At 36.3% G+C, this 218804-nt stretch overlaps 1 protein-coding gene across 2 annotated transcripts; it reads right to left on the bottom strand.

Annotated features, from left to right (window-relative positions):
- Window positions 1–2781: 2781 nt before the first annotated feature.
- Window positions 2782–163504, bottom strand: LOC150103377 (D-aspartate oxidase-like). 2 transcript variants are annotated; one of them, XM_090398110.1, is made up of 11 exons: window positions 163352–163504; window positions 125211–125450; window positions 108858–108981; window positions 99531–99610; window positions 92596–92661; window positions 78134–78188; window positions 59476–59580; window positions 36903–36961; window positions 18888–19005; window positions 9271–9369; window positions 2782–3025 (listed from the first exon to the last, which is right to left on the bottom strand). In XM_090398110.1, the coding sequence occupies exons 2-11, from the start codon at window positions 125423–125425 to the stop codon at window positions 2900–2902; spliced, it is 1047 nt and encodes a 348-aa protein (XP_090254236.1). In that variant the 5' UTR covers window positions 125426–125450; window positions 163352–163504; the 3' UTR covers window positions 2782–2899. The 2 variants fall into 2 exon arrangements, with proteins under 2 accessions (XP_090254236.1, XP_090254237.1); XM_090398111.1 differs by lacking the exons at window positions 18888–19005; window positions 36903–36961.
- Window positions 163505–218804: the final 55300 nt, after the last annotated feature.

Raw genomic sequence — 218804 nt, 5'->3', positions numbered from 1 at the left:
AAAAATTGCTTTATTAAAAATATTTCACCCTCACCATGAACAAATACCAATAAAAGTTTCGTATCAATAGCAATGACAAGTGCAAACGAATATCAGCGTTACATCGCAGTGCATTTGTTTCGTGTAACAATAATTGAAAAAATATAATTCTTTTCATATTTTCAACAGACACTCGTCATAATTCAGCCTTGTATCTATAATAAATAAATAATTATGTTATTTTAACAGAATAAAAGATTTACAAAAAATAGTTCACCACGCACATGCACCAATAATAAACGTTTCATATCTCACAGAAATAAGGCACGTAAGCATACTAAAAATACACTGCCGTTTGAGCAGTTACAGTTGGGAATGACGTAACGTGCAATGACAAGAGCAAACGAATATTAGCGTTAGATCGCAGTGCATTTGTTTCGTAATCTAAAGCGTTAATCGAACAATTCCAATTATTAACTATTCAATCAATGTCAAAACATAAGCTGTAACCTTTAACATGTTGTACTGCATTTATATAATGTAAGCATTATTATTTATAAACACAAACAAAATTTAATCTTTTCACTTTTTCCTTGGGGGTGCTGCAGTGTCGCAGTGCTTATGTACGGGTCGCCACTGATAAAGATTCATGATTCACTTCAATCATAAGCACTTCTTTAATTTCTCCTACCTTACTTTTCCACATCATTTTTTACTTGCTCCAATCCATTCTGTGAAGTAATTACTCTCCCTTCCAGCACCAGCTTCTCCAAATGACACACCAAAACGGTTCGAATGCAGTCTGCTGTTGTGTCCTACTTTCTTAATTTCTTATCAATATACGTATTCTATAATAAGTCTTTCCTAGGGTGTCACGTGGTACTACTGAAACACAAAGGAATTGCCTCAGGGTCGAACCAAATCTGAGGTGTCAAAGGTTCTGAAATCTTGCCTCTCTTAAAGCTCTAGGAAAATTTATATTTTAACGCTGTACCACCTAGAACCATTAGATTAAGAAAAGGAAATCTTAATGAAGAAGTGAATTTTCAGATGTACATTAATGACCATTGGTTTGCAATCGTGACCTAAACTACAACCTATTTCCTCCTGCTTAGATTCGTACTTTTTGTGAATGGTGCATTGCATCGGATTCTAAACTCAGACAATTGGATTTAAAGATAGCAAAAGGTTTATTAAACATATTAGTTATCATACAATACAAAGAACATTCAATCAGGATCAATTCAATGCTAAACAAACTAATTCACATGTATCCCCAGTAAATAAGATTATCAAAGAAACAGTCCTTTATAGCCGGCAAAGGTTGGTCGATTGGTAGAGCCTCTGCTACTAATGGCTCAGTTAAGTAAGTTTGAGCGCGGTTAGTAGTTGGAAGGGGAATCGTTCGATGCTGTTGGCACACACTCTCCCTCAATGAGTGTTTGGACTCCTTGGAGGTGTCAAATAATAATAATAAGATTAAGAACCTAGTAATCTTAAACAACAATATTAACATGAATTTTCAAGAGAATTTAATACTCAAATTAGATCATCTTAATATTCAATTAAGACATATATTAACTCAACACATTCAAGAGGTATCTCACTTTCTTCTAACTAATATCAACGTGCTACAGTCCTGTCTTATCATAATCAAAGTCCTTGATTCTCAGTTTACAGTTAATTTCTTATCCTTATACATAATACTAGATAAAGAACTTTCAACTTTACCGTACACATGGTCTTCTTATACTTGTTCCTTCGGCTCTTGGCACTTGTTCCTCATACAATTTCCTTTCAGTTGTTGTTATAGCATGGATTTCTCCGGTCATTGGTAGGTCCACACGTTTCTAGCATACCAAGCCTATTCCAGGGACTTCATTGGCGTTTGGCAATTCTGTTTCCGTGAGGTTCCTTACCGAAACACTGAGCTTTTTCCATGGATTGCTTGTCTTCAGTATAGATATATTTTCTTCCATCCTAAGGTTTGGGGTACGTAACCGTTTTAACTGATATGCAGCATTTCCGACTATCACCTACGGGAGTCCGAGCAGTGCTCCCCGCTAACCCTTCGTCTGGACGTTCCGGAAGAGAGATGCTCACTACTGCAAAAACCCAAAGAAGCCTAAGAGAGTTGTGGGGAGGGGGGGGTTTCCTAATCCTTTTATACCACTCCCTATCGGCACTCTCTGTAACCTTCGTTGTTCACCCGTCGCATAGAATTCTCCCCACGTGGGTCTCGCTTCGTACAGTTTTAATTCGTTTTGACTGCTTGCCACTCCACGTGCCATGTGCAACTGATACTGCCTGGGGCAACCTTTTATTTTGTAGACGTGCCCTCTATTTTTAAAATTATTATATATTTACAGATTTTACCGACATTAGACAATCTAGTAAAAATCGTTTCATTTAATTATTCACAATTTCTGTTCTTTTGTAATAATGTATTCTATATCTGTCCAGATACATATAACACATACTTGGATGCAAGTATATTCTTTTCAGGGTTTTGCTTGTTAAATGATGATCTTAAGAAACTCTAATCGAAACTCTTAAGAGTTTCAATTAATCAAAATTTAACACCATCACTCTTATACAGTTCCATTTGTCTCTCACACATTCACAAACTGCATCCCTTTCTCTTCATGCATTTTGGTTAGCATGCCAATCACAATCGCTCACCCACTTTGGCAAAACAAAACTTTCGACCTGTTGTGCAATGCTAGTAAATAGTCCTTAACTACTCTCTCTCTAGCTCAAATGTAAGAGTGGTTTGTTCAACTCAAAAAAAGATACCAGGAATGAAAAGTAAATTTTGTTTATTCATTCTATTGAATAAATATATAAATTTTTACATCACAATTGCAACAAATATTGTTAAGAAAATATATTCAAAACAACAGTTTCATACAATAATCTACTACAATTTCGATGCTGGTTTATTTGGAGAGCTGTTGAGTAAATCTGCAACCATGTATGAAGCTTCTGTAGCAGTACCCCACGAAAGAGATACTCCATGAGCACCATGTCCATAATTATGCACAACCTAATAATAAAAACAAAAGTAACAATTCCGTTATAATGCTGAACTCACAAAATAATACTATCTTTCTCTGAAATGGTTGTAATTTTTTGATATGAGTTAATTGCATACTCTCCAGCTTGTTTTTCTGCTTTACAGTGTGAAAAGCCTGAATTTCTTGGAAGAAATATCATGCTACTACCTCAATATCAGAATGGTTAGTTTTAGCTGAAAAGTCCTTAAAGATTTTTCATATCATGGAATTTCAACTAAGATTTTCAATTAAAACTGTTTTACCTGCATTAGAGAATTGTGTTCTCTCAATCAGAGATGAAAAAAATGTATCTATTTTCTGATCTTCCACTAACTTGAAAGATGGCCATTTTAGATACTCAGTATAGCACTTGAATGCTCAGAACCACTCTTGTTTTGACAGATATTTTAAAATAATGGGACAGTGTTATAAATATATGGCCATAATGAAAATGACAATTTCGTCCACTATGTTGACATCGAGAAGGTGGATGTATTCATTTACCTAGGAGTTCTAATAAGCACCAAGAGTAGATGTCATCCAGAAATTAAAGAATTACCATGAGGTCAGCAATGGTGCAAATGCAGAAAATATTTAAAGACAGAAACATTTCTATCACCACTAAATCAAGATTGGTCAACAGCTTGGTGTATTCAATTTTCATTTATGGTGCTGAATCTTGGACACTCAGCAAGAAAGATATGGACAAGATAAACAGCTTCGCGATGTGGTGCTGGAGAAGGATATTGAGAGTTCTCCTGGATGACAAAAGGTCTAATGAAAGTATTCTCAAATATTTCGGTCACATTTCAAGACATGAAAATGACAACCTGGAAAAACTTATCATCCAGGGGCAAGTGGAAGGACAAAGAAAAAGAGGATGGCCAAGATGGTTGGACCAGATTAAAAAGATCACTAGACTTACTTTGGAGTTGGCCCCTACTGCAACAAGACAGAAATAGAGAGACATTGTGGCTAGGGTCACGACTCCTCAAACATGAGGAGACCAAGCGAGAAGTAGTAGTTATAAATTCTAATTGCTAAGCAATTATGATTATACTATTTTGAATGGGAAATTTCTACTTTCCAAAACAGTCTTTGAAAAATATTTTCATACAGAAAAATACTTGTGATTAGTAAATAACTTGAAAGCAGAGAGTGTATTTAAAAATGGGAAAGGCTAAAACAACTTACCTGCTGAAGAGGTTTAAAAAAAATTTTTTTTTTTTGCCTCCAGTTCTAATGAAAATATGTGAATGAAATATCTACTCTGTCTTCAGAAAAGTTCAGGATAATCTGAACATACCATCATTAAGTTATTTACATGCTATAGAAAATGAATCAAAACATATCAAGGAGTAAAGAAAAAAAGGTCAGCATGACAGAGAATATAAGCCAAGAAATGAGTAAACATATAATAGGTTATACTTATGATTTGTGTCATGTATAAAGTAAGTTTTTTTTTTTTTTTTTTAGTGGGGGAAGGAATCTCGCTTGACCACATGCAAAAGGAAAACCATCAAGAAAAATCCATTTATTGAATGCAATTCTTATAATTTATTTTGCTATCAGAATGTATAACAATATCATTCTACTAAAAAGTTATGAAAAGGAGTCAATTATCGATGCACAAGATGTGAAGTGACTTTCAAGTGGAATTTTGACACATTCATTTCATACTGAATTTGGAAAAATTCTATATGATGTGGCTTTTCAGATTCAAATATTTTTTCTTTAATAGAATATTACTTTGGCGATGTATTTTGCCACAAGGGTAGCCCAGGTACTTTTGCAAGATACGACACTACTTGCCAGACAACTGCTAATTTACCTGTCTCCAAATACCACTATGCCCTCTTCTCCATGAAGTTAAACCATCTGTAATCCAGCTATCCAAATAGTTAAGGTCACCTAGGAATATGACCTAACGTTCACAACTCTGACTGGCTCCTTTTTTCCAAAACCATTCGTGGTTTTGGAAAACATGGGTCTTTGCCATAAGGAATTGCAAAACACAAATTGTAAATCTAATTACCCACATTCCTGATAATCCTCTTCACTCTTCCAATACTCTTGATCTCTTTTTAACCAATTCTCCTTCCAGATGCATTGTGGAGGTCACCTCTGTTCTCAGTAACTCAGATTGCAACCTTATGCATCTCTTCTCTCACAAAATACCCTTTCTCCAACCATTCACAACTTCATGTTCTTTTGGCACTACAAATGTACCAGGTGGTGTAACCTATGGAATTTCTACTCTTCCTTTCCATTGGCTGCTTCACTCTTCTGACCCAAATGCTTATTTGCTTAGATTTATATACTGGTTTGAATTCATTATAAGGTTTAACAGAATAAATACAACACATATAATTAAAAGGCACATTTAATCAATCTTATTTGTCTCAGTTACTGAGACATCATCATTGCTATGCTATTAAAATTGCATAAAACAAGTGGAAAAGATTAGACTGAAAGCCTGAAGTCCTATGAGGGGGCTCTCTATGGGTGCTGTTAGCTAGCCTTAACTGTGTTGGGTGGAAGGCCTAAGAATTAAAGTTTAGTACAACCTTATCCATTAAGATTAGGTTGGTTTTTTAAATCAGCTGCTGATTCTAAAAAAAAGTGGTGAAGCACAGTAGTCTTCTTCCATTTGATTCTGTGCAAGGTACCAAGGCATGGTCAGCTAGACCTGACTGACTATACTTATGGTGGCAGATGTATTTTTTTATGTTCTTCTAGGTGGATGTTAGCAGATCTCTCAGTTTCACCATGTTGAACAAGGATCTTTGTAAGCAGCTGGAACAGAGAGGAGGAGGAGGTAGAGAGGATCCTTGGGAAAGAAGATAACAGCCAGCTTCAGATAAGTTTTGAATGCAGTGCAGAGATAGTACTTTTTTTAGAATTCTGGTTTTTTTCCAAGGATATCTTGGAGTCTTGATAGATAATAGATTGATTTGGAGGAAAATTGTTGATAGGAAGTTAGTAATGATGTAAGTTCTTCATGTGGTACTATCATAATATCCTTACACCCCTTGATGGATACATATCAGGAATTCAATGATATTAAAATTAAATTAATTATTATGTTAGAAATTTAATATTAACTTCTAACATGCAGCAACCATTTTTAATTGGTAATCCAATTGTTGTACATACCTTGTATTCCCGTTCTTTGATTTGCTTGTCGTTTCCACACATTGATGATGTACTGTTATTTCCAGTATGAAATATTTGCACTTTCATTAAAGTTTGTTACTATAGTTATCATGTAATTTTGTTGTTTAATACAAGTTTTGGAGTTTAGAGCCTCCGTAGCTCAGTCGGTATAGACAAAACCCTTAGGTCAGAAAGACCTGGGTTCGATTCCTGTCCATGACGTGAGGAAACTTTATCGACAAAAGATGAGTTAGCCAGTCTCATATGGAAGTGGAGAGTTTTTACTCCTAGAAACTCAGGTTTTTTGTCCCTCAGAACAGGCAAACTAGTCCCATGAACGAAAGTTTATTTTTTCACTTGGTTAGAGTATAATAAAATTAGTTTAATCCTTTATCCAAGTGTGAGCAAACAAAGTTTGCGCCTGAAGTATCTTCAGGACTAGGGTAAAGTGATACAACACCAGGGCAACTCGTTGCAAAGGTGGAGGACTGTTGGTAGCTTTCTCCACCTTTGCAACGAGTTGCCCTGGTGTTGTATCACTTTACCCTAGTCCTGAAGATACTTCAGGCGCAAACTTTGTTTGCTCACACTTGGATAAAGGATTAAACTAATTTTATTATAGTCCCATGAACACACACTTCTGCAGATAAAAATACCTTTTCCTACAACAAATCAGTTGGGATTGCACACGTAAAAAGGCCAACCCCAAATAGATGAGATAGGGCACAAGAGGAAGAAGAACACAAGATTTGGAGTTTACAGTCATGAGATGGTAGCAAAGTCTGTCTGATGCATACAATTTACACACAAGAATATATATATTTAGGTATAAGACTAACCACCACTTTATCCTAAAAAATGATAGTCATGAAAGCCAATATCAATAGGTCATGGGCCTTAAGGGCCTGTACATAGTGAGGATTATTATGAAAAAAAGTGTCATTTTGTAGACTGGAAATGAATAGTGAATCTGGGAGGTTTCCCTTTTTCTTGTATGGAATCTACTTCTCTTTGCTGGACCATGGTGGTGTTTATTTAAGTTGAGATGAAGTTGGGAAGGATATGGAATGTACACTAATGGATTCTTTATTAAACCATATTCTGCAGAATAGATACAGCAAGATTATATATCTTTTGACTTGCCAAAACATTACCTTTAGATTTGGTCCAATATATCTACAGATGGTGGTGTGAGAACTAGGAGCCATCCATGGAAATCTTTTGACTTGCTAAAACATTACCTTTAGATTTGGTCCAATATATCTACAGATGGTGGTGTGAGAACTAGGAGCCATCCATGGAAATCTTTTGACTTGCTAAAACATTACCTTTAGATTTGGTCCAATATATCTACAGATGGTGGTGTGAGAACTACGAGCCATCCATGGAAACTGAGTAAGAGTATAGTTAGCAAGGGTGTTAGAACTAGGTTTTTGCTTGGAGAGTAGTGAATGAGTGGAATAGGTTGCCAGAGTCTGTTGTGGGTGCCATGACTGTGAATGGGTTCAAAGCAAAGTATGATAAATACTATGCAAATGTTGTATAGTTCTTGACATGATGCTTAGGGCTTCCCTCAGTGAGTGTAAGGACTCCTTGGAATTGCCCATAATAATAATAATAATAATATGCAGAATAACTTTTAAAACTGTACCCTTGAAACGAAGAAACACAGAGTCTTTGCATGATGGCTGACATAATCTAAAATCTCTCATTAATAATTATTATTAACATCTGTCCTCCATGCAGTCAGAGACCATTCATGGGAGGTACACACAATGCATACAATGCTCATCCAACTGTGCCTTAAACTGATTCAATGTGTCTACATTCACAACACACTCAAGCAAGCATTCCACTCTCCATGCAAAGAACCTACTCCTCACTTCTCTACTCACATCTTATACAGTTTTCAGCAATGGCCTCTTGTTCTACCCCCCCCCCCCTTTCCCATTCTATGAAAAATCTTTCATGTCAACCTGATAATCCCTGACTAGCTTATATGTCTCAATCAAAGCCCCCCCCTCCTCCTCCTATTCATGAGGCTTTGCAACTTACATTCTCTGAATCTGTACTATTATTCCACATTCAGAGAATGTATCATTACATTCTCTGAAAGTGTAAGCAGAGTTCAACCAGACTTCAAAGTTTAGCATACTCTGTGTGATCACTAGAACATCAGTTCCATCAGTGTTTTAGACTTCTGAGATTTAGTCCTAGACACTACAGTAATGCAAACTATCTTGGCTATCCCAAGAAGAAGAAGAATGTCTTTTCCTTTTTAAAATGGCTTAATTTCATGTTAATTAAAAGAAACACGTATTAACCACAGTGAAAATTATTTAATTGTAAATATTTCATCCTAAGTATCTTAGGACATCATCAGTACAGTAGTTTTAAACAATAATAGGAATAACATACAGTTAGGGCTCATGATTACAATAGAATCTCATTAAACGTGCATAACGTGCTACAGAAGTAAAAAAAAAAAAAAAAAAAAAATTAACACAATTTTGTATGACAATTTCCTATACTTTAGGAATAGTAAGAACGTCATTGCGGTTTAAGTTTGGTCTGTGTAGTAGGGCTTCAGAACTTTCTTTGTATGGGAAATTGTCATACAAAATTGTGTTAAATATTTTTTTTTTTTTACTTCTGTAGCACATCATGCATGTTTAATGAGATTCTATTGTAATCATGTGCCCTAACTGTATGTTATTCCTATTATTATTTAAAACTACTGTACTGATGATGTCCTAGGATACTTAGGATGAAATATTTACAATTAAATAATTTTCATGTGGTTAATACGTGTGTTTCTTTTAATTATGATCGCACCATAGGTTTCGTTATTTAAAAAAAAAAAATAATAATAATTTCATGTTAAGTTTAATATAGTAACTTTAATATACAAAAGAATACTACATCATTAGCCAGTTATGGCTAATGATACAGTATTCTTTTGTACTACCACCATACATACATAATGTATCACATATTATGTGTGTGTGTGGTGGTGGTATCCCCACACACATACCCACTTACAGTTGTAAGACAAAAGAACTAATTAAAAATTAATTACATGAAGTTTTGTGTCTCCAAATGGCAGCTGCTCTTTTTCTACACGAACAGGTTGTCGAAATGGACGTAATCCTACCCATTCCCAAACGACTTCTGCTTTCTATTATGCCAAAAAAAAAAAAAAAAAAAAGAGTAAATATTAAAGTAAAATAAAACAATTAGAAAATAGTGCAGTGATTTTGCATCTTACATAGGCATTTTGTTCATTCTAAAACTAGAACAAGCAGAGAAAATGTCTAGATATTAAAATATACTAATGCAATGTTCTTTTGATTTTAGTACTGATAGATCTTTAGCACATCTTTCACTCTCCATTTTCTAACTCAGCCAAACAAAAAATTCTAGTCAGTTGTACCTACCTACTTTGAAAGAACATCAAATTAAAATCTAAATAATAAAATTAATATTTGAAGTAGTTATTCATTTTTATATTACCTTACTGTTTTCAGTTTATTATAGGGTGGCCCATAAGTCATGAAGGGGCTTAAACATTTAATATATTTTTTATTTATTATGTTTATTCTTTTTTTTTTTTTTTTTTTTTTTTTGTTATAATGAAGTACAGAACCAAAAGAGATTTTTTTAAACTTAATTATAGCATGTTCCATGTTTAATGTTTCTGGCTGCAGCACCCTAATTTTTGCATGAATGCTCTCCTTCAGCTGTTGGACTGTCTGGGGCTTGTTCACATGCACCTTTTCCTTCAGGTAACCTCATAAGAGAACACTCATACAGAAATTAGCGCACTGCAATCAGAAACGGTAGCTGGCGTGGAACATACCGTAGAACGGGCCCATCTTTGTGAAGCCAAAAATGGACAGCATTTATGCGATGTAGTTTTTTTACAACTAATAAATCTCCAGGTTCTGTATTTCATTATAACAAAAAAAAAAGAATAAAAACAATTAATAATTTAAAAAAAAAAGTTATTAAATTTAAACCCCTTCACGACTTTGGGCCACCTTGTATAATGGTTTACGTCAAATGAACTGATAGGTAATCCAAAGTGAAGTTAAAGAAAGCTAAGGATTATTAAGTGGCTGAAGTATTAAAAAGCAAGCAAAATAATATATATTAATCAATTTAATATGTTTTACACTGTTAGAATAATTAATTATATATATAATTCCCTCCCCCTCACATGAAAGACAAAAAAAAAACCTATAGCAATCAACTGTGTGTGTGGGCAGGGTCAGGAGTAGAGCAATTTGTTGATATTCTTCTTGAACTGTTGGAGATTGTGGTCCCTTGCAAATGCTTCATGGGAGAGGCTGTTCCACAGAAATGAGGTGGAAGGAATGAAAGGTAACTGGGTGTAGTAAGTATGCAGTTTGACTGCCAAGGAATGCTGAGCAGCTGTTCCTCAAGTTTCTGAGATATGGGAGGAATAATGATGTTAGTTCTGCTGAATGGTGGCCAGGGGAATATCTGCAGAAGAGATATAATGCAGAAACTGATCGTGTATGGGAAAGTGGCTGAAGAGAGGCTATAAGAGCTGTCATTAATCAGCTGAACTGCCCTTTTCTAAACAGCATCAAGAATTTTTAGGAAGGTCTTTGGTGTACCACCCTTAACGTGAAAGTATTCCATGGTTGATTGGACTCGGAATTTATGGAGAGTAAGTAACTGTTCAGAAAAGAAGTACTGTTTTGAACAGAAAAAGGATACCAAGTGTTTTAGTTGATGCTATAGAAGTGATATGATTATGCCAGGAAAGGTATGGAGTAAGAATTAGTCTGAGAAGAGAGATTCGGTCTTGGCTGCTGAGCTGAGCATTATCAAAAGTAAGTAGAGAAGATCAGAGAGTTTTTTTTTTGAGAGAAGACAAAATGTGTTTTTGAAGCACTGAAGTTGACTGGGTTTTCTCCAAGAATACTATGGAGATCAGTATACAGAGCACTTATTACAGATGATCTTGAAGCTTGAGATGTTTGAGCAGGGCAAGATGTCATATGAGTGGTGTGCTATCATCATAAAAATATCATATCATCATAAAAATCAATATGGTTTACAGTTCCATGAGAGTAGGTTGTTTACATAAATCAGGAAGAGGGTGGTGAAATGACAAACATCAGGATTAACAGGAAAAGTCTAGAGAGAGAGAGAACACCATCAACATTACATGTAGGGATTGATCTGATTAAAAACTGGCAGTCCATTTACACAAGGATGAAGGCAGTCCAAAGGATGGTAACATGTTGAAGTCCTCGATTCCAGACTTTATCAAAATTCTAGAATTTTATGAGTCCATGGAATGCCTCCTAAGATGCATGACAGGCCAGGAGATATCCTGTGGATCTTTAATTAGGTCATTAATTAGATAGTTAAGGTGTTGAAGTTGACTGTTAATAACTTTCTCTACTACTTTTAGAGAAAACTGATGTAAGACAATAGCTTGATGGTAAACAATTCTTTTTTTTTTTTTTTTTGGCATTACATGTATATTTACATGTAATGCCAAAAAACAAAACTTTCTTACATGCAGTAGGGTGGATGCCAGTTGAGTACAGTTTAGTGATTTTTTTTTTTTTTTTTTTTTTTTTTAATATAATGAACACTGGATGAGTTTAGTGAATAGATGATATACTGTAAAATGAAATAAATAAAATAAATATTAAATGTTACACTGAGCATTTTGGCAATTTTATCATAGTCATCCCTAGGAGAACTGGTATAATCAACTAGCATGTAAGAGGGTAAGAATACAACTAGAGCTTTCAAATTAACACATATTCATTAGTTATAATCATATAACTAATGATTTTTAAATTTAAAAAAAAAAAAAAACATAATCAATGAGAAAACAGTTTACATGGCATACCAGTCTTATAATAACTACAGATGGTCACTACAAAACACATTGTAAATATTAATGACTGGAATGCATGTTTTGCATCATAAAATTTCTTCACTTGAATTTTTACAAAAGCCTGTTGTATATATTTCTAATTATATTTCTAATAAAGAAATAGTAATGATACAATAAATATCAAAGTACTTGTACTATATTATATTTTCTAATTGTAGTTTTGTTTTCAAATGTAGACAGATGAAATGACTTAACTGAGTTACCGTATCTGTGTAAATTTTTTATCTTTATTTATCTTTCTATGATATTATTTTTATTAAATCCTTGTCAGTTGCTCCTTTGCAAAATGTTTACTTTGTTTTACTTCTCCTTTTATCTGTCTGTCTATCTATCTATCTACTTCCTAACTAACATTATTTCTTGCCCCCACTTTTTCTGCTGTCAGTTAGACCTCGTGTTGTAAGTCTATCTAACGTAACAGTTCCTGAGCAATTGCACAATGCCAATTAAGAAATTTATTTACTTAACAACTGCACTACTTAATTGACCTTTTTATGTTTGAAAGTCAGGGCGAGAAGATAACAAAATTAATTTAACACTTCTATACAAATTCTTTATATGCAAGTCGTGGCTCGTTACTATATTCTATTCCCAACAGGCTCGTTAATATTTTCGGGATAGTGCATTGGCTAAGGAATGAGAACCAGGGAGTTACAAAACAAAAACATTTATTATCAAACTAAAAGATGTGATACAGAGCACATAAAAGTTAATTTAAGATTAACTTAATCAAAAACACTTTAACACACAAAATTTACTTGCTATCTGAGCAACAGAAACTATAGTGCTTTCACTAGCAGAAAATAACCTAATCACTTAAAACATTAACTTAATTAAAAGCATTTTAACACACAAATTTACTTGCTATCTGAGCAACAGTGTTTTAACTGTTGCTCAGATAGGTGAAAACACTACAGTTTTCAACTATAGTGTTTTCACTATCAGAAAAATCTACTTTTCCTTGATATAAAAATATCTTCTATGACACAACTTGGCTTACAAGTATGCATAAGTATTCCAGGAGGGATTACATTCAACTTTCTTTCAATATATTCAAAACCTAAATGACACTAATTCAGACACTATCACAATCAACCTGTGAATTAGACATACTCAACAATACATAATTTTCCGTTATTTAACATTTACTTTTCCCACTATTAACAAGTAACCTCTCTCAATCCTTTACAATTTTGAGTTACATACACATAACATACTACAACAAATTTATGGCTTACTTGCTAACAATCTCTAGAGGAAAGTCCGACATACATTCCATTATACACATTGGAACTGGAACGTCTTTCGTCCAGTCGTGCTGGGAGCCTAGAGCGAGCTGGCAGCGGTGAACATCGGGCAACGATAGCAGGAAAACGAACCTCCTGGATTTCGGGAAGGAACCCCGTAGAACAGTAGGTGAAGAGCCCAGAACCACGTGCTGTATTGCCTTTTATTCCATTTTCAGTCCTTTGTTCGTACTTAGGAGTATTCCAGAAGCAATGAACGAATTGACGTCATCGCTGCCCGCTTGACCTTACGATTTTGGTGGCATTCTGCACTAATCAGGCTTAATTCTTATTAAGCTCTTAACAACAAGTCAAAAGTGCAGGTGCATTTTAACAGCAATTTATACTTTTACATTTTTATATTATTACAACTAAGTACATTTTTTTCTTATAATTTCAGACAAAAAATATTGTAAAATATTTAGCGAAAATTCTCTAAAAAAATTAATTTCTCGCGATATTTTACATCTGTATATCTTTGGGAGTTGAACTGAGACTTCTAATAAATGAAAGTTATTAACAAATGATGAATAATTTAATACTTGCAAAAAAAATCTCAGCATAATGCTGTATACTTATATTACACACATGTAATGGTGATTAAGAGCTGTTCTCAGTGTGTGTGTGTGAAGTTCCTGTCTAATTACTAGTCTCTCTAATATGGGAACAGATGCAGGATGCAAAATAGTATAGAGCTATCTAATAAGGAACAGAAGTTGCTAAGGACAACAGAACAAAACAGTAATAATATAGATAACCAACTGAAAATAGCAATTGGATTTGTTGTCAAATTTTGACAGAGAATTTGCTGTTTTAATTTAGAATTCTCTTGAAAAAAGAATCCAAGAACATCAATCCTCCATTCTTCACAACAAACCTGAAAAGTCTGGATTGGCTCAGCATGGGATTGAAACTGACCACAACATCCTTTGGACCAGGACTCGCCTCTTACATAGCATGGATGCCTTGCTCCATCATCCCAACCTGAATCGTAATGACTGTATATCTATATCAAAAATCTGGGAAAGTCTAATCAAGATTACTCATTATTTTATTTATTTTTTTTTTCAATCATGTCTCTACTTCAAAATATTCTGTTTCATACTTAGTAATATAACATCACGCGGCGTGTTAACGATCTTATTAAATGATCTATTGTTAATATTCTAGCTTGTATTTTTTATAACTGTTCTTGTAATACCACTGAGGATAGTCTGCTATTTCCAGACCGAAATATTTGGTTAATTAAATATCTTTCTTGTGTTTACGTGCATTTATCATTTAGACAGAGAAGCTTGACAAATGGGCCATAAAACAAATATATTAAGTGGAGTTTTGCTGATTTGAGAGTAAGGGAAAAGTAATTTATATTGGCTAACTGCCCAAAGTGAGAGAGCAGACAGGGTCTTTCAGGGTTTACTGGTTGATTCTTACTGCTAGAGATTCAGAGCAATGTACAATTTGGTTTCATTTTCAAAAAAGGAGATTTTTTGCATGGAGAGTGGTAAATGAGTGGAATGCATTTCCAGAATAGGTGGTGAGTGCTCATATGTTGAATGTCTGTAAGGCAAGGTATGATAATTATTTTGGTCTTGCGAGTGTTTGACCATCCCATGGAGGAATGGATGTAATACCAGATGCTCTGTCTTATGTCTTTTGTATAGGCATTTCTATGGACAATGCTGCACTAATCTGGAGCCACCACTATTGCTCCTCTTTCCTCCAATCATGTACCAATATAAGCAACTGCTGGTCAATATGCACATACCATTTAGCTCCAACTTCTCATCCTCTTCCTCCTTAATTCTGTAAAAATGTTTATTTTTTCTTTTACTTTGTTGATTCTTGATTTCTATTATTAACCCTTTTCTCTTTCTTGTATCCTGGGATGCTTTACTTATATATATATATATATATATATATCCAGGTGATGCTGCGACAGTGTAATATATCGTCACTTAATTTTTTTCGTTCCCCTTTTTATACTCTAGATTCTTTCTACCCGAGAGCAATGGAAATATTTATTTAGATTTATGACTGTGCCATCCATGCCTCGATATGGTACAAGAAATATAGTACTTCCAGTAGGTTATTATATCTTTCACAACAAAATCTCTTTATCATCCCCAAGTTATCAATTTGCTTTGCAGTCCTGGCCCTATAACTCTCTATTTATCTCAAAAAGGACTCTAATAACCTTTGGGCTCCCACTTTACAGATCTGAGTTTATTTTTTTTGAATCGGTGCATTGCAAAGGACAATAAAATGAGACCAAACCATTATGTACTAATATACTAATATATAAACAAAATTTAATTACTGATCTAATAGTTACTATACAATACATGAAGTCAAATCTTCATTCATACAAGAAATTCATTAATCTTGAATAATTACTCAAATGTAATATTTAGTGAACTCTCTTATTTTTTTTCTAATTAAATCTCAGATAATTCTATATTACAAATACTAAATATCATTCACACAGAACAAGAAATTTCTAGGTGTGCATTAACAATCGTAATTAGTCATCAACCATGCACCACACACACATTATATGACTCTTAGATTCTCACCTTAAAGACTTAGTTAATTGACTGATAATCACATTGGCATATTTCATTCCCTTTGATTAAAACAGCTCTGTACATGATGTGATAATAAGCAATTAACACACATTAATCAAAGGAAATCTTAATTAGCCGAATCTTTTTTAGGGAAATTAACTATGCTCACGTTAAACTCAATAATTTTTACACAAATCTACGAGCATTTCATGTACCTTAAACCACTATTTTTCTATATTAAATAGTTCAGCAGTTCCTTGAGGAGAATTCTATGAAATCACAAACATAAAATAATTAACATACAGACTCATGTGGGTCTCTGACTGTCTTGCATATGCCTTCCCTCTTTTTTTTTTTTCTTTTCCGGGGCTTTATGGGTTTCTTCTCCATTCCATGTTTTCTTCTTTTCCTCGATGGGAGTCACCAGGCACTATCGAGGGATCGCGTCAGCCATCTTCCGGCGTCTGGAACTAACCGGTGAGGAACTGCGTACGTCGGTGGGCATGCACATAAGCAAACAGAGTGGCAAGGCTTGAACCAAAATGGCAAGATTTTCCCTTAGACTGTAACCTCCGATTTATCCTTGGCTTCGGACTGGAAACTCCCTTCGTGGACGGACTCCCATCACTCCCCTCCGGAACTAATCGATACCTCTCCTTCTCGACCTCTTGTAGACAGATCACACAAGATGAAAACTGGAAGCCTTTCTCAACAAAATTCCAAGCCTTATATTCTCAATACCCCTGCACTTTGGTTAAAGTTTATTGGACCCCAAATGTCCCCGTACATGTCTTGTATGTAGTTACGAGAGCCCCGCACAACAGCACCTGACTGGCGGTTCTCGAACTTTCGCCGACAAATGTGCCAGGGAGTTGACATCTGCCTTCACATATTTTTTAATATGAGCCTTGCACTGGGTCGAGTTCCAAAGGAGTGGAAGGAGAGCAAGATTGTGCTGCGTCATAAGGAAGGTGATAGAACTCAAGCATCAAATTATAGGGCTATCTGTGTGTCAGGTGTTGTGGTTAAGTTGCTGGAGAAGCTGGTGAAAACTAGGTTCCAGAATTGGGTTGATAACAATGGTATTATCATTGATGGACAGCATGGATTTGCTAAAGGGAGGTCATGCTTTAGTAATCTACTTACTACAATCAGGTGACAGCTTCCTTGGACAGAGGAGAGGAATATACAGTAGTATACTTAGATTTTGCAAAGGCTTTTGATAGATTACCGCATGATAAGTTGATAGTCAAGAGCGGATGGAGTTGGATATTAGATTAGTGCATTGAATCAAAGACTGGCTATCTGATAAGTATCAGCAAGTTGTGTATGGAGGAGCAATATCCAGGAAGAGGAATGTTACTAGTGGTGTGCCTCAGGGGGTCTGTTTTAGGGCCATTGCTGTTTCACTTGTACGGTAATGATATTGGCAAAGATTTGGATGGGGATATTCAGTTGTTTGCAGATGTGCAAAGTTGGGATGAACCATGAAGAGAAGAGAAGATGTTGTGGTCTTACAAGAAGACTTGAATAATTTGAGTGAATGGGCACGGGAATGAGGGATGCGAGTTCAATGTTGCAAAATTTAAGGTTTTAAAATTTGGGAAACAAAGTTGGAATGTAGAATTTATGCTTGGTGGGGATATATTGTTGGAGGTGGAGGAAATAAAGGATCTTGGGGTGGATGATTGATCTGAAATTTAGGGGACACATTGCCATAATTGTGAGGACAACACAAAGAATTCTTGGAATGATATAGAGGACACTGACTTGTAGAAGTAAGGAGATTCTTGTTCCATTGTATAAGGCTTTGATTAGGTCACACATGGACTACTGTGACCAAATTTGGTCACCTTGTTTTCAAAAGGATGAAGAAATGTTGGAAAGGGTCCAGAGATGACTTACTAAGGTAGTTTCTGATCTCTGGAATGTCAAATATGATGAAAGGTTGAGAAGATGCAATTTACAGAATCTAGTGGATGGGAGGAAGAGAGGGGTGATATGAGAGACCTACAAGTCAGTAAGGGGTTGTTATAGGAACAATGTTGGAGAGGTTTTACAACAAATGGTGGGAAATCAGGGAAGAACAAGAGGTCATCCCTGGAAGCTGTATAAGGAGAGTGTGAGAAGTAGGTTTTTTCCATGTAGAGTTTTGAATGATTGGAATGCCTTGCCTGAGAGTGTGGTGTCTGCACAGAATCTGAGTGTGTTTAAGGTGCAGTACGATGAGCTGTGTGTATGACAAAAGGATCTCCTGGATGAGTCTTTGACTCCATGGGGTCTTGGAATAATAATAATAATATATCACTTTCCTCAATGAATACAACCACGAACTTTTCAAGAAAAACATTAAGAGATTTCTTGCTAATCACTTGCCCACAGGCAGCACTTGTGTTGTAAGTCTCAAGACCTCTCACGTGTAGAATTAATATAAAACACACACACACAAAGAATTTTCTCTCAGTGTGGTGTGCTATTGGAATAGATTGCCTTTGAATACTATGGTATATGTGAATAAATTCAAGAAAAGCTATGACCGCTGATGCAGGAAGTATGTGGCCTCCCTCGATGAGTCCATGACTCCCCAGAGATATCTCTATCTCTCTTAATAATAATAAACAAATATAAATAAACTATGGTAGTGGGGTGGAGAGAGAAGAGAAAGTTTATGTGGCTGTGATTTCCAAAAATCAATACAGAGCTACCTGATTTATATAAATTATGTAATTTTTGTTTATTAGTTTCCAGAATTCTATCATTGCCTCATACACTCTCTCTCTCCCTCATGTCTATATTCTAAGAGAATATTTTACCACATAAAAGTTTATATATATATATATATATATATATATATATGTGTGTGTGTGTGTGTGTGAGTGTAACTTATTTGTTTTACCTCCAAACTTGGAACCAATTTTAAACATTTACTCCATATCAAATGTCTGTGATCAGGACTAACATTTGTATTCCAACTACCATATTCTTTGATCCCTCCAAGTGTTACGAAATCCACCCTAAAAGATGAAGTATTCTATTATTAGGATATTTAAATATTCCAAAAGAAAGCAAATAAAAATTAGACAGATATCTAAGTTATTGGAAAGAATCATAAAAAGAATGTCTTCTGAATTTTGTTATTGTGTAAAATCTAGACCAGTATATCAACATTCTCTGTTTATTTGCTAATAATAAAGTAATTCTTTATTATTAACAAGACCTAAAACATTACAGTTTGAAGTTAACAATGACTTGAAACTGCCATTCACTAAACCCACAAGTAAATGTCCCAATGTTTCTACTAATGCCATCATCCTGTACACAATATATTATAATAATTGTTTCATAATGCAGTACCATCATTTTACTCATTATACAAATTATGGAAACAAGTAAAATTTCAGTTTAATATAAAACCAAAATAATCACTCAATGTTTTGACTTTCACATTAGGGTCATCATCATCATCTGGAGTATATACATATATACAAAGAAACAAGCTCCACTACAATAATTAACGTAACTTTAGCATAGTATGCTAAAGTTACATTGATTTGGTAAAATTTAAAACTACTGGCCTGACCTCTCTAGTCTGCACGGTTAGCCTAGTGGCTATGTGCTTCGCAACCATATGCCTGGGAATAGAATGTCCTGGGTTCAGTTCCCGTCACCGATGTGAGGAGCTTAAGGATTTTTTTCAGGCATAGCCAAGTTAGACGATCTTGGGTGTGGACAGCAGGGTTTTTCTCCACAGTTTATCTGGAGGTTTTCGTCCCACAAACTGGCCCCATGAACACATGCAGCTACAGGCATAGAATATACTGAGAGGTATAGGACTAGTCACCTTATCCTCGGGATGGGTACGACTTGTAAGGACTTAAGATAGCTCTGTAACAGGCCAGTAGGCCTAACATGTAGAAAGAAGATGACGCCTAACCTCTGTTGAAAAATATATATATATACAGGGTGGTTCAAAATTCCTTGTTCAAACTTTGAGGGGAGGTAGAGAACATCAAAATCAACCATATCCACATAGAAAAGCATGACCGGAAATGCCACCGGAAGGTACTAACAGGGACACAAAGATACAGAAATAACACAAGGCAGTAAGTAATGTAAAAAACTTTATTAGGCTTAACTGAACAGTTCAGTAGTAGTTGGATACATAATATGGTTTCACATCAGGTGCTCAAAGTTACAACCATTAGCAGTGATGCATGCTTGACACAGACAACGCACTGATTGCTGTACATTTTCAAAAATACCTGGAGTTTCCCGTATATTAGCAGCGGGCAATGGCGATTCTTGCCACAAGGTCCATGTCAGAGGCAACAGGTGTTTCATACACCATGGCTTTAAGGGTTCCCCACAGAAAGAAATCAATGCTCGATAAATCAGGTGAGATTGGGGGCCATGCGACGAGTAAACCATGTCCAATTCATCGAGCCCCAAAGGACCTGTCCAAATACTAATGTATTGGAACCACATCTGCCGATGCACAGTCATTGGGACATTGTTCAGTAAATCCGGCAGAACTTCTTCCAGAAAGGTCCGATACTTCTGGGAATCCAGTCGGGGTGGTAACAGGTATGGGCTGACTAAACAGTCAGCGACGATACCTGTCCATACATTAATGGCGAAGCGTTGTTGTGCAGCATGTCGCACAGTGTGTGGGTTCTCATGGGCATTGTGGCGATTGAAGACCCCCTTCATGGGTTAATGAAGCTTCATCTGTGAACAAAATACAAGTTGGAAAATCCGAGTCTATGGCACTTTTCTGCAGAAACCACTGTGCGAATTCCACACGTCGAGGATAATCTTTGGCCATAAGTAACTGGACCCGTTGCAGATGAAATGGATGTAAGGACTCAGAGTGCAAAATGTGCAATACACTGGATCGAGATACTCCTATAGCAGGGGTAACGGCACGTGTGCTTGTCTCTGGATTATTGTCCATCGCATGCAACACCTCTGCTTTCATGGTGGGATTTCGCTTCTATCGTGGCTGCCCACTATCATGCTTGCGATCCCTGAATGATCCATAGTCACACAAATTCTGATGCAAATGCACAAACATTTGGTGATTTGTACACGTCTGTTTGGGTACCTTTTGCAATACACTTGCACAGTGGCTTGTCCATTTACAGCTAACCTGTAAACGAGGTGCATGTCTGCCATCTCAGCTTTCATAAAACGATGCATGTTCTTCGTACGACGTCGAAAGCTTGAATGAGAAAGCCCCAATTTCTCACCTGGAGCACTATGAACAGCAAAACCTGTCACTTTCGAGTGGCGCTTCTGGTCATGCTTTCCTATGTGAATATGGTTGATTTTGATGTTCTCTACCTCCTCTCAAAGTTTGCCTTTGAGGAGAGGTAGAGAACTATGTGGAATTTTGAACTACCCTGTGTGTATATATGCGCTAGAGACCAGTTATTATCATCTATTTGGTTACAAAAAAATAAATTAAGCTAAAGAAAAACATGCTCTCACACAATTACTCATATAAATTAGAACAAAACCAGCAAACCCTGACTTTAGAGTCCTAAAGTTCAGGGTTTGCTGGAAAACTTGAAGAACTTAAGTGGGCTGAATGCATGCCAGTATGCCATCCAAATTCTTGGAATTTTTATGCCACTATATTAAGATTAGGATGATTGATCAAAATTTCACTGCCTTCTTTAAATTTACGTTCATATCAGGTTTTTGTATGATGGAAAGAACGGGCACTTTTGAAATCTTAGTATAGGGTGTTAAGGACATGATCTGAGAGGCATTAAATTTAACGACACATTAAATTTAATGTGTCGTTTTTTTTTTTTTTTTTTTTTTTTTTTTTTTTTTTTTTTTTTTTTACGGATAGAAATTGTATGTCCAGTTTCACCAATATAAGATAAGTTACAGGTGTAATGAATGCAATATACTCCTGGGTGAGAATGGGGGAGGGGGGGGGTCCTTAGAGGAGTAATGGTGTAAAATTCTATTTATTTTTATTGATAATCCTTTAATGTGCAAGTTGAAATGTCGAGTGATTATTTTGGTTTATATTAAACTGAAGTTTCACTTTAACATGTTAGTTGCTTCCATAATTTGTATAATGAATGCTGATTGAAAGCAAGGTTACATTTTAGAATTAAAATGCTCAATTTTAATTCTAAATGTAACATAATTAACATAGCAGCTGCATGGAAAAGTCATTTTTTGCCTACCTATTGTAGACTCAGATTCTTGGTTGTCATTTACAACATGTAATTTTGAATTATTGTGCTTAATTTGGAAGCAAAACTGATTAAATTACAAATGGTTCAAATAAGTTGTAAAAATTTCTAAAATACAAAACTTTATCAAACCCATCCAGCTAGAACAAAGGTCTTATAACTATTATGTAATTATATTATTATTACGGGCAACTCCAGGGAGTCATTGGACTCATCGAGGGAGGCCCCAAATCATATTCATCACAACTATTTGACATTCATACAGTATCTATCATACCTCGCCTTAAACTCATTCACTGTCACAGCATCCACCACAGACTCAGGGAGCGCATTCCACTCATTCACCACTCTCCAAGTAAAAAACCTAGCTCTAACACCCTTGTCAACCACGCTCTTGCCCAGCTTCCATGCATGGCCCCTAGTCCTCCCACAACCAGCCCTGTTCTCAAAAATATCTTCTGAATTAATTTTATAGAAACCCTTCAGTAATTTGAATGTCTCAATCATATCTCCCCTCCTCCGCCTATCAACCAATTTTTGCAACCCACAAATCCTCAACCTGTTCTCATACGGTTCATTCCACAGACCTGCTATCATCTTGGTCACTCGCCTCTGGATCCTCTCCACCTCCTCCCCATCAAGAAGAAACCTAGGTGACCAAATCTGAGCACAGTAGTCTAGATGGGGTCTTATCAAGGCTCGATACAGAGGAACAATAACCTGCTTGTCTCTGCTTGTCATCGTATTCTTCAGCAACCAAGTGATTTGATGAGCTGTTTTGGTCACTTTTGCAATGTGTCCCCTAAATTTCAATTCCTTATCTACCAACACTCCTAAATCTCGTGCCTCATCAATTTCCTGGAGCACGGTTCCACCAATGCAGTAAACTGCCGCCAATCTTTTCACCCCAAAATGCATAACTTTACATTTTGCCACATTAAACTGACATCCATTCTCCTTAGCCCAGACCTCCAATCTATCCAAATCATCCTGCAAAATTTTGACGTCATCTGCATTCACTATTGCCCTACCCAACTTCGCATCATCCGCAAACAAATGAACTGTTCCTCTCAGATCATTTCCTATATCATTTATGAACAAATTAAACAGCAGTGGTCCAAGAACAGATCCTTGTGGCACACCACTAGTCACAGGCCGTCTTGTGGACTGTACTCCCGAGTAAACCACTCTCTGATATCTCTCCGTCAACCACCCTCCTATCCATCTCACCAACCCTATGTCCATTCCCATATGCTGCAATTTACTGATTAGAATTCCATGTGGAATCCTGTCAAAGGCCTTGGCAAGGTCCAGTAGAATCACCGTAAACCCATTACCCTTATCCAGTTCAGCCGTCACTGTGTTATAATACGTGAGCAAGTTACTGAGGCATGACCTACCCTTCACAAAACCATGCTGTCCCCGATACAGTATCCCATTTTCTTCTATCCAATCTTGTATTTTCCTCTTGACTATTTTCTCTAAGACCTTGACAATGATTCCTGATATGCTAATCGGTCGGTAATTTACTACAGCAGTCTTGGAACCATCTTTATGCAGTGGAACTATTTTCCCCTCTTTCCACCTGCTCGGGACTAACCCAGACCCGAGACTCAAATTAAACAAAATGGTCAAGGGTACTGACAATTCTTTAGCTGCTTCTCGTACAACACGAGCTGGTATACCATTGTTAAATTGTGAATGAAGCTATGTTATGTAATTTATTATTTTTCATTCACATTTAACATTGCTTATTAAATATTAATCATGACTTATATAAAATTATTTATTATTCATTAATTGAGAATTGCTAATTAAATATTTATTTAAAACCTGACCTATTATTAATTTATAGAATAATAAAATGTATAGAATTTTGTGTAACCAAATATATATGGTGTAACGTAAAGTGTTATTTTATATTTAACTGTATACGCAATCAAAAAGTTGATGAAGTAGCTTAAATATTTTGTTGTTCTTATTTGTGAAATATTCAATGTTATGTAATCACTGTAGTAGTAGTAAAAGAGCATACATTACATTAGCGAAATGTTTACGCTTAGTCTGTTGTCATGGAGACGCACGCGTAAACAACCACGAGTGGAGTAGAGCGTGGCGTTCGAACGTAAGGTGGGAGTGAAGGTCATATAGGATATAGAGAAAAAGGGTAAAGAAGAAGGAAGGTCATAGATAAGATAGAGAGGAAGAGAAGAATTATTATTAAGGAGTGAGGAGAGAGTTTTGCGGAACCAAGATTATAAAATCCTCAGGGCAGAAATTTATGAGTATAGTGTTCGGAAGTGAACCAATAAGTAGTGAATCATAAAGTTTAATATTATAAGTGAAATCAGCTGTCGTTATGAAGAAAGGTTAATGTCGTAATCAGATAAAAAGGAAACTGGACAGTCAATGCGAAAATTCTGATTAGTTCCAGTTAATCTGAATTACGATTTTAATTCTATGTTGCCCTAGGAAAAGGTTATATTGATTACTTGGAGAAAAGCGAACAAGAAAAGATATTAGTACCTAATTACTGTTGTTTGGAATAGTGAAGTGTGACTTACAGTAATACAGTTTAAACTGTGGAGAATTTTTATTATGTGTGTTCCGCTAACGTTAATTAAGTTAATTCATAAGTGCTCTCTCAATAATTTGATGTGTTGAAGATTTTATCTGGTAAGAGTAGTTGTATAAGTTTGTCTATTCTAGCGTTAACTGTGATATGTCTCCGATGTTCAAGATCCAGAATATATTTGCTTGGAATATTGCTTACATAGAGTATTGCCTGCTGTGAATATAAACATTGAGCCGATAAATTTGTGAAGACTGATTAAATGTGAAGTTGTTATATTAACTTGAGATAAGAAGATTTGTGTTTTTGAGACTGTGAATTGTAAATGGAAGTTAGAACTTTGAATTGGCATGAGTGACCTAAGAAGATATATTAAGTTAATTGTATAGTTCCATTTTGAAATAGAGTTCTTGTATTTGTTAACCATATCGTATATTAAATGTTTTATTTTGTTGAACTAAATATTGTGTTTGCCTGAATTCCTTATTATTGCACCGTTCATAAATATTCGAATCTTGCGGGAACCCCAAGTAAAAATGATAATAATTGTTTCGGCCTAATGAGATGACTGCTAACCTAATTTAGAATTGATCCTGCTATTTATATAGACTAATCTGAGAATAGGGTGGCGCAGTATAAATATAAATTTCCCTATTTTTGGATCGGTGATCATTTCGTAATTAGTTATTTTATTTATAAAAGTGACTTAAGACTAGTTGGTAAATTAGAACACGACAGAAAAAAGTCGTCACGACAAATGGCGCAGTCGGCAGGATGTGATTTAATTGATAGTAATTAAATTTAACAACTATAAGTTAAGAAATTGAATTTAAGTTTTAGTAATAATAATTGTAGAAGTACTCCCTGGAATTTGGAAAGTGAAATAATTAAATCACAGTGAACTGGTTATAATCTGGACTCAGGCAAAGATAAAAGTTTATTTTAAGGTAGAAAAATTTATATGTATTTATTGTATTTATTGAGATAGTAATTTATTAATCACTATGGCTGTCACATCAAACTCTGAAATGAATGACAGTGAATTTTTTCGTACTGTAAACCCGCAAGAGGTTTTTCCCCAATTTTCAGGTGAAGAATCAGATGATGTACTATTTTTCTTTACCTATGTTGAAAAACTTAGAGAAATTGCAGGTTGGACTGATTTTCAATTGCTAGTTCTGATTAGAAGTAAATTGGTAGGTAAAGCAAAAACATTTTTGCATTCTTCTCCAATACTTCGAGAAACTTTTGAGTATTCCAAATTTAAAGACACCTTATTGTCTCAATTTTGTAAACTTAGAAGTGTAGGTCCTAACTTGTGGAAATTGCAGAAAATTGTTCAAAAGGATAAAGAGACTGTTACTGATTTTCACAATCGGTTATTAACATTGGCCAACAGTTTGAATGTTACTGGTGAAGATAAACCTCACTTAGATTGGGCTGTGTTCCAACAATTTAGACAAGGTGTTAGGCAAGAATTAAGAGAAACAGCCTACAAGAAGAAAATTTCTACTTTAGAAGAGTGTCTCAAAAGTGTTAAGGAAAAAGAACAAATACTAGGTGACCTTTATCCCTCAACCAATGCAAGTCTTGTGAATGTCGTGAATAAAACTGATAGTTCATTCAACCAATTAGAAATAGAAAAGAGAAGTAAAGTTGAAAAGGGAAAAGCAAAGAATACTGGAGAAAATTCAAGTATTGTAAACTGCATGACAGAAAGTAGAGAGCAATTGGACATGAAACTGATGACAGAAGTGAAATCCCTAATTCACCAGGAGGTGAATAAGTTAAATCAGCCAATAATGGATAGTCTTAATGAAGTTGTGAGACAGTTATCAGCTATTACTTTGAGTTCTCAAGAAAATCAAAACCCCACTACAAATAAAATTGATGAGATGATCAAGCATGAGGTTGAAAAACAAAGTCAACCAATTTTAAGTAGCCTAGATGAGGTAATCCGAGGATTAAATGATGTTAGACAACAAATGTCTGCTATCCCTCAATCCAAGACAGAGAAAAAACAAAGAAATCCTCTTAGGTGTTATAATTGCAACAAAGTTGGACATTATGCCAGGAACTGTTTCCATAACAAGGAAAACTACTATAACAACAATTGGAATTCAAAATTTGGATACAAACCCCACAGGAGAAATAAAAGAATTCAGAATTATCAAACATCTAATGAGAGAATGATGAGAATTAGAGGTGATATCCTTGGCTCTAAATGTGACATCTTACTAGATACAGGATGCAATGCCTCTACCATCAGGATGGATTATTTCCTAACATTAAAAAACAAACTGTGGAAGAGCACTGCCAAGCTAAGACAACCTGTAAGGATTACTTCTCTCTCAGACTCAAACTTTATGGCATATGAAAAGGTTCGAGCTAGAATATACCTGCCAGAATTTGGACTGTATGTGTGGCAAGACCTACTTGTTGTCCCCACTACTTCCAATCTAGGTTCTCACATTATCTTGGGAACAAACTTCTTAGCAAAATATCAATTTTCTTGTGACTTCTCTAAGAAAGAAATAACCCTGATGAACAAAAGGAAATATATCAGAAGAAATGAAATTCATGATTGTGATAAGACTAACTATCAAACAAAACAGTTTAGATTGCCACTTGAATCAGGACCATCTACTAAAGAAAAATCAGCTGTGAATCAATCATCTAATAGAGATAGTGGTGATAACTCTCATGTACACATTCAATCTGATACTCCTCTTCTTACTGATGAACCAAAAGTAGTGGTGACAAAGCCCAAATCAGAAGTTACCACTAATAGCAAACTAAAGGTTGAAGTCAATTTTGGTAAAATGTCTAATCTATATCATAGAACAAACCACCAAGTTATGAGACAACAAAAACTTAATTCTAATAATGGTGAACGTGAATTTAATTCAAAGAAGAGAATCCTATACTACAAACTTGAAAGACATGCAGAAAGTGATAATAATAGTAATAAGAGAATTGATGATAAAGTGAAAGAGAATAAAGGCACAAAACATAATAAGGAATCAAGTTTCAGTAAAACTTGGTATTACTTGAGAAATCGAAAAGGAAATATGTAATCCAGTTTTTTTTTAAAGGAGCCTAGTGTAAAAAGAAAAATTTTTCTTATAATAAAAATTTTTCAAAGAAAGGGTGAGCCTATGTTAAATTGTGAATGAAGCTATGTTATGTAATTTATTATTTTTCATTCACATTTAACATTGCTTATTAAATATTAATCATGACTTATATAAAATTATTTATTATTCATTAATTGAGAATTGCTAATTAAATATTTATTTAAAACCTGACCTATTATTAATTTATAGAATAATAAAATGTATAGAATTTTGTGTAACCAAATATATATGGTGTAACGTAAAGTGTTATTTTATATTTAACTGTATACGCAATCAAAAAGTTGATGAAGTAGCTTAAATATTTTGTTGTTCTTATTTGTGAAATATTCAATGTTATGTAATCACTGTAGTAGTAGTAAAAGAGCATACATTACATTAGCGAAATGTTTACGCTTAGTCTGTTGTCATGGAGACGCACGCGTAAACAACCACGAGTGGAGTAGAGCGTGGCGTTCGAACGTAAGGTGGGAGTGAAGGTCATATAGGATATAGAGAAAAAGGGTAAAGAAGAAGGAAGGTCATAGATAAGATAGAGAGGAAGAGAAGAATTATTATTAAGGAGTGAGGAGAGAGTTTTGCGGAACCAAGATTATAAAATCCTCAGGGCAGAAATTTATGAGTATAGTGTTCGGAAGTGAACCAATAAGTAGTGAATCATAAAGTTTAATATTATAAGTGAAATCAGCTGTCGTTATGAAGAAAGGTTAATGTCGTAATCAGATAAAAAGGAAACTGGACAGTCAATGCGAAAATTCTGATTAGTTCCAGTTAATCTGAATTACGATTTTAATTCTATGTTGCCCTAGGAAAAGGTTATATTGATTACTTGGAGAAAAGCGAACAAGAAAAGATATTAGTACCTAATTACTGTTGTTTGGAATAGTGAAGTGCGACTTACAGTAATACAGTTTAAACTGTGGAGAATTTTTATTATGTGTGTTCCGCTAACGTTAATTAAGTTAATTCATAAGTGCTCTCTCAATAATTTGATGTGTTGAAGATTTTATCTGGTAAGAGTAGTTGTATAAGTTTGTCTATTCTAGCGTTAACTGTGATATGTCTCCGATGTTCAAGATCCAGAATATATTTGCTTGGAATATTGCTTACATAGAGTATTGCCTGCTGTGAATATAAACATTGAGCCGATAAATTTGTGAAGACTGATTAAATGTGAAGTTGTTATATTAACTTGAGATAAGAAGATTTGTGTTTTTGAGACTGTGAATTGTAAATGGAAGTTAGAACTTTGAATTGGCATGAGTGACCTAAGAAGATATATTAAGTTAATTGTATAGTTCCATTTTGAAATAGAGTTCTTGTATTTGTTAACCATATCGTATATTAAATGTTTTATTTTGTTGAACTAAATATTGTGTTTGCCTGAATTCCTTATTATTGCACCGTTCATAAATATTCGAATCTTGCGGGAACCCCAAGTAAAAATGATAATAATTGTTTCGGCCTAATGAGATGACTGCTAACCTAATTTAGAATTGATCCTGCTATTTATATAGACTAATCTGAGAATAGGGTGGCGCAGTATAAATATAAATTTCCCTATTTTTGGATCGGTGATCATTTCGTAATTAGTTATTTTATTTATAAAAGTGACTTAAGACTAGTTGGTAAATTAGAACACGACAGAAAAAAGTCGTCACGACACCATCCAATCCCACAGATGTATTGACATTGAGGTTATGCAATAGACTACTCACCTCCACTTCATTAACCACAATTCCCGTATAATCTACTGGTTTATTCGTTTCTGCAATGTCACCACCTGGATGATATACTTTTGCAAAGTGCTCACTCAGTAACTCAACTATCTCAACTGATTCAGTTACCTCCCTACCATCGGCATTCTTTAAAATCAATCTGCCATGTACATTTTTCCTTTTACTTGCTACATATCTAAAAAACTGTTTAGGATTCTCTTTAGCCTGCATGGCCAATGTTCTTTCGTAATCCTTTTTTGCTTTTCTTACCACACTCGTCACCCTTCTGGCCTTTGCTTTATACCGTTCATGTGCCTGCCGGTCACCCTTCTCCTTAAATTCCCTCCATAGTTGTTTCTTTTTTTGCAACTCAAGCTTAATGGTGTTATTCATCCATTTAACCCCTACTTGATTTATTATTCGGACTCTAGGTATACAGTCAGCCATTGCTTCATGCAAGCACTTCTTAACTACCTCCCATGCACTATCAACTTCTAGTCCTTGCAGTTGTACATGCCATGGCACTGAACCAATCAAACTCCTAAGCTTGTCATACTTTCCAGCCCGATAATTCCACATGTACCCTGTCTTAATTGAAAATTCTACACCTTTAGCCACCTCCCAAGTTAAGACCCTATGATCACTCTCACCGATCGGTGGCAATGTGGTCATATTTGTTACAGCCAAATCCTCAGATGTAATTACTAGGTCAAGCACTCTCTGACCCCTAGTATTTTCCATTACATGCTGTCGCAGATAGTTATCCCTTAATAACCGCATAAAATCCAGTTCCTTCCTTCCGTGTGTCCTCACCTCACTCCAATCAATGCGACCATAGTTGAAATCTCCCATAATAATCACCCTCCTTCCACCCATTTCTTCTATTTGCTTGTGCATACTGTCACCACCATCTTTTCCATCATACAGACATACATCATATACAGACAAAGTGCATCCTTAGCACAACTGGAAAAGCAATGGGACACTACACTCTCTGAGTGGAAAAAAATCTAATTTCAATTCTCATCATGACAAAAATTATTTTATGGGTTTTTTTCAATTGAAGTTGAGTCAGCCAGTCTCATACAGAAGTAGCAGGGTTTTATCTGGGTGTTAAGGACAATTAGTAGGATGAAAAACCTGGAAATTCAGGTTTTTCATTCTACAAACAAGCAAACTGACCATAAACAAGCAAACTGACCATATAAAATATGTAATTTACAGGCAAAAATATCATTCGTAGGCAGTAGATTGCATTGTATCTAGATAGTGGTTCTGTTGTGAGTAGATGGAGGATCAGGTGGTGGAGATGGCGAGCAGTGTGGGACAGGGTATCCTCATGCAATGAATCCTTAGATTCCTTTAGGGTATCACATAATAAAAATGCAGATTAATGGACTAACTAAAACTAATGAGTGCCTTTATGTGTTATTGTGAATAGTACCTAAACAGTTAAAATGTAAACTTGGTAATTAATTCTCATAAACCAAATAATAAGTTACAATTGTTCCTGCTGCAATTCCAGTTCATTTCTGATAAATATTAATTTAATTTTTTTTTATGCAAATTGATCATTTAATTCTAGGAAAATAATTTCAAGATTTTTTCCCTTCCCCAGTTGGAATGGAAACTTAAAACAGAACTATCTAATGTTAGTTTTTTTTTAGTTCTATCAAAGAATGCTTACATATAAGATGTAAACCAAATTGGGCTATAAAACTTTCTAGAAGACTTAACTGCATCTATAGGGTCCTCCAATGAAAAGAAAGGGATAGAATATAATTATATAGCACAATGGTAATAAGAATGCTGGCATTGTTAGCCAAGTGGATAGGACTTCAGCCATTAGGTCAGCACGCTTATAATCAGTGTGCTATTCATTCTGCACCTTTTCATGAGAATGAATCCCATCATGTGCATGGATGTTTGTGAATATTTTGGGGTAGGAGGTGAATTACATCATCCAGTGAGGGCTCTATCCTGTTTTCTGGTGGTCTGAAATGGCCTGAAAAGTGAAATGTTCCATGTTTGGCCCCTTCCTGAGTAGGATTTCCAGATTATATAAAAAATGAAAATAAAAAAAATCAGATTTTTTTTTTCACATTAACATTTCACAGAAAAACACATTAAAAATAATAATAAAATTTATTATTATTTTTAATTGTGTGTGTGTATGCGTGACGCATACACACACACAAAAGATTAGGCTGAAGACTAAAGACACGAAACTTTTTTGACATATGATTCCAAATAAAGCCAAATCTTCATAGCAAAAAACAAAGAATTGGCTTCACCTGATTACAATTATGGCTAAAGCAGTTAATATAAGGTTAGTATATCCTGTTTGTTAATTGTGTTCTCAGGTTGGTTTTAGTTTGCTGGTTTTGTGAGATGAAAAGCCCAAGTTTCCAGGAGGAAAAAGTCCTACATCTTTCATATGTGACAAGTTAATTCATCTCCAGTTAAAAAGCTTTTATAAAAGTTTTCAATGCTAGATAGAATATGCATCCAAGTCTTGCCAAACAATGGGAAATGTCATATCCTTCATGAAAGTATGCTACAGAGGCACTATACAAAATAAAGGTGCATTGAATTGAATAATGCCCAACAGAACAGAAAGTAGCACTATCATGCCAGAAATAATTTTTTATATATATAATTTATCCTTATAATTTAAAACTATAGATCTGCTAGCAGAGAAAAAAACAAAATTATTAGGCAAGAAAAAAGATATCTAAAAGAATTAATTGATAAAGAGAATAAATATAAAAATGCAAGGAACTTTTTTCAAGGTATAAATAAACTAAAGACAGGCTATCAATTAAGAACTGCGATAATTAATGATAATAAAGTACAAATTATTGCAAATGACAAACAGATGGCTGCAAGGTGGAGAGAATATCCCAAAATCCAAAAGCAACATTCCTAGCCAGAATTTACTCTACTAGTGAACCAAAATCAAAGAGCCATCATTTCGTGAAATAGAAACAAGCATTAAAACTTAAAAATAATAAAAGCTGCCAGATTTGATAAAATTACATCGGAACAAATTTTTTATGGAGGAAAAGAATTAACTAACATACTGTTCACACTAATCAAACTCATATGAAAAAATGAAAAACTGCCAGAAGACTGGAAAGAATCAATAATAATCCCCATCCACAAAAAAGGTGATAAAAGGAAATGTGAAAATTATAGAGGCATCTCACTTTTAAACACTACTTACAAAATCCTGTCAGATATTATCCTAAAAAGAATTATTCCATATGCAGAGGAGATTCTCGGAGAATATCAGGCAGGATTCAGAAGAAATCGATCAACTATTGATCACCTTTTTACTTTGAGACAAATTCTAGAGAAAAATTGGGAAACAATAAAGGAAGTCATAATCTCTTCATTGACTTCAAAAAATGATAGCATACATCAAGAAAGTCTATGGAATACCTTAAAGGAATTTGGAATACCAGAAAAATTAATACAGACTGGTCAAAATGCGTGTACAGGAAAATCAATGTAGAGTCTTCACTAACAACATATTGTCAGAGCCATTCAATATCTCCACAGGTCTAAAACAAGGAGATGCAATATCACGAAAAGTACTGTATCATGCTCTGCATCATTCCTGGAGTGTGCAGATGATATAACTGACTTTTATAAACCCTAAAGCCTCTTTCGAAAAAATAGGTCTTAATATTAACCAAAATAAAACAGAACATTTAAAAGTATCTAGACATAATGATCTCAATAAGCCATCAACTATTCAATTTGCTGACATGATATTGAAAAGCTCAATACAATTTAAATATCTAGGCTCTATAATAACTAAAGATAATAAGATCCAAACAGAAATAAAGATGAGAATCCAAGCAGGTAATAAATCATACCTGCTTGGATAAAGAGAATAAATATAAAAATGCAAGGAACTTTTTTCCTTGCATTTTTAGTATGCATCTGAGAGGAGGTGCACTTCAGCACCTCCTCTCATCTACAAATCTGTCATATGAATCTAAAATAAATACCTACAGAATGCTAATTAGATGGGTCGTATTATATGGTGCAGAGACATGGAATATAACAAAAGCTGATGAAGATCAATTACAATGCTTTGAAAACAAAATCTTAAGAAAAATATTTAGTCCAGTTCAAGATCCTGTGACAGATGAATGGAGAAGGCGAATGAAAAAAAAACTCTATGAGCTTTATAAGAAGCCATTAATAGTAAATGAAATCAAAGCTAGTCGCATGAGATGGTTAGGTCACATGGAAAGAATGGAGGATAACAGGCTAGTGAGGAGAACCTTTTTACATCACCCAAATGGAAGACGTCTTAGAGGAAGACCCTGCAGAAGATGGATGGATAACATTGAAATAGACATGAAAGAGCTAAAGCTGCAAAACTGGAAGGAGTTGGCTAAGGAAAAAATGGAATATATTATGGTGCTTGCAGCTAAGAACCTTACAGGTTCGTGAAGCTTAAGAAAAAGAAGATATATAAATTAACATTTGCTAGATTGATTGGCCAGGTTGAAATTAACAGTGAGAATTTAAATCCAACCATGGCATGTATTTCTGTGAAGATCTTTACACAGTCAGACAATTTTTGATCACCCAATATATAACTACATCCTACTTATTGGAAGTCTTTTGAAGTGGCTTGAGAAAGTACCATGTTGCATAATCTAGAATAATCTCTGCTCTCTAGAGAAGAGATTCTAGATTATGAAACTTTAGACACATGGTACTAAAAACATATGGTATGTTTGCAATCTTTCAGTATTTTAGTATTAAACTTAATATTTATAAGATGACACCTCTCTCTCTCACACACACAATGTCAAGTCAATATGTGCAAGTAAAGTCCTCTCTCCTGATTTATCTGTATTGAACCCTGCCTGGAATGCGGTAAGTGCAGAGATGGTGAATGCATTTAACACAGTGTGATCAGTGTGTGACAGAGGAACCTGCCACAACGAGTCTTCCGACTCTGTTGAGATTCTGATGATACAATAATAATAATTTGCTGATGCAAGCCATCCATATTTTTCCCTGCATCTCCAGATGAGTATAAAGAAGAATGCAGATCACCTACTTAATCTTCCCAAAAATCAGCTACTGAACTACCATGCCATCACCTCTATCTTGGTTCTCTAGAAAATGATGAAGGTAAAACTGACCACCTGGAAAACCAGAAACAAGTTCTTGTTTGTGGTTTTCCATAAAAAGTTTCTATCCAAGTTCTCTGCTGATGAAAATATGCTCCATTTCTCCAACCTTGTAGCACTCAGCATATCTTAAGATTCAAGAAACATTCCTAATGCCTTAAACACACCTACCCTACCTTCTTGCAGTTCTGCAATGGTGTGAGGGTAACCTCATCAACATAAATGCCACTGTCTATTTTCTTGTCAGAAAAATTTAACTTCACTTCTCCTCATTTACAGCCTGTGTAGGCTCAATGGAAGTGGCATTTGCACTCCATGGTGCTTGACTGCCCAAAGGAAGACCTAGGTTCAAATCTAGTTGCCAACTAGAGGAACATTTTCTAAGCCTTTCTTTGACCTGTATGGGCAAATGGGTTATTTCTCCTGGAAATCCAGGTTTTTCATCTCGTAAATAAACTCAAGAAAATTTATTGTAGAACCCACACTATCTCAAACAGTAAATATATAGTGTTAGGATTAGGGACTATGAGATGACAGCACCTATCAGTTGCCTCTCTTCACTGGATGCCATATGTTGTTAGTGATAGTCTTGGGACAGCTATCTCGAATTGGCCTCTGGTGAAAATTGAACTGCCCCCTCAGTCTCCAAAAAAGTTAGATAGGGCTAAAACCTTTTTTCCCCTCTCTCCTTACTTTTGATAATATACACCTCTATTCTTTTCCTGAACAAACAAAATTCATACCCAGAGCATCCCCACTCCCAAAAGCTTGATCACCTCTCTACAATTACTAACACTATACAAATTCTAAATTAGATCAACTTTAAAATACTATGCTCATATTTGAGATGGTTCACCAAAACTCTTCAACATTCTTGATGCTATCCAGAAGAAGGCAATGAGATTAAATGATGATCTCTCTTTCACAGGCTCACTCTGATCACTTTCTTATGTTCTGTTTCCGACTTATGAGAAACCATCATTCCTCCACTTTCTGCTGCACCTATTAATACAAGAGCAGTAGCTGCACATCACCCCCTTTACTGTACAACTGCAAACACACTAAACCTGCTTTTCTTCTTCCTTTTTTTATTCCATCTCCCTCTGGTCTCTGGACCATCCTACCACAAGAAGTATTTCCAAACAACTACAACCTGCAACTCTTAAAAAAAGTCAAACTTTTGAGTCCTCACCTGCATCCCAGACATGGCACTGATGTATGGGTCCTTCAAACTCTTGTATAATAGGATCAATAAACAGACTTTCCTACATGTATTTTCATGGGTGCTGTTCTGCTGAATTGATTTCCATCATTCCTCCACTTTTCTCTATGAAAACATAAGCAGTTACTTATGACATCCTTTCACAATCCTTTCCCAACTATCGAAACAACTTATTTTCTTCCTTTTTCATTTCATCTACCAATATCTGTTCTTTGAGGACTATAACCTCCATATTTTCAAAAATATGCTTCTTTCTTCTTCATCACTTCCTTGCCCACACACACACATACACAACAATGATATGTGATTAAGTTTTGCAGCTCCTCATGTGAGATTAAAGAAATAAAAAGAAAAAAAAAACTTTTTTGAAATCTCCTATTAAATCTAGTTCTACTGTACTAATGTCTCATAGTACACAAAGTTTATTTAAAACTTCTTCAAAATGATAAATTTGGATTAGAAGACCCCAAGCAATTAAAATCGGTGAGTGAATTAGAAGACGCCTACAGTGATGCATGTTTTATGTCAATCCCTTCCACAAAAGGTTATAAATTTATATCAGTATTAGCACAGCAGCTGGAATAAAGGTTAAATAATCCAGATAAGATAAAGGTTAAATACTTTACAGTATTTAACCTTTAGGTCTCTTAAAGTTAATTTAAACAGAAAGCTTTTCTAGTTGGGTTAGCAGCATGCCAGAGAACGTTAAACCCAATTGTTCAAAGGAACCAAGTTTAAAAGACTTATCAGTTTATCAAACTAACAATGGTATTTTTTAAACTGTTTTTATACATTTGTTAGAGTTTTTCATTCTACAGTTTTTTCTTTATATATGTATAATTCCATTAAATATAATGATGTGTATATTACAAATGAACTGCTACTTGCCCAGGTATAACATACACTTCATCACCAAAATAGAAATGCTTAATCCATGGAGCTTTAACCTAAAAAATAAATTAATTAATTAATAACACTTTCACAGAAATTACAAAATGATTTTATCCATGTCACAGTATATGAAAAAAAAAAAAAAACCCTGAATGAATTAGAAATAAATTTATTTATTGCATAGAGTGACTCAACAATATAAAATCCTTCCATATTAAAGACTTCAACAAGAACTCTCCTTATTAGCAAGATATTACCAACTATTTATGGCAATCCTCTAGGTGACTATTGTGTGGATATATCCTGATTTGCCACACATATACAATCACAAATCCTATAACACAACAACATCATGAGGGAAAGTAGCCTGTTGCTGTATTGTTAAAAGCACCACATGAGCTTTTCCAAATATTTCCATGATCCAAAAGTGCACTGGATGAGGTTTGACAGGAGATATACTGTGAGGTGAAAGTGACTTGATGGAATTTCACTCAAGGTGGCGAAGAAGTCAGATGTTAATGACCTTCACTGTTACTGAAGATTCTTGTGCTATGCCTTTATGTAAACAAAAAAAAGAAAAAAAAAGAGTAGTACAGAATTGGTGTGTAGGCAATAAACTAACAGCCTGCAGAAATTGTTTTAAGAAGACTCACATTGTTTTAGAAAATAACTTTGAATAATTCCAGGCTACCCTTCATTAGCTCAAGATGAATGGAAATGAAGGTCTAAAAATATAATTTTTTCCCTCTTTATAAGGCCTTGATACATCCACACTATCTATTATGCAAAGAATTGGCTGTCCAGGTTACTTGGATGTGGTGGAGAGGATTCAAAAGTAAGCGACCAAGATTGTGAGAAGTCTGTGGAGGGCACTCTATTAGGATAAATTCAAGATTCATTGAATTCATTCTAAAAATCAGTAAACAGGTGGAAAAGAGGGGATATGATATGAACATATAAGTTACAACAGAAATTTTATAGGTACAGAAGAAATATATGTATATATAGTATAGAACAAAAATTTTCAATACAAAAAAGAAGGATAAGAACAAGGGATTAATCCTGAAATCGATGTATCAATATGTGCGAGCAAGGATTATATTTTTGATGGGAGAGTCATGAATGTGTGGAATGGATTGCCAGAGGCAGTTACGAGTGCTTTGTCAGTGAATAATTTCAAGTATGATAGGTATGGTGTGGATAATAGCATCAGCCTCCTGAAATAGACCATAAAAAATAATAATCCTAGAATTTGTAGTATTATCTTCATTAGACCAGAAAACTTGACTAATGAGGGAGATTTAAAGCCAATTACAGCAAAAAAATATCACCCTCAGGGTTCACATAAGTTGCATGCACATACAGTGGACAAGGGAGTGAGAAGTAGATTTCCTGCACGGAGAATGTGGAGTGAGTGAGTGAGTGGAATGCATTACCCATACATGTGAATGTGAAATTTGCGAATGAATTGAAAATACAATATGACAGATATATCACTCTGTGCAGTGGGAAATTGTTTTGTTAGCCACTTAACCTTAGTTTCCTAGAAGTAACTTGAGATTTCTGTTCTTTCAAGGTAAATAAGATTCTAGTCCAGTCTCTGGATTAATGCAAAAGAGACTGTTCATGGGGTACTTAAGGGTCAACGCTGTATAACTGAGAGGAGACCTCCACATAGCATTTAAATGAATGCAGAGAACCGACCAGGGCTTCTGACCTAATGTGCAATCCTGACCTTCTCGTGGTGCACCCTGTTGGTTATCTACCTAGATACTGAACAAACGAGGATGGGCTGGCAATTTGGGATTTAGCCAACCAAATTGTATTCTTATTGGCTTAAACCAAAATACAAAATGATGGTAAAACATGACAAAATTTCATGCCGGCTGGGGCATCACCCAGTTAAACAAGCCCCCCCCCCCATTGTTTTTTTGCCAGGGAACCAGGGCTAACAGCAAAAAGTTCAGCTACTGGAACAAATCTAAAAACACACCCCAACTCAACATCACCAGAGTTAAAGATCAGTACTATCAACATAAGAAGCCTGAATTGCAAAGAAATGGAGCTAGCTGAGGAATTAGATAAGTACCAGATCGACATAATAGGGGTGACTGAAACACAAAAGACAAAAACTGGTGAGATCTTTCTGAGCAATAAATACCAAATATTATATCCAGGCAAATGACAATCAAGGAATTTGTCCACAGTAGAAGTAGAGTGATGTGGACAAATATCAGAATGGGGAAATGGACAATGAGACTTATTTGTGCCTATGGTCCCACAAAAGGTTCTACTAAGGTAGAAGTGGAAGAATTTTTTGAGACTTTAGAGAAAGCAACTGACATCAAAAAGGAAAAGTTGGTCCTTGTTGGGGATCTAAATAGCAGAGTAGGAAATGATTGTCAGAAATACAAAAATATTTCAGGAAAATTTGGAGAAAAGAGCAAAGCTAATAATAATGGCAAATCTGTTGGATTTCTGCTCAGGACATGGACTGGTTATTACTAACACCATATTCCAACATAAAAATATGCACAAATTCACATGGAGAGAAGAGGCAAGGAATAAGAAAAGTCTCATTGACTATGTTATTGTTGATAGCGGTGTTTTCTCCCTGGTGCAGGACATCAGAATGTACAGAGAATTTGAAATTGAAAGTGATCACTATTTAGTCGAGCAGGATAAAATTGAATTTCATATTGAAAAGAATGACATGTAAGAAAGTTTTAAAGCGAATAAAAGTTGAGCAGCTCTCAGATGTGAATTATAGACTAAAATACAAAAAGATTATTAAAGAAAAAATGAAAGAGTTTGAGGACAGGAGCCAAACCTTCGAGATTCATTGGCAAGCCTTGAAGAAAACCCTGATTGATTCAGAAATAGAGGCATGTGGTGGGGTTGTCTGCAAGGATAGAAAAATCCAAACTCCATGGTGGACACAGGAAGTTAAAGAGGCAGCGAAGGAAAAGAAGAAAGCATATCAAAAGTTCCTGGCAAATAAGTCAGCTTGTGCTCGTAGAGAATACACAGACAAATGTAAGAAAGCGAAACACTGTGTAAAACTAGCTAAACAAAAGTCATGGGAGGACTTTGGCAAGAACATAGAAAATAAATATCAAGAGGGTGGCAAAATATTCTGGAGGTTGTTGAAGAAGCTTAGAAATGGAGGAAAGAGTGCTGTAAAAGGAGTTAGAGATGATAAAGGAGACATGAAAATGGGAGAAAAAGATATCTTTGAAGTATGGAGTAATTACTTCGAAAAATTACTAAATGTAACAAGCAGTGATGACAGCACAGTAGTAAAAAACACTCAACAGGCATACAGTCAGAAATACATATCCATACTTGAAGTAGAAAAAAGCCATCAAAGGCTTTAAATGCAGAAAGGCAGCAGGAGTAGATGATTTTGACCAGAAATGCTGAAGTATGGTGGTATAAAAGTCTTACAGTGGCTGCACGGCATAGTTCAGAAAGCCTGGACAGAGGGACGAATTCCTGAAGATTGGTAGAGCTCTCATAGCACCCATATATAAAAAGAGAAATAAAACTGAATGTGAGAATTACAGAGGTATTTCTCTACTAAGTGTTCCTGGCAAGATCTATGCAAGTATACTTGAGAAACTGTTGAGAAGAATTGTGGAAGAAAAGCTTGGTGAAGAACATGCTGGATTCAGGCCAAATAGAGGCTGTCAGGATCAGATTTTCACTTTACGACAAATAGTCGAGAAAGCATGGGAATATAACAGAGATCTGTATTTAAGTTTTGTCGATTTGCAAAAGGCATATGACAAGGTGCCAAGAGAAAATCTATTCAATACGCTACAGTTATATGGTGTCAATGGAGCATTATATGAAGCAATACTTAGTCTTTATTTGAGTTGTAAGTCAGCAGTTAGAATTAAAGAAAGTACAGGAAGATGGTTTAATGTTAAATCTGGTATGAGACAAGGATGTACATTATCCCCTCTGTTATTCATTATCTATATTGATCACATTATGAAGGAAAGTGGTATTAAACATATTAGAATTGGAGATGTTAATGTCAGCTATTAGCTTTATGCGGACGATGTTATACTTCTAAATAAATCCGCTACAATTTGCAAGATTCCCTGACTAAATTGAATAACTGTTGTCATAGATATGGTGTGAAGGTCAGCATTAAAAAGACAAAGATAATGAAAATAGGCAGAATCATTGAAAATGTCAACTGTGTTGTGAATGGAGAACCTGTGGAACAAGTAAAACATTTCAGCTACTTAGGCACGATTTTTACTGAAGATGGTAAATTAAATATAGAAATAGACAACAGAATCAGCAAAGCTGGTATGGTAGGGAGTCAATTGAATAAATTCATATGGAATAAGAGAGAAATTAGTCATAACACTAAATTAGCTGTGTTCAAACCAGTTTTAACTTATGGATCTGAGAGCTGGGACAGAAATAAAACACTTGACCAAAGACTAGAGACTGCAGATATGAGTGTCCTGAGAAAGATTAGAGGCATGAACAGATGGAATCAATGGCAATATCATATTAAAAATGAGGATATTAGGAAAGAACTAGACATTGTCAGCATCCAGGAATGCGCTTTTTCAACTTTTGTAAGAATAATCCTTCTCCGACCTCCATTTCCTAAGGAACTCTTTCTTACAAAAGTTGAAAAGGCAGCTGTGCAGTTACCAAAACAAACTGCAAATCTACTTAGGATTGATGCCATCTTTACTATAAACAACAGTCGTCGTCCTACAGATAATCTATCTCTGACAGAAAGAAAAGCAATCCACCAGCTTCGTAACAACGACATTATTATCTTACCTGCTGATAAAGGGAATGCAACTGTAATCTTAGACAAATCTGACTATCGTTCAAAGATTAACAACTTATTAAGTTCTGATACCTATTCTATTCTAGAAAGTGATCCCACAAGAGAACTTCATAACCTTACAAACAATCTTCTAAAATCCACTTCTGAACTTCCTAGACACACAAGATTATCTCTCCACTCTCTCCATCCTCTTATTGCTCGTTTGTATGGCCTGCCTAAGATCCACAAGGCTGACACTCCTCTAAGACCTATTGTGGAAGGTATTGCCTCACCTACGTACAATCTGTCTAAATATCTTGCAGTTTCTTTAAAACATTTAGTTGGCAATTCCTCCTCCATCAAAAACTCTGAAGATTTTATCTCAAAAATTAAAAATTTAAATCTCATAGTATCTGACAGAATGATGAGTTTTGACATCATGTCTCTGTACAAATGTACCTACAGATGAAGTTCTGACTCTTCTTAAGGACAAGGTTTCTAAAAAAATATTTGCTTTTCTAACTCACTGCATCAATTCCGGCTATTTCTGCTATGAGGATAAAATATATAAACAAACTAGCGGGTTAGCTATGGGCAGCCCTCTATCCCCAGTCTTAGCTAACATTTTTTTAGAAGATTTTGAAGAGCTATTTCTATAGCTACTTTAAAACCTAAACTGTGGTTACACTACATTGATGACGTCTTCCTTATCTGGGAACATGGTTTGGAGGAACTTCAAAACTTTCTAAACCATTTAATTAATCAACATCAGAACATTAAATTCACTTCAGAACTAGAGATTAACGGCATTCTTCCCTTCTTAGATCTAAAGATCAGTAGATCACCTGACTGTCTTAAATTTTCAATTTTTTGGAAAACCACCCACACTGATAGATATTTGCATGGCTCTTCTCATCACTTCCCTCCTCAGAAACTGGGCATCATCTCCACCCTTGCCCATTGAGCAAGATGTCTCACTTCCACAGAAGAAGACCTACAAACAGAGCTTAACTTCCTGAAAAACACCTTCTCAAATAATGGATATTCATCTCGTAACATCACTAAACGTTTAAGACCACGCCAACAACCTCGACAAGAAGATGAATCCAACCCTATCACTCATATACAGTTACCATTTATCAGCCCTCTTACCCCAAAACTATCTAGGATTATGAAGAAATTCAACATAAAGACTAACTATACTACTCTGCCAAAACTTCGTTCTTTTCTGAGTCAATCAAAACCAAAACACAACCAACTGCATTTTCCTGCCTGGTGTTTATAAAGTTATGTGCGACTGTGGTCGACCTTATTTTGGCCAGACAGATAAATCTGTTTCACTTCGTCTTGAGGAACATAGACGTGACATCTCCTACAGTAGAACACAAGTGAGCGCCCTTTCCAGTCATGTGCTCTTCTCCGCAAACTCTAACCTTGAAGAACGGCAACACCAAGTTGATTGGGACCACACAACCAATTTATATATATGTAAGGATGAATTTGAAAGACGTATTATAGAATCAAAAGAAATAGTTCTGGACCCTTCACACTTGAACAACAATCTAAGCTACAATTTGCCTGATTCACATAGTGCAGTAATCCAATACTGATGCTCTAAAATTAGCTGTCACACACATTCTACTCATGCCAACAGTAGCACACGGTCACCTATTCAAATATCACTGTTACTATTCTGTTTCTTTTTATTAAGCTAGAAAGTCCATGTTTTTTACCTTGTTATTTTTATAAGTCTTAAGTTATTTCTTACTGAAGAAGTCGGAATACCGATGAAACTAGTCGTGATTTATTAAAGGTTTTTGTTATACTTTCTCAGGTTCTAGTCAGTTAAATTTTAATCTTCTAAATATATATATATATATATATATATATACACAATGAGTCTCCACAGCTTAGTCAGTATAGATCAGCAGTCAGCAACCTTTTTGGAGTGAAGAGCCATTTTTAAAATTATATCTGTTAAAAAAAAATTTAGGGAGCTGCACGCAGTGATGAGCAACCAATGGTCCACAGGCTGCATGCGGCCCTCTCAGGTTTTTTGTGCGGTCCACGGTGTTTGTTTTGTATGGCAGAATTAGTATATTTTAATTAAAAATCTATTTTATGAATGTTGATTTTTACATGTGGATTTATTTGTGCAGGTTAAAAAATTAAAATATACCTAAATAATGAAAAATAAATTAATACTGTCTTAAGTTTTGGGGATAATAAATCCCTCATCATTTTAAAGCTGGATATGAAACTCGGAGATCGAAATCTAAGGGTTTCATGCCGAAGAACTTTCGGCGAGTCCAAGCATAAGTCAACTATTTGACTTACTTTCGTCAAAAGTTCTTTGGCATGAAACTCTTAGATTTCAATCTCCGAGTTTTTTATCCAGCTTTAAAATAATGAGGGATTTATTATCCCCTTAACTTAATTTACGCCACCGTAAAAAATAGCCTCATGGCTCTTTATCGTATTAATACTTTCTTATCAAAGAAAAAGAAAATATTCTTTATGCAGATCGAACCGAGTATTTGATTTACTATTTAATTGCTCATCACTGCTTTAAATTTAGAAACTACATTGAAAAATATTATAATTAAATTATTTATTCATTTTTTTTTTTTTACAGTAACATGTTATCATACTTGTAAAACACAGGGGTGGCATGTCACATGAAATTATATGATATTTTTAAATATTAAATAATAAAACAAAGATTTCCTCCTCCTTGTCAAATGTATCATGTTTATTTAAAAAATGTCTTAGTATATTTGATTTTTTATTGTTTGAAAGCTTTTCACCATCATCATCAGCTTTTCATGGCATATTAAACACACTGGAAATCCTGCTGTATTTGCTACAAATGTGTAGGTTTCAGTCCATTCACTTTTAAACTCCCGATTTTTTTGTTCTATCTTTCTCTTCTTTGCTGACATTTTAAATACTATAAAAATATTTTTATTTTGTTAATATTTAATTTAGCGTTACAATATTCACGTTACCTAACACAATCACCAGTAAATGAAAGCACTGCAACATCCACTACAAAACCTTTACTTATTTTAACAAAGTGAGCAGATTTACAGACCACACCTGCACTATATGCGTAGACAATGGACGCGTTCAGATAGGCAAGTGCTACCGTAGCGCTACATGTGCTAGCCTAGCGCGACGTATTTGATTTAATAAATTAAAACAACATAAAACATAACTTAAGTAATTTTAATTGGCATGAATAATTAAAACAAATATTTGACAAATCAGTGGGTTTATGACTTCTTGCATTATCCATGATAATCCAAGACGAATGTAAAGAAGGATTATCACGTATGATTTCAAAGAGTTCAAACATGAAAGTATTAAATTTTTCAGCATCGCATGTACTATTTTCAATTGTAAAATATCCTTGACTTAATGTAAAATGTCCTTAATTTATTGCCAATGCTATATTTACGGTTTTTAGTTTCTAATTTAATAAATAACATTCATTTTGCATTATTCAAAAATAGATTGTTTAATAATATAAAGAGCTGCAATTATTCATTCAAAGAGCCGTATGCGGCTCCAGAGCTGCAGGTTGCCGATCACTGGTATAGATGAAACCCTTTGGTTGGAAAGACCAGGGTTCAATTCCTGTCCATCATGTGAGGAACTTTTATCTGGTCTCTTTCGACTACGGGTGAGTTAGCCAGTCACATACACAGGTAGAGGGTTTTTTCACCTGAAAACTCGAGTTTTTTTTCCTTCAAAACAGGCAAACCGGCCCCATGAACACACACACACACACACAGATTTACAACCATATGTGGAAGAGATAGGGTCCTCACTACATGTCATTATGCCCTTAGTTAACCATGAGTCACATCATTCGTAGTCAACTTCCAGGATAGGAGACAGCACATGAATGGGAACGGGAGTAAAATGAAATGCATTTTTATATTTCCTTGAAGAAAAAGGAGTTTAAAGAAATGTAATCATTTTTAATTACATCTGAATGACAAAAATAAATTAAGAAAATTTAAAATAAAAACAGACCTACTTCTTAATAAAATTAAAAAATAGTTTTTTTTTTACATAAATAAAGAGCCAATAGGCTTCATTTCGGCGATGTAAACATTATTTAAATTAATGGGATATTAAATCCCACATTGTTTCAAAACCGAATAAAAAACTCAAAGATCGGAATCAAAAAGTTTCATGCCAAATATAGTAAACTATAAAAGTATCGGCGACTACTAGCGTAAGCTAAAGCACGTAGTCCAAAGTACGTAGTACAAACTAGGGCAACTCGTAGCAAAGGAGGGGAAAGTTCTGATCGCTATTTTTAGTATTTCCCAAAATGTAAAACTCATCTCCTAGGAGATGTATGATGTTATACATTATGGTGGGAGGCTTTAGCTATGTGCTCTAGCTTATGCTAGTAGTCGCCGATACTTTTATAGTTTACTATATTCGGCATGAAACTCTTTGATTCTGATCTTTGAGTTTCTTATTTGGTTTTGAAACAATGTGGGATTTAATATCCCCTTAATTTATATAATGTTTACATCACCGAAATGAGGCCTACTGGCTCTTTATTTATGTAATTTAATCGGTGCACCTTCTTGACAACACGTATAGCAAAGTACGTTAGTTCTTTTTGCTATACCCTAAGTATTAATTTGGTCTAGCTACTCACTGATGAGATTTCAATAAAGATCGAAACCGGTCTGGGTAGTGACCTTCCACCATAATGTATAACATTATACATCTCCTAAGAGATGGGTTTTACATTATGGGAAATACTAAGAATAGCGATCAGAACTTTCCCTATCTTTGCTACGAGTAACCCTAGTTTGTACCATGTACTTTGGACTACATGCTTTAGCTTACACTAGTAGTCGGCGATACTTTTATAGTTTACTATATTCTGCATGAAACTCTGATTCCGATCTTTGAGTTTCTTATTCGGTTTTGAAACAATGTGGGATTTAATATCCCCTTAATTTAAATAATGTTTACATTGCCGAAATGAAGCCTATTGGCTCTTTATTTATGTAATTTAATTGGTGCACCTTCTTGATAACTCGTATAGCAAAGTACATAAGTTCTTTTCGCTATACCCTAAGTATTAATTTGGTCTAGCTACTCACTGATGAGGTCTCAATAAAGATCAAAACTGGTCTGGGTAGTGACCTCCCACCATAATGTATAACATCATACATCTCCTAGGAGATGGGTTTTACTAAGAATAGCGATCAGAACTTTCCCCACCTTTGCTACGAGTTGCCCTAGTTTTTACTACGTACTTTGGACTACGTGCTTTAGCTTATGCTAGTAGTTGCCGATACTTTTATAGTTTACTATATTCAGCATGAAACTCTTTGATTCCGATCTTTGAGTTTCTTATTCGGTTTTGAAATTCCGAATAAGAAAATAAGAAGTTTTGAAAAAAAAAAAAACAATGTGGAATTTAATATCCCCTTAATTTAAATACTAGTTTTTTTTTTTTTTTTATGGTATTTGGAAAAACTGGTCAAAGACAGAATTCAGGAATGGGGTAGATAGGAATATGATACTCATTAGGGAGAGAGTATGGCTTTGCAAAGGATAGGTCTTGCCATAATAATTGAGCCACTTTCTACATAATAAAGTGACAGGTGAACTGCATAAAATGAACTGAATAAATAAAATGGCTAAACAATTATACTGGGCTTGCAAAGGCACCAGACAGGATACATCATAGAACAATATTACATAAATTATAGTAAATGAGGATGGATATGAAGCTGGGTGACATGGATAAGGTGGATGATGGACAGACATCAGAGAGCAATACATGGTGAAAAATCAGTGCATAGGCAGGTTGTGTATGTAGATCTGTACAAAAATAGTCTGAAGAGCTATTAATGAAAGTGATCATTGGAACACATAAGAAATTAATTAAAAAGCATTATTAACTAATATTTTGATCTGAATCTAACACATCATCTTGAGTGCAATGACAATTCAAATAAGGCTGAGCAATAACAATGGATTTCAAAACTATGTGCTGCATGTTAACATAATAAAGACAAGAGACAGTGAGATGTGATTTAAAAAAACCCACTGCTTATGGCTGATAAGAATTACTTTCCCAAAGCTTTGGTAATAAGAGGTAGTTGTTATAATTTGAATATGGGCAGGTGTAGTAATGCATCAGCATTCTCTCTCTCTTTGATCAAGTACATCTGAAGTATCAATGTCATACACAAGTTCTTAACATGAAGATTATGTGGTCGCTATTGATTTCAAGTTGCACTAAACCAGACTTCTCAGGCTTATTATAGGTGATTATACTGCTTGAGTTGTGTAACTGTAAAAAGAAAAGGCAGTTCAAGTTGTGAATCAATGTCCTGTAGGCATTTGTAAAAGCTTAGAAATTTGGGAAAGAGGTACTGTAAAAGGAATAAGAGATGAAAAGGTAACATGAATGATGATAAAGATATTCTGGGTGTCTGAAGTAATTATTTTGAAATTTTTTTAACTAAAATGATAAGTAACAGAGCAGTGGTAGAAAATATGCAAGAGGAATACAAATAAGAGTACACATCAATATTTGAGATAGGCATCAAAAACTTTAAATGTGTGACAGTAGCTGGAGTAGATGATATTCGCCCAGGAATAGTTCATATTTAATATGGAGGTATTATTATTATTCTATGGGTACCTCCATGGAGTCTGAAGACTGACTGTGGTAGATTCAAACTATCCACACAATCTATCATACCTCTCCTTGAACCCATTAACAGACAAAGAACTCCCAACTGACTCTGGCAACCCATTCACAACTCTCCAAGCTTTTAAAAAATCTAAATCCCCCCCCCCTATTAATTTACCTGTATTCAACTTCCAAAAATAACCTCTTGTTCTCGCCCCTCTAGCCAAGTGCTGAAACATTTCCCCTGCATCTATCCTATAAAATCCTTTAAGCAACTTAAATGTTTCTATCATATCCACTCTTTTTCTCCTATCAACTAACTTTTGCAATCCACACATCCTCATAGGGAACATTCTACAGACCACTCACTATCTTGGTCACTCGTCTCTGAATTTTCTCCACCGTTGTCTCATCCCCGAGAAACCCAGAAGACCAGACCTGAGCACAGTAATTCACAAGTAGACGTATCAATGACTTATAAATAGGAATAACAACTTCCTTATCTCTACTTGTTAGTGTGTTCTTCAACAGCCAAGTAATCTTATGTTCTACCTTAGCAATATGTCCTCTAAACTTTAACTCTCTGTCTACCACTATCCCTAAATCTCTAGCTTCATCTATTTCCTGAAGTACACTTCCATCACTGTGGTACAAAGCTTATAATCTATTTATCCCAAAATGCATAACTTGACATTTCTCCACATTAAACTGATACCAATTATCTTTTGCCCATACCAAGAGCCTACTTAAATCATAAAATGCAAGCTCTCCACACTGCTTTGGTTAACTATTACTCTACCTAATTTCACATCATCAACAAACTGAATATTTCCTTTCAGGTTATTTCCTATATCATTTATGTACAAATTAAACAATAGTGGACCCAGCAGTGAACCTTGCAGCACACCACTAATCACATGTTTTCATCTTGATTCTGCTCCTCTTTATGTCACTTTTTGATATCTGTCCAGCAGCCATCCTCTTATCCAGATAACCAGTGTTATATCCATCCTCATTTGTTCCAATTTATGTAACAGAGTTCCATGTGGTATTCTATCAAATGCCTTTGCAAAATCCAGCAGAATCATAGTGTAGCCATTTTCTTTATCGAACTCAGCTGTTACTCCATTATAAAAAGTTAGTAAATTATAAATTACTAATTCTGTATGGGGAGAAATGTTGAATTACTGATTGGTCTATAATTTGCTACTGCAGTCTCAGAACCTCCCTTACACAAGGGAATTATTTTGCCCTCTGTCCACTCCCATCAAACACTACCAGAGCTAAGACTTAAATTAAAGAGCCTAGTCAGAGAATTGCCAGTTCCATTGCACATTCTTGCAAAACCCAAGCTGACATTGCATCTAATTCCACAGCTTTATCATTTATATGCAGTCCATCAGCATTATACAAATCTTTCTTTCTGTCAGACACAGATCCACAAATTCTTCTTCATCATTCCTTCTGTGCACAACCTACTTATTGATTCATTTGCTACCAACGCTCTCCTTCTCAGTTCACCTCTATCATAGCATGGCAGGAGATTACAATCTTGGTTCTCACTTTTCAGTTTTGCTTCTTCTAACAACTCCTTTACATTCTCCCTCATAGAATACTTTTTGCCTCTCAAATCATTTGTGCCATAATTGTTGTGCTACCAGGTATAATTATGTTGGACGTTTTTTCACTTGGTTATACTATAAATTAAAGATACCAAGAAATTATATACTTGGCTTAATCCTCTATCCAAGTGTAAGCGATGTGAAGTCTTAGCTTGCTCCGGGCCTGAAAATACATCAGGTGCAAACTAAGTTTGCTTACACTTGGATAGAGGATTAAGCCATAGTATATAATTTCTTGATATCTTTAATTTATGGGTATAATTGTGTTACAGTAGATGAACTGCATAAATCACAATTCTAGATGCCTGGAGTAGAGATCTCATAGTATCCATCTATAAAAACAAAACACTGCATGTGAGAATTATAGAGGAATTTCCTTAAATGTTTCAAGAAAGATTTATGTGAGCATATTTGAGAAAAGGCTAAGAAATGAGGCAGACAGCAAGGATTATGAATGATATTCTGGCTGAAATGTGTGAGGAGATGGGAGTACAGTTTGTTAATGTGTGGAATAAGTTTGAGGGACGAAGTGAGCTGTATGGGAGCGATGGAATGCATTTGAGTGGTTATGGTGTGAGTCGCTTGGAGAAACTGTTGCTGGAAGGTAGAGAAGTGAATAGAGAAAATGAATCAGATCGAGAGGGGAGTGATGTGGAAGAGCAGGAGAGTAAGACAGGAGAGATTGAAGAAGTGGAAATGAATGGGGAAGTGAGTGGTATGAGTATAGAAAATGAGAGAATGGGTGCGCAAGAGGAGCAGGGAAAAGGGGAGGCTCAGGGTGGACAGGGGTACACAGTGTGAGAAAGGTGGATGCTCCAACAAGAGGTGAGAGCATGTGTAGGCAGGAAAGAAATGGGATGACCAGGGATCAAGAGTAAACAGATGGAATTGCAAAGGGTTCTAGAATGAAGAGGCAGAAAGGGAAATGGCCCCAGTCCAGCATGGAGAGATCGCATCAAGTGAATGGTATCAGTGGAACTAACTGTAGATCCAGAAATGAGCTGTTGTGTTTGTATACCAATGCTAGAAGTATAAGAAACAAGGCAGATGAAATGGTTGCACTAATTGCGTCTGTGCACCCAAAGATTGTCGGAATAAGTGAGACATGGTTAGATGAGGACGACATCCTGACAGGAATAGAGATGGAAAGGTATGATGTGTTTCGTGAGGATAGAAGGGGTAAAAAGGGAGGGGGAGTGCTATTGATGATAGAGAAAGAGTTATGTCCATACAAGGTAGAGATGCAAGAGGGAAATAGGGCCAGTGGTTTTGAGGCAGTATGGTGTGAGATAGAGGTGAATAGAATCAAATACTTGGTGGGATGTTGTTATAGACCTGGTAATGTGGATGGTGGTGATAGTGAAATGTATAGTCAAATAAGCCAAGCAAATAAGAAAAGGGTGATCATTATGGGTGATTTTAATTATGGCAATATAGACTGGAATGAAGAGATAGCAACTGGAAGTAAAGAAAACGAGTTTCTTGAGTTTTTGAGGGATAACTACCTCAAACAGTATGTAACAGAGGGCACATGAGAGTTAAGGGTCTTGGATTTGGTCATCTCATCGGAGGATGTAATTATAAATGAGGTGTCAAATCATCCACTAATTGGTGAAAGTGACCATGAGGTGATTACCTGGGTGGTTGCCAGCAGTGCAAGGACCCCTGTGAAAAAAGGGTATATGTGGAACTACAAGGGGGGTGATTATGAAGAGCTCAGGAGACAGCTTGCAGGTGTAGCATGGAATGAGGAGTTAGCTGGAAAAGAGATCAATGCAGCTTGGGGGATTTTCAAGAACTATTTAGTAGATGCAATGTCTAAATGTATACCACGGGTGAGAAGGTTAAATAAGGTAGGTGTGAGATGATTGAATAAAGAGATTAAGCATGTGATACAGAGAAAAAGGGCATTGTGGAGGCAGCATAAAAGAAGTGGAAGTAACCAATTTCATGAGGTCTACAAAGACCAGGCAAGGAGGGTGACTTGGTTGGTGAGAGTAGCTAAAGAGAGGTATGAACAGCAGTTAGCTAATGAAGCCAAAAAGAATCCTAGGGAATTCTTTCGATATATAGCCAGCAAAAGAAAGAATGATTATGGAAGGATGACACTGATTGGAGGAAATGGTATAAAGACAGCTGATGCAGAATGTGTGGTGGAGATACTTAATGAGCAGTTCATAAAGATCTTTCAATCTTGTGAGTGTGACTTCATGGAGAGATTGAGAGCAGTAGATGATTGCGAGGAGAGACTGGGTGTAAGTAAGCAAGAGGTGTATGGGGAGTTGAGTAAACTAGATGTTAATAAGGCTGCGGAACTTGATAATATATCACCACGTATTCTGAAGGAATGTGCCAGAGAGTTGACACCTGCCTTGACATATTTTTTTAATATGAGTCTTGCACTTGGTCATGTTCCTAAAGAGTGGAAGGAGGGCAAGATTGTGCCACTTCATAAAGGAGGTGATCGAACTCAAGCATCAAACTATAGGCCTATCTCTGTGTCAGGTGTTGTGGTTAAGTTGTTGGAGAAGCTTGTGAGAACTAGGATCCAGAGTTGGGTTGACAACAATGGTATAATCTTTGATGGACAGCATGGATTTGCTAAAGGGAGGTCATGTTTTAGTAATCTACTTACTTATTACAATAAAGTGACTGCTTCCTTGGACAGAGGAGAAGGATACACAGTAATATACTTGGATTTCCCAAAAGCTTTTGATAGAGTACCTCATGATAAGTTGACAGTCACACTAGAGCAGATGGGGTTGGATATTAGATTAGTGCATTGGATTGGAGACTGGCTATCTGATAGGTATCAACAAGTTGTGTATGTGGGTGCGATATCCAGGAAAAGGAAAGTCATTAGTGGAGTGCCTCAGGGATCTGTTTTAGAGCCATTACTATTTAACTTGTATATTAATGATATTGGCGAGGGTTTGGATGGAGATATTCAGTTGTTTGCAGATGATGCAAAGTTGGGAAGAACCATAAAGAGTAGTGAAGATGTTGTGGCCTTGCAAGAGGACTTGAATAGATTGAGTGATTGGGCAAGCAGATGGGGATGTGAGTTCAATGTTGCAAAATTTAAGGTTTTAAAATTTGGAAAACAAAGATGGGATGCAGAATTTATGCTTGGTGAGAATATATTGTTGGAAGTGGAGGAAATAAGAGATCTGGGGTTGATAGTGAATAAGGATCTAAAATTTAGGGGACACATTGCCAAAATTGTGAAGACAACACAAAGACTTCTAGGAATGATGCGGGGGACACTGACGTGTAGAAGTAGGGAGGTTCTTGTTCCATTGTATAAGGCTTTGATTAGGCCACACATGGACTATTGTGCCCAGATTTGGTCACCGGGTTTTCAGAAGGATGAAAAGATGTTGGAAAGGGTCCAAAGGCAACTGACTAAGGTAGTATCTGACCTCTGGAATGTTGAGTATGAGGAAAGATTGAGAAGATGTAATTTGCAGAGTCTAGTGGAGAGAAGGAAGAGGGGAGATATGATAGAGACCTACAAGTTGGTAAGGGATTGTAATAAGATCAATGGTGGAGAAGTTCTACAGAGAATAGTGGGAGATCAGGGGAGAACCAGAGGTCATCCCTGGAAACTGTATAAAGAGGGTGTGAGTAGGGGAGTGAGAGGCAGGTTTTTTTCGTGCAGAGTTGTGAATGATTGGAATGCCTTGCCCGAGAGTGTGGTGTCTGCAAGGAGTTTGAGTGTGTTTAAGACACGGTATGATGAGATATGTGTGTGATAAAACGACCTCCCAGATGAGTCTTTGACTCCAGAGGTCTTGTTTAATAATAATAATAAAAATTGTGAGAGGAAAACCTGGAGAACAAGGGGTTCAGGCCAAATATGAGTAGTTACGATTATTCACAAGACCAATAGTTGGGGATATAAAAAGGATCTGTATTTAAGTTTTGCAGATTTCAAAAAGGCATATGAAAAAATGCCAAGAGAAAAGTTGTTCAATATACTATAATTATATAATATATAAATAGGATATTATATTGAGCAATATGTAGTCTACATATGAGTTGTAAGTTAGCAGTAAGAATTAAAGCACAGAAAGATGGTGTGATGAAAAAATTATTCACCTATGAAATTAGGTCTGATATCACAATGGGAGATGTTAATATCCGCTCTTTACTTTATGCTGATGATTTTATACCCTTAAATAAAATCAGTACTAGTCTGCAGGACTCCTTAACTAAATTTTATAATAGCTATAACAAAATTGGTATGAAATCATCAATAAGAAGACAAGTACTATGAAAACACACAGGAGCATCAAAACATAAACTGAATTCTGAATCAGAATGCTCTAGAAGAAAAAATTTCAGCTATTTAGGCACAATTTTTAGTGAACATGGTAAATTAAATATAGAAATAGGCAAGAATAAGCAAAGCTAGTATGGTAAAGAGCAAAATGAATAAATTTATATGGAATAAGAGAGAAATCAGTCAACATACTATACTCACTGTACACAACAGTGTTCGACTTATAGATAGAGCTAGGTTAGAAATAATTTAGAGGACATCATCATCATCAAATTCCTGCCATGTACCCTCAAGGGGTGTACAGGATATGATAGTACTACATGAAAAAAATTACATCATTACTAACTTCCTATTTACAATTTTCCTCCAAATCAGTCTGTTACTTGTCGAGGCTTCAACATTATCAGATCTTATATTTCTATCATCTAAGGCACTTTGTACCGTATCAATCCACCTATATCTTGGTCTTCCTCTGGGTCGTTTTCCTGCCAACCTGGCAGAGAACACTTGTTTTGCTAATCTTTCTTCGCCCATTCTGTTTAAGTGACCATATCACCCGAGATTAGCTCTGCTAACGCATTCTTGGATGTTGACAATGTCAAGTTCTTTCCTAATATCCTTGTTTTTAATATGATATTGCCATTGATGCCATCTGTTCACGCCTATAATCTTTCTCAGGACTCTCATATCTGTGATCTCTAGTCTTTGGTCAAGTGTTTTACTTCGAACCCAGCTCTCAGATCCATAAGTTAAAACTGGTTTGAATACTGTCTTGTATACAGCTAATTTAGTGTTCCGACTAATTTCTCTCTTATTCCATATAAATGTATTCAATTGACTTCCTACCATACCAGCTTTGCTGATTCTGTTGTCTATTTCTATATTTAATTTACCATCTTCAGTAAAAATTGTGCCTAAGTAGCTGAAATGTTTCACTTGTTCCACAGGTTCTCCATTCACAACACAGTTGACATTTTCAATGATTCTGCCTATTTTCATTGTCTTTGTCTTTTTATTGCTGACCTTCATGCCATATCTATTACAACAGCTATTCAATTTAGTCAGAGAATCTTGCAGACTTGTAGCGGATTTATTTAGAAGTATAACATCATTCTGCATAAAGTAAAGAGCTGACATTAACATCTCCAATTTTGATATCATGTTTAATACCACTTTCCTTCATAATGTGATCCATATATATAATGAATAACAGAGGGAATAATGTACATCCTTGTCTCACACCAGATTTAACATTAAACCATCTTCCTGTACTTCCTTCAATTCTAACTGCTGACTTACAACTCAAATAAAGACTACGTATTGCTTGATATAATGCCCCATTTACACCATATAACTGTAGCGTATTGAATAGCTTCTCTCAGTGAAAATGAAATGTGAAAGTGAAAATCTGATCCTGACAGCCTCTATTTGGCCTGAATCCAGCATGTTCTTCACCAAGCTTTTCTTCCACAATTCTTCTCAACAGTTTCTCAAGTATACTTGCATAGATCTTGCCAGGAACACTCAGTAGGGAAATACCTCTATAATTCTCACATTCAGTTTTATTTCTCTTTTTATATATGGGTACTATGAGAGCTCTACTCCAATCATCGGGAATTCGTCCCTCTGTCCAGGCTTTCTGAACTATGCAGTGCAGCCACTGTAAGACTTTTATACCACCATACTTCAGCATTTCTCGTCGAATATCATCTACTCCTGCTGCCTTTCCACATTTCAAGCCTTTGAAGGCTTTTTCTACTTCAAGTATGGATATGTATTCCCGATTGCATGCCTGGTCAGTGTTTTTTACCACTGCGCTGTCATCACTGCTTGTTTCATTTAGCAGTTTTTCAAAGTAATTACTCCATACTTCAAGGATATCTTTTTCTCCGGTTTTCATGTCACCTTTATCATCTGTAACTCCTTTTACAGCACTCTTTCCTCCATTCCCAAGCTTCTTCAACAACCTCCAGAATATTTTGCCACCTTCTTGATATTTATTTTCTATATTCTTGCCAAAAAAAAAAAAGGTTCAGATTCTCCTCTGCCTAAAATGTCTAAAATGGATATGTATTCCCGATTGCATGCCTGGTCAGTGTTTTTTACCACTGCGCTGTCATCACTGCTTGTTTCATTTAGCAGTTTTTCAAAGTAATTACTCCATACTTCAAGGATATCTTTTTCTCCGGTTTTCATGTCACCTTTATCATCTGTAACTCCTTTTACAGCACTCTTTCCTCCATTCCCAAGCTTCTTCAACAACCTGCAGAATATTTTGCCACCTTCTTGATATTTATTTTCTATATTCTTGCCAAAAAAAAAAACGGTTCAGATTCTCCTCTGCCTAAAATGTCTAGTGTACAATTTTATTTCATCTGCAGAACTCACTTTATTTCATTTTATGTGCTAATACTTTTTTTAAACTTGGATCTAACCAGGACATTTTATAATTATTTTATTTTTTCATCAGAAGACCTTTTCTGATAAAGTCTTGAAACTTCGACCTTAAATGGACAGTTTATAGTTATTTTATCTTTATTATCATATTTTATTTCATGTAAGAAAATCTTTTTAAACTTTGACCTAACTGGGTAGTCTCCGAGCATACATGCTGCCTAGTTGACTGTTGCCAGTTGTCATGTTGCGTTGACTGTTGCCCAGTTATCACCGAACTGGTTTGAAGGAATTATCTTTGCTCCACTCTCTAACCTGCAGGCTGCTGTAAATATTTTTGGTGGGAATGATTTTTATTGCTTAGGATAAAATCTCCATCCCAGTTATTAAACACTATGGTCAATATGGTGTATTCAATCTAGTTGTATAAAATACATGGTCTTGCAGACCATGTATTGGATACAACTCACAGTATCTCCTAGAAGAAAAACCACCATGCTCCACCATAGTAAATTTAAAAAGGAAATACTGTTTTAAGAATCTGCAGCTGCACTCAGAAATCATCTGAATTTAAATAAATACAGATGCATAAAACTGCCCAAAATTTGGGAAACAATAATTGTCAGAGGTCCCAGTTTATATCCTAGGCCACTTACAAATGCCCATAGAGGACACACCACCTAGATAGAATCACCCACATGCTTCATTTAGTATTGTGTTGTTCTTTGTGTGTGTTACAAAAGTTATTTGAAATCCCTGAAGATGTCTCAGTGACTGAGACAAAATACTGAAAGCATTAAAATTAGTTTTTAATCCTTTCCTAGTGCTGTAAATATTCCACTAAACTTCCAACATTATGCCCCCCAGCACTTAAGCCTTAACACACGTAGTAAACACTAAGTGACTTTGTAAAGCCAAAGTTTACAAAGTTCCATCTCGGGTCTCTAGAGTAGCATTATGTTCCAAGATTATCTAACCAATATCCCCCCCCCCTCTCCCACACACACACAAGGTATTAAATCTACTGCATGTTTCCATCTTTTCATGAACGATACTGATATTCAATAAAATAATGTCGTTAAGACTGTTGGCTTTCAATGCCAGATGACCATCTTGTGCACTACGGTATTTCTTTTGCTAGCTGTAGTTTAAGATATAACTGGTTACTATTTGTAGGATGCTATTGAAATGAGCATCCTACAAATAGTAAAAATCATCTGTTGCAATATTAAGCTAGAGGTGAAAGCGACTGAGATTCTACTGAAATATTACTGGATATAAATTTTTGATATTTAAAAAAACAAAAGTCCCATAATCAAAAAGCAAGTAATGCAATTTAGCAAGTAAAGCAAGTAATGCCAGCCTCGTTGGCCGAGTGGTTAGTATATCTGCTCTCCATTCGAACCTGCAGCCTTATGCAGGTTCGAATCCTGCCGTGGGCATGGATATTTGCGATTGTGAAAATACCAGTGGTGGTGGTGGGAAGTAGATGGCATTGGTGTAGATGATGATGTTAGTTGCGGTTCGTTGTAGTTTGTGGATTGGGTGGAGACAGAGAGTTTTAGAGTAGGTGTCCTCCCTTGATGAGTCCCTTGGACTCCTTGGAGGTGTTAAGTAATAATAATAATAATAATAAACAGTTTCAAGCTTCATGCTAATAATAATATAGTAAGATTTATTCAAGCATATTTGCAAAGTGGCTGGAAAAAAATTGTGGAACAGAAGAGTGAAGAACAACAAGCTGAGTTTGGACCAAACAGAGGTTGTCAAGATCAGATTTTCACTTTATTTATTTATTTTATGCTTATCTGTAAAAGGTTATTTGCAAATCTATAGTACATTTTGTACATGAGTTTCTTCTATTTTTATCAATTTTTTACATAGTCTGGAATCCTGCTAGACACCAAACACGAAACTTTTTCAAGCCACTTCAGGCCTCCAATAAGCTGGGTGGTGGTCTCACACCAGGCAATAAAATTCATCTCCCACCTAAAAACAATCACAAACATCCATGCCTGCAGCAGGATGTAAACCCAGAACCAGATGGTTGGAGAGCAGGTATGCTAACCACTTGACCAACCAGGCCAGCAGTTTATAACAAATTATTATTAACATCTGACCTCCATGGAGTCATCATCAACAAATAGTTGAGAAATCATGGCAAATATAACAAGGATATGTATACTTGAGTTTTGTAGATCTGGAAAAGGCATATGAGAGCTTTTCAAAACTCTTCAATTATATGGGATAAATGGAACATTATACAGAACAATACATAGTCTATATTTAAGTTGTAAGTGAGCAGTCAGAAATGAAGGAAATGCAGGAAGATGGTTTGATGTAAAATCAGGTGTAAAAAAGGTGCAATCTCCACTCTTATTCATCATCCATATGGATTGCATTATGAAAGAATGTGGCATTATCAGAGATCAAACTTTGCTTTGATCCCTGATCAAACTAGCTCTTTGCTTTATGCAGATGTTGTACTCCTAAGCACAATGCAAGTCTCCATGATAATGTTGGCCAACCAGGCTGGCATTATTATTATTTTATTTTTTTTATTATTTCATTATTATTATCATTCTTATGTACAGTATCTGTAGGGCAGTACACTTGTTTGGAGGTTCTACATACTTACTCTGGTTTATGTTGTTCATTATGTTATAGTTACCTGAGGAAAATAACAGTAATAATATTTCTTTGGTTCTTGGAGATTTTCCACAATAAGAGTAAACTTTATTTAGTTAAATATAACAGAAATAAACTCAAGTAACTTATACCTTAATTGTTTGGCCACGTATAGGTACAAGCTTATGATCTCCAGCTATATTCCGTGCTCCTAGTCCACTGCAATTTACAAGAACATCATAATCTTCATTTCCATACTGAAAATAAAATAAAATTTCTAAAGAATTTTATACATTTTTTTTTTTTGCTTGTCTTTGGGTTTCTTTTTCATATTCTTCAAATTGTTAAATGATGGCAACCAATTACTTTACTGGCTTTTTTTTTTTTTTTTTTGAAGATGTGAATATATAATTTTCAATACCTAGATTCATTAACCAACAAATTAATATTCTAGGAAGCAAACTTATTACATTTGATCCTTACAAAGTCTAATACACTTCTTTGGATTTGTTAATGATTTCTTACACCTGTTTTGGGTTGTAATGTAGACTGAATGAAAAACTGAAGTTTTGGATTTGAGCCACTGAATATATGCTGAATTTTTATCTTGGACTACAAAGGTATGTTTTTCAGAAAATCAGGCCTTGGATAGAGGTCAAGAATTTGTAGTGGAGAAGAGAACGAAGTCCTTCATTTCAGTAAGGTTATTTCAGCAATTTGATCAGAGCAAGGGATTGGATCAGGAGAGCGAAAACAGTAATAAGACTAAGGAAAGGAGGCACAGAAATCCAGGAGGTCATCCTAACTGGCACCACCTACAATACTTTAAGTGGCTTGAGGAAGTTGATCTGTAGAAAAGGAAATGTAAAGAAAGTTATGGTTGAAGTTGCCATGAAGAGAGCAAACATCAGTGTATTTGAAGAGAGAGTTCAAGAAAAGGTCCATAGTGTTAGGAGAATAATGAGTATTATTGGGTATTCTGGTTGGCAGCTAACTTCTTTTAAATCACACCTGACAACAAATAATTTGGTTTCCTTTTGGGCTTGATCTATGACATTAGAGAAGGGAACCAATTTGAGTTATGAATATTAATTAAACTGATCATTAATTAGACTTCGACTGTATGAAATCAATTTTCTGAGATATATTTTGAAAGTTAGCATCACTATCTGATGAAGAGTAGTAAAGGCAAGAAATGAAAGGAGCTCTTTACTAACACCACCATATTTCATGATTAGCTTACTATATGACAGTATACTCCATTCTCTTATTGATTTGACAAACCTCACAGTGCCATATCCCAAGCTCCAAAATTTTCCATAACCAAAGCTTTAAACATTGATCTCATAACCATTTTCCAGTGGAGATGAGGATAATGTTGTTAATATTAATTATTTCAAAACATATGCTGTTTCATTTTTCACAAGAAAAATATAAGATCACTTCACCTTATCTTTGATAATACCCATTATAATATCTAGATAAGAGACTCTGAAGCTCAGTCGGTATAGACACAGCCCTTTGGTCGGAAAGACCTGCATTTGATTCCTGTCCATGACATGAAGGAACCTTTATTTGGTCTCTTTTGACTAAAGGTGAGTTAGCTGGTCTCATAGATAGAAAAAGGATTTTTTCACCTGGAAACTCAGGTTTTTCATCCCTCAGAACAGGCAAACCAGTCCAGTGAACACACATGCAGATCTACAGTCATGAATACTTGCCCTCAAGGAATGCATGAGCAGATGAGTGATGAGCCAGCTGCATTAATTTGTCATAAACCCCCTTCATTAGGGGACTCCACCTGTCTTAAGGGATGGATGATAAAGGGAAGGAATATCTAGATAATATCTAGACAAGATCAGATTCCTCATCTCAGGATGACTTACATCTGAGCCTTTCCTAGCATGTCATATTCATAGCCTTCTCAGTAATCAGTAAACATAGTATACTTTTCTTAAGACATTACTTGTACCAGTACCTTCACAAATCCTAAAAATTCTAAATTTACCCAACTTTAGAATAACATCCTCGCACTCCAGGTAGTGCAGAAAATGATTCTTGCTTTCTAGAGGACAATCTGGTTAACAGACAATTCTCACCATCTTACAAATTCATTCCCATTACTTTCTCTAGGCATTCTGTTTCTACCTAATGTCAGTATTACAGATATTTTCACACACATTGTTTTGCTGAACAAGCTTCAATCGTTCTTATACTTTCCTGTCAATCTGTAAAAAACATATAACTTATGATCGACAACTATTAACCTACTTAATCAACATATCGTCTTCCTCCTCTATCACTCCATCTACCTCTGTACTCTCTAGCAGTCATCACACTGCTTTCCCCAATCTTCGGCTGGTCAAGAAATAGATCATTAGGTTCCTTCTTTTTGATTAACCACTTGTCCCAAACCACACTACTAGGCACTAATTTTGCAACTGCTTATTATTATTATCCTAAGATCCCATGGAGTCATGGAAGGAGGTGCCTTTTGTCATATACATAGCTCATCATACCACATCGTAAACACATTCAAATTCTCTGCAGACACTACATTCTCAGGCAATGCATTCCAATCATTCACAACTCTCTCCATGCAAAAAACCTACTTCTCACTCCCTTGCTCACATCCTCCTTATACATCTTCAAAAAATGATCTCTTGTTCTCCTCCAATCTCCCACCATTTTATGAAAAATCTCTTCAATGTTAATTCTATAACAACCATGTACTAACTTGCACATCTCTATCATATCACCCCTCTTCCTCCTATTCAATAGACTCTGCAAACTGCCGCATCTCAACCTTTCTTCATATTCAACATTCCAGAGATCAGAAACTAACTGGGTCAATCACCTCTGGACCATCTCCAACATCTCTTCATCCTTATGAAAACCAGGTGACCAAATCTCTGCTCAGTAGTCCATATGTGGCCTAATCAGAGCCTTATACAATGGAACCAGAATCTCCTTATTTTTACAAGTCAGTGTCCTCTGCATCATTCTCAGAATTTGTTTTCCTCATGATTATGGGCATATGTCCTCTAAATTTCAGATCTTTATCCACCATCATCCAAAGATCTCTTATTCCTCCACCTCCAATAATATATCTCCACCAAGAGTAAATTCTACATCCGATCTTTGTTTTCAAAACCTTGTGTTTTGCACCATTGAACTGACATCCACACTCCATGCCGATTCACTATTCAAGTCCTTGTAAGGCCACAACATCTACTCTACTCCTCATAGTTCATCCCACCTTTGGAAAACAGCTGTATATCCCCATTCAAATCGTCCCCAATATCATTAACATACAGGTTAATCAGCAATGCCCCTAAAGAGGCACATCACTTGTGACTTTCCTATTCTGGAATATTGCTCCCCTATACACAACTTGTTGATACCTAACAGACAGCCAATCTCCAGTTCAATGCAGTCCAATGCCAATTATTCATAAAAAAAAACCTTATTTTTTTATGAACTGTTGACATATCACTTCTTGTTCACATAAATCAACTTGCTCTACGTAGCAACATTTTTACGTTTGCTGGCAACAAAACTATGTAGTGTGTCAAAGCCTTCACAACATTATTAGCAGCAGCCTCATAGCAGGGCAGTAATTGAAGCATAGAATACTATGAAACCATCTTCAGAAACATCTATGAAGATCAGTAAGCAGTAAATGTCTACAAATACTGTCTTAATCATCAACATTCTGATATGTACCTTCAAGGGTACATATCAGGATGTATATTAATTTCCTCCAAATTAGTCTGTCTATCACTTTTCAGCACTTCAATACTGTCGGATCTCATCCTTCTATCTTCTAACACACTTCTGGCTACAACAATCCACTGAGATATTGGTCTTCTACTGCATCTTTTTCCTGCCATCTTGGCATCAAACACAAGTTTCATTAAACTATCCTAATAGTGTTATATCCTAATATCTTCATTTTTAACATGATTCTCCATTGATACTATTTCACTTCCCTAATTTTTTTCAGAATATATCTGTCTTTAGTGTCCTATCCTTAATCAACTATTATTTCAAACTCAACTCAGATGCAGAAATTAAAATTGGTCTGAATTCTGTATACTGCTAGATCAGTGTTCTAACTAATTTCTCTATTATATCATATAAATTTATTCAGTTGACACCCTACTATACCAGCTTTGCTAATTCAGTTGTCTATTTTCATATTTAATTTTCTATCTAAACTAAAAATTGTGCCTAAATAGCTGAAATATTTAACTTTTTCTATAGGTTCTCCAATGAGAATGGAAGTTTTCCATGTTCTGCCTATTTTCATAGTTTTGATGTTTTAATTGCTAATTTTCATGCAAATTTGTTATAGCTGTTATTCAATTTAGTTAAGGAATCCTGGAGACTTGCACTGGATTTGTTTAGGAGTACAACATCAGATAAAGCAAGCAATGAACTAAGCTTGATATGTCCAATTCTGATATCAGATTTAATCCCACTTTCTTTCATAATGTGATCCATATAGATGATGAATAAGAGTGGAGATAGCATGCACCCTTGTCTTATATCCAATTTTACATCATATCACCTTCCAGTACTTCAAACTGCTAAATTACAACTGAAATATAGACTGTGCATTGCTCTGTATAATATACTATTTACCCCATTTAATCGTGGCATTCTAAACAGCTATTTTCTTGACCTTGTTGAATGAATTTTCCAGATGTACCAAACTAAAGTGCAGATCCTTGTTATATTCCTACAACTTCTCAATTATCTGTTGTTGTTCTTCAAATTTCTCTTCCACAATTTTTCTTAGCCTCTTCTTAGGCATGTTTACATATCTTACCAGGAACACTTAGTAGTGAAATTTTTTTTTATAATTTGCACATTGCTTTATCTCCCTTTTACAGGTGAGAATTATGAGAGCTGTGCTGCAATCATCCAGAATCTGACCTTCTGAATTACACAACATCACCATTGTAAAACTTCTATATCTCCATATTTGAGCGTTTCTGATTGAATATCCCCCCCCCCACAAGCTGATATATTCTCCTGATTATATCATTCCTCTTAAATATTTTCTACAACTGTTCTCTCAACTGCTTGTGTCATTTAACAGCATTTCAAAGTAATTACACTAGATATTCAGAACATCTTTAGTTTCAGTTTTCATGTCACCATTATCATCTTCCTTTTATAATATACTGCTTGCTTAATTTCACAGCTTTTTCAATAGCCACTAGAGCATTTTGCCATCTTCCTAATATTTATCTTCTATATTCTTACCAAAGTCTTCTCATGACATTTGTTTAGCTGATTTACTTGCTAGGAACTTTCAATATGTTTTCTTCTTTTCCAGGACTGCCTCTAACTTCCTGAATCTACCACAGCAGTCTGATTTTTCTATCTTTGCAGACAACTTCATCATGCTGCCCTAGCATGATGAAGTTGTTATGAACAAGTGTGAAGATATCATTATCAATGATATACAGTCAAAAGAGTTTTATTTCTGTTCTCTCTCTCTCTCTCTCTCTCTCTCCATGTGAATTTATGCACATCTTTTATGTTTAAATGTGGTTAATGATGACTCATGTCATAAACAGAAATTCAGCAGGCACTTGCCATTATTATTCACTTTGTCCTTTTCTTCAAATTCTTCCAAAACATTTCTATATACCTGGGATTCATTTCCTATCCTGTTGGTTAGATCTCCAACAACGACTAGCTTTTCCATTTTCTTTGTTAGATGCCTTCTGTAATGACTCGAAAAATTTCACCACTTCTTTCTTATGCAAACTTTCTGTGGGGACTATATACAAATAGTACAATAAGTTTCACTATCCAATTCCCTGTTTTGAAATATGCTCACATAATTCAACTGAAAATGACTACCAATCAAGAAGTTCATCTTTGTGTCCACAGTTCATCTTCCTTCCTTTCTCTACTCATTACTGACCAAACAGAACATCCTATATTTATTATTTAGGAATCTAACCTGTTTTAGTCTTCTTCATCTCAGTATATCCACACCAATTATCTACACTGTAACTCTCTAGGTCTTCTGCTGGTTTCAGTTCTTTACCAAAGATGCTTCTTATATGGTACTTATCATGAATTCTGCTGACAATGAGTTTGGCTCAGTAGCTGATCTTTCATTGTTTGCCCTGGTTCCTTGATGAAAACAGCAGGGACTTTAATTAATTTCATTCCAGCAGGCAACACACCAGCTGGCATGAACTTTTATTATGTTTGTTTCTGGTCTGAGCTAATAGAGAATACAATTTGGTCAACATAGTCTCAAATTGCTAGCTAATCCTCATCCATTTAGCATCTAGCAGATGCTAAATGGATGAGGATATATACTAATGGATATATACTAATGGAGTTCACCATATCAAGATGAAAACTGTATATTAACCCAGAAGCCCTAGTCAGTTCTTCACATTCCTTGAAGGCTATGTGCAAGTCTTCTCCCAGGTATTTAGAGATCTATACTATCTGGAAATTCTTGTTTTCGTGTCAGTTTTCTATGAAAATGTAACAAACTGACATTGCCATTCAGATTTAGCTTCTTTTTTTATCTCTACACAAAATTTCTTTGATATCAACCATCTGGTGTTTTGATTTCTGTGTCAATAATTTTGGTTTCTGAATAAAGATTACATAAATAAATGGTAAAATGAGAATTTTTTTTATTATCAATCCCATGCACAAGAGGCTCCAAAACCTATAGCACATCAGTACCATGTATGAGCAAGTAGTCATGAGAGAGAAGTAATCTGTTATGGTTTTGAACAACTGGAGGTCATAGTCCTTGTGGAACAAGTGAGGAAGACTTTTCCAAAGAGCAGCAAAATGTGGAATAAAAAAGGATGATGAGAAAATGATTCAAGTAGGGGTGAGGCTGTACAGCAAACAGATGTTAAGTAGTAGAAAGAACCTACTATAATAATGTGCCTTATAGCACTTTAATATTTTTATCACTCTTCAAAGTTTTACTTTAAATTTTTTAAGCTTTACTGGTATATACTGCTTTTCTAGCATATAAATCTGATAAGGTCCAGGTTTTTTTTTTTTTTTTTTTTTTTTTTTTTTTTAATAAAAGATTTTAGAGCCTGTGTAGCTCAGTGGATGTGGCGTTTGCACACCATGGCACTTGGCCACACGAAGGAAGACTTGGTTTCGAGTCTAGTCGGCGACTAGAGGAAATTTTTCTAAGCCTTTATTTCGACCGGTTCCCGAGTTAGTCGATCTCTGGCACAGGCAAGCGGGTTTTTCCTCCTGGAAACGCGGGTTTTTCATCCCGTAAACTCAAGAAAATCGACCGTAGAACCAACATTATTTCAGACATTAAATATATTGTGTTAGGGTTAGGGACCACGAGATGGCGGCACATTTGAGCCGTCTCTCTTCACTGTGTACCGCTTAATTAGTGATAGCCTTGGGCCATCTACCTCTGATTGGTACCAGTGGAGATTGAACTGCCCACTCAGTCTCCAAAAGTTAGATAGAGCTAAATGGCCTCGCCTACTCCCCGTATATGGGAATAAAAAGGCGTTAACTGATTTTTTTTTTTTTTGATAAAAGATTTTTTAAACAATTTAAATCCTAGATTTTTTAAACAATTTTCAGACACAGAAATGCCAATCAATAATAAAAATTTAAAGGGATATTATCAGACATCTATGAAAATATTCAGATATTATTTTTGCCTATACTGTTGTGTATAACCCAACAAAGAGAGGAACTCCCACTTGTATTCATTAAATGCACTAGTATGATGTTTTTAAAATGCACACACCATTTGTAGTTGTATTTGCAAAATTTTTCAAACTGGCACATTAGTCAAAATAAATTGCTCGAATAACTTGCAATGCTTGCAACATAAATGTCTGCAGCATCTCAAAGATTAAGTTTTGTGTTGGACTTTTCCAAGTGGTTCCGATGAGGGGGGGGGTAATAAATGAATACATCAAAAATATTAAAGAAGTTTGGACAGTGAGAGCAAATGAAAAGAATGAGATATTTGAAGACAGAACAGTATGACCAAGAGTGGGAGATGAACTCTTGGCCTGTGATTAATTTTTCAAGAACAGCAAGGGCATACTGAATCATTACAAAGGTTACAGAAGTATACAAGGTAATAAAAATAAACAGCTAAATAAATATATATTATGCACCAGAAAACAGTTTAAAACAATTAAGCAATATCTTATCACTCCCTTTCTCTCTCTATACCCCATGGGTAAGGTGCATTGTGCCATGTAATGAGTCATTGTTTGTAGACTATATAAATTGGAGGAATATGATACTCACAAGTCAGTGTAACTCTGTCTGGGTGAAATGGCTGCCAGAAGGAAACTGACAGAGTATGAAAGAGGCATTGTGATAGGCCTCTCTGTTTGGCAAATTGTTGACAAACTGGGCCATCCCAGCTCAACAATAAGTGATGCCATACTGAGATGGAAATGAGGAATCCAATGCAAATGCTACCCACAGTAGATGACCCACCACACTCACTGAGCCTGAGCATAAGGTGCTACAAAGGATAATATGTAAAAACCACTATTTGCCAGCTGACACATTGAATGAGGAGTTCTGAGCATCGACAGGAACACGACAAGAATCTGTACAAAACCATTCAGAACTGAAACTCACAACATGGGTTTCCATGGTAGGACTGCAATATGCAATCCCCACATTATCTGAACCAACATGACGAATCATCTTCAGCATGCAAAGAGCACAAACAGTAGGACATGCAAACTTGGAAAGCTGTGTTATGGAGTGATGAATTCTGCTACACCCTCTACTGAGCAGATGGATGGGTGTGGCAGATGCCTGGTGAACATCTCTTATAGAGTGCATAACCCAGCTATGAAATTCAGAGGTGTGATGGCATGGTCCTGTTTTTCCTGGTTTAGTGAGAGCCCTGGTCTCAACCCTATTTGTGGGATGTAGGATGACTCGAGCATTGGGGAGGAGGATCAAGGGACATCTGTCCAATAACAGTCAAGGATCTCATTACATGCCTACAGGAAGAATGGTCCAAAACTCCCATTGATTACTATCATATACTTATGGAAAGTATGCCCCATAGGATTGCTGCAGTGATTGCAGTGAAAGGTCCTACATCTTATTAAGGTTTGCACCATGGCTGTTTATTCCTGACACTATGGTGTCTGTTGATTTCTTTCCTAGTAGCGTATATGTACATATATTCAATTTATATTGAAAACTACATGATCACTGAATTCATGCAATTTATCCAAGTCTGATAAGATCTGCTGCCTGAATGTGTATGGCTCAGCCAGATTAGTAAAAACTACATTCCTTTCTTGAGTGAAGTGTTCCACCAGAACATGACATATAGTAAGATGTGTAACACTATTAGCCCTTAACAGGTTAAAAAATATGTAAGATGACCATGACATGTGCAGCTTAGAAAGTACAACTTTCTCTCTTCTGTTTCAACATAGATAAGACTGCCAATGCTTTATTTCAAGGTTTAATCTCATCCAACCTTTTCAGATCTTCCTGCCAAGATGATTGCCACTGATTGATTAACTTTGCTCTTATTAACCATCTGTAGTCTGTATAGAGGGACTACCAAACAGTATATGGAGAAAGTAGGAGATGAAATAGCAACTGCATATGCATTTTATTTCTCTTGATTCTAATGTGACCGGGGATCCAGCATAATCAAATATGAAAATTAAGAGTTGTCATTTGATAAATAATTGTAGAACATTATAAAATGCTGGATATGGATTGTTTAGTCTATACAGATTTATACAGACTAAAGGAGTCTGTATAAATCATAGATTTTTGATTTGTTGCGGTTTTCTTTTATATATACAATAAGCTGAATGGCATGCAGTTCAGCAGTATAATAGTTGCATTCGGATGGAATCTGACTGGAGACAATGTGGTTAGGAACAGCAACATAACCAACAGAGATCTCAGATCTTTCACCACCAGTCCAGACAGGTAAGAAATCAGAGTGCTCTGCTCTGTGCACATTAAACAGTTGCTGGTAGATTAATGGCATATGTCCTTAGCTCACATTGTGAGAAGGCTGCATGATGGAGTACAAACCTGCCATGGAGATTTACTTCATGTCCAGTATAGGCAATGTTGTCAACATTCATACCAATACTAGTTTTGAGGGAAACTTGTGCCACAGTATCATAAATTATCCACATGCAAACACAAGTTAAAGTATCTAGTAGCAAGGCTTATACGTTGGTTAGACATAACTGGTAATTAGTTTACGGAATTAACAACACCCTCCCCTTCCTAGACACTTTAATCACCCGCCAGCTTAATGGATCTTTGGTTTTCTCTGTTTACAGAAAACCCACCCATACTGGCCGATACATTCACCAGCAATCCCCCCCCCCTCACAACAATATGGGGTTATAAAAACACTATATAACAGGGCAAAATTAATCTGCTCAGATGACAAGGCCCTGACTACTGAACTAAACCACATCCTCAACACTTTCTTAGCCAATGGCTATAACCCCAAAAAAATCCAAAAAATACTAAAACCAGTAAACCACAACCCCCCTCCACAATAAAGATTACACCAAGTCTATCACCATCCCCTACATCCAGGGCACCTCTGAGAAAATAACCAATATCCTCAAAAAATATGACCTTACTTCCTGTTACAGACCATATAAAAAGTTGGCATCGCTTATCCGCTCTACCAAAGACCAACCACTTCCCCTAGACCTACCTGGTGTATACCAGGTCCCTTGCAGCTGCAAATTGTCCTACTTTGGCCAAACAGGCAGAACAACTAATATCAGGATTTCAGAACACAAAGACTACATCCGGTTTCACCAGTACAGACGCTCTGAGCTGGCAGACCATGCCATAGATACCCACCATAAAATTCGTTGGAAAAAAACAAAAATAATTCATCGCAGCAAGTTTAAATACGAAAGATTATTCAAAGAATCTTCAGCAGCTCTAAAAAACGTTCCTAACCTCAACAAATTTGGGTGCATGAAACTACCCCAAATTTGGGAGATTTACATTATGAGAACTTCAGCCCAACAGCCAAGACTACCAAATTAGCCCGCAAGAGGGCACCATTAGGACTTTAGGAACAATATTAGTTTCTTGCTTTCTTCCTCATTTGCTTTGTGTTAGTGCCTGCATGCACATACCATATCTTTATGTTCCTGAAGATGGCAATGTGACGTTGCCGAAATATAGAAGTGATTCATTAAAGTTACCTTTAATTAATATACTTCATTTGCGTTGTTAATTCCGTAAACTAATTACCAGTTATGTCTAACCAACGTTAGACATAACTGTTATGTAACTGTAGCAAGGCATAACAAAGTTATGCCTTGCTACTAGAATCATGATCATCCACGGAGATGCAATCGCACGAAAGGCCCGTCAATACGGCAAATTGAGGTTGAAGATATCGAGGCAAATAAATCGTCTGACGTTCCTAAAACGCTGCCAGGATAACAAAGTGATCCCTAATTGTGTCAAATTGAAGCACCCTTTTACTTCAGAGAAAGCTCTACGCATTTATAACCACACTAGCTTCGCCCTGTTAAGAGAACAAATTACCGTGACGCGCGTTCTCCTTGCCGACGAAAACAAAACCTTACGGGCACTAGAGGAAGAGCTTTCGAATACACTCGGCTGTGATCTACGGTCGATACTTCATGACATCTCATGCTCATCGGCAAGAAAAGAATTCGAAAAAATACGTAGTCAGCACGTAAAAAAATACGAAAACCTGACGAAGAATTCTACTTCCTTACCACAGCCACCACTCAACACTGTAGTCAACCTCTCGTCGGCAGTTTTAAAGCCTGAAGCACTCACCGCACTTTCACGTGGTCACAATTTCGCCCTAGCTCCTAAAAGGATACCTGCTGAAGAAATCATGATCCAAATAGGGCGTGGGATTTGCAACCCCATGTCTTATTTTTAATTTCACAGGAAATTAAAAACAAGACATGTGCATGCAAGCACAACAAACAGTAAATGAGGACGAAGCAGGAAGCTATTCTTTCTCCTAAAAGTCCTAATGGTGCCCCCCTAGCGGGCAGTGTTGGTATTCTTGGGCGATTGGGCTGAAGGTCTTCCGGTGTAGGTTTCCCAAATTTGGGAACCTACATCAGATTTTTAGGAGAAATTTTAGGAGAAAGAATAGCTTCCTGCTTCTTCCTCATTTACTGTTTGTTGTGCTTGCGTGCACGTGTCTTGTTTTTTTGAGTTCCTGTGAAAATGGCAACGTGACGTTGCTGAAATATTGGAAGTGTATTAAAATTTATTTTAATGTATATCCTAGTATACGTTGTAATTTCCTTAAGCTACTTAGTAAAAAAAAAACATCCTTAACTCCGGGACTGAGTGAAGAGTGTGTTTTCAGCAGAGGTGTACACATTTTTTTTTTTTCTGTTGAAAATCTGAGCCCATTACTAAGAGACCATGAAGAGATACAATTAAGTGCTACTGAAGTTTCTGAAAAGCAACTTTAGCAGGCATTTAATTGTATCTGTTACTTGTAACAGATACAATTACAAGAATGACAGTAAATTGTAAAGTCATCAATGTGTATAAATTTGCCTACTATGGGAGGAAGTTGTTCAGTGCTTGAATTTACTTTGATTGTAAAAAGTGTCACATTTAGCATAAGAAAGCTTTGCTAGAATCTCAACCACAACTTTGTATCCTCCTGAATTTTTGTTACTGAATGAAGAATAGAATGAGTGAGTGGAAGTTTTCTATCAAAGAGCTAGCCATATAATCAACCATTCATAAAGAGTAACTGAAAAGAGCACTTTCTCTCTCTCATGCTAGTGCCAATAAGGCTTGATGACCCATTATGAGGTGATAAAACATATAACACCATATTCTATGGATCTTCTTCCCCCTGCTGTACATTAAAATACTTATTGAAAAGGAGTTTCCAGATTCATGGGCATAAGTCAATTGTTATTGACACCCCAAAACCAAGAAAATATCCAATATTTCTCCTGACCAGATATTTTCCCCAATATCTTTGTATATTGGAGAAAACGGTAAATGCCACTCTTCTCTGGTATTTAGAAAGTAACAATCTTTTCTCCAACAGAGAAGTATGGCTTAGGCACCATTTGACACTGGACTGTTTGGTCTATTTTGAAACAAGTATACGAAACATATTCCTGAAATGAAGACATCTAGTTTCAGTTCTTTTTTATTTGATGTGGAAAAAGCTTATGACAAGCCTTGGCATATTAAAAGACCTCTATAACAAGGTCTCAGGGGACATTTTCCTGATTTCATTAAAACCTTTCTCTCTATCTGAGTCTTCCAAGTGACAAGCACATTATCTTGGCTTATTTCCAAGAAGAAAGAGGAGTATTCCCCAAGGCATAAACCTCATTATAGGTCATCAAGCCATATGACACCGGAATGAGAGAGTATTATTTTCAGTTCCTCTTGTGCCCATTTGTAGAAAAGTTAAGCCATTCACTCATTCTATTCTTCATTCAATAACAAAAATTCAGGCAGATACAAAGCTGTGGCTGAGATTCCATTTTGCAAGATGGAAATATGCATCCCAGTCAGTCAAGTCAATTTTCAAAGCCGGGGTCAATAAAGAAGAGCATGGCTCCTGTAACAAGGGCTCTAGCAATACAAGGTGATGTTTTTTAAAAAAAGCAAATCTTATGAATAGAAATAATAAAATTCACAAAAACAACAAGAAAGTAGGTAGCATTTGCTGTGCAGCCAATTCATTTTCATTATATAAAATGTTCAAGTATATGCACCAAGCTAATTCTTGTTATGAGCAGTCAAAATAAGCCTAGGACAATACTATATTACAATTGAGAACCTACTTAAAGGTGCTGAAAGAAAGATGTATAGGTGTACTTAACCAAATTTAATCATTACACTGGCCAACAAAAAAAAAAAATTATGATTATGATCTGACACTTGTTTTTTACTAATTTGGGTGCACTGATTTCAAATATCAAACCCATTTTTCTCTATCACATCAGGTTTTTCCTCAATGGCATTTTCTTTTTGCTAATTTGTAAGTTTTTGATAGTTTTAAGGAGGCAGTACTATTTAGAGGATCAAAAAAATCGATTTTTTAATATTATTTTCTGAAAGTATGTACTTTTAAAAATCTGTTCCTAACTTTTTATCAAGAAATTCGAAAAATTCCCAAAGATGTAGCCTATTATTCAAAGCAGTGTGCAGATCAGAATCAGAGTGCTCACCGCTCTCGCTTGTTAGTAAACGAATAAATGCGTAAGAACCTGCAACGGCATGTACTGGTGCTTTGAATGTGAGAGAGGCTGATAACCGACCTAATACATTTAGGTGATGAAAAGTAGGCGATAACAACTGCCTAAAACAAATGAATGCTATATGCATCATAGCGGACAAAGAACGATCGAAATCAGTCAATCGTTAATCAATCGTGAAAGTATGATGAGCGCTCATAATGTTTCAATAAAGTCGCTGGTTTTTTTTGTCTTGTTAATTGCATGTTAGTCGGCAGTGAAGAAAATACATCATGTCTACTACTCGAAATTGTGTCAATAGTGTAGATTCCTTCTGCTACATTTGTGGCAGCTTTACTGTTCCCAGTCAAAGGACAAATATCACTGATTTTGTTAAGAAAGTGCACTTTGCATACTTTGACGTAAAAATTGCAGATCAGGACAAGTCATGGGCTCCAAATAAAGTGTGTAAGTCATGTGTAGAAAATTTACGACAGTGGAGCAAGGGAAAATGCCAAAAATTAGCTTTCGGCATTTCAATGATTTGGCGTGAACTGAAAAATCACGTAGATGATTGCTATTTTTGTTTAGTTCAGACTTCTGGTTATAATAAGAAGAATAAGAAAAAAATTGTGTATCCAAATCTCGACTCAGCAATTCGGTGAGTTGCTCATTCCAATGAAATAGCCGTGCCAATTTATAAAGGACGTTTACTAACAAGCAAGAGCGGTGAGCGCTCCAATTCTGATCTGCGCACCGCTTTGAATAATAGGCTGTATCTTCGGGAATTTTTTGAATTTCTTGATAAAAAGTTAGGAACAGGTTTTTAAAAGTACATACTTTCAGAAAATAATATTAAAAAATTTATTTTTTTGATCCTCTAAATAGTACTGCCTCCTTAAAACTATCAAAAACTTACAAATTAGCAAAAAGAAAATGCCATAGAGGAAAAACCTGCCGTGATAGAGAAAAATGGGTTTCATATTTGAAATCAGCACACCCAAATTAGTAAAAAACAAGTCTCATATAAAAGTCAGCAAAAATTGTGTTGGCCAGTGTTATCTAATCAAACTTTAATCAAGCAGTATTCAATTTAATTGTGCCAATTTTAATTTTTGTGGTTATAATTACCAGTTTCTTTTGTCAATGATGTGAGAAAAGCACAATTATTATTATTATAATTATTATTATTTTTTCCTAAAGAATAGATTGTAATTCAGAAATCTCTTTGTAAAATGTCTCTTGACATTTGTGTCTTGTCTCTGAAGTAGTACATAATGGGGATGTATGAAATTAGCTAGTGATTTTATGAAAGTGTTTTACTTTTTATGTGGTTTTCTCTAGCAGTATGGATAAAACAAGCCATGGGAATTTGAACTCTCATACTGTATATATGTGTAAGATACTGAACTGAATGAATACTTTGATTTGTTTATAACATTTATTTATTTATTGGAAATTATCAGTGTAATGCAATTTAAATATATTCATGATATGAAAAACTTACTTGTTTTGCTTGAAGTGTGCAAGATTTACTGCTTTCAAGTAAAGCAGCATAATGATAACACACAATGGTGGCTCATCTTTCAGTCTTCATGACTGAAACGAAAACCAGAAGTATAACATGTAGTGGAGCATGCATGGAGTGAAAAGAACACTATAATACTGTTGTAAGAGAAATCAGGAGCATTTTTGGAAGTCAGTGAATATGTATGAAGGCTTTCAAATAGAAATAAAAACATTTAAAAAAAGTTATTGGATGCAATGTGATGACTGCACAGCTGTTTGGTGGGGGGGATATAGCAGGTGGAGTTTTTAATGACTGTTTTTCATAATCCTTCATATAAAAAGAAAAATAAAGCTCTGAATCTTAATGGAGATAAAAAGGATGGGAGAAAGTGAAGATGACTGGTTTAAATTATGACTTTTAGAGAAAACCAGCAACTAAAATTGTAAGTGTGATTCTTTAAAAGGGAATGCTGTAGTGTTCGAATTAAGGATTTCGGATCCAGAATTTTTATTTTCATAACATTGGAAATAAAACTTCTTTAAAAAATCATGATCAAATCAGTGAATGAAATGTTTTAAAATTAAAAAAAAAAAAAGTGTAAATTATGTAAAGCAAATAATTGCATTTATATATATATATATTCTTCAACATCCCACATGAGTAGTGGAAGAATGGCAAGGGTGAAAATATGTAAGATTTACTACAGAATACGAGTAGACAAACATATGAAAGAATGCACTGTGTCCATTATTAAGAACAGAGAGAGAGAAAAAGGTCATCATTATCAAGCATATGCTCAACAATCTGGCTTTAGCTATTTGTGTTGTCACTACCTTATGTAGTATTGTGTCCATTAAAATCATCCATAAAAATGCATAGGCTAAGGTAGTTACAATATGAGATTATCAATGTCTATCTGAGTTCACTCAGAACTCAGTGGAAATAAATGTAATGTAATGTAATTCGAATTCCTGGTAAGAGGCACTACCACTTCCAAAGAGTGTTAAGCTGGAGGTGATAAAAGGAGAATGGTTGTCCACTAGGAGTGACTACTCCATCTTCAGTTCTACCCTCATGAATAGTAATGAAATGCCTTAAAGTTGGGTCATTACTGGGTTTTATATATATCTTGTGTACAGAAACTGATAAGTTTGTGTTTCTGGGCGAAAAAATATTAACAAAATTTTTTAAAAATATTGATGAGCCTCCATAACCGTCGGTATAGACACACACATCTACAGACATAAGACACTTCTGGAATAAGGATTAACCAACCTATTCCATAGGATTTTGGTTTAGAATGCCTGCATGGTGAAGTGTGGGTCTATGCACAAGCATAAATCAGGATCAGGATATTGTTGACATTTTGGCTGAATCCATGACAGTTGTACTGTAAGAATTTTCCTATACATTTGTTTTGTACACATCTGATTTCTGAGCAGTTGGACTTACTCTGTCTGGCTGTTTAATATACCACCTGATGTGTCAAGGTCCATTCTTGTATTCAGTTTACATTCAATGGATATGGTGGTATCAATTTTTTTCTGTGTGGGTGTCAACAAGTGGTTTTCTTTCAGTGATGCCCATGCCATAATTTTCTTGGCAAATGGGTTCTTATTGAGCAGGATTATTCAAACAGGTGTTTCAAGAGTGAGGGTAGAGCATAATAGGTAGAGCAACTAATGTACTCCAAAGAGAAGTATTCATGATCATGAAGTTCCACTATGCTGAAATTATCAGATGGTGGACTAGACATGGGTTTGTATCATGCCATATCAATTAAAGATATCAAGAAATTATATTCTTGGTTTAATCCTTTGTCCAAGTATAAGCAAACAAAGTTTGCATATGAAGTATCATCACGGCTGGGCTACGTGTATATAGAGATTAATGACTTCATATCAATTGCCTTAATATCCAATTATGCAAAGCATTAGGGTGTGTATTATGCTATGATCATCTTTAATTTAGTTTAACCAAGTGAAAAAACTATCAACATCATGCCCTATCGACCCCCCCCCCAATTGATGTTGCTTGCAGTCTTTTTTCCTGAGTGCTGATGACATGATGTTTCAACAAGATGTTTTGCTAAAATGTAGTTTTTTAAATACTTTGTGAGATCCAGTCAATCCTTTAAATCCTTTTGAATTAAGAGTTTCCTTATTGCCTCTTTCTCATGTTGCATGGATGATGAGAAGCACTGGTATATTTGTGTGTGTGTCAGATGTCTTTGACACGCACACACATATAAATATATATTTCTTATTTCAAATGATTTACAAGAGGTCTGAAAAGTTCTGATAAACATCTAGAACAAAAATTATTTAAAAGCAACTAATATAACCATAAGAAAGAACACACGAGGATATAAGAACATAAGTTACCTTCATAACTCTGCTACTAGTATGTTCTTTCTTGTAGTTATATCAGTTACTTTAATATCATTTCATTCTAGGTGTTTATCATAACTTTCCAGACCCCCCCCTCCCCACCTCTTATCTATAGGATCTGTACTTTCCTTGAGAGTGTCCCTTACGAGGAAAAGTTGAGGAAATGCTGAAAGTAATTATTTTGGTTCGGTGCCTGAGATATCCAGCCACCATAGCACCACTATCCACTGCCTAGCATGCAATAAATATGCTTGGAAGTTGAATGCCAGGATTACTATATCAGCAGTGCAGCAAGCCTTGGGTTCTGTCCCTGGACCATGGGGAACTTATTGAAACACCGCTAACACTTGCAGGAAAGTCCGCCAGCTGAGTAATCCAGGCTAGGCCATCCAAGACTGTCCATCTTGCAAAAGTAAGGGCCAAAGTAATGCAAAACTATCTAGATCTCCCTTTCTGGATGTCGACAAGTCACACTACATGGCAAACAGAGCAGCAAGGTTGATTCCCAGTGACATTCTCCGAACTTAGCTAGAATGTATGGATAAATGTCAGAGTGACTAAATGTAAGTTTTATTATTTTTTTAAAAAAAAAAAAAACTCATAACATTGTTATACAAAATTAAAAAGATAAAAAAATCCATGCAACAATTAACCATTTTCTTACCTCAAATAGTGATTTCATGGTTTTCATAATTATTTTTCCACCATTTTGTTCAAACCTAAAATACATATTTTCAATTGAAATGTGACTGAAATTAAATTACTAATATGAACTATAATTATTTCATTTTGTTTTATATTTCTAACACAGAAAATAAAAGGATATGCATACATTATTATTATTATTGTACGGGCATCTCCATGGAGTCCAAAGGCTCATTCTTGAACCCGTTAACAGACAAAGCACTCACAACTGACTTTGGCAAATCCATTCCACTCATTCACAACTCTCCAAGCAAAAAAATCTAGTCCTCAAACCCACATAAACTAACCACACCTTTATTCAACTTCTAGGGATGACTTCTTTTACTGGCCCCCTCTAGCCAAGTGCTGAAACATTTCCCCTGCATCAATCCTTTAAGCAACTTAAATGTTTCTGTCATATCCCCTCTTTTTCTCCTATCAACCAACTTCTGCAATCCACACACTCCTCAATCTGTCCACATAGGGAATATTCCACAGTCCACTCATCATCTTGATTGCTTGACTCTGAATCTTCTCCACTGCTTCCTCATCCCAAAGAAACCCAGGTAATCAGACCTGAGCACAATAATCCAGATGTGGATGTGTCAAGGCCTTAATAAAGAGGAATAACTTCCTTATCTCTACTTGTTGGTGTGTCTTCAACAGCCAAGTAATCTTATGGGCTACTTCAGCAATATGTCATCTAAACTTTAACTCTGACTACCACCACCCCTAAATCTCTAGCTTCATCTATTTCCTGGAGTACAGTTCCATCAATGCGGTACACAGCTTGTAATCTATTTATCCCAAAATGCAGAGCTTTACATTTCTCCACATTAAACTGACACCCATAATCTTTTGCCCATACTGAGAGCCTATTTAAATCATCCTGAAAGCTTGCTACATTGCTTTGATTAACTACTTCAATACCTAATTTTGCATCATCAGCAAACTGAATATTATTATTAGTAGTACGGGCAACTCCAAGGAGCCTTAGACTCATCGAGGGAGGCCCTAACATCATGTCAAGAACAACTATTCAACATTCACACAGTATCCATCATACTTCGCCTTCAACTCATTTCCAGTCATGGCACCCACAACAGACTCTGGCAGCTTATTCCACTCATTCACCACTCTCCAAGTAAAAAACCTAGCTCTAACACCCTTGCTAACCACACATTTGCCCAGCTTCCATGGATAGCCCTTAGTCCTCCCACCACCAGTCCTATTCTCAAAAATATCTTCTGAATTAATCTTATAGAAACCCTTCAGTAATTTGAATGTCTCAATCATATTACCCCTTTTCCGCCTATCAACCAATTTTTGCAACCCACAAATCTTCAACCTGTTCTCATAAGGTTTATTCCACAGACTTGCTATCATCTTGTCCACTTGTCTCTGGATCCTCTCCACCTCCTCCCCATCAAGAAGAAACCCTGGTACCCAAATTTGGGCACAGTAGTCAAGGTGGGGTCTTATAAGGCTCGATACAGAGGAACAATAACCTGTTTGTCCCTGCTCATCAAAGTATTTTTCAGCAACCAAGTGATTTGATAAGCTGATTTAGCCACTTTTGCGATGTGCCCCTAAACTTCAACTCCCTATCCACCAACACTTAAATTCCTGGCCTCGTCAATCTCCTGGAGTACAGTTCCACCAATGTGGTATACTGCTGCTAATCTTTTCACTCCAAAATGCATAACCTTACATTTTGTCACATTAAATTGACATCCATTCTCCTTAGCCCAGCCCTCCAAACTATCCAAATCATCCTGCAAACTTTCGATATCCTGTGCATTCACTATTGCTCTACCCAACTTTGCATCATCAGCAAACAAATGAACAGTTCCTCTCAGATCCTTTCCTATATCATTAATGTACAAATTAAACAGTAGTGGTCCAAGAACAGAACCCTGAGGCACACCACTAGTCACAGGCTGTCTTTAGGACTCTACTCCTGAATAAACGACTTTCTGCTATCTCTCCATCAACCACCCTCCTATCCATCTCACCCACAAATTTCTGCAACCCACTTTCCCCATATCCATCCCCATATGCTGCAGTTTACTGATTAGAATTCCGTGTGGTATTATTATTATTATTATTATTCTAACGGTGTCTCCATGGAGTCAAAAGACTCATTGCAGGAGACCCGACATTGACACACTAACCATTATTTACACAATACCTTTCATACTTCTCCTTAAATTCATTCACAGATGAAGCATTCACAACCACCTCTGGCAATGCATTCCATTCCTTCACAACCCTCCAAATAAAAAATCTAGTCCTAACACCCTTGTTAACCACACTCTTAAATAATCTCCAGGAATGGCCCCTCGTTCTCTCCCTTCCTGAACTGGTCTTAAAAATTTCATCAGCATCAATCCTGTAAAATCCCTTAAACAATTTAAATACCTCTATCATATCTCCTCTCCTATGTCTATCAGCGAGTTTTTGGAGCCCACAGATCTTCAATCTATCCTGGTAGGGAACATCCCACAGACCTGCAACAATCTTTGTAACTCGCCTCTGAATCCTCTCCACCATTTCTTCATCACCAAGAAATCCAGGTGACCAGATCTGTGCACAATAGTCCAAATGCAGTCTTATTAATGCCTTATAAAGTGGAACAATAACTTCCTTATCCCTGCTTGTTAGTGTGTTCTTCAACAACCATGTAATTTGATGTGATGTTTTGGCTATCTTTGTAATATGCCCTTTAAACTTAAGTTCTCTGTCTACAATGACTCCCGAGTTCCTTGCCTCGTCAACTTCTTGCAGTTCAGTTCCGTTAATATAGTAAACAGCATGCGATGTCATCCTCCCGAAGTGCATCACCTTACACTTAGCCACATTAAACTGACAGCCATTTACTTTAGTCCATACCGCCAGCCTATTCAAGTCATCCTGCAAGATATCTACATCATCTGAATTGACCATCGCTATTCCCAATTTTGCATCATCAGCAAACAAGTGGACATTTCCCTTCAAAGTATTCCCAATATCATTGATGAACAAATTAAACAATAGAGGACCAAGCACTGAGCCTTGAGGTACACCACTAGTCACTTGCCTTCTCCTAGACTCAGCTCCTCCGTAAACCACTCTTTGATATCTATCGACCAGCCATCCTCTAATCCATATAACCAGCTTCGGATCCATACCTATTTGCTCTAATTTATGCAACAGAGTTCCGTGTGGAATCTTGTCGAATGCCTTTGCAAAGTCCAGCAGTATCACTGAGTAAGGATTTCCTTTATCCAACTCTATTGTTACTTTATCATAGAAAGTAAGCAAGTTACTGAGGCAAGACCTACCATTCACAAAACCATGTTGTCCCTTATAAAGTATCATATTGCTGTCCACCCAGTCCTGAAGTCTAATTTTTACCAATTTCTCCAAAACCTTAACCACCACCCAGATATATTGATTGGTCTATAATTTGCAACCTCAGTCTTGGAGCCTCCCTTGTGTGGTGGAATTATTTTCCCCTCTTTCCACTCTACTGGTACTTTACCAGAACTGAGGCTTAAATTAAACAGCCTGGTTAGAGGAGGCGCTAATTCTCGTAACACATGTATCCTGTTAAAGGCCTTAGCAAGGTCCAGTAGGATCACTGTAAACCCATTATTCTTATCCAGTTCAGCTGTCACTGTGTTATAAAACGTGAGCAAGTTACTGAGGCATGATCTACCCTTCACAAAACCATGCTGTCCCCCATACAGTATCCCATTTTTATCTATCCATTCCTGTATTCTCCTCTTGACTATTTTCTCCAAGACCTTGACAACAATTCCTGATATGCTGATCGGTCGGTAATTTACAACAGCAGACTTGGAACCTCCTTTATGCAGTGGAACTATTTTCTCCCTCTTTCCACCCCTTCGGGACTAACCCAGACCTGAGACTCCAATTAAACAAAATGGTCAAGGGCACTGACAATTCTTTAGCCACTTCACGTATGACACGAGCTGGTATACCATCCATTTGTTCCTTCATTCCTGCAATGTCACCACCTGGATGATATACTCTTGCAAAGTGCTCGCTCAGTAATTCCACTAAATCAACTGATTTGGTTACCTCCCTACCATCGGCATTCTTTAAAATCATTCTGCCATGTACATTTTTCCTTTTACTTGCAACATATCGTAAAAACTGTTTAGGATTCTCTTTAGCCTGCATGGCCAATGTTCTTTCATAATCCGCTTTTTCTTTCTTACCACACTCGTTACCCTTCTGGCCTACGCTTTACACCGTTCATGTGCCTGCGGGTCACCTTTCTCCTTAAATTCCCTCCACAGTTGTTTCTTTTTGCAGCTCAAGCTTAATGGTGTTATTCATCCATTTAACCCCCTACTTGATTTACTATTCGGACTTTAGGTATACAGTCACCATTGCCTCCTGCAAACACTCCTTAACCACCTCCCATGCACTATCAACATCCAGCCTTTGCAGTTTTACATGCCATGGCACTGAACCAAGCAAACTCCTAAGCTTGTCATACTTACCAGCCCGGTAATTCCACACATACCCTGTCTTAATTGAAAATTCTACACCTTTAGCCACCTCCATGATATTTCCTATATATTCATGTGCAAATTAAACAGTAGTGATCCCAGCACTGAACCTTGTGGCACACCACTAGTCACCTGTTTTTACCTCAATTCTGCCCCTCCATATACCACTTTTTTGATATCTATCCAGCAGCCACCTCTTATCCACATAGCCAGTGTCAAAGCCATCCCCATTTGTTCTGATTTGCATATCTTAGCCATTTGGTAAAACCATAACTGCTGTCACATAATTAAGGAAATTTGGATAGGGATTATGAAAGGACAGTCACAGTAACAGACTGGACGATAGAAAGGAGAGAGCAACAAAGACCAGCCAGGATGTCAGTGGAAACAGCAAAAAATTGTCTTCAAAATATGATTGAAGGATTTCACATTTTTCAAAGCTAGTGTGTGAAGGTTAAAAAATAAACTACCATGGTTGAAATTAGGAGAAAAGGATTACTTCTACCTTTTCTGTATCTCTTCTGGGTATGGTTCCCAGTGATGAGACCTCAATAAAGGTCGAAACCAGCAGTGGCCCTTTCCATAATGCATAGCATTATACACACCCAAAAGGATGAGTGCTTTCCGTCATGGGATACTTGCCTTAGTATCCCAGCACTGAACCTTGTGGCACACCACTAGTCACCTGTTTTTACCTCAATTCTGTCCCTCCATATACCACTTTTTTGATATCTATCCAGCAGCCACCTCTTATCCACATAGCCAGTGTCAAAGCCATCCCCATTTGTTCTGATTTGCATATCTTAGCCATTTGGTAAAACCATAACTGCTGTCACATAATTAAGGAAATTTGGAGAGGGATTATGAAAGGACAGTCACAGTAACAGACTGGATGATAGAAAGGAGAGAGCAACAAATATGTAGAGGATAATGATATGAAATCATCATCCTCTACATATAAGTAACTCAGCTGTGAAGAAACTTGACATACAAACTTTTTGTTTGCTTACGCTAGGATAAAGGGTTAAACCAAGAATATAATTTCTTGGCAACTTTAATAGTTAAATACAGTTAAACTAAGTGAAAAAAACTTGCAACATCTATCCCTAATGCAGAATAATTTAATAATAAGTGATACATCTTTTCACTATTTGTATATAGGAAATATATGATTTCTGCATTACATCTACCTTGGTATCCCTTCTAGGTCTGGTTCCCACTGATGTACTTTTGTGCTGAAGTGGTTGCTTTCCCTGAGATATTAGCCGCTCTGCTCAGTGGTGGAGTGAGCCTATAAGTGAGTGTAACTACTACGAGTTAAACGATCCTTTGGATCACTCATTGTTGGGTAATCTTAGGGATCGCATGAGTTTTGGGAGAGGTATTCCTGCACATAAACATACCTTCTGGAGAGTAGAGAGGCTCTACTCAATGGCTGGTCTTTGTCTGTCACTGGGTGAAGCCACCACTAAGTTTCCTGTCCTGAAGCGATTCATGTTAGGAGTGATGAGTTTAGTAATGATCCTTTAGGGTCATAAGTGAGATTTAGAGTGATTTAAAGTTCATGTATCACACAGTAAACAATTAAGTATAGTAAAATAGAGTGGACTGAAGGTCTAATTAAATTCTTAAATCATTTAAGAATGTGATTGTCTGTGAAAATACCACCAATAGTATTTTCACAGACAATCACAAACATCCATGCCCACAGTGGGATTCAAACATGCAGCCTTTTGGCTAGAAAGTGGATACCACTTGGCCAACCATGCTATAAAAATTAAACAGCTGAACCCAAGTATAGAGCCCTGAAGTAAAACAATAGTCAGTTATCTAGTTGCAATTAGCTATCAAGTTACTACATAACACATGCACCCATCCATTGTTAGTCTTTTTTTTTTTTTTAATAAAGAAGTTTCTTTTAAATAAAGAATATTGTGACGGTTACCTGCTTGTAGCTTTATTCTTTGTTTTATTCACCATTATCTCTTGAAGATGTGAAAAAAGTTATTTCACAAAACTAGTTTAGCATGAAAATAAATATATATATATTTTTTTTACAGTCATCTTGTTCTATGAGGTTTAATACTGGCATTATATTTAATCTTATCCTCATACAACAGAAGTCTTTAAAATGAAGACAAATGAAGTTAAATAATGGAAAAATTAGGTACTATATCTGGTTCATCCTTGAAGACATCACTCAATGAGCAGCATGCAACATGGTTTTGTAAAGGGTCAGTAAGTCATGGAAAATCTCTAACTTTTTAAGAAGAGACATGAGGAAGACAGACTGTGGCAATAGCTATAACCCAATTCATTTAATTTTAATTAAATATCTAGATTTTAGATTTTATCTAAATGTTAATGAGGACTCCAAGTTATCTATTGTCCAGATGACTTCAAATCACTTCAGAATGATCTTATAAAACTGAAAGAATGGCCAGGGAAGAGGAGTTTAGAATACATTTTGAAGAAATGTAAATATATTAAGTTTGAGTGAATGTGCTTAATTGAGCAGGAAAGCTTTTGAAAGCGCTATTGCATACTGAATTTGGTCAGCCAGATGTCGTTAGCATATCTGCTCTCCAACCAACAGGCTGTATGGTGATGAATGTAATTGCCTGGTATACAAGACCACTGTCCTACTTATTGCAGACCTGAAGTGGCCCGAAAGTACTATGTTTGGGCTCTAGAGCAGGATTTCGGGATTAGGTAAAAAATAAATAAAAATAAAAAAATTTATAAAAATAGAAACTTCTTTAGCCCACTCATGGTATTAATTCTCGTGGAAAGGCTTAGACGTTGGTTATGCATTTTTTACTAAATAATTTAAGGAAGTTACAACGTAAATTAGGATATATATTAAAATAAATTTTAATATACTTCAATATTTCGGCAACGTCACATTGCCATTTTCAAGGAACTTAAGAACAAGACGTGCACGCAGGCACAACAAACAGTAAGTGAGGAAGAAGCAGGAAGCTATTATTTCTCCTCAAGTCCTGATGGTGCCTGCCCCTAGCAGGCAATGTTGGTATTCTTGGGCGATTGGGATGAAGGTCTTCTGATGTAGGTTTCCCAAATTTGAGGCAGTCTCATGCAGCCAAATTTGTTGAGGTTTGGATTGCTTCTTAGGGCTGAAGCTGATTCCATGAAAAGCCTTTCATATTTGTATTTACTACGGTGTATTGTCGTGGCTTTCTTCCACCGTATTCTATGGCAGGCATCCAGCGCATGGTCAGCAAGACCAGAGTGGCTGTATTGATGAAACCAGATGTAGTCCTTGTGTTCTGAAATTCTGATATTTGCTGTCCTGCCTGTTTGGCCAAAGTAGGACAGCTTACAGCTGCAAGGGTATACACCAGGTGGTTCTAGGGGGGGGGGGGGGTCTTTAGTAGAGCAGATAAGGGATGCCAATTTTTTATATGGTCTGTAACAAGAAGTTAAGTCATGTTTTTTTAGGATTTTTGTAATTTTTTTCCGAGGTGCCTCGGATATAGGGTATGGTGATGGATTTAGAGTAATCCTTGTTGTGAGGGGGGGGGGGGGTTGTGGTTTACTGGTTTCAATATTTTTTGGATTTTTTTTTTTTGGGGGGGGGGGGGGGTAGCCATTGGCTGAGAAAGTGTTGAGAATGTGGGTTCTGTGGTTAGGGCATTGTCATTTGAACAGATAAGTTTAGCCCTGTTGTGTAGTGTCTTAATGACTCCATATTGTTGCGAGGAGGGGTGGTGGGATTGTTGGTGAATGTATCTGTCTGTATGGGTGGGTTTTCTATAGACTAAGAAAACCAAGGTTCCATCAGGCTGGCGGGTGACTAGTGTGTCTAAGAAAGGAAGCGGTTGTTTTTTTTTCCTCTTCCAGGGTGAATTTGATTCTGGGGTGTTGGTTGTTTAAGTGTGTTAAGAAGGAGAGGAGTATATCAGAGCCATGTGGCCAAATAGCAAACACATCATCAGCACAGCGAAGCCATATGGTTGGTTTTTGTGGGGCTGAGGCTAAGACTTTTTCTCCAAAGGTCTCCATAAAGAAATTGGCCAAGGGTGGGGAGAGTGGTGAACCTATGACTGTCTCCTCGATTTGTTTGTAGAATTTTCCCTGCCAAACGAAATAGCCTGAGTTCATGTGAACTGAAGTTGGGTTGAGATATCGGGAGAAAATTTAGCTTGGATTAGCTCTAAAGTTTCCTTGAGTGGGACATTTGTTAATAAGGAGGAGACATCAAAGCTGATCTTACTTTGGCCAAACAGGCAGGACAGCGAATATCAGAATTTCTGAACACAAGGACTACATCCGTTTTCACAAGTACAGCCACTCTGGTCTTGCAGACCATGCTCTGGATACACGCCACAGAATACAGTGGAAGAAAGCTACAGTAATACACTGTAGCAAATACAAATTCTAAAGACTATTCATGGAATCAGCATCAGCCCTAAGAAACTCTCCAAACCTCGACAAATTTGGTTGTATGAGACTGCCCCAAATTTGGGAGGCTTACATCAGCAGACCTTCAGCCCACGGCCAAGAACACCTACTCAGCCCACTAGGGGCACCATCAGGACTTTTAGGAGAACAATAGCTTCATCACTTCATTCTCAGTTACTGTGTTGTAGTACCTATGTGCACGTGCCTTTTTTGTAAGTTCCTTTTGAAGATGGCAATGTGACGTTGCCAAAATATCGGAAATATTTATTAAAGTGTAATTTAATTTATATTCTTATCTATGTTGTCAATTCCTTAAGTGATTTAGTAATAAGATATTATAATTTATTTAATACAACTGAGGATAACAATTTCCCACACTTTTGGAATAGTGAGGTAGTCGCTATGATTCATGTTAGGTCTACAAAGTAGAGCTTCAGCACTTTCTTTGTATAAAAATTCATGTTTATATATGGATCTATGCAGCAGCTTGGGGTTTTTCCATCAGATCCTGAGGTTAGTGTCTTCAACACCATGTTGTGCCAGGCCAGATTTTTATTATTATTATTATTATTACCCAAGACCAATGGAGTCACAGACTCATCTAGAAGGTCCCTTTTGTCATAAACACAGCTCATCCATGCCTTAAACACATTCAAACTTATCTGAAGACACCATACTCTCAGGCAAGGCATCCCAATCATTCACAACTCTGCATGAAAAAAAACCTGCTTCTCACTCCCAATGCTCACACCCTCTTTATACAACTTCCAGGGATGACCTCTGGTTCTCCCCTGATCTCCCACCATGTTCTGTAAAACCTCTAAAACACTGATTCTATAACAACCCCTTACTAACTTGTACGTTTCTATCATATCACCCCCTCTTCTCCATATCCACTAGACTCAGTAAATTGTGTCTTCTCAACCTTTCCTCATATTTGACATTCCACAGATTAGAACCTACCTTAGTCAGTTGCCTCTGGATCATTTCCAACATCTCTTTGCCCTTTTAAAAACCAGGTTCCCAAATCTGTGCACAGTAGTCCATGTATGGCCTAATCAAAGCCCTATAAAATAGAACAAGAATCTCCTTACTTACTTCTACAAGTCAGTGTCCACAACATCATTCCTAGAATTCTTTGTGTTGTCCTCATAATTTTGGCAATGTGTCCCCTAAATTTCAGATCCTTATCCACTGCCACCCCAAGATCTCTTATTTCCTCCACTTCCAACAATATAACCCCACCAAGCATAAATTCCACATCCCAACTTTGTTTCCCAAATTTTAAAACCTTACATTTTGCAACATTGAACTCACATCCCTCTTTCCTGTGCCCATTCACTCGATTTATTCAAATCTTCTTGTAAGACCACAACATCTTCTCTACTCTTCATAGTTGGTCCCAACTTTGCACATCTGCAAACAACTGAATATCTCCATCCAAATCCTTGCCAATATCATTAACATACTAGTTAAACAGCAATGGCCCTAAAACAGATTCCTGAGGCACACCACTAGTGACTTTCCTCTTCCTGGATATTGCTCCTCCATACACAACTTGCTGATACCTATCAGATAGCCAGTCTCCGATTCAAAGCACCAATTGAATATCCAACCGTGTCCGCTCTAGTTTGACTATCAACTTATCATGCGGTAATTATTATTATTATTACGGGCAACTCCAAGGAGTCGATATACTCATCAAGGGAGGCCCTAACATCATGTCAAGAACAACTATTCGACATTCACACGGTATCTATCATACAAAAAGCCTTTGTGAAATCTAAGTATACTACTACTGTATAACCCTCTCCTTTCCTCTGTCCAAGGAAGCTGTCACCTGATTGTAATAAGTAAGTAAATTACTAAAGCATGACCTTCCTTTAGCAAATCCATGCTGTCCATCAATGATAATACCATTGTTATCAACCCAATTCTGGATCCTAGTTCTCACCAGCTTCTCCAGCAACTTAATCACAACACCTGACACACAGATAGGCCTATAATTTGATGCTCGAGTTCTATCACCTCACTTATGAAGCAGCACAATCTTGCTCTCCTTTCGCTCCTTTGGAACTCGACCCAGTGCAAGGCTCATATTAAAAAATATGTGAAGGCAGATGTCAACTCCCTGGCACATTCCTTCAGAATACATGGTGATATATTATTATGTCCCACAGCCTCATTAACATCAAGTTTTCTCAATTCCCCATACACCTCTTACTCACTTACTCAGTCTCTCCTGCCCATCATCAACTGCTCTTAATCTCTCCATGATGTCACATTCACAAGAATGAAAGACCTTTATGAACTGCTCATTAAGTATCTTCACTAATCTTCCTCAGCAATTATTTATACCATTTTCTCCAGTCAGTATCATCCTTCCATAGTCATTCTTTTTTTTTTTTTTGCTGGTTACATATTGAAAGAACTCACAAGGATTCTTTTTGGCTTCATTAGATAACTGCAGCTCATACTCACTTTTTCTACCCTTACCAACCAAGTCACCCTCCTTGACTGGTCTTTGTAATCCTCATGGAATTGGTTATTACCACTTCTCTTATGCTGCCTCCATGATGCTTTTTTTTTTCTCTATATCGCATGCGTAATCTCTTCATTCATCCATTTCACACCTACCTTATTTCACTTTCTGACTCTTCAAATAAATACATTTAGACACTGCTTCTACTAGATTGTTCTTGAATACCCCCCCCCAAGCTGTACCGATCTCTTTTCCAGCTAACTCCTGATTCCATGCTATACCTGCAAGCTGTCTCCTGAGCTCCTCATAATTACCAGCCTTGTAGTTCCACATATACCCTTTTCTCACAGAAGTCCTCAAACTGCTGGCACCCATCCAGGAAATCACTTCATGGTCACTTTCACCAAATCCAAGATCCTCGATCCTCGTGTGCCCTCTATTACATACTGTCTGAGGTAGTTGTTCCTCAAAATCTCAAGAAACTCATTTTCTTTACTTCTAGTTGCTATCTCATCATCCCAGTCTATATTGCCATAATTAAAATCGCCCATAATGATCACCCTTTTCTTATTTGCTTGGCTAATTTGATTATACATTTCATCGTCACTACCATCCACATTACCAGGTCTATAACAACATCCAGCTAATTATTTCATTCTATTCACCTCTATCTCACAGCATACTGCCTCAAAACCACTATTTCCCCTCTTGCATCTCTACTTTGTTATGGACATAACTCTTTCTCTATCATCAATAGCATACCCTTTTCCTTTTTACCCTTTCTATCCTCACAAAAAACATCATACCCTTCCATCTCTATTCCTGTCAGGATGTCTTCCTCATCCAACCATGTCTTACTTATTCCAACAATTTTTGCATGAACAGACTCAATTAATGCAACCCTTTCATCTGCCTTGTTTCTTACACTTCTAGCATTTGTATACAAATACAATCTTATTACTGGATCTATAGCTAGTTCCACTGATACCAGTTATTTGATGTGACTTCTCCATGCTTAACTCGAGCCATTTCTTTTTCTCCTTATTCATCTTAGAACTTTCTTGAAATCTAACTGTTTTCCCTTGATCCCAGGTCATCCCCTTCCCTCTTTGTGTGAACATGCATTCGCATCCTCTTGGAGTATCTACCTTTCTCACACTGTTTTCCTCTGTCCACTCTGAGCCTCCCTGTCTGTCTTGCACATCTGTTCTCTCATTCTGTATACTCATGCCGCTCACTTCCTCATTGACAACCACCTCTTCAATCTCTCTCTCTCTCTTGTCTTACTCTCCCGTTCTTCCACATTGCTTTCCACTTGATCAGATTCATTCTTTGCACTCATTTCTCTACCTTCCAGCAGCAGCAGCAGTCTCTCCAAGCAACTCACACACACCAAAATCACTCAAATGCAGTCCATCACTCCTATACAGTTCACTTCATCCTTCAAACTCATTCCACACATTAACAAACTGCACTCCTTTCTCTTCAGACATTTCTGCTAATACATCATTCACAATCCTTGCTCTCAGCCTCATCTCACTACTGTCATACCTGGGCAACATGCTTACTACCTTTCCTATCACACTATTCTCTTTTATCCATCTCAACAAACTCCTGATATCCAATCTGGCATATTTTTGTTCACAGTCAAGTCATTTGTACCTACTACAATACCAACTCTTTTGCTCACTTACCTCTCATATCTAATGCCTCAATCACTACTCCTTCTATCTCCAGTAAAACATACTTTGTGCATCCTCTCATCCAGCACACCTTTAATAATTGAATTGCCATACAATGCCACTCGCAGGTCTTTCATTACCTCTTTTATATCCACATTATTTGTTTTCATCATTTTCACTCTTCCACACATATCTCAAATAATCCCGCTATGAGAATTAAAAGTCCTGAAGTCATTAAACCAAAATAAAAACAGTTATTTACAATGGTATTTACAATTTAAGATTACAATCGAAAAATGAAAATACTTCTTTGCAATCGCAATACATACTCCCTCAATCTCTTCAGTGTCTAAAATCTCTTAGATTCCATAAAACATAGTAGGCAGTTCATATATGGCCTAATAAAGGTCTTGTGCAGTAGAAACATAATCTCATTATTTCTATTTCTTCACTGTTTAACATAATTCAAAACTGAACTTTTTTTTTTTTTTTTTTAGTAAAACATACATTAGACATGCTAAAAATAAGATTAGTACAGTAATCCACCATTTATCTAACTATACTGGGAATGCAATTTGCTGTTCTGGTAATTGAAGCATAATTATTTGGTACTTTACAAGAAGTTGGTTGACATGTAAGTCGATAAATTCAAGGGCTGCTGTTTTGAATGGTAAATAAATGGTAGATTAATGTAGTTTAGCATAAAAATTAGGATTAATGTATTCTTATATTTCCCTGCTTGTTACATAGCATCTTGAGAGAGAATGCACACTAAAAACAATAAAACTAATTTCAAAGAAATTTCTCCTTTGTAATGTAGCTTTACTATCATACTTCAGAGACCAAGTTGGAATGGAAGCTGCACTATATGCTGTCAGTAATCTAATGATCTAACAAAAATTTTAACCTATCCACTAGAATATAAATAATACTCATCATTCTCACCAACACTTTGAACTATTCCTTAATCAGATTTCTCCAAATACACTAAAGATGTATGCACACATCTTTAGTGTGTGTGTGTGTGTGTGTGTGTGTGTGTAATCTTTAAAATATGGTATTGATTACTAATTTGGAAATGTTTTATTTGATTACAGAATCAATTTGAATTTTTTTTGTATCATTTAATTTATAATTTTGACATAAATTCAATGAGTAATTAATGCTCATTTACTGCATTAACCATAAGTAAATTTTTAAAATTCAACAATATGCAAAAAAATTCATGCTCCACCTAAATTATACTTGCCATATTCACATCTAGTTAAAAAAAATTGTTCTTAGTCTACACATTTTAAAAATATTAACTGAAAATAAAAAATGTTCTTACTTATTCTTCATCCAAAGGAGATAATATCTACAGTCTATGACAAAGGTGGTGTAAAATACTCCATGCCTAATAATAAAAATAATAATAATAAATACACACACAATATGGATTATTGATTTGTCATGCTTAATAACTGTTCGATACAAATCCATCTTCAGCTTAAACAGTATGCTTGAAATATCACATAATTCATAAACAGATTCTTGTGAACAATTTTAATATAACTGCTAAGTTTTCATTTAGTTAATATATAGTGAAGTTTCTAACATTGTTTGGATTTCCACAAATGACTTTCAATGGACCTGGTGACAACCCCATAAAGAGTTTTCAAATTACTACCTAAGCATGTTAAGTTCTTGATTATAATATCCATTTTCACCTAATCACTAGTAAAATACATTTAGTTTCTTGTTGGAAGTTTTTTTTTCTTTTTTTTTTTTCACTTGGTTAGACTATAAATTATATATTTAGTTTAATCCTTTATCCAAATATAAGCAAACAAAGTTTGCGCCTGAAGTATCTTCAGGACTAGGGCAACTCGTAGCAAAGGTGGATAAAGCTTCACATCACTTGCCTTAGTATCCCATAATGCAAAGCACATCTCCTTGCAGACATATAATGCTATACATTATGGGAAGGATTACTACCCAGACTGGTTTTGACCTTTAATGATGTCTCTTCAGTGGGAGCCAGATCCAGAGGTGATACCAAGGTTGAAGCAATGCAGAAGTCACGTTTACCTATGCGAGTTGTCAAAAGGTGTCACACCTTATTAAATTACTCTGGATTAGAGAAGGAGGTTGGAAGTTTTTTTTTTCACTTGGTTAGACTATAAATTATATATTTAGTTTAATCCTTTATCCAAGTGTAAGCAAACAAAGTTTGCACCTGAAGTATCTTCAGGACTAGGGCACCTTTGCTACGAGTTTCCCTAGTCCTGAAGATAATTCAGGCGCAAACTTTGTTTGCTTACACTTGTATAAAGGATTAAAGTAAATATATAATTTATACATTTAGTTTCCTGGTAATTACGTTACATAGATGGATGAATAAGTGCAGTACAAATTCACTATACTCATCCACCACTTTCTTAAAAAAAAAAAGTCTGCTCTATACAAACTGATCACATCTTTGTATAAATTCCACAAATGGCCAGCATTTGTACTGTTGATGGGCCCTCTGCTCTGTGAAAAATCTCTTCCACATTAACCTGATACAAACCAACCATTAACTTATATGTCTCAATCATACTTCATTTCTTCTTGTCCTGTTCACCAGGCTTTTGCAGAAATTCCCTCAATCCTTTCACTTATCCACCATTCCAGAGATCTGCTACCACCTTAGTCACTCTTCACTAGACTCTTTCCAAAATCTCATAGTTACCTTAAAAGCTGAGGACTAAACATGCACACTATAGTCCAAAAGGTAACCTGATCATAGTATTATACAGAAACTGCAACTTTTTTTAATTTCAACATGTCAATTCTCATCATTTCGAAAACTCATTAGGATGTCCTCATAATCAGTTGCTAAATTTCAAGTCTTTGTTAAACATCATTCAGAAGTATTTGATCTCCCTATTCAATGCATCACTTCTAAGTGAACAGAAATCATACCAGCTTTGCATTTCAATTTTCAAAAATTTACACTTTGCAACAATGAACTATAAATGTTACTTATCTATCCATGAAGATACTATTCGAATCTTCCTGGAGAGTTACAGTATGAGTTTTGATCTTGGCAGTTCTCCCAGACTTTGTATTTCCACATTTCTTATCCCAAAGCAGTATCACAATATCATTAACATATAAATTAAACAGTAATTTAATTTATATTTTAATGACCTTAAAACAAATCAAAATCTGCAAAATCTATATATATTACTATATATCCTCTTGGTTCAATTCATCTCTCATCTTTTTTTAATATGCAAGTAAATTGCTAAAAGATGATTACCTCATGACAAACACATTTGCAGCTTGTACAGAGAATCCTGTAGCATATCATTACTGATTTTCCTCTTTTGGGATACTGCTACTCCACATATAACTTAATCCCATGAGACAATCTCCTATCCAACTCACCAATCTGTTACCAAAACTTCAACCAACCATCCTAATTTAAACACCGACTTGTTATGCAGCAAGTTGTCAAAAGCCTCTGCAAAATCTATATATATTACTATATATCCTCTTGGTTCAATTCATCTCTCATCTTTTTTTAATATGCAAGTAAATTGCTAAAAGATGATTACCTCATGACAAACACATTTGCAGCTTGTACAGAGAATCCTGCTGTGATCAGTAAATCCTTGTTATGTCGTTGTTTTCTCTATATGATACCTTGTTCTACCTCTAAATAGCCCGCTTTCTAATCTACTGTTGTGCCCTTAAAATATTAATTCAGTACTATTTCCTTTTCAGATATTGGCAAAATTTATTTTTATGCTGCGCCAGCCAATATCCTATAACAGAAGAGACTCTTGTTCCGGGAAATAATTCTAAATTCTAAAGGGATACACACAATTATTAATCTTATGCTAGCGCTGTGCAGATTCAGTTAGCACCTTATTGCTTAAGTGACCTGAATCTCACTTAAGCAATAATATCTAATTCCTTCCCGCCAAAAGGTTCTATTTCATGAGTGGTGGTTTGAATTCGTATTCAGGCATAAACTCAGGTATAAGGTACAAAACATGTTTATTGGAAAAGCATAAAACATTTACAGTTAAGAAAATTCAAATACTCAATAGAACAAAACTCACTCTAAGTTAAGGTTCATACTAAATCACAACAATGAATTTGAGTAAGCTAAATCCTTCAATTACGAAAGGATAAGATTAAGTGTAAGCATAACACTACTAGGATATAATTCCTTTCACAAGTTATTCACAGAACACACATTGAACACTTTCATTAATACTCTATCAATAACCATCTTAATTCTAAATTTCATTAGTCAAGCCTAGCCATTCTCAATCAAAATACTGCCTATCAACAATTCTTCTTTGTTCCACGTGGTCTTAACTAATTCAATCAAATTCTCACTTAAAAGTTCTCTATTAGTGTCCTTAGTTTACAGTACACACAAATTTCTTATTCTTCTAAGCGATTTTTAACATAGAATGAAATTCTTTACATTACCGGATCCTTTCTGATTTCATGCCGCCATCTCATTTAGATCTGGATTACCTTACTGTATAGTTATCGGCCGTCTTTGTGCCTGGCGATGCACTACGCTTTTCTTTGAATCATTTCCAGACTGTGGCGTGCTGTCTACCGCTCCACAGGAAATTTTCTCCGTTCTCCTCGATGGGACTTTATTCAAAGGCTCGATTCTGCATAGCCCGTCGTAACATGATCAGCTTCGCTTGGAAACCTTCAAGCGTTCTCAAGAATAGCCCTCGTCGTCCAACATCACAGTAGTTGACCCACCGCCTGCTCACGAATCCCCCCCCCCGACAAAAAACTCCAAAAACTGGAATCCAGGGTCCGAAGAAGAAAAAAGGCCTGTAATATGGCACTCATCGTCTTTTATTCACCCTTTCAGGTGCCCTCTATTCGATGTGTTTTTTACCCACGAACCCCATCGTTTATGCCCCTTGGGTGATCCTACACTCTCCCTAATCTGTTAGGTTACCCCTATTCAAGGTAGTCATTCTGATGTAACTTTCTGTGTAGGTACAACCTCCATCGCTATGCTCGACTCATACAGATTATATGTGCGATTATTCCGGATTACTACTTATTATCTTTCTGGAAATTTTGTAATGTACTAGACAGCTTAATGGGATTTACAAATAACTTAACAATTCCCTTGCATAATTCTTACTATTCTGACACAAAATTCTCTGCCCCTCATTTTAGTTATACAAGAATAAATTTCAATATATGGCACATATGGACTACATATTATTACATAACATAAAGAAATTTTTCATAATTATTAGCTGATGTGCAGGTATCTCCTTAATTAGTAATATTTATCATGTTAAATCCTGAATAAAGAATTTACTTGTAAAGTTCTCCATTCAGGATCTAACATTCTGAATCCTAGTCTTCACCAGTCTTTCTAATCTAATTCCAAGTACAAAGATTGATACGGAATTTGAAGCCTCGGTCTGTTATTAACTAACTTTTCCATATAAGGTACTAATGTACTGCAAGTTGACCAACCAACACCTCTCATGTATGGGCACAACATAGAAAAAAAAACAAATAAAGTCAATAAGATGTTATCTTTCTGAAATTTTTTCATGTGGCTCCACTAAAATACAATATAGCAAATGCTCATATTCTTAAGAGGCAGCCCTAGTATAAAAGCACTGGCTTATTCCTGTGATATTTATAAATAAATTAAAGTAAATTTCACAGCTTACACATGTAACAAAAATTATACAGAATTTATTCAAAAACTCCAATATATTTCATCCAACATTATGTGGACATCTTCAGGAGATAGAATGTTAACTACATTCAAAAGATGAATCAGACTAACAAGTCATAAATCATGTGTGTATTAGCTCAGGGTTTCCCAAGCGGGCTCCGCGGAGCCCTAAGCTCAACAAGTGAAATTCTAGGGCTCCATGAATTTTGTTTACAAACATTCACTTATTTATTTATTTTTAATTAATGAATTGAATGTGATTCATTAATTCATGCAAACATATCTCTGTGAAAAGATGTTCACACTATATGCAACTACTAAATATAGAAACAGGCTAAATGCAGAAAACGATATGATGCTACAAGTTATATCTGTGATACCAGACTTTGAAACACTCTGCAGTTCAAAACAACAACTGCACTGTAGTCATAAAAATGCACTTACATTTTTTAAATTTATGGAGCATTAAATTGTAAAATGGTGATTTCTTCCTTTTTTCATGTTTATTTTAAAGACTGAGTTGTGAGGGCTCCACAAAAAAATTTTGCTTGCCTTTAGGGCTCCACTTTAGCAAGAAGTCTGGGAAACCCTGTATTAGCTCATGTCTCAGTCGCAGCTGAAGTACATGATATTACCCTATTAGAGTTCAAAGGAACAACTGTAGTAAGTTGCATAAATAAAAAAAATAATTAAAATTAATTATGAATTTAAAAAAAAAACTTAAGAACAATTAATAGTGATTGCTTCCTAAAACTTGAATATTGGCATACAGTCCGATCAGTTTGGGATTGAATGATCGAATTTAAACTTTCTAGAGTGAAGAGGATTTTTGTCTAGTTCCAAAGAACTCTGTGCCTGGTGTCAAGGCCAAACTTGTCAGATTCCAAAAATGTAATAGAGTCTTGATGTTCTTCAGTTCTAATCAAGGTGGAATTCCTTGATTTCTCAAAATGACTCAAAATCCAGCACATGTTCTCTCTTTTGTTCAGCATTTCAACATTTGGGGACCCACTTTGCTGAGAGCTTCTGCATGTACACATGTTGGTGGATAATGATCCTAACTCATTCCCTGGATATCCTCAGTCTTTGAAATGTTTTTGGCTGCTATTCGTCTGTCATCAAGAATCATGGCATGCACTGCATCGATATTTTCACATGTGATCACTGTGGAAGGTCTTCCTGACATAGGTGCATCTGTTTTCTCAGGATGCCCAGTTTTAAAGTTGCCACCCATCTGGCAACTGTTGGATATGCTGGGGCATAATCCCCTAAAGTCTTACACAGAGTTTAATGAATTCTCAGTTGTGAACTTTTCTTGCACCATGTAAAACTTGATGATGGTTTGCACCTCTGTGTCTTTGAATTTCTTCAAAACCTCAGACATGTCTTCTTATTTATCCTAAAAGAAAAAGAACAAATTATTAAAATATGATGAAACATGGGGGGTAAAGGGTTTTAAGATATGTTCTTTCTTGTGGTTATATCAGTAGTTTTAATATAATTTTTGCTCTAATTGTTTATCAGAACTTTTCAGCTCCCCCCCCCCTCATAATATGTCTACTGCACATGTTCCATTAAAGCTATTAATTTATGACTAAAAATTAAAACATAAATGATATATATTCAGAGATACTTTGAAAGTATAACAACATAAATTATGTATATTCAGACAATACCTTGAGGTTGATCTTCTTGTTCTCATCTCGTTAATGTTAAAATTTTTTTGGAACAAATTTTGATCAGACATCGTTGGTAAGTATAATATCATAAACCAAATCCATAAAAAAATAATAAATTACAGGAGGTATTTAAAACCAAACTGTAGCATAAAATAGATTAAAAATGCATGGACCCCCCCCCCCCAAGTCAATAAACCATGCTGATATACTTCAGCATGGTTTTGAGGAATGTTCCGAGCAGGTAATGACACTAACGTTCTTACTGTTCAGGTGATGAGATAATAAGAACTCATCAAGAGTGCCATAAACTTGCCTGGAATATTCCCTAAAACATGTTGAGGTATTTCATTAAGTCCTACTGGCTTATCAATATTGAGTTTACTTAATTATTATGCACCATCTGCCCCCCCCCCCTACATAATTTTGTCCTCACTTAAACTATTCACAGTATCATGCTACCAATAACACATTAGCACAAACTGCTAAGTAAATACTTCAACTACATCTTCTGAAGTAATTACCTGTCCACTATTTTCATCAACTACTATAAATCATCTCTCCTTAATCTTTCTTTCTTCTGGCCACATATAGAATAAAAATAGCTTTCTCTGGGACTTTTCTTAGCCAAACTGGTTAGCTATTCACATGTGTTTTTGCTTTCACTGCCAACAATGCACCTTCCTGGATTGTACTTAATACTTCAAATTTAGATGATTATTGCCTCCCACCTTATCCTTATTATGCCTGCCTTAATACTTTCTACCACAAAAGAATATTAAAACACTTATGCTAACAAGTGCAGTTCACAGCACTTCCATTCGCCATTGCAATACATCTATGAAATTATTCTTTAAAAAAAAAGTTACCTACCTAAATTCTAATGGAAACAGGCTCAACTCTTTCTGACTGAGATCTCTGTAGTCTGGTGTTAATTCTTCAAGAATAGAATTCTAATATTAGAAAAATGTAAAAATAATTAGCACGATAAAGTTCTATTTTAAAAACTAAATATAAAATTGTAAAAAAAAAAAAAAAAATTGGCTAATGCCTATTTGTTCCCGTATAGGGAGTAGGCGGGGCCATTTACCCTATTTAACTTAATTAAAATTGTAAATAACAAAAATCAAAAATACAGAAAAGTGAAATCAAAATATCTACAAGACAAATTTGGAACAATATGCAAGTTCATTACACCAGGAGTTCACAATAGAGAAAAAATGCCCTAAAACAAATCTTCTTCTTCTTCTTCTTCTTCTTCTACAGCTTCTCCCACTTAAGTGGGGTCACTGTTGATAATGAGTCTCCTCCACACCTTCCTGTCTTGGGCTGTCACCACATCCAAGTTCTTCATCTTCAAGTCCTCTTCTACCAGCTCCCTCCATCTCTTCTTTGGCCGCCCACGCTTCCGCCTTCCTTGCACATCCATCTGCATGACCCTTCTTCCCACATATTCGTCCTCCCTCCTCATCACATGACCAAACCATCTCAACCTTGCCTCCTGTATTTTTGCTCCTAAGTTCGTAACTTTCACTGTTCCCCTGACATAGTCATTTCTCAGATGATCCTTTCTGGTCACACCGCACATCCACCTAAGCATTCTCATCTCTGCTACTTCCATCCTGCTGATGTTATTTTTCCTCAGGGCCACAGTTTCTATAGCATATGTCATAGCTGGCCTCACTACTGTCCTATAAATTTTGCCTTTCAGATTGATCGGCACCCTCTTATCGCATAACACTCCAGCCATCTCCCTCCAGTTCCTCCAACCCGCTTGTATCCTGCATCCCACTTCCTTCTCAGCTCCTCCATCTTCTTCCACTGTTGAACCTAAGTATCTAAAGTCTCTCACCTTCCTGATGACATTTCCTTCCAGCTCCAGATCTGTCTCCTGGCCACCGCCCACTGCGCAACACACATATACTCTGTCTTACTTCTGCTCAGTCTCATACCTCTCTCTTCCAGTACTTTTCTCCATCTTTCCAGTTTAGTTTCCGCTTCTTCTCTTGAATCTACACACAGCAAGATGTCATCTGCATACAACATTGTCCAAGGTGCATCTTCTCTCACCTCCTCTGTTACCACCTCCATCACAATATTAAACAGAAACGGACTTAATGCTGACCCTTGATGAAATGCCCTAAAACAAATATTATATACAATTCTCCATTTTGCCTAATAGGAGAGTAAAAAAATCAAATTATCTGCATTAAACATTAATGCAGTGGTGTATTAATGTTTAATGAATCAGTAGAACAGTCAACAATAAACTCTGTAATAATACCAAAAGTGATTAGTCCTGCATGGTAACCAGTGATAGCAATCAATCCTCAGCCTACCCACAGTATTACAATATGTGCCATAGTTTTACCATTCATGGGTGGGATTATAATAAACATGTACAAAAGGTACAAGGCACTCAATGAAGGTTCAGAATGATGGAAAATTATTTTCTGTTGACTATCAATCAACAAGTTGCAATTTAGCACCCATGCAATTGGAGATGATGACAGTGGTATGACCATGAAACTATCATATTATGTCTGCTATCTTCCATTTGCAACTGGGCCCATTACTATTGAATTTGAAGACAATAAAGATTGGATGTTAGAATAGAACAGCTACTCCTCTCCAACAGCTGAGATGCCAAGAATAAACATGCAACACACATCAGGCAATTAACTTCTCAGGCTATTACACTTGACAAGAAATTATATTCTTGTTTTAATCCTTTACCCAAATGTGAGGAGAAAGTCACTTCACTAGTCTACTTGGTGAAGCCTCAATAAGTCAAAACCAGTCTGGATAGTGGCCGTTCCCATAATGTTTTTGCATTATGGGAAGGGAAACTGTTCAGATACCTCTCAGAGTTCAATGTTTGTGGCACCACAAACAGAGGTCTGAGACTAAACAGGAATATACATCACACTGCCAGCTCAGAATTTCATAGTTGGTGTTATGCACTCTAGTAAGAGAGGTTCGCTGGTCATCTGCCACACCCATCTATCTACTCATAAGAGAGTGTAGTGTGATTTGTAACTCTGTAAGACAGTTTTCCAAGCTTTCATGTCACACTGTAAACATTCTTTGCACCACTGAAGACAATGCTGCATATTGGTTTGCGTAACATAAAGCTTGCATATTAAGGGTCCTACCATGGTGTAGTGAGCCTCGGATCTGAATTTTTGTGCATATTAGTGAGATGATTCAGTCAATGTCTGGAACTCTACATTCAGCATGGTGGATGACAAATGTCGGTTTAACATATTATCCTTCATAGTCCCTATGGTCAGATTCAGTGATTGTGGTTGGTCATTCACTGCAGGATAGCACTTGCAATTGACTTCCTTTGCTTCAGTCTCACTGACTATTGACCTTGGATGGCCCAATTTGTCAACAATTTGCTGAATAGATAAGCCTGCAACATGGCATCCTATCACAATGCCTCTTTCAAACTCTGTCAGTTCTCTTCTCCCAACCATTTCACCCAGACACAGTTGCACTGACTTGGGAGCATCATATTCCCCCAATTTATACTGGCTACAACATGACTCATTATATGGCACAATGCATCTTGCCCATGGGGGGTGTCCATTGACTTCTTTCCAAGCAATGTATAAATAACATCTTACAGCATATATTGCAAAAGCAAATAATGATTTCATGTTTATTTCCTTAAGATATAACTTGCAAATTGCTTACAGGCCTTTTTTCCCTCACTATGAATCAAAGACAGCATAGATATCAATGTTAAAAAAAAAAGAATTAATTAGCAAAATTCTAGTAACCTGTTGATCTGAGAGGGCTCTCTGTGAATATTACCACCGATTTCTGTTTTAAATTAAGAATTGTGCTTCAGTTAATTTGTTCTCTAACAACCATATTTAATGCTCTTTACTTAAAAACTCAAAAATTTAGGACTTTGAGTTATGAAGCTTAGCAATCCTAATTACAACCCTGTAAAGAACATATAAAAATTTATGTATATCCAACTTGAAAAAGAATGAAAAAAGAAAAGGATTTTTAGTACTATTTATTTAAATTCTAAAAGAATTTGGCATTTTTTACAGAATGAAATTTTATATAGGCATGAATGAAAGGGATGTGTATAAAGAAAGCAATTTTTAAAATTATTATTATTTGTGACACCTACTGTACAGCTCTCAGTCTTCACCACTACACACCAAACCTCTACTACCTATCATCTACATCAAAACCATCTACCACCCACCAACACCACAACTAGTATTTTTTGTCTGTAAATTGAGTGTGTTCCGAAGGGCTGATTTGTCTGTATAATCTATATATTTGTTATTCTTGACATCCCCAAGGACTCATTGCAGGAGGTCACTCTATCCCACACAAGCCACCACCTACTCTACTTATTCCTCCATCTACATACAGTGCCACTATCCACTGACCACTAATAGCATTCCTCTTACTGATTTGCTGATATGAAGATGAAAAACAAAAGTTTCCAGATGAAAAAAACCCACTGTTTCAGTATGAAATTGGCTAACCTACTTTCAACTGAAAAAGTTTATAAGATTCTTCTTGTCAATCATGTTCAATTATCAAATACTTTTCTAATGCAAGACTGATTCATCATCATGCAGATTTAGGCCTAGCGTGGCCTGTTCTGCCCTTAGAAGTCATCGTTGAATCTTTTAGGAGGACGTCCTGGTTTTCTTTTTCCTAATGGCTTGTGCTTTAAGTAATTATTAAAAACAACACGTAAGTCCACAGTAATAACTTTAATTAATAAATAAGGTAGATATTTCCTACTAAAAATAATAGTACATCTTCAGTGTTACAAACAGATAGGAATAGAATACAAGTAACGAATATTCGGTGGATCACCTATTTAAAATACAATGTTGTCGCGAGCTAGGAAATGAAAGAAATTAATAAATAATTAATATTTAAGATAATTAGTTTTTTAATGATTACATAAAATAAAAGTCTCCCAGATCTTCGAGAGAGAGAGGCAATCATTTCGATTTAAATTCGGTCGGTGTAAAAAAGCTTCACAACTTTCTTTAAAGAGGCGTTCATATTTAAACCTGCATCTATGAAGTAGAATAGCTTTATCCCACTGGATATTATGGGCAGTGGTAATACTGTGTTGTGCTAGACCAGACTTCTGAGGTTTGTTGTAATCAATATAATATTGATGTTTTTTAATTCTTTTTTCCACAGAACGACCATTTTGTCCAAAATAAGAAACATCGCATTCACAAGGAATTTTGTAAACGCCAGCCAAAGACAGAGATGACAGTTTATCTTTTGTAGAAGGCAATAAGGAAGAAATTTTGTTGATAGGAATATAAGTGGGAATCAATTGGTACTTTTTTAAAATTCTACCTATAGGTTCTGATATTCCTGGAATGTAGGGGATTGGAACTCTGCGAACTGTTGAAGAAACTTTAGGTATTGGAACATAAGATTCAATTATCTGTTGGATTTGATTAGGGTGATAATTATTAGATACCATTAACTTTTTAATGATGGAAAGTTCTTGTTGTAAGATTTCTGGAGAAGAGCAAACTTTATGTGCCCTATTAATTAGAGATTTAAGAATGCCAAATTTTTGAGATGTATAGTGAGCAGACTTTTTATGAATGTATCTGCTAGTAAATGTGGACTTTCGAAAGACGCTTGTAGATAAGGTACCAAAAGAAGTTCGAGTAAGCAGGATGTCCAAAAATGATAAAGTACCAGAATGTTCTTTTCCATGGTGAATTGGATACGAGGATGAAGGCTATTTATCTGTTGTAGAAAGGTGGAAAGCTCGTCTTCAGTATGTGACCAAATGGCAAAAACATCATCGACATAACGATACCAAAGAGATGGTTGAGGGTGAATGGATGAAAACATAGTCTCTTTGAATTGTTTCAAAAAATAGTTAGCCAAAGGTGGAGACAAAGGACTACCCATGGCAGTACCTTCAACTTGTTTGTAGAACTTGTTTTTCCAACTAAAATAACCTGAATGGATAACAAATTCAAAAATTTTTGCGATATCTGGAGGGTAATCTTCATATAATAAATTGACTGTGTTGGCTAATGGGATATTGGTAAACAGAGATACCATGTCAAAACTGACTAACAACTCAGACTCTTTGATTTTTAAATCCTTGATTTTTTCCAGGAAATCTGTTGAATTTTTTATGTAGGTTCTTTAATGTCCAGTGAGAGCACTTAAAGAACGAGACAAGACTTTTGCAATTCGGTAAGTAGGAGAATCCTTTCCATCATTAAAAAGTTAATGGTAACTAATAATTACCACCCTAATCAAATCCAACAGATAATTGAATCTTATGTTCCAATACCTAAGGTTTCTTCAACAGTTCGTAGAGTTCCAATCCCCTACATTCCAGGAATCTCAGAACCTATAGGTAGAATTTTAAAAAAGTACCAATTGATTCCCACTTATATTCCTATCAACAAAATTTCTTCTTTATTGCCTTCTACAAAAGATAAACTGTCATCTCTGTCTTTGGCTGGCATTTACCAAATTCCTTGTGAATGCGATGTTTCTTATTTTGGACAAAATGGCCGTTCTGTGGAAAAAAATAATTAAAGAACATTAATATTATATTGATTACAACAAACCTCAGAAGTCTGGTCTAGCACAACACAGTATTACCACTACCCATAATATTCAGTGGGATAAAGCTATTCTACTTCATAGATGCAGGTTCAAATATGAACGCCTCTTTAAAGAAAGTTGTGAAGCTTTTTTACACTGACTGAATTTAAATCGAAATGATCGCCTCTCTCTCTCTCTCTCTCTCGAAGATCTGGGAGACTATTATTTTATGTCATCATTAAAAAACTAATTATCTTAAATATTAATTATTTATTAATTTCTTTCATTTCCTAGCTCGCGACAACATTGTATTTTAATAGGTGATCCACCGAATATTCGTTACTTGTATTCTATTCCTATCTGTTTGTAACACTGAAGATGTACTATTAGTTTTAGTACGAAATATCTACCTTATTTATTAATTAAAGTTATTAATATGGACTTACGTGTTGTTTTTAATAATTATACTATGCCACAGGTCCCTCTAAAAATAAGAATCACTGTACTTTAAGGCTTGTTTTTTTTGGTAATCTTTCTATTTTCATTCTTTGAACATGTTCCATCCATTTATGTTTATATTTTTTATTTTTTCTATTACTGAATCTTGGTTTAATTCTTTCATAATTTCTTCATTTCTTTTGTGATCAAATAGAGTATACTTCGCAGTTTTTCTCATAAACTTCATTTCTGCTGTTATTAATCTTCATTTGTCTTTTTGTTTTATTATTCAGATTTCACTTCCATACAATAAGACTGGTAGGGCTAATGTATTGTATACTTTTAGTCTAGTTTGTTTTTGAACTAGGTTTGGCTTAAATATAGAGTTAATTACACCTGTTATTTTTAAATATTTTGCAATTTTTAGGTTTATATCTTTTTCATATGTGATCATACATCCTAGGTAGTTAAATGAATTCACCTGTTCTAACATCTTGTCCTTTAAAGGCCATAGTTTTTGATTTTTCTGTTGATATTATCATACCATAATCTTTGGCAATCTCATTTAGATCTAAAATAGCTTTCTGTAAGTTATCTTCAGAATTTGTAATTATTATTAGGTCATCGGCAAAAAGGAAAGTGTTTAAGTTCACAGTAGGAGAAAGTTTAATACCTCGATGGAAATTTTTATTCCATTTTATTTCATTTAGGTAAATATTAAAGAGAGTTGCTGAGAGGGGGCATCCCTCTCAGATCCCTTGGTTTATCTCTCTCGTATATGATAGCTTATGATTTAATCTTATTTGTATTTGATTATTTTCATATATACTTATGATAGCTTTTAGAATATTATTTGGTATTTATCTTTCTTTTAATATGTTAAATAAAATGCTTCTTTAAACTTTGTCAAATGCTTTTTCAAAGTCAATAAATGTAATATGTGTTTCTAAATTGTATTCTCTTCTTTTCTCTATTATTAATTTTAGGCAAAAGGCTGGGACTATACATGATCATCCTTTTCTAAATCCATTCTGTACTTCTAAAATAAAGTTTTCGGAATATTTCATTAGTTTGCTGAAAGTTTATTTTTCACTTGGTTAGACTATAATAAATTTAGTTTAATCCTTTATCCAAGTGTGAGCACACAAAGTTTGCACTTGAAAGTATTTTCAGGACTGGGGTAAGGTGGTACAACACCTGGTAGCTCATTGCAAAGGTGGAGCAAGCTAACATAACTCCTATCTCAGTATCTCCCATAATGCAAAATACATCTCCTTGCGGATATGTATAATGTTATGCATGGAAGGGCCACTGCCCAGACTAGTTTCGACCTTTATTAAGGTCTCTTCAGTGGGAAAGGTCGAAACTAGTCTGGGTAGTGGCCCTTCCCTTAATGCATAACATTATACATATCTGCAATTGGATGCGTTTTTTTGCATTATGGGAGAGATACTGAGATAGGAGTTATGTTAGCTTGCTCCACCTTTGCAACGTGTTGCACCACCTTACCCCAGTCCTGAAGATACTTTCAGGTGCAAACTTTGTTTGCTCACACTTGGATAAAGGATTAAACTAAATTTATTATCATTATTTATTATCAGAATATTAAATAGCAAAATAATATCATTAGTTTGCTATTTAATATTCTGCTATATATTTTGTAACAGGAATTTAGTATACTTATGCTTCTATAATTTTTAGGGTCATCTCTATTACCTTTTTTAAAGACAGGAATCACAATTGCTTTTTTTCCATTCTATTGAGGGGTTACCAGTTGTATAAATTTTATTTAAAAATAATAGGATCTTTCTTTGAATCTTGTTCCTGCATATTTATATAGTTCTGAACCTAGCTTATCTTCTCCAGGTGATTTTAAATTTCTTGTTTCTTTCAGGCTGATTTCTAATTCTTCTTCTTTAGTTATTTTGTTTTCATTTTCATTAAATGTTTGCCAGTTGTCTTTTTTAAAATATTTATCTGTCCACAATTCTGTGTAAAAATTTAGAAATTCTTCTAATTTCAATTTGGTATTTAATTTTATGTTTTCTTTAATATCTGCATTTAGGTATTTCAAAATCTTATATACATCAGGTCTTATTTTATATAAATCATTCTAAATTAGAAACGAATTTGTTCCATGATTCTCTATGTCTTTTTCTGACTTCTCTTTTAGCTATGGCTCTCATTCTTTTATATTCAATTTCATCTTCTAATCTTTTACTGCTTAACCATTTATGATAGGCTTCTTTTTTTCATTATGATTATCTCTTTGGTTGTATCATCCCATATCTTCAGTTTTTTCCTTTTATTGAATTTTTTGATCTTTCCTAAGCTTTCATTTGCTGCTGCATTTAGTATCATTTTTATATTAATTTATATAAACAAACGTTTAAATTTTCTTTCTGTTCTTGTTACTTGTAGCCATTTAGGTGGTAATCTTAATGAAGTGGTCACTACTTATTTCATATACTTACTCCATGAACTCTAACATCTAATGTAAACTTTGATGTCTTTTCATTTAAGATAAAATAATCTAATATTAATTTCCATCCTCTTGCTACCCAAGTATATTTATGTATGTCTTTATGTTTATAGAAAGAATTTTATTTTTAGGTTATTATAAACTACAAAGTCAATCAATTTTTTACCATTCCTGTTTAGAGTATGTTCTCCATATATTCCTATATTATTATTAATTTTCGTGTTTCCAATTCTTGCATTTAAGTCTCCTGCTAAAATTACATAATCATTTTTATTTATTTTATTATAAATATTTTGTAGCTAGTTATAAAATTCAATATTATCCTGTTCTCTTCCTTCTTCTGGGGCATATAAACCAATTATTGTTAAATAAATTCTATCTATTTTTATTCTAGCTTCTATTATTCTTTCATTCCATAATTTATAATGTTTTAACTGTTTTGAAAAAGTTTATAAGATTGTCCTTCTTGTCAATCATGTTCAATTATTAAAATCCTTTTCTAATGCAAGACTGATTCATTAATTACTTAAAATTTAAACTGAACCTCATTAATCCTAAAGAATATGTGATAAATCTAAACAATTTGGAGAAAATACAATTATCAATAATTATGGGAAATTATTCTATCTGTTACATTTCTTAACAATCAACAAAATCTTAGACATTTAAAGTATACAAAAAATTCTAACCTCCAATAAATCTCTTCTAATGCTACTGAGATGATATCCCGAAACCCGTTGAATTCCAGCAACATTTGCATCAGATGAATCTGAAATTTTCTGAAAGTGTTTCCAGCTCTCTCTGCACCACTTCCTAAAGAGTTGCATACAATTTATAAAATATGTAATATGAAAAAAGTTATATATTCAATACCAGCTAAGTATTATATTAATGGAACTGAACTACAAGAAACTGATGACTAGGGATTTGGGGACAGAGATATGAAGATCATAGGACATATTACAAGTTAAGATAGCTCATAAAAGATTACTTGAATGTTGAAAAACACCTTCACAAGTAAAGAATAATGAAGTTATTATCCCCCCCCCCCCCCACAAGACTTAGATATAACCACATCTGAATGACTGTTCAGATTCAGTGCAGGGTTTCCTGTATATTGCTCTGTAGAGAGATAAACTGAAGGTCTGTGAGATTACAAAATTTGGATGATAGACAGAAAGAGGAGATCTGATAAAAAACATGCAAATTAATTAAAGGAATTTTTAAGCAGGAGATGGAAAAGGAAATTTTTCAGTATAATGAGGGATTGAGGAGAACAAAGGATCAATTTTTTGTTCACCCTGGAAGTCCATAACTTCCAGTTGTGGAATGTGAGGACTAGATTCTTTGCTTGGGGAGTAGTAATTGAGTTCAATGGGTTACCAGTAGTTGGGAGTTTTGTTAGTGAATGAGAGCAAAAAGAGATGTAATAGGCATTTTATTATTATTATTATTATGTGACACCTCCAGGGAGTCCAAGGGACTCATTGTGGGAGGGGCACCTATTCTATAACTCTGTCTCCACCAACTACAATGAACCACAACTACTATCATCATCTACACCAATGCCATCTATCACCCTAAACTAGATAAGGATAATTTACTGACAGTTACTGATGTGAGGAAGAAATTTTCTATTTTGAATTGCATCAAACTTGCTAAGTGGACGTTATCAGAAATGAAACCATCAATTTCTTGACATTTTTAATTTAATTTATAAAATGTGAAAAAACTTTCTACAATTTCTCTCGTTCTTTCAATTCTAACTGTTAAATACGAATTACAACTTAAGCTATAGACTATATACTGCTCTTCATAATATTCTGTTTACACCACATAACTGTAATGTTTTAAACAGCTTTTCTCTTAGCACTTTAATACATTCCTTTTCCAGGTCTCTAAAACTTCAACACAGATCCCAGTTATGTTCTCATTATTTCTGGACTATTTCTCTTAAATTAAAAAAATCTAATAATAGCAACCTCTATTTAGTCTGAACTCAGATTGCTTTCCAAGTTTCTCTTGGCTTCTTCTCAAGTATGCTTGCATAAATCTTCCCTGAAACAGTAAGAAAATTGCTTTGTAATTCTCACATTCAGTTTTCTCTTTTTCTGGCTCAGCACTATGAGAGCTCTACTCCAATCATCTAGAATTCAACCTTCTGAGCATGCCTTCTGTGATACAGCACAGCTACTGTAAGCTGTGCTGTATCACATTCATATTTCCATATTTGAATATTACTGGTTGAATATAATCTACAACCTTTATACATTTCAGTTAGTGATGGCTTTTTCTACCACAAGTACTGATATCTACTTCTGACTGCATCCTGTTGAATATTTTCTGCCACCTTTCTGTCACTGCTTACTTCATTTAACAATCTTTCAAATTAATGTGGGGCAACTAACAGACTGGTGATGCACAACACACAGCCTCTCCAAGCCATGCAAACCCTACCTTACAGTGGTGCAACCTGAGCATCCTTTCCACTTTTCACAAATAGAAAGGATACTTTGGCAACCTTGGTGATTATTGCTGCCACAAATGCATACTTTCCTATTTGGAGGAAATGCCAACTAGAATATAAAGTGGTAGATTACTTTCATTTCCTAGTAAAACACCAATGTCCTGCTTATTTGGAATCTGACATTTTTGTTGCTATGTTTGGTTTTTAGAGCAAGATTTCTGATTTCTATCTCCCTTTTTTCTTACATTTGATGGGGGTAATGGCGTTGTGACCATGCTGAGCACACTATATAGACCCCCAAACCTCTCCCATCTGAGGAATTATACAGTAGTAAAATGGTTCAGTAGGTCAACCACTAGATATACACAGTTGCAAACCCAATGACAATGCATGCTTGATCTCAATTAACAGATAATCTGCTGGCACCAACCATGCCAAGTCATTATCTTGAGAGAGAGAGACCAAGCATAATAGAATACAAGGGCACTGCTGAGGCCATGCACTGAACCAATAAACTTGTTGCTCTGTGTGTGTGGAAAGGATGCTCCTTTATTCTTTGCTCTCACTACATGTCTGTCTCTCTAACTCCTAAACATTAAGCAATAATGATGAAAGTGAACATAAGGAATTTAATTAATACCACTGATAAAAAATATCTTAAAAAAAAACCTGAACAAAGATCCAATCAAAATATGACAAAAATCAAGAAAATCCTATATCAGAAAAACAAAACATCCATTTCATCAACAGCCACCACAGTTTCAACACCAACTTATGCAATGTAGATTATCACTTACAGATATCTAAACTTTGTATTACTCCTAACTGCAACCTCACTAGTTCATCTCAACTTTCTTTACTACACTCTGCAAATCCTTCCACTGGGAATGGAGGCAAAGAGGATCCATGCATTTGTAAAGTTTGATATTCTGTGCCAAGCTGGATCATTTCTATTCCAAATACCAAGTGGGACTGTCTTTCTTGGGGGATCAAGCTGCCAGTAAAAATTGTTCCACAAATTGTTCACCTGCTCATCAAAATACCCAATAATCTATAAATACCCAATTAACCAATTAAAAAACAATTAATAACCAATTAAAAAAAACATTGTTCAAGACATCCAAGAATATCGTTTTACGTCACTTGTATTATCTACCATTACTTTTATAGTAATCTTTCCCTCGTTTCTTTGCTTTTTCAATAGCTTCCACAGCACTTTACCACCTTCATGATATATGCCATCCATATTCTTACCAAATCTTCCTATGACCGTTATTTAGCTACTTTTATACATTCAAGGTTCATTTAAAAGTTCTTTATACTTGAATGCTTGACCAGTAGAGGTGATTATTATTATTATTATTATTATTTGACACCTCCAGGGAGTCCAAGACTCATCGAGGGAGGGCACCTACTCTACAACTCTGCATCTCCACCACTCAACCTCATCCACACCAACACCATCTACTGTCCACCACCACCACTAATCTTTTTCACAGACAATCACCAACATCCATGCCCATGGCGGGATTCAAACCTGCAGCGTTTTGGCTGGAAAGCAGATACACTAACCACTCGGTCAACCAGGCCGGCAAACAGGTCCTCTAGTCAGCAACTAAAATCGAACTCACGATGCTCTTTCTTCAGGCGGTTCAATGCTGAAGAGTGCAAACACCACTTCCACTGAGCTACACAGGAGATGATGTAATAGTTTGTCCCCTTTGTGTCAGTTATATGCCACACTTTGAATAAAAAATGCTGTGTGCTTATTTTCTATTTCTAGTGTTCTTGTTGGGTGAAATGAGATTTCAAAATGGAGGGAAAATCTTATGCACGTCAGATAGTACTACTTTTTTCATGACAATGTGAAGACACATTTGTAAGAGGAAAAAACAAGTAACAGTAAAACTATTTACAGTTATACAAATATTTCAGTTTATGTATTGCAAACCTGCATCTGTGTATAGAAGCACAATGAAAAATTCAAATAACAAATTGAAACTGCATAGTTATTATTATTATTATCTGAGAATTTTTTACTGTGCTGCTTTCCTGTATAGTCCTTCCACGAGCCATCCAGACATCAATCTCTTCCTTAAATTGAAAGAATGCAGGGAACTCTCATTGAACTCTGCAGTAAATATTTCACTACTACCAAAGACAAAGTTTATGCTGAAAGGATCTGACTATCAAACAAATCAACAAAAAAAAAAACGGTCTGCTGACAGGAATACAACTTATCTAATGTCGGATAGTAGTTATGCAGAATGGAATCTATACTGAAGCCCTGTAAATGTACAGCATAAATGTATTTTTCTAAAATACATTTTGGCCACCTAACCGGCCATGACGTGTATACATGTCAAGTTACCATGGATGCGAAGTGCATTTAAAATTATAATACCATTGATATTCCATTGAAATATATGATGAATATGAAGTACATGAGGAGTGATCTATTTTAGCTGTATTGACATCGATGTGGTTAAACAAACAGTATGCATAACTTTTGTAGTTTTCTTACATTTTGCTCCATATGCTTTGGGGGCACCTGCTGAGTTGATTGCCAGGATCATTACATATGATTTTCTCTTTTTCCCAGGACGTCCACCATGATTTTTCTATCCTTGCCAAAAAAACTTCATATGCTTCCTTGGCCAAATCAAAAATGTTTTCTTCAGCTTTTACTACTGAATCTCAAAATTTCTTAAATTTTAAATCTTAAATTTTTTGATTTGCCTGTTTTTGGAAACATCACATCGGACAATAGCGATGATGTGGAGGACCCTAACATGCAGAAATAGAAAGGTTATGATTCCATTGTATACGGCCTTGATCAGGCCTCATATGGATTATTGTGCTCAGATTTGGTCTCCAGGTTTTCATTGTGACGAGGATATGTTGGAAAGGGTCCAGAGAAGGTTCACAAAGGTAGTCTGTGGTCTTTGGAATGTCAAGTATGAGGACAGATTGAGAGAATGTAAGTTGCAGAGCCTCACGAATAAGAGAAAAAGAGGAGGATATGATTGAGACATATAAGCTAGTCAGGGGTTGTTATCAGGTTGACATGAAAGAATTTTTTCATAGAATGGGAAAGAGGAGTAGAACAAGGGGCCATCACTGGAAACTGTATAAGGAGGGTGTGAACATAGGAGTGAGGAGCAGGTTCTTTGCATGTAGGATGGTTGGTGAGTGGAATGCATTGCCTAAGTGTATTGTGGGTGTAGACATGTTGAATCAGTTTAAGGCATAGTTAGATGAGCATTGTGTGCAATAGTGTGTACTCCCACGATAAGTCTCTGACTCCAAGGAGGTCAAATGTTAATGTTAATAAGTTACTAAAGGAATTTATAAGAATGTAGAGTCGGTGTCCTCCCTCAACGAGTCTTTGGACTTCCTAGAGGTGTCACACATATTAATAATAATACATGTCCACAAGGATATGTGCTTTGCATTATGGAATACTAAGGCAAGTGATGTGAAGTCATTAGTTTCTATATATGAGTTGCCCCAGTCCTGAAAATACTTCAGGTGCAAACTTTGTTTGTTTGCTTACACTTGGATAAAGAATTAAACCAGGTATATAATTTCTTGGTATCTTTAATTTATATTTATAGTATAACCAAGTGGAAAACTTCCAAAAATACTAAACTTGAAGTGTAAAATAAAACCAAAATAAAGATCTTTGATTGCAACGTTTATTATATGGATCAGACATGGAAAGTGATAAAAACAGGAAGCTAAATTAAATAGTTTCCAAAGAAAGTATTCATGTAAAATATTAACAATATCCTGGCCCCAATGTATAACAAATGAATAATATAAATGGACTGAGCAAAAAATATCACCAGTGAAATGAATTGGACCACATGGATTAAACAAACTTGTCAGAGAATTAAAAGAAAAGAAAGAAAAATGGCTGGTAGGAAGAGCAGCAGAATTAGTTGCATAAAACAGAGGTAACTGAGAAAGAGGTATCTCTGACTTATGTACCATTGAGCATGAAGAGAACAGGTGAGTAATAGCTTTGACATCATATATTTGGATTTTAGTAAGGCATTTGATACTATACCATAAATTTGTCATATTTAAAAACTGAAGAAATACAGCATTAAGGGTAAGCATAGAAGTGGTTAGAAAAATGGTTGTATGTATGTGCGAGCAAGAGACAGAGAGAGAGGTAGTACCAAATTATTATACCTTTGACTGTTTCCACAGGGTCAATCCCAGGTCCATTGTTTTTAATTTTTATGATATTAATATTATTATTATTATTACACACTCCATGGAGTCGACAGACTCATTGTGGGAGGTTCATTCAACTGACAACATATTTATCATATAAAATATTAAAGTCCTTAACACTCCTTGCATTAACAACACATTCTGGAAATGCATTCCATTCACTGACAATTCTCCATGTAAATAATCTACTAAAAAATCATCTATGCTTATGTAGCAAATAACCACTATTATTTGGATAAACTTAAAACATTGGAAGATGAAAAAGATGTAGAAATAAGTATGTATTTTAGAAATGTAATAAGGCAAAGCAAAACTGAATTCTTTCATTAATTTTCTCCATACAAATCCATGGTTAGGCCTCACTTAGAATACCGTACTCAATTTGGAGTCCCCATCTTAGAAAGATATGTCAGAGAAGGTAGTACAGAGGAGAGTGACTGACCAGACTGATATTCGGAATAAATGGCTTCTCTTATGTAGACTTCAATTTTAGGCTGGCTACAAAACTTAGAGACAAGACAAATAAGAAGGGATTTGAAGTCTATAAAACTGTTAAAAGAATGAACAAGTAAAACTGCAGGGATATGAATTGTCAACATATCCATTTCCCAAACAACAGATTGCATGCAGGTTCAAATCCTACCATGGGCAGGGTTGTTGTTGATTTCTTTAGGTGGGAAGTGAATTTCTACACACATTATGAGACTAGAGACCAGTACCCAGCTTACTGGAGGTGACTTGAAAAAAAGTTCTAGGTTTGGTCCCTATACGGGTTTTTCTGGGATTATATAATTAAAAAAATATATATATATAAATATATATATAGACCTGGTAATGTAGAAGACATTCAGAAGGAAATGTATAGGCAAATCAGGTCTAGCTAACTAAGAAAAGAGTGATCATTATGGGAGACATTAACTATGGACACATAGACTGATGTAAGTTTTTTCACTTGGCAATGCTACCAATTATATATTTGGTTTAATCCTTTATCCAAGTGTAAGCAAACAAAGTTTATGCCTGAAGTATTTTCAGGACAGGGAAACTCATGGCAAAGGTGGTATAAGTTTTCATCACTTGCCTTAGTATCCTATAATGCAAAGCACATGTCCTTGCAGACAGGTATAATTATTATTATTATTATTTAGGCCTCCAAGGAGTCAAAAGACTCATCGCAGGAGGTCCTTCCAGGGATGGCCCATTGTCATCACCCCTTCCTGCTGTTCAACCAAGTGAAAGAACTCTCCAGTGTCAACCCTGTAACCACCTCTCAACAGTTTAAAAGTCTCAATCATATCACCTCTCCTTCTTCTATTCACCAAACTCTGCAGTCCACATTCCCCTCAGTCGATCCTCATAACTAACATTGTACAGTCCTGAAACCATCTTTGTTATCTGCCTTTGTACCCTTTCCACAGTTAATTTATCCCCTTCAAATCCTGGGGACCAAATCTGAGAACAATAGCCTAAGTGTGGTCTGATCAGGGTCTCATACAACAGAATGATAACTCTTTTATCTCTGCAGGTCAGCATCCTTCTCATTATTGCAGCAATCCTCTGTGTTATCTTCACCCTTTGCAATATGTTCCCCGAATTTCAGGTTTCTATCAATCATCAACCCCTGATCTCCTGTCTCCTTGCTAATAACCCTTCCCAGCTTCAGATCATCTGCAAACAACTGAATATCCCCCCCCCTGCAATCCACTGACAATGTCATTGATATAAAGTGGGACCCTATGGGACCCCACTTGTAACCCTCTGCCTCCTTGAAACTGCCCCACCATACACAACTCTCTGATACCTTTTTAAATAACAAAACCTGTGGTGCAATCATAATTAAAAGAAACACACGTATTAACCACAGCGAAAATTATTTAATTGTAAATATTTCATCCTAAGTATCTTAGGACATCATCAGTACAGTAGTTTAAAACAAAAATAGGAATAACATACAGTTAGGGAGCATGATTACAATAGAATCTCATTAAACGTGCGTGACGTGTTACAGAAGGAAAAATAAATAAAAAATAAAAATAAAAATAAAAATTATTTAACACAATTTTGTATGACAATTTCCTATACTTTAGGAATAGTAAGAACATTGTAGCGGTTTAAGTTTGTCTGTGTAGTAGGGCTTCAGAACTTTCTTTGTATAAACGTTCATGTTTATATAAAGATCTATGTAAAAGTTTAGACTTTTCCCAATGGATCCTATGGTTTAGATTTTCAATTCAGTGTTGAGAGAGGCCAGATTTCTGCAGTTTAAAAAGACGAATGTGGTTTTGATGTTCCGAGATTTGTTTCTGAACAGACCTACCTGTCTGTCCAAAGTAAGACAACATGACAAAGCAAGACAATCCCGAACATGAATTACAACTGTTTCTAGATAAAATTAACTTTCTTCATCATCGCATCAACTTTACGTTAGAAAAAGAATCTTCACAGGGTATCTCCTTTTTGGATTTACACATCCAAAGAAAAGAAGACGGTTCCATCACCACATCTGTCTTTCGCAAGCCTACATTCTCAGTTCGCTACACTTCCACTCATCATCCATCTCAGAAATTTGGCATCATTAAATCACTAGTTTCCAGAGCACACAAATTCTGCTCCTCTGAAGAATCTTTAAACCAGGAATTAGAAGTAATCAAAAATACAGCCATCCTAAATGGATATAATCCTAAAACAACTCAAAAAATCATCAGTCACTTCTCCACACATCAAACCAGACAGGAAGAAGTCCATAGGATTCCCATACCTTACGTCAAAGGCATCTCCAAACGTCTTTCTAAAATTATTAAGAAATAGAATTTTGCCACTACTTACAAACCTATCAACCAAATTTACAACTTGTTACCTTCTCCTAAGGACAAACTTTCACCTTTGATGTTGCCTGGCATTTATGAGATTCCATGCTCATGCAAATTGTCTTACTTTGGACAGACAGATAGGTCTGTTCAGAAACGAATCTCGGAACATCAAGACCACATTCGTCTTTTTAAACCGCAGAAATCTGGCCTCTCTCAACATGGAATTGAAAATCTAAACCATTGGATCCATTGGGAAAAGTCTAAACTTTTACATAGATCTTTATATAAACATGAACGTTTATACAAAGAAAGTTCTGAAGCCCTACTACACAGACCAAACTTAAACCGAAACGACGTTCTTACTATTCCTAAAGTATGAGAAATTGTCATATAAAATTGTGTTAAATAATTATTATTTTATTTCATTTATTACTATTCCTAAAGTATGAGAAATTGTCATATAAAATTGTGTTAAATAATTATTATTTTATTTTTTACTTCTGTAACACGTCACGCATGTTTAATGAGATTCTATTGTAATCATGTGCCCTAACTGTATGTTATTCCTATTATTGTTTTAAACTACTGTACTGATGATGTCCTAAGATACTTAGGATGAAATATTTACAATTAAATAATTTTCACTGTGGTTAATACGTGTGTTTCGTTTAATCTCTGATACCTATCGGACAGCCAATCCTGAATCCAGTTGACCAACCTGACATCCAAACAAATGGTTGGATGTCACTTAAATATCAGCTTATCATGTGGCAACCTATCAAATGCCTTTGCTAAATCCAAGAAAATGGCAGTATATGCCTTTCCCTCATCTACTGCTCTTGTAACTTTATTATAAAAGGCTATCATATTACTAAAACAAGAGCGCTCCTTCACAAATCCATGTTGAATCTCACAGATAACATTACCCTCATCTGCCCAATGTTGTATATGGTCCCTAACTAATTACTCCAAGATCTTAACAACTACTGATGACACACAAACTGGCCTATAATTAGACACTTCCAGTCTGCTACTGCCCTTATGCAATGGCACTATCTTACCTTCCTTCCTTTCCCTGGGCACCTTTCCCGTAGCCAGATTTTCATTGAAAAGCCAGGTCAAAGGAGCTGTCGGTTCTTTAGCATGGTATTCCACCTCAAAACTTGGGGTGGAATACCATCCAGTCCCACAGCTTTACTGACATCCAGAGTACTCAGTATTTTGAACACGCTCGCTCCTCCTGCACCTCTAAACCTTGAACCTGCCCTATCCCTCCAGTATTAAAATTTACTCCTCCAGGGTAAAATACACCAATAAAGTGTTCATTGAACAATTCCACAATGTCCTCTGCATTAGTCGCACTATTCCCATTTTTATCTCACGATGTCATTCTTCCACAATCATTTCTCCTTCTACTGGCCACATAACTAAAAAATTTCCTAAGATTTTCTTTGGATCTTAGGGCCAATCTCTTCTATTTTCCAGTTTCGCCTTCCTTACCATACTAGTCACTCTCCTGGCCTGTGTCTTATATTCTTCATGCATCTGCTCTTCACCTGTCTCTTTATATATTATTAGCCTCTTTTTTACATGCAGTTCCTGTTTAATATTGTTTGTCATCCACTTTACACCAAATTGTGTCCTCTTCCTCACTTATGGAATACAGCTTACTACTGCTGCTAACTAGTGCTTTTTTTCTGGAAAAAAAGGTGCCGGTACTCACCATGAAGATGTTATTACAGCAACTTCCGCACTTTTAACATATCCTCCAATTACCCTCGTTGTCTTTAGATCGCTTCTTGCTTTTGGTATCGACTGCAGAATGACGACCTCGGAGCAGCCATGAGTCACATTTGCTAGGATTGAACTGAGTGAGAGGTCCTACTATCCTGATAAACATCAGTGCAGATGTTGTCCATACAAGCAGAGATGACCGATGAAGTTACTATAAGATTCATCTGAGAGAAACCGCCTTTCACATTCACTGGAAGATATTGCAATTGTGCTTTAGAGGAAGTAGTATACCCGGGACTTTATTTTCTTGCAGATATTCACGAAAACTACGAAATGCTTCTCTTTCATTTAAGCAAAATTTGATTGCTAACTTTTTAATTTCTGCTTCACCGAATGTCAGATGTTCCCCAGGATTTTCTGGCCAATACTTGGAATCTAAAATTTAGCACATTCAGGCAAATCAGCATCATCTCCTTCAAGCAGACACTTTCCAACAGCTTCTTTCAGACTTTTATAGAAAGCAAATGAACTTATTGCAGGATTGTGTCTTTCATTTTTGTGGAGCCCAATCCCTTTGAACTTCATGTTCTTCTGACTTTGAAGAGAAATACTGTAGTATGGACCAGGATTTTTAATTCTTTCTTCAAAAAGTTGAACTGTATTCTTCATCTTCCTGTCTGCTTTGTACAAGTCAAAATATTTCTCTCTTGTAAATCTAGACTTAGGTTCACTAAGTTCTTGGAGAACATCGCACATAAGGCCCAAATCAAGAACAAACTTGCATAACGTTATTTTTCTTAAAAGGTCCTCATAAAGAAAGCGATTTGTTTTGCTTCTTCTGCTGTCTTCTTATGCCTCTAGAAAGTGATGGACGAGGGCTTGAAAGTCTTGGCACACTGCAGAAACAGTGCGAAAGCTGGATGCAACCCAGCGAGTGCTTAAAATTCTGCCAATTTTAAGAAGTTGAAGCTCTAGAGTTGCTGCATATTCCTGTAGTTTCCTAGCATTCTTAGGTGAAGCATGATAAGTTACATAAAGTTTGTCCATGAAACTCAAAGCGATTCACTCCTGAAACATTGTTCATTGTGTCACTAACAGACAATTCAAGGCGATGGCTATCACAATGCCAGAAAATAACACTAGGAAACTTCTCTTGCATTAGCCTCCTTACACCATTACGCACACCAAACAACACAGCTGCACCATCACAAGTTACAGACAATAAATACTCCCTTAAGTAATCTTCAGATAATCCTAAACACTCAAGATGACTAATTAAGGAGTTTAGAATTCCTCCAGAAGTTACATCTGATAATTCGATCAAATCTAGGAAAAGACTCACAGGAGCCGAAAGTTCAGGAAGAACTACATGAACAATAACAATCAATGTTCTTGTTGTGTTACTCACAGTTGTCGATTCATCAATAAGTAACGATATTTTGCTCTTGGAGTTCAGTATATTGTCTATTAATGTTTTCTCATTTGACTTACGATATGGCTCACAATGTTAATGCAAGCATTTGCAGAATGAAGAATATATCCCATGTCTAGACCATTAAGTTCCTGTAAATTTATTTAGTCTTCAAAGTTGTTAAATGACTGATTTCTCCTCGCAACTTTGTAAGCGGTTCGAAACGCTTTTCCTGTTACATCTTTATTATGAGACAAAATATTTAGAAAAACTTTCTCTAATGTTTCGTTTTTTGCTTCAGATGTTATTTTTTGACACGCTTTGTGCACTGAGCTCTTCTTATGATCGTAAATATTTTTTCTTAATGACATTAACTGTTGTTTGAGAGATTCTCCAAAATGACTGATTTTACCATTTGCCCACTCCACTGAAATTTTTGTTCCCATGTGTTAATCAATGGCAAGACTTCCGACATAACGACACACTTTACAGCCCAACATTTTATTCTTGACATTACAGCCACTCATTTCTCTCGCAAAAGTCATTTTTCTGCAAAGTATCCAACATTCAGGCCAATCATTATCAGAATCTGCTTCCTTTTGACTAAATGAATCTTCAGTCTTGGTTTCGTGATCCTCTTTACCAAGTGTATTTTCGGTGCTAGTTTTCTGTTGTGCAGGATCACAAGTAGATTCAACAATTTCTACTTCTTCAGCCTTCCTTTTTTTACTCATTGGCATAAAGTAACTGCAGTGCTTATTTTACTCATTTTGAACAATGACTGCACTCATTTAACTTAGATTAATTCAAAACTCACGTGAACACCTGCCTGTTGCAGAGTGAACATAGAACTGATAAACTGATATTGGAAGTAATCAGAAGTGAACACAACTTCCTGTTTCCGGTTGCATACCAACTTATGAAACAGAAAACAGAGTACCAATTTATGAGTAATCAAACCTGAAAATTCAATTCGTGAACACAGTATCATTTACTGGAATATTTATAATACATTTTGCTGTCCATAAATCGCAAATTTTTATAAACTTAAGAAAAAAAAGTGCGGTACTGCGTACCGTTGCGTACTGCCTGAAAAAAGCACTGATGCTAACAAATATTCCTTCACAATTTCCCAAGCACTAATGATATCCTGGCCTTCCAATTTCTCCCTCCATGAAACTTCCCCAAGTTGATGTCTAAGACTATTATAATCACCTGCCTTATAATTCCACATATGTTCCTATCTCTTTGATACTCCTGCATGTCTATTCATCTCCCAAGTCAAAACCACATGGTCACTCTCTCCAACTGGTGGGAGAGATGTCATTTCATTTATTATCAACTCTTCTGATGCTATGACCAAATCAAAAACTCTTGAATCTCTTGTTCCCTCTATTACATGAAGCCTAAGAAATTTGTCCCTCAAGAATTCTAGGAATTCCATTCCCTTATTACTATATGTATCTTCCTCTCCCCAATTTATACTGCTATAGTTAAAATCTCCCATAACAATCATTCTTCTTGCACTTGCCAAGCTCAACTGTCTAATCTAAACATATAATGCTATGCATGAAGGGAAAAGTGACTACCCAGACCGGTTTCGACCTTTATTGAGGTCTCATCAGTGGGAGCCAGACTCAGAGGTGGTGATACTAAGGTGGAAGTAATGGAGAAGTCATATTTCCATATGCCAGTTGCCAAAAGGTGTCAAACTTTATTGATAAAATTCTCTTGATTAGAGATGAGTTGATGGAAGTTTTTTCACTTGGCTATGCCACCAATTATATATTTGGTTTAATCCTTTATCCAAGTGTAAGCAAACAAAGTTTGCACCTGAAGTAATTTCAGGACAGGAGCAACTCGTGGCAAAGGTGGTATAAGTTCTCATCACTTGCCTTATTATTCCATAATGCAAAGCACATGTATAATGCTATGCATTAAGGGAAAGGTCACTATCCAGACCGGTTTCAACCTTTAGTGAGGTCTCATCAGTCGGAGCCAGACCCAGAGGTGGTGATACTAAGGTGGAAGTAATGGAGAAATCATATTTCCATATGCCAGTTGCCAAAAGGTGTCACACAAATTGGCAACTGGCATATGAAAATATGACTTCTCCATTACTTCCACCTTAGTATCACCACCTCTGGGTCTGGCTCCCACTGATGAGACCTCAATAAAGGAAAACTGGTCTGGGTAGTGACCTTTTCCTTAATGCATAGCATCAGACATGTCTGCAAGGACATGCTTTGCATTATGGGATACTAAGGAAAGTGATGAGAACTTATACCACCTTTGCCATGAGTTTCCCCTGTCCTGAAAATTCTTCAGAAGCAAACATTGTTTGCTTACACTTGGATAAAGGATTAAACCAAATAAATAACTGGACATATAGACTGGAGGGAGAAAAAGGAGCATGGCAAAATGGAAGTGAAATTTATACAGTTGCTAAGAGATAATTACATGAAACAACATGTTATAGAAGGGATAAGGGAATTGAGACTATTGGATCTGATAACAGCATCAGAAGATATATCCATAACCAAGGTAGACACTGCCATGAATTGGGGAGAGTGACCATGCAGTCTTGTTGTGGGAAGTTGCCAAACATGTGGAATTATATGTCAAGAAAGGATTTATGTTGAACTATAAAGCTGGTAATTACGACAGACTTAGGAGTCATCTTGAAGCATTTCCATGGCTTGAGAAGCTACAGATAAAAAATGTCAGCAGTGCATGAGAAATGGTCAGAAATTTTTGAGAGAAGCAGTATCAGACTGCATACCCAAGGTGAGGAGGATAAACCAAGTGGATGAGTAGAGATATAAAGCAAGAGCTGCAAAAAAAACAAAAAAACTTTCTATTCCCTCCATTAGGAGAGAATATGAAGTAAAAGGTGATCTGCATACTCATGAGCAATATAAAGTGCAAGCAAAAAGGGCAACTAGTATGCTAAGAAAGGCTAAATCATATCTTTAAATTCCCGAGTCCACCATGGAGGCCTGATATTTCTATCCTTAAAGACCACCTCTTCAGGATTTGCCACTGAATTTCAAAGGTTTGGTTCCTGTTTTCAAATGCTTTCATTTTTTCTTGAATGATGTTTCTGCATTTTAGTCTACACTTTACCTCTGAAAGCTACTCGACTTTGATTTGTTTTAAAACTTTCTTACACACTCTTCTTTTCAATATGAAATGCAGATTTATCCTGCTCAAAGCTATACAGTAATCACTTCTTATTTCAAATCCTCTGTATATCCTTGTATCATGAACCAGTGGGAAAGCATCACTATCACAAAATACATAGCCAATGAGATGTTTCCTATTTCTTGCATCTTCTTTTCTCCAGAATGAATTTGTGCACACTTTTATTTTTGTACATGGTGTTAGTAAGAACTAGTCCACATCCTTAACAGAAATTCATGTACTTGCCATTACTATTAACTTTGCCCTTTTCTCCAAATTTTCCCAAACCATTCCTATATGTGTGGTAATCATCTCCAACTCTGCTGTTTAGATCTCCAACAAGAACCAACTTTTCCGTTTTTGTTATGTTTATTTTTTTAATTTTATTAAAATTTTTCATTAATTTAAAAGCTACATTTTGAGGTTTACGTAGGTCATTTTCAATATTACCAAATGAATCTAACCTAGAATCTTAATGAGTTATCCTTGCTGTTTTTTTCAGCATTTCTTTTAGTTTTGTAGTCTTGTTATGATTCTGATGTTTTTTTTCTAAAAGCTTTTTATAAGCTTGTCTTTATAGCTGCTGCTATTTCATTATTCCAAATTTTCAGTCCCCCCCCCTTATTCTCTGTTGTTGTTATGACTATCTCCTCTCTTTCATTAATTTGCTTCTATTTGCCCATTCTACATTTAAGTCAGAAGAAGAACAATCTATCTTGAAAATTAAGATACTGAGTTGATCATTTTTGATAAGAGTATATTATTATAAAAACAATTTACTATTAAATAAAAGAATATTTAATTTTCTATTGAATATTATTTTAACAAAGATATTAAGCTTATTTTTTGAATGAGTTACACTTGTTTACATATTTTTTGCTTTTTGTGAAACTTGTGGTTTATGAGGTGAAAGTATCTATTTTTTTTTTTACATTTTTTTTTATTGGGGGAGGAGTTAAGTTATATAAGAAAGCTTGTAAGAAATGTAAATTCCAAAAATTCAATAAATAGCCCTGTATAATTTAAATATGAAGGAGCCTTAATGCATATTATTTTCCATTCAGAAAGCACAAAGAAATCATATATTTGTACAAAACTATTCAGGAAGACTGCCTATCTTCCTGAATGGCTATTTTTTTTTTTTTTTTTCAAATTTTTGTTTTTACAATATATAACAGAAAACTAATCTCACTTCATAATTTTAACAGTAGGTCCAATATTCACTTCAGGTCGAAAAAGACCACCAGCTCCAGCACTAAGTGTTTCTTGAATAAATTTGTCAGCAATGATCGTAATGTCAACATTAGGAACTTCATTCTGAATACATAAAGCAGTAGACAATCCTACTACTCCAGCACCTAAAACTGCTACTTTTGGAGATGATGCCTTATTATTCCTTGTACTCATTGCTTTCAACTTATGGTGCTTGTTTCTAAAAATAAAAGAAAGAGATGTTATTATTATTATTATAACTATTCAGGCCTTCCACGGAGTCATGAGAGGCCCATTTTAGACAAAACAAAATCTATCATACCACTTCTTAACCACATTTGCCATCTACACAGTCACCACTCTATCATGGCAAGGAATTCCATGGTCCAACCATGGAAAAAAGCCACCTCTTTCTCCTAATCACCACTTCCTTTCGTAACTTCCAGAGATGGCTTCTTGTTCCTTTCCTTTTCCCTACTATATGGAAAAATATCCTCAGTTTCAATCCTCTCAACAGTTTAAATGTCTCAATCATGTTATCCCCTTTCTATTCTATTAATTCAAATTATGTAGTCTGCAAGCCCTCAGTCTATTCTCATAACTAACATTGTACAACTCTGCCAAGGCTGCAAAAGGGAAGGGTAGTCACCTTGCCGCAGTAACCAGAACTGGGAAACCAGAGAACTAGGCAAGAAACCACATGGAAGCTCAATCAAATATATTCACTTATGCTACTGCATTGGGGCAGCTGATTCGCCAGCATTGGGGGGACCCAGGGTGCTGATTAGAAGTGGACCACTAGCCGAAGAACTAAGCTACACTATCTGATCAAAAGTATCTGGACACCTACTCGAAACTGTAATCAGACCTTCCCTGTGATACTTTCCAGTAGTGGACATTAATACAAGTAGGGTCCACCTTTTGCTTCTATGACAGCTCTAACTCTGCTGGAGAGACTTTCTACCAGGTGTCAGAATGTCTCTGGAGGAATGGCAGCCCATTCTTCCTGAAGAGCTGTAGCCAGAGCAGTTTGTGATGTGGATCATTGGGGTCTGGAGCAAAGCCGGCATTCTAATTCATCCCAAAGGTGTTCTATGGGATTCAGGTCAGGGCTCTGGACTGGTCAGTCCATTTCTGGAACATTGTTGTCCACAAACCATTCCCTCACAGACCTTGCTTTATGGCAGATAGCATTGTCATGCTGATGCAAACAATAGTTGGTTGGTTGGTTTATAGTTTATTTGGCACAAAAATTACAAAGGTCATACTGTGCCATACTAAAGGTTACAACATTAGCATTTACAGAAAATTGTAAACAATATGTCTGTACAAGAATCTAGTTTCACAAAACAGCATCTCTAGGTAAACAGAACTGCTGCAGAGGGCACAGCAACACACCAGGTCAGAGATTATTACAGTAGTGCAAAAATAGTTAACAATATAAGTTAATACATAATATATGAAACACTAAGCCAAGGAATGTAGAATTTTACATATATGTAAAATTATAATAGATGTCTTTATAGCAGTACAAAAATAGGCAAAAAGGGATTATTATATAATATGCATGGATGAAAATTAAATTTAGTAATGCAGTATAAACAGAATTTAGCAATACATATAAACAGAATTACTAGAAAGTACACAAATAGGTAAGATGTCCTACAGCACTACATGTTTATTCGAAAAATAAAGTACTAAATAAGATGCATACAGAAAATGTATGTTAAGTGATGCAGTATCTACATATAAACAAAATTACTGCAGAGATTTCAGCAGTACATAAATAGATAACTATAGGTTAACATATGTATATGCAAAACAAGTCAAGGAAAGCACTGTCTACATCTAGTAAGATTACAACAAACATTATTATACTAATACTTAAAGAGTCAGAAAGGAATTATTATACAACATCGATGCATAAAATTTAAGTTTAGCATTATGGTATTTACATATTAACAAAATTACAGCAGGGTGATACAAATATACAAGATCAAGGCCTATGGTAATACATAATTGGTCAGATTTAACCTAATGAATAATATGTATGTATAAAAATTAAGTTAAGCAAAAAAAGTATTTACATATAAACAAATTTATGGTCAAATGTATTTGCACAAATTAATTCTTTCTAAAAAATTAAAAACATCATGCAATTTGCCTGAGTCTGCTAGCATTTCCCTGAGTGTATATGGCTTGGTTAGATAGGTGAAATTTTCATTCCTCTCTCGTGTAAATTTTGGACAATTTACCAGAATATAATGAATAGTGAGATGTGTATTTCATTTTTCACATATGGGAGGGTCATCAGCTCTCAGTAAAAGAGAATGCATAAGGTGACTGTGACCTATGCGGAGCCTAGCAAGGACAACCTCCTCCCTTCTCTTTATACGTTGATTAGAATGCCAGTGTTTAATTTCAGGCTTAATGTTATATAATTTGTTTCTTGATGCTTTTTGACATGTTAACTCCCACTGAACAATTAGCTTTGATCTTATAAGTCATCTGTAGTCTGTATATGGAACTGTCAAACAGTATGTAGAGAAGGTATGAGCCTAGCAAGGACAACCTCCTCCCTTCTCTTTTGTACGTTGACTAGAATGCCAGTGTTTAATTTCAGGCTTAATGTTATATAATTTGTTTCTTGATGCTTTTTGCCATGTTAACTCCCACTGAGCAATTAGCTTTGATCTTATAAGTCGTCTGTAGTCTGTATATGGAACTGTCAAACAGTATGTGGAGAAGGTATGAGCTGATTTAGCAGCTGCATCTGCAACCTCATTTCCTTCGATTCCAATGTGGCTGGGAATCCAGCAGAACTGAACATCGAAATTAAGGATTTTCATTTTGTGAAGCAGGTGTAGCACCTCATAAAGTACTGGATGGGGATTATACGCAGGAGAGGAGATAGCCTGTAAAGAGCTCAATGAGTCTGTATAAATTATACACTTTTGGTAGCAGTTTTCTTTTATATGCACAAGTGCAAGCTGAATGGCATGTAACTCTGCTGTATAATTACTGAAGTCTGGTGGGATCTGATTTGAGATAATAACGTCAGGAAACACAGCAGCACAGCCAACAGAGGTGTTAGTTCTTGAACCATCAGTATAGATGGGTAAGAAATCAGAGTGTGCTACTCTGTGTGCATTAAACAATTGCAGGTAAATGGATGATGGGGTATAAGATTTCTGTAGCTGACAAAGTGAGAGGTTGCAGGATGGTGTGCAAACCTGCCATGGAGGAATGCTGTTATGTTTAGTGTAGCTAATGTTGTCAACATTTATGCTAACAGCTTGCACAGTTTCTTTAATACGCATACCAAAAGGATGTATAGCAGTTTAATGTGTGTGATATTGAGCTTCCCAATGCAGAGAGAAGATACTATTCCATGTAGGCTGATCTGGGAGAGATTTTATTTTTAGGCCGTAATTAAGAGACAACTGTTTCCGTCGAAGTGATAGAGCCAGTTCATTTGCTTCAACATAGAAACTCTGAGTGGGTGAGGTGCAAAAGGCACCAGTAGCTATCCATATACCCTGATGATGGATGGAATCCAACCATCATAGGTTACTCTGTCTTGTCGAACCATAGACTTGGGACCCATAATCCAGCTTTGAACGTATAAGTGCACAATAAAGATGGAGCAATGAAGCTCGATCAGCATCCCACGCAGTAGAGGATAGAGCACGAAGGAGGTTCAAAGTTCTTTTGTGCTTTTCTCTTAGTTGACGAATGTGTGCTAGAAATGTGAGTTTTCTGTCAAAGATAAGTCTCAAGAACTTGGTTTCTGTAGCTACTAGAATAACAGTATGTCCCATTCTTAGTTCAGGATCTGGATGATGAGTGTTTTCGACAGAAATGTACACAGACACTTTTTTCTGTTGAAAACCTAAACCCATTATTAAGAGCCCACAGAGAGACGTGATCAATTGCTTGCTGAAGTTGTCTTTCAATTATCCTCATGTTATGTGAGTGACAGTAAATTGTGAAGTCATCAACATACAGAGCATTGTCTACAGTGGGAGGAAGCTGTTCAATGATTGAGTTAATTTTAATAGCAAAAAGGGTTACACTTAAGGCAGAGCCTTGGGGAACACCTTGTTCTTGATGATATGGTCGAGATAGCGTACCTCCCACTCTGACTTGGAAAGTTCAACTGGACAGAAAGCTTTTAATAAATATAGGGAAGTGTCCTTTGAAACCTAGGTTATAGAGGTCTTTTAATATGCCATATCTCCAGGCTATGTCATAAGCTTTTTCCATGTCAAAAAAACTGAGACAAGATGTTCTCGCTTCAGAAATGCATCTCTTATACAAGTTTCTAACTGAACTAAATGGGCTAAAGTTGATCGATGTCTACGGAAACCACATTGTGTATTGGAGAGGACTGTTGCTCACTAAATACCAGAGAAGTCTGGCATTAACCATTTTCTCTAGTATCTTACAAAGATAGCTGTCAGAGCAATGGGTCGATAATTATTTGCTTGTGTTGGGGTCTTTTCCTGGTTTTGGGATAGCAATGACAATTGACTTATGCCAAGAATTTGGAAACTCTTCCTCTGCAAGTATTCTATTGTATAATAAGAGAATAAGATCCATAGAAGATGATGGTAGATGTTTTATCATTTCATAATGGATGTCATCAGGTCCTACTGCACTAGGGTGAGATTGTAGGAGAGCTCTTTTTAGTTCCTGCTTGACAAATGGCTGATTATATGGCTGAAGAATGTTGGTAGAAAAATTAAGCCTTTGTTTCTCTTGCTGCTCTTTCGATATTAAAAATTCCAGAGAATACGAAGCTGTTGCTGAGATTTTAGCAAAAGTTTCTCCCAAAGTATCTGTATTAGCTTTGGGATCAGCAAGAACACTTCCATTATAGTCTAAGGTGGACAAACAATATGTACTATATCTGCCTTTCATTTTCCGTATTTTATCCCATACAATTTTTGGACTGGTCATTTGATGATTGATGTAGTAAATTGGATCCATGATTGTTTTTGACTCTGACGTCTAACATAATGTACTTTTGGCTAGAGCATGCTTGAAAGTTATTAAATTTGATGTGGTGGGGGATCTATGAAATATGCTCCATGCTCTGTGTTGATCTTTTTTGGCTGCCTGACATTCTGGGTTCCACCAAGGCTTTGGATAGACTGGAAATCGAGATGATGTTTTTGGGATGGAGGTTGTTGCTGCCTGGACAATGCATTCTGTTATATATTTTACAGCTTCATTGATAGGTGTTTGACTGATGGCATCAGCATTAAATTTTGCAAGATGAGAGAGAGTGTTCCAGTCAGCCTGGTCCATTTTCCATATAGGTATCCATGTGGGTGAACATGGTTCCTGTGAAAACATTGTACAAAGAACAGGAAAGTGATCACTTCCATATATGTTCTCTTCAACGTCCCACATGAGCAGTGGAAGAATGGAAGGGGAAACAGATTGTAAGATCAATTGCAGAATATGAGCAGTTAGGCATATGGAAGAAAGTATTGAGTTTATTATTTAGAAGGGAAAGGTTATTATTATAATGAATTTTTTCAATGATTCGACCTTGTCTATTAGTGTTGGCACTACCCCATAGAGTATTGTGACCATTAAAGTCATCCATCAAAAGTATGGGTTCAGGCAGTTGCGAGATAAGGTTATCAAGATCAATTTCATTTAACTATAGCATTTGGTGGTAAACAAATTTAACATACTGTAATAAGAAATCCCACAGAGAAGCAAATCGCTACTGCTTCCAGAGAAGTATCAAGTTGGACCTGATGGAAAGGAATATGACTGCCCACTAGGATAGCTACTCCTCCATAAGCAGGACCATCTCCAGTTCTATCCTTACATACAACAGTGAGATTCCTAAAGGTATGGTCCTCATTGGGTCTTAAGTAAGTTTCCTGTAGACAGAAAGCTTTGTGTTTCTGCAACAACATCTTGATATCGTCAATATTCTGGCGGATCCCATGACAGTTCCATTGTAAAAATTTTCCTATTGTCTTGATTTTATTGACTTGTCTGGTTTTCGAGAGGTTGAGGACTTACCTTTGTCAGATTTATATTTATCCACTGTTTTAGGGAAGTATGGATGGCCAGTGTCCATCTCTTCCTCTGGTAAAGTGTTCAAAACATCAAATGTGTTAGGGGTCAGTTGGTATGTTTAGTTTGCTTTCAGTGGGTATCGAGGTATCCATTTTTTCTGTGCAAGTGTCTGGTGGTTTATCTTTGAGGAAAGTCTCCACCATAATTTTTTTGACAGGTGAGTTTTCATCAAATGGAATCATTTATGAAGTTGTCTCTGGAGTAAGGCCATTGGTCTTGTGATTAATGCGCTCAACAGAGAAGCACTTGTGATCGTAAAGTTCAGGTATGGTGAAATTATCAAATAGTGGAATACACATGCATGTTTGAGTTGCTGTTGGCACTTTTTTAATTGTTACTTTTTTCAGCATATATATCCTGATATGTTATGTTTTGTTCTGTTTTAATTTTTTGTATATCTTTTTCATCTTTCCATGTCTGACATGCACGAGAGTATGCTGGATGATCTCCCTGACAGTTGACACATTTAGCTTTTTTTTCACAGCAAGATTTATTATCATGTTCTTTACTACCACATCAGGTACAGGTAGTAGATCCACGACAGGCAGTTTGGGCATGACATTTAAAGCATCCCAGCAGGTTAGGGATGTACATTCTAACAGGACAGCTGAGATACCCTGCTTTTACAGATGTCGGAGGCCTAGGTATATCAAAAGTAAGGATGATGTTCTTGGTTGAGACCAGGCAACCATCCCTGCATATCAGGATGTGCCTCACACCCGTCACTCCTTGATCTTTAAGCTCTGAACATATCTCCTCATCAGGAACATCAAGGAGATCCCATTCTGATATCACTCCTCTACTCATTGTCGGTGTCAGGTTATTTTGCGCCCTAGGCAAAGTTTACAGGTGCACCCCTCATTTCACAAGTTGGATATTTTTTAAAATGAAATTTTAAATATAAAAAATAAAAATTATTTTGGCATGTTTTATTAATAATATACAAAGTAATATACAATATGTATGTATAATATATGAAAATCAAAATTTAATTTTTCTTGCCTTCAATTTTGCAAAATTTTGTGCCCCCTTCATGGCTTGCGCCCTAGGCAGTTGCCTAGTTTGCCTAAATGGTAATGCCGGCCCTGCCTCTACTGGAATTGAGTGTTCTGTGAGGTGTTACTGCAATTTGTATTCCACCCATTGTCGTTGCTCTCAGTAGTTTCTCAGAATGTTGTTTGCACATTGTTTCCACAAGGATATCACCAGAAAGCAATTTCTTGACAGTTTTGGGAGGTTCTGCCAGTCATTCCAAACCTTTTTGGATAAAGAAGGGTGGCATTTTCCCAATTCACCTGTTTTATGAATGATTAAAAAGATTGTTTCCTGTTTTCTGTTTCCATATGCTGTGTCTATATTGTTATGTTCTTCTTTTGTGTCGTCTGGTGTGCTGTGTGACTATGTGACTGCCTTATTGTTATATCTTATCTCTAACTGTCTTTACTTTAACTTTACAGTTAACATTAATTTTTGTATCACTTAATATCAGATATTCGATTGCCGACAAAATGGTATGGATTAAAGACTGCGCCAGCCGGCAACTAAACTCTAATTAAGGGGGAAACTATTGGTTTCCCCCTTAATGCACGGCACGCAAATTTTCAAACGGTAGCTCAATCCACAGAAAGCATGACAAACTCATTTGATTGTATATAAAGAAACACATTTATTATGGCACAAAGACAAGTATACATGTTAATCAAATCCTTAATCTTAAAAGAGTCTGGGTTCCCTTTACTTAATTAATCACATCCAAAACTTCTATATTATAGTCCCTTACTTGACACAAATTTCTCACTTCTATACGTACATCTATTCTCAGACTCTTATAACTAAGTTACCTAATATTATCACACATGTAATATTGCATATATACACAAGACAACTCAACAATTCTGACACGAACTTCTCTAGGGTAATACTTCTTATTCTTACTTAATCTTCCCTCCAAAATTTTAGCTAACATTTAATTACTTTCTGACCATATAACATTACTGTTCCTAATTTACACAAACAGTTCGGACCTCGGCCTCCTATTCGCCTGGTGCCTAATATGCTTTCTTCTTAACCGCAGACAAAAGTGCCCAAATCGCTGACTGTTCTTATAGCACTACATGGAAGTAGCATGCTTCCTTAACTTCTGCTACCTTACTCCACGGTTACTTTAATCCAACATTTAACATAAGAAAATCTTACGCTTACCGTTCTTGCCTTGAACTGGATATTCTGGTCTGCTTACAGTATCTTCTCTGATGGCGGCCTTGCTATTCCTTTGTTTCCATACGAACCGAAAACACTCATACACAGATTTGAACACTGACGTTGATTTCATCAGTGGCTCTTTCTTCTTATAAATCTGAATACACTGTAGTTGCAGCCTTGGCCCACACAGCATACATAGCAAGGGGGAATTCTTGCTACACGTGGCGGCAAGCTCTACACAGCCCTCCGACAGGAAACTAGGTGCCGACGAAGCCCGGAGACAAGAGACAAGAGAAAAAGAGCACGATTCGAATTCCCACCGAAACCTTTATACCTCAAAACAGCTCCCTCACTCGGCGGTGTCGTCACGCATACGGCGACTACCGATTGGACGCCATGGTCACGGACTGTTTTTACATGGCTTAAAACATGCTCTAGCTTATACATATTTACTTGGCAATTTACACATGATTTTATATTCTAATTCATTTACAACTATTCTCTATTAAACTCATGGGCAATTTTAACATTGTTCAGAGCTTACACACTTGGATATTTACATGTTCTTGGGACATTAGTCGGTACATTTCCCATCCAGAAGCATAAGCATGTCCTTATCCACTCCTTCTGAGATAACTTAATGTTGGGTGGGAAAAAAGGTGACTCATCATTTTTTTCCAACACAACAATATTATCAGTACTTGGTTGGGACTTTGTTAGGGTCCCTGAAACATTTGAGGATGAAGAATTCATATTTAAGGAATTTTTAATTCGGCACCAGAACTCCCCACCCACCACAGAGTCAGACATGGATGCCCACTACTCGGCAAGCAAAGACTCAGGAGTGGAACGGCAGGGCTACCCTGGACGCTATACCGGCACTGCAGCAGGTCTAGGATTCCGACCCCAGACCATGGGGTGAGAGACTTACTGCAGCACCGTTGACCCTTGCAGGCAAGCCCACTAGCCAACTGATCCTGGCTGGGCCATCCAGGACCACCCGTCTTGCTGAAGCAGGGGCCAAAGTAGTGCAAGACTACCAGGATCCCCCTTTCCAGATGTCCACAGGTCATGCTGCACAGCAAACACGGCAGCAGGGCGTTGGATCCCAGTGATGGTAGTCTGGAAAAAGGATAGTGAAAAAGACTCAGGAGAAGTAAAGCAAAGAATAAGGGAAGAAAAAGAGGAAGAATGAAAAGGGCCAGTACCATCACTGGGAGGTCCCCTTCACCACGAACAGGTGCCCCACATGGAGGGGCAGACAATAGTCCTCACCAAATTGATCTTCTACTATAGACAGTATGCAATGGGTCAAAATGTTCTTGTACCCTTGCATTTAGATTTCTGTGTAGTGTTACGAGAAGGCCAAGTCCATTCCATGAAAAAAAAAAGGGAACCCCCCCCCCCACTGTAACGCCACCTCCTCCAAATTTCACTGTTGGTACTACACACATTTGCAGGAATTGTTCTCCAGCCATTCGCCATATGGTAAAGCGTGTTTCATCAATCCAAATCACATTTCCAGTTGTCCAGTGGCTTTGCTCTTTACACCACTGTAGGAAGGGCTTAGTATTCATAGGAGAAATGTTTGGTTTATGGGCAGTTGCTCGACCATGGAACCCCATTCCTCTTAACTCTTGACACACTGTCATGGTGCTGGCTGGAAAGTTAGTAGCACTGCGGAACTCCTGGGTGATTGTTTCACTCGATGTCTGGCGATTTCCACGAACCACCTTCTTCAACGCTCGACGGTCCCTATCTGTCATTAAATGCTGCCTACCCAACCGTGGTTTTGTTGTGGTTGTGTCTTCATGTTTCCACTTCACCAACTGTTGACTTGGGCAACTTGAGGAGGGTTGAAATGTCTCTGACAGATTTCTTACTGATGTGGCAACCAATAACTAGTCTATGTTCAAAGTCACTGAGCTCCCTTGACCTGCCCATTCTGCTCGTACTTCTTATCACTGAACAACACACAGCTCCGTGCCTCCTTTTATACCAGTAAGTGAGGTTGTAGTGACATCTAGATGCCAGTTTATGAATTACAGAGGGGGTGTTCGGATACTTTTGATCAGATAGTGTATTACCAAAATCAGAAATTTGCATTGCTACATGGAATGTGAGAACCAGACACCATGTCGGACAAAAGGAAATCATTGCCATGGAAATGTCGAAATGCAAAGTGTCGATTGCTGCAGTATCTGAAATGCATCTCACATCATCTGAGACACTGACCAACTAGCTGCCAGAGACTGATGGAACAATGACACTGTTCTACTCTGTTGGTGATAAACAGGAAGCTGGTGTAAGCTTTATAGTGGACAGACAGGCTGATGGAAGCATAATTGCCTTCCAGTCAGTTTTGGATCACTTGCCATTCTCACCATTGACAGCACAATTAAGACTCATATTCTATCCACCTTTACCCCCACTGAGACCAGCCTGAATACAGCAAAGGATCATATGATCCTGCAAACTGAGATGACCATTCTAGCATATTTCAATGCTCATGTTGGTGCAGACAGGACTGGATGGGAAGGAACACTGAACAAATTTGGTCATAGCAAGATCAATGACAATGGACTGTACCTGTTGGCCTTTTGCTGCATCAAACAACCTGGTTGTAGGCAACAGACACTTTCAACACCCTTGCAAACACCAGTTTACATGGTGCAATCCAGCAGGTGAGGATTCAGCCATCCTGGACTACATCTTGATCTGTTCTCGATTCCAATCGTCACTTAAGGATGTCCATGCAATGAGAAGGCTTGACTCTGGATCTCATTCGTGCCAAAGTGCAACTGCAGCTACAGTGGGCAAAGCACAAGACCCATCCTACTAGTCAAACCAAACTGGGCATGTCTTAAGTATCCAGTGCTCAGGCAGGAATTTCAAATTACCTTATCAAATAGATTTGAAATACTCAAGCTATCGGATGATGTAGAGGTGCAAGAGATGCAGTTATCAGCATCTATCCTAGAGTGTGTGCCACCCTCCACCTATTCGTCATTTGACACAACCATGGATTTTGGATAAGTGCCTGGATCTGGTGAATAAATGGAAATGAGTCAAGCATATCAACTTCGAACAGTACCAGCAACTGAACAAAGAGGTGAGACAGAAGAATGAAGGCAGAATGTGAAGCCTACTGGAATAGTATCACAACTGATCTGGAATAAGCAGCATCCAGGCATGAGTACCAGACTCTATATCAGACCCTCAGGAAACTGAGTGGTAAAACTAAATCAATAAATGACACTTTCGTGAGTTCTCCTGTTGAGTACCTTCAGCGGTGGAAAGAATTCTTCCAGCAGCTTTATAACCACAACCCACTCCAAGGGCCACCTGAACTGCCACCAACTGACCTGCCAGAAAATCTATTCCTCAACAGTGAACCAATGGTTGATGAAGTGAGGAGTGCAATAAGATCAGTGAGAAATGGAAAGGTGCATGGAGTGGATCAAGTCACTGCCGAAGCGATCAAAGCTGGAGGAGATCTCCTTCTGACATGCATTCCAGCAGTGTGATAAAAAAGCCATCATTGTACCAATCCCGAAGAAAGGTGATAGCCAGAAATACAAGAACTACTATGGCATCAGCTTTCTTTCAATCATTTGAGGTATTCGTGAAGATCATACAAGCAAGGCTGCAGAAGTACCATGAATAGACCAGCCATGTGGAACAAGCAGGTTTCAGGTCACATCAGGCCTGCACTGATCAAATATTTGCCATTCACCAAATAAAGAATCAGATGCTGGAAGCAAACTGCGATTGTCTTTATTGGCTTCAAGTCTGCATTCATATTTTCATTGGCCTGCCTTGTGGAAGGTGTTAGAAAATGAGCATGTGCCATTGAAGATCATCCAACTCCTCAACGCATCATACAATGGCTCTACCAGCAGTACAATGAGCTATCCAAGGACTTTCCTGTCTGAACTGGAGTCTGTCAGAGAGATGTAATTTCTCCTCTGCTTTTTAACATTGACACCATTATGAGAGAAGCTTTTGAGGGCAAAATGTGAAGTTCAGTACAGTGCAAACAACTTCCTGACTGACTTGATGTTGGATGACAGTGCTGTATTTGCCAAAACAGATGCAGAGGCTACCGACATCCTTTACTACATTGCCCAGCCGTATCATCTAAGAATCAATGTGGACAAGACCAAAGTCATAACCACAGATGAATCACAGGCTGATGTTTACCTTAGTGGTATCCAAATCAAGCAGGTCCATAAATTCAAATCTCTGGAGGTCACTTGTACAGGAGAAAGAAGTGCCATCCAGCATTTAAGGTCAGGCAACAGAAGCTTTTGTCTCACTCAAATGGTGCCTCTGGAAGAGAGCCAACATCTCCTCCAAGACCAAAATTCACCATTTCTGGACACTAATCATGCCAGTCCTCATGTATGGAGCAGAAACACGGACTGCTTGGATCAGACATGAACAAGCTCGAAGTCTTCCAAATGTAATGTCTGTGACAGATCCTGGACATCTCGCTTCATGATCACCACTGTAATGAGACTATTTGGGCAAGGTGTGACATTCAATCTGCTGTTGAAGAACAAATACAAAAATGTAGACTACAGTGGTTTGGTCACATCTGCAGAATGAACACCAGTCGGCTGCCTCACAAGCTGCTATGGTGTGAACGACATGCCCACTGGAGAGTTCAGTGAGCAGCACCGAGGAAAACATGGCTTGGGCATATCAAGGATGACCTGTGGAATCAACAACTGACCACAGATGTGGCCAGAGTTGTCTCCACTGATCACCAAAAATGGAAGCGTATTGTGAATGATATACGGAATCCAGCGGCACCTACAACAGCATATTGGTTGAGAGGGCAACCTGCTCATCAATCATGAGTTCAAGACTAAAGAAGAAGAAGAACACTGTACAGCCTTTATCACTTTTGTTATCTGCCTCTCCAAGATTAATTATCCACTTTAAATTCTGGTGACCAGATCTGAGAATAATAATCCAGATGTAGTCTGAGGATTTATATATTGGAATTGTCACTCTTATCTACTAGTTTACTTAGTATTCTACAATGCTCTGGTTCACAACCCCTAAACTTAAAAATTTTTATTGACTATCACCAAAAGATTCCATATCTCCTCCACTAATTCTTCTAGTATAGTTCCACCAAAAGAGACTGTAACCTTCCTTTGGTAGATCCTAAATTTCAAGACCTTATATTTATCTACAGTAAACATCCTCATTCATCTACCTATCTGTCCAGCTCATTCAAATCTTCCTGATGGGCTAGCACATTGACACTATTACTAATAACCCCTCCAAGCTTCATATGATCTTCAAATAACTGAATATTTCCTTGCAACCCAATGACAACATCACTGTCATACCACTACTGATCCCTGTGGAACTCCACTTGTGTCCTTCATTTTCTGATACTGCTCCCCTGTACATAACTCTTTAATATCTATCAGACAGCAATTGCCAATTCAATTTACCAACCTGATAATTATACCACGTGTTGCAACTTACAATGGGAACTGAAAAGTTCTGATAAATGGTTCTACCCAAATTCCTGCATGGTGATTATCAAAACTTTTCAGCACACCTTCGTATAATGTGGTGCTCTATCAATTTCTTTTGCAAAATCCAAAAAAATAGCAATATAGTCACTTTATTATAAAAGGCAAGTAAATTAATAAAGCAAGAGCACCCTTAACAAATCCATGCTGATCTGAATCAGATAATATTATCCTTCTCTGTCCAATTTTGTATATGATCTAATTTCTCTAAAATCTTAACAACTACACAAGAAATGCAAAGTGGTCTATAGTTTGACACCATCATTCTATCACCACCTTGTGCAACTGCACTATCTTATCTCTTTCCATCCATTCACTTTCCCAATTGCTAGACTTTAATTAAACAGTCAAGTGAATGGGACTGTCAGTTACAGTTCCTTAGCACATTCTCTTAAAACACACAGTGAAATACCGCCTCCAACCAGGAATAAAACCTGCTTTTCCAGAATGACAGACACAAAGTGATCATTAAACAGCTCCACTATCATCCACATTCATCACTTAATCCCCCTTTTCTATCTAACAGGGTCATTCATTCTAATGCTAGTTTCTCTTCATATTTCATTTTTGACTTCCATGTTTACTATATTAGTTATTTTCCTGGTTTGAGTCATATTTCTCATGCAACTGCTCTCCACCTTCTCTCTCTCGCTCTCTTTTTACTTTTATTATTATATGGCATCTCTGTGGAGGCTGAAGACTCATCGTGGGAAACCCAAACTAACTACTACATATACAAAACCTATCATACTTCTCCTTAACCTACTAACCACTCTTACACAACTTCCATGGATGGTCCCTAGTTCTCCGATTGTCATATATTGAAAATTTTCCTTTGCATGTCCCCTCTTTTCTGCCTATCAACTAAACTTTGTAGCAAACCTTTTCTATCCTCATAGCGAGCATTCCACAGACCTGTCACAATCACATCTCTGAATCTTCTCTATCACCTTCTGGTTCTCAAGAAATCTAGGTGACCAAATCTGTGCAGCAGTCAAGATGCAGCCGAATCATAGCCTCATAAAAATGGATAATAACTTCCCTATCTTTATTTGTTAGTATATTTTTCAATATCCAAGTAATCCTTTCAGCCATTTTATCAACTTTTGCAATATGCCCTTCGAATTTCAAATCTCTGTCCAACATCATTATCCCTAAGTCCCTGTTCTCATCAAATTCCTATGATTGATACACTGTATGCAACTTTTTCAACTCGAAATGCATAAATCATCCTGCATGATATCTACATCACCTTTATCAACTATTGCTCTCCCCAGTTTTGCATCACCAGCAAACAACTGAATATCCCCTCTTTTATCTTTCCTTATATCACTGATATACAAATTAAACAGTAGTAGCCTTAGTACAGAATCCTGAGATACTCCACTACTCACCTTCATTCTCCTAGATTCCACTGCACCGTATACTATTCTCTGGTGTCTGTTGTCAGCCATCCCCCTATCCATGCTTGTCCTTTAGTGTTACACGGTGATCAGCATTCATTTTACACAAATTATGGACTCTACAACCGTGTTATAAGTAATTATTTTAATTTCCCAAAGTTTTGTCCTTCATGTTAAGGTCATCATCTGGAGTATACATATAAATATATATACACAGAGACAAGCTAAATTACATTTCACATAGTATGCTGAAGAGACAATGATTTGATCAACAGTTATTCTACTGGTTATTCTACCTGACCTCTAGTGGAAATGAAATGAAATAAAATAATTTAACTCATCAAAGCTATATTCCATTTAAGACAACATCATAGAAACATTCCTTCATATAGATAGTTTTGTTACAGTGAAAATGATGTCCTAATTTAACATGACAATTGTTATATTAGATTTAGGATCCTGGATTACCTATGGTTCTATTTACAATTAACTCTTTGGGAGAAGGTTAAGTGGGTACAATATGTGCCTTCGAATATGTTTGGGATTTTTAGACTATCATTATTGTTAAGATTACGGTGATTGATAAGAATCTCACAGACCTCCTTAAATTTACGTTCATAGCATGTTTTGGTGCGATGTAAACAACTGGATCTTTTCCAGTCAATTCTACGTAAAGTGTTCAGAGCATGATCAGAAAGACCAGCTTGACCATAGTTATTATATTTAATGTGTCGTTTATGTTCCTTTTTTCTGATAGGAATTGTGCATCCTGTTTCCCCTATATAGGGCAAATTACAGGTGGAATGAATACGGTATACTCTAGGGTGGGCCAGTGGAGGGAGTGGATCCTTGGATGTGTTGAGTAAGTTCTTTAATTTTGCAGGAAGTTTGAAGATGGCTTTAAGGTTGTATTTTTGTGGTATTCCGTTTATTTTGTCTGATATCCCTTTAATGTATGAAATGCTTACAGTTTTATTATAGTCTTGTTTATTTCTGTTTTTAATATCTATATGAAAGAATGTTTTCTGCTGTTGTCTTAAATAGAATATAGCTTTGATGTAGTTAAATTGTTTTATTTTATTTCAATTTCACTAGAGGTCAGGCCAGTAGAATAACCGTTGATCAAATCATTGTCTCTTCAGCATATCATGCAGTTGCAGCCGGTGAAAATTTTAAGTGGGGATGCTGCATATACAAAAAAAAAAAAAAAAAAATTCTAATCAGTAACGAATTTATTAATAAATAAATTTACATATTAAAAATTGCTTTATTAAAAATATTTCATCCTCACCACGAACAAACACCAATAATAAAAGTTCCGTATCAATAGCAATGACAAGCGCAAACAAATATCAGCGTTAGATCACAGTGCTTTTGTTTCATGTAATGATAATTGAAAAAATATAATTCTTTTTATATTTTCAAGTGACACTCATCATAATTCAGCCTTGTATCTATAATAGATAAATAATTATAAATAATAAATAAATAATAAATAACAATTAAATAATTAATTGTCAAAATAAAATAATATTGACAAAAAATAGTTCACTCCACACACACCAATAATAAACGTTTCATATCTCACAGAAATAATATGCATAGGATACTAAAAATACACTGCCGTTTGGGCAGTGCTGAATGACATAACGTGCAATGACAAGCGCAAACGAATATCGGCGCTAGATCGCAGTGCATTTGTTTCGTAATCTTAAGTGTTAATCGAACAATTCCAATTATTAACTATTCAATCAATGTCAAAACATAAGCTGTAACCTTTAACATGTTGTATTGCATTTATATAATGTTGTAAGCATTGTTAATATTTATTACTATTATTTCGGGCAACTCCAGGGAGTCATTGGACTCATCGAGGGAGGCCCCAAATCATATTCATCACAACTATTTGACATTCATACAGTATCTATCATACCTCGCCTTAAACTCATTCACTGTCACAGCATCCACCACAGACTCAGGGAGCGCATTCCACTCATTCACTACTCTAAAAGTAAAGAACCCAGCTCTAACACCTTTACTAACCACACTTTTGCCCAGTTTCCATGGATGTCCCCTAGTCCTCCCACAACCAGCCCTGTTCTCAAAAATATCTTCTGAATTAATTTTATAGAAACCCTTCAGTAATTTGAATGTCTCAATCATATCTCCCCTCCTCCGCCTATCAACCAATTTTTGCAACCCACAAATCCTCAACCTGTTCTCATAAGGTTCATTCCACAGACCTGCTATCATCTTGGTCACTTGCCTCTGGATCCTCTCCACCTCCTCCCCATCAAGAAGAAACCTAGGTGACCAAATCTGAGCACAGTAGTCTAGATGGGGTCTTATCAAGGCTTGATACAGAGGAACAATAACCTGCTTGTCTCTGCTTGTCAACGTATTCTTCAGCAACCAAGTGATTTGATGAGCTGTTTTGGTCACTTTTGCAATGTGTCCAATAAATTTCAATTCCTTATCTACCAACACTCCTAAATCTCGTGCCTCATCAATTTCCTGGAGCACGGTTCCACCAATGCAGTAAACTGCCGCCAATCTTTTCACCCCAAAATGCATAACCTTACATTTTGCCACATTAAACTGACATCCATTCTCCTTAGCCCAGACCTCCAATCTATCCAAATCATCCTGCAAAATTTTGACGTCATCTGCATTCACTATTGCCCTACCCAACTTCGCATTATCCGCAAACAAATGAACTGTTCCTCTCAGATCATTTCCTATATCATTTATGAACAAATTAAACAGCAGTGGTCCAAGAACAGATCCTTGTGGCACACCACTAGTCACAAGCCGTCTTGTGGACTCTACTCCCGAGTAAACCACTCTCTGATATCTCTCCGTCAACCACCCTCCTATCCATCTCACCAACCCTATGTCCATTCCCATATGCTGCAATTTACTGATTAGAATTCCATGTGGAATCCTGTCAAAGGCCTTGGCAAGGTCCAGTAGAATCACCGTAAACCCATTACCCTTATCCAGTTCAGCCGTCACTGTGTTATAATACGTGAGCAAGTTACTGAGGCATGACCTACCCTTCACAAAACCATGCTGTCCCCGATACAGTATCCCATTTTCTTCTATCCAATCTTGTATTTTCCTCTTGACTATTTTCTCTAAGACCTTGACAATGATTCCTGATATGCTAATCGGTCGGTAATTTACTACAGCAGTCTTGGAACCACCTTTATGCAGTGGAACTATTTTCCCCTCTTTCCACCCGCTCGGGACTAACCCAGACCCGAGACTCAAATTAAACAAAATGGTCAAGGGTACTGACAATTCTTTAGCTGCTTCTCGTACAACACGAGCTGGTATACCATCCAATCCCACAGATGTATTGACATTGAGGTTATGCAATAGACTACTCACCTCCACTTCATTAACCACAATTCCCGTATAATCTACTGGTTTATTCGTTTCTGCAATGTCACCACCTGGATGATATACTTTTGCAAAGTGCTCACTCAGTAACTCAACTATCTCAACTGATTCAGTTACCTCCCTACCATCGGCATTCTTTAAAATCATTCTGCCATGTACATTTTTCCTTTTACTTGCTACATATCTAAAAAACTGTTTAGGATTCTCTTTAGCCTGCATGGCCAATGTTCTTTCGTAATCCTTTTTTGCTTTTCTTACCATACTCGTCACCCTTCTGGCCTGCGCTTTATACCGTTCATGTGCCTGCCGGTCACCCTTCTCCTTAAATTCCCTCCATAGTTGTTTCTTTTTTTGCAACTCAAGCTTAATGGTGTTATTCATCCATTTAACCCCTACTTGATTTATTATTCGGACTCTAGGTATACAGTCAGCCATTGCTTCATGCAAGCACTTCTTAACTACCTCCCATGCACTATCAACTTCTAGTCCTTGCAGTTGTACATGCCATGGCACTGAACCAATCAAACTCCTAAGCTTGTCATACTTTCCAGCCAGATAATTCCACATGTACCCTGTCTTAATTGAAAATTCTACACCTTTAGCCACCTCCCAAGTTAAGACCCTATGATCACTCTCACCGATTGGTGGCAATGTGGTCATATTACAGCCAAATCCTCAGATGTAATTACTAGGTCAAGCACTCTCTGACCCCTAGTATTTTCCATTACATGCTGTCGCAGATAGTTATCCCTTAATAACCGCATAAAATCCAGTTCCTCCCGTGTGTCCTCTCCTCACTCCAATCAATGCGACCATAGTTGAAATCTCCCATAATAATCACCCTCCTTCCACCCATTTCTTCTATTTGCTTGTGCATACTGTCACCACCATCTTTTCCATCACCTGGTCTATAGCAGCACCCAATTGTATATTTAGTTCTGCTAGCCACAATCTCACACCAAATGGCCTCAAATGTGCTCTTTTCTCTATCCTGCAATTCAACTTCTATTCTCCTTGGCTGGAGCTCATCAGCTATCATCAACAATACTCCTCCCCCCATTTTATTCTCTCTGTCATTCCTGAACACACTATACCCATCACATTCAATCCCACTAGTTATATCATCTACAGTCAGCCATGTTTCACTAATACCTATAACCTGTGGTCTGGAAGTGCCAACCATGGCCAAAAACTCTTCCTTCTTGTTCCTAATACTCCTAGTATTATTGTACATGAATTTAAGACCCCCATTAGCCCCAACCCTACCTTGATGCCTTATATTAACTATCCCACTCAGATTTGTTGTCCTTATTTGCTCTGGCATATTATATTCATTCTTACATTCAACTGCCTCCATAAGGACTGTATCTCTACTCCCCCCCCCCCCTAACAAATCTAGTTTCCCTGAATTTGCACATCCACTACATTCAGCAACACTTTCTCAAGTCTTCTTACACCGTAACCATTCAAATGCAAGCCATCCATCTTATATAGATCCTTTCGCCCATCAAACTCACTCCACACATCCACAAATTCCACACCACTCGTCATACATAACCCACGCATAAAGTCATTTGCAATTATAGCCCTCCTTTTAAACATTTCACTGTCATACCGTGGCAAAAGACTAATCATTCTAACTCTCTCACTCTTTTCTTTTGCTACCTCAAACAATTCATTCAGGTCTTCTATCATTTCCATTTTATCTCCTTTCAAATCATTCGTACCTGCCACAACAATCATTTCTTTCACCCTTTCCTTTTGCTCTCTAATAGACGCAGTTACGTCCTTTATGGTCGCACCAGGTTGGTACGATTTTGTAAAATCCTCTACTAACACACCTCGTACTAACGAGTCTCCATACAGCACTCTATCCTTCATTTTGTTCATGTTCACATTCATACGTCTATTTTTCCTGTCATACCTTTTATTATTGGTTGGTTCATTCAGTCTACTTTTGTTCATGCACTCTAGCTGCTGTTTATAAACACAAACAAAATTTAAATTTTTCATTTTTTCCTTGGGGGTGCTGCAGTGCTTATGTACGGGCCGCCACTGATACTATGTGAAATGTAATTTAGCTTGTCTCTGTATATATATAAATATATACATATGTATGTATGTATACTCTAGACTGATGACCTTAATATGAGGGTTGAAACATCAGGAAATCAAAATAATTACTTATAACATGGTTGTAAAACTCTATCCAAGCTAATACCTTAATATCTATTTTCGTTTGCCCCAACTTTTGTAATAGTTTTCCATCCAGTATTCAGTCAAATGCCTTTGCAAAGTCCAGTAATATAATGGTGAAGCAATTTCCTTTATCTAATTCTGCTGCCACTTTATTATAAAATGTGAATAAATTACTAGTACATTTCCCTACCCTTTACAAAACCGTGCTGTCCATTATAGAGTATTGCAGCCCATTTATCCAATGTTGGATTTACCTTTAACCAACTTTTCCAATACTTTAACAACCACTCCTGATATATTAATTGATCTGTAGTTTGCTGCCTCTGTCTTGGAGCCACCTTTATGCAATGTAACTATCTTACCCTTTTCCTCTCTCCTGGAACCCTGCCAGAGCTGAGACATAGAGTGAACAACTTCATCAGATACAATGCCAATTCTATTGCACCTTTGCATAGTACATGGACTGACATGCCATCCAGTCCCACTGCTGTGTTTACATTCATATTTTTCAATATGCTGAACATCTCTTTATTTACCTCGTATATATGTGTCTCTGTCATATCAGTAATTTTCTGTAACTTTTTTTTTTCACCCACAGTTCCTGTTTGATTTCATTAGTCCTCCACTTTACACCAAATTGTTATCTTTTTCACTTGAGGAATGAAATTTACAATAGCTGCAGATAAATAGTTCTTCACTAGTCCCCACGTGTAGGTCATATCTCCCCCTTGCATTCTTCTATCCATGTAACTGCTCAAAGCTGATTTTAAAGCTTATAGTCATCTACCTTTCATATAACCTTCTTTCTCCAATATTTTGTGTTTATTCAGCCTCCAAGTCAAGACTACATAGTAACAATCTGTAATTAGACAAGAATGACCAGATTTTGGAAATGAACCAAATTTAAACTTTTGATCCCCATATTGACTCTACTACATGTTTCCTCAGCATTTGAAATTCTTTAAATTCTATTCTCTAACTACTGTATGTTGTTTCCTCTGCCCATTTTATACTGATATAGTTAAAATCTCCCAAAATGAATACTTGCTTTGCACTTGCCAAACTTTTCTGTCTAAACATTTCCTGCTCGTCACCATCTGTGTTTTCTGGCCTATAGCAAGCCCACTAAATATCCTGTCTTGCTCACTCCTATACCACGTCATACACTTTCAAACCTATTAGCATTATTTTCTCTAGTCTGAGAAGACACAATCCATCACTCCATTTGCCCTTCCTATCCTTGATGAGTCTCTTGACTCCATGGAGGCCTGAATAATAATCTTATGTCAACTAAGTTTCACTGATTCGAATAATCTCTGGAGGAGTATGAAGCTATCAATGCTTCCAACTTATAGTTTCTTTTTTCCTAATACTCCTGGTATTTGCATAATCAAACATCGATGAAGTGTCGACATTTCCGTACCTATTATTATTCCTTCCAGACTCCATTTGAATCTGCACTATACTATACATTCTCCTATCTCTCAAGTAACTATGACCATGAGAGGCATCCCTGCTACCATCAACCTGGTGACTTTAGTTTTTCCTGTTCTAACACTCATTTGCCCAGAGAATCACAATCTCCAGGTGACGTCCATTCATGTTAAAATGCAGTTCATCTCTTGCATACAGCTCTCTTCTATCCTCAAATGCTTTCCAAGCATGCACATATTGCAGATCTCTCTCTCTCTCTTTAGACACATTCTCACTATTATGTCATTCATTACTGCTTCTCTCCTATTCAATTCTGCATTATCATATCTCACATCAATTTGTCTCACATCAATTAGTCTTTCAACTCATTTCTCATATCTGCCACGTTCTCTCTCAGTACCTCTATTCTCCAAGTATCCTACTTTCATTTGGGATTCATCAAGTCCATCACTTCCTCGTGCTCACCTTCCTCCTTCTCAATCAAACTATTCACATTTTAAGACCTGAAGTAATCTGTGTATTGTGAGGTTTAGTATCACTTCTTTAATCTATTAGTGCTTATTTTTATTACTACATATGTTAATGAACATGATAGGCACGTGTGTGTGTGTGTGTGTGTGTGTGTGTGTGTGTGTGTGTTTTATATTAAACACATTTATAACATGGAACTTTTTACAAGTTATTTCAGACCTCCAACAAACAAGCTGATGAATGAATCCTGGGATGAATCTTAGGCCTCTTTCAATATTATAAATAAATTCAAGTTTTATCGATTTCGGTGCTATAGCAAAATTTAAATCTTTGTTAAGTATAGAGATTTCGTCTTTGTTTAGAGCATGGTTAGATAGGTTGACTATGTTATTGATACATGTGGGTGATTGGTGGCTCCTGTTGTTTCTTGCTTCTGGTTGGTTGTTGTTGTTCACCGTGGAGAACTTTGAATATGGCGGCTGGTTTTGTCATTCTTTTAGTCTTTGGAATTTGGAAATTAAGTTTTCTTTCTTTGTTTGGAGGATGTGGCTTGCTATGTTGTCCGTAATCTTTTCTAGGATCATCCAGATATCTTCGTTTACGTAGCTTGAAAGTTCCATTTTTTCCTTTAGTGGCTGGTTTTGTGTAGCGACTAGGTTCTTAAGAACCTAGCCACTAATGTTATTTTATTCATTCACTTCTGGACCCCTCTCCAAAGTCTTCACATCACACTGAAAAAGCAGGCGACTAGATTTTCCTTATCCTTGCATGTTAGAGTTACTTCTTAACATAGCAGCACTATGATGTGCAACCTTTGCAACACTGAGACAAACCCTGAGACAAACCACTGATTACCCTCCTTTTCTTGAGACACTGCTCCATCATACACAACCTGCTGGTATCATTCAGAGAGCTAATCTCTGATCCATCTAACCAATATGCTATCTATCCCATCCTCTGCAGCTTGTACACAAACTTATCATGTAGTAATCTATCAAATGCTTTTGCAAAGTCTAAGAATATCAAAGAATATCACTGAATATGATTCTCCCTTATTTAATATACCCATTATCCTATCATAGAATGCAAATAAATTGCGAAAACAGAACCTATCCTTTACAAATCCATGCTGATCATCATCAAGAATGTTATAGAGTGTTATATATATAGTTATACTGACTGGTCTATAATTGGAACCTTATGTTCTAGAATCATGCTTGTAGAGTGGCACTATATTGCCTTCTTTCCACTCCTTAAGAACCCTATCCACTGCAAGACTTTCATTAAATAACCAGATCAAGGGCATAGCACACTGTGGTGCACATTCCTTAAGAATATGTGGTGATATGTCATTCATTCCCACAGCCTTATTAACATCTAATCCAACCAACACCTGATACACCTTTCACTTCCATTTCTCTTAATACTTGCCTCTCTTCCATATATTGCACTGCATCATATATATTCTTCTATATGTTGCACCAGTTCAATAATTCCACTATATTCTTTGCAACTGTTATTCTGCTGCCATGACTATCCACCAGTGTCAACCAGCCATAATTATTCTTTCTCTTGCTTGTCATATAGCAGAAAAATTCCCATGAGTTAACCTTGGCCTGATCAGCCAATCTCCCCTCATACTGTGCCTTTTCTTTCTTTACCATGCTCGTCACCTTTCTAGCCTGAACTTTATAATCTTCATGGAACTGATCATAACAACTGTCTTGTACTTCCTCCATAGCATTTTCTTTTCCAGCATAGCTTGCTAGATTTCACTCTTCATCCATTCCACTCCTACTCTATTTACTCGCTTAACCCTTGGGATGCAGTTATATATTATGTTTGTCAGATACTGCCTTGTGAGTTTCCATGCATTGTCAGTATTTTTTCCACTCAGCTCATCTACCCAACGAACTGATGCTAACTGACCACAGAGCTTTCTATGATCACCTGCTTTATACTTCAACATATATTCATTTCTTGCAGTAACCTTTTCTGGTTTCATCACTTCCCAAACAAGCACCTCATGATCACTTTCACAAGCCAGTGGCAGTGTCAACACCTAATTAACAACACCATCTTGTGAAGTTATCATCAAATTCATGACATTAAAGCCTCAAGTTGCTTCATTCATATCCTACTTAAGATATTTATCTCCTAGAAATTCAACAAACTCACTCTCCTTGTTCCTATACACCAGGGGTGTTCAACCCATCGATAACGATCAACCCGTCGATCGCAGAGTGATTTTTGGTCGATATCTCTTGTGTATTCCTCCTTACTTACAAATTTAATTAAAACTGAAAACATAATATTTTATTTATCATTATTTTGTATTATTTTTAATTTGCTTTAAGTGTATTGTTATTGTTTATTTATTTTTCGTTAAAATTGTCAAATCAGTTAATTTTCTTATAAGTCTGGGTAAATGAATTAATTTGGATCAGTGGAAGTCAAACAGCGAGCCGAATGAATATGATTATAAGCAAAGTGTAAAAACTCGATTGTAGCTTAAATATTAAATATTCCAAAGCACATTACATCGAATTTTTACTTAGGCTAAGTCCCATCTGAATATTGTAAAAAAATAAACTTTGTTTGTCTCGGTATAGTTTGTATTAGATGTTTTTGTAAATAACTCTTTTGAAGCTAACTGTATATACTGCTTTAATAAGAATATGTTAGAGTGTTAAAAACAAAGGCAATGTTTTTGTCGGCAAAGCTGTACATGGTGACATTAGAAAGACTGTTATTGAAACTTGTATGTATGAGAAAGGCTTGCAGGCTCTAAGTGTAAACATCTCCGAAGTCAGTCAGAAAGAGAGTTCAAACAACTTTCCGATGGCCGGCAACTTACAATTAAAAAAAAGCGGAGGAGAACAAAAGGCGTGCCGAACTTGAAACTTAAGATGAAAGACTCATACCGATTCTTTGGGGGTTGCCAAACGTCATGCGAGGTCTCAGAGGAGGCCTAATAAAAAGGGACTGAAGCAAGCAGGTGCCAGTTTCAGAATTGCTGTCAGAGAGGAGGCCGCCCGGTCCAGAGTCGCTGTCAGAGAGACTGCCTGGATCCACGTTGCTTGAAAGAGGAGTTTCCCCCTTCCAGAAAGGAGCTTCTCGGTTCAAGACATAGCTAGAGAGAGAGACTACTTCTAGGCTGCAGACAAGGTTTCAAATTCCCGAAAGGAAGAGTTCCAATTGCCGGAGAAAAGTTTCCAGGCCAAGTTAATGTCAGACATTCACCAGTGTGTTGCGTTTTCATTACAATTTGATGAATCAAATGACTTCACTGATATTGCTCAGTTAATGGTATTTATTCACATGGTATTTCAAGATTATTCAAGTAAAGAAGAACTTTTTAAAATTATACCGTTATTGGGAAGGACTAGGGGAGAAGACATTTTTTCGGCATTTGATGAATTTGTGAAACAACACAAACTTCTGCTTTTTAAACTTGTGGCTATTACTACTGATGGTGCTCCTGCAATGGTAAGTAATAAATCTGGTTTCATTTCATTATGTAAAAACGATGACAAATATCCAGATTTTTTAATGTACCACTGTATTATTCACCAACAAGTACTGTAATAAAAGATTAAACACAAAAGATGTTTTGGATATTACATTTAAAATTGTAAATTCTGTTCGAGGAAAAGCCCTGTAACGGTGGTTATTTAAATTACAGGCAGATGATGATAGGGAACTTCTGTTGTACAATAATGTTCACTGGCTCAGCAGAAGTCAATTTTTAGAAAGATTTCTTGTATTAATTAACGATATAAAAATTTTTCTTGATGAAAAAGGAGATATTTATCCACAATTGAGTGATAAAAGATGGTTGTTACACTTATCATTTTCAGTAGATTTCTGTACGAAATTAAGCAATTTAGAGTTACAAGGTAGAGATAAAAATTTAATTGAGATGTTAAGTTCAATAAAAACTTTCCAACAATACTTACTTTTATTAAAGAAAAATATAAATGACCACGAATTTACACATCTCCCATATTTATTAAAATTTTTTGAACAAAATCCTGCCTTAGCAATCTATTAACTATTCATAATAGAATAACATCTGAGTTGGACAAAGGAACTGGCTACACAGTGGTACTTCTGGATTTTGCTAAGGCTTTTGACAGGATACCCCATAGAACACTGTTACGCAAATTGGAGCAGATGGGAATGGATATTAAATTGGTGATATGGATAGGAGAATGGCTCAGGGAGAGATACCATAAGGTGGTGTATGGAGGAGCCGAATCCAGAATGAGGCAGGTGACCAGTGGTGTGCCTCAGGGCTCTGTGCTTGGGCCGACGTTGTTTAATTTGTATATAAATGATATAGGAAACGGCTTAAAGGGAGATATTCAGTTGTTTGCTGATGATGCAAAGTTGTGTAGTGCAATAAAAAATCAAGCTGATGTTGAAAGTTTGCAGGAGGATTTAAATAAGCTGGTAAAATGGGCAAAAGAAAATGGATGTCAGTTCAATGTGGAAAAGTGTAAAGTCATGCATTTTGGGATTAAAAGATTACCAGCTGTGTACTACATCGATGGAAAGGTACTCCAAGAGATTGATGAGACTAGGGACTTAGGGGTATTGGTAGATAGGGAGATGAAGTTCAGAGGACACATTGCTAAGGTGTCTAAGATTGCACATAGGATTACTTGGTTGTTGAGGAACACACTGACATCCAGAGATAAAGAGGTTATTATTCCCCTTTATAAAGCATTGATACTTCCACATTTGGATTACTGTGCTCAGGTCTGGTCACCTGGATTCCTTGGAGATGAGGAGGCTGTGGAGAGGGTTCAGAGAAGAGTGACCAAGTTGGTGAGTGATATAAAAAATGCTCCCTACGTTGATAGATTGAGAGCTTGTGGATTGCAGAGATTGGTTGATAGGCGAAGAAGAGGGGATATGATAGAAACATTCAAATTACTAAAAGGTTTTTATAGGATTGATGCAGGGGAAATGTTTCAGCTGTGTAATAGTGATGGAAGAACAAGAGGTCATCTCTGGAAATTAAAGAAGAGTGTGGTTAACAAAGGTGTCAGAACAAGGTTTTTTGCCTGGAGGGTGGTGAATGAGTGGAATTCATTGCCTGACTTAGTTGTGAGCTCTTCGTCTGTAAATGAATTCAAGAAGAGATATGACAGATATTGTTTTGCTAGTTTGGGTCTCCCGCGATGAGTCTACTGACTCCATGGAGATACCCGTAATAATAATAATAATAATAAAAATCAAGAAATGCTTCTGATTTAAAAGAATTTATACGTGAAATAGAATTAGTTGAGGAAGAAATAAATTCAAGACTTAAAGATTTTAATAAAACTGAAATGATTGTATCTTTTATCAATAATCCATTTCAAGAAAACTTGAACATCACAGAAATTTCAAATAAAATTAGTGGGCCATTTGATATAAACCAAGCTGAAGTAGAACTTGAGATAATAAACATTCAGAATAGTTTACATTTAAAATCAATAAACAATGAAGTCATTTGGAAGTATGCACATGAAAAATTCCCAATATTAACTGATATTGTGTGAAAAATTCTGTCGTGTTTCGGATCGACATACTTGTCAGAATCCGCTTTTTCAAATATGACCGTTATAAAAAATCAATTAAGAAACCAAATTACAAATGATCATTTAGATGATTGTCTGCGATTGGCCACTTTTTCATATCAACTTGACTATGAAAATATTGCGAGGTCCAAACAATGCCAAATTTCACATTAACTTTTTTTTTTTAAATCACCCAGCATTTCCTGTAACTTGTGAGTTTGTAATCAATCTGTTGTTTTTTCTAACTTTGGTTTTCCAAAATAGAGAAATAAATATTTTATTCCAATATTTTTTTTTGTTGTTGTTGTTGTATTAAAATATTTGCTGTATTGAAATAATTAAAAGTGATAAATAAACTTTTAAATACACAAAGTTTTTAGTTGTGTATTTTTTTCAGTTGTTTATTTGTGTGTAATCAGATATCAGGTTGGGGGAACGTGATCTATATAAGAGAGTAGATCGGCGAATAACTTATATATAAGAGAGTAGATCGGCGAATAACTTTTTATAGAAAAGTAGCTCACGTAATAAAAAAGGCTGAACACCACTGCTATACACTATCTCTTCCTTCCATTCTATATTCCTGTGATCAAAGTCTCCCATTAGGATCACTTTCTTTTTATGTGCCCAACTAATTTGCTTGGGCATTTCACAATCAGTATTCTCTACATTCTCTGGGCTATAACAACATCCTATCAGATATACTTACCTGTTTATTTCAACTTCACATCACACTGATTCAAAATTTGTGCAAGCACTATCAACTTCCTTGCTCTGTGGACACAATTCCCCTGCAATCATTAACAGCACTCCCCCTCCTCTTTTCACATTTCTATCCTTCCAGAAAATTACATATCCTTCTATTTCTATTCCTGACATCACATCCTCCTCAGTCCACCAAGTTTCACTTATTACAATTATCTTTGGGCATACTGACTCAATCAATGCAACAAACTCAACTCTCTTCTTTCGAATACTTCTTACATTTGTGTACAAACAACAATTCCTGTTTTCTTGAGGCCATTCTACCAGCACCAACATTCTCTATTCTAGCTGCTATACCACATCTCTCTCTTAGGTCCAACCACTCTTGATCCTGACTCTGATTTCCATTCCTGTCTGTCTCATCCTCACCTTTATGCATTCCATCACCTTGTGCTGCTGAAACTACATCTTCAACCTCATATCCACCTTCCTCCTGTCGTACAATCCATTTAGTTGTGCTATCCTGCTTTACAAGTAGATTCTGGTCATTTACTACATTAACTTCTCGACTCGGGGTGCTTAAGGGTCAAAGCTGTATAACTGAGAGGAGACCTCCACATAGCCTTTAAAGGAATGCGGAGAACCGACCAGGGCTTCTGACCTAATGTCCAATCCTCACCTTCTCGTGGTGCACCCTGTTGGGTATCTACTTTGATACTGAACGAACGAGGATGGGCTGGCAATTTGGGATTTAGCCGACCAAATTGTATTCTTATTGGTTAAACCAAAATAAAAAATGATGGTACAACATGACAAAATTTCATGCCGGCTGGGGCATCGCCAGGTTAAACAAGGCCCCCGTTGTTTTCGCCAGGGAACCAGGGCGAACAGCAAAAAGTCAGCTACTGGAACAAATCTGAAAACAAACCCCAACTCAACATCACCAGAGTTAAAGATCGGTACTATCAACGTAAGAAGCCTGAATGGCAAAGAAATGGAGCTAGCTGAGGAATTAGATAAGTACCAGATCGACATAATAGGGGTGACTGAAACAAAAAAGACCAAAACTGGTGAGATCTTTCTGAGCAATAAATACAAAATGTTATATTCAGGCAATAACAATCAAGGAAAAGAAGGAGTAGCCATAGTATTCAACACAAAATACGAGGCTAATCTTCTTGAATGGCAGTCAGTCTCAAGTAGAGTAATGTGGGCAAATATGAGAATGGGGAACTGGACAATGAGACTTATTTGTGCCTATGGTCCCACAGAAGGTTCTACTAAGGTAGAAGTGGAGGAATTTTTTGAGGCTTTAGAAAAAGCAACTGACACAATGAAAAAGGAAAAGTTGGTCCTTGTTGGGGATCTAAATAGTAGAGTAGGAAATGATTGTGAGACATACAAAAATATTTTGGGAAAATTTGGAGAAAAGAGCAAAGCTAATAATAATGGCAAATATCTGTTGGATTTCTGCTCAGGACATGGACTGGTTATTACTAACACCATGTTCCAACATAAAAATGTGCACAAATTCACATGGAGAGAAGAGGCTAGGAATAAGAAAAGTCTCATTGACTATGTTATTGTTGATAGTGATGTTTTCTCCCTGGTGCAGGACACCAGAGTGTACAGAGGATTTGAAATTGGAAGTGATCACTATTTAGTCTTGAGCAGGATAAAATTGAATTTCATATTGAAAAGAATAACATGTAAGAAAGTTTTAAAGCGAATAAAAGTTGAGCAGCTCTCAGATGTAAACTGTAGACTAAAATACAGAAATATTATTGAAAAGAAAATGAAAGAGTTTGAGAACAGGAATCAAACCTTGGAGATTCAGTGGCAAACTCTGAAGGAAACATTGATTGATTCTGCCAGAGAGGCATGTGGTGAAGTTGTGTGCAAAGATAAAAAAATCAGAACTCCCTGGTGGACACAGGAAGTTAAAGAAGCAGTGAAGGAAAAGAAGAAAGCATATCAAAAGTTCCTGGCAAATAAGTCAGCTTTTACTCTTACAGAATACAGAGACAAATGTAAGAAAGCTAAACAGTGTGTAAAACTAGCTAAACAAAAGTCATGGGAGGACTTTGGCAAGAATATAGAAAATAAATATCAAGAAGGTGGCAAAATATTCTGGAGGTTGTTGAAGAAGCTTAGGAATGGAGGAAAGAGTGCTGTAAAAGGAATTAGAGATGATAAAGGTGAAATGAAAACAGGAGAAAAAGATATCCTTGAAGTATGGAGTAATTACTTTGAAAAACTGCTAAATGAAACAAGCAGTGATGACAGCACAGTGATAAAAAACACTGACCAGGCATGCAGTCAGGAATACATATCCATACTTGAAGTAGAAAAAGCCATCAAAGGCTTGAAATGTGGAAAGGCAGCAAGAGTAGATGATATTCGACCAGAAATGCTGAAGTATGGTGGTATAAGAGTCTTACAGTGGCTGCACTGCATAGTTCAGAAAGCCTGGACAGAGGGACGAATTCCCGATGATTGGAGTAGAGCTCTCATAGTACCCATATATAAAAAGGGAAATAAAACTGAATGTGAGAATTACAGAGGTATTTCCCTACTGAGTGTTCCTGGCAAGATCTATGCAAGTATACTTGAGAAACGGTTGAGAAGAATTGTGGAAGAAAAGCTTGGTGAAGAACAAGCTGGATTCAGGCCAAATAGAGGCTGTCAGGATCAGATCTTCACTTTACGACAAATAGTCGAGAAAGCATGGGAATATAACAAAGATCTGTATTTAAGTTTTGTCGATTTAGAAAAGGCATATGACAAGGTGCCAAGAGAGAAGCTATTCAATACGCTGCAGTTATATGGTGTCAATGGGGCATTATATCAAGCAATACTTAGTCTTTATTTGAGTTGTGAGTCAGCAGTTAGAATTGAAGGAAGTACAGGAAGATGGTTTAATGTTAAATCTGGTGTGAGACAAGGATGTACATTATCCCCTCTGTTATTCATTATCTATATGGATCACATTATGAAGGAATGTGGTATTAAACCTGATATCAAAATTGGAGATGTTAATGTCAGCTCTTTGCTTTATGCGGATGATGTTATACTTCTAAATAAATCCGCTAGAAGTCTGCAAGATTCTCTGACTAAATTGAATAGCTGTTGTAATAGATATGGTATGAAGGTCAGCAATAAAAAGACAAAGACAATGAAAATAGGCAGAATCATTGAAAATGTCAACTGTGTTGTGAATGGAGAACCTGTGGAACAAGTAAAACATTTCAGCTACTTAGGCACAATTTTTACTGAAGATGGTAAACTAAATATAGAAATAGACAACAGAATCAGCAAAGCTGGTATCGTGGGAAGTCAATTGAATAAATTCATATGGAATAAGAAAGAAATTAGTCGGAACACTAAATTAGCTGTATACAAGACTGTGTTCAAACCAATTTTAACTTATGGATCTGAGAGCTGGGTCAGAAGTAAAACACTTGACCAAAGACTAGAGACCGCAGATATGAGAGTCCTGAGAAAGATTAGAGGCGTGAACAGATGGCATCAATGGCAATATCATATTAAAAATGAGGATATTAGGAAAGAACTTGACATTGTCAGCATCCAGGAATGCGTTACCAGAGCTAATCTCAGATGGTATGGTCACTTAAATAGAATGGGAGAGGAAAGATTAGCAAAACAAGTGTTCTCTGCCAGGTTGGCAGGAAAACGACCGAGAGGAAGACCAAGATATAGGTGGATTGATACGGTACAAAGTGCTTTAGACGATAGAAATATAAGATCTGATAATATTGGAGTGTTGACAAGTAACAGACTGATTTGGAGGAAAATTGTAGATAGGAAATTAATAATGATGTAATTTTTTTCATGTAGTACTATCATATCCTGTACACCCCTTGAGGGTACATGGCAGGAATTTGATGATGATGATGATGATGACTTCTCGACTCTGTGCCTTCTCAGAAAACAATAGCCTTTCTAAATGACCAACACCAAACCCATTCAAATGCAATCCATCAACTTTAAACCATTCCAACTTTCCTTCAAATTCACTCCACAGATTTCCAAATTGAATCCCCTTTGCCTCCCACAACTCAGCCATCTTGCTATTCATTATCTCTGCTTTCCTTCTCAATTCACTGTTGTCATATCTAGTCAACATCAAAGGTCATATCAAAGGTACAACAGAAAAACTGGGCTCCCTCCTAAAACAGAGAATCAGAACAGTATACAAACTTCTAAAGGATCACCAGGACCTTCTCTTCTGCAGTATCTACAGCATTTATATCCTGCTAGTGTGGAACTCAGTATTTCAGATAAACAAGATGCACTGACTATCTTGGTATGGAAAAAAAGAGCATAAAAAATACATCTGGAATAGCAAACCAAAAAACAGATTCTCAAAACATACCCTGGAGAAAGACCATTTCATCAGAAGGAAGAAAGATAGGCTATTTCACTCATCTATGTTTAAATTGGAATGTTCTTGGAAGCAGTACAAGTTCTACAGAACTCAAGTAACTGTAACAAAACTGATGGTATATGATCTTGCATAAATTTTGGTACACTGCCCTATCTATCCATCATCATTAATAACAGAAATCACCATAAGAGTGCCACTGCCACTTTTCATACATGAAACCAGCCTTGTTATCGAGATAATTTTGTTTATCTTCACTCAGTGTGTATTGTTATAGTACCTCTGATGATGCCAACTTAAGCTAGCAAAATATCAGCTTGTAAATAATTAATTTTAGGCTGCAAATTATTTGTGTATTTTAGTGTCCATGTAGTTTTCTGTTTCAGAAATTTCAACAATGGATCATAGCAAAAAGCTACACAAAAATCTGACCAAGGAAACATATTGAATAGCAATGTTTGAATTAAATGGGCAGATAATTATGTGATTATTATTATTTTAGGGAAGAGGAATGAATAATCTGCTGCCCACCACTAGTATTTTCACAATCACAAACATCCATGCCCACAGTGGGATTCAAACCCGCAGCCTTTTGGCTGAAGAGTGGATACACTTACACTCGGCCAACTAGGCCAGCAGCACTCTTTTATCAGAATGATGAGTTCAGACCTGCTTGCTATTAGCTGTGAATATTTCAAGAAGAATCAATGATGTGTATTCAGTGTTACAGTAAGTGTAAAATATACCCATTATTGCAGCTTTTGGTGAAGTATCATACTAGTACACAAAGCAGCAGTACAATAACCTCTATCCAATCCCACCATTATTTTTTTTTTTTCACTTTTAATTTACCATCCTTCCTTGGTTACCAAATTATTTAGAAATGTGACCCAATAAACAGTAGCGGACTTTTTCCATTTATCTTCAGTTCATGTTTTACAAAAAAAAAAAATTATTATTATTATTTTAATGGTGTCTCCATAGAGTCAAAAGACTCATCGCAGGAGACCCGACATTGACACACTAACCATTATTTACACAATACCTGTCATACCTCTCCTTAAATTCATTCACAGTTCAAGCATTCACAACCACCTCTGGCAAAGCATTCCACCCATTCACAACCCTCCAAGTAAAAAATCTAGTCCTAACACCCTTGTTAACCACACTCATACACAATCTCCAGGGATGGCCCCTCGCTCTCTCACATCCTGCACTGGTCTTAAGAATATCATCAGTATCAATCCTGTAAAATCCCTTAAACAATTTAAATACCTCTATCATATCTCCTCTCCTATGTCTATCAGCTAGTTTTTGGAGCCCACAGATCATCAATCTATCCACATAAGGAACATCCCACAGACCTGCAACAATCTTTGTAACCCGCCTCTGAATCCTTTCCACCACTTCCGCATCACCAAGAAATCCTGGCGACCAGATCTGTGCACAATAGTCCAAATGCGGCCTTATTAATGCCTTATAGAGTGGAACAATAACTTCCCTATCCCTGCTTGTTAGTGTGTTCCTCAACAACCATGTAATTTGATGTGATGTTTTGGCAATCTTTGCAATATGCCCTTTAAACTTAAGTTCTCTGTCCACAATAACTCCCAAGTCACTTGTCTCATCAACTTCTTGCAGTTCAGTTCTGTTAATATAGTAAACAGCATGCGATGTCATCCTCCTGAAGTGCATCACCTTACACTTAGCCACGTTGAACTGACAGCCATTTACCTCAGTCCATACTGTCAGCCTATTTAAGTCATCCTGTAAAATATCCACATCATTTGAATTGATTATCGATCTTCCCAATTTTGCATCATCAGCAAACAAGTGGATATTTCCATTCAAGGTATTTCCAATATCATTGATGTACAAATTAAACAATAGAGGACCAAGAACTGAGCCCTGAGGTACACCACTAGTCACTTGCCTTTTCCTGGACTCAGCTCCTCCGTAAACCACTCTTTGATATCTGTCCGCCAGCCATCCTTTAATCCAAATCACCATCTTCGGATCCAAACCCATTTGCTCTAATTTATGTAACAGAGTTCCATGTGGAATCCTGTCGAAAGCCTTTGCAAAGTCAAGCAGTATCACTGAGTAAGGATTTCCTTTATCCAACTCCACTGTTACTTTATTATAGAAAGTAAGCAAATTACTTAGGCAAGACCTACCCTTCACAAAACCATGTTGCCCCTTATAAAGTATCATATTGCTGTCCACCCAGTCCTGAATTCTAATTTTATCCAATTTCTCCAAAATCTTAACCACCACTCCAGATATATTGATTGGTCTATAATTTGCAACCTCAGTCTTGGAGCCTCCCTTGTGCAATGGAACTATTTTCCCCTCTTTCCACTCTATTGGCACTTTACCAGAACTGAGGCTTAAATTAAACATTCTGGTTAGAGGAGTTGCTAATTCTCTTGCACATTCTCATAACACATGGGCCGATATGCCATCTAACCCAATGGCAGTGTTAGCATGAAGGTTCTTTAATATATTACGCACCTCAATTTCATCTATCTATTTCATCAGTCAATGGCACATCTGACACTGCACTATCACTATGAAGAAGGTACACTTTTGCGAAATGATCACTAAGCAACTCAGCTATTTGATTAGCTTCAGTAATTTCCCTACCATCAACACTTTTTTAAAGTGATCTTTCCATGGATATTCTTCCTTTTACTAGCCACATAGCGAAAGAACTCTTTAATGTTTCTTTTGGATTCATCAGCTAGCTTCCTCTCATAATTAGCTTTGGCTTTCCTTACCATACAGGTTACTCTCTTTGCTGTACCTTATATTGCTCATTGGAACACTCACCTTTTTCTTTATACGTCCTCCACAACCTTTTCTTTATCTGCAACTCCTGTTTAATAGTATTATTCATCCATTTTACTCCTATTTGATTTCTCCTTCTGACTCTGGGAATACAGTCTGATACAGCTTTCTTCAAATACTCCTTGAGAATCTCCCACGCACCATCAACATCTCTCCCCTTGAATTTCTCATGCCATAGTACAGCTGAAAGGTGACTTCTCAGCTTGCCATAATCACCAGCCTTGTAATTCCACATATACCCATTCTTAATAGAATATTCAGCACGTCTTTCAATCTCCCAGGTCAAGACCACATGATCGCTTTCCCCCAAGTGGAGACATTGTAACTAAATTACTTATTGATATGTTCTCCGATGTTATGACCAGATCTAACACTCTAGAATCTCTCGTCCCTTCCATCACATGCTGTCTCAGGTAATTATCTCTTAACAACTGTATAAACTCCATTTCCTTTGTTCCTCGTGACCATTCCTTCCCCCAATCTATGTCCCCAAAGTTAAAATCCCCATTAATAATTACTCGACCTTCACTCATCGTGCTAATTTGCCAATACATGCTATATACATTCTCCCTTATTCCCCTTGGATTATAGCAACAACCAATTACATATTTTGCCTTGTTAATCTCTATCTCACACCAAACAGCGTCTAATGAACTGCCCTCTACATACCTGTCACAGTGAGGTACTTCTATCTTTTTGGGCTTTAATGTTTCGTCTATCATTAATAAAACCCCTCCTCCCATTCTGTCATCTCTGTCCTGCCTGAAAATACTGTACCCCTTACATTCAATCCCAATAACTATATCATTCTTGGTTAACCAAGTTTCGCTAATTCCTATAATTTTTGGCCATGTTGTACTAAGTAATGACAAAAATTCTTCACACTTATTCCTAATACTTCGAGCATTAGTATACATAAACTGCAATACTCCCTGTGTGCGAATTATCCCACTCTGTATACTGTTAACATTCTGCGAACAATTAATCCCAAATATCACAGCAATTAATGACCTTAGTACTATTTACAGCTGACTCTATCACCTGCCTCCCTAGCATATCCCATTTCCCTGTTTATGACCCTTTACTCTGTCCTTTATCAATAAATGTTCTAAATTATTATTATTATTATTCCTGATACCTCCAAGGAGTCCGAAGACTCATCGTGGGAGGACATCTACAACTGTCTCTGCACCTAACCTCTACTACGAATCATCTCCATCAACGCCATCTGCCGCCCACCTCCAACACCACCACAACTAGTAATTTTTGTCTGTAAATTGCGTGTGTTCTGAAGGGCCGATTTGTATGTATGCGGGATGAAAAACCCGAGTTTCCGGGAGAAAAAACCCTGCTACGTCCGTATGAGATCGGCTAACTCACCTTCGATTGAAATCGACCAGATAAAGATAAATGCCAAGCTCCTAATCCATTTAAGTGCAAACCATCTCTCTTAAATTATATATATATATATAAATAATTTTCTTTATTATTTTTCAATGCTGTTTTCATAATTTATGCATATCACATGTAACTGTCCTTCAGGATTGCTATAATAATGCACGTGTTTCCTTCTCTGCCATACACTTATTCCAATTAATGATAAAACTTGCCTTGCCGTTTATAGTTTCAAAAACGGCTATTTTAAGCTTCAGTCACATGTTTAAAAATACACACACTAGTTAAGACTACAGAATATTTTCACTTGATGAAGAAAGTAAAGTAAAAAAAAAAAACTGCTTCCCTTTCCTCATCAAATCCAAAAACACATAGATAAGAAACAAGCGCAAAAATTTTCGAATAATAATAAATATTACCATATCTATTACCAATCCAATCCCTTTCATCATCACCCCTTTCGCTAATATAATCTATTTAACAGCATGTGATGACACCTCGTGTTCGTTTAATTATAAAATAAATAAATACTCCTATGATACATTTTATTCTCCAAAAGGGAGTAGACAAAGCTCCAAATGAATCCTAATTAAAATTTAAAGACAGATAAAGGATTAGTGGCCATCCTTACGTCTCCACTGATACTGGGTTCAAGCTAACTGCTGTATAAACAGACACCTGAGTGGTTTTATTCTTATTAGGTGCCTATGTAGTCCTATGGAAATAGTAATTACCTCGATAGCGCTAGGCCGCCAGAAACAAGTCATTTCGAAGTTCTATTTTTTTTTTTTTTTTTTTTTTTAAGTTTGTTTCCGAATTAGTAGATCTTTTGAACGGTAAGTAGGGTTCTTCTCCTCGGGACTGAGTTTGAGATTACGTTGTGATTGGATAACAAACTTAAGCATCAAAATAAGAAACAACATATACGGAATCAGAAAAGTTAGTAAGTCACGTTGATTGAAAAGAATGATATTATTTGGTATGATGACTCTATTATAAAACATGCTGTTGATGAACGGGTTATAATTTCAAGTTTTCTCGAAGCAAAAATTAAAAATATAGCACATGCAATTCAAAAACAGAAAAGTAAACGCGATCGCAATTGTAGTAGGTACTAACAACTTAACTAGTGATACCGTATATGTCGACGTATAAGACGACTCTTAAATATTACAGAAAACCCCTCGAAATCATCGGTCATCTTATACGGCGAGTATAAAAAGGGAAGCTTAATTTCTTGGATAAACATTTATCCTATCCCAATGGCTTTTTAACAGGCCTTTAAGGCCCACACCCTTCCAAGCATGCTTGGATTTCGTAACCGAAATACGAGGATAGAATGGTCACTCCTATGCCTCAAGGTATTCTTGGCTGTATCCCTGTGTGTTCAAGGGGCCGGTTTGCCTGCTTGCGGGATGAAAAACACCAGATAAACTGGCGGAAAAAACCCTACTGCCCGCGCCCAAGACCGGCTAACTTGGCTATGGCTGAGGAAGATCCTTCAGCTCCTCACGTCTCCGACGGGAATCGAACCTAGGACACTCCTTCCCCAGGCATATGGTTGCGAAGCGCAAAGCCACTAAGCTAACCGCGCGGACTGGATAAACATTTAGGTAGTTACAATATATCATTATATAAGAAAACAGGCAGTGTTTATAAACAAATCAGATTAATTTTTTGTTACATAAATTTATTTAAAATATTACAATAGATGTAAGTCTTAAAAATCAAATAATAATTATTAACCTCAATTTTCATGTTAATTTTCTTCATCATCTGTTGAAAATAGTTCTTCACATTCATTGTTTAAATGATCATCATATGGATCCCAGTTCGAATCCGGTGAATTGATTTTGTTTTCATCGTCATCAGTGTCCCACGAAAGATCATCTTCCGTACCATCCATAAGATTAAGATACCACACTTTTTAAACGATTTTATTACAGTCTTTACTTTTACTTTATTCCATGCTTTGATCACAAAATTGCACAACATATCAAGTGAAACAGCGCGCATAGATCCACCTTTTGTAAATGATTTTTCACCAGTCAACATCCAATTCCACCCTTCTCGCATGTGATCTTTAAATGGTTTGTTCAAGCAGACGTCTAGTGGTTGCAATATAGAAGTTAAACCACCTGGTATAACATCAATTTTTGCGTTATTTTTTTCTAGAAGATTTTAGTATTCTCAGTTAAATGACTATGAAACATATCCCATACTAATAAACTGCGTTTCTTCATTATACCGCCTGGTCGCGTGTTCCACACATTATTTATCCATAATTTCATACCATTTTCGTCCATCCATCCTTTTTCGTGAAAATGTACAAAAACACCTGAAGGAAATTTTATCTTAGGTTTAATTTTACTTTTGAAGATGATCATTGGTTTTAACTTGGTTCCACCAAACCACACACTTACTACCTTTAGACTCCACTGTTTTATTGCTTATCATATCAAAGCTCATAGGAGTTTCATCCATATTTCCAATATTTGCCAATATAAATTTTTGTTCTTGTCTCAACTGAATATTAAATATATGGAAACTAGTAAGTTTGTGGTCAAGATCTGCTGGTAGTTTTTAAGCAATTTTCGTTTTTCGTCGTATTACTAGATTTTGTCTGTTCAAAAAATGATTACACCATCCTGAAGTAGCTTGAAATTCTATACTTTCATCCGAATTCAATCTGGACCATTTTAGTGCATATGCTCTAATCATATTTCTTGTAACAAGATAAGTATTCTGCCTTTGTTCGGATACCGATTCTGCAATGTGATTTTCCAGTTGCGGCCATCGGGTGATCCCCGTTCTCATCGCACATTTTTTCTTTGGCAATTTTTTTAAAATATCTTCTTTCCTCCTCCATTCTCTTACCATCTTCTCGGTAATGTCAAACTTTCTTGCAGCAGCACAGTTATTAGTTTGCTTTTGCCATTTCAATTACACTTATCTTAAATCGAGCTTCATTCTTTCCTCTTTTTTGCTAGTTTCATGATTTTAAATGATGACAGTTTTAATAATCCTAAAATTTAAAAAAAATGCAAAATTAATAATTAATTAAAATTGCGGTTAATTTAATCACTTTAAATTAGGGTAATTCGCGTAAATACTAAATCTATGCTATGCAAAAAAATAACGGATATAACAATACCTAACGTTGCATTAATACAAGAAAGAAGAAACTGTGGAGTAGTCTTATACAACCGACATAAACTTAAAACCTAAATATAGCCTAAAATTTAGGCCTCATCTTATACGCCGACATATACGGTAAGTTCAGTATGAGGCAGGATTTGAAAGGGTTATTGGAGAAATTGAGACTGAAGAATGATAAAGTGAAAATCGTAAGTATATTACCTCGATATGATAAAAATGAATTAAGAAGGGCTACGATAGCAAACGATTCGACGCGGGGGCTGTATAGAAATAATAGATTCGGATTTTTGAATATGTGGAGTGAGTTTCAGAGAAAATTGGATTTGTATAAGAGGAACGGTCTACACCTGAATGCGTTTGGTATCAGGAGTCTTGAAAAACTAATAACTGGTATGTGACCTAACACAGACAGTCAGGAAAACTAAATTCTAATGTGAGGTATGGTGTGAATATGAGTGTGAGAGCCACAATGTTATATAACTGTATTAACGACGTGAATTGGCATTATCATGGAAATGATTACGAGGAGAGAATGATTTCGATTTTGTATTCGTCCTCTTCCAGTTCGGACCCATCAAACCAGTGGCGAATTCTCCATGCTTGCTGCGCAAGCTCATTAATTGAGAAACAAGTAATATTTATTTGTTAATAAATGCATGCATTTATAAGCATTCCATTTAGGTTTTTATTTTTGTATACAGAAGACGTTTTAAGCTTGCTTGGCAAATAATTGAGCTTTGCGTTGTGTATCGAAGGCCGACGCTAGTCAAGCTACCTTGGCTTGCTCGGCTGTGGGAGTATCCAGGTCATCACTTCAGCACTGTGATTTCATGCGCGCGCATTGCCATTTCCGCTCCCAATAGCGCTGGTGCGTGATGGCGGTTGTTAAGTGTTTATATATATGATCAGTGATTTTAATAGTTGTTATGAGTGAAATATTTGCTACCGATGCTGGTAGATCGATTTGATCTACGGGATATTTATATATACAGGTAAGGGTTCTTCATTTTGTGAAATATTTGCTACCTATGCTGGTAGATCGATTCGATCTACGGGATATTTACATTGGGCTCTAGGACCCATTTCTCAAACTTTATTCTAATAGAGTTGTTGCCTTCTATCAGACATGACAAAACCTCTCAATGAAGGCATATTCGAAGAAGTTTACAGAGAATTCCTAAGATTAGGAAAACTATTGAGCGACAACTGGCCAGGGAAAGTAAAGCTGTTAGATACATTCCCCCCCTACAGCAGTCACAGAAGATAGGATGGATGATTTTAATGAAGGAAGTATGTTGACTGAACCAGAATTAAGTCACTCCACGAATATAGAGGATGCTGCATCTCTGGGTAATACTCCGCAGTTTTTGGAAACCAACACAGAATTCCAAACAGTCAAAAAGAAATGGAAAATCTCCTCCACTGCAGATACACCCAAAACAGCGGAGATAGAACAGATAATGTAATTAAAGAAAGAGTACCCCCAGTCGTCCTAAGAGCCAAGGAGCACTGGACGTCCGTTGCATTCACACTGAAATCTTCAGATATCAGCTTCATTAAAGCCACAAACACAGAAGAAGGGATTCGCATACAACCTAAAACATCATCAAGCTACAGAAAAATGACCAAACTCTAGACAACAATTTGCCATACCACACTTTTGAACTCAATAGTGAGAAACATTTAAAAGTAGCGTTAAGGGGAGTAACTGAAACATTACAAATAGAAGACCTCGCTGCAGACCTCCAACTTAAGGAATTTAGCCCAATTAAAGTCAGCCGAATGCAGAGAGCTGATAAAACACCCTATCCCCTAATTCTAGTGGAAATAAGTAAAGGCCAAAAACATATATACAATCTCCAAATCGTCTGCGATCTAGTCATAAAAGTTGAGGCATTGAAACATAAATCAACTACAACCCAGTGCCATAGATGCCAGAAGATTGGGCATGCACAACGATGCTGCAAGGCTGAATTTCGTTGTGCATGCCTCAAATGTGGTGGCAAACATGCATCAAATGAATGCCATAAACCTCGTACACTTCCAGCAAAGTGTGCAAACTGTGGAGAACCACACCATGCAAACTATAGGGGCTGTATAGTATTTCCCCAAAACCAAAAGATGCAACTCAAAACCAGTAAACCTCTTCAAGAACAAGCGTCCTCCCATCAAACCATAGTCTCCACAACTGATGGAAGATCGTATGCTGAAGTTACAAGATCAACCTTCCAAAAAGACCCAAAACCAAAGCAGTCACAGTAAACCAACAAACCTATCCTACTGAACATAACAAGCCACTTAGGTGAAATGCTTGCTGAACTCCAACAAACCAACCCAACTCAAGAAGCCAAAGATATCATCTTAAGGCATATACAATCACTTTTTATGGAAATTCTTAATGGATAAGTCTAAAAGAAAACCGAAATCGTTACAAATTGTTTCATGGAACGCTAATGGTTTATCTATCAAATGGCAGGAGTTTGCAGCAGAAACCCAAGCAGACATCATCCTCATAAATGAAACACATCTTCGTCCAAGTGACAAAATGAATCAACAGTTATAGCACTTACCGTACAGACAGATGCTTTGCTAGAGATGGAGGCACTGCCATCTTTGTGAAAAGAAACATAAAACATAATTCAATAGCAGAACCCCAAACAGTACACATGGAAACTACAGGAATAGAAATACATATGGAAAACACAAGCAGCATTACGATATATGCAGCCTACAATCCCCCAAATAAAAAACTCCTTGAATCTGACTTAGATGTGATACTAATACAGGCAGAGCAGTGATTATAGCTGGAGATTTTAATGCCAAACATTCAGTCTGGAACAGCAGAAACTCAAATATTAACAGAAGAATACTCAACTCTTACACCACTTCAAGAAATATAACAGTAATAGGACCCGCTGAACCCACACATTACGGAGCTACCGGACGTTCTTATGTACTAGATATAACTATATTAAAAAACATAGCGCACAGCTATCAGATACAAGCAATCAACGACTTAAGTTCTGATCATAACCCCATCATATTACAACTAGGCACCATACAAGATTTAACAGAAAACACCACCACATTTATAAATTGGAAACAACTTCCCTCAGCCTTCCAGGAAAACCTTGGTCCAATACCGCATATAACATCTGCCGAAGATGTAGAAAAAGCAGTGAAGACTCTTGTAAAACAACTGCTGACAGCTATAACACAGGTAACAAATATAACCAAATGTACACCATCAAATAAACTTCCACAGGATATAAAACGTCTTATCCAAGAGAAAAACAGATTAAGAAGACAATATGAGAGAACAATGGACCCAGCGGATAAACAAGCAGTCAATAGCGCAACAAACCAGGTTCGATATGCCCTAAAGGACCACCGTATCCAACTCTGGAATAACAAAATTCTCCAATTAAACACAGAGGATCAATCCATATGGAAAATGATGAAATCACTCCGTTCAAAGCGTTTTACATTTCCTCCAATCCAAGGTGAATCTAATGTTGTCTACAACGACGAGGAAAAAGCTGATGCATTTGCTGGCAGTTTAGAAAAACAATGCAGCCCCAATGATATCAATACAGATATAAATTTCATAAGTAAAATTCACACCCAAGTGCGTAAAATAACTCAAAATGCCTCAATCCAATCCAATAACAAATCCGTGTCACCAACAGAAGTATATGAGATTTTAAGAAAACTAAATAACAAAAAGGCTCAGGGTCCAAATGAAATAACAAACAAGGTACTCAAGTTACTTCCCGCAAAGGGGTTATGCATCTAGTAGCCATCATTAATGCCATCCTCGGGCTAAATTATTTCCCACAGCGATGGAAAATTGCTGACGTTTTCCTAATTCCCAAACCTGGGAAACATACAGAGTTTCCTGAAAATTACAGACCAATCAGCCTTCTTTCATGCATAGGTAAGATAGCCGAACGTGCTATTCTCACACGGATTCAAGAGGCAACAGATATCAACCATATAATTCAAGATGAACAATTCGGCTTTAGGAAATATCACTCCACAACGCTACAAATTTACAGAGTTATCGAACATATAACACAAGGGTATGAATGGCACCAACACTCTGGCGCAGTTTTTCTAGACATCACTCAGGCATTTGATAGAGTGTGGCATCATGGACTAATTTTTAAACTACACGAAGTTGGTATTCCATTGCCACTAGTGCTACTTATCAAATCATATCTAAATAACAGAAAATTTAAAATAAAACTCAACGGTATCAGATCCACAGAGAGGAGAATCACGGCCGGATTACCTCAAGGCTCTCTACTATCTCCCCTACTCTTCTCCATATACATGGCAGATCTCCCCAAACTGTCTCCAGCTATCACCGCTCTGTATGCTGATGACACAATCATTATAGCCAGATCCCTCCGTCCACACCTGGCCACAATCAAGCTGCAGAGAGCAGTCAATGAATTGGAGGATTGGTACACCAAGTGGCGTATCGCAGTTAATCCAAACAAAAGCTCTGCAGTACTTTTCACCAGACGTAAAGCAGAACCGAATACAAGCATACAAATGTTTGGTAAAATCATCCCTTGGCGCAATTCTACCAAATATCTGGGAATTCATCTTGATAGACGTCTAAACTTCAAGTCACATATGGACAGTGTTGCCACTAAGGCAAGTCAGACTATAGCACAGCTATCTCCACTTTTGAACAGGAACAGCTTCCTAAGCATAAGCAACAAAATCCTCCTTTTCAAATCGGTAATCAGACCGCAACTAACTTACGCCTCTCCAACCTGGGGTCACACGACTAAAAGCAACATCAACAGACTTCAGATAATACAGAATAAATGCCTAAGAATGGCATTTAATGCCCCATGGTTCATCAGAAACATCCAGTTACATCAAGAAGCCAATCTTCCAGATATTAAGACCTACATGACAAGCATTGCAGAGAAATTCTTCACAATCACGGATAATCACCCAAATCAGCTAGTTCGACAGGCAGCGGACTACAAGCGCTCAGACCGTTTCAGACATAAAAAACCGAAATCCTCCATCGCAAGAGAAAGCTGATACAGCCTCAATGCTCACAATGAGCGGGTAAATTATCCACAATAATCTCATCACCCACAATCTAAAATCCAGATGAAGGGATAAAGAGTCAAGGACTCAGTCCATCAACCAATTAAGTTCAAAGTTCAAATTTCCGCTCCCTCCACGTCATCTCACCCTGTTGCTTAAACACGGGCCATACGCAGTCAAAGTAGCTCTAGCCAGTGAGCTTCGAAGATAAAATTTGATTTTTAAGCCGCGTGGTGAAAAACATAGGGTAGAATTTGTATTCAAGTAGCTAAATTGAAAAAGATAGAATATCATTTGTAAAATAAATGTTGTATTAGTATGATTAAAGGTATATAAATTTCTAAATACAGGTAACCCTCGTATAACGCGGTACTTATACAACGCGGTCTAAAATTGTAGTAACCCTTGTTGAACGCGGTACTTATACAACGCGGTCTAAAATTGTAGTAACCCTTGTTGAACGCGGTACTTATACAACACGGTTCCGATAAAAAAACAGGGTCTACAAATTGTAGTAACCCTTTATTTTTTCATATGTTTTTCACCGGTCGAATCGTTAAAAATCAAATTTTATCTTTGTTAAATTTGTGTCTGCATGTGTCCCGCATGTAATTGTAAATAGCGAATTTATATTATGGGAAATACCCTTTAGCAGGCATGTACCTTAGCAGGCATGTACCTTAATTGATACCGTAGAAAATTGTCCTCGTTTCTACCAGGAAAGTCCATTAAAAATCATAAGTGTGTTCATCTCAAGCTGAGCACTTTATTTTCTGGTGAGTTACATACAATATGTAATGCTTGCTTTTTTGTGTAAAAAAAAATATTTTTATAGTAATGGCCACAAACTGCAACGAAAGGGAAAACCAACATTGAATACAAAATTAATTTCTCTCGAAGAAAAATATTCAAAATCTTGGATCGGTGAAAAAATGGAGAAAAACCAGGAGTTTTTGCAGTGACTTTGAATTTAAATGAATCAACAATTCGAGCAATCAAACAAAATGAACATAAAATCCGAGAAAGTGTTTATTGCTGGGTCAACGATAAGTGCAAAGCGCGTTGCTCGTGTACGCGATATTCTAATGGAGAAATCTTTAATTATTTCGATAGAAGATTGCACCTCAAAAGAAAATTCCTATGGATGGAAATCTTATTAAAAAAAACTCTCAAAGTTTATAAACATTTATAGTGCAGACCAGGTGTTCAACGCAGATGAATCTTGGTTATATTGGAAAAAAAATGCAAAAACGCACCTATATTTCCAAAAATGAAAGATCAGCTCTTGGATTCAAAGTTTCCAAAGATACAATTACTCTACTGTTTTGTAGTAATGCATCAGGTGATTACATGACAAAACCAGTGTTTATTAACTAATCCTCAAATCCTCGTTCTATGAAAGATTAAAATATGCACTGTTTTATTTTTGCCTAAAACATTTATGCATTATGTGCAATGAAGTTAAAGTGCAATTGGTAATTTTTATACTTTTATACTATGTATTTGTTTCTTAGTTTATGTTTTCTTAACTTACATGAATTATCTAAATTAAATAAAAAAATTTTGTTGGATATGTCATTGCTGTTTATATAATTAAAAAAAAAAAACGATTTCGGAACATAACCCTACTTTTTCTATGTGATCTGAGACTCGCATACCGCGATTTATATAATGCGGCATTTCAGTGGAACCTAACATCCGCGTTATACGAGGGTTAACTGAACATAGTTTTAAATTGTCAGTAATTCATTATTCCGCTAATCAGACTTCAATCACACCTCTCATTCCCTAAATGATAATAAGAGCAAATGTGAATTTCAAGACCAACATTCGCCCCTGCATCAAACATGTGCAAAAATGTCTGCATATAAAAGGTATGAGATAAAAACAGAGATCTGCAAGTTGTACTACTGTATCACACAGACTACAGACAAGAATATGCAAAAGAACATATAGATAGCATATTATGTCTGTATCTCATGCCTTTTATATGCAGACATTTTTGCATGCCTTTTTATATGTAGACATTTCACTAATGCTACATATAAAAAATAAACAAAGGGATAGAGGGTCGCCTTGGGTTGCCTCATTAATTCTAAGCATTAATGAGACCTGGCTATCAGAAGTAGATATACTAACTGGTATCGAGTGTAAAAGGTTCAGTATTATAATGAAGGATAAACAGAATATCAGAGGAGGGGGGGGGGGTGCTGCTAATGATATCGGATGACTTGGATCCATTTAGTGTTGAGACCTATAACTTTAATACTAGTAAACGTTTTTCATGTGATAGTGAATTTCAAGCCATCTGGTGTCAGGAGGAATATAACAAGATCAAATACATAGAGGAGAGTTTCACACACCTGGTAGATCGGTTGCTAGTGATAAAGAAAGGCATCACCAAATAAAGACAATGGGCGTCAAAAAGTAATCATTATGGTGGACTTTAATTACCCAAAAGTTGATTATTTAGCAATAAAATAATTTTAATATTTAGTAAAATAAGATTTTACTATTATAATACAGCTATATCGCCTGCTTCAGTTTAGGAGTACCCCTGTTTAAATGTCATTGGCTATTTACTCATGGGTTCTTAGGGCATTATGAGTGTAGATGTACTAAAAAGTATATGTAGCTTAAGGAATAGAAATTGCACATACCTTTTTCTGGGTGTTGTGGCTTTTCCTCTGTCTGCGATGTGTAGAAAAAGGTATGTGCAATTTCTATTCCTTAAGCTACATATACTTTTTAGTACATCTACACTCATAATGCCCTAAGAACCCATGAGTAAATAGCCAATGACATTTAAACAGGGGTACTCCTAAACTGAAGCAGGCGATATAGCTGTATTATAATAGTTTATAATGAGGAGTAACATGGGAGTTTTCCCAGAAATAATATACAAGATTTTACTAAAATCTCATAACCGAATTTAAAGAGCTGTTGCGATCATCCTCAAGCAGCTTGTGACAGAATGAACTCAAGGTCTAAAAGTGTTAAATTTGATTATAGTGTCAGAGGGTATTTCACTTAAAGGTATTTCATTCAGTTAGTGACAGTGATCATGCATCCTTATTTGGAAAGTGAGTAAGTCGAGAATGTTCCATTCAGAAAATCTTATATGTTGAACTGTAAAGCAAGAAATTCTGACCACTTGAGCAGTATACTGTGTTCACAGCAACGGTATTAATTTGCTGGATGGGAAGTATTTAAATAGTACTTAACTGATGGAATATCAGAATCGTTCCGCGTGTTCGAAGAATAAATAGGTTAGGAGCCAAATGGATATTACACCTTATCAAGCAAGAAATTCATAAGAGAAGGATGATGTGGATGGAATACCGTGTGCATAAGGATGACGTCCGTTATTAAAATTATAAGTACCAGCCATAAGATTCTGGCTTTTATCATACTCTGATAGCAGCCAGAATGGCTCTGCAACTTAAATATCACTCCAAAGAATTCTAACGATATGCTGTAAGTAAAAGAAAGACTAAATAAGAAACTATAAATTTACTGAATGCAGATGGCGTTAAGATGACAGATGAGGAAGAAAATATTCAACTAATCCGTTCCCATTTTGCTAAAAGCTGTCAACCTAGTGTATGCAAATTGAGTTCACTGCCACCTCTTTACAGGATGAAGAAACTGAGGTGTATGAGGAAGGTGTATTAGAGCGGTTGCGCAAACTGAATAAGAATATCAGCACGGATGCTAAAAGAATGTTCACTTGAACTGGCTATTCCTTAGACTAGGCCATATAATTTGACTCTCAGAATAGGGAAGATTCCGCTGGAGTGGAAAGAATGCATGGTAATCCCACTGCACAATAATGGTGCAAAGACTGATGTATTCAACAATCGACCAACTAGCATCTCAGGAGGGGGTAGTGAAGATTTTAGAAAGGTTAGTCAGGGCTCGTTTTCTGAAATGATTGGAGAGTGAATCTCTACTTTGCAATGAGCGATATGAGTTTAATAAAGGAAGGTTACGTATTTAGCAACTTGCTCACGTTCTATAATAATATTACCACTGAACTTGACAATGGGTATGGATACATATATATAATGTACAATCCATGGCATGTACAACTGCAAGGGCTAGAAGTTGATAGTGCATGGGAGGATTTAAGAAGTGTTGCATGAAGCAATGGCTGACTGTATACCTAGAGTCCGAATAATAAATCAAATAGGGGTTAAATGGATGAATAACATAAGCTTGAGCTGCAAAAAAAAGAAACAACTATGGAAGGAATTTAAGGAGAAAGGTGACCGACAGGCACATTAACGGTATAAAGCGCAGGCCAGAAGGGTAACGAGTGTGGTAAAAAAAGCAAAAAAGGATTACGAAAGAACATTGGCCATGCAGGCAAAAGAGAATCCTAAACAGTTGTTTCGATATGTTGCAAGTAAAAGAAAAAATGTATGTGGCAAAATGATTTTAAAGAATGCCTATAGTAGGAAGGTAACCGAATCAGTTGATATAGTTGAATTACTGAGCGAGCACTTTGCAAGAATATATCTTCCAGGTGGTGACATTGCAGAAATGAATGAACCAATAGATTATATGGGAATTGTGGTTAATGAAGTGGAGGTGAGTAGTCTATTGTATAACCTCAATGTCAATACATCTATGGGATTGGATGGTATACCAGCTCGTGTCATAAGGGAAGCGGCTAAAGAATTGTCAGTACCCTTGACCATATTGTTTAATTTGAGTCTCGGGTCTGGGTTAGTCCCGAGGGGGTGGAAAGAGGGGAAAATAGTTCCACTGCATAAAAGAGGTTCCAAGACTGTTGTTGTAAATTACCGACCAATTAGCATATCAGAAATCGTTGTCAAGGTCTTGGAGAAATTAGTCAAGAGAAGAATGCAAGATTGGATTGATGAAAATGGGATACTGTATGGGGGGGGAAATGGTTTTGTGAAGGATAGATCATGCCTCAGTAACTTGCTCACGTTTTATAACACAGTGACGGCTGAACTGTATAAGGTTAATGGGTTTACAGTGAATCTACTGGACCTTGCCAAGGCCTTTGACAAGATACCACATGGAACTCAACTCAGTAAACTGGAGCAGATGGGGATGGATATAGGGTTGGTGAGATGGATAGGAGAGTGGTTGATGGAGAGATACCAGGGAGTGGTTTATTCAGAAGTGGAGTCAAAAGACGGCATGTGACTAGTGGTGTGCCACACGGTTCTGTTCTTGGACCACTACTTTTTAATTTGTTCATTAACGATATAAGAAAGGATCTGAGAGGAAGTGTTCACTTGTTTGTTGACGATGCAAAGTTGGGTAGAGCAATAGTAAATGCACAGGATGTCGAAAGTTTGCAAGATGATTTGGATAGTTTGGAGGGCTGGGCTAGGGAAAATGGATGTTAATTTAATGTGGCAAAGTGTAAGGTTATACATTTTGGAGTGAAAAGATTAGCAGAAGTATATCGCATTGGTGGAACTGTACTCCAAGAGATTGATGAGGCCATAGATTTGGGAGTGTTGGTGGCTAGGGAGTTGAAGTTTAGGAGACACATTGCAAAAGTGGCTAAATTAGCTCATCAAATCACTTGGTTGCTGAAAAATACATTAACAAGCAGAGACAAACAAGTTATCGTTCCTCTATATCGAGCCTTGATAAGACCCCATCTAGACTACTGTGCCCAGATATGGGCGCCAGAGTTTCTTCTTGATGAGGAGAAGGTGGAGAGGATCCAGAGACAAGTGGACAAGATGATAGTAAGTCTGTGGAATAAACCTTATGAGAACAGGTTGAAGATTTGTGGGTTGCAAAAATTGGTTGATAGGCGGAAAAGGGGTAATATGATTGAGACATTCAAATTACTGAAAGGTGTCTATAAGATTAATTCAGAAGATATTTTTCAGAACATTACTGGTAGTGGGAGGACTAGGGGCTATCCATGGAAGCTGCGCAAGAGTGTGGTTAGCAAGGGTGTTAGAGCTAGGTTTTTTACTTGGAGAGTGATGAATGAGTGGAATAAGCTGCCAGAGTCTGTTGTGGGTGCTATGACCATGAATGAGTTCAAGGCGAGGTGTGATAGATACTGTGTTAATGTTGAATAGTTGTTCTTGACATGATGTTAGGGCCTCCCTCGATGAGTCTGTCGACTCCTTGGAGTTTCCCGAAATAATAATAATAATAATAATACACCATGATACTTTTGAATTTTGCTAGGGCTTAGGAGAGAATGCAGCATGGAAAACTGTTGCATAAATTGGAGAATATGGGTTTCGATTATAAAATATCAGTGCGGATAAGAGGAATGGCTGTTGGACAGATATTAAAAAGTGGTATACGGTGGATGTGCGCCTACAAGAAAAGATCCTCGCCACTCATGAGATCAAGTTGACAGCTCGGGGATAAAGAAAATCAATGAGGCTTTATTTAAGGCGTTCCCATTAAGATCCTTGGATGCCATCAAGTGTCATCGACAGAAAGCCAGTTCCAAAGCCTTGCTTCAAGAATTGGCAGCCCATCTGCCACAAGTAGGAACAGGTAATATCTTGTATCTCCTGTCCTTGCCTCCCAATCTTCCAGCCACCATCCTGCTGTTGAAGAAGAGGCTTTGACTCTCAGACTGACATCATCTCTAGATGATCCTCCTCTTCCAGAATATAACCATCAAATTCTTAAATATCCAGACTCACCTTCTAGGAATGGTTATCACAGATGAGTTAAATGACTACCTCCACGCTGAATTCTCTGAACACTTCATGCCTCATCAACATCAGCCTACTTCTCATTCTACAATGACTTTGTCAAATACGAAACACAGGAAGAGGGCCTATGCAGCTATGCAGGCCCTCTATAAAAAGAATGGAGGGCAATGTGCCAAAACCATCCTTGACGGTACTTTCCCCCACCTCTAGCAGACTTGCATGGTGATTTTGTCAAATTTTGGAGTACAGTCTTTTCTGTTCCACCTCCACACTTCCCTGATTATGATGACCAACCTACGATATTGAGGTCCATTCCTGCCCTTCAAATATACCAGCCTGTCTCCATCCAGGAGATTAAAGCAGCTCTATCCAATTTCTCTGCCTCCGGACTTGATGGCTTTCCTGCATCTAGGCTTCGGAAGGTGCCGTTGAATATTCTTCAAGACTTAGTGGACATTCTCCTTTCAAGTAAAGTAATACCACCATACTTACGTGCTTCAAGAACTAGCTTCATTCCGAAGAAAGAAACTTCAAGCTGTGCATCATACTTTAGACCTATTACTATCTTCTCTGTGTTACTTAGACGCTATCATAAAATATTAGTTAAACGACTTCAGCAACATATACAGCATGATTATAGACAGAGAGCTTTTGTCCCTTCAGATGGCTGTGCCGAGAATATATATATCTTCTTTCTTCTCTTCTCTCTGATTCCCGACGCCACCTTAAGCCTCTGTATATGGCGTCGCTGGACCTCCAAAAGGCCTTTGATAGCGTCTCCCTTCCTGCTCTCCTTCAAGCTCTATCTATGGCTGGATGTCCAGAACCTTTTCGTTCCTATGTTGTGGAGCTATAATTGGGTAGCTCCATTACTATCACTACAGGGTCCAGTCCAACTTCTATTCCTGCAGTGCGGGGTGTTCGCCATGGGGATCCATTATCTCCCCTTTTCTTTAACTGCGTCATAGATGAGTTTCTTCATTCTCTTCCTAGCCATATAGGCAACTCTCTAGGCGCTTCTTCCTTTAATGCTATGGCCTTTGAGGATGATCTTATTCTCGTAGCATCTACTAAGATAGGCTTGCAGGAGCTTCTTGACCGGGCAGTTGACTTCTCTATTCGAGGCCTTTCTATCCGTGTAGAGAAGGCCTGCTCTTTAGCTTTTGTCCCCTCTGGTCGTGACAAGAAGTTTAAGGTCGAGACTATAGAGTTTTCCCTGCACGGGAGGCCGTTGCATGCTTTGACCTTCCTGGAAGAGTGGAGATACTCGGTATCATTCACCCCAAAGGGAAGGTCTTCTGTTCCGTCTATCCGAGAAGCTTCTTTCAGGAAAGCTCCTCTCAAGCCCAGCAAAGACTGTTTCTCCTTTCCTACTATCTCCTACCTCACTTTTACCACACGTTAGTGCTTGGTAGGACATATATCTCGGTACTGTGCCGAATGGATAGGTCTATCCATTTAGCGGTGAGATCATAGCTCCGACTGCCCCCTGGCACTCCTACTGCATATTTCCATGCGAGGGTGAAGGATGGTGGGCTTGGGATTCCATCACTTAGATGGCTGATCCCACGCCTGCGGCTATCAAGAATCGCGCAGTTAGAACTATCTTCTTCCCCCATCTGCAGAGAGGCTTTCTATAGCCCATTAATACAAGAAGGCTTTAGGCGGGCTAAAGGCTGGTCCCATTATCAAGGTACTTCAATCGAGTCAGCACCCGCAGAACACAAGAGATGGGCATCTCTGTTGCACTGTTCTGTAGATGGTAGTCCTTTAAAAGAGTCATATCTGTTGCCTCCCCAGCATTATTGGGTAAAGGATTGCACCAGACTCCTCCCTAGGTTCGAGTATATTGACCTTATCAGGACGAGAATCAATACCCTGCTTACTCGAACCCGCACAGCTCGATGGGGTAGTGACGACTTTAACTGTTATGGCTGGCTGCCACTACAGTGAGACATTGTCTCATATAGCCCAGTGAGGAGGCATGATGCCGTGGTCTCCATTCTGAACAACCGCTTTAAGAACATGTTTGGCAGACTGCGGCGGAACCACATTAAAGGAGCTCCGCGGGTTTGCGTAAGCCTGATTTAGTGATTAAAAGAGGTGGTGACGTTTGGGTAGTTGATGCCCAAATGGTGGGAACAGGGCTCCCACTAGCCTATAGCCATAATAATAAAGTAAATTATTATAAAATAACCTAGATCTAGTTAGTAAGCTACGGGAGAAGCATGGGGCAACTCCGAGGTTTACCAGCGCCACCATCTGTTTACATGGCGTATGGAGTGCAGATAGTTATAAGGACTTAAAACAGCTTGGGCTTATGCAAAAGGATATAAACGTTCTTTCCTTGAGGGAACTACGGGGCACACTGGTGGCATGGCGTTGCCACCAGAGAATAACTATGATAACTCGAACAGACAAACACTTGTAAAGGCTTAGGCCTATATCAAGTCTGGACGAAATGTCTGGACGTGATGTAAGGGTAGTAATGCCCATAAACAGTATAAAGATTAATAATAATAAAAAAAAAATAATAAAATGTTGGTGTACCACAAGGATAAGTCCTTGATCCAATATTATTTAATCTGTATATTAATGATATTGGAGATGATACACAAATATTTACTGATGATTCAAAGATAGGTAGGGTTATTAGGAATGCTGCTGATATGCAGTACTTGTAGAATGATTTGAATATTCTGGAACATTGGAAATGGGAAATGGATGGCAATTCAATACCAGTAAATGCAAAATCATGCACTTTGCCATGATCAGATATCCAGTGCCATATAATATTGGTGAGATTATGCTAGAAGTAACTAATCAGGATAGGAATCTTGTAGTGTTATAACATAGCAAGTTAAAGTTCAGGGGCCATGTAACAAAGATTACAAATACAACTCAAAAGATAATTGCAATGCTGAAAGGAACTTTCAAATGTAAAGATAAGGATGTCATTTTGCATCTTTACAAGGACTTGATAAGACCTCACTTGCCCTATTATGAGCATATCTGATCTCCTGGTTTCCATTTTAATTCTGATATAGTGGACAGAGTGCAAAGGAGAGTGTTAAAATATCAGAATTTTGGTATACTGATTATGAAGGCAGATTGAGAATTTGTAGACCTCAGACATTAGCAACAGGTGAAAAAGGGGTGATATGATTGAGACTTACAAACTTCTGAAAGGATCATACAGGATTTAAGATGATGCAATTTTTCATTTTATTTAGGGTGGAGAAAGGACACGGGTCCTTGGAAGTTCAGAATGAATGCCACCAAGAAGTAGATGAGATCTAGATTTTTCTGTCAGAGATTGCTGTATGATTGGAAATGAATTGCCATTGGATGTTAAATGTGCAAACAGTGAGAATGAATTCAAGAACAGGCATGATAGCTTATGCGTGTAGTATGTGGCCTCCCTAATAATAATAATAATAATAATAATAATAATAATAATAATAATAATAATAATAATAATAATAATAATAATAATAATTCGGGTTTTAAGCTTATACCTCAAGAAACTCTAGAATTTATTTCAAAGAAATACCCAAGCGTCATCAGATCAATATTAAAATGAGGGGCCAAGAGATGGCAACAGTTATCTGGAGTAACATACTCTTCTTTCAGGATGCCCTCGATTCATGGATAGTCTAGACCCTAGACCGACTGAGCATCCATCTTCAAGAAAATTAGTTAGAGCAAGACCTCGCCTAACCTATTCAGGGAATAACAGGTGATAACCACTTTTTTTTTAATTAACTATATCGGATAAAACATTGCTCCGATATGCATAAAAAGATTAATCTATAAAGCATTATGTGGAAATATTTTAAGATACGCGATTACATCATGCGCATTCTATGCAGACTACTTAACGAATTACAATCGTTTCAAAATAAAATGGTAAAAAGTGATATTCTGGTAACACTGAAAATTAGCGAAATAACACATACACACACACACACACACACACACAAGAATGTTCAAAAAGAGAGCGAACTTTTGCTATAAAGACGTTATTCCTGATTTTACAAAATTTTAAGCACTGTCCCACTTCAAAGTATACCCCCTCTACTGGCGATACACCGTTCACAACGATTCTTCCATTGTTGGAATGCTTCCTGGAACGTACTTTCTATGATGGCGCGCAGTTCTATTATCGTATTTTCCTGAATCTCCTCTATGGTTTGGAAACGACTTTCTTTCAAAGTTTTTTTTAAGTTTGTGAAGCAGGAAAAGTCTACTGGGACAAAGTCCAGAGAATAGGGTGGATGGGGAACACCGGATGTCTGATGTCTTGCAATATCATCATGAAACATCCAAGTCTGGTTTTCTCACAATTCAGGAAAAACCACTCCTGCATGTTGTAAAACATCAAACATCCGTCGTGCGTCATCTCCACCATATTTTCCCACAATTTCAGGCTCTTCCAGCTCACTCATCAAATGCGCTAAAACTTCGTGGTACAACTCTTTTTTTACCATCTAACCACGTGGTACAAATTCATAATGGACAGTGCTTTTCTAATCAAAAAACGCAACCAACATCTCACCTTGAACCTTTGACCGACTCATCCATCGACGCTTAAACCACTCATAGCACTGCGTTCGGCTCATACGGTCGTTTCCGTATGCTTGGTTAAGCAACGGAAATGTGTCTGTAGTAAAATTTTAGCAAGTTTTCAGCAAAAGTTCACACACACACACACACACACACACACACACACACACACACACACACACACACACACACACACACACACACACACACACACACACACACACACACACACACACACACACACACACACACACACCACACACACACACACACACACACACACACACACACGCACACACACACACGCTCTTCTTCAAAGTCTTTCATTGTCTCTTTGTCACGAATTCGACGAACAGTTACTGTTCGTCGCATAACGCATAACGTTACTGGCTGGATGGGTGAATCAAAAATGCTTTTCTTTTTCCCCTTTATCTCTGTAAGTGATACTGTGAATGAGGTATTATTGAGCTACTTGCTCGCCCTACTGGGGCCTGAAGTTAGTGATGTTCGCTGTGTAGTAGAATAGATTTTGGTCTTCTGTATTTGCAGTGTATTGCTTCACTGTAGTTGTTGGCTTGTTTGATCAGTGGATTTGAGTGCAGGGTTGCCTTGGAAAAGAATTTCTCAGCTAAGTCGTGGAGATGCGAGCGGATGTAAGGGATGTTTACTTCTCGGTGGATCTGGGAGTTTCTTATGTACCATGGGGAATCTAGGATCATTCTTAGGCACTTGTTCTGGATTCTTTGTAGTTTTTGTATGTTGGTTTCTGATGTATGACTCCATGCTGGAGAGGCGTAGGTGATAACTGGGCGAATTACAGTTTTGTACAGCGTTAGCTTGTTTCTTACATCTAGTTTGCTTTTGCGGTTGATCAGGGGGTAGAGTTGTGCAATTACTCTGGATGTCTTCACTCCTGTTAGTTTGATGTGATTACTAAATAGCAGTTTGCTATCCAGTTTCACACCAAGGTATGTTACTTCTGTTACCCATGGGATCTGAAGTCCGTGGAGCGGGATGTCATCCTTGCTGGTGAGTTTCCTTCTGGAGAACAGCACAGCAGAACTTTTCAGGGGGTTTACCTGGATCCTGCAATCTGTTAGCCAAGTTTCTAGTGTGTTGATGCTGCCTTGCAGCCTTCTAATTGCTAGCTGAGGGCTGCGAGATCTTGAAAGTATCGCGGTGTCATCCGCATATAATGCTGTAATGATATTTCTCGGGTTTGGGGGGATATCAGCTGTATAGATCGAGAACAGTAGAGGTGCTAAGAGGGAGCCCTGTGGCACTCCTGCACGGATCTTGCGTTTGGATGACACTGTTCCATTTAGTTGGATTTGCATGTGTCTGTCTCTTAGGTATGCTTTAATTAGTTTGACTAGTTTTATTGGGAAGTTAAATTGTATAAGTTTGTAGAGAAGTCCCTGATGCCATACCTTATCAAAGGCCTTCGCTATGTCGATGAAGACTGCAGCCGTCTGGAGATTCCAGTTAAAGCCTCCTGCTATGTATTCTACCAGACGGTGTATTTGTTGTGCTGTGGAGTGTTCTCTGCGGAATCCGAATTGCTCGTTTGGGATGATTCCGAGCTTGTCAGTGATTGCTTGTAGCCTTGTAAGTATAACCTTTTCAGTGATTTTTCCAAGACTTGATAAGAGGCTAATGGGTCTGTAGCTTTCTGGAAGTTGAGGATTCTTGCCTGCCTTTTTTATGGGTATGATATCTGTTGTTTTCCAGGTTGTCGGGAAGTGCTGAAATCTGATGATCGCGTTTGTTATATTAACAATGTGTACTATTGCTTTTCTTGGAAGTAACTTTTTTTTTGTTTGTGTGTGTGTGTGTGCGTGTGCGTGCGCGCGTGTGCGTGTGCGTGTGTGTGTGTGTGTTTCCTGCAGATACGTCGAGTTACATCACATAAATCTAAACCTAGCTCATAATACGGAAACATAAGCTCAGCAGAAACTTCGAGCATGAACGCCACTCCGAATAAACAAACCAGTCTATCACCCATGATAAATGGCGACATCCTAATTACTGTAAAAGAAAATCTATGGAAAAAACTAAAAAAAGTCACCCAATAACACTCATTTACAAACATTATACAAAAACAGAAGAAATCAACTAACAACAAAAATTCGTAGGGTAAAATGACACTACTACTACTTCCAAAAATTTACAGAATATAATATGAAGCAAACATGGGCTACACTTAACAAATTACTAATTCGAAAAACGAAAACTTCAACACAAGATTTTAATGCAAAAACTTCAGTCATGATATAAACCAAGTGGAACTAGCAGACTCATTCAATCACGTCTTCGCAAACAATACCATACAACTCAAAAACGATATCTACCAACGATCAACAAAAAATCACCAACACAAAGTCAACATCAAACTATTATTTTCCACCTGTAACAAAACAGGGACTGAACTAAGCACTCTTACATCTAAAACTAAAGACCACCACAGGAATAGACAAAATAAGACTCATAGACCTTTTAACACACTTTGAACAAATAAATACAATACTTTTGAGACTCGTGAACATAATATTCGATAGTGATATTATTCCACAACATTAAAACACAAACTCTGGAAACTATACCAACACAGTTAATATAGCATTAACACATACGAGGGTTGTCTCAAAAGTTCTCGGCCTCGACCATAGTTGGCAACACTCTAGGCAAGTTTTTTTTTTTCTAAGTTGGTACAACTTTTATAAGCATCTGTGTGAAATTGCAACTCATACTCTCAAGTAGTTTGTTTTATACAGCTGTCCGAAGCAAAAGTGTTGTCTGTATCCCTTGAAATTGTTAAAATTGAGTATCGTGCGTTTAGAAAATTCTTTGTAAAAGAAGGTTTAACACCAAAAGAAATTCATTCAAAGTTCATAAAAGTTCATGGGCACTCTTCTCCTTCGTTTTCGGCAATTATGAAATGGGCTGCCGAGTTTAAACGTGGCCGTACCAGCCTTGAAGACGATCCACGTGAAGGACGTCCAAAAAGTGTAACAACACCAGAAATCATTGATCAAGTGCACGATATGGTATTGTATGATCAGCGAGTCAAAGTGCATGAAACTGCTGAAACTATAGGCATTTCAAAAGAACGTGCAGGATATATTTTGCATGAAGAATTGCAAATGAAAAAGCTTTGCGCAAGATGGGTGCCGCGCTTGCTCACAGTATATCAAAAACGCGCTCGCATGAAAATCTCTGAACAGTGCTTGGAGCGTTTTAACAAGAATAAAACCAATTTTTTGCATCGTTTTATTACTAATGATGAGATGTTGATCACCATTACACACCAGAATCCAATCAGCAGTCAAAACAGTTAACAGAAGCCGGTTGTTAAGCGCCAAAGAAGACAAAGTCGGTTTCACCAGGAGGAAAGGTCATGGCATCAGTGTTTTGGGATGCTAAAGACGTTTTTTTTTATTAATTATCTTGAAAAAAATAAAACAGTGGAATACCGGGGGAATATTTTTCCGATCTTTTAACCAGACTAGACGTAAAAATTTGTAAGAAAAGACCCGATTTGCAGAAGAAAAAAAATCATCTTTTATGAGGATAATGCACCTGCCCACAAAGGTGTTTTGGCAATGGGAAAATTAAGGGATCTGCACTATGAATTGCTGAAACATCCCCTATTCCCCAGATTTGGCTCCCTCTGACTTCTGCTTCCCAAAACTAAAACTCTTCCTCGCCCGTCAGCGTTTTTCTTCGAATCAAGAGGTGAGCAGCTGTAGAGGGGTATTTTGCAGATCTTACTGAGAACCACTACAGGGACGGGATAATGGCGCTAGAGCATTACTGGAATAAATTTTTTAGTTTTAAGGGAGATTATGTTGAAAAATAAAAATAATTTTGAAATTATAATTTCATTTTTTGATTGTTAGGCCGAGAACTTTTCATACCACCTACGTATATAATAAATGATGATAGTGATATGAAAAAAAAAATATGTGCATTTATATTTAAAGAAAAATATATTAAAAAGAAATAAAGTACTTTAAATACGTACAGAGCAGAAAATGTAATATATCTGAATTGTACATATATAAATACTCTGTATGATATTAATAGAAAAAAGTATTATTATTTAGAAAATTATTATATAGGGAAGAGATAGATTATCATCATCATCTCTTCATAAAAGTTAATCCTAGCTTCGAAATAGCTGGGATTAGCACAGCTTAATCAACTAATCATCATTATCCAATCACTACAATTAACTTCCAGGTCACAATACTTTAACGGATAATAATAATAATAATAATAATAATAATAATAATAATAATAATAATAATAATAATAATGTAACATTTTGTTCTAACCTAAAATATAATATGCGAATAGTCTAAATGTAAATAGCCTATATGAAAACGATAACACTTTGTCAAATTAAAAAAAATATATATATGTCGCAAAATGTCTGTACAGAATACATGCTTGTAATATATAAAAACCCTATTGAAATATAAATACTAATGACAATATGCAGAAAAAAAATGATCGAAAACTTACAAGTCAGGCACATTCCACTAGATTGGATGTTAGAGTAATTCCTAGTGGATTCAAAGAAGAAACATCAACTTGGTTGGATGATTTTATGGAGACAAATGAGGAGAACTCACCAGAAATACTTTGGGAAGGAATCAATGTGATAATACAGGCTACAGCCAAGAAGTATCTCGGCCCAATAAGAAGACCAAAAGACCCATGGATATCAGATTCAAAGTGGGAACTAATCAAAAGAAAGCGGTTGGAAAAACAAAGAGACACAGAGACTGAAGAATATAAGAAATTACATAGAGAAGTCAGAAGAGCCATCAATCAGGAAGGAAAAGTTCTATACTAATAAATGTGAAGAGATAGAGTTACATTTGAGGAGGCTCATTTATAAAAGGATGTTTGATTTAGTTCGTGACTTAAAGCAAAATTTTAAGCCCAAATTGAATGTCATCAAAGAGACAGGAATGGAACATTACTAACAGAAGAAATGGAAATCAAAAACAGATGGAAAGAATACTGTGAGGAACTGTGCAGTAGAGTGGATAAAGGAATTGTGAAGGAGTCCTCTCACCAGGAAAATATCGATTTGGAACCTCCTCTACTTAGGAATGAAGTTGAAAGAGCACTTAAGCAGCTTAACAGCAATGAGGCACCAGTTGCAGATGAATTCTCAGCAGAGTTAATTAAGGCCACAGGGGATGGAGGTATAAGAGTGCTTAACAGATTGATTACAAGGATATGGGAGAGAGGATCATGTCCAAGAGACTGGAAGAAGTCTGTTTTCATACCACTACATAAGAAAGGAGATATGAAAGCATGCAACAACTATAGAACTATTAGTTTAGTATCTCATGCAAGCAAAATTTTATTGACGATCATGCTAAATAGGATTGAGGCCAAAGTTGAGGCAGAGATGCACGAGGAACAAGCAGGTTTTAGGAAAAGTAAGAGCACCAGAGATTAGATCCTTTGCCTTAGACAAATCATAGAAAAATATAAAGAATTTAGACTTCCTCTGGCAATGTGTTTCTTGGACTACTCTAAAGCTTTTGATTCTGTTTTGCATGTGAAACTGTGGGAAGTAATGAAAAGAATGGGTTTTCCTCAACACACTATCAGGTTGATAGCCAATTTGTACAGGGAGCAAGAAGCCACAGTAAGAACAGGTGTTGGATTGATTGATTGGCTTCAGGTTGGAGTAAGGCAATGGTGTTTACTTTCTCCTCACTTGTTTATTATATATATACGGAGAACATCATGCGTGAAGCATTGGATAAGATCAGGACAGAAATTAGGATAAGAGGTACATTGATCCGTAATCTGAGATATGCTAATGATACAGTACTCCTTTGTAATGACATGGAAGAACTAGGACAAATTCTTGACATAATTAACAAGATCAGTCATAACAGACGACTTCAACTAAATCCTAGCAAGACAAAGATTATGGTTCTTAAAGGAAATGCAAACAGGGAAGCTCTTGAGAAACAAGTTTACGTTAATGGAAAAAGAACTAAGGAAGCCAGCAAGTTTGAGTACCTGGTATCCATTATTAATACGGAGAACTGCTGTTCAGAAGACATCAGAAATAGGTTAGGAATGGCTAAAACAACAGTCAGAGACTTGTCTGAAATCTGGAAGGATGGATCTATCTCCATGGGAACAAAGTTGAGGATTTTGGATGCAGTTGTTTTTCCAACAGCAACTTATGGATGCGAGACTTGGAACCTAAAGAAGTCAGATAAGAAACGGATATCTGCTTTTGAGATATGGTGCTACAGAAGGCTGTTGAGGATATCATATAATGAAAGGCGTACAAATGAATGGGTGCTAGAAAAGATCAGTAGAACTTTAAGGCTCCTTAAGGATATTGACAAAAGAAAGTTAAAATATTTTGGACACATTGAACGGATGGAAGGAGGACTTGTCAGAACAGTAATAGAAGGTAAAGTTCCTGTGAAAAGAGAAAAGGGGGGGATAGACCATCAATGGGATGGATGGATTGTGTGTGTGTGTGTGTGTGTGTGTGTGTGTGTGTGTGTGTGTGTGTGTGTGTGTGTGTGTGTGTGTGTGTGTGTGTGTGTGTGTGTGTGTGTGTGTGTGTGTGTGTGTGTGTGTGTGTGTGTGTGTGTGTGTGGAGCAACTAATCTTCAGCGAGTTGAAGTCTCCAGAAAAGGACTACATGGCGAGCCCTGGTGTGGCACATCACTGAGCATCGGAGTGTCCATACGGCATCTGTGGATGTCCAGTGAACATATAGATAGATAGATTGTTATTATTCTTTTTTTTTATTGTTCTCTCAAACATTTACATGTGTACAATGATCATCTATTCGGTATATTATTTTACAAGGTTCAGCACTTTGTGCTACATATAATGAGATTTCAATAGCAATGATGATAACATAGTTTTTTTTTGCTATTTTTTTAAATAACAATCACAGTAATAATTTACAGTTATATTGTTCAGAGTTACATAAGTTATATAATATTACATGTTGTAGTTTACTATTTTTTTTCAAAGTTTCAAAAGGTGTGATTATACAACAGTATTTACACATATGCAATCAAAATTTTATATTTCCTAATTCTCACAAACATACAGTGTAAACACATTATTTATATATATTTTTTAAATTACATTTCATACATTTGTTACAGTTACTACATACATTACATACATTTCATTACATATGATACAACATTACTTACATTTGTTTACATATGATACTGATTATTACATACATCTGTTTACATATAATACATACATTACATGCATTTGGTGATATATGATACATACTTTTTTATTTTATTTTATTTTATTTATTTATTTTTTAATCTTGGATTAGAAGTACTCCCTATACGGGAACAAGTAGCCGTTAGTTGATTTTTTTTTTTTTTTTGGATTAGAAGTAATTTCTCAGCTTACATCCTTGAAGCTTTGCTTTGTTGGGATGCTACGAAATCTATGATTGAGCAATCCGCACTCGCGCACGCACACGCACACGCACACGCATGCACACACACATGCACACACACGCACAATGAATTGGAATGTATTGATGCCTCGCTGAACTGGACGCCCTTACGAATATATTGTGTTCAATTAAGTTTGTATGGTATTTTGAGTGCGTGCTTCTTGTTCATAGTATGTCCTTAGAGCTCTTTTCAGGCTATTGCAGTTTGTAAGGTTTCTATATTAAAAAGGTAATTTGTTTATCATGTCTGGGATGTAGATGTTTCGTGTGGCCTTTCCGTAGTGATTATTGTATTTATATGTGATATAATTAGTTGTTTGAGGTCTTGTTATGCCATGTGTGCCGGCAAAGGTTGGTCGATTGGTAGAGCCTCTGCTACTAATGGCTCAGTTAAGTAAGTTTGAGCGCGGTTAGTAGTTGGAAGAGGTCCAATCGTTCGATGCTGTTGGTACACTCTCCCTCGATGAGTCTTTGGACTCACTGGTGGTGTCTAATAATAATAATAATAATAATATGTATTTCTGACTGTCCTGTAGTTAGCATCGAAATAATGTTTTAGCAAAGCTGCATAGTGACATAAATGTTTTGCTGTCAGTATTTTGTGTTCTGACATTGCAGTGTATATAAAGTCGTTATTGTCTCTTTGTTCCCAAAAGATCAGTTTTATCATTTTGCACTGTAACGACATTAATCTATTTAGTTTGTAGGGTGCACAGAAAGCATACTTTGTTATGCATATCTCAGTATATTTTGGCATAGTGCTTTGTATATTAGTGTTTTAGGCGTGTGGGAACAATGTCTTTTACCCGTTTGCCAATTATTGTTCGGAGTTTGTTGTGTAGATGGTTTATATGGCTATTCCAGTTCATATCTGCATTGAAGTAAATTCCAAGGTATTGTTTCTATCTGAGTGATTGTAGTGGTTTCTCAGTTCTGTGTGTTTTTTATGTTGGAGAGTGGATATTGGATGGTTATATATTTGTTATCAACTGGTCGAGTCAGTGGATTTCTGAATATCATTCATTTTGTCTTATCTGAGTTTAGGTGTATGGAATTTTTCGTGAGCCAGTCTGTGATCAGATTTATGCCATGTTGCATATTCGATTTTGCTATGTTTGTGTTATTATGGATGGATATTATCGCTGTATCGTCAGCGTATTGGAATATCTTACCTTTGAGAGGTAGCTTATTAATATCGTGCGTGTAAATGTTGAATAGAGTTGGGGAGTGTACAGCTCCCTGGTAGCTCTCTACTTCGGTTTGACCCGATACGTGTGATATGCTTTCTATTTTGCAGACAGTTTGTAAACCACCTGTGCAGAGGCTCGTCTATTCCAACATGCCTCTGCTTTTCTAACAAGGTTTGATGTGTGAGTGCATCGAATGCTTTAGTTAGATCAATAAAGACTACCATGGCAATTTTGTTTTTGTCTAAGGTGGTATTAATTACGTCTGTCAAGTCTTCCAAGAGAGATGTTTTTCTTTCCTTATTTTTCTGAAAACCATATTGTGTTTTGGGGATAATATGAAAGGTCTCTGTATATTCTGTGAGTTTCTTCAGTACGATCCGCTCCATAATTTGATTGATAATTGGTAATGTTGCTATGGGTCTGTAATTGCTGATTAAATTTCTTATTCTATGTTTGGATATGGGTGTGATTATGACGGTCTTTAGCATACTTGGTATCTGTCCTGTTTTAAATATTTTGTTTATTAATTTTAGCAGGATAGGACCTAAGCTAGTTGCATGTTGCTTGATATTCTTAGGTCTTATACCATCAATTCTTGGACCTTTGTTTGGTTTGATTTGATGTACTGTAACATGAGAATTTGAAGGTGAAAGATGTTGCTGGTGCATGGGAGATTGTCAAAGACTATTTAAGGAAAGCTGTATCAGACTGTATTCCCAGAGTCAGGATGAGAAATCAATTTAGAGTAAGATGAAGCAGGTGGTGCAAATAAAGAAACGGTTGTGGTGGAAGTATATCGAAAAAGGTGATGATCATTCCCATGAGCAATACAAGGTACAGGCAAGGATGATAATCTGGTAATGAAGGCCAAAGCTAATTATGAGAGATAGCTAGATGATGAGTCAAAAAGAAATCCTAACGCGTTCTTTCGCTATGTTGCAAGTAAAATTAGGAATAACTATCGAAGGATGACTTTAAAAAGTATTGATGGTAGGTAAATTACAGAAGCAAATCAAAAAGTTGAGTTACTTAGTAACTCAACTAAGATCATTTTGCAAAAGTGTACCTTGGTTATGATACTGCAGTGCCGCACGTGTCATTGACTGAAGAGTGTCTAGAGATAGACGAAATAGAGGTGCTTAGTATATTACAGAACCTTAATGCTAACACTGCCATCCATGGGGTTAGATGGCATATCAGCCCGTGCGTTACGAGAATGTGCAAGTGAATTAGTACCTCCTCTAACTAGGCTGTTTAATTTAAGCCTCAGTTCTGGTAAAGTTCCAATAGAGTGGAAATAGGGGAAAGCAATTCCATTCCATAAGGGAGGCTCCAAGATAGAGGTAGCAACTTGTAGACCAATCAGTATATCTATAGTAGTGGTTAAGGTTTTGGAGAAATTGATAAAAATTAGAATCCAGCACTGGGTGGACAGCAATATGACACTTTATAAGAGGCAGTGGCCTACTCTTCACAAAACCACTACATGGTTTTGTGAAGGGTATGTCTTGCCTTAGTAACTTGCTTACTTTCTATAATAAAGTAACAGTGGAGTTGGATAAAGAAAAAAATCCTTATTTAGTGATACTGCTGGACTTTACAAAGGCATTGACAGAATTCCACACGGAACTCTATTGCATAAATTGGAGCAGATAGGCAAATGGACCCTTAGCTGGTGATTTGGATTATAGGGTGGCTGGTGGATGGATATCAAAGAATGGTTTATGGAGGAGCTGAGTCCAGGAGAAGGCAGGTGACTATTAATGTTCCTCAGGGCTCAGTATTTGGTCCTCTATTGTTTAATTTGTACATTAATGATATTGGAAATAATTTGAAAGGAAATATTCACTTGTTTGCTGATGATGCAAAATTAGGAAGAGCGATAATCAATTCAGATGATGTAGAAATCTTGCAGGATGACTTAAATAGACTGATGGTGTGTGCTAAGGTAATGGCTGTCAGTTTAACGTGGCTAAGTGTAAGGTGATGCACTTCTGGAGGATGAGATTACATGCTGTTTACTATATTAATGGAACTGAACTGCAAGACATTGACGAGGCAAGGGACTTGGGAGTTGTTGTGGACAGAGAACTTAAGTTTAGACATCATACTGCAAAAGTGGCCACAACATCACATCAAATTACGTGGTTCTTGAAGAACACTGACAACCAGGGATAAGAAACTGATTGTACCACTTTATAAGGCCTTAAGACCGCATTTGGACTATTGCGCACAGATCTGGTCACCTGGATTTTTTGTTCATGAAAAAATGGTGGAGTGGATTCAAAGGTAAGTTACAAAGATTGTTGCAGGTGTATGGGATGTTTCCTACTAGGAGAGATTCAAAGTCTGTTGGCTCCAAAATTTAGCTGATAGACGTAGGAGAATAGATATGATAGAGGCATATAAATTATTAAAGGAGCTTTATAGGAGGCTACTGATGACTTTTTTTTAAAGACCAGTGCAGGAAGGGAGAGAATGAGGGGCTGTCCCTTGAGACTGTCTAAGAGTGTGGTTAACAATGGTGCTAGGACTAGATTTTTTGCTTGGAGGGTTGTGAATGGGTGGAATGCGTTGCCAGAGGTGGTTGTGAATGCTTCATCTGTGAATGAGTTTAAGGGGAGATGATAGGTTTTGGGTGAATAATGGTCAGTGTGTCAATGTGGGGTCTCACGCGATGAGTCTTTTGACTCCATGGATACACCGTTATAATAATAATAATAATAATAATTTTTTAAATAAATAATTTTTATTCATTTGCACTGTAATTAATAATACATTCTCTATTTTACGTAGCGTTAAGATAGTTCAAGTCTATATTGAAAATTCTAGTTACTAACATATAGAAATAGTTCGTAAGCATTATATTATTATGTGGTACTTTAAAGGGGTGAAATATGGGAAATACATTGTTCATAAAGTTGTTCTTTTAGTGTACGAGAATTGACCGAAAATAACCTGTAGAAATTCTGTTGGGAAATTGAAGCACATGCAAGTCATTGTGAGTTACTCCGTCAAAGTATGACGCTTCTGATACAGCGATTCTTCCATTATTCAATGTATATCCGGTAGGCCTGCAGCTGCCTTATCCCATTCACTCCCAAGTTCTTGGAATCATTTAACCTTTTATAGGTTTGCGGCCTGGGAAAATGGAAGAAATGGACCATACCTGGTGAGTAAAGCAGGTTACTACTTGGGAGGTGGGAGTGCACCATGACGTACAGAAAAGTCCACTAAGATTATTTGTATGTAAATTTCTGAAACTGCATTTCGAAGACGTTGAAGAATGGTTCTGAGAACAAGCCCAATTGACGGTCTGATTCAGTGAAGTTCCTGAAACACTGAACTCTTCTTCAAATAAAGAAATCGGCATCTTCTTGACATTGATTTGACTTGCACGTCTTTGATTTGCACGACATCTGTTTTGTCTCAGGATGGTAGTCACCTTTTCAGATCCGTCTTACCAAGTTCGACAGAACTTGTTGCACATAATGGTTACTGTCAGTAGTTTCTCTACAAGAAAAAGAAGTCTGTTCTGGATATTTTTAATATTCATACCTGACGTGTAAGCATCTAGCAACATAATAATAATTTTTTCTTTCTTTTTTGACAAAATTTATTATTCTCTTCACATATACAGATTATTTACAAATGTACAAATGAAGTATTACTATTACACTTTTTGTTCACTATAAATATTCAGTACAGAATGTTAAATAAATATCTTATTTAAATATGCATAAACAGTGATACTAACAATGCATTTTACATTTTTCACATACATATTTATTTTATAATGATTTTTTTAATAATAATAGTTTATTTTATTTATAGTTTGCAATTGGATTAGTCTGCATTTTTTAACAGCATTTATAGTATAACAGTAAGTGATACTATAAATGCTGTATATTTTACCATTTTTGCTTCAAATGTTTTAACTGATGTAACTAGAGCACTTCAATGTAATAAATAATTCTTTTTTAAATTTCTATTGATCTAGGTTGAGATTGCAATGTCTCAGCTTGCATCCTCGAAGCTTTTTAATAAGCTTATCTGAGGATGACACCGGTTAGATTTTTTATTATTATTATTGATTTGATTGCTGTGTTTGGGAGGTTCCTCAGGGCTCAGTATTTGGTCCTCTATTGTTTAATTTGTACATTAATGATATTGGAAATAATTTGAAAGGAAATATTCACTTGTTTGCTGATGATGCAAAATTAGGAAGAGCGATAATCAATTCAGATGATGTAGAAATCTTGCAGGATGACTTAAATAGACTGATGGTGTGTGCTAAGGTAATGGCTGTCAGTTTAACGTGGCTAAGTGTAAGGTGATGCACTTCTGGAGGATGAGATTACATGCTGTTTACTATATTAATGGAACTGAACTGCAAGACATTGACGAGGCAAGGGACTTGGGAGTTGTTGTGGACAGAGAACTTAAGTTTAGACATCATACTGCAAAAGTGGCCACAACATCACATCAAATTACGTGGTTCTTGAAGAACACTGACAACCAGGGATAAGAAACTGATTGTACCACTTTATAAGGCCTTAAGATCGCATTTGGACTATTGCGCACAGATCTGGTCACCTGGATTTTTTGTTCATGAAAAAATGGTGGAGTGGATTCAAAGGTAAGTTACAAAGATTGTTGCAGGTGTATGGGATGTTTCCTACTAGGAGAGATTCAAAGTCTGTTGGCTCCAAAATTTAGCTGATAGACGTAGGAGAATAGATATGATAGAGGCATATAAATTATTAAAGGAGCTTTATAGGAGGCTACTGATGACTTTTTTTTAAAGACCAGTGCAGGAAGGGAGAGAATGAGGGGCTGTCCCTTGAGACTGTCTAAGAGTGTGGTTAACAATGGTGCTAGGACTAGATTTTTTGCTTGGAGGGTTGTGAATGGGTGGAATGCGTTGCCAGAGGTGGTTGTGAATGCTTCATCTGTGAATGAGTTTAAGGGGAGATGATAGGTTTTGGGTGAATAATGGTCAGTGTGTCAATGTGGGGTCTCACGCGATGAGTCTTTTGACTCCATGGATACACCGTTATAATAATAATAATAATAATAATTTTTTAAATAAATAATTTTTATTCATTTGCACTGTAATTAATAATACATTCTCTATTTTACGTAGCGTTAAGATAGTTCAAGTCTATATTGAAAATTCTAGTTACTAACATATAGAAATAGTTCGTAAGCATTATATTATTATGTGGTACTTTAAAGGGGTGAAATATGGGAAATACATTGTTCATAAAGTTGTTCTTTTAGTGTACGAGAATTGACCGAAAATAACCTGTAGAAATTCTGTTGGGAAATTGAAGCACATGCAAGTCATTGTGAGTTACTCCGTCAAAGTATGACGCTTCTGATACAGCGATTCTTCCATTATTCAATGTATATCCGGTAGGCCTGCAGCTGCCTTATCCCATTCACTCCCAAGTTCTTGGAATCATTTAACCTTTTATAGGTTTGCGGCCTGGGAAAATGGAAGAAATGGACCATACCTGGTGAGTAAAGCAGGTTACTACTTGGGAGGTGGGAGTGCACCATGACGTACAGAAAAGTCCACTAAGATTATTTGTATGTAAATTTCTGAAACTGCATTTCGAAGACGTTGAAGAATGGTTCTGAGAACAAGCCCAATTGACGGTCTGATTCAGTGAAGTTCCTGAAACACTGAACTCTTCTTCAAATAAAGAAATCGGCATCTTCTTGACATTGATTTGACTTGCACGTCTTTGATTTGCACGACATCTGTTTTGTCTCAGGATGGTAGTCACCTTTTCAGATCCGTCTTACCAAGTTCGACAGAACTTGTTGCACATAATGGTTACTGTCAGTAGTTTCTCTACAAGAAAAAGAAGTCTGTTCTGGATATTTTTAATATTCATACCTGACGTGTAAGCATCTAGCAACATAATAATAATTTTTTCTTTCTTTTTTGACAAAATTTATTATTCTCTTCACATATACAGATTATTTACAAATGTACAAATGAAGTATTACTATTACACTTTTTGTTCACTATAAATATTCAGTACAGAATGTTAAATAAATATCTTATTTAAATATGCATAAACAGTGATACTAACAATGCATTTTACATTTTTCACATACATATTTATTTTATAATGATTTTTTTAATAATAATAGTTTATTTTATTTATAGTTTGCAATTGGATTAGTCTGCATTTTTTAACAGCATTTATAGTATAACAGTAAGTTATACTATAAATGCTGTATATTTTACCATTTTTGCTTCAAATGTTTTAACTGATGTAACTAGAGCACTTCAATGTAATAAATAATTCTTTTTTAAATTTCTATTGATCTAGGTTGAGATTGCAATGTCTCAGCTTGCATCCTCGAAGCTTTTTAATAAGCTTATCTGAGGATGACACCGGTTAGATTTTTTATTATTATTATTGATTTGATTGCTGTGTTTGGGAGGTCAAATAAATGATTTGAAAGGTCTGATCAAAGTGAAATTGTCGGTATAATCTGGTGTTATTGCATCTGTCTTGAGGGTTCACATTCATTATTATTGTGGTCTTCTTTTTGAACTAATTAGGAGACTTTTTTTTCACTGTGGCAGTCTTTCCATGTCCTCTGAGTTTTAATTTGTATCGGCTTTGAAGTTTGTGCTTTCCTCCAGAATATCTTGGTATCTCTGATCCACAAAAATTGGTAATTTTTTCTGTTTTTGCTTTTCTTCCTTGGTACAACAGATTCTGATAGAATGGTGTTAAATATTCGGATAGGAAGATTGGTGTATTGTCTTGCAATGCGTTCAAGTCCTTGGCAATTGTTTTTTTGTCTGCTGGCTTTTATGAGATTGTCTCTTGTGGACTTGCTTGTAAGTCCACAAGAGACAATCTGGTTTTTTGGCTCTTCATAGGAATCCGATTTACGGTCTGAATGTCGTTAAGCTGTAGGAGGATATCAATTGCATGGCCTATTTAAAACTACGTCTCTGAGGTTTTCTGTAGGTGCCATTTCAGGTATACCGTTTATGACAAGATCTTGTTTATGTTGTTGCTGATTTAAATGTTCGTAGTGCAGTTTTAGGGAATCAAGTTCTTGACGGAGTTGGGATGTCTCTTTCATCAAATTGTGTTGCCTGTCATTTAGTGCGTTAATGCTGATTTTAATGTCTTTTATTTGCAACGCTTCTATCACCGCTAAATTATTATATTTGACCAAATCTTCATATTCACTAGTTTTTTTGTTATTTGTTCGTTCTGTTTGTCAAGGAGTTCTTGTACAAGATCTACTAGCTAGCTTTTATAGTCTCTAGACTGTTTTCTGTTAGTATATTTAAAGAGTTGAAATTATAGGACTCACCTGCTTTTTTTTGTCTGTTCGGTTCGTCATCTGATTTTGCCTCAGGTTTTATAATATATTTTTTTCAATACTGAAGGCAGTGTTACTCAATAATGATATTTATTTGTGTTTATTTTTTTAAAATAAACACAAATAAATACAAATATCACTACAAACATTGACAATAACGTTGAGCTGATTCTCTAAGCCATTTCACAAGAAGAATTTTTAAAAGGCCTTTTTCTACCGCACATAATCGGTTATGTGTGCTGGAAAAATAAACAACTTGCATGGTCAGTTTCTTCGAGACAACGTTAAAAAAAATTGGCCAAACCAAGATGTGACAGTGGCTTCAATTTGGACATATTAAAGAAAGAGAAAGATTCATTCTATCAGCACAAGAACAGGCGTTAAAAACTAATGCAATCAAAGAAAAAATTGAGGATGTTAATAATAACAGTCAATGTAGATAGATGAAATGCATTCAGAAAGATGAAACAGTAAAACATTTAATAAGATAACCAAAACTGATCAAGTAGCCAAACTAATTCACTATGATGTTTACAGAGAAATGTTTTTTCTTACTTCTGATAACTGTGGACAGTTATCAGAAGTACAACATGGAATAGAGACTGTACTGGATAAGGAAACAAAATTCTCTAGAACTATAGAATACAAAGTGATCTGCAGTTGGAGAGCAATATACCTTGACATCAGGGGAGGGGATCAAGGAGGTATTGGACCTAGTTGGCACCGAGCGGAAGAGAGCCTTAAGTATCAACCTTTCCAAATGTAGAAATTATTTACAACTTTTTTTGACTAATCCTATTTCCAATTCATTGGGAGGAAGATGTCAGTAGAAATATTAAACAGCATGGGACTATTGTACATGGAACAAGAAGTATTAAATGGCATTGATTCTTCGAAAATAATTGCTGAATTTGTTGTAATAGTGAAGCCATTGTTCTCTTTGTAGCATATACGAGTTAGCAGCATATTTGTAGCATATCTCGTGCATACGAGTATATAAACACTTTTTTTTAGAATCCTGTAAACTTTACCGGCATGGGGCCCCAGTCAGAATAATCAGCAATTGCTTGACATTACAATTATTGCACATCGACAAATTTGCATTACTAATATCGCAGTAGAGAGTGATAATAACTAACAACAAAGAACTGGAAAAAACATTCTATGTTTTTTCCAGATGTTTAGATCCAGACTTGCTTCACCCACCATTTTAATTATTGAACAGAAGAAAGATATTATCCATACCCATTCAGTCGAAGACTGGGTCAGCAAGGGCCGTTCTTGGTGATAGTGTTCGTGGGAATTAGACGATAAATGGATTACAGGTTGAATACCTTTAGTCCATTTAATCGCTTAGAATCGTTTCCTGGGCAACCAAGGCAAAGAACTGAAATGCGCCTTGAAGAGGAAGAAGAACAATTAAAACGAAAGAAATGAACACTATCTGAAAACAGATGATTATGCAATTCATTGTGAATCAAATCAGCATCAAGAGGATACAAAAAAGCGAATGTATTAAATTAAAAAAAAAAGAAATATCTTGATATAGGATTACTGAACAGCAATTAATGGATCAGAGAATTTATTTTAAGAAACAAAGTGTTTTGTGATGTTGAACTTGCACAATTGCAAAGACCGATTTTCAAGGAATGCCAGCAAACCGATACAACCTTGCAAAATCGATAATCGAAAAATTAGAGGAATCGAAACAAAGAATATTTTTAGGACCACAGTAAAAAAAAAAAAACTGTGTTATCCAAGTATTGGTGGGAAATCCGAACACAGTGTAAAACACCTGAAAGCAGAAGAAACACTAAAATTCTGGAAATAGCCCTGGGATAATACAAACGGATATAATAGAAATGCTAACTGCATAAGAGAAAAAAAAATTGAACATCACTCCGATGGAAGAACTTGTAACCACAGAAATGATCCAAAGGCAAGCAAAGAAGCCACACTGTAACAGCAATCGACACATAGGCCATCCCTGTAATTAGACACACATCAGGGATAATTGACTAGACACAAGCCCATTTTGTCTTTTGTGACTTGGTCACAAAAGACAAAAATTAATGGCAATGAATCATGCCTTGCACCTATGTCGATCGGATATACATAGTGAGGAACAGTGCAGAATGTGGTCTTTTACAAATGAAGCAAACAGTAGACGAAATAAAGAAAGCGTATGTGGTTAAATGATTACATCAAGCAAAGCAAAGAAAAGTTTGAATTGAAGTTCGATCGGATATACATAGTGAGGAATAGTGGAGAATGTGGTCTTTTACAAGTGAAGCAAACAGTAGACGAAATAAAGAAAGCGCATGTGGTTAAATGATTACATCAAGCAAAGCAAAGAAAAGTTTGAATTGAAGTTAACAATGAAAAAGTAGAATGAAAAATTTTCAAAAAAGCATTACATGGAGAAAGAAAACGCAAAAAGATCAGAAGGTTGGAAAACGAAAGCACTTCCTGTTCAATATTTGAAAGCTATTGAAGGGAAATTTGACAGCTGTTTAACTTGATCATCGCTTCTGCAGAGAAGAATTAGAAAGAGTCAGAAGGTCTGATACTTGCTGTTGAAGAACAAGCACTACAAACGTATGCAATAAAGGCGAAGATAGAAAATATCTGTAGCGAGAGCAAATACCGACTGTGTAGAGATAAAGAAGTGACAGTGGACGATCTACTTAGTTCTTGCAGTAAGATTAATCATACAGTCCATAAATAAATGCATGATCAAGTAGCAAAACCTGTATCCTAGACGTTATGCAGGAAATATGGTTTTCCATGTTGCAAAATCCCTTGGAAACGCATAGTTAAAAAATGTACAGAAAATGGAAATGCCAAGATATTGTGGGACTTTTAAATTCTGACCGATAGACATCTTGAAGATAATTTGACAGACCAATGTACTCTAACAACAACATGCGTAGTTTATTAATTTTGCAATTTCTTGCAAAAAGTGCATGAAAGAACTGACCGATTATTGCGATTTGGATATTGAATTTCCTAGACTTTGGAACAAGAAAGCAGCATCAGTTCATTTATGAAATAATACAAATATCATTTATGAAACAACCGTAAAAGTTGAGCCTGCCAGATATAATATTATCTCAAATCCAGACTTTGTATCCAGACAGACAGTTTATATATACTGTAAATTGCTTATATACTTTTGTATTATCACTAATGAAAGCGATACAATAAGTGGCATCACTTTCTGGACACTTTAATTAACACTTCCACCGGCAGTATTCAAATTCAGTTTTCTGTTTAAATTTTCCTTTACTGGTAGAAACATTTATCCATCTTCACATCACCATTCATCACAACCTCATTCATCTGTACAACTCTCCGTCTCCACCACTACACCGAACCTCTACTACCAATCATCTACATCAACGCCATCCACTGCTCACCACCACAACTAGTATTTTTTTGTATGTAAATTGTGTGTGTTCTGAAGAGCCGATTTGTTTGTATGCGGGATGAAAATTCCGAGTTTCCAGGAGAAAAAATCCTGCTACATCCGTATGAGATTAGCTAACTCACCTTCAATTGAAAAAAGTCCATATAAAGATTCCTACCGTCACGATGAGAATCGAACTTAGGCCTTTTCTAATCGAAGGACGCAACGTACCGTCGTTCTTCCAATTGCGCTACGGAACTTTAGACTGTTTTATTCAGATGACTATATCTGAGTACTGTGCGTAATCCAATTGTGCTGGTATCAAAGGCTGTTAGGCGGGAGGATAACTTTTTATATCTCAGTGAGTGTTGTTTTGAACATCCAATTATCCAATATGATATTTTAATCAGTTTAGCAACGTGTCCTACTCTTAATCTCACTTTCATCAGCATGCATCAAATTTCCATAATATAAAAACCAGCTGCAATTTCTTTGGTCTAAAATGTGTACCTTTGCATGTATCAACAGTAACCTGACTTCTCATTACATTTGCTTATCGAATTAGTCTCTCCAAGTGAGCCCGAAATATCATACACAGCCATTATCACCGGACATACCTCTGTATTATTCACCTTTAATTAAATGCTTTCCTTCAAATCATTACCGATGTCATTGATCTACAAATTTCGCAGGAATGATCCATGGATAAAACCCTGTTATACTTAAGTAGTTAACCTTATTCTCTTAGATTCAGTTTCTTAATATATCACTCTCTCTTACCTGTCAGATAACAACTCTCTAATCCATGCACAAGTTTTGCATACCCATCTGATGTAGTTTGCAATACAATCTCTTGTGTAGAATTTTCTCAACTGCCTTAACATAATCTACTCGTCCCACTCGTCCAAATCTGCTGGCACGGTATTGTAAGCCAAAGCGTTGATAACACAACGTTAAAGATGTTTTATCTCCCTACATCTGAATGCACTATCACACCACCTTTTTAATAATTTAATACCTATTCCAGAGATAAAGGCTGCATCAGTTTCTAGCTCCACCTTTTGTATAATGAAATTATTTTTTCTCTTTTTCCACTGAAGAGGAATCGTATTCCTGTTAGGACTCAAACATCCAGGTTAGGTGCAACACATATACTGTAATTCTCTATTACATTGCATTAGCATATGATATTTTATGTAATCCTACTGAGCCATGTTTGCATGAAGCTCTTATTACGCTTTTAATATCTCTATATTTTCCACTTTTTCTTTTTGATGTATCTCAGATCCACCAGAAGTCATGGGTTAAAAGTGTATACCATATCAAAGTGACTGCTTAGTAAATCAGGTATTTCCACTGCATTTGTCACTTTACTACAGTTATATTTATGAAAGTCCTCAACCAATGATCAAACCTCTTGGTCGTGTCGCATAAAGAAAGAATTCTCTTGAGTTTCCTTAACCCCTTAATGTACCAATTAAAAAACAGAAAGCAGTCGTTTTTCTGCTAATGTTTTGGGTGAGGGTGATTTCCTGGATCAAATTCATCATTATTTGAAAAATAATGATGCATTTGTGCAAACGCAAACGAAATAGCCGATACACGCCATTGGTAGCTTTTCTCGCTGAAAGGAAATAGGTACAAGATTGTCTAGCATCTATATTCGGTTGTATTTATATGTGAAACCAAAATTCAAAATCAATTTTGGCAGGGCCGGCGGAAGGGGGCATACGGTGCATGCGGCCGCGGCTACGAAGGGGGAGCTGCCGCCGAGGCACGGTTAATAAGTTCATTTTTAAGAAACAAAATTTTTGTCATAAAAAAACTATTCTAAGAATGATCAATATTAAAATAAATAAGGCCGGATGCACCGAATAAAAATTAAAAAAAATTGTATATTGCCGCTTCTTTGATCAGCCTGCTGTTTACAAGTTTGCAGTGAGAATTCTGCAGGCTAAATGCTTGCCTGCAGAATGTTGTCTACTGCAGTCTATCTAAAGTGAAACCGTGAACGGTTTTTATGCGTCGAAACGAATTTTCGTACAAAACATTTGTTGCTAGTTAACCAGTAATATGGTACGAATCTCAGTAGGCTACTGACAGTAGCGCAGTGCGGACTATTATTTCGTCTCTGTGTCGTGTTGTGTAATAATTTGTTGTGGGTATAAAATAGAAATGGAATCAAAAATTAAAAATAAGTTATCCCGTGCACAAAATCGTAAGCGTCATGCTGCAAAAGAAGCAGATATTAAGAAATTTGTTAAAATATTAAAATATTCTGATGCAGATTGTAACCAACTCGATACATCAGAAATCAGAATTGAAGAACTGTGCACATCATCCAGTTTTCATGAAAGTACTATTGAAACTATTGAACAAGATAACAAGACGCATAATTTAAGTGAAAAACAGTTAGGAGAAGATTTAGTTCTAGTTGACCACGAAACTAACACATTGTTAGTCTCTGTAAATTTAGAAAATTAGTGAATGGGGAAATATTGATAAAAAATTACGAGTTGTTTTAATTAAAATGGGGTCTGTTCAAAAGAAAAATATAATATATCCAAGAGATACATATGGTCGTAAATTTGGCGACACGAATTATAATAGAAAAATAGAAAACGGGGAGCTCATGCCAAGAACATGGCTCATTTATTCCTTAACTTTAAATTCTGTTTTCTGCTTTTGTTGCAAACTTTTCGCACCTACTGAATCAGGTAGTCTTGTAGAATGTTAAAACGATTGGAGAAATGTAAGAACAACTTTGCATAGACAAGATACTAGTTTTACTCACATGAAAAATTTCTTAAAATGGAAGAAACTCGATAAAAATTTAAAAAACAAAACTATTATTGATTGCCAGACTCAATGGAAAAGAAACATTGGACGAGTGTTTTAGAACGCTTGAATGAAATTATAAAATTCCTTGGTAGCCAAAATTTAGCTTTTCGCGGATCATCTGATAAATTAAATGAAAGGAATAACGGCAATTTTTTAAAATTAGTTGAACTATTCGCGAAGTTTGATCCATTATGGAAAATTATGTTGAAAGGGCCCTACAACGAAACAATACAGTACACTGTTTGAGTAAAGACAGTCAAAATGAAATATTGGATACTTTAAGTAACGCAATCAGGGATACAATTTTATTATCAATTCGAAAATCTAAATATTATTCCATAATTTTAGACGGCACACCTGATGCAACTAAAACAGAACAAATGACCATTATTATTCGCTTTGTTTCCTGTGACAATGGAATTGTCAAGATCAGGGAAAACGTTTTAGGTTTTGTAGATTTATCAGATTCCACAGGAAGTAGTTTATGTGCAACAATAATGGAACAACTAGAAAAATGGAACATTCCTATTGAAGATATGCGAGGTCAAGGGTATGACAATGGGGTAAATATGAAAAGGAAAAAATACAGGCTCCAAAATTTGCTTTTGAACAAAAATCCTCGAGAATTTCACGTGACATGTGCTGCTCATATTCTAAATTTAATCATTAACGATGCAGCCAAAGTGAATGCAGATACAATTAGTTTCTTTGCTATTATTCAAGAAATATACAATTACTTTTCATTCCCTTACAAACGTTGGGCAATCCTTTTAAAGTTCGTAAAAAAAATTAACATTGAAACAGCCATCAGAAACGCGATGGGAAAGTAAAATGTATTCAATCCGCCCTCTACGATATCAGTTAGGAGAAATTTAAGATGCACTTTTGAAATTTTAAATAATGAAAATTTTTATAAAAACACTCAGCATGAAACACAAACATTATGTGCTAAAATAAAAGATTACAAATTTATAGCTCTCTTATAACTTGGCATGATTTACTTAACAGAATAAACGCTGTGAGTAAAATGCTTCAAGACAAAAATATGAGCATTACACTTTCTTTAGAATCTATCGAAAACTTAAAAAAATATTCTTACAAGAGTATTGATTAGATACAAAATGTAAAGAAGTTCTGAAAATGGCAAAAGAACTGATTGAAGAGGTGGATGGAGAACAAGAATTTAAAACTGGTACGGAAGTTCGACGACGAAAGAAGACACGACAATTTGACTACGAGCATGATGACAAACGCCACAATCGCCAGAAGATAAATTTAGAGTGAATGTGTTTTATTCGCTTATAGACGTTGCAATGTGTTCGTTAATAGAACATTTTGAACAACTAAAAACATATTATGATAATTTCAATTTCTTGTATAGATTACTACAAATTAATAACGAAGATTTACGAAAAAATTGTGACGATATAGAGATTCTCTTGAAGGACTGCGACAATAAAGACGTAAATGCAATATAACTATATGACGAGTTATGTCCGGAATATTTTTCGGAAGAATAATTTAAATATTCAAAACCCTTTCGATATTCTTAATTTTATTGTGTCCAATAATTTATCTTTCCCTAACTTTTCAATTGCTTTAAGAATACTACTAACCTTACCTGTTAGTTTAGCGAGCGGTGAACGTTCCTTTTCCAAGTTGAATTTGATTAAAACCTACTTAAGAACAAGTATGTCACAAAAAAGACTTGTTAGTTTGGCGTTAATAGCTATTGAAAATGATATATGTGCGGAATTCGACGTTAAGACCATTATTTCTAATTTTGTGAATATGAAATCAAAAATCCTAAAATTTTAATTAAAAAAGTTCAAGTATATTTCTGTAATTTAATTTATTTTCTGTTATTCTGTAAAGATGTCATTTTTTGAATACTTATATTAAATGTTCTAATTATTTCTGAATTATTTTCTTATTTTCTCATCTATTTTGAGTTTCTTTTATTTTCCTAAAAGACAGTTCCACTTATAAGAATTATTAAAAATGTTTTACAACTTACTAAGAATTTAGTATCTTGTAAAATGCAGGAATTTTTTAAACTTTTGTTCAAATAAATTTTAACTTTAATTAAAATTCATTTTAATTTTGTTAGCGATTCGGGTCGGTGAGAAGACTATAATCCCTGTATCATTATATTCAACGATTAAAGTGAAGTGGCTTTATCAAAATTTGCTTTAACTTTTGAGAATGTTTTGAATATTCGGATTTTTAACGATTATCCTGCCTAGTCAATACCCCCTGTTCGTTACATTTAGCGAACCAACATGTGGCTGTTCCGTCAAAATTTATATAAGAAATTTCAAATAATTAAAATTTTTATTATCGTAAAAGAACCACACGTAAAAGAATTATCGTAAAAGAACAAAACGCTCATTAATTTTAATTGGCATCCGTTGAAGAGATGGCTGAAGTGTCACCATTAGGGACCACAACTATCCGCACTTGGCAGCTATCTCTTCAGTGGATGCTACTTAAATCTGAGAGATTAGGTCACCTACCTTTCATTGGCTACTGGTGGAGATTGAACTGAACCCTCAGTCTCCCCTAGTTGCATAGTCCTACTCCCTATGGGGAATATAAGGCTTAATAGAATATAAATAAAATAAATCAGCTAGCACCTTTTATTCCCTTATAGGGAGTAGGCGAGGCCTTTTAACCCTATCTAGCTTTTGGAGACTTAGTGGGCAGTTCAATCTCCACCAGTAGCCAATCAGAGATAACTGGCCCATGTCTATCACTAATTATAGCAGCCACCAATGAAGAGGCTCGCAAACAAGTAATGCCATCTCTTGGTACCTAACCCTAACAAGATTTGTTACTGTCTGACACAATGTGGGTACTACGGTCGATTTTCTTGAGTTTACAGGATGAAAAACCCGAGTTTCCGGGAGGAAAAACCCATTTGCACGTGCCAGAGATCGACTAACTCGGGAATCGGTCGAAGAAAGTCTTAGAAAAAGTTCCTCCAGTCGGAGACTAGACTTGAACTTAAGTCTGACTTCAAGCAACCAAGTGCAGAGGATGCTGGCGCCACTTCCACTGAGCTACACAGGCCGATTTAATAGGATATTATTATTATTATTATTATTAAACACAGCCACAACAAGATGGCGTTCAAAATAATTTAACTGGTAAGACAACGCAATTCAGATTCTGTACAAGATTCTAAGTATAGTCATTCAGATAGTGTCATAAAATATGGACTGATCCAGTAATGCCATTTTTTTTTGTAAATCACGTGGATTAAAATCAATATTATTTAATTTTCGTAAATAGTTAGATAGCTCATACTGAAATTGTACCAAATGCACCGATACCAGTGGGATGCCTGGTGTTCGATATTCTGTAAATGTGATGTATGGCCTCTTGTGATCCGAAGACCAAATTATAAAATAAGCTAACGCCTTTTTATTCCCTTATGAGTAGTAGGCAAGGCCTTTTAACCCTATCTAGCCTTTGAAGACTGTGTGGGCAGTTCAATCTCCACAGGTAGACAATCAGAGATAGCTGGCCCGTGACTATCACTAATTATAAGCGGCCACCAAAGAAGAGACTGGCAAGGAAGTTCTGTCACCTCTTGGTAACTAACCCTAAAAGAATATGTTACTTTCTGAATTAATGTTGATTCCATGGTAGATTTTCTTGAGTTTACTGGATGAAAAATCCGAGTTTCCAGGAGAAAAAAACCCACTTGCCAGTATATTTTCTCAAGTCCCAGAGAATTTTTGTAGTTTCATTTTCCAATGATGTCTCGATTTGATTTTTTATTGCTGCTAGTTATCAGAAGTAGACTTTTTTTTCTTCTTTTTTTTTTTTTTCAAATGTCAATAAATTATCTTGGCTAGTTGATCCCGGCCATATCTATAATCTAGTTTGGCTATCTCCCGCAAGCACTGATCAGAAGTTCTAGAGTTTCATTTTTCTGATTGCATAATTTGCATTTACTGTTATTACTAATGCGCTTGTTTTGCTTTGATCTCATTAGTTTGTAACGCCTGTTCTTGAGCGGCTAGTATAGAACGTTCTGTTTCTTTTTTGATAGTACATATTGAGCCCATTGCCGCGTCTTGGATTTGTCAATTATTTCCTCAGTAGCTCATAAATTTTCCATCCAATGGATTATTTTTCTAGCGCACAAATCGGTAATTTTGCTGTTCTTTCTTAAAATCGGATATATTTCATATTGCTTTCAGAAGACCTTGTGAAATGGCTTAGAGAATTGCTCGGTACTATTGTCGATGTAATTTTTTAAATAGTTTATTTTCTTTCACAGTTTGTTTCACTTACAACAGACCCCATCTACCTATTCTTCTGGATAGTTACAGCCGATCAGCATCACTTCCTGGATATAATGCGTGATGCGCGTTTACTAATTTTCGAGGTTTGCGATCGAATTTGCTGAGGTCTTCTCTTCTCCAAACTTCTACGCAAGCTGTGTCGCGGAACACTAGCATAACTCAAGAGTTCATTGCTAGAATTGTATTCAGTCTATTGACTTTTGTTTTCGGAATATTCTTGACTCTTTAGGTGTATTCCACAACTGCTTATTGTTTAACTTTCAATTAGAGAATGTAGCTGTCTTGTAATATTCCTAGGTATTTATTGTGTTTGTTAGGTGAAATTGATTTTATACATTTTTCTTGGTTAAAACTAAAATTGATAGTATCATTAATTTTTCCTCGTTTCATAGAGAAAATTTCAAATTTATTCCGACGAAAGTCCATTTTTCTGTCTTGAAAATACGAACCATGTTTATTAATGAGTCTATTCGCTGTGCCAATTTTCTATATAAATTTAAGTCATTTACAGGTTGATTATACTTAAAGTTCACATTTCAAAAGGCTGTAATTGGGTTACTGCTCAGCAGAATGATTCAATATTTAACATGATGATGATGTGTGTGTGTGTGTGTGTGTGTGTGTGTGTGTGTGTGTGTGTGTGTGTGTGTGTGTGTGTGTGTGTGTGTGTGTGTGTGTGTGTGTGTGTGTGTGTGTGTGTGTGTGTGTGTGTGTGTGTGTGTGTGTGTGTGTGTGTGTGTGTGTGTGTGTTCAGCAATGGAATTGTATTTTGTCAAAAAAACAAAGGTTAGTTCTAAAAGTTGTCACTGGGACGAGATATTGCGCTACTATACCATAGTGAGTAATTCAAAACGTCACAAAATGTAGGATACACGTAGTGTGGTTACACAACATCAACATGTTCGATATGCTGTGCTCCGTTGCAGTGAAATCGCAAAATCACATGCTCAACCACTGAACGCAGTTTTACTCCAAATGTGTGGCATGTAATGCTGGTCTTGAGGTCCATTAAGCTGGCTATGTGTCAAATCCACAATAGACAAGGTCTTTGAGATGTCCCCAGAGCCAAATGTTTCAGGGCTTCAAATCCAGCGATCCCGCTGGCTACGTTGTACGAAAATGAAGACTTATTATTCTGCCATTGGTAAAATGTGCAACCGCTTCACAAGGGTGGCAATGTGATAAGGGACACCATCCTGGATGCAATGGATGTAATGCGTGGATGTAACTTTTGCCTATTTGATAGCTGATTAGCTAAGAGAAATGCATATCGCTGGTCATTAACAGTACAGGTAACGAGACCAGCTGGGCTGAGCTCCTCAAAAAAGAAAGGTCCAATAATGAATTCTGTAAAAGTATATTACACAGTGACCTTCGGAAAATGAAGCGGAAAATTGATGAAACTCCTAACTCATGAGACCACACCCACCAGAAGCATTTGATTCAAACCGCCACCCCTTCTACTAGGGGTGCTTAGATAGAAATTGCATGCGGGCGCCAAAGACCCTAGCGCTGGCTCTGACTACACTGAATGTTTTCTTTATTTGTTTGCTTGTTTGTTCAGGTCATACTTTCTGCTGTCTTCCGTGAAGCTTGTCCTGAGCTTATCTAAGGAAGATATTATTATTATTAGTAGTAGTAGTAGTATTACTATTATTATTATTATTATTTGTGTGTGTGCGTGCATGCGTGTGCGTGTGAGTGCGCGCGCACGAATTTCTCAATCATAGATTCCGTAGCATCCTAACACAGCAAAAAAAACAATACATAATAACCAACTGGTGTCATCCTCAGATAAGCTTACATTTAAGCTTCGAGGATGAAAGAAAAAAAAAATTAGTTCTCATCCAAGATGTATCATATGTAATGAAATGCATGTAATGTACATATCACAAGAAAACAAATGTATGTATTATATGTAAACCAATGTACGTAATGTAAATATCACATGTAAACAAATGTAAGTAATGTATCATATGTAAACAAATGAATGTAATGTATAAAATAACTGTAACAAATGTATGCAATGTAAAAAAAAAAATTATTTTAAAAGTAAATCATGAGTTTAGACCGTATGTTTGTGAAAATAAGAACACATAATATTTAGATTGCATAAGTGTAAATACTGTTGTATAATCACACCTTTTCAAACTTGAAAAAAAAATAGTAAACCACAACATGTAATATTATACAACTTATGTAATTCTGAACAATATAATTGTAAATTATTATTATGATTGTTATATAAAAAAACTGTTATCATCATTACTATTTAAATCTCATTATATGTAGCACAAAGTGCTGAACCTTATAAAATAATATACTGAATAGATGATCATTGTACATATGTAAATATTTGAAAGAACAATAAAAAAATTATTATTATTATTATTATTACTGTTTCAGATACACACTGAACCAGAACCCATAAAAATCACTGAGACTACAAAACAGTATCATAGCATTGTAAACGAAGCAATAGTGAACGATGAGATCAGAAAAACAGACTGGATGGAGATAGCATCTTTAGACTCTGCTGAAGCTGTAAATAATAATCTTAAACTTGCATTTAACAAAATATATAACAAAGCATTAACAAAAATAAAAATACGCCCCCAAATGAAACAAAATCCATGGATAACAGACAACATACTAACAGACATACAAAAAAAAGACGCCCTATGGAAACAACTTAAGAAGTCGCCAAACAATATCGCTTTAAAAGCTGAATACAAAAGAAAACGGAATCTCCTAACAACCCAGATTAGAACGGCAAAAAGAAACTATTACAGCAACAAATTAACAACAGCTCAGAATGATATAAAGGAAACCTAGCACCTGATTAATGAAATGCTGGACAATATACACAGAACCACTGCCTCAGAAACAATAAAACACAGCTTTGCCTGCGATCCCAAATCCCTCAAACAGTTGGCAAACAACTTTAATCAGCACATCGTGAACTCTGTCCAAAAGCTACAAGAAACAACCTTTCCTCACACAAACGAACATTCTCCACTAGGTCCACGAGCAACCCAGTTGATGTGGTTCCCCACAGTAACAAAAGAAGAACTATCACTTGCAATTCAACAAATTAATCCTAACAAAGGACCGGGGATAGATGGAATCAGACCAAAAGACCTCAAGAAACACTCAACTGACCTACTTCCAGTTATTCAAAAACGGTTAAATAAAATCTTCGAAACGGGACACATACCTGAAACACTGAAGACTGCATTAATGACACCCATACACAAACAGGGAAAAAGAAACATAATAAGTAATTACAGATCTATCGCTACGCTGTCTGTAATCAACCAAATCATGGAGCGCATTGTACATCAGAAACTCTCCACATACGTTGAAAAATTTCAAATCATACCCAAAACACAATATGGCTTTCAGAAAAATAAAGGAACAGCAACACTCCTGGAAGATTTCACAGATCTAATAAACACTGCATTGGATATAAACAGAATAACATTAGTGGTATTCATTGACCTAACAAAAGCATTTGACACACTAACATAAAACCTTGTTAACGAAACTTACCCATATCGGAATTGGAGGTCGTCTACTCCAGTGGTTTAAAGCATACACGAAAAACAGAAAGCACATCACACGTATAGGATCAGCATACAGCAAAGAGGAACATGTAACCTGTGGAGTACCACAAGGAGCTGTCCTATCTCCCATTCTATTTAACATATACACACACGACATAAGCCAACTCCCTCTAAAAAGTAAAATCTTCCAGTATGCAGACGACACTGCCATAGTATCCATTCACAACAATGCAAATATCGCTTACAAAAATATACAACACGACATCAACCAAATCACTAACTGGTTAACCGAAAACGGCATATATATAAACCCTGGAGAAACAAAGCTAATGATATTCAAAAACCCACAAACCCTGCCCCTAGAAACCAAATATCTCACTATCAAACATTCATCCTCTTATACACAAAGTGCAGAACCTAAAATCACAACCATCACACAGGTGAAAACAACATGCTATCTTGGACTTCATTTCGATGCTGATCAAAGTTGGAATAGCCATACAAACTACCTAAATACCAAGCTTCGAATAATAGCAAGCAAACTATACAGATTAAAAGACATTGCCCCAACTCACATAAAAATACTAATCTATAAAGCATTATGTGAAAACATTTTAAGATATGCAATCACATCATATGCATTCTGCGCAGACTACAGACTTAACAGGCTACAATGGTTGCAAGATAAAATGATAAAACTGATATTCTGGGAACAACCCACTCTTATGCAGGAAGCACGGACAAAACACAAAATATTTAAGGTGAAACACTTATGCCACTACACAGTCATGCTAAAACACTACTACAGCCCAACATATAGAGTAACCAGAACAACATATCAAATAACAAGACCACAGTCAACAAACTACATAACATATAAGTACAACAATCAAAACGGCAAAGCCACCCGAAACTTCTACGTACCTGACATGATAAACAAACTGCCATTCGACAACAGAAACCTAGGAACATACAGAGAGCTGTAACAGGCACTATATAAATATTATAGCGAGAATGAAAATTAGAGCAATTTCTGGTTCTCTCTCCCCCACCACACATGCACACACACACACAAACCTATGACACCCCCACTATCAAAAACTATCACTACAAGAACACAAAGAAACAAACACACCATGTCTAAATCCAACATTATTTGCACAAAAAAAAGAAAAAAAAAGAGTTAAACTGTAATAGCAGTCGAAGTCTTCCAAGCACGTACCAACAAAGTAAAATCAACACCTGGCTTGTGACCAGTATAGGAACATAACCATGAAACCACCACCCTCTATCATCTATTATCTTCCTCAGATAAGCTCTGCTAAGCTTCGAGGAAGAAAATTATTAACTTGCAAGTAACTTGCAAGTATTATTATTATTATTATTATTATTTTAATCTACTAAATATCTAATATTATATGATGATGATATAATGATTTTGTTTCAATACCCACAGAAAGCCAGGTGTCGATTTAAATGTTTACAGGTATGTCATAGATATATGTAAAGATATACACCAGTCATACATACAAAGTTGTGTATATATGACTGGATATTTTTCTTCTTGGCGTGTAGAAGCGAGTAGACACACTCACTGACAATCATATAATGAGTAAACGTTTGTTCTGAACGGAGATAGGGTGTGTTTCAGTGGAAATCGTTCGTGATTCATTAGTTTTTGTCTAGAATTACTTATGTTTGTTTTTAGTTCCTCTAATTTTGTGTCACCGATTAAGTTTCTAGAGATATGTAGAAACTCCAGATGGCTTTTTCAGAGTGGTGGTGGTTATTATTTGTTGTTATGTCCCATCAAGTTGTTTTCGACTCCTGGTGATTCTATGAACATACGTTTTGCATTCAGATCTGCCCCTGTCCATAACCTTCAGAATTTCCAGTAGCATTTCAGTTGCATCTTTAACTTCATCCACCCATCTAATTCTTGGTGTTCCTTTTCTCTTGCTTCCATCAACTTTAGCAAGCATCATTATCTTCTTCAGACTATTGTTTGCTCGTATTATATGTCCAAAGTATAACAATTTTTGCTTGATGATCATAGCTTCGAGAAAGCAATCTGGCTTAATTCTGTCTATCACTGATTTATTGGTTTGCTTTTCAGCCTATGGTATTCTTAGTAAGCGTCTCCAAACCCATAATTCTAATACACCTATCTTCCTTCTTTCACTCTTTCCCAGGGTCCAACTTTCACATCCATACAGTACCATAGGGGATACCATAGCTTCACGATTCTGATTTTTGTTGCGAAGCTTATATCTTTATCTTTAAAGATTGTGCTTAAATTTGTCATTTCTTTCCTTCCAAGTAATAATTTTCTTCTAACTTCTTCATTACAATACCCATATTTATCAATTCGGGATCCTAGGAGCACTGAATTGTTAACTACTTCCATTTTCTCCCCATCTACTTCAAAACCATTAAGTTCACATGTTGCCATAACTTTTGTCTTTTTGTGACTTTTTTTTTTGACTGTGGTCTTTCTATGTGATATATTATTCTGGTTATTCTGTAGGTTGAAATAAAATGATATTTTAGTTATTAAATAAAAACGCTAATGTATAGGTATTATGTGAAAACGTTTTAAGATATGCAATCACACCATTCGCATTCTGCGCAGACTACAAACTTCACAGATTACAATCGTTACAAAATAAAATGCTGAAATGCTGAAACTGATATTCACTAGACAGTAAAATAAGTATTTTACCTTAAATATTTTGTGTTCTGTCAGTGCAGATCATATGAATGTGGGGATCTTTCTCTTTGTTCTCAGAAAATCAGTTTCAGCATTTTATTTTGTAACGATTGTAATATGTTAAGTTTGTAGTCTCCGCAGAATGCGAAGGTGTGATTGCATATCTTAAAATGTTTTCACATAATACCAGTACATTAGCATTTTTATGCATATGTGAGTAAACTTTTAATTAGTTGTATAATCACTAGTAAAAATTAGACGTTAGAAGTGGTAGCACATGGGCAAGCGCACTATTGCTGCTCTCCAATTTCACTTGTGGATTAATATTCAAAGTTTATCAATGAATTCAGTTCCTCAAACCGAAAATACTAATGATAAAATTGTAAGGATCTCTTAATAAAAGTAGGTAACCATGCGACCATAGATGAAAGGAAGTAGCAACCTTAGCAGTCACACTAGGTTCTCCAAAACGAGGGAAAAAATGAACTGCTGTAAATAACAAGATGTGACGCGGGACGAAAACCACATAACATGCAGATACTGCTAGAAAAACTTGCACTTTCTCTGTTCGATAGTCCGAGGCCACATGGCGGAGAAAAATCGAATGCCAAGCATGTCAAGTGGAAGTGCCTAAATTGTAGAGAAAAAGAAATTGACAGTCTTCAACTGCAGGCAGTAAACATCAAACGCAATAAACAATAGCACTTGAATGTTTCCAAATCTTATATAGGTTGGATCTTATTTTATATAAATCATGTTCTAAATTAGAAACACATTTTTTCCATGATTCTCTCTCTTTTAATTATTGATCTTATTCTTTTATATTCTATTTGATCTTCTAATCTTTTACTGCTTAACCATTTATGATATGCTTCTTTTTTCATTTTGATTATTTCTTTGATTGTATCGTCGCATATCTTCAGTTTTTTCTTTTTATTTAATTTTTTTGGTCTTTCCTAAGCTTTCATTTGCTGCTGTCTTTTGTATACATCAATCAATGTGTATGAAATACTCAATTTCGACTGAACCAACGGCCCTTTTTTCAGTTTCCTCGGGGAAATACAAATGCAAACAATCATTCTCCAGAAAAAGAAGAAATATTCGAATTTTGTAAGGGACAATCGTATCGAACATAACAAAAATGCCTCATGGTTTAAGGAGAGAAGAAGAAATGAAGCAGAAACAAATGATCTCATTATTACTGAAGAAATGTTCATTGCACAAACTAGAAAATTTAAAAAAAACACTCAAGCGCCCCTTCCAAGGATGAATTACATGGCTTTTGGTTCAAATATATAGTTTCTCTACATAGTCGACAGCTGAATAAGTTAATAATTTATTGCAATCATGCTCAATACATAGCTGGATGATATCTGGTCATTCATTTTTCTTCATGAAATATAAGAAAGGGTACACACCCAAGTTACTGTCGTCTTATGAGATGCCTGTCAACTATGCTCAAGTTTTTCACCACAATCATAGCATATTCTATATGCTATGGTTGTGGTGAACTTATTAGATAATCAAATCCAACTATAAAAGACGGAAATTTTTAAAAAGATAGAGAAGAAAAGACCAGCTACCTGTGACAAAATGCTTCTCAGATATTCAAAAAGATGAAAAACAAACTTAAACATCAATGCATTCGATTCCCTAATACATTCTTGGATCTTAAGGAAGCAGCAGCAGCAGCAGCAGCATACAGCGTATTGCATGGTCTTTAAACAAACCCATAAGCACTATTCACAAAGTGGTCAGGCAAATTCTGCGCTGTTATCTTAAAATATTTCGTACGTTCAACAACTGCTTAATCCTGACCGGTGCGCACGAAAAACATTTGCCCTGCAGTTTCTTGCTCGGACTGAACTGGACAACGACTGGCCATGGAAGATTTTCTGGACCGATGAAACTTAGTCCTTTCTGGACAGTGCTCTGAATATGCACAGCTACAGAATTGGGGAAACCGCAAAACCACTCGTGGTTTTGCGGTTTCCCCAATTGCGGATTAGTAAAATAAATAATAATATCTTCCTTAGATAAGCTCAGGACAAGCTTCACGGAAGACAGCAGAAAGTATGACCTGAACAAACAAGCAAACAAATAAAGAAAACATTCAGCGTAGTCAGAGCCAGCGCTAGGGTCTTTGGCGCCCGCATGCAATTTCTATCTAAGCACCCCTAGTAGAAGGGGTGGCGGTTTGAATCAAATGCTTCTGGTGGGTGTGGTCTCATGAGTTAGGAATTTCATCAATTTCCAGGGGGCATATGTGTCAATGGCTTCAGTTCTTGTGTTTTGGTATGCATATGGAATTATGGGTGATGGTAGAGATAAGGCCTCGTGTCATGATTGGTGGGGCAGTTTAAACCAAATATCATGAGATTGGAATGTTAGGAATTTCCCTGGAGGCAGATGTGTCAATGGCTTCAGTTCTTGTGTTTTAGTTCGCGTACGGAATTGTGGGTGTTTTTTTTTCGCATATGGAATTGTGCCTGATGGTAGAGATAAGGATTAGTGTTGTAATTGGTGGAACACTTCTGACCAGATTAAGATCAAGATAAGATAAAGAATCGTGATGTGGATGTTTGTTATTATAGATTTTGGAATTTCGGCGGGGCCCTCGTCTGTCTGCGATATCACGTGGTGATTTTGGTTAGCTTATTGCATTGTGGATGATATTTAGATATAAGATTCGTGATGTTATGTGTTAGGAAATTTCTGGGGAACATCTGTCTCTCTGTGATATCACATGGTGTTTTGGTTTGGCTATGGAATTGTGGGCATGTTTTTGAGATAAGATATCTTGGAATTTTCCCAGGTGACACACATCCGTCATTGTCATCATGTTTTATTTGGTTGTCTATTGATGGCTGTACTAATTTTCCAATACATTTGGGGTATTTCTTTCCTGTTAAAGGGTGGGAATTCTTAGAGTAGAGTTGTGATGGCGGCTGTGATTAGGTTTTTCTCAATAATTTAATTATATATTGGTGTCCCCCCAAACACACACTTTTTTTTCCATAGCTCATCCGTATTTTCTTCTATATTCATATTCTAATTCGAATGCATTTTTTTCCATACTCATCCGTATTTTCTTCTATATTCATATTCTAATTCAAATTCATATTTTTTCCATAGCTCATCCGTATTTTCTTCTATATTCATATTCTAATTCAAGTTCATATTTTATTCATAATTCATCCGAATATTTTGATTTGTCTTAAATTAAGATCTTAAAGTTCAATAAATAAATAAATAAACAAATCGTGTGTGAATTCACAGTGATTTCAAAAGTGTTCTTACTTAAACATACATAAACACATCAATGACACTGTTTGTTCTTTTAAGTTTACATATTTATTTCACAGATATTATTTACAATGCAATATGCAGAAATAGGAATTTACAGATATCACCAATTCATATGGTGTTTTTCTTGTCATAACATTTCTTTTATTCTTATGGGAAAAAAAACTATTGAGTATTAGAATTACACTTACCA

The sequence above is a fragment of the Typopeltis vanoorti genome, chromosome 9 (assembly GCF_054136105.1).
Source record: "Typopeltis vanoorti isolate ZY-2024b chromosome 9, IOZ_Tvanoo_1.0, whole genome shotgun sequence".
In the NCBI taxonomy this organism is placed as follows: Eukaryota; Metazoa; Arthropoda; class Arachnida; order Uropygi; family Thelyphonidae; genus Typopeltis; species Typopeltis vanoorti.
Note: the sequence above shows the minus strand (reverse complement) of the source record. Positions and strands in the feature narration are given on the sequence as shown.

Excerpts from the sequence above, each read along its gene's own strand:
- LOC150103377 (XM_090398110.1), bottom strand. The coding sequence starts at position 125,425 with ATGAGTACAAGGAATAATAAGGCATCATCTCCAAAAGTAGCAGTTTTA. Across the intron at positions 99,611-108,857 it reads TTAGAAGAGATTTATTGGAG|AATTCTATTCTTGAAGAATT; the intron begins GTTAGAATTTTT and ends TTCTAATATTAG. Across the intron at positions 92,662-99,530 it reads CTGTTTCCATTAGAATTTAG|GCATGGAGTATTTTACACCA; the intron begins GTAGGTAACTTT and ends TTTTATTATTAG.